The sequence below is a fragment of the Pristis pectinata genome, chromosome 2 (genome assembly GCF_009764475.1).
Source record: "Pristis pectinata isolate sPriPec2 chromosome 2, sPriPec2.1.pri, whole genome shotgun sequence".
Classification (NCBI taxonomy): domain Eukaryota; kingdom Metazoa; phylum Chordata; class Chondrichthyes; order Rhinopristiformes; family Pristidae; genus Pristis; species Pristis pectinata.
In genome coordinates this window covers 17409314-17657029 of record NC_067406.1, presented here as the reverse complement: position 1 = coordinate 17657029, position 247716 = coordinate 17409314, and the positions used below count along the sequence as shown (strand labels likewise).

The 247716-nt window shown below is 44.3% G+C and overlaps 2 protein-coding genes across 8 annotated transcripts; one reads left to right on the top strand and one right to left on the bottom strand.

Annotated features, from left to right (window-relative positions):
• Nucleotides 1-21025: 21025 nt before the first annotated feature.
• Nucleotides 21026-44216, top strand: LOC127567412 (pantothenate kinase 2, mitochondrial-like). Of its 3 annotated transcripts, XM_052010292.1 has the most exons (8): nt 21272-21396; nt 23469-23566; nt 28582-28934; nt 31087-31340; nt 33546-33722; nt 34657-34780; nt 41247-41372; nt 42981-44216. In XM_052010292.1, the coding sequence occupies exons 3-8, from the start codon at nt 28599-28601 to the stop codon at nt 43029-43031; spliced, it is 1068 nt and encodes a 355-aa protein (XP_051866252.1). In that variant the 5' UTR covers nt 21272-21396; nt 23469-23566; nt 28582-28598; the 3' UTR covers nt 43032-44216. The 3 variants fall into 3 exon arrangements, with proteins under 3 accessions (XP_051866251.1, XP_051866252.1, XP_051866253.1); XM_052010291.1 differs by lacking the exon at nt 23469-23566 and having other exon boundaries at nt 21026-21396; XM_052010293.1 differs by lacking the exons at nt 21272-21396; nt 23469-23566; nt 31087-31340 and having other exon boundaries at nt 28817-28934.
• Nucleotides 44217-85129: 40913 nt separating this feature from the next.
• Nucleotides 85130-223081, bottom strand: rnf24 (ring finger protein 24). Of its 5 annotated transcripts, none has more exons than XM_052032455.1 (7): nt 222645-223081; nt 152013-152227; nt 151189-151338; nt 136285-136327; nt 128230-128271; nt 88870-88949; nt 85130-86478 (listed from the first exon to the last, which is right to left on the bottom strand). In XM_052032455.1, the coding sequence occupies exons 3-7, from the start codon at nt 151329-151331 to the stop codon at nt 86367-86369; spliced, it is 420 nt and encodes a 139-aa protein (XP_051888415.1). In that variant the 5' UTR covers nt 151332-151338; nt 152013-152227; nt 222645-223081; the 3' UTR covers nt 85130-86366. The 5 variants fall into 5 exon arrangements, with proteins under 5 accessions (XP_051888415.1, XP_051888406.1, XP_051888397.1 ...); XM_052032446.1 differs by lacking the exon at nt 222645-223081 and adding an exon at nt 163428-163490; XM_052032437.1 differs by lacking the exon at nt 152013-152227.
• Between the last annotated feature and the right edge of the window lie 24635 nt (nt 223082-247716).

Below are 247716 nucleotides of genomic sequence, written 5' to 3'. Positions count from 1 at the left end.
AGAAGATTAGCCACGCAACAATCCTTTTTGTGTTTGATGCATTTTTGGGATGTGGGCATTGCCCCTGATGAAGTTGGGGGGTAGCAACCTTCTCGAGCCGCTGCACAAAGTGGTGAATGTGCTCCCACAGTCTATTGGGGGTCAGCTCCAGGGACTTTGAGTGAGTGAGGAAGAAGGAGCTGCAATTTATTTCCAGGTCAGGACTTGAAGGGTTACCTGAAGCTGATGGTGTTTCCTGTTGCCATGGTCCTTATGGCAACAGTTCTGTTCTCAGTGGTAGAGGTTACAGGTTTGGGAGATACTGTTGGCGTAGCCCAGCTGAGCAACTGCGATGTACTTTATAGATGATACGCACTGCAGCCACTGTGCACAAGTGTTCAGGGTGGCGCTGCCACAAAACAACAAATTCCACAACATATAAGTCAGTGATAATACACCTGATTCTGATTCTGAAAGGGGTTCTAATACAGCAGGTGGCTTTGTACTGGATGGTATTGATCTTTATGAAAGTTGTTAGAGCAGCACTAATTCTGGTGTTACGTCCCAGCAACAATAGAAACACAATGAGCCATGTATAAGTGTTAGAATCTATTTTATTAATAACTACTTGTAATAATAAGAAAAGTAAAAACATTAGATATTAAACATTGACCCCAAAAATAAACTCAAAGTGTGTGTGTGTGGCAAATTCCCAAACCCCAAGTCTAGGAATAGTTCTCAAAGTTCAGTTCAGCAAGTCATAAGGTAGAACATGAGCAATCTCAATCACTGATGATCTCCTTTGCTTTGTTCCGAAGTATCTGCCACACCGAGGGCACTTGATACGTGGCCGCCCACAGAAATACCTGCTTTCTAGTACAGGGTTAATGACAAACTGGACTCCACTTGATTGCTCCAAAAATCCATACATGGATTGCAGTGACAGACACAGCTACAGTATTGTTCTTCATCCATAGATACCGAGACCAGCAGTCTCAGTCTCTCTCTCTCTCTCTCTCTCTCTCTTTTCGACTCTGTGCAAACATCCAGTACGCTCCAGTTATAGTCTTGCCGTCTTGTAGATAACACACACACACAACTACTCTACTGCCCGGGTGCCTTAAAGGGACATTCACCAAGTAGCAACCTGGCTCGTAACACCGGCAAGTGGAGAGTATCCTGTCATACAACATAGAACATAGAACAGTACAGCACAATACAGGCCCTTCGGCCCACAATGTTGTGCCGACCTTTAAACCTCACCTAAGACTATCTAACCCCTTCCTCCCACATATCCCTCTATTTTAAATTCCTCCATATGCTTATCTAGTAATCTCTTAAATTTGACCAATGTACCTGCCTCCACCACTACCCCAGGCAGCGCATTCCATGCCCCCAACCACTCTCAGGGTAAAAAACCTCCCTATCTCCCTTGAACTTCCCACCCATTACTTTAAAGCCATGCCCTCTTGTATTAAGCATTGGTGCCCTGGGAAAGAGGCGCTGGCTGTCCAATCTATCTATTCCTCTTAATATTTTGTACACCTCTATCATGTCTCCTCTCATCCTCCTTCTCTCCAAAGAATGAAGCCCTAGCTCCCTTAGTCTCTCCTCATAATGCATACTCTCTAAACCAGGCAGCATCCTCATAAATCTCCTCTGCACCTTTTTTAGAGAGAAGGAGGATGAGAGGAGACATGATAGAGGTGTACAAAATATTAAGAGGAATAGATAGAGTGGACAGCCAGCGCCTCTTTCCCAGGGCACCAATGCTCAATACAAGAGGACATGGCTTTAAGGTAATGGGTGGGAAGTTCAAGGGAGACATCAGAGGGAGATTTTTCACCCAGAGAGTGGTTGGTGCATGGAATGCGCTGCCTGGGGTATAGTGGTGGTGGAGTCTGATACATTGGTCAAGTTCAAGAGAATGTTAGATAAGCATATGGAGGAATTTAAGATAGAAGGATATGTGGGAGGAAGGTGTTAGATAGTCTTAGGAGTGGTTTGAAGGTCGGCACAACATGGTGGGCCGAAGGGTCTGTATTGTGCTGTATTGTTCTATGGTTCTATGGTTCCAACGCTTCCATGTCCTTCCTATAATGAGGTGACCAGAATGGGACACAATACTCTAAGTGTGGTCTCACCAGAGTTTTATAGAGCTGCATCATTACCTCGCGGCTCTTAAACTCAATCCCACGACTTATGAAAGCTAACACCCCATAAGCTTTCTTAACTACCCTATCCACCTGTGAGGCAACTTTCAGGAATCTGTGGATATGGACTCCCAGATTCCTCTGCTCCTCCACCCTGCCCAGAATCCTGCCATTAACTTTATACTCTGCCTTGGAGTTTGTCCTTCCAAAGTGTACCACCTCACACTTCTCCGGATTGAACTCCGTCTGCCACTTCTCAGGCCAGCTCTGCATCCTATCAATGTCCCTCTGCAATCTTCGACAATCCTCTACACTATCCACAACACCACCAACCTTTGTGTCATCTGCAAACTTGCCAACCCACCCTTCTACCCCCTCATCCAAGTCATTAATAAAAATCATGAAAAGCAGAGGTCCCAGAACCGATCCTTGTGGGACATCGCTAGTCACAGCTCTCCAATCTGAATGCACTCCCTCCACCACAACCCTCTGAAGCCAATTCTGAATCCACACAGCCAAGCTTCCCTGGATCCCATGCCCTCTGACCTTCTGAAGAAGCCTACCATGTGCCTTACTAAAATCCATGCAGACCATATCTACTGCATTACCCTCATCAATATGTCTGGTCACCTCCTCAAAGAACACTATCAGGCTTGTAAGACATGATCTGCCCTTCATAAAGCCATGCTGGCTGTCCCTGATCAGACCATGATTCTCTAAATGCCCATAGATCCTATCTCTAAAAATCCTTTCCAACAGCTTGCCCACCACAGACATAAGGCTCACTGGTCTATAATTCCCTGGACTATCCCTACTACCTTTTTGGAATAAGGGGACAACCTCTAATCCTCAGGTAGCATTCCCATGGACAATGAGTACTCAAAGATCCTAGCCAAAGGATCAGCAATCTCCTCCCTCACCTCTCAGAGCAGCCCGGAGAATATTCCGTCAGCCCCCAGGGACTTATCTGTCCTAATATTTTCTAACAGCTCCAACACATCCTCTCTCTTGATATCTACATACTGTGGCGACTCACCGTCTAGTCGGGCGAACCGGCTCGGCAGTCGGGTCGCGCGGTGTCGGAGCGACGAGGCCCAAGATGGCGGCGGGCCTCGTCTTTCCGAGCGACGGGGAGAACCCGCGCGCGGGAAAGTCCTGATGACGTAGGACTTACGTCATTGCCGGTTTTTTGGGCGGGAGTTTTTCTCCCTTAAAGGGCCCGCACAAGGCGGGAAAATAAACCAGTTCTGTTTGGCAATCCTCCGAGTAGAGTCTTGTTTTATTCCGCGGTAGCAACTGCTACAATACTCTAGAACATTACCCTTACCAACACAGTTCTCAGCATCATCAAGGCCCCTGTCCTTGGTGAATACTGAAGAGAAGTATTCATTGAGGACCTCATCCACTTCCACAGCTTCCAGGCACATCTTCCCACCTTTATCCCTAATCGGTCCGACCTTTACTCCCGTCATCCTTCTGCTCTTCACATAAGTGAAAAATGCCTTGGGGTTTTCCTTAACCCTACTCGCCAAGGCCTTTCATGTCCCCTTCTTGCTCTCCTCAGCCCCTTCTTAAATTCTTTCCTTGCTACCCTACCCTACCCTATCCTACCCTATCCTCAAGAGACCTATCTGATCCTTGCTGCCTAAACCTTCTTCCGACTAACTAGATGTTCCACCTCTCTTGTCAACCATGGTTCCTTCACCTTGCCATTCTTTCTCTGCCTCAGCGGGACAAATTTATCCCTAACATCCTGCAAGAGATCCCTGAACACATCTCCATAGTACCACATCTCCATACTACATTTCCCTTCAAAAATGTCATCCCAATTCACACTCGCAAGTTCTAGCCTTATAGCCTCATAATTTGCCTTTCCCCAATTAAATATCTTCTTGTCCTGTTTGCTCCTATCCTTGTCCATGACGATGCTAAATGTTAGGGAGCGGTGGTCACTGTCCCCCAAATGCTCACCCACTGAGCGATCTGTCACCTGACCCGGTTCATTACCTAATACTAGATCTAATATGGCATTCCCTCCAGTCGGCCTGTCAACATACTGTGACAGGAATCCATCCTGGACACACTTAACAAACTCTGCCCCATCTAAACCTTTGGTACTAAGCAGGTGCCAATCAATATTTGGGAAGTTGAAGTCTCCCATAATAACAACCGTGTTATTTTTGCACTTTTCCAAAATCTGCCTCCCAATCTGCTCCTCAGTATCCTTGCTGCTACCAGGGGGCCTATAGAATACTCCCAGCAGAGAACTGCTCCTTTCTTGTTCCTAACTTCCACCCATACTGACTTTAGAGAGGATCCTTCTACATTATCCACGCTTTCTGCAGCTGTAATAGTGTCCCTGACCAGTAATACCACCCCTCGTCGTCCCCCTACCCCCATCCCTTTTAAAACACTAAAATCCAGGAATATTCAGTATCCATTCCTGCCCAGTGACAGCCAAGTCTCTGCAGGAGCCACAATATCATAGTTCCATGTATTTATCCAAGCTCTCAGTTCATCACCCTTATTCCTGATGCTTCTTGCACTTAAGTAAATGCACTTTAGCCCATCCACCTTACTACTTTTATAGCCTATGTTCTGCTTCTCCTTCCTCATAGCCTCTCTATATGTTAGTTCTGGCTTTACTCCATGCACTTCTTCTACTGACCTATCCCTCCAGTTCCCATCCCCCTTGCAAACTAGTTTAAACCCTTCCGAACCACACTAGCAAACCTGCCTGCAAAGATATTGGTCCCCCTCGAGTTCAGGTGTAACCCATCCATTCTGTACAGGTCCCACCTTCCCCAGAAGAGATCCCAATGATCCAAAAATCTAAAATCTTGCCCCTTGCACCAACTCCTCAGCCACGCATTCATCTGCTATCTCCTCCTATTCTTACCTTCACTATCACGTGGCACTGGCAGCAATCCTGAGATCGCTACCCTCAAGGTCCTGTTCTTCATCCTTCTGCCTAGTTCTCTAAACTTACTTTTCAGGACCTCATCCCTCTTTCTACTTATGTCATTGGTACCAACATGTACCACGACTTCTGGCTGCTTTCCCTCCTGCACAAGAATGCTGTGGACCTGATCAGAGACATCCTGGACCCTGGCACCTGGGAGGCAACATACCATCCTGGATTCTCGCTCATGTCCACAGAACCTCCTATCTGTTCCCCTGACTATTGAGTCCCCTATCACGATTACCCTCCTCTTCTCCTCCCTTCCTTTCTGAGCAGCAGGACCAGTCCAGTGCCAGAGACCTGGCTACTGCCGCTTGATCCCTGTAGGTCATCCCCCTCAACAGCATCCGAAGTGGAATACCTGTTTTTGAGGGGAACAGCCTCCGGGGTCCTCTCCTCTGTCTGCCCATCTATCTGCCTCCTGGACCCTAGAAGTACCTGCTCTAAGGGGGCGGTGACTGCCTCCTGATGCACAGCATCTACATAACTCTCTCCCTCCCTGATGCTTCGCAGTGTTTGAAGCTGCAACTCCAGCTCATCAATCCTGAGCCGAAGTTCCTCCAGCCTCCAGCGCTTACTGCAGATGTGGTCACCGTGCACCACAGCAGGGTCCACTAGCTCCCACATCATGCAGCTGCAGCACATCGCCTTGCCCTCCATCTGAACTAATTTTTTTCTAACCTTGCTGTAGTCTACTTAAAAGTTATGACAATAACAGTAAACCTTACCTTTACTCATCAGTGTTGTTGCAGATGGCCTCCTCCCCTTGATGCCTAAGCCTGTTGTGCCAAAGCCACTCACTCTGACTCTGTCCACTCCGACAATGGCCGCTCCAAAATGTTCCTGATTTGTCCCGTGCAAATTATAGAAAGGTTTCGGAGTATCTGGAGGTGTGTCTCACAGCCTTTGACCCAATCTTACGGTGGCTGGTCCAGCTACATTTCTGGAGGCTCAACCTAAACAATTGCCACAAAGCAGGTGACATGTACACACACTATCTCAACAGATACACCCTGTTTAAAGACATTTCACTATTGCTGCAGAAGGTCTAAAGAACTTTTATTGTTTACAGCCTTTGGAAAAAATGGCTGCCATTGGCAGCTTATCACTTTTCATCAGGTGTTTGGTATAATTTGCTTTAAAAATAAATCTCCCAGACTTGACAATCGTAAAAGCAAATACCTGGTTAATTATAAGCTAAATCTATGTTATGTGAAGAGGTAGTTATAATTCCATGTTCTGCAATGCCGGCCTCTCTGGACCCCTTCATTTACTCATGCCATAATTGTCTGCTACATCTTCAGCTGTCAAGGTCCTGAGATCTCATTGTTCCTTCTCCAAACCTTTCCACCTCTTCTCCTTCCTTTAATGATACGTCTCAAAACATACCTGCATCACCCACATTTTGTTATGTTGCGTTAAGTATAGTTTGATAGTTGCTCTTGGGAAGCATTGTGTGTTATTTTACCTCATGAAAGGTACTCTCTAAATGCCAGTTATTGCTATTGGGATATATACCTTTTTATTATACATTAACAGCTTGGACTTGGATGTACAAGGGCACAATTTCCAAACTGTGATATAAAACTTGGAGAACGAGATAACTTTGAAGTGTAATAGAGTCCAGGGAGACACAGGCCCTCAGGCCTGTGAAGTAGCCGGATAGATGGCAGGTGAAATTTGGGCATAATTCTAAATGCTAAAGCGATCCTGGGCTTCACACAGAGAAGCTTAGGATAAAAGAGCATGGAAATTATAATGGAATTTAATAAAACACAGTTCAGCCGCAAATACAGTATCGTGTTCAGGTCTGGATGCCAAACTTTAGGCAAGGTGTGTAGGCTTTGGAGAAGGTGCAGAAGAGATTTCCTAAAATTCCAGCAATGAGGATCTTTAGTTATGCCAATGCACTGGGGAAACTGGGGTAGTTCTCTTGATGAATGATATATGTGGAGTAGATAGGAATCAAGGTCTGGGAATGTAAAGTGAATGTGATTGGCAAAACAACCAAAAGTAACAAGAGGAAAAGCTTTTTCCACTCTGAGTGATTAGGGTCTCGAATGCACAGGCAGGGGTAGTAATTAAGTCAGATTCAATTGTAGTGTTCAAGAGAGAGCTAGTTAGGTCTTGGAAGGAAAAGACTTTGTAGGACAATGGAAAGAGAGCTGGGTACTGGGATGATCTGGATTTTTCTTGCATGGACTCAACAGACAGAATGGACTCCTTCCATACTGTTTCCACTCTGTCTAGTGCTTATCCCAGGACAGATGCCCAGCTGTAGCCAACACCAAGTGTGAGAGTCAGGCTGAATCATGGTCACAAGTGTAGTGGGTTGGAGTGCTGTGTGGTGTGGGCTGCAAGCTTGCTTGAGGTGAGAGGTGGTTCGGGAAGGCCAAGTTTTGAGGTCTGATATGACAGAGAGGACATCGGCTGAGCCCAAAGCTGCACATCAGAGTGAAGTCAGGCGATGTGCCGGGTGGAAAGAGTTGCAAATCTGGTTGTCATGGATACATTGCTCAGGCAGTTAGAGAATCAGCAGCAGAGTAATGATCGAGATGGCTTCCTTGTGTATGTTCGTGTAAGTACCTCTCTAGATTCGATTGTCTCTGCTAACAATGTAGCTGATAACCTAATGTCAGTGTTTGAATAACTTTACAATCATAATCTTTAATGTGAACCTTTCAGTTGTAAAGTAACGACAATTTTCATTATATAAACCAGCAAGTCATTGTGGCACAAAAGAAGGCCATTTAGTTCATATTAATGCTCACCATCAATACTAATGATCACAGTACTAATGCTCTGATCCCCAATGCCAAATGGAAGAGTTGACCTTGAGCATGAAAATGACAACAGCATTCTCTGTGAGTAATTTGTCAGGAAAGAGGAAGGGCACTATTTAAATTCATCACCAGCTATTAATAGCTTCAATATTAAAATGTTGCAACACATCATGTAATAGATTTATTATCATCAACAGATTTAATTAACTTTATCTTGGCTTGTTCATTTGACTGGAGTTAAACGTAATTTTATTAAATAAACAAAAATGTGTCAAATATTTAGAGAAAATCTTCAAAATAATTATTCAGAGCCATTACCTTCACTGCATTATCAGCAGCAAAAATGCCAGAAGGGATAAACCAGGATAAAAAGATGAGCTTTCTGATTAACCATTTAAGTATTTCGTGTAATTTAACCTGAATAAGATTTTGGAACAATGTTCCATTGTTATTTACCATAGATGTTCCATTGTTATTTACCATAGATTTTGATGCTCCAAGTATTCCGGTCCATCAATATTCAAAAGCAGAAAGCACACCCGGTTTAAAGATTGAATCAAGAATTGCAGCATCCTCCTTAATCCTTGCTGCGTTCAATAGGCGTCCATTGTCTTACTTCCTAAATAAATCTTTCACGTTCTTCATATGCCCTTCATTCAGGTTTCATTTTTAAATCAATGTTTAATGCCCGTACCTCACCTCAGCTGCCTTAAACATTTATCCATGATTTTGCCAGATGACCAAATCTGCTAACATTGCACCGTGTCAACCCAGGGGTCCTGGCCCCCCCGCCCCCCCCCCCCCATCTACCATCATGTTTAGATTTACGATACAAGGTAAGGTATAGGAAACAAGGAGAGTAACCCTCAAGTCCACTCTGTCATTTAACAAGATCGTTGCCGATCTTCCACCTCAAACACAATTTTCCTGCTTTGTGAACATACCTTCATATACAGAAATCTATTGAACTATATTTGGAATGAACTCACTGACTGAGTCTTCATAGTCCTGTAGGGTAAAGAATTCAAAGATTCACAACCCTGTTCATGAAGAAGATTCTCCACATTTCAGTCCAAAATGGCCTCCACCTTATTCTGAAACTGTGGCCTCCAGTTCTATTCCCTTTAATCAGCAGAAACGCCCTCCTTGTATCTAGCCTGTCAATTTTCTAAAAATTTTGCACATTTCAATGAGATCATCTCCCATTCTTCTAAACTTGTAGTTGTTCTGATTTTCATTACTTATATTTAGTGATTATTGGACAAGGGTACAAAACTCAAATTCATTTCCAATCCTCACCACAGCCCACCCCACTCTGCTAGCCTCCGATCGTAAAGTTTGTCATTTTTAAAATATACCTCATAAATTCTGTCATTTACAATGGAAGCTATGCAAACTTGTCATACTGAAATGACACTATTTTACCAGTCTGTCAGTCAGTATAAAAAGAAACTGCAGATAAAAACATAAAGACAAAAAAAGTGCTGGAAATTCTCAGCAGGCAAGACAATACCTGTGGAAAGAGAAACGGAGTTCTGATGAAGGGTGTCTGCCTTGAAGCGTTAATTGTTTCGCTTTCCCCAGTTGCTGCCTGGCCTGATGAGTGTTTTTATATCAGTGTGACAAGTTTACTTGGGTTGCTCCCTTTATGAATGTGGGTTTGGAAATTTACAATAGATGCAGTTGACAGGTGTACTCAAAACACAAGATTCTCCTGGCCAAGTCTGCTACATTACCTCTAACAATACTGTGTCTGGTTGGACTAAGCTTATACCTTATCCTAGCCATAGTGACAGACTGATAATGGATTCTTCAAAACAAAAATGACAATGACTTTGTCAGAAGGCATAACAAACACTGAGCAAAAGTCATCACAGGAAAATTCTAATAATTTTCAGCTCAGAAAATATGAGCAATGAATCATCTTTTGGAAGAAACATTAAGCTGCCTGGTCATCAATCAAATTCCATTAGCTGCCTGCTTCATCTTCCAGCGCCCTTTCTGCAAGGAGCATTTTAGCCTACAGCATCTTCCGAGTTGCACTCATGCCAGAGAGCAGCACGAGGCATGATTTAACAGGAGCAAACTGATCTCCACTTGTTTAACTTTCTTACTGGAAAACTGGAAGTACACAAACTTTCGCAATTGCTCAACAAAAGCAAGAAAAAGCTACATTTTGCAATTGGTTCACTTGCAGAGAGAGAGTTCGCCGTTAAAATGGAGATGATTGCACCAAAGTAAAAAGTCTAAAAAACCTACCTTGTGAAATGTAGTTATTTTTCTTTTGTATTTTTCATAGTTTATTATTTGAATACGTAATCTTCTTACAATAAAGTATTATCAGATGTAAGCATTATCAGATTTAAGAGAAAATGATTAGAATCAAACCCAAAGCTGCTTGGAACATATTCCCTCATTTGTAGCATGGATCGGAACAAGCACATAAACTAGCTGTTGAGTTCAAGTCAAACTGACACAATAAGGGATAAATACTTCCTAATTAAGACTCTGCAAAAAGCATTCAGTTACTGGCATTAGAGTTTATTTGTCTGAAGCTGGGTAATTAGTGGTTCACTGTTTCTAAACATATATTGCTCCAAGCTACACACATACTACTAGTTCTACTAAGTGTATTTTCTCTTAATTCCCTGATTTCCAATGCGTACTTTCTTTGAGGGAGCAATTCATTTAATTTCAAAGGCTTTTACTCCATTTGATTGATACAATATAGGTTAAAAGTATTTGTGTTAACCAAAGAAAAGAATCACAAAAGCTATGCTGAGCGAGGAAGTTGCTGGGTTTCTAGATGAGTTTAAACAGATTCAGATGGTATTAGAATGAAGCCCAGTACTTTAAATATCTTTGTTAGTCACATGTACATCGAAACACACAGTAAAACGCATTTTTTTGTGTAGAGTGTTCTGGGGGCAGCCCGCAAGTGTCACCACGCTTCCGGCGCCAACATAGCATGCCCACGACTTCCTAACCTGTACGCCTTTGGAATGTGGGAGGAAACCAGAGCACCCGGAGGAAACCCACGCAGGCATGGGGAGAACGTACAAACTCCTTACAGACAGCGGCTGGAATTCCTTTAAGTAGATGTTACCAGGTCCGGATGGGATGCACCCTTTGTTGCTTGGGCTAGAAGTGGCAGAGACGTTGGCCCTTTGTTCCTGCCATCCTAATATACAGAATTGGTTTCAAAGGTCTGGAGGATGTCAAATGCCTCACTGGAGTTATGGAGAGGTACAGCATTGAAAGCCTGCCAAGTCTACACCAACCATCAACTGCCCATTTCTCCCTCTTTGAAGGAGAAGAAATGTGGTAATATTAAGATGATTAGTCGATTGCCTTGAGAAACAATAATTCAAGAGGAAACTAACAAGCCAATTGTTAAGTGTAGACTAATATAGGGCAGCTACCATAAACATGTTAAAAGTTATATGTGCTTGACTGAATTAATTTAGTTTTTTTGTTCAAGTAACAGAGTGTAGATTACGACAATACAGTCCACTTTGCATATTTGAAGGCATTTGTTTGCTACATTTTGGATGTAGATTATAGAGTGAACAATGAATAAAATGTGGTAAATGTTTTGTTTTTCAGCAAAGAATGAAGTTCCTCAAGCTTCAGCAATGGGGTTATTTTTGATTGTAGAAAATGATGCAGATTAAGGTATGGGTCTCATTTTGAAATTTGCATATGTCTTGAAGATTCAAAGTTTAATTGGCAGTACAATAAATATAATAGCTGACAGTAATAAGGCAGATAAATTTCAATGTAGAAAACAACTTCTGCCTTTTTTCTTTCCCTTTTGTCTGTTGGGAAATGAAGTTTCCTTCACGCATCTCTGTGTTCTAAAGATGAAGATCATGAACAAAAAGGAGTGAATATGTCTTGAGAAATTTTGTGTGTGAGAAACACAAGAACAGAAGAATATAGGAGCAGAGGCAGGTCACTGTACCCTCCAGCCTGCCCTGTCATTCTAGTGATCATGCCTGATTGGCCCTGGGTCTCAACTGCTCTTCTGTGCCAGTTCCCCATAGCCCTCAATTCCCTTGTGAAAACATATCTGTTTCCTCTTTAAATACCTAGCGGGATATTTCCTCCACAACCCTCCGGGGCAAAGAATTCCAGAGATCCACTTCGCTCTGTAAGAAGAAATTCCTGTCCACCTCAGATAACCACACCTTTATCTAGTAACTACGTCCCCTTGTTCGAGCCTCTCCCACTAGTTGTAACATCTCAATAACAACCCTGTCATGAAGCCCCCTTAGGGTGTTGTATGTTTCAATAAGATCACTCCTAATTCTTCTAAACTCCAAAGAACACAGATTCGATTTCTTTAGCCACTCGTGATTGGACAACCTTCTCATCGCAGGAATTAGCCCAGTGAAACAAAAAACAACACTGGAAGAAGGAACAACACTGCAAAGAAAGCAACTTCTGTGGAGGCAGAAGGTGTATGTCAATGTTTTGGGTCAAGACCCTGCATCAGACTGAGAGGAGCGACTGCCTGTAGCGGCTGCTACCGCGATGTGAAAGTAAGACACTAGTCGATGAGCTACAGAACAAAACTGATTTATTTTCCCGCCATTTGCGGGCCTTTTAAGGGGAACGGTTCCCGCCCACCGAAAACGGAAATGGCGTATGTGCTACGTCATCAAACTTTTCCCGCGCGCGGGTTCTCCCCGTCGCTCGGGGAAGACGAAGGCCCAGCGCCATCTTGGGCCTCGCTGCTCCGACGACGCGCGACCCGACCGCCGAGCCGGTTCGCTTGCTCAGACGGTGAGTCGCTACATGCCACCATATAACAGTATGAGGCAAGGGCGGGACAGAGGCTGCTTGGTGACGGGGGACCTGGATGGGTAGGGGGGGTGGAACCTGGTGGGGAAGGAGGAGAGGGCAGGGGAGAGGAGGGGTTGGGAAAGGGATAGTGAATGAAGGGTGAAGAAAACTAGGTGGACAGGCGAGTTTGTGGGGCAGGAGAATATTGGGGGTGTGGGTTACCTGTAATTGGAAAATTCAGTGTTCATACTGTTGGGTTGTAAGCTGCCCAAGTGCAATATGAGATCTTGTTCTTCCAGTTTGCATTCGGCTTCTCTGTAGCAATGGAGAAGGCCGAGGACAGACAGGTCAGTGTGGGACTGGAAAGGAAAATTCAAATGATGTGCGACTGGAAGTTTAAGATGGCCGTTGTGGATAGAGAGCAGGTGCTCCACAAAATGGCTTCTTGGTTCACATTTGGTTTCTCCAGTGTAGAGGAGGTCACGTCACGAGCATCAAATGCAGTAAACCAGGTGGGAAGAGGTGCAGGTGAACCTCTGCTTCACCTCCTACGGTTGCAGGAGAAAATCATGGGGAAAGGGAGGGTTGGGTGAGGAGGAAAGAGCAGACCAGGGAGTCACAAAGAGGGTGGTCCCTGTGGAAAGCAGAAAAGGGAGGGGGAGGGGGTCGGAGGGGAAGGTGCGACCGGTGGTGGGATCACGTTGGAACTGGCAGAAATGGTGAAGAATGATGTTCAAGTTTAAGTTTATTGTCATAGGGATACGTTCATAGGGTATAAATGCCATGAAAATTAGCTTTTTGCAGCAGCAGCACAGTACTTTACAAGGCAAGGACAAACATAAGTTAATATAAACTTAAATTAGCATAAATTATACATAACTTACACAACAAAGTAAACAAAATAAACATAATGGTATTAGTGTAAGTTGAGAGAGAGAGAGAGGTAGTGTTAGGGTTTTCCAGGTAAGTTCAAGAACCTGACGGCAGTGAGGAAGAAGCTGTTGTTGAACCTTGAGGTGTGGGTCTTCAGGCTCCTGTACCTTCTGCCTGATGGCAGCATCGAGAAGAGGCCCTGTCCCGGATGGTGGGGATCCCTGATCATGGATGTCATCTTCCTGAGATATTGCCTTGTGTAGACGTGTTGGATGCAGAGGCTGGTAGAGTGAAAGGTGAGGATTCCATCTGGGGAGAGAGGAGGTGAGAGCAGATGTGTGGAAAATGGAGGAAATGTGGAGAGAGGTCAAGGGTTCTTGCCAGATTCCCAGCACAGCAGCTCTGTCAGTAACTTATCTCTACATTTATTGCCATAATGACTCCTTTTAGTACTGGTTCCATTAGCATTCTCCTTTCTGGCAATGTGTCCTGTGAGGTGGACTGGATGGGTTCCAGGGATGAGAGTTTTGTTACATGGAGAAGTTTGGGTTTTTCATCTCAGAGCAGAGATGGTAAACACATTTAAAGTCACAAGGGATCCAGATAAATAAGGACAATTTATCTCCATGGATGAAAAATCAATAACCAAAGGGCATTGATTCAAGTCAATTGTCAAAAAAAAAGCAGAAATATCATGGGTAAACTTTTTTTGATCAAATGAGATTATCTGGATTGTTTTTTGAGTGAGCCACTGCAGACCAAGTGCAGGCAGATGGAATTGGATTAGACTGGCATCATGGTCAGTGCAGACATGATGGGCCGAAGGGCCTGTTCTTCTGCTGTATGTTCTGTGTTCTAATGTCAGACTTGATGAATCAAGTGACCTGTTTCTGTTCTGTGTTGATGTCCTTTCGAATGTTATAATTTGGAATTCAACTACAGCATCCTTTGTAAAAGATTTTCAGACATGATAGAGGGGGAGGGATGAAAGGGGGAGGAGTGGCGTTACTAGTCGGAAAATATCACAGCTGTGCGTAGACAGGACAGCCCAGAGGGCTCGTCTACAGAGGCCATATGGGTGGAGCTGAGGAACAGGAAATGTGTGACCACACTAATCGGGTTGTATTATAGTCCTCCCAATAGTCAGAGAGAATTGGAGGAGCAAATCTCTAGAGAGATAGCAGACTGATGTAATAAACAGAAAGTCATAATAGAACCATAGAACCATAGAACAATACAGCACAATACAGGCCCTTCAGCCCACCATGTTAACTTTCCACATATTGACTGGGACTCCCACACTGTGAAAGGGCTGGATGGGTTGACGTTTGTCAAATGTGTTCAGGAAAGTTTTCTAAGTCAATATATAGAGGTACCAACGAGATAGAATGCAATACTCTGTCTTTACCTCTCGTTGTCTTGGTGTAGCAGCCAGCATAATCAAAGACCCCACCCACCAGGGACATTCTCTCTTCTCTCCTCTTCCATCGGATAGAAGATACAGGAGCCTCAGGGCACATACCACCAGACTTAAGGCCAGCTTCTACCCCACTGTGATAAGACTATTGAACGGTTCCCTTGTACAATGAGATGGACTATGACCTCACGATCTACCTTGTTGTGACCTTGCACCTTATTGCACTGCACTTTCTCTGTAGCTGTGACACTTTACTCTGTACTGTTATTGTTTTTACCTGTACTACATCAATGCACTCTGTACTAACTCAATGTAACTGCACTGTGTAATGAATTGACCTGTACAATCGGCTTGTAAGACAAGCTTTTCACTGTACCTCGGTACAAGTAACAATAATAAACTGATAAACCAATAAACTTGATCTCCTATCAGGGAACCAGACAGGTCAGGTGACAGAAGTATATGTAGGTGAACATTTTGGGTCCAGTGACCATAATGTCATTAGTTTCAAGTTAATTATGGATAAGGACAGGTCTGGTCCTCGGGTTGAGGTTCTAAATTGGAGAAAGGCCAATTTTGTGGAACTGAGAAAGGATCTAGGTAGGGTGGATTGGGATAAGTTGTTTTCTGGCAAGGATGTGTTCAGTAAGTGGAAGGCCTTCAAAGGTGAAATTTTGAGAGTGCAGAGTTTACATGTTCCTGTCAGGATTAAAGGCAAAGTTAACAAGCATAGGGCACCTTGGTTTTCAAGGGATATTGGTGATCTGGTTAAGAAAAAGAGAGAGGTGTATAGCAGGTATAGGCAACTAGGGACAAATGAGGTACTTGCAGGGTATAGAAAATGTCAGAAAATGCTAAAGAAGGAAATCGGGAAGGCAAAAAGAAGACATGAGGTTGCTTTGGCAGATAATGTGAAGGTAAACCCGAAGGGTTTCTACAAGTATATTAAGAGTAAAAGGGTAGTAAGGGACAAAATTGGTCCCCTAGAAGATCAGAGTGGTTGTCTATGTGTGGAGCCTCAGGAGATGGAGGAGATCTTAAGCAGTTTTTTGCATCAGTATTTACTGAGGAAACTGGCATAGAGGATATGGAAGGAAGGGAAACAGGCAATAGTGTCGTGGAACATATAGAGATTAAAGAGGAGGTGGTGCTTGCTGCCTTACAGTGAATAAAGGTAGATAAATCCCCTGGGCCTGACAGGATATTTCCTTGGACATTGAGAGAAACTAGTGTAGAAATTGCAGGGGCCCTGGCAGATATATTTAAAATGTCCTTAGCCACGGGTGCAGTGCCGGAGGACTGGAGGGTAGCTCATGTTGTTCCGTTGTTTAAAAAAGGCTCTAAAAGTAAACCAGGTAATTACAGGCCAGTGACCCTGATATCAGTAGTAGTTAAATTATTGGAAGGTGTTCTGAGAGATCAGATATACAAGTATTTGGATAGCCAAGGGCTGATTAAGGATAGTCAGCATGGCTTTGTGCGTGGTAGATCGTGTTTAATGAATCTTGTAGAGTTTTTCGAGGAGGTTACCAAGAAAGTAGATGAAGAAAAGGCTGTGGATGTTGTCTACATGGACTTTAGTAAGGCCTTTGACAAGGTCCCACATGGGAGGTTAGTTCAGAAGGTTCAGACATTAGGTATCCATGGAGAGGTTGTAAACTGGATTCGAAATTTGCTGTGTGGGAGAAGACAGAGAGTGGTAGTGGATGATTGTTTTTCAGACTGGAGGCCTGTGACTAGTGGTGTGCCTCAGGGATCTGTGCTGGGGCCATTGTTGTTTGTTGTCTATATCAATGATCTAGATGATAATGTGGTAAATTGGATCAGTAAGTTTGCTGATAACACTAAGATTGGAAGCGTTGTGGACAGCGAGGAAGGCTTTCAAAGCTTGAACCAACTGGAAGAATGGGCCAGAAAATGGCAGATGAAATTTAAATTAATTTTTTAAAATTTTATTTACAGTGTGGTAACAGGCCCTTCCAGCCCAACGAGTCCACGTCACCCATTTTAAACCCAAATTAACCTACCCGTACGTCTTTGCAATGTGGGAGGAAACCGGAGCACCAGGAGGAAACCCACGCAGACGCTGGAGAACATACAAACTCCTTACAGACAGCGACGGCAATCGAACCCCGATCGCTGGCGCTGTAGTAGCATCGCGCTAACCGCTACGCTACCATGCCGCCCCCAATGCAGACAAGTGTGAGGTGTTGCATTTTGGAAGGACAAATCAGCGGAGGAACAAAGGGATCTGGGAATTCAGATACACAATTCCCTGAAAGTGGCGTCACAGGTAGACAAGGTTGTAAAGAAGGTTTTTGGCATCCTGGCATTCATCAATCAAATTATTGAGTATAGGGGTTAGGATGTTATGGTGAGGTTGTACAAGACATTGGTGAGGCCAAACTTGGAGTATTGTGTGCAGTTCTGGTCACCTAACTATAGGAAGGATATCAGTAAGATTGAAAGAGTGCAGAGAAGATTTACTAGAATGTTGCCGGGTCTTCAGGAGTTGAGTTACAGGGAAAGATTAAACAGGTTAGGACTTTATTCCTTGGAGCGTAGAAGAATGAGGGGAGATTTGATAGAGGTTTACAAAATTATGAGGGGTATAGACAGAGTAAATGCGAGTAGGCTCCTTTCACTTAGATTAGGAGAGATAAGTACGAGAGGACATGGCTTTAGGGTGAAAGTGGAAAGGTTTGGGGGAACATTAAGGGGAACTTCACTCAGAGAGTGGTGGGAGTGTGGAACGGCTGCCACCTGATGTAGTAAATGCGGGCTCACTCTTGAGTTTTAACAATAAATTGGATAGATGCATGGACGGGAGAGGTCTGGAGGGGTATAGACTGGGTTCAGGTAAATGGGACTAGTGGAATAAAATTTCGGCACAGACTAGAAGGGCTGAATGGCCTGTTTTCTGTGCTGTAGTGTTCTATGGTTCTATGATTTTGGATTTGCTTAAATATGTGTTGTTAAACTGTGGTCACCTTTGCTGTCTTAGGTGAAGATAAAAGATTCCTGGCACTACTTCACAGAAGAGCAGGGGAGTTATCCCTGGTAGCCTGGTCAATATTTACGTCTCAACCAAAGCCAATTATCTGGTCATTATCACATTGCATATTGTATAAGCTCACCGTTTGCCAACTGGCTGCTACATCTCCTACATTACTGAAGTACAAAAGAACACCATTGGCTTTTATGGAGACACAAGAGACTGCAGATGCTGGAATCTGGAGCAAAAGATAAACTGCCGGAAGGACTCAGTGGGAAACACAGCATCTGTGGAGGCAAAGGCATGGCCGACATTTCGGGTTCAGACCCTGCATCGGGTCCTGATTCAGGGTCTTGACCCAAGATGTCGACCATCCCTTTGCCTTCACAGATGCTGCCTGATCCATTGAGTTCCTCCAGAGGTGTATCATTGGCTTTAAGGTGCTGAGGTTCTGTAAGGAATATGAAGGGCTGTATACAAATGCAAGCATTTTGTTTTAGATAATCAAATACTTGCGTTTAGGTAACCAGACAGGGCAGCTCAGCCAGAAGTACAAGAGAATTCAAAATACAATTGAACGTGTTCATTCAGAGAATGTGGGGATTGCTGGCAAGGGCAATATTTGCTGAACATCTACTGAGAGTCCTTGAAGTAGATTGCTTTGTTTCTGTTGAGTCAATTTTAGAGGGGTGAGTTCCAGCAGCCTAATGGTTTTGATTTCTTTTTTTTAGATAAATTATCAATGGCAGAGAAAGTGGTTCATTTGGCTACAGCTACTGTTACAGTTCAGCTTTCAGATACCAGACAACACAAATCTGAAGTTAAAGCTGAGAATTGGATTAGGTCCATCCAGTAAATAATTGTGACTGAGGTGAGTGCATGTATTCAAAAGTCCCTTTATTATTGTGAATGTGTTCATGGGTCATTGGTTCAGAAGGGATTTGTTAGAAGAGGCATTTGGCATAAACAGTTTTCTCCGAATGTTAACCTTGGAAAATTAGCATAGAAAGCTTTGTTGGTGAGGGAAATCGCACAATGTGTTTAAGATGGCATGTCAGTACTGAACTGAGGGAGGGTGGGAAGGACTGACAAGGAATACTTCAGTACTGACATGCTTTCTTACACACATTGTGTGATTTCCCTTACCGACAAAACTTTATATGCTAATTTTCCAAGATTAACATTCAAGATGCAGCAAAAACATCGACAAGGGCAAATGCAAAATCCAATAAGCACAAAAACAAATTTATGAAACGCTGCCATAATCCACTCCAATGGCCAACCTCTGTGACATTACTTAGTGTGGATTGGACATTACATTGCTGCAAAAGTGCTTCACGTGACTGTTGAAAGAAAGAACTTCAATTAACATCATGCTTTTCACAGTCTTAGACATCCCAAAGAGCTTCAAAGTCAATGAATCACTATAATGATGCCGAGAACTGCAGCAGCCAATTAGCAAGATTCCACATACAGCATTGAGTCATATTTGTAAAACAAAGTAAATTGTGCACGGCATTCATTGCTATTGTGCTTGAATATAATCCCCGAGTTCCACCTGGTTATGGACTAAATTCCCGGCTCATACTAAATGTTGCATGCAGAGGAAATGGCAGGGGTTCTGGTGACAGTTTTGTGCTAACTGGAAATATCATTTGTGGCAGATTTCCATCACATACTTTCTGCTGTCACACCTTCCCTCTGCTGATTTTATCCCTGGATAAACATTTCTAAAATGCGATCATCAGGTCATTGCCATGGTGATGTTTGGGGGCGCTTGCCATCTGCAAACTGGCGTAAGCAGTTCCTGCATCACAAGTGCACGTACACTTCAGAAGTTCTTCTGCAGCTGGAAAGGGGTTTGAGCACTCTGAAAGGGGAATGAAATTTTTTGAAATGAATGTAAGTATAAAGTTTTTCCTGTGATGGAACTGGCTGAGTCCATCACTCTCTGTAGCCTCTTGCATCATTGGAGTTCCCATACCAGGCTGTGATGCAGCTGGTCAGAATGCTTTCCACTGTGGTTGGTTATAGAAGATTATCAGGGTCTTCAATGACATGCCGGTCAGTTGGTTAATTGGCCACTGGACATTGTCCCTCTGTGTAGGTGAGTGGTAGAAAATGGGGGGAGTTGATGGGGATGTGTGGAGAATAAGTTGAAAAATACGATGATGCTGGGGGAACTCAGCAGGTCAGTGGTCCACGTTTTGGGTCAGGACCCTTCTTCAGGAAGGTCCTTCATTGCCACTCACCGCAGATCCCCACCCCTACCTGTCACTCACCGCAGATCCCTGCCCCTACCTGTCACTCAGCGCAGATCCCCGCCCCTACCTGTCACTCAGCGCAGATCCCCGCCCCTACCTGTCACTCACCGCAGAACCCCACCCCTACCTGTCACTCACCGCAGATCCCTGCCCCTACCTGTCACTCACCGCAGAGCCCCGCCCCTACCTGTCACTTACCGCAGATCCCCGCCCCTACCTGTCACTCACCGCAGATCCCCGCCCCTACCTGTCACTCACCGCAGATCCCCGCCCCTACCTGTCACTCACCGCAGATCCCCGCCCCTACCTGTCACTCACCGCAGATCCCCGCCCCTACCTGTCACTAACCCGCCGCGTCCCGCCCCAAACATGACGTCATTAACTTAAGCTCGTCACCGAGAACAGACTAAATCTCCTTCTGTGCCAGAGTTGTCACAGACGCATTCTGAAATAAAAAAAGCCCACCACTTCTTTGAAGATGGGTTACATGCGATTAAGACGGATAACGACAAGCATTACCTCTCTGCGCAGTGATTGGCTGGAATGCAGCAAGGGGAAACAGAGAGCCATCATCCATTGGTTCTTTAGGACGTCAATCACATGACAACGGCCGGAGTGGCGGGGCAGTGATATAATGGTATTTTAAACAATTTAACCTTGGATTTTTACCACTGGAAGAAATTCTAGATTGAACCTATAATTACATTTACTTGTTGTAATATTAAGGCGCACAGAAACCTATAAAATGATTTCTGTGTGTTTAAAGAAATGGAAGCCGCCCCTTTTTCTGATTGGCGAGGGTGCAATCTTTGACGAGCGCTGATTGGATGAGGTGGCTGTCAATGAGCCGGCATTTCCGGTGTGTGGCCGGTGCTCTAGCGATGGGGCGGCGGCGGAGCGTTGTTGCCGGTCGGATGGCGGCCGTCGAGCTCGCCGGTTAAGTCGCGCCGGGCTTTGTTGATTGGGTTAACCTCGGGGTGGATTCGGTGATGGACAGCGAGTCGGCGGTGAACGGTTACCATGACGGCGGGAGCGAGGAGCAGGGGGCAGCGAAGAAGGGGTTAGCGGGCTGGCAGCCGGCCTTGGGACCCTGCCCGGATCAGGGCCGAGCGGCGGTCGCCAAGGACACGGTGCCGGACAGCAGCCAGCGGTGCCGGGAATCGGCCAGGAAGAACAGACCCCGTGAGTGTCGGGGGGAGACGGCTGAGGGTCTCGATGCTGCAGTCTAATGAGCCCCATGTGATTTTATTCAAAATCCTGCTGTTCCCCCCTTATTAATAAATTCAAATTTGGTTTTGTTAAAATGGTCTTGAGGCTCATTCGGAATAAGAGCTGCCAGATCATTTTTGGTATTTTTTGTTTGACACGAATGTATTAATTATCTTGTATTTCAGGACAATTTTTAAAATAGGATATGGGAACCAGCTTTCGTATGGTTGAATATTGTTTGTTACTGTAATAGTGACAACCTGTATTTAATGATCTGGAAGCAGAAGTTCAAATCCCATCGTGAAGGCTGGGGAATTTGCATTTTGTTAATTTATTTCAAAAGTTAGAATAAAATGCTCGTTAATAGTAATGGATATTCCCAGAATATTCATCTAATTTTCTTTTGGTCTTTAAGTGAAGGAAATCTATGTTCCTTAGACAAGTTTAGACCAATCACTCACCTATTTGCCAACCCTTTCTATTTGGTATTTGTGGATGGGAAATGTTAGCCATATCACTAGTCACCATATCCTCTTTTTAAGATTTCAGGGGTGTCTTGTAGTTTGGATGGTCAGTGAGTTTCTCTATCAGCAGAATAATTATTCACAGTCATACAGCATGAAGCAGTGGCTTACTAGCTGTGATATTGTGCTGCCTCAATTTTCCTGTGGTGGCTTTGAGTGTTTTGAACTATGCTAGGGTGGATTGGGTAGATGCTGAGAGAATATCTCCTCAAGATGGAGAGATTAGAACTAATGGGATCAGGGGTTGGTCATTTTGGACAAAAGTAAGAAGGTTCCTGATGTAGAAGGCTGTAAATTTATGGAAAGAGAGACAAAGGATTGCAGATGCCGGAATTTAGATGAAAAACATGATGAAACTGGAGGAATTCAGTAGGCCAGGCAGCATCCGTGGAGAAAAGCAGGCAGTCAATGTTTCGGGTCAGGACCCTTCAGGACTGAAGATAGGAAAAGGGGAAGCCCAATATGTAGAAATCTTTGGAAATCTCTGCCTCAGTATCCTAAATTCAAAGATGGGTAGATTTTTGAATTAAGAAATCATAAAGAGGAATTGAGCAGGAAATTAGACTTGGGTAGTGCTGTTGCCTCTTGGCTCCAGCAACCTGCATTCAGTCCTAATCTCTGATGCTCTCTGTGACATTTGCACCTTTACTCTGGGTGCTCTAGTTTCTTCCCATTTCCCAAAAATATGCTGGTTGATGGATTATTTAGTTACTGCAAATTACCCCCACTCTAGGTTAGTGCAAGAGATGAAGGGTGGCATTGCTGGGCACAAGAGAGAACAGCTAATTGCAAATAGATGTGGGGAAAATGGGATTGTTCTGACAGCTGGTATAGACTTGATAGGTCAACTACCTAATTCCCACATTGTAATAAGATATGAGATTTGTCCTTGATCTATCTTTGGCAGAGTTTGAAGGCTGTGGTAATGTCAAGGATCTTTGAGTTTCATGATTTCAAATAAGTGTTGCTTTAGACAACTGCACTGGAGCAAGTTCACGTAACTCAAAATGGAGCGGCTGATGGAACAACTTTTTCTCACATTTTTACTTAAATTACTTTGCTTCCAAACACTCGGCTATGGCTTTCTATGCAGTGCAGATCACATTAGATATAGTTGGTGCATTTTGCTGAGCAGGGTTTGCTGTTGGCACACGTCACTTGTATTTTCCATTGCTCTGCACTGAACCTTGCAGATTGGGTGAGGCCTCTTAAAATATAGTTGGGCTGCATGGATAAATCATCAAAAATCTGCAGAGAAATGCATACCTTGGCCATTTGTCCGACTTTTGGAATGCATATGTGTCTGTTTAGAATATTCCTGCTTTAAACTGGACGCTATGTAGAGTCAATTGGGAAAGAATTGAACAGTAAAATGTATAAATGTTGTATATCTAATAATAACAGAAAATGCTGGAACAGTGTGGGTGAAACAGCATCTAGAGTGAGAAACAAATGAAATGTTAATTACCTTTCTTTTTAAAGATATTACCTGACTCATTGGATATTTCTACCACTTTCTAGCAGAGAGCACGATTTCCCAGTTGGAGACTACCAGCATGTTTGGGATTTGTGGCCCTTGCTAATCCAAACGCCTGTTTCTTGAACTTGTAATTATTTCAGTAAGTGCTGGTCACTTGGTGCAGGTTTGGCCCAGTAGTACTGTTCCAAATGTGCATTTAGTATTCATGTTTAAAAAAGAAATTGGTCTTTTACCCATTCTGGTTTTGTTCATAACATTTTAATATTGGAATATTTGGGTTTTCTCATTGTTTCTTTGCCATTATTTGAACATGTTGGATTCTAATTGATTTGTTGCCTTAAATAAGTCATCCAGCACTTGGAGTCATAGAGCAGGCCCTTCAGCCCAACTAGTCTGTGCTGACCACAGTGCCCACCCAGCTCGTTCCAACTTTTGTGCGTTCGGACCATGTCCCTCTAAGCCCCACCCCTCCATGTACTTATCCAAGTGCCTCTCATCAACCACTTCCTCTAGCATCTCGTTCCATATATGCACAGCCTTCCTCATGGAAAAAGTTACCCCTTGGATACCTTTTTTGAATTTTTCCCCTCTCATCCTAAAGCTATGTCCCCCCCCCCCCCGGGGGGGTTTTGGACTCCCCTACTTGGGGGGGGGGGGGGTGGTGGTTGGAAGAGACTTTTGTTATCCACTTTATCTATGCCTCTCATAATTTTAAACTCTTATATAAGGTTGCCTCTCATTTTCCTATGTTCCAAGGAATAAAGACCTAGCCTGGCCAACCTCTCCCTTGAACTCAGGCTCTTTAGTCCTGGCAACATCCTCAAGAATCTTTTTGGCACTCTTTGCAGTTTAACCATGTCTCTCCTATAATGAGGTGACCAAAACTGTACACAGTAGTCCAAGTGCGGCCTCACCAATGACTTGTACAACTGCAACATAATGTCCCAACTCCTATAGTCAATGCTCTGACTGATGAAGGCCAGCGTGCTAAATGCCTTTCTCATCACCCTGTTTACCTGTGACACTGCTTGCAACAAACTATGCTCTTGTACTCCTAGGTCCCTCTGTTCTGTTACACTTATTCATAGTACAAGTCCTACTCTGGTTTGACTTTCCAAAATCATCACCTCACACTTGTCTGTATTGAGATCCATTTGCCACTCCTCGGCCCACTTCCCTAAGACCCCTCTAATGTATGATAAAGTTGATTATCAACAACACCTAATTTTGTGTCATCTGCAAACTTACTGATCAAGCCCTGTGCATTCCCAAAGTTATTTGTATAAATAACAAATAACAAGGGTCCCAACACTGACCCCTGCAGCACACCACTAGTCACCGGCCTCCATTCTGAGAAGCAGCCTTCAACCACCACCCTCTGCTTCCTACCTCTGAGCCAATTTTGAATCTACCCAACTAGCTTTTCCATTGATTCCATGGGATTTGACCTTCCAGACCAGCTGACCATCCAGGACCTTGTCAAAGGCCTTGCTAAAGTCCAAGTAAACAACGTCCACTACCCTACCCTCATCTACAAGGTTCATCAAGCATGAATTTCTATGCACAAAGCCATGCTGTCTCCTCCAAATCAGACTCTGTCTATCCAAATGCTGGTAGACCTTGTCCCTCAGAATTCCATCCAGTAACTTCCCCACCACTGTCAGGCTGACTGGCCTGTAGTTCCCTGGCTTGTCCTTGCTACCCTTCTTAAACAATGGAACGACATTAGCCACCTTCCAGTCTTTGGGATGATGATGGCTAACGATGAAGCAAATTTCTCAGCAAGGACCTCCACAAATTCTTCTCTAGCCTCCCACAAAGTCTGAGGATGCACCTGGTCAGGTTGTGGGGATTTATCCACCTTAATGTGCTGTAAGGCTGCAAATGCCTCCTCTCTGATGTGAATGTCCTCAAACGTCTCCACTTGTTTGTCTTGTCTCTTGAGCAACCATGATTTCCTCCTCAGTAAACACCAAGGAGAAACATTTGTTAAAAATCCCACCCATCTTCTGCATCTCGACATAGGCTGTCCAGCTCGTCTCGAAGGAGATCTACTCTCTCCCTAGCCACCCTTTAATCTTAATATAACCATCAAGAGTCCAGTCCAGAAAAGCTTCATTTTTAAAAGTTTTCATTGTTTTCGAATCCCATGCTGCCTAAGCACTCCTCATTTTGTTTTCTAGCTCTATAACCCATAGGTATCAGCATCCTTCCTAAGTCTGGCCTCTGGAAATTAGCCTCTAGTTTTAATTTCATGATTGCCAGACATGGCTTCAGTTGCCTTGATCCCGAGTGCAAATTACCACTCTAAATCTGTTTCTTTATTTACCTATCTCTTGTTTTGACTTTCTTTAAAACATAGATTACCATAAGGTTGGTTAAGTGATCTGTTCTCCTATTTTGTACATCAGAAAAATTTGGGATGAAGGTCTTGCACTAAAATGAGGCAGTGGATAGCCAACTATTGTTTCTGAGGATGTAAGAAGTGTAAAAGATTCGGGGGAAGGCTTTTGGCAAAGTTCCTCAAGAGTATAGTCAACCAGATTGAATTGCAGCAACATACAGATACGGATTAGGAAGTGGCGTGGAAGAAAGCAAAAAATGGGAATAAACTGATAATTTTGGCAGGCTGTCTCTAGTGGGGTGCTGCAGGGATCTGTGCTTGGGACCATAGCTTTTCGTGATCACTAACAGGACATCAAATATTTCCAGGTTTGCTGCTGATATTAACCTAGGTGAGATTTTCAGTAGATGTAGAGAGGCTTCAAGGGTATTGCACAGACAAGCTAAGTGAGCATGAACGTGGTGGATGTAATATAAAACAAGAATGAAGTTAACTACTGGTTTGTAGGGAATTTGTTAAATGGTGAGATTTGGTAATGTAGAAGGTATGATTAGTAAGATACATGGTGATAATCATTTGGTAAAATGGGCAGAGCAATGGCAGATGGAATTTAATCCTGATACGGTGATGCACTTTGTGTCCTCCCTTCATTAGGCCTCCCAATGAATGGGAGAGCCCCATGGTGTATTAAGGATTAGAGGGTCCTTGGTGTACAAATCCAAGACTCCCAGAAAGAGACAGCATGGGTAAATGAGGAAAAAGGCATACACCATAGATGGATTTAGTGAGACTGCACCTAGAATAATATGTATGGTTTTAGGCTCCTTGTAAGCAAAAGATATAGTTACTGTGGATGGAATATAGCAGAGATTCATTTGACTAGTACTAAGGATGGTGGATTTGTTTGAATCAGGATTAAGTAGACTAAGTTTATATTCTAAGGTTTTAATATTGAGGTCATCTCATCAAAGCTTACTAAATGCTGAGGGGCTCTCGCATTAAACAACACTTTCTTCAACTCTGCTCCAGATGAAAGATAGTTATGGGATTTGCATGGCCCCAAGCTATGCTGGTCTTTTTGTGGTATATGTGGAACAGTATGTATCCATTCTGCGTGAGTGGGTGCTGGTACATCAACTGCATTGGTGCTGCTTCATGCACTAGTGGAGAACTCATTTCATTTCTTCTGCCAATTTTCATCCTGCTTTTGCCTTTGTGGTTCATCTGACTCTTCCTTTGTTTTAGATCTTTCCTCCATTATGAGCCTAATGCTGTCAGCTATCTTGGCTATACTTCCTCCCACCCTGCTTCTAAGAATTTCATTCTCCAAATTTCTCTATATTTACTCCAAAAATGACTTTCTACATGCATGACTCTGAGATCTCTCTCTCCCTGAATTGTGGTTTTCCCTTCGCCACAGTTAAAAACACTCAACTATATCCTTAGAATTTTCTGCCTCTACTCTCGCCCATTCCTCTGGTCTTCACCTTCCACCCCACCAGTCTGTGCATCGACCAGATCATCCTTGGCAATTACCATTACTTTCAAGATTCCATAACCAAATACATCTTGTATTCTGTTCCCCTTTCAGTATTTCAAAGACCATTTCTTTCCTGATTCCTTTACTGACTCCCTGGTCTTTTCAGTCTCTACCAATTTCTCCCCTTTTGGCAAATTTCCCATGCAGCCATAAGATTCCACATCTCTCCTTTTGTTTGGGTCCCTATCACCCAGGGACCCAAACAGTCCTTCCAAGTGAAGTAGTAAGTCACTTGTACTTCCAATCTAGTGTACTACATTTGGTGTTTTCAATATGCTCTTCTGCATTTGAGAAACCAAACACAGATTGGGTGACTGCTTTGAGGAGCACAGGAATGACCCCAAGTTTCCTGTTCCCCTTCCCACTCTGCCCTCTCTTATCTGTGGACTCTTGCACTATTATAACAAGGCTGAATGTGAGCTTGAGGATCAGCACCTTGTTCTGTTTGGGCATGTTTTGGTCTTGCATTTCTATTGCATTCTCTAACTTTTGGTTACTTTGTCTATCTGTACCAGAATGGGTCAAGTTATCCATCCTTTTTCTCTCTACAAGCCCAGCAGATCAAGCTGTACACCTCCTGCATTTTGTAGCCCTTGCATTCATTTCTCAGTGTTCTCACTCTCACTGCCCTTGTTTGTTCTTAAAATTTACAAATGGGCCATGTTCTCTCCCCCTAACTGCCCCCATGAATCAAGTGACCATGTTTACAGTTCATCCTCAGTGCAACCTGTCAAAGATATTGCCTTTGTCATATCCATCCCTCCTTGTAGCTTGATACTTATTTGTTTCCTCTCCATCCCAGTTCTGACAAAGGATCTTTAATCTGAACCATTGACTTTGTTCTGCTGAGGGCTTCCAGCATTTTGTTATTTCTGACGAGGGCAAGACAGGCTGGATGCAGGGATCTTTTCCCCTGCTGAGGAGTCAAAAGCAGTTTAAGAATAAGGAGTAGGCCATTTAGGAAAAATGAAGAGAAATTTCTTCATGGAGAAGGTGGTGTATCTTTGGAATTCTCTCAGGAGAACTGTGGAGACTTGGTTATTGAGTTTGTCCAATACATTAATATTTCTTTTTATTAAAAGATTTGAGGGATATGCAGATGGTGCAGGAAAATGGTGCTAATGTGGAAAATTAGCCATGATCTCACTGAATGTAGGAGCAGCCTTGAAGGTCCAAATATCATCTTCCTGTTCCTATTTGTGTTTGAGCAGTATTAAGTCTTTGATTCTCTTCTAATAAGAAATGTTGCCTTTATTTCTTGCTTTTATAGCCTTTCCTTGGTTTGGCATGGACATTGGTGGGACTTTGGTAAAACTGGTTTACTTTGAGCCAAAAGACATCACTGCTGAGGAAGAGCAAGAGGAAGTGGAAAACTTGAGAAGCATACGGAAATATTTGACTTCCAACGTGGCTTATGGATCAACAGGGATTCGTGATGTTCATCTTGAACTCAAGGATTTGACAATTTGTGGACGCAAAGGCATTTTGCATTTCATAAGGTTTCCAACCCAGAACATGCCAGCATTTATTCAGATGGGCAAAACCAAACACTTCTCAAGTTTGCATACAACTCTCTGTGCCACTGGTGGTGGGGCATACAAATTTGAGCCAGACCTGCGCACTGTAAGTATATTTTGTTTTATTAAAATCTAGAGCCACTGGTATTAATCTACTAAATTGTTTTCATGTCTTTAGCTCAGTTCAGAATGCATTGGTCAGTTGGTCTCAATTGACAAATCAATTTCTGCTTTGTCGGTGGTTTTTAAAGTACCGAGTGCAATCCTTGGGTGGTCACAGGATGTTAAAAGATAATAGATTTTCTTAATGAATAGACATAATGTACTGGGGTTGTGTAAATTTCCAGAAACAATAGAATTGGGGGGGGGGGGGGGGGTGTGGAAATGTGCACCAGTTGCAAGCTTGCTGACTTAAATCATACACTTCTTTTAGAAGAATTCTGTATTGGTTAATTGTACTGAAATAATTTGTATCTTTAGCTGAATAGTTACTAATTATTAGTCAGTAATTATTTCTCTTGGTAAGTTTTTATTGCTGTTAACAAAGAACAATCACTGGTCGTGCTCTCTGGATGGTTGGCATGGTTATTGAGTGTTGTATTTTTATGATACAGGAATTTAACAATATAATCTCCAAGGACATTTGGTCAAGTTAGTTCATTGAATGTCCTGTTTGATCTTTCAGGATTTTTAGTTTGTCATCCATCCCCAGAACTGTCTTTATGACTTTAAATGTTGGAGCAATTGAATTGTATCCTATCTTTTTCAATTTGGAAAATATAAAAATATTGGAAAAAAAAACCTAATACAAATCCACCTATACAGTCTACTGATCAGAGTGACGATAATGTATGAAGAGAGACCTACCAGTACATGCTAGAATTTACAAACTGAAGTCCTAGTCCCATAGGTTCACCTTCTTCCCGTTCCCTTTTATCCCTTTCATATAAAGACTCAAATTACCATGTGCTTCTGGCAGATTCTTAAGAATAAACATTTACTTTTGCAAACTCCGTTGATTTTTTCCTGCAGTCACTTGCTAGTTATGAAAGTTTTGCTGTATTATGTTTTGTCATAAATTAACATTCAATAGACAGACAACCTACAAATTTAAGCAAGCATTGATTCTGATCTTTTTATCCTCTATTGAATTATTATGAAAAATCAAAGTATGGTAGATTTGATTTTTAAAAAATACATCAATGGCTATTTGCTGGTTTGAATAGTTACTTGCAGCTTGAGTAGAAATAAAGCAGAAAGTAAAGATATTTGCCTTCTCTGGATTGGTATTTGACTAGTCACAATATTGTTAAGTTGGTACACGTGACAATAATAAACCAAGGTGACAATATGCATACTGTCCATGCAGATCAATTCATTACAACAGTGCATTGAGGTAGTACAAGGTAAAAGCAATAACAAAATGCAGAATAAAGTGTTATAGATACAGAGAAAGTGCAAGTAGATGATAAGGTGCAAGACCATAATGAGGTAGGTTGTGAGGTAGAGTCCATCTTATCATAGTAGGGGAGCATTCAGTAGTTTTATAACAGTGGGATAGAAACTGTCCTTGATCCTAGTTGTATGTGCTTTCAGGCCTTTGAACCTTCTGCCTGAAGTAAAGGGGTAGGTGAAGAGAGAATACCTGGGATGGGTTGTGTCTTTGATTATGTTGGCTTCTTTACTGAGGCAGTGAGAAGTGTAGACAGAGTCCATGGAGGGGAGTTTGGTTTCTGTGATGTGCTGAGCTGTGTTCACAACTCTCTGCAGTTCCTTGAACAATTCTGATTCCACAGAAATGTCTGTGGAAAAGCCAAGTAACTTAATTTGCAGATTTTATTCTGTTTGATCTGTTCCATAATGAGAGGAATGCAGTGTTGTGGTTTGAGCTTGTTGAATTAGGTAACTTCTACCCCTGAGTGGTTGATGTTTGTGCTGGAGCAGGCGGGTGATATTACATAGCTAAATCATGTAATTTACAGGTTTTGAGATTCTTGCAATAATCAATGCTTAATTTCCACTTTTGAGAGGAAGCTCTACTATGAGAATTCTTCAGTAGGCTTTCTGTTGTTGCTTTTGTAGTAGATTTAGATGGTGACTGTGTTTGCTTTCTCTAGATTAGAACTTCATGAAGGAAATTAAAAATCATTTTCTGTAACAATTTAAAGTTGAAGAAAATTGGATGAGGGATGAAGAGCTTTCTAATGCTTGCTACAAGTGTTACTTCATATTGAAGCTGGTTTTGTGTAAAATTTTAGATTGCTAATCTACAGCTTCGAAAGCTGGATGAACTTGACTGCCTTATCCATGGAATGATGTATATTGACGCAATAGGCTTCAATGGATGTGCAGAGTGCTACTACTTTCAGCATCCAACAGATCCAGAAAGGTGTCAAAAAATGACATGTGCTTTGGATAATCCGTATCCATTGTTACTGGTGAACATTGGATCAGGAGTCAGTATTCTCGCTGTTTACTCAAAGGATAATTACAAACGGGTAACTGGTACCAGGTGAGCAACAAACGCGGCAGACACTTGAAATGAGGAATATGATTGCCAAGTCTTAGTGTCAGTTTCAATGGGCAGTTTGAAAATACATAATGAATAGAGAATACAAGTTATTTTAATCTATTCTATTTAACACTTGAGTTAAGGCATAGGCTGTTTCATGAGATGCTGAGAGTTTGGTGCAGAAGGTGGGGGGAGGTATTACTTCTGTCTTGCTAAGTGAGGCACTAACTAAAGCAGCAGAACTAGAACCAGATCAAGCTCCAGCTCCAAATCAGTCTAGTTGGTCTGCACACTACAACACAAATCAGGAATATGCCGCAGTGAAATGTTGCTGCAACTGAGCTCCTTATTTTCAGGAGTCCAGCTACACTTCTGGATCCTGTTGACCGAAACAGCCACTTAAAATCTGAGCCTCCAGCTTCACCTCAATAATATAACTGTTAATGGCCATTTATTTGAATGGGTTACTGATCTTCATTAAATTTTTATTTTTTACTTGGTTAACTTGTTTTAATTATAGTAGTTCAGTTTTTAATAATGCCTTCCATTTAAGCTGTTTAGATGTCCCTGACATTCAGGAGACATTTAAACAGTGAAAATGCCTTTGATAAAAGTGACCAGTTGGAAGCCATCATGGTGGTGTTGTCAGTTGAGGTTCTGAGGTTGGGTTGTCACTTAGGAGTAGAAGCTTCACACGAGGCCCATCCCTTTCAGGGGATTAGTAGGGGCAGTGGGTCTGATGGTATGATCCACTCAAGTGATTTAGGTTATTGCTTCCTCAGCCCATTCCTCAAATATCCAGTCGTGCTCATTATAGTAATTAAACATGGTTTTTAACCTATTTCTAACACCTTTAAACATTTATTAATGTGACTTGTATCAGAAGCAAAATGGTTTGACATAATGACATTGTGCTTCATTTAATTTCTTTCTTAGTTTTGCAGAAACCCTTTTACTAGTTCTCAACCAAAAGATTATCAACATTTGAATCCTTGGGTTATTAATGTAATTCATAGCTTGTGCATTATTGTTTAAGTGATTGCATAATACAATAAATTGTGTATTGCATAATACAATAAATTGTGTATTAAAAAATTACCCTGCAAATTGGGTTGTTATGTACCACAAATGATCCAATTACCTCTTTTAATCCTAATCCCTTTTCACTGTTCAGAAATGCTTAAAATTAAACCATGATGTGATACATTGCACATGGAAGCATGGTTTGTTGGCAGCTTCTCCTTTTCTCTGACTTAGTTTAAGAAATTGCTCTTAATGCAAGTATCTAGACATCACAATGTAAACTTCTACAGCAGTCATATTCACAGGGAAAATACCAAAGTCTACATCAGTGGCATAGAAGGGTTTTGCCAAATCAATACTATAGATGGTTTATGAAAAGCCTTAATTTGGCAAAACTAAAACTGCTTAAAACAGGTTTCCAAGCACTTCTTGCTGTCGACAACCTTTGGTTTTTATCTTGCATGTGCCTCATCCATCCTTCCATCCAGCACTGTCATTCCCTGTGCCCCACTTACAAGCTCCTTCCTTACACCTCCACCCCAGGGAAGGGATGCTGCTCAGTGTGATTAAGAATTTAAGGGCTTATTTATTGTTTGACAATTTTGCACTGTTGCTAATTAAGTAAAATGCCTGTGAAAAGGCTTGGGGCACTTTACACCACAGGTGCTGTCTCCAAATGCATGTGATTGTTATTGAAAGTCAATGCACTTGGAAACTTATTTTTCTGGGCAAATCTTGATAGCTTGGAACAGAAGTGATTTTTGTTTTTACCCCATTGTGAACTGTCAAAATGCTCAAGCAGCCAGAGCTTTGTGGCTGCATCTGCAGGAACAATGAAAGCATTGATAGTAGCACTTCAAAATAACCTACTGAAATACAGTAACTGGAAACTTGATGTGCTTTGAGATGCTCTTTGGTTTTGTATCAATGTCTTATTTTAAACTTGAGGGAACAGAAAATGTTTCTTGATGTGCTAAAGGTTGTTAACATTTCTAATTCAATTGCAGATGCGTGTTGGTTGCACTTTCAATTGAAAACATGCCACTAGGTGGTGCAAGTGCCATAGTAGTTGTACAGCATTGATTTTTAAAAAAATTTAGTTTAAACTTATCCACAAATATAGTGTGAAAGATATGGGATTGAAAAATTGTTCATAACCTGACTTATGAAATGTACTTTTAGTCTTGGAGGTGGAACCTTTCTCGGTCTTTGCTGCCTGCTGACTGGTTGTTCAACCTTTGAAGAAGCACTTGAAATGGCATCACTTGGAGAGAGTACAAAGGTGGATAAATTAGTAAGGGATATCTATGGTGGAGACTATGACAGGTTTGGACTTCCAGGCTGGGCTGTGGCATCCAGGTGAGAGCATTATTGATTTTATTTTGCCCTTGTTAGGCGATGTGGCATTTTTAAACGAAAATCTAGTTGTGTTGACAAAATATCTGCTATTTATATTGCCTTCATCTTTGAAACATTTTGGAACTATACACAGATTTTCAGTGAAATGGATGAGTACACAATAGAATTTTTTAAAAAACTACACAGTGATTGTATCCAACAACTTCTTTCTAAAAGGAAAGTCGTGAGATCATGTAGCTCATGGTTCTCTATGCCTGAAATATTCTGCTTGCATTTAGAATGAGCATAATGTCTTGTTAAGGGATTTTGTATCTGGAGCACTAGATCTCAAATATTAACTTGAGCCAGCAGTTGCTCAGTTGTTTTAGTCTAATCTGATCTCTTCTGTATTCTGGCCAAATACCAATCCTTTAAACAGAGGCAATACATGATAAAAAGTTATTTGACCATGGCAGGTATCACAACTGAGCCTAATCCTGTGTGCACCATCCATTAGGGGTCACTAGATATCTAGGAGTGTGAAAACTGTTTGTAGGATAGGAACAAGAATAAAAGATAAGGGCATGTATAGGGTTCCATTTGTATTATAATAACTGTAACCCTTTCTGCTTTACTGGTAGGGCCACACTAACTGCTACTCCAAGAAGTACCTAGTAGGGTGGGAAGAGATGCAATAGCCATCGAAGCTATGAAATTTTAAGATTTGGTGTCTTGGGAAGATATGGTATGTTAATTCTAGCTTCACCCACTATTATAAATCTGAAAAATGACTTCCTTATCCAAGCGATGACAGCAGTTTGTAATGATTTATAGTAATTGGAGTTAAATTGGCTGATTGCCCAGGAGAGGGATTGGTAGTACAGGAATGAAACAATAATGTCGTGCCAAAAGTTGTAGTTTGTGCATGATGGATAACTTTTGTTTCCTTCTCTAGTTTTGGGAATATGATGAGCAAAGAAAAACGGGAAGCAGTGAACAAAGAAGATTTGGCTAGAGCAACTTTGGTCACTATCACAAACAACATTGGCTCCATAGCCAGGATGTGTGCACTGAATGAGGTTGGAACAAAATTTTGAAGCCCTTTTGTATGTAATCTGAAAGAATTAGCATAAATTCTGTTTGTGTACAGTCATTGGATCTGGCTAGCATTAAGCAAATGTTTGTTTGCCACAATTGAAAATGTACTCAAAGTTGAAATTGAAGGAAATATTTTAAATATTTTACTATGCTAGTGATGTAGAGAACGTGTAAAAGTTCTTAAATCATTGTGTAGAGGCCAATGATTCAGTTTGGTCAGAGTTCTTTAGCTTGTTTTTGAAGAATTCTTTCATCTAATAGGAATTTGCCCAAGGGAGGAAAAGTTGCTTTGTGTTTTCAGCTTCTTTACAGTGCTGCCTTGTAGCATCCAGATCAAGCAGCATTGTACAGGGCTATGAAAGCACCAAGACCTGTACTGCAAGCGCAAATATTTTAACTGCCAACTGGGTAGAAATGCAAATATTTAAGTTGATTAATTAAGTTACAGATAATGAACAGTAAATGTAGGGATTAAATATTAATGGTTGTTCTGTAAAGTACTGCAGAGCCTTAACAACACACTGAAGAGCCTCTTAACCTCACATCAAGTTCATTAAGATCAAAATGAATAAACCTGAGGGTCTTTAACTGTCCAGGATCTCCTTCCATGTAGTCCACCTGAGTGCTAACCTAATGTAACATTTGATTGGCACTTCATGTTTGGCAGACCATGAATTAGCAACTAAATGTGGAGAAGTGCTGCTAGATATTGATTCTAAGGCTTGGAAATGCTGTCTTGTCTTGAAATTTTGATTTTTAATATGAAGCATTACTTGGGGTAAGCCTTTCTGTTCACTTTGGGCCTCAATCATTACCATTAGAGTTTGAGGAGTCCATTCTTTTCTAGCCCTTCCTCATAACTCAGTTTGCTTGACATTACAATTTTTTAAAGACCATCACCTAAAGTTGATGTTTCTGAAGTAGGAGCTGACCCTTTGGCCATATCCACAGATGTATTAGTTACCTTAAGACTGAAGGATCTATTATAAGTTAGAAATTTTTTGCTTAATTTAGACTATTTATTCTCCTGGCAGCTGCTTATCTATAGATTTCATCCCTTATTTCACCTTCATATGTGGTCAAGTCCAGGAGAATGTGATAACTATTCTTTGCAGTTGACATGTATACCAACTACATAATCAGCCATGGTATCAACTTGCTGGTAATTACTATCCTGGTCCAAAATGGTGAAGCCTTTTCAAAGCAAGGCTGTCACGTAATAATGGTTTGAGGGGGTGGGTTAAGATCCAGAACAAGCTATGCCCAGGAAAAAGCTAGAGGCTAACAGCTGGCAAATACTTCACCTGGCTTTGGCAGCCAAATCTGTCCAAGGCATTGGATGTCCCTGCAGTTCAGAAAAAAAACCAAACCATTAACAGATCTGTTAAATGAAATGATTAACAGATGTGTATATATTTTTTCTGCTGATAATGCATCATTTCTTCTAGAATTTTCATGTTTTACTTATTACATTAACCAATCTCTGATTATTTGCGGTATGTGCTTGGTTTGTAATTGTCCTGCAGGCTGTAGTATGGATTTAAGTTTGTCTGTTTGAGGTCTGCATTACACCACTACTTAGTATATTTTGATGATTGGCCTTTGGCAGATGAAATGAGTTACCTCTTGTGAACTCTGGAAATGGCTGAAAAGCAGTCCTGCATTTAATTTACACTTATTAACTTGCTCAAACTGCTTGAATGTTGTCATTTACATATTAATTAAGTTTTCCATTAGAGTAAGTTCGTCAGCCTTTATTACCTCAGCCCATATTTGTGGCCTTCTGTTTTTTTTACCAAAAAAGTGTATTGGGTGCTTTTGATATCCCTCCAGAACCTTATTTTGCAACCTTGTCTTCTTTCAGTTGTTCTTACTCTGGTACTTGAACCCTCTTGCAGTGAAAGCTAACATAATGTTTTGCCATGCTAACTGCTTGCTGTACCCATGTTAAATTTCAGTGACAAGTGTGTAGGGACATCCAGGTCCAGATTTATTCCTACTATTTGTTAACCAGCCCTCAATCCATGCCTAGTTGTCATTGGCATTCCAATGTTTTTCTTTGAATCGCCTCAAAATTGCACCTTTTTATTGAAGGCTTTCCAAAGGTCGAGATACAATACATCCACGGGTTCCCAATACAGGTTGTCCCCAGGTTATGACAAGATTGTTTCTGTGAACTATTTCCAGGTGGCAGAAGATGCCTATAGATAACGCTGAGGACAGTGTTGTTAAGGGTAATGTTCTGGAGTATGTAGATATCAAGAGAGGATGTGTCGGAGCTGTTAGAAAATTATTAGGACAGCTAAGTCCCCGGGGCCTTACGAAATATTCCCCAGGCTGCTTCGGGAGGCGAGGGAGGAGATTGCTGAACCATTGGCTAGGATCTTTGAGTCCTCATTGTCCACGGGGACGGTACCGGAGGATTGGAGGGTGGCGAATGTTGTCCCCTTATTCAAAAAAAGGTGGTAGGGATAGTCCAGGGAATTACAGACCAGTGAGCCTTATGTCTGTGGTGAGTAAGCTGCTAGAAAGGATTCTAAGAGAGAGGATCTATGATCATTTAGAGAATCATGGACTGATTAGAGACAGCTAGCATGGATTTGTGAAGGGAAGATCTTGCCTCACTAGACTGATAGGGTTCTTTGAGGAGGTGACCAGGAAGACTGATGAGGGCAGTGCGGTGGATGTGGTCTACATGGATTTTAGTAAGGTGTTTGACAAGGTTCCACATGGTAGGCTTCTTCAGAAGGTCAGAGGCCAAGGGATCCAGGGAGGCTTGGCTGTGTGGATTCAGAATTGCTTGCCTGTAGAAAGCAGAGGGTTGTGGTGGAGGGAGTGCATTCGGATTGGAGGGCTGTGACTAGTGGTGCCCCACAGGGATCGGTTCTGGGACCTCTACTGTTTGTGATATTTATTAATGACTTAGATGGGGGGGGTGGAAGGCTGGGTTAGCAAGTTTGCAGATGACACAAAGATCGGTGGTGTTGTGGATAGTGTGGAGGCCTGTCGAAGCTTACAGAGGGATATTGATAGGATGTAGAGCTAGGCTGACAAGTGGCAGATGGAGTTCAATCTGGAGAAGTGTGAGGTGGTACACTTTGGAAGGACAAACTCCAAGGCAGAGTACAAGGTAAATGGCAGGATTCTGGGCAGTGTAGAGGAGCAGTGGGATCTGGGGGTTCAAATCCACAGATCACTGAAAGTTGCCACACAGGTGGATAGGGTAGTTAGGAAAGTTTATGGGATGTTAGCTTTCATAAGTCATGGGATCGAGTTTAAGAGCTGCGAAGTGATGATGCAGCTTTACAAAACTCTGGTTGGACCACACTAGAGTACTGTGTCCAGTTCTGGTCTCCTCATTATAGGAAGGATGTGGAGGTGTTTGAAAGGGTGCAGAGGAGATTTACCAGGATGCTGCCTGGATTAAAGAGTATGGATTATGAGGAGAGACTAAAGCAGCTAGGACTTCTCTCATTGGAGAGGAGGAGGATGAGGGGAGACATGATAAAGGTATACAAAATATTAAGAGGAATAGATAGTGGACAGCCAGTGCCTCTTTCCCAGGGCACCAATGCTCAATACAAGAGGGCATGGCTTTAAGGTAATGGGTGGGAAGTTCAAGGGAGATGTCAGAGGGTGGTTTTTCACCCAGAGAGTGGTTGGCGCATGGAATGCGCTGCCTGGGGTGGTGGTGGAGGCAGATACGTTGGACAAGTTCAAGAGATTGTTAGATAAGCATATGGAGGAATTTAAGACAGAGGGATATGTGGGAGGAAGGGGTTAGATAGTCTTAGGAGTGGTTTGAAGGTTGGCACAACACGGTGGGCCAAAGGGCCTGCATTGTGCTGTATTGTTCTATGATTCTCTAACTCCAAGGTGGTTGACAAATCTATGCTGCTGGTCTCCCAAATGCTTGCTCACATGTTAATGGTGTACATAAGTCAGGCATCCATAAACTGGGAAGGACCTGTTCTGCTAGTTACAACTTTTTAAAGGATTGCCAAACAGGAGTTACCTTTCAAAGTCCATGTTAACTCTTCCCCATGCTATAATTTTCTAAGATGCTTGCTGCTATTTCCTTAAAATTTGATATTTTCCCCACTGCTGATGCCAGGCTAACTAGTCTTTGTCACCATGTTCTCTCCTTTTTCTAAATAGTGGAAAAACATTGGCTACCCTCTAATCATTCTAAAATTTACTTCTGTTCTCAGAGCTGACAACCAGTGTACCCACTATTTTCATAGCCTGCATCCCAAAGTTTTTCAAGGTTGCAACCAGATCTTAGAAATTTAATTTTCTTTTCCTCCTGTGTTTTTTGACACATTCTAGTTTCGATCAACTCATTGTTCTGTATAGATCTGTTGTTCACTGTTTCTAGGAGAATTCTTGCATGTTTGCAGACACAGAATTAATTTAATTTCTTAGCTATTTCCTTTTCTCCATATAACTTGTCTACCTGCAAGAATCCAATGCTGTTTAAGATTATTTTTTCTATATAAAAACTTTTACAGTCTGATTCTTGCTAGATTAGCTTCATGGTGGTCTTGTCAATCTCGGGATAGCCCTCTGAATTCTGAAATTTTCTCAGTCCTCTGGCTTACAATTATTATAACATTAAAAGCTTTTTTTCTTTGTAATACTAATTTTATTTTTTCTTGATGGCCATGGTTGGACTACTTTGTTTTTATTAACTATCAGATTATTATAGATCCCTTTTTTAAAAGGCACAGTGCATTGATTCTTTAGCTGTTGTTTAACTATGAAATATGGCAGTAGACAATCAATCTACCAGAGCCAACCCTGACTTTATCTTCTTAGTATGGTTCATTTAGATTTTAACACCCTGGATTTGGATTGAACTAAATTGCTTTCAAGGTTGATAGAAAATTTAAAATTTAATCTTAAACCCTGAAACTCCAAGGTTATTCATTAACCTTGTCTCATTGCATACAAACAAGTATAATAAGGCTTGTTCTCTAGTTGGTTCCTCAACACACTGGTCCAGGAAACAATGTGGAATACTCTTCAGGAATTCCTTCCCTCTGACACAATTTTGGGTGTTTCCAGTCTTTCGATATTTATGGCCCTCATGATTACTGAACTACCCTTGGAACATGGACATCTAATTTCCCGATTTTATACTATACCCTGTATCACGATGTATTTTGAGGGGGGGGGGGGGGAGGATTGTGGGAGGGTGGTTTCTACCGATGTCTTCAGTCTTGTGCTGTTACTTGGCTCCACCCGAACTAATTCTACTACTTGACTTTCTGAGCTTGGATCCTCCTTCTCTACTGTCTCTGTGTAATTAGTTGTTAGTGGGGCCATCTCAATTTTCCCCATTTTTGTCTGTCTCCAAGTTAAGTTTCTTGTAATGTTTAATTTGCTATCTTGGTTACTTTGCAACTGTTTCAATAATGGCTAATTGACCATAGCTATTTCTTGTTGTGCCAATATCTATACACTAATTATCAGAGATGAATTAAAGAACCTTCAACCATTTATCCCCTACTCTGGTACTATTTTTCTATGACCTGTCCTTTCCTGACAGAGCCTTGATTATCATTAATCATGTAGCTATTGCCTTGTCCTAATTTTTTAAATGTCTCCTCACTTGAACTCTTCTGTGCACCCCTCCCCCTTTCCTGTCAGCATTTGCCTTAAAGCCTTATCCACAGATCTAATTGTTTGATTCACACTGGCACTGGTCCCAGTCTATTTCAAGTGAAGCCTGTCCCAATGGAAAACTTTCTCCTTCCCCAATACTGATGCCAGTGCCCTGTGAATTGAAACTCCTTTTCTCCCACATCAGTCTTTGAGTCACTTATTCAACTTTCTGATCATTATCCTTGTGCCCTCCTGACAAGCTCCAAGATTTTCAGCAGTGGGATACAGAGGGACTTATTGTGCATGAGGCATTTGAAGTCTTGAGTCTCTTGGATCTCTTCTCTATATGTGAAGAGTGGTGGGTGCATGGAATGCACTGCCGGCAGAGGTTGTGGGGACAGATACAGTAAGGACATTTAAGAGACTCTTAGAAAGACATATGAATGAGAGAATTGGGGGGGGGGGGGGGGGGGGGTGGCCATGTGGGAGGGAAGGGTTAGATCTAACAGCAGGATAAAATGTCGGCACAACATTGTGGGCCGAAGGGCCTGTACTGTGCTCTAATGTTCTATGTTCTAAACCCTTTTCCCTTCCACTAATATCCTTGAATGATTAACTCTGTCATCTGTCCTTCAGTATTGTGACATACCAATAGTAAAACAAACTTCTAAGCACTTCAGGGAAATATTCATTTTTCCCATGTGAGCTGCTGAAGGTTATAATTCAGTTTTGCATTTCCTCATGATTCTTTTGGAGAGTTAAATTGTCTACTTCATTTTGAATAACTTGCATTTTGTGGTTATTTTTCTGTGCCTAAAATTTCTAACTTTTCCTATTTAGAACATTAGCAGAGTGGTGTTTGTTGGTAACTTTCTAAGGATCAACACTTTATCCATGAAGCTATTGGCCTATGCTTTGGATTATTGGTCAAAGGGGCAATTGAAGGGGTTCTTCATGGAACATGAGGTGAGCTATTGTTTATTTTTAAGAAAGCTTCCTTAGAATATTTTGAAAGGGACTGCTGTTTCCGTTAATTATATAGGTAAGTGTATTGATGTTCTGATACAATACACAGCAAGATGATTGCATGATAGTTATCCAAATGAAGTTTTCTTTGTGATAACCATCATAATACATACCTGTTTTTCCTCTTGTTGCTGTATAGGCAACAACTCTGAACAATTGCTTGGCTTTGAATTTCCTGTATGATGTACTCTGATTCAGAAGTGACTGCATGAAGTATCTAATTCTCCACCACGAAAGATGAAATCAAAGAATAATTAGTTAAAATGTCAGTATACCTGTGATTAAAATGAAGAAATTGTTCCTGACGTTCTTTGTTAGTTTGGAAAAACTAATTGTGGCTTGGCTAGCCTGGCAGAGGTGGTATTTGAACACCCAGTGCAGATTTTGATCATGTGCTCTAAGGAGGTGGTGTTGCAATTTTGAGGTTATTTTTCCACATGAAAATTTCTATCTCTTCATTTGAAGAGAAAGAAATTCACTATATTTTGTTAACATCCCTCAAAGGCTGACTGGTTGGACACCTCATTTTCTGTTTGTCATGCTTTGCTGCGACTAATTGACAGTGAAGTACTTCATTTAAATTCAGCCACCTTTCTCTGGCGTGTATCTCCATCAGTAGTTTCAAAACAATAGGTGATCATTCCCTCATTAGTGACACCACTGGGAAAATTGTTGCCATCTTGTTTGCAGATTGCGTACCTTAATCTAAATTTTAAATGGACCATACAGCAAACCTTTTATCAATTTGCAGTTACCTCAATATTTAATTGTCCTTCATGCCATTAATTGTGCATTGCTGTGGTTTAGTAATTTACTAATTAAATTTGGCTTTAGTTGTAACTGAAATATTTTGCTGAGTTCCTGGCCTTGTTTGATGGACCTCTTGGTGCTGCTTTGTAATTCTCACTGATACTGTATTGGAGTAACTCAAGCCTGGGCTTTGCCTGAGGTTTGAAGCCTGGAACTGATATTATGTATGTAAATTATGGCACTCCAATTGAATGATGAAACTTGGGAGATTTTGAATTTGTATAAATTACTGCTTGCTGTTTGTACATAGCTGGTTGCTCATAAAAATGGGGGTGTAATTTTTAAAATCCAATCTTCATCAGGATGTACAAATGTTTCTGAAACCAAGGACTTCTTGATTCCAGTCCCTTTTTCATTATCAGTATTTGCAATATGAATTTTAAAAATGCTATTGGTTTTGAAGGACATTTTCATGGAGGATTTTGCTTAGATGGTGGGTGTAAGTAGCCAAGCCTGTAATTTTTAAAACTGGTTTTGGGGTAAGAATTCTGATCCTATGACTTGGTAACTTAAAACAGTGTCAAGGTCTGTGGGTTCTGCTGAAAAAGACAATACAAGTCAATGTTGTAAAACATCTGGTATACATCACACAAACCCAATTCTTACCCCATTTGTTCATAAATAACATCAATGATTGTTGTTTTACTGTTCTCGTTTTGATATGGAGGAAATGTTTGTCTATATTTGCAGTTTTCTGGTTCTAAGTTGTATTCTGTAACACCCATTTTGTAATTGTAGGGTTATTTTGGCGCTGTGGGAGCCTTGCTCGAGCTTGTTAACTCCGTTTGAATCTCCATTAAATATCTTCAGTTCGTTGTGTAGCTCCTTAATGAGGCTGCTATGGAAGAGAAGACAGAAAAGAGAAAAACTTCAATGCAAGTTGTGACCTAATTATATTCCTCTGAACTTATTTATGGGAATGTCTGGGTGCAAGGGAAAAGGAAGGGTCTGTTTTTAATCTATACTTAAATGAAGCACCTTTTTTTAATAGCCTATAAACATCTGCACTTTTATATTTATTCCAACTAAACTTAGAAGGAAAGAATTGAAAACAATATTTTGTTTATCTTGCATTTTTCTATACTTTTATGGCACCTTTTTAGAGAATTATTTTTCTAAACCTAGAATGGCAATTTTATTAAAGGAAGAATGCAAATATATATTTCAATTTTGCTTTGGAGGGGGTGGGGGGGGAAACATCTTTTGGACCTTGATCTAGTTAACTTGAATTTCAGTCCTTCTATGAATTAGAAAATTTTATTGAGTCTTTGTATAGTTTATAATGTATGGTAACTTAAGTATTGTTTATCTATAGTGAAGAACTAAAATAACTATCTACTTATTGTATCATTTACTCATTGTATCATGCAACCTATTTCATTTTCTATTTTTCTTTGAAATTTGATCTAAAATCCCCACCACCACACCATTCTCCAGACCATATGGTATTCCCAGTAACTGGTACATGGAACCCTCTACTCCAAAGATCAGCCGGTGAAAAGTTAAGAGCTAGGAAAATTTGTGCTGCATTGTGCTAGCATTCTATCGTACTTCATTTCTCTTTCTTTGTAGCATTGGCTGGTAATTCGTTTTGACTTGCTGCTGCTTAACCATGTATTAATGACAGGAGTTCTGCACATGCAAATGTGCTTATTGCTGCATGGTACCCTGATCCTCTGTCCAGGTGGTTGAGGCAGCCATGGACTGACCAGTATCAAATGCTATAATGTAGTTTCAGATCTGAGAAATATTGCAAACTGCTCGAGTTCCATGCTGATGATTTACGAGCAAATGAAAACCCCCTGATTCAGTTGCTGTATTATAATTCCTTCCACATGTCCACATTATTCTTGATGATTTGGTTATTCTGCAAAAAGTAAATTGAGTCAGATGTTAAGTGTGTATTGAAACGAGAGTTTTCCACTATTTCTTTGTTTGTATTGCACATAAAAAAATAAATATATTTTTCCTAAAGGAGCTATTGAATGGAATGAGTTTTAATTGGAAGTGATGACAACTTTGATCCTTGTTTTGTAAATTACTAACGTGATTGAGATTCTCTCAAAGATTCAAATTAAGATTTCCTTAGCTTGGTTGTTGCAACATGGACATAAATGAGACAGAAGAAATTGAGTCAATCCTAAGCCAAGTAAAGGGATAGGCACTTCTTATTTTAAGTGATTTATGACCACTTTTTGGATTTGCACCACTTAAAATCAAAATTTTATGACTGCATCCAGCTCGGTTAACTGCGTTTTGACCAATATCCATTCATTTGCCAAAGTGCATATTTGTGCAACGTGTTCCATTAAGTGGCCAGTCTTGCCCATCCTGGTATGGAAGTGTCAGTCAGTCTGAACCTCTCATTGCACTTTCTGGTGACTATATTCTTTCTCAGATAAGGAAATCCAAAACTACACAATGTTCCAGGAATAGTCTTGCCAAGACCCTGTTTCATTATAGCAAGACCTCCCTGCAATACTTAAGAGATCTTACAGTGAATGGAAGCATGTAGTTTGCCTTGATGGCTTCCTGCCACCTGTATGTTTGCTTTCAGGAACAGTCTAATCTCTATATACAGCAGCCTATCTCTAATTGCTTTCTTGAACTGGTAGCAATTTTAAAGGACAGTTAGGAGTCAGTTACACTGCTGTGCATCCAGAGTTGCAAATAGACTGGATTGGATAAGAATAGCAGATTTCTTTCTCTCGGTGAGTTTTTGATGATCACCATTGCTGAAACCAACTTATTTTGCAGTGAATAAATTACTTGATGAGATTTGACTTCTCTAGATGAATCATCTGGGCCTCTGAATGCTATTCCTGTAATTTAATCCAATACTTAATTGTCTTAAATGCAAAAACAAATGTGTGGAAGAATATCATTTTGGTCCCTCTTGTGGGTTGAAAACTGTACTCCAAAATGAAATGACTGAGCAGACAGAGGACAGTTAACATTTCAGGTCAAAAGCCCTTTTGTCAAAGCAGGGGCAAGAGAAAAGTGGCAGAGGATGGGGAGGGATAGGACAAAGGGAATCTCTCTAGTAATCCTTTTTCACTGTCCAGAATTCTGTGAAGTTTTTGTTCAGTAACTCAGTTTTGCTGTTATCCTTCACATTAAATGTTCTTTTTGCTTACAATGTCTTGAAATATTGGCCAAATATTTGTAGCATAGGTATGCTATGGTATCCCAAACACACTTTATTCTATAGCTACTGAATTCAATTTTCTTGAAAAATATAGACCATAAAGAACAGCACAGGAGCAAGCCCTTTGGCTCACAATGTGCTGAATTAGTAATTAATTTATTAGTAATAAAATGCCCAACTAAACTAATCCCTTCTGCCTACACAACATCCATATCATACCATTTCCCTCACGTTCATGTGCCCGTCTAAGAGCTTGAATGCCCCTATCATATTTGCTGCCTTCACCATTCCAGGCACACGTGTGTGTGTGTGTGTGTACATGTGTGTGTGTACGTGTACACCCCCATCACCTTAAATGCAGGCCCTCTGCTATTACACATTTCAACCCTGGGGAAAAGATGCTGGCTGTCTATCTATGCCTTTACATCTTATAAACCCCCATCAGATCTCTCCTCTGCAGCTCCAGAGAGAACAACCCAAGTTTGTCCAACCTATCCTCTAATCCAGGCAGCATCTTGGTAAACCTTTTCTGCACCCCCTCCAAATCCTCGACATCCTTCCTATAATGGGGTGACCAGAACTGAATGCAATACTCCAGATGTGGCCTAACTGAAGTTTTATAAAGCTGCAGCATAATTTCCTGACTCTTGAACTCAATGCCTTGACTAATGCCATATGCTGCCTTTACTGCCCTATCAACTTATGTAGCCACTTTCAGGGAGCAATGAACTTGGACCCCAAGATCCCTCTGTTCATCAGTATTGTTAAGGGTCTTGTAATTAACAGTGTACTGTCTCTTACATTTGATCTCCCAACCCTTCACATTCAACTGGGTTGAACTCTATCTGCCATTTCTCCACCCATATCTGCAACTGATCTACATCCTACTGTATCCCTTGCTGGTCTTCTACGCCGTCCACAACACCACCAATCTTTGTATCATCTGCGAATTTACTGACCCACCCATGTACATTTTCATCCAGGTTATTTGTATACATCACAAACAGCAGAGGTCTCAGTACGGATCCCTGAGGAACACCACTAGTCACAGACCTCCAGCTAGAATAAGTCTCATGACCACTACCCTCTATGGGCAAGCCAGTTCTGAATCCAAACAGCCAATTCACTGTGGATCACATGCATCTTAATCTTCTGGGTGAGCCTCCCATGAAGGACCTTGTCAAATGTGTTACTAAAATCCATGTAGACAACCTCCACAGTTCTACCTTCATCAATCACCCTCATCACCTTGTCAAAAAACTCAGGCACGACTTGCCTTGCACAAAGCCATGCTGACTGTCCCTAATTAGGCCATGGTTTGCCAAATGCTCATTAAATCCTCTCCAGTAACTTCCCTACCACTGATGTGAAACTCACCGGTCTATAGTTACCAGGATTATCCCTGTTGCCCTTGAATAATGGAACAATATTAGCTACTCGCCAGCCCTCCAGGACTTCGCCTGTGGTTAGAGAGGACATGAAGATATTGGTCAAGGCCCCAGTAATCTCATCTCTTGCTTCTCTCAATAATCTGGGGTATATCTCATTAGGCCATGGGACATCCACCTGAATGCTCTTTAAGAGACCCAACACTACCTCCTCCTTTATCTCAATGCCCTAGCACATTACCGATCTCCCTATACACCATGTCCTTCTCCTTGGTAAACACTGATGGAAAGTACTCATTCAGGAATTCACCAACATTCTCCGCTTCCAAGCACAAGTTCCCTCCCTTATCCCTGAGTGTTCCTACCCTGTCTCTAGTTATACTCTTGCTCTTGTATGTATAGAATGCTTTGGTCACCACATGAGTGCCTTTATTTACTGACTGGGATGTTTGAAAATACATTATTGAAAGTATGTGCCCATGTAGACACCTATCTCGAATTAATAAATGTTACGCACCATAGAGTTCTGCCATCACTTTATCTAATTAGGCGCTTAAGTAACCGATAACTTAGTAGCTTCAATATTTTTTTCTTCAAATCTAAAGCCATATTTCTACCATGATTTTGGAAGTTAAGATGACTGGATTGGGTTGTGGCTAAGAATTAATAAATAGCAAAAAATACAACACTGGACTTCCACAAAATGGAGGCAACACTGAGTGCATTATTTTTATCCACAGTTGAGTAAAGGGATGGGGAAATTGAATTTTATTATATTGATTAACTCATGGGCTGGTCATTTTGAGTTAGTTATCTATTGCCAATTTTTTTTGTTTCAAGATCATTGACAAATTGTGAATTTGTTAAAACTGAGTTCAGAAACCTTCATTTTCAAGCCAGTGGAAACTTATGATCCAAATTAATTAAAACTTGGGTTATTCAGTATTTTGCTCTGGGCATGCTATGGCTACAAAATCTATCTAAATTTTGGCAGCGTAAGTAAATGCATACTTAATATGTTTAAGAGCCTCAACTTATTTAAATGGTCCCTTTTGTGATCTTTCATGGCATTTGTGCTAGGGTTGATTGTTAGCTCAATTCAATTTGGATGACCTTAAGCTGAATCTTGTCAGTGAGAGCAGTCTTGAGTTTTTATAAATTCTATTTTAATAAAAAATCCTTTCCTATGTGTTATTTTTGACCTCATTCAAAGCTTCTTGAGCTTGCTTTGAATTTTGAAAATAAAAATTGGAAATTTGTGTCCCCCGCCAAATGTAATTGTTTAATAAATTACTGGAAAACCAACTAGATGGAATTAGTATTGACAGAATAATAGTTTAACAAAAGCTTTTCTAAAATCAACTTTTGCCACAACCCTATAGGCCACTGGGAAAACCACATTTGGAATACTCAATACAGTTTTGGTCTCCTTTACTTAAGTCTGGATACACTTGCATTGGAGTAGTGCAAGGAAAGATCGTTGATTCCTGGGATAAAGTGTTTTCTTATGAGAAGCAATTGAAGCAGGTTGGGTCTATGATCGTTGCATAGGTTGAGCCTATGCAACGATCATAGACCCAACCAAGATGAGAGGCGATCTTACTGAAACATACACAATTCTGAGGGGACTTGTCGGTGATGTTGATAAGATATTAAGATATTTATTAGTCACACGTACATCGAAACATACAGTGAAATGTATTATTTTGCATTACTGAAAATGTGCTGGGGGCAGCCTGCAAGTGTCGCCACTCTTCTGGCACCAATATAGCATGCCCACAGCTCCTAACCTGTACGTCGTTGGAATGTGGGAGGAAACCCACGCAGACACGAGGAGAACATACAAACTCCTTACAGACAGCGGTGGGAATTGAACCCGGGTCGCTGGTGCTGTAATAACATTATGCTAACCACTACACTACAATGGAACTAGGTAGCATGGTTTCAAAATAAGTGCATTTAAAACTGAACTACTTTGGTCAAAGGGTTGTGAATCTTTGGGACTCCACAGCCAGAGAGCTGTGTAACTTGTGCCATTGAATATATTTGTGGGATAGAGGGGAGCCAAGGTTAAGTAGGATATCAGGAAAATAATTTTGAGGCCATGGTCAGATCAGCCATAATCTCACTGAGTGGCAGCGCATGGTTAAGTTATGTTTTTCTCTCGAGTTTGTAGAATGCTCCTGTGATCTGTGCCGAGGTTGCATTTGCAAATGGGATCTTAATCTTGGACAGGCCTTCATGGTTGAGGATAACTTTCACTGCAGCTTTGGGTTCTGAGATAGTGCAGGAGGTTAGGATTGAACCTGGATCACTGGAGCTGTGAGGTAGAGCTATGCTATTTACTAGTTGCACCATTGTGCTATGCTACTCCAACAGAAGGAAGTCATTCAGCCCATGGAGTATGTGCTAGCACCAAGTAATCTCAGTTCTATTCCCCCATTTATCTCCACCCCCCCCATCTAATCTCTCACATGCCCATCAATCCTCTTATCCTTTTACCAATTTACAGTAGCCAATTAACCTACCAGCATGTCCTTGACATGTGAGAGACAATTGGGAGCATTGGGGGAAAGCCCCACAGTTACAGGGATAAGGTGCATACTCCACACAGACAGCACCAGAGGTCAGGGTCTCTGTAGCTGGGAGACAGCAGTGGTAACTATTGTGCTGCCCTAAGTGATCAATGTTTTTCAGGATCTCCTTTATTCTCCCACCCACCACAGTGAGAGAGATGTGAAGAAGATCGGCAAGAACTTCAGCCATGTGTACTGTGTTCCCTTTACTGACTGGCAGTGTCTGAGCAAAACTGCCTGCACAACCTTTATTTTGCAAGGACACTGCTGTACATCACTTGCATTTGCTGTAAGGGCACCTGTGGGTTAAAATCACTGTCACAATGATTTGGGGCATGAAGCTTTTGGAAGATGGCAAAATTTTCATTGTAAACTACATGTTAAATGTATGCCCTATGACTATATGAATGGTAAGTAGTCATGCTGCACAGAAACAGGCCCTTTAGCCCCCACTGTGTACACACTGAGCATCATGCACCCAGTTATACTAATTCTACCATAATTCCATTTTATGCTGTCCAGATTCTGCTGCTAGAGGAAGTTTAGTGGCCAATTAATCTAGCAATCCATGCGTCTTTAGGATGAGAGAGGAAACCAGATCACCTGGAGGAAACCCATTCAGTCACAGGGAGAACATGAAACTCCACACAGACAGCATTGGAGGTTAGGATCGAACGCAAGTCGCTGGAGCTTTGAGGCAGTAGTTCTACTAGCTGTCAGCAACAGCACGTGCTTGAACATCTGAGCTGTAAGCCAATATAAAGTAATTTTTATGAACTAATTTACTCCTTTGCTGCACTGAAGCAGGAAACACTACCCTACCCCTCCCCCTCCTGGAGTGGATGTGCTCTAATATATTGAACCTGGCACCCTTTCTTGCATGTAGTGACATCCCTATTTGTGTGGAATAAGCAGAACAATGTTATGCCATTCCATTGCCTTCCATATCTTGACTCATCATCATACAGCATAGAAATGGACCTTTTGACCCACTGTATCCATGCCAACCTTCTTCCCCATTTACACTAATCCCACTTGCCCCCATTAGATCAGTATCCTCTATGCCCTGCCTATTCAAGTGCTCATCTGAATGCCTGTTAAACAAGCTGATTGTATCTGATTCCACCACTTCCTCCAGCAGAGCATTCCAGACATCTACCACTCGTGTGTGTGTGTGTGTGTGTGTGTGTGTGTCTGTGTGTGTGTGTTAAACAAAAAATCCCCTCAGATCCCCTTTGAAACTCTTTTCCACCACATCCATGCTGACCTTTCTCCCCCATCCACACCAATCCCATCTGCCCACATTAGATCAGTATTTTCCTATGCCTTGCCAATTTAAGTGTCTGTCTAAATGCCTCTTAAATTGTGTCTGACTCCACCACCTCCTCGGCAGCATGTTCTAAATATCAACCACTCTGTGTTTTTTAAAAAAAACTTGCCCCTCAGATCCCCTTTAAAACACCTTCCTCGCACCTTAAACCCATGTCCGAGTCCATAGGACGCTCAAAGCGGCTGCGCAGGGTGACTCTGTGGTTAAGAAGGCATACGGTGTATTGTCCTTTATCAATTGGGGAATTGAATTCAGGAGCCGGGAGGTATTGTTGCAGCTGTATAGGTCCCTGCTCAGACCCCACTTGGAGTATTGTGCTCGTTTCTGGTTGCCTCACTACAGGAAAGATGTGGAAGCCATAGAGAGGGTGCAGAAGAGATTTACAAGGATGCTGCCTGGAATGTGGAGCATGCCTTATGAAAGCAGGTTGAGGGAACTCGGCCTTTTCTCCTTGGAGAGACGGAGGATGAGGGGGGACCTGATTGAGGTGTATAAGATGATGAGATGTATTGATAGGGTAGATAGTCAGAGGCTTTTCCCCAGGGCTGAATTGGTGGCCACAAGAGGACATAGGTTTAAGGTGCTGGGGAGTAGATATAGAGGAGATATCAGGGGTAAGTTTTTTACTCAGAGAGTGGTGAGTGCATGGAATGGGCTGCCGGAAACGGTGGTGGAGGCTGATACGATAGGGTCTTTCAAGAGACTGTTAGATAGGTACATGGAACTGAGTAAAATAGAGGGCTATGGGTAAGCCTAGTAATGTCTAGGGTAGGGACATGTTCGGCACAGCTTTGTGGGCCGAAGGGCCTGAATTGTGCTGTAATTGTTCTATGTTCTATGTCCTCTTGTTTTTGAAACCCCTACCACAGGGAAAAGATTCTGACTATCTACCCTTTCTAAGCCTCTAATAGAATACCTCTATTAAATCACCTTTCAGCCACCTTTGCTCCAGAGAAAGCAAGCCCAGCCTATCCAATCTCTCTCCCCAACTAAAGTCCTCCACCTCAGGCAATATCCTGGTGAATCTTTTCTGCACTCTCTCCAGCACAATCACATCCTTTCAATCGTGACTTCTAGTCATAGAGTGGTACAGCACAGAAATGGGTCCTTCAGCCCAACTCATCCATGCCAACCATGATGACTATGCTAATCCAATTTGTCCATATTTGGCCCATATCTCTCTACTCCTTTCCTATCCACGTTACCTGATCAAATGCAATTCAAGCAACATAATTGTATCTGCCTCTACCACCTTCTCTGGCAACTCATTCCATATAACTACCACCCTCTGTGTGGAAGAACTTGTCCCTCAGTTCTCCTTTAAATTTATCCTCTTTCACAAACCGATGCCCTCTAGTTTTAGACCCCCCCCCACCCAAGGAAAAAGACTATAAGTATCTACCCTATCTATGCCCCTAATAATTTTATAGAGTGACTCCTCCGCTCCACTGAGAATAAACACAGCCTACTCTCAATTATGAGCAAAGTGATAGAAGGGATAATCAATTGTGCTATCAAGCATCATTTGCTTAGCAACAACCCGCTTACAGAAGCTCAGATTGGGCTCTGCCAAATTCACTCAGCTCCTGACCTTATTACCTTGATCCAAACATGGACAAAAGAGCTGAACTCTCCAGAGGTGACCTGAGAGTAATTGCCCTTGACCTCAAGGCACCATTTGATTGAGTACGGCATCAAGGAGCCCTGACTAAACTGGAGTCAATGAGAATCAGGAGGAAAACCCTCCACTGGTTGGAATCACAAAGGAAGATGGTTGGAGGACAATCATCTCTGCCACAGGACATCTCTGCAGGAGTTCCTCAGGTTAGTGTCCTAGGCCCTACCATCTTCAGCTGCTTCATCAATGACCTTCCTTCAATTATAAGGTCAGAAGTGGGGATGTTCGCTGATGGTTACACAATGTTCAGCAACATTCGCGACTCCTCAGATAATAAAGCTGACCACAACCAAATGCAGCAAGACCTGGACAATATCCAGGCCTGGGCTGATAGGCAGCAAGTAACATTCAGACCACACGTGCCAAGAATGACAATATCCAAATATCACCCCCTGACATTAAATGGCATTATCATTACTGAATCCCCCACTATCAATATCCTGAGGGTTACCAATGACCAGGACTGGTGTAACCATATACACAATATGGCTACAAGAGCAGGTCAGAGGCTAGGAATCCTGCGGCGAGTAACTCACTTCCTAACTCCCCAAAGTCTGTCCACTATCTCAAAGTCACGTTAGGAGTGTGATGAAATACTCTCCACTTGCCTGGATGAGTGCAGCTTCAACAACACTCAAGAAGCTAGATACCATAGCAGTCTTCTTGATAGACAACCTATCCACAACCATTTACTCACACCACCACTGCGCACACCAGCAGCAGTTTGTACCATCTACAGGAGGCTTGGCAGTAACTCACCAAGATTCCTTAAACAGCACCTTCCAAACCCATGACCTCCACCAGCTGGGACAAGGAAATGGAATTGGTTTACTATTGTCACTTGTACCGAGGTACAGTGAAAAACTTGTCTTGCAAACTGATCGTACAGGTCAATTCATTACACAGTGCATTGAGGTAGTACAAAGGCAGCAAAAGCATGGGAATGCTACCTGGAAGTTTCCTTTCAAGACACTCAACATCCTGACCTGGAAATAGATGGCTGTTCCTTCACTGTTGCTGGGTCAAAATCCTGGAACTCTATTCCTGACACCTTAAGGACTGCAATGGTTCAAGAAGGCAGTTCACCACCATCTTCTCAAGGGCAATTAATGCTTGCTCAGCCTCCAAAGCCCACATCCCTTGAATGAATAAAACAAAAGCCTATCCATTCTCTCTTTATAACCATTCACCCGGCAACATCCTGGTGAATCTCTTCTGCACTCTTTCTAAAGCTACGAAATCCTTCCTGTACTGTGGTAACCAGAACTGTACACAATACTCCAAATGTGGCCCAGCCAACATTTTGTACAGTGGAAACATGACATCCTAACTCTTAAACTCAAAGCCTCAGCCTATGAAGGCAAGCATGCCAAATGCCTTCTCAACTACCCTATCCACCTGTGTCGCCATTTTCAGCGAGCTATGAACTTGTACCCCAAGGTCCCTCTGTATATCAGAATGCCTGAGATCCCTGCCATTTACTGTATATGTCCTGTTAGTATTTGATGTCCCAAAATGCATTGACTCACACTTGTCTGGATTAAATTCCATCTGCCACTGCTCTGCCCAACTCTCCAACTGATAAATGTCCCTCTGAATCTTCTCACAACCTGCTTCACTATCTACTACTACGCTAATTTTTGTGTCATAAGTAAACTTACTAATCAGTGCACCTATATTCTCACCCAACTATATAAATATATATATATTGCACTGACCCCTATAGACTTCCAGTCAGAAAAACACTCCTCCACCACCACTATCCTATCACCAAGCTAATTTTGGATCCAGTTGGCCAACGCACCTTGGATCCCATGTGCACGAACCTTCTGGACCAGCCTACAATGCGGGACTTTGTCAATGCCCTCTGCCACTTTGGCTGCTTCCAATTCCCTGGCTCCAACAGGCTGATCTTTACCATGGACATGCAATCTCCTTATACCTCCATATCACATTAGGATGGTCTGAGGGCCCTCCATTTCTTCCTTGAGCAGACCATCCCGATGTGACATAGGCAGTGTCACAGACATAAGTGGGAAGGGCCTGGACCACAGGAAGAAGGATAAAGTCAAGGTTGGAAGAAATAAGTTAAGTGAGGCAAGAACAGTTTGAAACAATGGGTCTGTGGTTTACATGGACTTTAGCAAGGCTTTTGACAAAGTCCCTTGTGAGGTCAAGAATTCATGTTTAACGTATAAGAGGTCTGTTCAGAAGCCTTACAGCATCAGGATAGGAGCTGTCCTTGAGCCTGGTGTTACGTGCTTTCGGTTTTTGTATCCTCTGCCCAATGGAAGGGGGGAGAAGAGAGGACGTCCAGGGTGGGAGTGGTCTTTGATTATGCTGGATGCTTTTCTGAGACAGCGTGAAGTGTAAACAGAGTCCAATGAGATGTATCCAAGGCTGCTATGGAAGGCAAGGGGGGAGATTGCTGGATCTCTGAGAGAAATTTTCAAATCTTCTCTGGCTACAGAAGATGTGCCAACTTCAGGCAACCTGATTTCTCCATCTGTATCAGTTATCCACCTGTTATTTTAGCTCAGATTTTTTCTGCTTTTATTATTCCATCCTTTTTTCCCTCTCTGGGAGTGGAGGACCTTCTGGATTTATCCTCCTGTTCTCCATTTTGCAGATCCCACATTCTTTTGTTGAAGTTCTTTTGTCTATGTTCTTAATCTCTTGCTACTCCCATTCACTCACTGACCAGATAGCCTAGTTTACAGTTTATCCCCATGGTCACCCTAGTTTTACCCAATCAGAGACATCCCCCTCCCCCACCCTCCCTGCACCTTTATAAGCTTCTTTTATCTCCTTTTCACTTTTCTGATGAAAGGTCTCCGATCTGAAACGTTGACTCTGTTTCTCTTCCCACAGGTGCAGCATGACCTGCTGAGTATTTCTAGCATTTTCTGGTTTTGTTCCATGTAAACCACGTCTACTGTGCTGCCTTCCATCAGTTTTCTTAGTTACCTCCTCAAAAAACTCAATCAGATTAGTGGGACAGGATTTCCCCTGCACAAAACCATGCTGACTCCTCCCAATCACTTCTTGCCTTTCCAAGTGTACATAAATCCTGTCCCTTAAGATTTCCCTACTATTGACGTAAGGCTCACTGGCCTGTAGATTCCTGGCTTATCCCTATTGTCCTTTTTGAATAAGGGGACAACATTAGCTACCCTCCAGTCTTCTGGTACCTCAGCCGTGACTAACAAAGATGTTCTTTCGATGCAACACCTTTTCTGAATCGACCTTCTCAAATGAATTCTGAATTATTAAAAATGCTCTTTCAAGAACCTTCCTGTCTATTCGTAACATTTACCTTTACATATGAGCTTAAGTTTTTTTAACAGCTCCTTGCTCCCAGTTCATCTCGACTAGACCTGGTGGGAGATGCCGTGATCATTATTTAAATAAGCTGGTCTGAAAATCGATACTTGAAACGGCTAAATTATTTTTATATAAGATTTGGACATCCTGACCGTCTTTAGGTCCATGTTTTCACAGACTCTGGAAGCTGGACACTAAATGCATGCAGCATGCACGAAATGTTAAGAATTGCAGGACTTTTCACCAGATGTGGTGCCTCACAATGTAACATTCTCTTAGTTTGATCAAAGTTTGAGTAACAGGCTAGAAACAACATTAAAACATCATTTAATTGAATAATCAGAAGTTTGCTGGTGATTTGCACAAACCACTGGGAAAAGGCAGTTGTCTAACATCTTGAATTCTTTATTGTACAATGTGGGCCTTGTGCAAGTTTAAGTAACAGCTGTACATCTCTCATCTGGTCTCAGGATGCCCCAGGCACTTTAACTCAGTGATGTATTTGACCCAGAGATGAGCTTTGGACATCATGTCATCAGTACAGCTGCTTTGTAACATGATCCTTGGTCCCTGAATCGTTTCCTCTACTATTAAAGCCCTCATCCAAAGCCTCTTAGACTTGACTAACTGGAATCCAAGGCAAAATAGAAGTGAGAGGATTCCGAGCCCCCATCTCACCTCTCCCTCTCACCTCTTTATACCGACTATCTTCCCTATACACTCCCAGTTCTGATGCAAAGTCCAGAGCTGAAACATCAATCAATTCTTTGCCTCCACAGATACTGCTTGACCCACAGAGTTCCTCCAGCAGTTTGTTTTTCAATCGACTGATATCTGGAATGGGCTGATTGTCTTGTGAAGTATGATTGAACAGGTGAGGCTTGTATCCGTGAAATTGAGGACAATGAGAGGCAACTTGATTGAAGCATAATATCCTGAGGGGTTTGGCAGGGTGGAAGTAGAAAGGAGATTTCCTCTTGTGTTGGAACTTGTGGAGCATCTGGAAAAGGGAGTTGTTCGTTTCAGACTGGATTCTAAGTCTTTGGAACTCACTTTCTCAAACGATGGCAGAACATTTCTAAGGCAGAGGTAGATTGATTCTTAATAAGCAAGAGGGGGAGTGAAAGAATACAGTTGTGGAAATGCAGAGTTGAGGTTATAATCAGATCAGCCTTGATCTTATTGAATAGCAGAGCAGGCTCAAGGAGCTGAGTGGCCAACTCCTGCCGCTAATTCCTATGTTTGTACAAAACTTCAGAGGCTTCGTGGGTTTCGCCTCGGAGGACTTCGGAGCAGATAAGTTTTTAAATTTTACTTCTTTTAATCTATTTTTTAGTAGGGTTTTAATTATAAGGGTTAGTTTTTAATAGGGTTGTGATTATTAGGGAGATTTTTATAAGGTTCTTTTTTAAGTGTTTCTATAAGTTTTAGTCGGGAAAAGTGGGGGCTGGACTGCGCAGGCGCGGCGCGGGCAGTTTAAAAAGCAAACCGCCATATCCAGCAGGCAGTGTCGGAGTGGACAGCTGAGTGAGAGGGAGCAGAGTGGTCAGGCTTTGGCTTAAGGGGCTTTGGCGTAAAGGGGCAAGGCAGGTGAGTAGCTGGTAGGTAGGTAAAGGTAAGGTTTACCTGTTATCTGTGATAAATATAAGTAGGAAAAACTAGGGGGTAAAAAAACGAATTAGTTCAGATGGAGGACATGGTGCTGTGCTGCAGCTGCTTGATGTGGGAACTCGTGGACCTTGCTGCGGTTCAAGATGGCCACATCTGCTGTAAGTGCTTGAGGCTGGAGGAACTTCGGCTCAAAATTGATGAGCTGGAGTTACAGCTTCAAACGCTGCGCAGCATCAGGGAGGGGGAGAGTTTTGTAGATACTACATAAGGAGATGGTCACCCCCCTTAGAGCAGGTAATTCTGGAGTCCAGGAAGTAGATAGAATGGTGACTGGGAGGGAAAAAGAAAAAGAAAACAAACAGGCAGATAAAGCAGAGGCTGTTCCCCTCAGTAACAGGTTTTCCGCTTTGGAGACTGTTGAGGGAGATGATCTGCCGGGGCCTAGCAGCAGTAGCCAGGTCTGTGGCACTGAGATCGGTCCTGCTGCTCAGAAGGGAAGGGAGGAGAAGGGGAAGCCGGTAGCGATAGGGGACTCGATAGGGAAACAGATAGGAGGTTCTGTGGCAGTGAGCATGAATCCCGGATGTCACTGATCGGGTCCACGGGACTCTAGAGCAGGAGGGAGAACAGCCAGAAGCCGTGGTTCATGTTGGTACCAACGACATAGGTGGGAAAAGGGATGAGAGTGAGTTTAACGAGCTAAGCAGAAGGCTGAAGGACAGGACCTCGAGGGTAGCGATCTCAGGATTGCTGCCAGTGCCACACGATAATGAAGGTAGGAATAGGAGGAGGTGGCAGATAAATGCGTGGCTGAGAAGTTGGTGCAGGAGGGAGGGTTTTAGATTTTTGGATCATTGGGATCTCTTCTGGGGAAGGTGGGACCTGTACAGAGAGGACGGGTTACACCCAAACTTGAGGGGGGCCAATTTCCTTATGGCCAGGTTTGCTAGGGTGGTTCAGGAGGGTTTAAACTAGTTTGCGAGGGGGAAGGGAACCGGAGGAGTAGGTCAGAGGAAGAAGGGGATGGGGAAAAGTCAGATCTGACAGGTAGAGAGGCTTTGAGGAAGGAGAAGCAGAGTACAGGCTACAAAAGTAGTAAGGTGGATGGGCTAAAGTGCATTTACTTGAATGCGAGAAGCATCAGGAATAAGGGAGATGAACTGAGAGCTTGGATAAGTACATGGGACTATGATATTGTGGCTATTACAGAGACATGGCTGACATCGGGGCAGGAATGGATATTGAATATTCCTGGTTTTCAGTGTTTTAAAAGGGATGGGGGGGGGAAGAAGAGGAGGAGGGGTGGCGATACTAGTCAGGGACACAGTTACAGCTGCAGAAAGGGTAGATTACGTAGAAGGATCCTCTCTAGAGTCAATATGGGTGGAAGTTAGGAATAAGAAAGGAGCAGTTACCCTCCTGGGAGTATTCTATAGGCCCCCCCGGTAGCAGTAGGGATACTGAGGAGCAGATTGGGAGGCAGTTTTTGGAGAGATGTGAAAATAACAGGGTTATTATAGTGGGAGACTTCAACTTCCCAAATATTGATTGGCACCTACTTAGTGCCAAAGGTTTAGACGGGGCGCACTTTGTTAAGTGTGTCCAGGATGGATTTCTGTCACAGTATGTTGACAGGCCGACTAGAGGGAATGCCATATTTGATCTAGTTTTAGGTAATAAACCGGGACAGGTGACAGATATATCGGTGGGTGAACATTTGGGGGACAGTAACCATTGCTCCATAACCTTTAGAGTTGTCATTGGACAGGGATAGGAGCAAAGAGGACGGGAAGATATTTAATTGGGGGAAGGCGAATTATGAGGCTTTAAGGCGAGAACTTGGGAGTGTAAATTGGGGTGACAATTTTGAAGGGAAATGTACTATGGAGATGTGGTCGATGTTCAAGGATCTTTTATAGGATGTTAGGGATAAATTTGTCCCAGTGAGGCAGAGAAGGAATGGTAGGGTGAAGGAACCGTGGGTGACGAGAGAGGTGGAACAACTAGTTAGGAAGAAGAGGGCAGCATACATAAGGTGTAAGCATTTAGGATCAGACAGGGCTTGTGAGGAATATAAAGTAGCAAGGAAGGAGCTTAAGAAAGGGCTGAGGAGAGCGAGAAGGGGACATGAAAAGGCTTTGGCGAGTAGGGTTAAGGAGAATCCCAAGGCTATTTTCTCGTACGTAAAGAGCAGAAGGATGGCTAGGGTAAAGGTAGGTCTGATTAAAGACAAAGGTGGGAGGATGTGCCTAGAAGCTGTGGAAGTGGGTGAGGTTCTCAATGAATACTTCTCTTCAGTATTCACCAAGGAGAGGGGTCTTGATGACGCTGATCACAGTGTAGGTGAGGGTAATGTTCTAGAGTATGTAGATATTAAGAGAGAGGAGGTGTTGGAGTTGTTAGAAAATATTAGAACAGATAAGTCCCCGGGGCCTGACGGAATATTCCCCAGGCAGCTTCATGAGGCGAGGGAGGAGATTGCTGAACCATTGGTTAGGATCTCTGAGTCCTCATTGTCAACTGGGATGGTACCGGAGGATTGGAGGGTGGCGAATGTTGTCCCCTTATTCAAAAAAGGTAATAGGGATAGTCCAGGGAATTACAGACCGGTGAGCCTTATGTCTGTGGTGGGTAAGCTGTTGGAAAGGATTCTAAGGGATAGGATCTATAAGCATTTGGAGAAACATGGACTGATTAGGGACAGCCAGCATGGCTTTGTGAAGGGAAGATCTTGCCTCACAAGCCTGATAGGGTTTTTTGAGGAGGTGACCAGGAAGATTGGTGAGGGTAGTGCAGTGGATGTGGTCTACATGGATTTTAGTAAGGCGTTTGACAAAGTTCCTCATGGTAGGCTTCTTCAGAAGGTCAGAGGCCAAGGGATCTGAGGAAGCCTGGCCATGTGGATTCAAAATTGGCTAGTCTGTAGAAAGCAGAGGGTTGTGGTGGAGGGAGTGCATTCGGATTTGAGGGCTGTGGGACCTCTACTTTTTGTGATATTTATTAACGACTTAGATGAGGGGGTGGAAGGCTGGGTTAGCAAGTTTGCAGATGACACAAAGAGCGGTGGTGTTGTGGATAGTGTGGAGGGCTGTAGAAGCTTGCAGAGGGATATTGATAGGATGCAGAGCTGGGCTGACAAGTGGCAGATGGAGTTCAATCCAGAGAAGTGTGAGGTGGTACACTTTGGGAGGACAAACTCCAAGGCAGAGTACAAGGCAAATGGCAGGATTCTGGGCAGTGTAGAGGAGCAGAGGGATCTGGGGGTTCATATCCACAGATCACTGAAAGTTGCCTCTCAGGTGGATAGGGTAGTTAAGAAAGCTTATGGGATGTTAGCTTTCATAAGTCGGAGGATCGAGTTTAAGAACCGCGAAGTGATGATACAGCTCTGGTTAGGCCACACTGAGAGAACTGTGTCCAGTTCTAGTTGCCTCATTATAGGAAGGATGTGGAGGTGTTGGAAAGGGTGCAGAGGAGATTTACCAGGATGCTGCCTGGATTAGAGAGTATGGATTATGAGGAGAGACTAAAGGAGCTAGGGCTGTTCTCATTGGAGAGAAGGAGAATGAGGGGAGACATGATAGAGGTATACAAGATATTGAGAGGAATAGATAGAGTGAACAGCCAGTGCCTCTTTCCCAGGGCGCCAATGCTCAAAACAAGAGGACATGGCTTTAAGGTATTGGGTGGGAAGTTCAAGGGTGATGTCAGAGGGAGGTTTTTCACCCAGAGAGTGGTTGGGGCATGGAATGCGCTGCCTGGGGTGGTGGTGGAGGCTGATACATTGGACAAGTTCAAGAGATTGTTAGATAAGCATATGGAGGAAATTAAGTTAGGGGGATATGTGGGAGGAAGGGGGTTAGACGGTCTTGGGTGTGGTTTGAAGGGCGGCACAACATGGTGGGCCGAAGGGCCTGTTTTGTGCCGTATTGTTCTATGGCTCTATGGTTCTATGGTACATGTGTTCATGTGCATCTCTTAATTTTCTGAACTGCGGTCAGTCTGCTTAACCTCTCCTCACAGAACAAACTCAATGTCTCAGGAATCCATCTGGTGAACCTTCACAGCACTCTAAGTGTATCCTCCGCCAGGTGATGAGGCCTGAACTGTGCACAATCTTTCAGATTCAGTCCACCTGGGCCCTATATAATTGGAGGCATACATCTCAACTCAATATGATGACGCCGGGATAATCTGTATTTCAGCTGTTGTGTGAGGAAATGATACTGGCTGGAGTGCCTGGGAGAATTCCCTGTTCTTCTGCAATATTGAGAATCTTTTTCCTGAGAGCTCAGATGCAAATTTAAGGGTTTCTGGTTCAGGAAGACTCTGTCCATATTGCAGTGTCTGAGAACAGCTGGGATTCCTTTTAAATAGCATTTAAAATATCCATACTATGCATTGGAAACGGGTGTGAAGTGGCACTGGTCATGGAGGAAGATGGGGATCAAATGTGTCTCAAATGTTTTGTAATCCTGGCTCATAATACTGCTATTTCAAAAGCTTCTTTCCAAGACAATTCTGAGACCTGTACTACTTACAGCAGGCACGTCAAGGCAATGAAGAAACATTAGCAAAATTTTCTCCAGAAAATCCTCCAGATTCACTGGAATATAAGGGTAGCCACATCAGTGTGGTCTTCCAAGCCAACACGAGGCCCTAGTTACAGTAAGTCAGCTCTGTTGGGCAGGTTGTGTTGTTTGCATGCCTAATATCAGACTTTACAAATAGACTCTCTATTCTGAGCAGTGTCAAGAGAGGGGATAACCTGGTGGATAGAGAAAAAGATGCAAGGAGATGCTTGAAGCCTCCTTGGGAAAAATGTTACATCCCCACTGACTCCTGGCAATCTCTGGCCCATGACTGCTCAAAGTGGAGAAGGAGCATTTGGGATAGTACGAGAGTCTATGCATTGGAAGCAACCAGAAGCCCAGTGTAAGCGGTGAAATGAGTGCACCATGTAAACCACTAGCCACCCTCCCTTTCTTCCCATCAGGCACCTCCTGCCCCATCTGTGGAAGAGTCTGTAGTTCCCACATTAGCCTCATTAACCACCTCAGTACCCACAAGAATGGAGTGGAAGCAAGTCACCCTTGATCACTAAAAAGATTTCAATAAGATAAGTTAAATTTTATTAGTCACATGTACATCGAAGCACACAATGAAATACATCTTTTGCATAGAGTGTGCTGGGGGCAGCCCACAAAGTGTCACCACGCTTCCGACGCCAACATAGCATGCCCACAACTTCCTAACCTGTACGTCTTTGGAATGTGGGAGGAAACCGGAGCACCCGGAGGAGACCCACGCAGACACAGGGAGAACGGACAAACTCCTTACAGACAGCGGCTAGAATTGAACCCGGGTCACTGGCGCAGTAAAGCGTTATGGTAACCGCTACACTACAGTGCCTGCCCAAGCATTTCCCCCCCCCTCCTCTTTCACCTCCCCCCCCACCCCCCGTCGTCTTCCCAAAAATTAAATTCCATCCCCATCCACTTGGAAAATCAGACAAGAATGGCAGCCAGCACAACACAGGGATGGCAGAACTGACAATGTCTTCAGTGTCTGTGCGAATGGAGTAGAATCAGCCCTGGCCAACACTTTCATGCTGATTCTTCAGCAGATCCTTGGCTTTGTGCACAACATGTTTGACATATGAATTCAAGAGCCGGTTGCCCTGTAGGGAAATCTGTTCATCAAAGTTATGACAACATCTGTGTGAAGACGACCATCTGGCAGTCCATGAATAGAGTCACAGGCAGGCCCAGTGGTTTCATATGCTTTTAATTTGCTGATTATTACGGCCAATTATACAGCAATTTTAATTTTGCAGAGCTTTGGGATGTTTCAGTAATGAGCACCAAGACCAGCCTGGAGCCGGATAAAAGAGGGAAGCAGTTTGGACGCTGGGTGGGGTGGGGGTGGGGGGAGGTGATGTTGATGCACAGTGTGAATCCACATTCAGCCTCCAACTGTTCTTGTTTGAATACAAGTTTGGGGCTTGATGATTTTGAATGCTGTTTCGTCAGGTTAGGAGGCTGGGTCATAGACATGCATGTTTGCTTTTAAAGCTGAATCTAAAAAGAACCAAGCAGCCACCTTCTGTAAAGATTCACTGCAAAGATAAAATACCCAAAATGTTCTCAAAATTTGCTTCAGTTTCCTTCCTGTTTAATAGAGTTGATAGCACTGGGAGGTCTGTAATACACACCAGGAAATGTGTATTTCCAGGACACCAGAACAACTTTTTTGTTTCTAATCTCTATCCATATTGCTTCATTTGAGGATATCTTCAATTCCCTAATTCAACCAATTTTTAAAATCCAGAGTAGAGAACAATGATTTAAGATAATTTTTTAAATGGCATTGTGTGGATTTGAGGAACAACTTTCTATCCCATGGATTTTATAATATTCATTTATTTAATCCAAAGAATGTGTCTGCAAATCTCTGAAGACAACAGACAGCTGGTTAATTTGGATAAGTAGACATTCAGCAAAAGTACTGCAGAATGCTGAAATAAAAACAGGAATTGCTGGAAATACTCAGCAGCTCAGGCAGTATCTCTGGAAAGAGAATTCGAGTTAACATTTAAGATTATTGGTATTGGTTTATTATTGTCACTTGTACTGAGGTACAGTGAAAAACTTGTCTTGCATACCGTTTGTACAGATCAATTCATTACACAGTGCAGTTACATTGATAGTAAGGGTAATGAGTAGATCTGCAGAGAGCAGCTTGCAACGAGTCACCATGCTCCAGTGCCATCTTGCATTCATGATGGTTATGGACCTGAAGCTGTTTCTGTTTTTATTACAAGTGCTTGACTTTATTGTCTGAGATGTAAGATATAAGAACAAGGATATAATGCAAGAACAGTATAGATTACCAGTTAGACCATGGTTACAGTGCAGTGTATGGTCCTGGTCGCCTCACCTCAGGAAGGATGTGATAGTGCTGGAGAGGGTGCAGATTCAGTGCACAGGAATATTGCCAGAGCTGAAGGGACTGGTGTGGCTGTTATTGTTTTCCGTCAAACAAAGGAGGCTGAAGTTAACCATTGATGAGAAAGGGTCAACAGGAAGGAATCCTTTCACAGAGCAGAGAGGTTCACAACTAGTAGGAAGTAGGTTTAAGAGAGTTTCATACCAAGACTGGTACAGAGGAAAAACATTCTCTTCCAAGGAGTTTTGTAACTATGGTGAAGGCAGATATCCCCCTCAAATAAAAGCAGAAAATGTTGGAAATACTCAACGAGTCAGGCCGCATCTAGTTAACGTTTGAGGTCCGAGACTCAGAACAGTATTCTCCTCCCATTTAAAAATAGATCAACACTTGAACCTGTGAACTTAGAGCTGGGAAGTGGGGCTAAGCCTAAATGACAACTTCTTTATAGCTGGCATGGACACGATGGGCCAAGTGGCCTCTGACATCCTAAATTTCTATGATTCTATCAATGACATTCACAAAATGAACAAGTGACATTTCAGACTGCTTGTGAGTTGGTTTTCAAGATACATTTGGCAACAGTGACACGCAAGGGCAGGACTTAAGCTTAAAAGGTGTAACCTGACACTCTGTTTATGTATTGTAAATAAATCTTACCAGAGCCCTCCTGATTTTCTGTGTGTAAGTCACATTTTGTGACAGAATTTAAGTTAGTGGAAAGTCTTTGAGGATTCAGTGCCATAATGGTACAGGCACACTACTCTTGCACCTTGGCTTGACTGACCCTCATTCTAAGAGCATTATTTTTAATTGGAATTTTACACTGGTATGTGATAGCATCACGTTGTTTTGATCACAAAACCCATTCTTGTTCCCTTATTTAAGTATTTTAAAATCTTAAAATAAAAGTATTTTTACTATTTACTGCTCTAGTTTTCTTTCAAGTTTTGGAGTCAAAGACAGGTTCTTACAGTATGGAAACAGGCTCTTTGAGTAACCAAGTCCACGCCAAATATCAAACACTCATTTACACTAATCCTAAACTAATCCCATTTTATTCTCTCCACATTCCTATCAATTTCCACCACGACTATACCACTCACCCACACACTAGGTGCAGCTTAGAGTGGGCAATTCGCCCATCAACCCACACGTCTTTGGGATGTGGGAGGAAACAAGTGCACCAGGAGGAAGCTCACGCGGTCATATTGCAGAACCTGCAAACTCCACACAGACAGCACTGGAGGTCAGGATTGAACCCAGGACAATGGAGCTGTGAGGCAGCTGCTCTACTAGCTGCACCAGTTTACCGTTTTGCTCACTTAATCCACTGATACACGAGGGACTTTTAAGGAGTCTGTATGTACAGTAATCTGCCAGTCGTCTGCCAGGATCGCTTTCCTTTCCTCCATTCACCACTGTCAGAACAAAAGCCACAACGTCTGTCTTCAATTGCTGTCATCAACATACTTGTGATTATTTCAATGCCCCTGGGATGACACTGATACTGGTCAAGGACACAGTCTTTACTTTCACTTAGTCCAAGGACCTGGGAACTTGTTCAACTATGTTAGAAAGCTGCAGCCTAGAAATACATCATTTAAGACATAGAATTCAAGGCACTTTTGATAGAGTTATCAACCGTCCCACTCTGCTGATCTTTCCCCTCAGCCCACCAATAATTAATTTCCCCATCAAGAATTTCAGAATCATGGAAAACTCAGTATACAGAGGAGGCCGTTTGGCCCATCAAGTCTGTGCCATTTGAAAAAGAACAACCCAACCTAAACTCATGAGGTCACAGATCCTCAAATTCATATCCAAGTAGGATTTTGTATCCAATGAGGGTTTCTGCATCCTAGAAAATTTATTAAGTCTGGGAGTGAAATTAAAAGGGAAATTAGGAAAGCAAAGAGTTAAAAAAAATAAGATAATATACTGGCTGGTATAGGATATCCAAGGATGTTTTACAAGTACCTTAGGAACAAGAGGATAACTACGGAAAGAGCAGAGTGACCAAAAATGAGTCAGGGGAGAAGATGTGGGTTGGGTTCTCAGTGAAAACTTTGCAGCAGTCAAGTCAAGTTGAGTTTATTGTTGTGTGCACAGGTACGGTGAGGTACAGGTACAATGAAAAATTTGCTTGTGGCAGCATCACAGGCAAGTAGGTTCAGACAACACACAGAACATAAATTATACATAAATCACACAAGACAGTGAAGAAAAAGACAGTGTAAAACATGACATTAGTGCAAAAGACAGAATTATAAACAAATCCAAGGTAGTGCAAGAGGTGTTCTGTAGTGTTCCGTTGATGAGGTAGGATTAATGTTGTGCAGGTCGGTTCAAGAACCTAACAGTTGTAGGAAGGTATCTGTTCCTGAACCTGGTGGTGTGGGACTACAGGCTTCTGTACCTCCTGCCTGACTGTAGCAGCCGGAAGGAATTGAGTGAAATATTGGGTGAGATGGACATGGTATTTAGAGGTTTAGCATCTTTAAAGGAGGATAAATCACCAGGCCTGGATGAAACATAGAAAAATAGGAGCACGAGTGGGCCATTCAGCCTCTTGAACCAGCTCCATCTACAATATGATCCTGGCTGACCCTCCATCTCATCCGTATTCCCCACCTCCTTCCATGCCTTTTGATGCCTTTTGAGTCTGGAAATCTATTCCCCTCACTCCCTCTATTGCATGACTTGGTCTCCACTGGCCTCTGTCGTGGAGAATTCCACAGATTCACCATACTCTGAATGAAGGAATTCCTCCTCTTCTCAGTGCTAAATATCTTACCCCTATCCTGAGACTATGATCGCTGGTTTTAGAAACCTCAGCCAGAGAAACCATTCTCCCTGCATTCAGCCTATTATGCCCTGTCAGAACTGTATCTGTTTCATGGAGTCATAGAGTCATACAGCACAGAAACAGACCCTTTGGCTCAATTCATCCATGCCGACCAAGGTGCTTACCTAAACTAGTCCCATTTGCCTACATTTAACCTTCTAAACCTTTCCTGTCCATGTACCTGTTTCAATGTCTTTTAAACATTGTAATTGTACCTGCCTCCCACTTCCTCTGGCAGCTCGTTCCATATGCCCACCCCCATCTGTGTGAAAAACTTGCCCCTCAATTTCCCTGTAAACCTTTGCCCTCGTTTCAGAGTCCCCTACCTTGGGAAAAAGACTGACCATCCCATTTATCTCTGCACCTCATGATTTTATAGACCTCTATAATGTCACCTCTCAGCCTCCTATGCTCCAGGGGAAACTGTCCCAGCTTATCCAGTCTCTCCTTTTAACTCCAGTCCTCCATTCCCAGCAATGAGATCTCCTCTCATTCTTCCAGACTCAAGTGAGTACATACGACCAGTCCAGGAATCAGTCTGGTTAACCTTTGCTGCACTCCCTCTTTGGCAAGTATATTCTTTCTCAGGTAAGGAGACCAAAACTGCACACAATGCTCCATTTCTGTTCTCCCCTGTATAATTGTAGTCAGACATCCTTGATCCTATACTCAAAACCTCTTGCAATGAAGCCATCATAACACTTGCCTTTGTAACTGCTTTTACCAGCACTTGGTCCATGGCCTGCTACGCCTTGGCAATTCAAGTGCTGGTCCAGATACTTCTTAAATGCTGTGAGAGTACCTCCCTCCACCACCTTGTCAGGCAGTGCGTTCCAGATTGCAACCACCCTCAGGTCCCCTCTAAATCCCTTATTCCTCACCTTAACCTTATGCCCACTGCCATGGTGAGAAGTTTCTTACTATTTACTAATGTGCCTTTCACAACTTGTATTCAACTTCAGATTCCCCCTCAGCGTCCTGTCCTCCATGGAAAACAAGTCCAGCCTATCCAGTCTCTTCTCAGAACTGAAACCTTCCACCCTAGGAATAGATTATTGGAAGTGACAAGCCAGGTTGAGAAAGTGATTAAAAACATACATAGTCCCGGACTTTGAGACATACAATACAAAAACAAGGAAGTCACTATGAACCTTCTCGCTCAGGGTATTGAATCTCTGGAATTCTCTACATTAGAGTGTTGTGAAGGTTAGATCTTTGGAGGTATTTAAAGAAGAAGTAAAGATTTCTTTTCGAAATATCGGGAATTGAGGGCGTTGGGGAACTGACCCAGAAGAGGAGTTGAGGCCTGGGGTAAATCTGCCATGATCATATTGAATGGCCTACCCCTGCTCCTATTTCCTGATGTCCTTTATAAAACACCTTTATAAAAGAATGAAAATAAAAAATTGCATATTCTGGACATCTGAAATATAAAGAGAAGTTGCTGGAAAAACTCAGCAGGTCAGGCAGCATTAGTGGAAAGAGAAACAGAGTTAATGTCCCAGATCAAAGACCCTTTGTCTGAACTGGGCAAGAGAGAAGCAAGTTAGTTTTAAGTTGCAGAAAGGGTGCAGACACAGATGGACAGGACAAAAGAATATCTCTGATAGGGTGAGGCCAAGATTGTCATGGGGATAAAGCGATGATGAAGCCACCTGGTTGATAGGTTAAAGAGGAGAGTTTATAGGGTTACCTCATGGATTGGTTAAAGGGGAAAGTTAGAGACAAAATGAACAAAAGCTATGAAACAAAGATGGTTGGTGCATGAGGACACAGACAAAGGAATGTAAATGTTGCAAAATGCGGGGTTGTAAGCTATGCCCTGCAGGTCAGGCTGTGCTAATGTAGTGAGAAAACCTAACTAAATATTACAGGTGGATGACTAACAGCAGAAATGGGCAAGGATATCATGGAGAATGATAGGACTGGTCCTTGGATTGAGATTCTAAATTAGAGTAAGGCCTATTTTGATGGCATCAGAAGGGATCTGGCAGGCGTGGATTGGGATAGGCTGTTTCCCGGCAAAGAGATGCTTGGTAAGTGGGAGGCCTTCAAAAGTGAAATATTGAGAGCAGGGAATCTGTATGTTCCTGTTAGAATAAAAAGCAAGGCTAACAGGTTTAGGGAACCTTGTTTATTGAGGGACATTAAGGCCCTGGTAAAGAAAAGGAAGGAGGTGCATATCAGGTAGAGGCAGTTAGGATCAAATGAGATGCTTGAGAATTATGAAATGCAAGAAAACATTTAAGAGAAATCAGGAGGGCTAAAAGAGGACATGAGGTTGCTCTGGCAGACAGGGTGAAAGGGTTTCTATAGCTATATTATGAGCAAAAGGATAGCAAGGGACAAAATTGGTCCTCTTGAAGATCAGCATGGTCATCTATGCATGGAGCCAAAAGAGATGGGAGAGATCTTAAATGATTTTTTGAATCCGTATTTACCTGGAGACAGGCACAGAGATGATGGAACTGAAGCAAAAGAGTAGTGACCGAAAGTCATGGACCATATCCGGATTACGGAAGAGGAGGTGCTGGCTGTCTTGAGGCGAATGGAGGTGGATAAATCCCCAGGGCCTGATAAGGTGTCCCCTCAGACCTTGTAGGAGGCTAGTGCAGAAATTGCAGGGGCCCTGGCAGAGAAATTTAATAAGTCCTTAGCCACAGGTGAGGTAGAGTAGCTAATGTTGTTCCATTGTTCAAGAAAGGCTCTAAGAATAAGTCGGGAAATTGTAGGCCGTTGAGCCTGATGCCAGTCATGGGTAAGTTATTGGAAGGTATTCCAAGGGACAGGATATATAAGTATTTGGATAGACAGGACCTGATTAGGGATAGTCAACGTGGCTTTGTGCATGGTAGGTTATGTCTAATCAATCTTACAGAGTTTTTTGAGGAGGTTTCCAAGAAGGTTGATGAAGGAAAGGCAGTGGACGTTGTCTACATGGATGTTAGCAAGGCCTCCGACAAAGTCCCGCATGGGAGGCTGTTCCAGAAGGTTAAGTTGCTTGGCATTCAGGATGAAGTAGCCAATTAGATTCAACATTGGCTTAGTGGGAGAAGCCAGAGAGTGGCAGTAAATGGTTGTCTCTCTGACTGGAGGCCCGCGTCTAGTGGTGTGTCATAGGGATCGGTGCTGGGTCCATTGTTGTTTACCATCTATATTAATGATTTAGATAATAATGTGGTAAACTGGATCAGCAAATTTGCGGATGACACCAAGACTGGGGGCATAGTGAACTGCGAGGAAGGCTATCAAAGCTTGCAGCGTGATCTTGATCAGCTAGGAAAATGGGCAGAAAAATGGCAGATGGAATTTAATGCAGACAAGTGTGAGGTGTTGCATTTTGGAAGGACAGACCGGGGAAGACTTACACAGTGAATAGTGGAGCTCTGAGGTATGCAGTAGAACAAAGGGACCTGGGAATACAGATTGTCCTTGAATGTGGCGTCACAGGTAGATAGAGTTGTAAAGAGAGCTTTTGGCACTTTGGCCTTCATAAGTCAGAGAATTGAGTACAGGAGTTGGGATGTTAAGTTGAAGTTGTACAAGATGTTGGTGAAGCCGAATTTGGAGTAATGTGTGCAGTTCTGGTCACCTACCTATAGGAAAGATATCAATAAGCTTGAAAGAGTGCAGAGAAAATTTACAAGGATGTTGCCGGGACTGAGGACTTGAGTTATAGGAAAAGGTTGAATAGGTTAGGACTTTATTCCTTGGAGTGTAGGAGGATGAGGGGAGATCTTATAGAGGTATACACAATCATGAAGGGTATAGATAGAGAGAATGCATGCAGGGTTTTTCCCCCTCAGGCTGGGTGAGTCTGGAACTAGAGGACATAGGTTTAGGGTGAAAGGTGAAATATTTATGGGGAATCTGAGGGTGGTGCGAGTGTGGAACGAGCTGCCAGTGGAAGTGGTAGATGTGGGTTCAATAGTAACATTTAAGAGAAGTTTGGATTGGTACTTGGATGGCAGGGGTTTGGAGGGATATGGTCTGGGTGCAGGTAGATGGGACTAGGTAGAAGATCAGGTCGGCATGGACTAGATGGGCCGAAGGGCCTGTTTCTGTGCTGTAGTACTCTATGGCTCTATGACAATTCTGAAACAATGAAAGTAACTTACCTGAACTTGTAGGATACAATGAATCTATTTCGTTCTGGCCCTTGCACTTTATTTGCCTGCCTACATTGCACTTCCTCTGTAACTGTAACACTATGTTTTGCATTCTGATTTTCTTTTTATTACGGCATGATCTGACTGGATGACACGCTTTTCACTGTAAGTCAGTACATGTGACAATAATGAACCAATACCCATACCAATATTGATTTTGGAAGGCTGCAACATGCCCAGATGGAAGGTGAGATGCAGGAATGTTGTGCTCATTTTAGGTGTGATGTGAAGGCTTTGGAGAGAGTGCAGAAGGGATTTACCAAAATGAATCCAGGGATGTAGTACTGGTGCTGAAAGAATGGAGAAGCTGGCTTGGTTTTCCTTGGAACTGAGAAGATTGTGAGGTGATCAGATTTAAACTCATGGACGGAATTTACAGAGCAGATACAGAGAAAATGTTTTCATGGTCAGTGCGGAGAAAAACCAGGGACACAGGATGAAAGAATCAGCCAAAGAACTAAAGGTGACGTGGGGAAAATATTTTTAACGCAGTGAATGGTTTGAGTCTAGAATGCACTGCCAGAGTAGTAGTTGAGGCATAGACACAGTAGGACTTGATGGGCTGAATGGCCCCTTGCTATGCTATAACCGTCATGCGATTTTGATTCTGTGGATAGTTTGCTCCCACAGGGCAGTGGTTGAGTTGCTTGGTCAGGCTGTTGTCACATCACTGCAAGCAGTCGACGTGGAACAGCGTTGGCAAGGGGCCTCAGGGTGTTTCTGAAAGTAAGTTGGAGCACTGAGCAGGGATAAAACCTCTAAACAAACAGAACATGCAAATTCACATCAACATTAAAATTAGTTCTGGTCATATTTCCTTTGTTTGTATTACTGACAAATTCCTGATGCTGAAACTGCCTGTTCAAAATGCACCACCACATCCAAGTCACAGTTCAGTTCCAGTTGGGTAGAACTCTGCTCGCAATGTGATCAGTTAAAGCTGTGTTTAGGACAGAGTTTCCCGAGCTTCAAAGCTGGTGGCAATTCCTTAAAATCAAAAACACAGTCAACAAACTTTTAGGGAAATTTTAGCTTCCTGGTTGGAAGTGCCAGAGACAAAATTAAAGATGGAAAATTTGCTTGGCTCTCCTGCCTAAAGTCCCTGTAGGTCCCTTGTCTGCCTTTCACAAAGATATCGCAGACACCCCTTTGGGTACAGAGTTAAATTACCAGACTAGTAATTCAGAGACATGAGTTCAAATCCCACAATGGCAGCTGTGGAATTTAAATCTGGAAATTAAAAAGAAATTCAGTCATTGGTAATAGAACATAGAACAGTATGGTGCAGGAACAGGCCCTTCTGCCCACAATGTCTGTGCTGAGCATGGTGACAAATTAAACAAATCCCTCCTGCCTACACACAATCCATATCCCTCCATTCCCTGCATATTCATGAGCCAATCTAAACGCCTCTTGAACGCCTCTATTGTATCTGCTTCCACCATCACCCCTGGCAGCGCATTCCAGGCACCCACCACTCTCTGCATAAAAAACTTGCCCCACACATCTCCTTTAAAATTTCCCCCCTCTCATCTTAAAGTTATGCCTTCTAGTATTTGACATTTCTACCCTGGGGAAAAGATTCTGACTGTCCACTATGCCGCTTGTAATTTTATAAACTTCTACCAGGTCTCCCCTCAGCCTCTGACGCTGACTATATGATGACTATAAAGTTATCAGATTGTTTAAAGCAAACTGGTTCACTAATGTCCTTGAGGAAAGGAAATATGGCATCACTACCTGGTCTGGCCTATATCTGACTCCAGACTCATAACAACGTGGTTGACTTAGAGTAGCCGAGCAAGCCATTCAGTTGGTAACTTGATAAATTGGTTTATTGCTGTCACATGTACCAAGGTACAGCAAAAAACTTGTCTGGCATACCATTCATACAGCAATTCATTACAACAGTGCATTGAGGTAGTACAAGGTAAGACAATAACGGAGAAAGTGAGTGCAGGTAAACAATATGATGCAAGGTCATAACGAGGTAGATTGTGAGGTCAAGAGTCCATCTTAATGTTCTAGGGAACCATTCAACTGCATGGGTTTCCTCCAGGTGCTCTGGTTTCCTCCCACATTCCAAAGATGTACGGGTTAGGAAGCTGTGGGCATGCTATGTTGGCACCGGAAGTGTGGCGACACTTGTGGGCTGCCCCCAGGATATTCTACACAAAAGATGCATTTTACTGTGTGATTTGATGTACGTGTGACTAATAAAGATATCTTATCTCAACAGTCTTCTAACAGCAGGATAGGAACTGTCCTTGAGCCTGGTGGAACGTGCTTTCAGGCTTTTGTATCTTCTACCTGATGGGAGGTGGGTGCGTCTTTGATTATGTTGGCTGCTTTACCGAGGCAGCAAGAAGTTCAGACAAGAGTCCATGGAGGGGAGGCTGGTTTCCGTGATGTGCTGAGCTGTGTCCACAACTCTCTGCAGTTTCTTGCAGTCATGGGCAGAGCAGTTGCCATACCAGATGATCTGGATAGGATGCTTTCTATGGTGCACTGATAAAAATTGGTGAGGGTCAAAGGAGACATGCCAAACTTCCTTAGCCTCCTGTAAATATAACATCTTTTAAACTTATGCCAATAATTGGAAACATTCATTACTGTAATTCACAAAGAAAAGTAACAATAAATTATCATTTGTGTGTGTGCGTGGTAGAAATTAAGTTAAAACTAAACATACATCATCCTGAAGATTTTGTTGCAAAGTCCCCTTTTCCGTACTATGCAGACCAAGACAATCCCACAGTAATAAAAGCAGAGGATCTTGGAACCATTCAGGGAGCGCTTGAGAGAGAAACAGAGTTAATATTTCATCAGAACTTGGCTTTCCAGTATCCACACTATTTTTGAGTTGTCTGTGCTGAGGTTAGTTGAGCTCTATGAAAGGCAGGGAAAATTGGGAAAATAAAAAAATATGCATATATAGTATATGAATGGTTCTAAGATTCTCTGCTTTTATTACTGGCCCACTAACAGTGGGTGGGGCTGTTTTCGTCTGCATAGTACAGAAAAGGGGACTTTGCAACTAAATCCTATCTGGATGCATCACGACTTGGTACGGTAACTGCTCTGCCCAGGACCTCAAGAAACTGCAAAGAGTTGTGGACACAGCCCAGTGTGTCACGTAAACCAGCCTCCCCTCCTTGGACTCTGTCTTTACCTCTCGCTGCCTTTGTGAAGCAGCCAGCATAATCAAAGACCCCACCCACCTGGGTCATTCTCTCTTCTCTCCTCTTCCATCAGGTAGAAGATACAGGAGCTTGCGGGCACGTACCACCAGACTTAAGGACAGCTTCTATCCCACTGTGATAAGACTATTGAATGGTTCCCTTATGCGATGAGATGGTCTCTGACCTCACAATCTACCTTGTTGTGACCTTGCATCTTATTGCACTGCACTTTCTCTGTAGCTGTGACACTTTACTCTGTACTGTTATTGTTTTTACCTGTACTACATCAATGCACTCTGTACTAACTCAATGTAACTGCACTGTGTAATGAATTGACCTGTACGATCGGTTTGCAAGAAAAGTTTTTCACTGTACCTTGGTACAAGTGACAATAATAAACCAATACCAATACCAATAAATCTTCAGGATGATGTATATATGAGAGTAACTGTAATAAACAAGTCCTAGTAAATGTCCTAAGAATTGGAAATGTTTTTGTCTTATGAGGATAGGTTGAGTGAGCTACGGCTTTTCTCTTTGGAGAGAAGGAGGGTGAGAGGTGACCTGATAGAGGTGTACAAGATGATAAGAGGCATAGATCGAGTGGACAGTCAGAGACTTTTTCCCTGGTGAAAATGTCTCACACAAGGGAGCATAATTTTAAGGTGACTGGAGGAAGGTATAAGGGGATGTCAGAGGCAAGTTTTTTACACAGAGAGTGGTGGGTGCATGGAACGCACTGCCGGCAGAGGTGGTGGAGGCAGATACATTAGGGACCCTTAAGAAACTCTTAGATAGCCACATGAATGATAGAAAAATGGAGGGCTATGTGGGAGGGAAGGGTTAGATAGATCTTAGAACAGGATAAAATGTTGGCACAACATTGTGAGCCGAAGGGCCTGTACTGTGCTGTAATATTCTATGTTTTGGGTTAATGGCTTGGGCAATATTTACAAATTGAGCTCAAGACTCATAAACTATGGCATTTTCAGAGAAGAATGTTATAAAATCATAGAAACGCACAGCACAGAAACGAGCCCATTGGCCACCTCGTCCATGCAAGCATGATGCCTATCTAAACTAATCTCATTTGCTTGCTTTAGGCCCATATCCCTCTACTCCCTTCCTGCCCAAGTATCTGCTCAACCACCTCTTAAACGTTGTAATTGTATCTGCCTCCACCACCTCCGGCAGCTCCTCCAAGATATTCACCACCCACTGAGTGAAAATAATTACCCTTCAGATCTCCTTTAAAATTTTCTCTTCTCACCTTAAACCTGTGCCCTTCAGTTCTGGCCTCCTCTGCCCTGGGAAAAAGACTCTATCTATCCTATCTATGCCTCTCACAATTCGATAAACCTCGAAAAGGTCACCCGTCAGCCTCCCACTTTCTCTCCACATCCACTCTCTCAAATGCCCGCAGGATTTTAAATTTTAATCGTCTCCTCCCACTTCTCCAGACTCCAGTAGACTTAAGCATAGCCTGTAAAAGTCAACCCTCTTATTTCAGTTATTAGTCTTGTAAATCTTAGCTGAACTGCTACCAACACATCTACATCTTTCCTTAAATAAGGAGACCTCCTATGCCAGAGTCATGGCCCTTCACCCACTGAGTCCATGATGACCATCAAGCACACATTTACACTAAGCCTACACTAATCTCTATTCTCCCCATGACACGGTAGTGTAGCGGTTAGCGTAACACTTTAGAGCGCCAGCGACCCTGGTTCAATTCCAGCCACTGTCTGTAAGGAGTTTGTACGTTCTCCCCGTGTCTGCATGGGTTTCCTCCGGGTGCTCCGGTTTCCTCCCACATTCCAAAGACGTACGGGTTAGGAAGTTGTGGGCATGCTATGTTGGTGCCAGAAGTGTGGCGACACTTGTGGGCTGCCCCCAGAACACTCTACGCAAAAAGATGTATTTCACTGTGTGTTTCGATGTACATGTGACTAATAAGGAGATCTTATCTTATCCCATCAACTCCCCCCCAGATTCTGCCACACACCTGCACTCAAGGGGCACTTCACAGTGGTCAATTAACCTACCAACCCACATAACTTTGGAATGTGGGAGGAAACTTGAGCAGTCACAGGGAAAATGAACAAACTCCACACAGACAGCATCCGAGGCCAGGATTGAACCTGGGTCACTGAAGCTGCGAATTCAAGATATTCACCACCTCCTGTGCTTCCCCTTTCCGTAGGCTTCATGGAACAGGAAAGAGAAACTGTTCACAGTCACTTGGTCGGCATGGATGAGTTGGCTTGAAGAGCTTGCTACTGTGCTGTATGACTTCCTCTGGAGATGGAATCGCTGGCAGATTACAGAATGGCTTGGGGACCAGGAGTTCCCTGACATGTAGGAGGAGAAAGTCCAGGTGGAGGAGATGGAGGTTGTCCAGCACCAGCAGTAGGGTGTGGATGAGGCCATCTTGCCCTCCTCGTTCTCCCCATGTCCGCGTGGGTTTCCTCCGGGTGCTCATGTTTCCTCCCACATTCCAAAAACGTACGGGTTAGGAAGTTGTGGGCGTACTACGTTGGCACCTGAAGTGTGGCGACACTTGAGGGCTGCCCCCAGAACATTCTACGCAAAAGGTGTATTTCACTGTGTGGTTCGATGTACATGTGATTAATAAAAATATCTTATCTTCCTCGTTCCTCAGCCAGACCAATGGAGAATCTCTGGTATTAGTTCTCCTGCCAGGCACCCACTTTATTTCTCTGACAGGGCCATCCAAGACACAGCTGCCTGACCTACTGCAGTCTATGAGGTGAAAATCCTCCCCCAGGTCCGTAACAGTTTGGGTACAAGTTTACATCAGGCTTCCTAGCTGGAGTTCTGGAATCACATATAAAACAGACCATGTAATCCTTCCTTGAAAGGACATTAGTGAACCAGATTGTTTTTTCATGGTTACCAATACTGATTTTTTTTAACTTCCAGATTTATTTAAATGGCTGAACTTCAATTCTCCAGTTGCTTTGATGGGATGTGAACTCATGTCAATGCACCATCTGTCTGGGCCTCTGGATAATTATTGCTGTAATTGCCAGCATGATCCCTGTTCTCCCATAAGGTGCACACAAGGTGGAGTGGCACAACACTTGTCCATTTTAGATGCAGCCCTTGTGCAACTTGCAAAGTATTGGGAGAGGCCTTGGCAAAGTGCCTCAGAAGTGCCTCATGATCACTGCTGCTTGAGCTTTTCACAGCTCAAGCAGCAGTGATCATGTTCCTGTGTTGTACTGTTCTATGTGATATAATTTGCAATGATCAGCATCTCTTTAAGTAGTGAGTATTTCTTTAAATAGCATCTGAAGTCACCATCGATCTCATATTTACATTTAGGAGAAGGCTTTAAGACAAGTTGCAACCAGGCAGGACTGTAAAACCTCGATAATCCGCTATCCATTATTCAGGTTTGACGTCTGGCTCATCTGTGGCCAGTTCCCACACTCCTTTTATATCACCAGCTTTTGTTTCCTGTGCTCTCTATCAACTCACCTAGTTCGAGCGAAAATTTTATTACGCCAGTTACAGTATAGAAGTTGGGAGGTCATGTTGCAGTTAGGCCACATTAGGAATATTGTGTTCAGTTTTGGTCCCCGTTAAAGGAAAGATGCCGTTAAGCTGGAAAGAATGCAGAGGAGATTTATGATGATGTTCCTGAGGCTTGAGGGACTGATTATAAGGAGAGGTTGAGCAGGTTGGATTTTAATCACTGGAGCGTAGGAGAATGAGGGGTGATGTTACAGAGGTGTATAAAATCATGAGGGGCATAGAAGGGGTGAATGTGCACTGTCTTTTTCCCAGGGTTGGGGAATCAAGAACTACAGGACATGGGCTTAGGGTGAGAGGGGAGAGATTTAATAGGAACCTGAGGGGCAGCTTTTTCACCCAGATGGTGGTCAGTATATGAAATGAGTTGCCAGAGGAAGTGGTTGAGGCAGTTACATTAACATTTAAAGGTCCTTGGACAGGGCCTGGATAGGAAAGGTTTAGAGGGAAATGGACCAAATGTGGGAAAATGGGACTAACTTAAACGGGAATCTTGGTTGGCATGGACCAGTTGGGCTTTAGGGCCTATTTCCGTGCTGTTTGACTCTATGACTCTACAGTGTAACATCTGAAAAGAAGGTGAATTAAACGTGCCTTGGTGCATTAATACTGTAAAGCGTCACAGTGCCAGCGACCCGGGTTCAAATCCAGCCGCTGTCTGTAAGGAGTTTGTATGTTCTCCCTGTGTCTGCGTGGGTTTCCTCCCGGTGCTCCGGTTTCCTCCCACATTCCAAAGACATACGGGTTAGGAAGTTGTGGGCATGCTATGTTGGCACTGGAAGCGTGGCGACACTTGTGGGCTGCCCCCAGAACACTCTACGTAAAAGATGTATTTCACTGTGTGTTTCGATATACATGTGATTAATAAAGATCTTATCTTAATATCCAATAGTCCATAAATTCTGCCAGTCCACCACCACCAAACTCCCAACACTGTTGGAACAGCTACTTCCCTTCAACCATTCAGTTCTTGAACCAACCAGCACAACCCTAATCACAAAACTATGACCACTTTGCACTACAGTGGACTTTGTTTTTATTTGTTCTAATTGTGTTCTTTCTTGTATAATTTATATTGTTAATATATATTTTTCTTGTGAATGTTGTGCCTTTAAATGTTATGTGCCTATGATGCTGCTGCAAGTAAGTTTTTCATTGCACCTGTGCATACATGTACTTGTGTACGTGACAATAAACTCAACTTTGACTATTGGAGTTTTACTCTATACCCCCTCCAACAAGCACCAGCATTTTAAGTAACAATTTGCACCTCCAGGCAGCATTTGCCGGAATGTGGTTCAAATTCTTGACAATTGGGCATTGTTCACTGAATGACATTGTGACCCTAAGGTGCCATTTTACTACCATGGAGGCTCTTGAGTGCCAAAGGTGTTCAGTCAAAAATCACCACTTAGATTTTAGCTCTTGATGCAGTTTTATACAGACTAAGTTGGACAACATCAGATGGGGAAAGGGAGAGATGGGAAGGTAGATCAGGATGGAATAGGAGGAAAAGGGAAGCCTTGAAGTGGATCAGGATGGAATGGGAGGTACAAGGAAGCCCAGAAGTGGATCAGGATGGAATGAGAGGAAAAGTTGGTCGTACATGGACCTAGTGCGAGGAACTGGATCTTGTTGGATTGTACAGCCCAGTACCACATCAGGTAGCTCCCTCACCAGCAGAATATTCAGAACACTGGAAGAAACTGCCACGAGGAATCAGAGGTTTAGTGAAGAAGCACGTCACACTCATCATTTCTGAAACCTCTTATTTATTTACAATTCCAGTCAATCACATGCAAATGTTCTCAAATACAATGCAATTAATTAGCAAAACAAAAGCCATCCAAATTTCAAAATAGCAATTAAATATACAAAAATATAGCTTACAAATAGCAATGTTTTAAAATATATTCTGCTGCAGAATTCTTATATAAACACGTCTATGAAACCAATAAGCTGCGTTCCATAAACTTTAGAGAGAGGATTTATTACACAGTATCAATAGAAGGCCACCCACAAGAAGATCACAGCATCTGCTCAAGGTTACGTTGCTACTGAAGGAATAGACATACTCGGTTTTTAGAAGTTGACTTCTTCTATCCAAAACATGAAGAAATCGCACATCTTCACTCATGTTGTGAGCTAAAACCCTTAATACTGGATTGTTTAAAGTGGCTTTCATTATTACTGCCTAAAGTGTGTCATGAAAGCAGAAGGAGGTGGCAAGATGAAGACGAGAAGCTTCCTTGGAAGAAGGGAAGATCTGACTGTGAAGAAGTAGGGAAAAGCTAAGGGCCAAAGAACAAGTGAACGGAGAGCAGGAAACCCCAACAGACTCAGCACCACTCCTGTCATTCAAGCAGACCTCTGCAGTGGGACATTGGGTTATGACGACTGAAATCGCTGATTTCCTCCCAAAATGTGGCGGGATAGCTTACTCTTTCAGTGAAAACATTGTACACGCCATTTCCCCCTCTAAGTAATAATGACCAACGAGGAAAGTGGCAGGCTCATTTGTTGTGATGCCTCAATTTTCACAAAAATGACCCCTTGCTTGTTTCAATGAGCCCAATTGCCTGCTTATCAGTGAGAACCCGGTTGCCCAATGGTCGATTCAGGACAGAGTGAAGGTTGTTGGTTGCCAAGCCCATGGGAACAGCTTCACAGACAAGACAAATGATGATCTTTGTATTGTCACAGGACGGTTGAATACTGTACAGTCTACGGACCTGGAAGAAAGGACACCCCTGCAGATGAGTGCTTCAATAAACTTGAGGACTATATAGCCATACTTCAGAACATAGCCTTGCTCAAGTGACTGCAGGAACAGGATTGAGGAAAGTAGGTGTGACTTTAAATCACCAAGGCATAGAAATGGGTCTAGTGTAGAAAAGTATAATGGTCAGCATGAACAGGAAGTGCCAAGGGCCTGTTTCTATGCTGTCTGACTCTGTGACTTGCATGGCTCTTATAGGATGTCCCATAGCTCTTTATAGCCAAGTGTAGCCACTGCTGTAATGAAGGAATAATTTCAACATATTGGCTGCACTCTGAAAGGCCCCACCGATGAAGACAAGCTCAGAAAGAAACACAGGAAAAGACAGACTAAGTAGGAGTGGTGGACACAATTTCTAAGCAGTAAAAAGCCAAAATGGTGGCTCACATGGGGTAAAATCAACTGCTCTGAGTCTTTTGTTGTTGTGGGTACACAGTCTTGCACCATACAGGAACAACACCGAGGAACAAAGGGGATGCTGTAGTGAAGGACGACCAAGAATGGAAGGCTTAACATATGAAGAACATTTGATGTCTCTGGGCCTGTACTTGATGGACTTCAGAAGGATGAGGGGGTGGGGGAATCTCATTGAAACCCTCTGGATACTGAAAAACCTGGATAGAGTGGACATGGAGAGGATGTTTCCATTAGCAGGAGAGTCCAGGATCCGAGGGTGCGGCCTCAGAATAAAAAGGGACACCCCTTTACAACTGAGATGAGGTGGAATTTCTTCAGCCAGAGGATGGTGAATCTGCGGAATTCATTGCCACGGAGGGCTGTGCAGTCCAAGTGTTTTGTGTGTGTTTAAGGCAGAGATTGATAAGTTTTTGATTGGTAAGGAGGTAAGGGCTACGGGGAGAAGGCAGGAGAATGGGGTTGAAAAAATAAATCAGCCATGATTGAATGGTGAAGCAGACTTGATGGGCTGAATGGCCTAATTCTGCTGCTATACTTTATGGTCTTAGGACATTTGTGGTGGGCAAGGTGTGGACAGGTGTTGCGACTGACAGCGAGAGGTGATGGAATGTAACCGCTGACTGCGGCATCTGGGAACAAAACTCCCTGGTCTGGCCAATCACATCTCAACATCCGTGTTCGAGGAAGATAATTATGCATTGTGTGTTTGCTTGTAAGATACCCACTTCTACCGGACACTGAGCCACGTGAAGTCAAATAGAAAGATACATTGACCAGGAGAAGCTGCAAGGTCCAATGAAATAGCCACTTTGTTCTCCCTATTCTACAACACAGGGCTCTCTATTCAGGGTCTAACACTGAGTTTCTTTGTGGAATAAAAATATAAACAAAATGAAAAAAAAAATTTTGTAACACAATCAGCTTTGGTAACCTTTCAAAGACGAATGTTGTAAGTATATTAAAAGATTAGTGGTAAGTATTTACACCATCTGTAATGAGGAAGCATATCTTGCCTACTCACTGGGTAAATGAGTGTGGTACAGAAGATGTTCAGTAAGGACAGCTCATGCCTGGTGCCATATTTGGGGAGGGGCTGGAGGCACAGCTAAAGTCAGGGGATGGAGCGAGGGCGCAGGGTGGATTCCTGATGTCAAAACATTTCCCCATGACTCGACACTTCAAGTAAGGCGAGAACGGAGGATTCAGTTCAGTTGGCAACTGGGCTGTGTCAACAATGAAAATCCAATGGAATTTTGATCAACTGTAATAATCAATACGTTTCCCGAAAAACTTTTACACTTAATTTCTTCCCGTGACAGTTGTACAAACTTGGGATGGATGAAATTCGGTGTAGAAGACAACACAAAGGCAGTGATGGTTTCGATTTTGGGATCAGGTGCTGTTGGTGACCCACTCATTGTGCCCTCATTTATAGATGAGCTTTATTCAAAGCCTTTCTTTCAGAAACCTGGGTAATTTGTGAGGTTTGTAGGTCTTATCGCTCTCCAGATTCCCAATAGCCTGGTCCAGGTAAATATAACATTATTCCATGTCACTTAACTAGCATCTCCCATCCACACAAGATCCCTGGAGTTCTCCAGCATTTTAAATGAACATTTCTGTGACATGAAGGAGAGGCTCAAGTGCATCAACATCCATTCACAGAGGGAGAGAGCAAACAGTGACCACTGGATGAAAAATCATCTGTATAACATTCTACAGGCACAGTTAAATCTCTCAGAAATACACCAGATATTTGTGAAGGAAAGGCTTTCAAAAAAAAACTAATCAACACGGGGCTTCATGGTCTTTTTCCCAAGTGGAGTTACCATCATTTCAGGATAGAGTAGTGGCCCTCCGTGAGAATGGCACTGTATCAAATGCTTCCCTTCAGTTCAAGCACAACCTTTGGCATATTTGTTCTAACCTTTGTGCAATCTATTGCACTGTTGGGACAAGCTTCTATTAGTATTCATGATGTATGTTATTGCTCAGGAACTGACATTTTTCACCTGATGTGGCAGACTTTATGTAAAAGTAAAATGCTGTTTGTTGCTACTGTTGTCAAGTTAGAGATGTATTGATTTGTCACAGGTCTATTTGCTGCCTTTCGAAGTATTTATTCTTAATCTGACATGGGAGACTTCACAAGGCCTCACACTTTAGTTGCAGTCTTGATGTACCTTCCCCATCATTCCTTCATAACTGGAGGTCCTAACATCTTCACCCAACTGCACTATTTTAAAGCCCTTTGGAGTTCCTTAGTCTGTGCCCTTCTTGCACCATACAAGTTTCAACTCAAGGCAAAAGGCTGCTAGACCCCAGTCAACTATGTTCCACTGATGGCTCTGTAGGGAGGATGTACTTGGTGTCTGAGGATGGGAGTATTCCAACTACCTATCTTCCTATAGTCTCCATCTACTTCCCGTTTCTCTTAGAACTCAACAAAGATTGGGAATTCATCCGTTAGGAAGCTGTGGGGCTCAGGGTTAGGTCCCATTTGTGGGGTGGTACACCAAAAGGGAAAGTGTTTTATTTTATTCTCATGGGGCAGTTTTAAATAACAATCTCCCACTTCTTATTCCTTCCAACTCCATGCTCGTAAGCACTGAACAACTCTGAGGCCGTGACTGATGTGTGGGGAAAACTGACAATGATAACAATGACCTTTGTTGAGGTCCAGTCCCCACACTAGGGCATGGGTGTGGTCTCACCTCTGCAGTGAGGCCGTTCCTCAGTCTGAGCAGCTGACAAGTGACAACAGCTTTGCAGGAGCTCTTCCGGATTCCTCTGTTGAAGCTGCGGTTGGGGGGGAGTGGTACCACAGGTGCCAGACGACATTTCCCCCAGCATCTCCCAGAGTGCAAGGACAAGGAATAGCACTGGAAAATCGGATAGGCCTTGAATGGCAAACAGAGGTACATGATATAGCGAGTCGGTTAAGGGTCCAGGATGAAAAAGGGTCTATAAAGATTAGCAATGTAGTGAGGAGTTTGATAGCTGTGCTGTTTGCTACCTTGAACTGGTTAGCACCCAGCCAGTAAGTGGGCACATAGACGTTAGTCAACCTAAAAAGGCATCATCATCAGCTCGACTTTGACTATGGCATCTACACCTGGAAACCATTCTCAGCGAGGGAGGCTGGATACAGAGGGGGGAACAGGTGGGACAGAAATTTGCAGAGCTGTTGGTGGTGAGCAGGGTGAGTGCGCCTTGGGGATCACCAAGGAGCTATTTTCAGGCACAATAACTGCCTCCTGCACTCTAATGTGCAAATGATTCTGTGCGTCCAGGATGGGCAGTTGAAAATAATCGGCTCAACAGCTAGAGACCTGGAATCCGGGGGAAGAAATGTCCCAAACAACGTGGCTGCAATCTTAGTGCAACCGTGAACTAACAAGGTGGAAAATACTGGCAACTGTGCACTACCAGACCTGAAGCAGGAAAGAAGGGAACATTTCGCTACAGCGTATTTTGAGTTACAAATTTCTCTGACACACTTAAGAAAAGAACATCTTAGTTAAAGGCCAGTGGCTCAAATGGGGCAGGGGGCATCAATGATGTTGAAGTACGTTTGAGGTGGCTGTACCAGCAATGCTCTTGAGCCCCCCAGGAGAGCTCGGCACTCAGATCCTTTGTGTTCTCTGTGGGAACTGGGCTCTGCAAAGCTGCCGTGCTCTGGGGGAAAGTGGTCAGCACATGGGAATTGGCTGTTCAGTGAATGATCTTTGGAGGCCTCCTCCCCTCCCTCCTCTCTCATCTACCCCCTCCTCTCTCCCCCCTCTGCTCCCCCTCTCTCTCCTCCCCTTCCTTCCCACTCTCCCTCCTCCCCCTCTCTGCTCCCCCTCTCTACTCCCCCCTCACCTCCTCCTCTCTCTCCTCCTCCCCCCCTCCTTCCTCCCGCCCCCCCACCGGAGCGGCTCTGGAGAATTCACCACTCTACTGCACGCTGCTCAATCACCTTAGTTACTAAAGAGAGAGATCTCACCCTGTGCTGGCAGCCTTTTCCAGCATTCGTCCCCTCCCCCGCCGTCTGTGCTTTCCATTATTAACATCTATTTAAAAAAAACTTATAAATAACATTTTGAACCTAATTATAACCCGGTCTGCTCAGAATCTCACTGTCGCCCACCTTCCATCTGTAGGAGAGGCAAAGGGATCCTCCCGCGGCTGACTGACAGCGTGCAGTCTGACAATCTGCATGTACCCTCCGAGTTTAAAGGAGCCTCCAGTCAAGTTTCAGCCTCGGATCAGCCCCAAGAGGAATTCATAAAGCGCTGGACAGGCCTGCAACAATTAGTCCATTGTACAAAAATCCGTTCTGTTTTTAGCAAAGGAAAATAAAATGACTAACTGAGAGCCCTGTCCTAGGGAGTTGCCTGTCCTCCAGCTAAATGTGTCCTGTTTAGCATATGATTCGGGTTTGACCTTCCTGTCCAGACCCTCCCCCCAAACACAAGCACCAGCGACCCCGTCTCCCACATGGTTTACACGATCTAGTTCGGGAGGAAAGGGTCAGACAGGTGAGGCGAGGGGTATGGGTGCATGGTATCAGGCACAGGAGAGGAATTGCTCTTTTTGAGGATCCGGCTGCAGTTTCAAGCTGACGGCTCAGGTTGATGCGCAGACCCTTGACACGTGGTGAAGTCACTTTCTCAAGAGACCACATCTGTTCCCTTTGTCCGCCATTCCTTTAAAATGCCAGCGTGGCTTTATAGCCAACTGAACATGGTGCAACTTACAATTAAAACAATTCCCCTCACAGCACAGAACCTCCAACTCTGCCCCATTGTACCTGTGAACGTCAGCATCCAAGAGGAGGAAAAGTCAGTGTAAAGTGCCCCTTTGTGAGTAGCTGGTCAATGTGAACGCTGCATTATTAAGGTGGGTCCAGCAGCAATTCTTGGCAGATCCAACGACAAAAGTGCTTTGGCTCATGATGTTTCCCCCAGTCCACACCCCGTGATACCCAGCACCCCAACACTGGGTGACTGCTGATCAGATGCTCTTTCAGGCAGACACAGCCCTCGTTGGATTACTGTCTTGCGGATCAGCTCCATCACACACACAGAAATAGAAACGAAAAAAAAACAATGGTAATTACAAAAAAAAGAGTAAACCCTTCTCGTGTGTTGCTCAGCGGTGTGTGGGGGTTGTGTGGGGGTTGGTTACACAAGATTGTCCGTCCCACTCATGGTTCCGTTCTCTTGGTCATTTTGGAGGACGGGCGTGTTGCAGAGTGGACAAACCTTCCTCACCTCCAGCCACTTGATCAGGCACCTGTCGGGAAGAAAAACAGATTTACAGGGAAACACGCCAGCTACAACTTCTCGGCCACAATGTGCTCCCCCAAAGGTCCACAGTACAAGATTTTCTCCATTTTGGCCCAAAGTGAGTTGCAGGTTCTCTCAGGTTCAGTACAAGCTGGTTAGAAGGAAAGGAGTATTCCCTGGCCCCCTTGTGCTCTACCCAACTTGAATAGGGCAGGAGCAAACATTCAAGAAGCTGGAGGAACTCAGAGGGTCAGGCAGCATCTATGGAGGGAAATGGACAGATGAAGGATCAGGGCTCGAAACGTTGACTATCCTTTTCCAGATGTTGCTTGACACGCTGAGTTCCTCCAGCATCTTGTGTGTTGCTCCAGATTCCAGCATCTGCTCTCTCTTGTGTCTCCATGAGCAGGGCAGGGTTTGCTGATGTGGAACTGCCATCCCTGGAACCCCATGCCCATATATCTGGTCTAGATATAAAATGATAGCACCATACATCACAGAAATAGGCCCCATGTCAACCTGAGTCCACAATTCCTTTCCCCCACAGATGCTGCTCAACCCGCTGAGTTCATAGAACATAGAACAGCACTGGCAGGCCATTCGGCCCACGATGCTGTGCCGATCTTGATGCTGATTTATACTAAATGTCCTCCTCCTGTTTATCATCCATGCGGTTCCTCCTGCCCTTTGTTCTACGCTCCAGATTCCAGCATCTGCAGTCTCTTGTGTCTACAGAAACAGGCCCTTTGACCATAAAACGTCCATTTACACCAGCCCCATTTACCAGCAGTTGGTCTGTACCCTTCTATGCCTTGGTGATTCAGTGCTCATCTAGATACTTACATGCTGGAGGGCCTACTTTGTTGATATAGTGGGTCGGGCAGGCACGGTAGTGTAGCAGTTAGCATAATGCTATTACAGCGCCAGTGACCTGGGTTCAATTCCAGCCGCTGTCTGTAAGGAGTTTGTACGTTCTCTCTGTGTCTGCGTGGGTTTCCTCTGGGTGCTCCAGTTTCCTCCCACATTCCAAAGGCGTATGGGTTAGGAGGTTGTGGGCATGCTATGTTGGCTCTGGAAGCATGGTGACACTTGCGGGCTGCCCCCAGAACACTCTATGCAAAAGATGCATTTCACTGTGTGTTTCGATGTACATGTGACTAATAAAGAAATTTTATCTGAAGTGTCCCAGAATGCAGAGGCCTGAGCAGCACACTGAGAGAGTCTTGCCCCCAAAACACCCCTAAAAGCTTCGACAGCTGGCAAAACCCTATCCTATCTTTGACACAAGAGATTCTGCAGATGCTGGAATCTGGAGCAACACACACACATTGCTGGAGGAACTCAGCAGGTCAGGCAGCGTCTGTGGAGAGAAATAAACAGTCGACGTTTTGGGTTGAGACCCTTCACTGAAACGTTGACTATTTATTTCCCTCCATAGATGCTGCCTGACCTGCTGAGTTCCTGCAGCAATGTGTTTAAGCATATCCTATCATTGGCAGCTATAAAACTGAGATGGATTTTTAAATGGTTTTTAAATGTTTCTGACAGAGGCACTGGAAGTGTATCAAAATGTAGGCATTCTTTTTGCACATTAAGCATTAAAATTAGTTCACAAAAAAAACACCTATGAACAATGATAAATAGAGTGCAATCTCCAATAGAATGTGCCTTGTTTCGGATGAACTGTGGGTGTTATCATGTCCCTCAAATTAGGTACATATTAGTTTCACTTAAAACACAAGTAACCTATAACGCGAGGGTTAAGGTTATCTCCTGACATGCATGCTTTATCGAGGTTGCACTGCAATTAAAAGTATTTAAAAAATGCAAATTACTTTGAAGAAAATAATCAGTTTCCCACTGCCTCCTCATCTTCAACTCTACAATCCCCTTTGAAGTCGATATTTCCAGGAGGACATGGAAAATGCTTCAAATCTCCCTGAAAGAATGTAACCTCTTCAGAGATTCATGGGAATCCCTGGCTTGTGATTGCTCAAATGGAGAGCAGCATCTGGGAAAGCACTGAGCGCCTTGAGTCTCTGCGACAGGGCAACTAAAGCCTTGCATAACACCCTGAATTACCCACCCATCAGTCCCCTCAAACAACATCTGCCCTGCCTGAGGTGGATTCTGCAGATCATGCACAGGGCTGATCAGCCAGCTCAGAACTGAAGTGGAGCAGAAGCAATTCATCCTTGACCCCAAGGGACTGCCTAAGAAGAATTAAAGGTAATTTTATGTTCTTTCTCTGATCAGGCTTGTTCTGGATTTCTGTTTAGTGTCTCCAGGGAAACGTGCACAGCATTCAGCTGTCAAAACTGGTTGCTTGCTGTAATTGTTAAATCCCCTGCAAGATGCATACGGTCACACCTCGCTTCACAACCTCCATAGCACTCACTTTCTGTGAAACGCATGCTTGCATGGGCAGATCCCCAGCTCATCCTTTGACTTAAACTCCTCCAAGCAGACTGCGCAAATCTGTCAGACAAAACACAGTGACAAAATCCGTAGTTATTTGAAAGAAGCACAAATGGAAATTAAAAGAAAGGCAACTGAATTAGGCTGATCTGTAAAGGCATTAGACTGGATTTGTGAAATGAGAGCTCAATTATTCCATCCCATGGTCAAGGTTTGCACTGTTCTCAAGGGAACTAATCTTGATGCTGGTGGGACTAATGATTGATACATTACGCTCGGAGGTTAATTATTCCCCACTTTTCCCAAACTGAGGACAAATTTTTAACTTGAAATATTTAAACATACAAAACCTGCAGATACTGTTATCATAATGGGTATGTTACCATGGCATATGTTGAGATTTGGCCACAGCTGGTCTGAGAAATTACTGTAGTATTTACCTCCCGGTATTACCCATGCCCGTTGTTCCACCAGATGTTGGTGAGATGTTCACCCAACTGGGGTAATGCCAAAATATCCCTGCTCCCTTTCCTTCTCCACTTCTCTAAGGGGAGAGGTCACCCCTGAAAACCTAATCAAGCGCCCAATAACTAATCTGCTAACTCAGGGAATTCCAAATAATAATCAGTGCCTGGAACGGGCCGCCAGGGGTAGTGGTGGAGGCAGATACGATAGTGGTGTTTAAGAGGCTGTTAGATAGACACATGAATATGCAGGGACCGGAGGGTCATGTGCAGGGACCGGAGGGTCATGTGCAGGTAGAAGAGATTTAGTTTAATTTGACATTGTGTTCGGCAGAGACATGGTGGGCTGAAGGGCCTGTTCCTGTGCTGTGCTGTTCTATGTTCCATAAAGTAGAACATTGACAACTCTGCTTCACAGTGCTGCAAAAAATTCCATTGGTGTCTCATGGAAAGAGACAGATCTCCACTACATGCACCCACACACAATAGACATTTTAGGGTAAATGGCCTCTTCCAGTGCAGTGACAATTCCATGATTCTGTAATAAAAGTGTTAGGGAGGGGTATGGGCTAGGCTGGTGGGGTTGGGCAGAGCAGTTAGAGGAGAGTGCTAGTGTGGAGCTGTGCAGCTGAAGATATAACTCATGCTGGGTGGGGAGGTGATAATCTGTCAGCTGCAGTGGTCAGTCCTTTGCAATCCTGGCTCCAAGCATCCACTCGAGCTCCCCATCTGGGCTGTGGTTGGCTAAGCGTCCAGTTAAGTTGGATATTTGTCTAAATGCAAGGAGAAAGAAACAATAATTGGGCTCTTGACATCCTTCTCGTTACTACCATTGGGGAGGAGGTACAAGAGCCTGAAGACACTCAATGATTTAGAAACAGCTTCTTCCCCATCGCCATCAGACTTCTGAAAGGTCCACGAACCCATGAACTCTACCTTGTTATTCTTTTTTTGCACTACTTACTTATCTTTGTAATTTATAGTAATTTTTATGTCTTTCCACTGTACCACTGCTGCAAAACAGCAAATTTCACGTCATATAAGTCAGTGATAATAAATCTGATTCTGATTCAGAGCCCTATTACAATCTTCCCAGAGTGCTGGAAAATACAGATTGAAAGCTGTACCTTACAGCCTTCTCTTCAAGGAGGTCACAACCTGGTGTGGATGGAGTGATTACTGTCAGATCCATAGTTCACATAATCAGTCTTTGTTCTTCACTCAGATCACATTGTGAGATTGACAGGTGATTAAATGTCCACTGTTTAAATCCATTGCGTATGTTCCATTCCACAGAGGGATGCTGGGCAGACAACACATTCCCAATTGAACTATATTTTTGGAGCTAACATGTCCGTCTGAAGAATTGAAATAAATTGTTCCACATACCAGACAGAGCACACCAACGATACAGCGTGCTGCCCCTTCAACTTAACAACAAATATGAAACATTATCTCCTCACCAGCCCCTCCCCACTCAACCATGTTTAATTCACTGGAAATTTTGCCTTGATAGTTTGCAGCAAATCAAGAAGGCTTCTTGTGGCTTATTGAGACGGCGAGGTGAGGGGGTGATGGGATGTTGAAGCTGAGCACTTCATGGAGGACATAAACAAGGGAGGTGTGCAATGAGTCCACTGCAGTCCTGCTGTCTGACCTACGAGCTAGTAAGGACCGGTATGGAGACTGGTCTTGAAAGGATACATCCCAATTCTATTTGTTTGAAAATTATAAGCAGGGTATTCCAGGTAACTGTGATGAGGTATCCGTATAAAAGAGCAAAGGCAGACGGTTCTAATCACTCTTCAAGGGCAGTGTTAACCTGTCCCTTAGATTACACTCCACCTGTTGTTTCTACCATCCTTCTTGGGAGACTATACCTGACATTAGTCAGTAACTAATGTTTCCTAAAAGCTACTCCGTTACTCCCTCATTTCAAGGCTGAAAAGCCTGGATTTTCCTTGAGGTTTTTGACCTCACCTCATCTCTGTGACCCTTCACAATGTCTTGTGATTTGGTAACCAGAACTGAAGAGCTGGAAACAACAGCGTTGCCATGGAGTTGACGCTCTACTTGTTCTCCACCCCATGCAGAGAGAGAAAACATTGTCATGCATTCAGGGGCTTTCCCTGTTTTAAGTTCATGCACACTATTTAACTATAATTATTGTGCCCTTGTCACTAACTACAACAGTCTTCTGGATGGTAAACATTTACCACAAGCATCTCCTTACCGCCTCCCTAAATGTTCTGGATGTGAATCTAGGAAGCATGATTACTAAATTGGCAGATGATAATTGGTGGTGTTGCGGATAATGAAGAGTGTAGTCTTAGGCGATGAATTAATAGGATGGGAAGAGAAAAGGCAGTTGGAACTCAATCCTGAAAAATGTGAGATGATATATTTTGGGAGAACTAATAAGCTTGAGATATACACAACAAATGACAGGGCTCCAGCAAGTACTGAGGAGCATAGGGACTTCGGTTCACATGTCCTGGAATCCCTGAAGGCAGCAGCACAGCAGATGAGGTGGTGAAGAAGGCATAGGCGATACTTGCCTTTGTTATCTGGGGCTTAGGAGGAGGTTATGGTACAACTGTATTAAACGTTAGTTACGCCACAGCTGGATACCATGTGCAGTTCTGGTCAGCACACCATAGGAAGGACGTGGTTCCACTGGGGAGGGTGTAGAGCAGATTCACCAGGATGCTGCCTGGGATGGAGTGTTTCAACTTTGAAAAGAGACTAGGGAGGCTGCGTTTGTTTTCCTTGCAGTGGAGAAGGCTGAGAGGGAGACCTGATTGAGTACACAAAATTATGGGGGATGTATATAGGGAGACAGTGAGAAACCTTTCCTGTCAGCAGAGGCATAGGTTTAACGTAAGGCGTAGGAGATTTAGAGGGGATTTGAGGACGAGCTTTTTCACTCAGAGTATGATTAAAATCTGGAACACACTTCAGAGAGGGTGGTGCATCTACGTCCCAATTGCTGGAAGATGGGATTAGGCTGGTTAACTCTTTCTGGACTAGAACAAACACAAAGGGTTGAGTGGCCTTTATCTGTGTTGTAAGAATTCTATGTTTTTGTCATTATCACTTTGCTCATGGGACACTGCTCTGCACAGTTTAGCTACTTTAAAACGATGACTACATCCAGAAGAATTTCATTGGCCATTCAGTGCTTTTGCATGTTCTAAGGTTACAAAAGGTCCTACAGGAATGCAAGAACCTTTTTAATGTAGTGATTGCTTGATGAAGTCTTGTGCGGAGGGTGAACTCAGAAGGATAGAGGTGAAAGGGAATAATGGAGGAAGGATTGAAGGGTTCATGATCCTTCAATAACAGCATTGCGATGGACTGTTTACCTGCCTCATGCCTTGTTACAAGGTCATGAGCATAAACTTCAAAGCAAACTTGCTAACAGCAGAGAGCCAAGACTGCAGAACAGCATGGTGTTGAGGCCACACATAATAACGAAGACTTAGACAAATGTAAGAAGATCTTGTGTCACAGCTGTGGGCAGGTCATTTAAACTATCACCACTCCAATAGAATGTGCATCAACTACCAAAGAATTTAAACCATCCCTATCATGTCTGAAGTAGACATGGAAATGAAAGCAGAGATAAGGCTTAAAGAAGGCATGGCACCCAAAGACACACAGCACGTAAGAACAGAGACATTTGAGAAGTCGACAAAGAGGGAACGGAAGACTCAGGGGTCAGCTCCCAAAACCAGGGACTGGATCTAACCAAGATCTTGAATGCCACTGCTCAAGATGATGATACAAATCTGTTGCCCATTCCTTTTAGACAATGCCAGTTGCTTTAATAAATTGCGAACTGTAAAATTCATACATTTTATCTCTTTCTCCTGATTGGTGAGAGGAATGGATAGGCAATTTATTCTCCAGATGCCAATATCAGGCTGAGTAGAACATGAACACAAATAAATCAAGTCAAAATTATCCTCAATGTGACACTGCACAAGCAATGAATCAGCACCTTGACCCAGGACTCATGTACACTAGAGTCATAAAGTCATACTGTATGGAAACAGGCCCTTCAACCCAACTGGTCCATGCCGATCAAGATCCCCACCTAAGCTAGTCCTGTTTGCCCACATTTGACCCACATTCCTCGAAACCTTTCCCATCCCTGTACCTGTCCAAGTGCCTTTTAAGTGTTGTTAATGTACCTGCCTCAACCACTTCGTCTGGCAGCTCATTCCATATACTGATCAGTGTCTGGGTGAAAATGTTGCCCCTCAGGTTCCTATTAAACCTCTCCTCTCTCACCTTAAATCTATGCCCCCGAGTTCTTGATTCCCCAACCCTGGGAAAAAGACTGACTGTATTTACCCCATCTATGCCCCTCATGATTTTATACATCTCCATAAGATCACCCCTCATTCTCCTACGCTCCAATGAATAAAGTCCTAACCTGCTCATCTCTCTCCATAACTCAGTCCCTCGAGTCCCGACAACATCCTCATAAATCTCCTCTGCACTCTTTCCAACAATGGCATCTTTCCTATAGCAGGGTGACCAAAACTGAACACAGTATTCCAAATGCCTTGTACAACTTCAACATAACATCCCAACTTCTAAATGCCCAGCATACCAAAAGCCTCCTTCATCACTCTGCCTACCTGCGACGTCACTTTCAGGGAACCACACACTTGTACTCCTAGGTCCCTCTGTTCTACAATACTTCCCAGGGCCCTACCGTTCACTGTGGAAGTTCTACCCTCATTCTTCTTCCCAAAATGCAACACCTCATACATCTGAATTAAACTCCATTTGCCACTCCTCGGCCCACTTACCCAGCTGATCAAGATCCCTCTGTAAATCCTGATAACCACCTTCACTGTCTACCACCTATTTTAGCGTCATCTGCAAACTTACTAACCAGAACTGGTCTTTATATCACAGAATGGAGTTCCTGGTATTAGAGGTGGGTCTAGTCAAGGCCACTTAAACTGTCAGGAGAAGCTGTAGGAACTGAGAAAACATTTACTGAAGAGAACCTTGGGGGAAGTTTGATTGAGGCATTGTGTATCTGCAGGTAAAAATGGACCTTTCCTAAGCTAAAAGGTGAACTCTTGATCACCTAGTCTACCTCATTGTGGCCCTAGCAATTTTATTTGTCTACTTGCACTGCACTTTCTCTGTAACTATAACACTATATTCTGCATTATGTTTTCCTTTTTTCTGCCTCGAGGTAATTATGTATGGAACGATCGTCTGGATGGCATGCAAACAAAAGCTTTTCAGTGTATTTTGGTACATGTGACAATAATAAACCAATATCAATACCAATGAAATCCTAATTTACAAGGTGAGGTGCAATAACTTTAGCTGAGAGGATGGCAAGTGAAGGGTTTTGATTGAACTATGTTACACACAGAAGAGAACGCCTGAGAAAGCAAGGGAGAACTGGACAGACAACTGGCTGAAAAAGTGTGGGCACGGGCAGCATGTTCTTCATCGCTTGAGAGGGCCTGCTATTTTCTGAGAGGGTTCACAGAAAAACAAAAGCTATATAACACAACTTTTGAAGGAGATTCGATTTATTTAAATGCCAAGAAGAATTATTCTGGGAAACATTAAGGAATAAATCTGTTTTGGCTTTAATCCAGTTGGGTGACTTCCTAGGAATGCCTGGTGAAGAACACTGGGTCATTGCCTCAACATTTCAGAGCAGCTGCCCCATTGCACTCAGTCAGGAGTGAAATTAAGTCAGACCGGCCCCACCTCCTGCTCACCATGGATGTGAAAAACCAGAAAGACTTGCTGTCTGGATTAGACGACTGCTTGCTTGACTAGGTTACTTGTGTGGGCTCATCGTTCAAAACTTCCTGACGGCTGGGTGATGTGGGAATGTCCCTGCCCTCCATGTGGATTACATCCGTCCATGCCCAGAGAAGTTCTGCATGGTGTTCCGGGCAAGGATAGTGTCTGAACTTAGCAGCATCTTTCCCAGTTAGCTTCTCAGTCTCAATTGTGCATTAGCATTAATTATTCAGACTTTCAGTATCCATCAATGTCTTTCCATCTCTGCCACAGTCCTGCCCTCCCCCAGTTCAGTTCAGGATTGAGCAGAACTTAATTCCATTTGGGGGAAGTTCATCAATCCTCAACTGAAGGGAAGAATTGTTTTTGAAGTCAAGACAAAAACATCTTTTCTCCATAAATCAGGACCTGGTTCAGCTCAAACACATCGGCATGGATGTCACCCACCATGATGTTCACCTGCATTGGTTTAACCCTCTCACACCTGCACTGAGGTGCAAGAAAGGGTCGGGTGAGCGGCTGTAAACTAGTAAATTGAAATGCCACCTTCAGCCCCCTCCTTTAGAATGGGGGTCCCATTAAAAAATACACAGATTCAAGACTTGAGATATACCAGGCTATTAGGAGGCTATTAGTGATGCAACATTAACTTCAAACTCAGCGGCAGAGGCTCCATTGAAGGAACTGACTGGATGGTACAGGCCAAGCCAAGTTTAAATAAGAGGTGGCTCTGCCCAATGTAATCTTGAGGCACAGCACCTCATCTTCTGCCTGGAGACATTGTGGTTCTCGGGATTCAATACCGAATTCAATAATTTCAGATGACCAGCCATTCCAGTTTGTGATGTAGAGTCATCTACCTGTAACATTACCTTGGTTTTCCTCTCCTCCAAAGGTGCTGCCTGTCCTGTTGTGTATTTCCAACACTCTCTTTTATTTCAGAACCATTTAGCCTTTTTTTTCGCTCTCTCACTGGCGACACTGAAGGAAACTACATTGCTGTGTCAAATTGGTGTGCACTCTCTCATAGACATTCCCTTCCTGTCCCTCCCCACTTCCAACAACTTAAAACATGCTTGTCTTTTCACTGTTCCATTTCTGATGAAGGGTCACTACGCTGAAACTTTGACTCTGTTTCTCTCTGCACAGATGCTGCCTGACCTGCTGAATGTTTCTGGCATTTTTTCCTTTTGTTTCAAATATAGAAACACAGCAAAGTAAAAGAGCAGGGATAGAGCACTCAGTCTGCTTAGAGCCTGCTGCACCATTCAATACAATCACAGCTGATGCTCCATTGCAACATGTTATCCCCTGTTCTCTCTACCAGCAGTGCATTCCATGCACCCACTACTCTCTCTGTAACAAACTTACCCCTAACTTCCCCCTTATACCTTCCTCCAATCACCTTAAAATTATGTCCCCTCGTGTTAGCTATTGTCATCCTGGGAAAAAGTCTTTGACTGTCCACTCGATCTATGCCTCTTATCATCTTGTACACCTCTATCAAGTCACCTCTCATCCTCCCTCTCTCCAAAGAGAAAAGCCCAAGCTCGCTATGAATCTAAAATAGATGGTGTCATAGATAGTGAAAATGATTATCAAGAATTACCATGGGATCTTGACCAGATGGGTAAGTGGGCTGAGGAATGGCAAATGGAGTTTAATTCAGGTAAGTAAGAGGTGTTGCATTTTGGGAAGGCGAATCAGGGTCGGATTTTCACTGTGAATGGTAGGGCCCTGGGGAATGTTGGAGAACAGAGGGACCTAGGAAAGTGACATCACAGGTAGACAGGGTGGTGAAGAAGGCTTTTAGCTAGCTAGACTTCATCAAATAGGGCATTGAGTATAAAAGTTGGGATGTTATGTTGAAGTTGTACAAGACGTTGGTGAGGCTGCATTTGGAATATTGTGTTCAGTTTTGGTTGCCCTGCTGTAGGAAAGATGTCGTTAAGTTAGAAAGAGTGCATAGGAGATTTTTGAAGATGTTGCTAGGATTCAAGGGACTGAGTTATAGGAAGAGGTTGAACAGGCTAAGACTTTATTTCTTGGAGCAGAGGAGACTGAGGGGTGACCATATAGAGGTGTATATAATCATGAGGGTTATAGATAGGGTAAATGCACACAATCTTTTTCCCAGGGTTGGCGAATCGAGAACTAGAGGGCATAGGTTTAAGGTGAGAGGGGAGAGATTTAATAGACACCCAAGAGGTAACATTTTCTCCCAAGGGATGATGGGTATATAGAACATAGAACAGTACAGCACAGAACAGGCCCTTCAGCCCACAATGTTGTGCTGACATAGCTACTCCCTCCTGCCTACAGAATGCCCATATCCCTCTATTTTCCTCTCATTCATGTGCCCATCCAAGCCCTTCTTGAAAGCCCCCAGTGAATTTGCCTCCACTACCCTATCAGGCAGCGCATTCCAGGCATCCACCACTTTCTCAGTAAAAACTTACCTCTCACGTCTGTTCTGTACCTACACCCTCTCACCTTAAATACATGCCCTCTGGTATTGGATTGCTCAATAATGGGAAAAAGATATTGCTTGTCCACCCCATCTATGCCTCCCATAATTTTATACACCTCCAACAGATCACCCCTCAGCCTCCGCCGCTCCAGAGAAGAGCCCAAGTTTGTCTAGTCTCTCCAGATAGCACATGACCTCTTATCCAGGCATCATCCTAGTAAACCTCCTCTGCACCCTCTCTAAAGCCTTGACATCTGCCTATAGTCCTGCTGCTCAGAAGGGAAGGGAGGAGAAGAGGAGGGCAGTAGTGATAGGGGACTTGATAGTCAGGGAAACAGATAGGAGGTTCTGTGGCAGTGAGCATGAAACCCGGATGGTTTTTTGCCTCCCAGGTGCCAGGGTCCGGGATGTTTCTGATCAGGTCCACAGTATTCTTGAATGGGAGGGAGAACAGCCAGAAGTTGTGGAACATGTTGGTACCAACGACATAGGTCTCTCCATACCTCTTGATGCCTTTAACTTTCTGTCTGATCTCCCTAAGGGCTAGGAAGACTCATTGTGTTTTCTCCCTGCCCAGACCCATCAAGCAGCCCCTGGGCTTCCTTAGTTCCAGCTCTGTCCCTCTAATGCCAGGAAGGAGTTTCCAGGACCTATCTGTCATTTACACCTCATTGATCTGGGAGCCCTCTGTCTACAAATGCCTGCAGGTCCTCAGCTGGGCTCTGTTGCTGTGAAAATCACCTAACCACTTACTGGGCAGGCAGTGAATCTGACCAGGGGCAGGTGGCAGGCTGGGTTTCTACAAATATTTTATTTTAATTAGATCAGTTTAAGCCCAGAGGCCGTGCCTTCTACCCAACCAGATTGTTTGTCTTGGCTGACAGTCTAGAATTAGGGTGCACAATCTCAGGAAAAGGGGCTGTACATTTGGGACTGAGGTCATTCCTTCTCTGAGGGTCTGGTATATTGAAGGGTGGCACAATGGTGCTGCCACTAGAGCAGCTGCTCCATAGCGCCAGAGATCCGGGTTCAATCCTGATCTCAGCTTCTGTATGTGCGGAGCTTGCACATTCGTCTTGTGACTGCATGGATTTCCTCTGGGTGCTCTGGTTTCCACCCATATCCCAAAGATGTGCAGGCTGGTAGGGTAATTGGCCCGTGTAAATTGCCCCTAAGCGATAGAATGGGGCAAGTTGATGAGAATGTGGGAAAAATTAAAAATGGGATTAACGTAGGATTAATGTAAATGGGTTGGTGATGGTCAGTGCAGACTTTGTGGGCTGAAGGGCCTGTTCAGAGTATATTTTTTTAGAAGGGAGCTGGAGATCAGGTGTGAAAGTCTAGTTGAGTCGCAGTATCAGCTAAAGTGTTGTTGAATAAATTGTTGGCTCATGGGGCCATGTGACTATTGATGCTCCATCTTCCTCACACTCTTTCACTATGTCCTCCCTACCATGGATTACAAAAAAAGGATCTATAATAAGACAGACATTATCAGCTGTGGCTCCTCAGTCTGACTAATGCCTTCTGTTTAACATATGGCTAAGACTGGAACTGAAATCTGTCTGGTTTCAGATTAGGAAGTCCAAAAATTTTGAACGTGTGAACTGCTAACAGCCCACCCTCTTTATTTCTCTGTGTCTGATTACGGGGATATATTAGTCATTATGTTTGCTCTGATAGGATATTAACTACATTGTCAATACAGAGCAAGCAAGCCTCAGTACCCAGTCATGGGGATCCTGAAGGGCTGATTTGTATTTGATATGTCTGTCCTCCTCAACCTCCTTGAGCCATCTGTTGACATTCATAATATTCCCTTCTTGTTTGGAATTCTAATTACATATTTGCACAAGGCCATTGTTCCAGAGTGTTTGTGGACTGCAGCCAAGATCCGTGATTCTGCTTTCCTATCGAGTTCAGCTTTCATGTACATGAGAAACCAGGTGGCTTTCTAATTTTAGCTTTGACTTTTGACCATCCTGCCTTTGCCCATCATGCAGGACCACGGGCTGCTGGGCTCAAAGTGTGTCAGAAACAAACTGGGTGGGATCTTGCTGGATCTGGCCCCCTCCTTCCCTCCCCATGCGTGGGCCAGATCCCATTGCCACTTGATCATTCAGGGAGCCCTCTGCCAGTCAGCACATGGGGCTGCCCTGCAGGACCTCAGCTGCCAACTCCCCTCGCCGTCTATTGGCCTGACAGTGAATACACCCCGGGGCAGGCAGGTCTCTAAAAAAATTTTGTTTAAATTCAATCCTGATGGTAAATCGGTATATTATTAACCGAGGTACAGTGGAAATCTTTGTTCTGCATGCCATCCATGCAGATCATTTCATTACAACAGTGCATTGTACAAAGGAGTTGGATGGTGACCAGGCCTCGAGTGACATAGAGACTCTGCCCCCTCAACAGAAGCTGTGGGGGTAGAGCTTCACCTCCTGTCAAATTTGGTATTGGTTTATTATTGTCACTTGCACCGAGATACAGTGAAAAGCTCTTTGTTTTGTGTGCTATCCAGACAGATCATGCCATACATCATTACATGGAGCTTGTATAAAGAAAAACAGAATATAGAATATAGTATTGCAATTACAGAGAAGGTGCAGTGCAGGTAGACAATTAAAGTACAAGACACCAGATTTAAACATTTCTGTCATTCAGGCTATTGACACAAATAATTAAATAATTAGACTGAGATTTTAAAAGATACAGTCAATTAAAATGCAATGGTACAAGAAAGATACAGTCAATTAATATTCATTAATTTAGGTTTAATGTTTTTAATTACTTCAATTAAAATATATTGCAGCAATTGGAAATAGTTAAAAACATTAAACCAAGTCAATGAATTTTAGAAACAAATGCCTTCCTCTTTGCCCCTGGTCAGTGGTCTGACAATCTCCATTGAGATCAATGTGCCAGACCTAATGCTGGGAGTCCCGGCATTGCTGCTGGACTCCCATGGAGAGAGAACTGGCCTGCCATATGGTCAGCAAGTCCCAGAGACACAGCACATGGGCACAGTCTCAGGGCTTTCTTCAGTGAGCAGTAGAGCACCAACCTGCGGAGAATCCCACTTATAGTGTCGGTGGCAGAAGCTGGACCCACCACTGCTGAATAATGCTGAAACATCTTTTTACATAAAGGCTTTATATTGCAGAGGGACTGAGCTCTGCAATGAATTAGACACTGACATTTCACCCCTAATAACTGGGCTCACAGACCAGACAGTGTCTATCACACCCTGGATGCAAGGGTGCTGTAGAAAATGGGCAGGGGGTGTTCAATTGACAAATACTCAGGGAGGTCCTGGTGGCTGGGGTGAAACGGTGAAATGCCCCCACTGGGGCACAGTACTCTTGTGAGGCGAAATAGAGGAGAGGAAGATTTACTAAGCACTACACGCTAAATATAACCTCTGTACTTGACAAGTATAAACTCTGTATTTGACACTTCTCTGGGCAAGTAAACTGTCAGGACTTGAGTGCAGATGTCTCCCAACAGTATTTCACTCAGTTAAAGGAAATGCTTTAGCTTGCTCTATGTGGAAATAAAAAGAGGCCACAGTGTTATAACACTAACTTTGGAACAAAAGTGCTGACAGTATAAGAGTTAATGCAAGGTCTTCCTCCAGATGTATCTGCCAGATGGCCAAGCACTTGAAGTGTCCTGCAGAGGGGTAACGGATAAAACACATCAGAACGGAAAGTTCTTCCACTGTAGCTCAGTCCACATCCTGCAATTCCCTACCTGACAGCATGGTGGAAGCACCATCACTGGACTGTTGCTATGGTTTAAGGTGCCTCAGCAAAGCCTGCTCAACAGCAATGGAGGGTGGGGGAATAGGCATTAAATGCTGGTCATGCAAATAATCTCTAAAGAGTGATCCCATTCCGCTGAGCACAATACAGAGCAGCAGTAGCGTGTCAACAGTCCACTGTTTACAGTGAAATTCCAAAGCATTGTAATATGTGGAGCCCTGCCAACGAAGGATGAATTTCAAGGAAGGATGGGGGTAAGGGAGAAGGCTTAGGAAGAAATGAAAACACATAGTACTCCGGTTCAGTAGTTTTCATGGCCACAGTTACCAATGACTAAGTGTTGTTTTCTACACTGCCCCAAGTTCAAGATTGTTGACTTTATTTAAATTCTGTGATGTTGAACTCTGGTCTCAGGGTTCCTAGTCAGACTAACTAAACCACTGCACAACCTAACCAAATCTAAATAAACTTAATAGCATCAGCTAACAAGCAGGTAAGGATATAGATAGATATAGATACTTATTTATTAGTCACATGTATATCAAAACACACAGTGAAATGCGTCTTTGCGTTACTGAGGATGTGCTGGGGGCAGCCCGCAAATGTTGCCACGCTTCCAGCGCCAACATAACATGCCCACAGCTCCGAACCTGTACGACTTTGGAATGTGGGAGGAAACTGGAGCACCCGGAGGAAACCCACGCAGACACGGGGAGAACGTACAAACTCCTTACAGACAGCAGCGGGAATTGAACCCGGGTCGCTGTAATAGTGTTATGCTAACCGCTACTTGGAAAAAGAACAAGGGCAGAGCTCATGATTACAGTGAACAGAGGGGGAAAACTGGGAGATGGGGGTCAAGGCAGAGAGAGATTAGGTCTCAGGGTGTTGAAGGAGGGAGTGGGGTTGATGATGGTGGACAGGGAATTAAATTACACCGTGTACTGTATAAATAATAAATGCTCATTTAAAGGTGTTAAAATATCCATTTTTAACAAATTAATTTCACTAAAACTAGAACTGCAGATGACACATTAAAATTTTGCACATAAGTATCATGCTGAGATTTCACACTCACATAATTTCATTTGCCTGAAACATCTCACAGCACTGCTGCACGACAGGCATCCTCTTCAAAACAAAACCCGCCCTCTTTCATTACTTTCTACAGAGTTTGCTCCTGATAAACAGCAAATTTATGCATTAATACATTATCTAAGCAGCAACACTGTGGGAAGCCACTGCCCCATTTTCAATCAATATTCATCGTTCAAAACACTCTGTCCCCTTTGAAACAATGGATCTTTTAATCACTGCATTCTCCAAACTGAATACAATGTCTCTATAACTTGTAAGATTTTGCCCTTGAGGATCCTTTGCTCAAAAACCAATTATGCTGCTCTTTTTCCTTATGATGTGAATCTGTTACTGAGACACATATTCATAACAGCTATACTTTTTAATAATTAAAAGTATGTTCTCTCTCATATGCCTGTATTACATTTAGTGTGGGCATTTTTCCATCATTTCTGTGTGGGATGGGATTAAGCATGACCAAATTAGGTTACATTTGGTGGCCCCTTCTGCCAATGGTGCAGCTGGTAAAGCCTCTGCCTCACAGCTCCAGCAGTGACCTGGGTTCGATCCTGACCTCGGGTGCTATATTTGTGGAAGTTAAATACTCTTCTTGTGACTCCCTGCATTTCCTCCGGGTGTTCCAGTTTCTTCCTGCAACCTAAAGACGTGCGGATTGGTAAATTAATTGCCACTATCAATAGTCCCTATTGGGTAGGTGAATGGTAGAATATAAGTGAGCAATGGAATCCGGGCATTGTTGATGGGAATGTGGGGAGAACGTAATGGGAAGAGTAAGTGGGTTTGGACTCGGTGGGCTGAAGGGCCTGTTTGCATACTGCGTGAGTCTATGACTCAAGTTCCTGAGACACTCTGGCAATACTGAAAAGCTCTCAGCGATCCTTCCCAATTCTGAGACACTACGGGTAGCCTCTGGGGACCTTGGTCTCTCTCATATCAATTCCCAGAGCCTTACTCATTGGAGATGGGGCTCAGGGTGGGGAGGGGTCATGCAGAGTTGGGTCTCTGTTGACCCAACCGAGGGTTATCCAATGTCTATCAGAACACTGCCAGAGCAAGGCGGCCCTACAACATCACCTCCCGGACATCAAGGTGTTCAGTAACTCCCACCATAAGGCCCCTGCCTCCCCAACCAACACTACTCTCCAAGGAAAGTAGCCAGCGTCTGACAAACTGGGATCACATCCCTTTCCCTGATCCTGGGAGATGGTCTGAAAATCTATCCTTGTCGTCCAATTGCTCCAGGGAGGCACAGAATCTCGATCCCACTCCCAGGATCTCTTTATCAACTTCAATTCCTGTTGAAGTGTCCACGTTTTCTGCATGAGTCAGAATCATCTTTTCCCCAGGATAGAAATGTCAAACACCAGTAGACACACTTTTAAGGTTGGGGGGGGCAGAAGTTTAAAGGCGACATGTGGGGCAAGATTTTTTACACAGTGGTAGGTGCCTAGAATGGGTTACCAGGGATAGTAGTGGAAGCAGGCAGTTTGGTGGAGTTTAAGAGGCATTTAGATAGACACATGAATATGAAGGGAATGGAGGGATATGGATGATACACAGAAGGAGGGACAGTAGTGTAGCGGGCAGGCACGGTAGTGTAGCGGCTATTACAGCGCCAGCGACCTGGGTTCAATTCCGGCCACTGTCTGTAAGGAGTTTGTATGTTCTCCCCGTGTCTGCGTGGGTTTCCTCTGGGTGCTCCGGTTTCCTCCCACATTCTAGAAAGTTGTGGGCGTGCTATGTTGGCGCCAGAAGCGTGGCGACACTTGTGGGCTGCCCCCAGAACACTCAATGCAAAAGATGTATTTCACTGTGTGTTTCAATGTACACGTGACTAATAAAGAGATATCTTATTATCTTTTCTTAGTATAAATTGGCATCAAGATCAGCACAACATTGTGGACGGAATGGCCTGTCCATTGCTGTACAGTTCTATAAGTTTGGAACCTTAAAGTTATTCCAACAACCAGGGAACACAGGCCTGAGTTAAGGCACCAGTACACCACCAATTCTACTAATCATTCTCCTTTCAGGGCCCTGGCAGACAGCACAAGTGCCAGATTTGCCCTTATTTTGTTAGTGTCGATCGGATTCCTTGAGTGGCAGAAACCTACAGAGTACAGTGGATTTTTAACTGGAAGAGAGGAGGTGAATAAGTGGAAGTTTATAATGACAAATGGGAACTAAGGGATTAATTTGGGCTCACATATAAATCTGCTGACTTGCTGATTTTAAACAGGGGATGACTGGTTTTGACCTTTCAGCAACTAATTAATCTGCCCCTGATTCTGTATAATAAGGAGCATTACAATGCTCTCCTGATCTTACAAAGGGAGTGAAGGAACAGTGGTGCTTTGGGTCTCAGGTGAAATGGCAGATCATGGTGTAATCAGACAAGATTATAAATATTCACTTGATGTTAACTGCTGTGACACTGAGGCTGTAGCCCTTGGTGTTTACAAGTTAAGCACAGTGCTCGACTCAGCAATAAACTGGATTTAGAAACTCACATTGCAGAAGCGGGATTGCAAGCCTGTGAACGTGTTATCCACTTACACACATCTCTGCCATTCCCTATGTGAGTAAGAAATTCTTCTTCAAATATTCCCGTGTAAAAGCAATGCTCCCACTGCTGTTTCTGGTAGGATATTCAGGCCCAGAGACCAAATCTTGCCTGTTTAGGTGCCCATAGGGCACCTGATAACCACTGCACCTCCAAATCCAACTTAATAAAAACAACATACTTTTAAGTTCTCCTATTCGTTATTTGGTAGGGGGCTATAAATCCTGTGGGAATAATTTACCACCCCAGAACCTCTAGGGTTTTATCGCTTGGCTCAGATCTCCTCTTCACCCTCTCTGTTCTTGAATGGACCTCTCATATGCTGAAAGATGAATTCTTGATTCTGATCTCCCAATCTACCTCGCCGTGGCTCTTGCACTTTATTTGTCTACCTGCAGTGCACTTTCTCGGTAACTGCAACACTATGTTCTGCATTCTTTTTACAACCCTGGTGCACTTATGTGTGGCATGATCTGTCTGGATGGCATGTAAACAATAGCTTTTCATTGTATAATCAAAGGCCCCACCCACCCGGGTCATTCTCTCTTCTCGCTTCTTCCATTGGGTAGAAGATACAGGAGCCTGAGGGCACATACCACCAGACTTAAGGACAGCTTCTACCCCACTGTGATAAGACTATTGAATGGTTCCCTTATACGATGAGATGAACTCTGACCTCACGATCTACCTTGTTGTGACCTTGCACCTTAATGCACTGCACTTTCTCTGTAGCTGTGACACTTTACTCTGTACTGTTATTGTTTTTACCTGTACTACATCAATGCACTCTGTACTAACCCAATGTAACAGCACTGTGTAATGAATTGACCTGTACGATCGGTATGCAAGACAAGTTTTTCACTGTACCTCAGTACAAGTGACAATAATAAACCAATACCAAAACCAAGACCAATCTTGGCACATGAGACAATAATAAACCAATACTAATGTAAAGGCCCTGTTTTTTTTAATATTACCTGTTAACTAAAGCTTCACAAACTTGATTCTGTCCTTGGGGACCTCATCTATACTCACTCCAGGGTGTTCGTGGTACAGCAGGTACTGTTGCTACCTCAGAACTCCAACAGCCTAGGCTTGATCCAGACATCCAATGCTGACTGTGTAAAGTTTGCGTGTTCTGTCTGTGACCACATGGCTTTCCTTTGGGTGTTCCAGCTTCCTTTCAGATCTGGAGGTAAATTGGCCACTGTAAATTGCCCCTTGTATAAGCAGGTGGCAAAGGGGGAGATTGGGGATGTGTGAGAAAGAAGAGCCATTGAGCTTGTTGCCATGGAGTAACCTCTAGGTTGGGGAGAGCCATGCCATAGAACCATAGAACACTACAGCACAGAAAACAGGCCATTCGACCCTTCTAGTCTGTGCCGAAACGTTATTCCGCTAGTCCCACTTACCTGCACCCAGTCCATAACCCTCCAGACCTCTCCCGTCCATGTATCTATCCAATTTATTCTTAAAGCTTAAGTGAACCCGCATTTACTACATCAGATGGCAGCCCATTCCACACTCCCATCACTCTCTGAGTGAAGAAGTTCCCCCTAAACCTTTCCCCTTTCACCCTAAAGCCATGTCCTCTAGTACTTATCTCTCCTAATCTAGGTGGAAAGACCCTACTCACATTAACTCTGTCTATGCCCCTCATAATTTTGCAAACCTCTATCAAATCTCCCCTCATTCTTCTACGCTCCAATGAATAAAGTCCTAACCTGTTCAATCTTTCCCTGTAACTCAACTCCTGAAGTCCCGGCAACATTCTAGTAAGTCTCCTCTGCACTCTTTCAATCTTACTGATATCCTTCCTATAGTTAGGTGACCAGAACTGCACACAATACTCCAAATTTGGCCTCACCAGTGACTTATACAACCTCACCATAACATCCCAACTCCTATACTCAATACTTTGATTGATGAATGCCAGGATGCCAAAAGCCTTCTTTACAACCCTGTCCACCTGTGACGCCACTTTCAGGGAATTATGTATCTGAACTCCCAGATCCCTTTGTTCCTCCGCACTCCTCAGTGCCCTACCATTTACTGTGTATGTCCTACCTTGATTTGTCCTTCCAAAATGCAACACCTCACAATTGTCTGCATTAAATTCCATCTGACATTTTCTGACCCATTCTTCCAGTTGGTTCAGATCCCTCTGCAAGCTTTGAAATCCTTCCTCGCTGTCCACAACGCCTCCAATCTTAGTGTCATCAGCAAACTTGCTGATCCAATTTACCACATTATCATCTAGATCATTGATATAGACAACAAACAACACTGGCCCTAGCACCGATCCCTGAGGCACACCACTAGTCACAGGCCTCCAGTCTGAGACAATACTCCACTACCGCTCTCTGTCTTCTCCCACACAGCCAATTTCGAATCCAGTTTACAACCTTTCCATGGATACCAAGTGACTGAACCTTATGAACTAACCTCCCATGTGGGACCTTGTCAAAGGCCTTACTAAAGTCCATGTAGACAACATCCACAGCCTTTCCTTCATTTACTTTCTTGGTAACCTCCTCAAAAAACTCTACAAGATTCATTAAACACGATCTACCACGCACAAAGCCATGCTGACTATCCTTAATCAGCCCTTGGCTGTCCAAATACTTGTATATCCGATCTCTCAGAACACCTTCCAATAATTTACCTACTACTGTTGTCAGGTTCACTGGCCTGTAATTACCTGGTTTACATTTAGAGCCTTTTTTAAACAACGGAACAACATGAGCTACCCTCCAGTCCTCCAGCACCGCACCTGTGGCTAAGGACATTTTAAATATATCTGCCAGGGCCCCTGCAATTTCTACACTAGTCTCTCTCAAGGTCCGAGGAAATATCTTGTCAGGCCCGGGGGATTTATCTGCCTTTATTCGCTGTAAAGCAGCAAGCACCTCCTCCTCTTTAATCTCTATATGTTCCATGACCCTACTGCTTGTTTCCCTTCCTTCCATATCCTCTATATGCCCGTTTCCTGAGTAAATACTGATGCAAAAAAACTGTTTAAGATCTCCCCCATCTCCTGAAGCTCCACATATAGACGACCACTCTGATCTTCTAGGGGACCAATTTTGTCCCTTACTATCCTTTTACTCTTCATATACTTGTAGAAACCCTTTGGGGTTTACCTTCACATTATCTGCCAAAGCAGCCTTATTTTTTTTGCCTTCCTGATTTCCTTTTTTAGTATTTTCTTACATTTTCTATAATCTTCAAGTACCTCATTTGTTCCTAGTTGCTTATACCTGCTATACATCTCTCTCTTTTTCTTAACCAGAGCACCAATATCTTTTGAAAACCAAGGTTCCCTATGCTTGTTAACTTTGCCTTTAATCCTGGCAGGAACATGTAAACTCTGCACTCTCAAAATTTCGCCTTTGAAGGCCTTCCGCTTACCGAACACATCCTTGCCAGAAAACAACTTATCCCAATCCACTTTTCCTAGATCCTTTCTCATTTCCACAAGATTGGCCTCTCTCCAATTTAGAACCTCAACCCGAGGACCAGACCTGTCCTTATCCATAATTAACTTGAAACTAATGACATTATGGTCACTGGACCCAAAATGCTCACCTACGCATACTTCTGTCACCTGACCTGTCTGGTTCCCTAATAGGAGATCAAGTATTGCATTCTCTCTCATTGGTACCTCTATATATTGATTTAGAAAACTTTCCTGAACACATTTGACAAATTCTAAGCCATCCAGCCCTTTCACAGTGTGGGAGTCCCAGTCAATGTGTGGAAAGTCAAAATCCCCCACTATGACTACTTTCTGTTTCGTACATCGGTCCGCTATCTCACGACAGATTTGTTCCTTCAATTCCCTCTGACTATTGGGCGGTCTATAATACAACCCTATTAGTGTGGCCACACCTTTCCTGTTCCTCAGCTCCACCCATATGGCCTCTGTAGACGAGCCCTCCGGGCAGTCCTGACTACGCACAGCTGTGATATTTTCCCTGACTAGTAACACCACTCCTCCCCCTTTCATCCCTCCCCCTCTATCATGTCTGAAACAACGGAATCCTGGAACATTAAGCTGCCAACCAAGTCTCACTAATAGCAATAATGTCATAATCCCACGTGCCAATCCATGCCCTAAGCTCATCTACCTTACCTACAATACTCCTTGCATTGAAATAGATGCACCTGAGAACATTTCTATCACGTACAAACCTTTGATTTCTGTCTATACATGCAGTCCTCGCATGACCATTTTCCTCCTCCACCTCACTATTTGCTCTAGCACTCCGGTACCCCTCCCCCTGCAAATCTAGTTTAAACCCCCCGAAGCAGCACTAGCAAACCTACCCGCAAGTATGTTAGTCCCCCTCCAGTTCAGGTGCAAATTGTCCCGTCGGAACAGGTCCCACCTTCCCTGGAACAAGGCCCAATTGTCTAGGAACATGAAGCCCTCCCTCCTGCACCATCTTCTTAGCCACGTATTTAGCTGCATGATCCTCCTATTTCTAGCCTCACTAGCACATGATTGAGATTGCAAACCTGGAGGTCCTGCCCTTCAACTTTGCACCTAATTCTCTAAACTCTCTCTGCAGGACCTCGTCCTCCTTCCTATCCACGTCATTGGTCCCTACATGGACCACGACATCTGGCTGCTCACCCTCCCTCCTAACAATATCGAGAACTCGATCCAAGATATCGCGGACCCTGGCACCAGGGAGGCAACAGACCATCTGGGATTCTCGATCTCTCCCACAGAACCTCCTATCTGTCCCCCTGACTATCGAATCCCCTATCACTACTGCTCTCCTTTTTTCCCTCCTTCCTTTCTGAGCTGAGGGTAGCACCTCGGTGGCAGAGATGTGACCACTACAACTTGTCCCTGGTAGGTCATCCCCACCAGCAGTATCCGATAAGGTATACTTATTGTTGATGGGCAGCCAATCAAAGTGAGGGAGGGACAGGAGCTTCCATCACATGCAACAGGAGGGAGACTGCAGGATCTGGGCGATCTGTCTACACCTGGAGCAGGTACAGCCAGTCTCCAGCAATGACCCTCACTCACCAAACCTCGAACCCCAGTCGACCAAGGTAAGGGTCAAGGCTTGGTGAGTGAGGGTCATTGCTGGAGACTGGCTGTACCTGCTCCAGGTGCTGACAGACTGCTTAGATCTGTTTGGCTGCAATTTCTTTCCCCCCACATATGCTGGTCGACCTGCTGAGTTCCTCCAGCAGATTGTATATTGCTCCAGATTCCAGCAGCATGCAGTCTCTCGTGTCTGCTCTTGTATTCACAATTGAATTTATTACAATTTTGCATTGATCACCCAGGTTTTGGAATCATCTTCTCTGCATCTACCTGAGTTAAACCCTTCCGTAGTCTTTAAGCCTTCTACTAAGTCATCCCTTTAGCCCTCACTACAGGTCCCCAGAGTGAGAGACAGGCAACACCTCCCAATCCCACACGCAGAGCCTAATGCGCTTGGTGGGAGGGAGCACGCGTTCCTCCCTGCCTGAGGTAAACGAACCTTTGACCTGTTGACTTCTCCAGAGCTTTTCTTGGCGTCTGCAACATGGTGATGGATTTCAACCCGTCTCAGATACCAAAGGAACAAAAATAAACAAGTGTAGCAGCTAAACATTTTCTAACTCAGCTGATTTCCGAGGGAGTTTTGCAAAGAGAAACATATCCAACAAGGTCAGATGAAATTGGTACTTGGATGCTTTCTGTTAGCCTTGGTCTGACAATGGTACCTTTGTCTCAGGATCAAGAGGATCATTGCAGGGATTTGGGCAAGAAATTTAGGCTCAAAACCTAATGACAGACTCCCAAATGAGATACTGAACTGAGAACTAGTTGGACCTATCAGGCAGGGTTAAAGGCTTCCATGTAGGAGGGGTTCCCTCGTGTCTTGATCGATATTTATCTCTCAACAAACACCACTGAAACTTATTGCTATAGAATGTCATACAGTTATACAGCACAGAAACAGGTCCTTTGGCCTAACACATCCACGCTGACCAAGATATTTACGACCAAGGAGCTACTCCCAATTGCCTGCATTTGGCTCATATCCCTCTAGGCTTTTTTTTATCCATGTACCTATCCAAATATCTTTTAAATATTGTAATTGTACCCGCCTCTACAGATTCCTCTGGCAGCTTGTTCCACACATCCACCACTCTCTGTGTGAAAAGCTTATTCCTTAGGTCCCTTTTAAATCTCTCCCCTCACCTTAAACCTATGCCCTCTAATTTTAGATTCCTCTACCCTGGGAAAAAGACTGCGACCATCCACTTTATTAACTCCCCTACATCTATAAGGTTACCCCTCAACCTCCTGTGCTCAAGGGAACACAATTCCAGCCTATCCAACCTCCCATAGACACATAGAGCACAGAAACAGACCCTTCGGCCCAACTAGCCCACACCGACTGAGATTCTTTCCTTATAACTCACACCCTTTAGTCCCAGTAACATCCTCATGAATCTTTTCTGCATCTTTTCTAGCTTAATGCCATCCTTTCTATAGTTGGGTGACCAGAACTGCACACGATATTCCAAGTGTGGTCTCACCAATGACTTGTACAATTATTATCTAGTCTCATCAATCTGCTGACTGTGGGAGCTTGCTGTGCACCAGTCAGCTGCTGTTTCTAAGACATTGAGGCATCACTCAATGAGGGAACAAGCGGTAGAGATCTTTGGAATGTCAAAGGATGCAAATTTAAGGTCAAGTCACCCTTTCTATTTAACTTTCCACTGACCCTGGTGGTAGTTTTTCCATAGTGGTTCCTGATAAGAAACTTTTATTTCTATTCGCCTCTTGATTTTTCCAATTGGAACCACACACTGCTGAGAAGTTGCTTTTTTTTAAAACTGTCTGCACCTCAGATTGAAATGTCCAATCCTAAGTGACCTTTCCTCCGCCTAAATCAGCAGCAAAAGTGAATTTTCAGAGTTAATTACTTTCTTCCTGGCTGGAATCTGACACTGCTGATGTGACCTTATGAAGTGAATGTGACCTCTGTTCTTCTGGGTCACATCTCCTTTCTACCTCACCAACCCAAAGCTGGAATAGATCTGGATAGGATTAGTGGACTAATGAGTTGCTTCCTGCCAATAGTGCAACCCTGGGAGACAGGCAGAAAATCTAATATCTTTTACCAATGAGTCAAAATTATCTTTTCAATTGACGAATAAAACGTTGTATGACATAAAAGCTGCCTGATTTCAAAAGAGGAAATCCATTTTAATCTGGCAAGAATCTACAGTCCCTTCACAATTAGCTGATCTCCTCCTAAGAAATAACAAGATTTTCACAATCAGATTGTGCTTTTAAACAGCGTGCTTTGTGTGATAAATATGTCATGGCATTTCATGAGGGAATAGTATGTAGCACTGAGCTACATTTGTGCGTTGAGAGGTTGCTGGTACCTTGATCACAGAGGCTGGCTTTAAGCACAGCTAAAGAGTACAGCTAAAGGAGTACGGCTATATAAAACTTTGGTTAGGCCACGCTTGGAGTATTGTGTGCAATTCTGATTGCTCCATTACAGGAAGGTTGTTGAGGCTTTGGAAAGGGTGCAGAAGAAGTTTACCAGGGTGCTGCCTGGATTAGAGCGCATGAGCCATAAGGAGAGGTTGGACAAACTTGGCTTGTTTTCTCTGGAGTGTTAGAGGCTGAGGGAAGACCTGATGGAAGTTTATAAGATTATGAAAGGCATAAAGAGGGTAGGCAGTCAGAATTTTTTCCCAGGGTAGAAATATCAAGTACTGGAGGACATGCATTTAAGGTGAGAGGGGAAAAGTTTAAAGGAGATGTGCGGGGCAAGTTTTTTTTACACAGAGAGTGGTGGGTGCCTGGAAATGGGCTGCCAGAGGAAGTGTTGGAAACAGATGCGACAGTGGTGTTTAAGAGGCTGTTAGATCGACGCGTGAATATGCGGGGAATGGACGGATATGGATCATAAACAGGCAGAAGAAAATTAGTTTAATTCAGCATTGTTTTTGATGCAGACATTGTGTGCCGATGGGCCTGTTCCTGTGCTGTTGTATTAGTATTAGAGTGGATAACCAGAGAGGATTCCAGCTTAGGGACAAAGGCAATAATGGGGTGAAGGAAACTTGCATGGACAAGAGGTTGGAATTGGAGGAATGCTATCCTACGTGGATTGTAAGAGAGGGGCTGCTTCCCGGATTCCCCCAGCTATCCTCCGTAAAGAGAATCTTCCTAAATCTCCTCTAGATTAGCCTATATGGATCTTCATCGGCTTCCCCCACCAGCAGTTTCTTTCCTTCCACCCTCTGTCCTGATGTTTCCTCTCTGAGTCACTGCTTTTCTTGTGTCAGACTCCAGCAGTGAGTATTGGCATGGAAGGGCATCTCAGCAGAGACCAATCCTTCCTTTACACAGTAACCACAGGTCACACATGATAGTCTTACACGGTAACCTTGCACTTACAATTTCACCTTTTAGTACTGTGTATCATGGTCCGTCCCTGAAAATGCAGGCCATAACATTAAAATCTAACAGAAAATTTCGAACACTCTTCTTGGCAGGTGAGGTTTGCCGCGTCACCTTTCCAACACTATACAATTCCTTTCATGGCGAAATCCTCAGAAGACAACTCTAAAAATAGGAGATGAGTCAACTTCAGGAAGGGCTGTCAAGTAAACATGTTGAGAGCTCTGTTTACTGCACATCTTCCCTTACAAGCAGAGAGAAAAATATGCCAAACATAGGCAAGGTAGGAGTTTCTGGACCTCATGGGGTTAACAGGAAATCAAAGTCTTCCTTTGTCTGACTGGAAAGTCTCCCCTGTCATGCTCTTGTCAGATTTATTTTATGTCATAACAATGATATGTTTTCAAACCAACAAAGAAGCCTCCTTTAAAGGGATATGCTACAGTCTGAGTTCCCTGGGAGTGAGACTCAGTGGTGGGACAGGTTTCCACAGCAGTATATCTATATTGCTCGATATAGGACATCTCCACTCTGGGCCACATCCACCTAAGTTCCTTCATGAATAAGCTGTTTGTACAATTTCTCCATTTCCAGAAATATCCATCTCTTTTTCTTCCCCTCCACATGGGAGGCTGGTTTGAAACGTTAGGGCCCACGGGATCCAGGGTAAGTTGGCACACTCAATCCAATTCTTTTTGCACTTTATTTATTTTGTAACTTATAGTCCTTTTTATGTCTTTGCACTGTATTGCTGCCACAAAACAACAAATTTCACGACATATAAATCAGTGATAATAAATCTGATTCTGATTCAAAGCAGCACAAAAGGCTCTGAAGGAACTCAGCGGGTCAGGCAGCATCTATGGTGGGAAATGAACAGTCCACGGTTTGGGTCGAGACCCTTCATCTGGACTGAGTATTACCAGTCCAGATCGCAGTATCTGCAGTCTCTTGTGTCTACATTCAATCTAAAACTGGCTTGGCAATAGGAGACAGAGGGTGATGGTAGAGGGCTGTTTTTGCAATTTAATGCTGTGACTAGTGGTGTCCTACATGGATCAGTGAGAGAGATAAGATTTCTTTATTAGTCACATGTACATCGAAACACACAGTGAAATGCATCTTTTGCATAGAGTGTTCTGGGGGCAGTCCGCAAGTGTCGCCACACTCCTGGCGCCAACATAGCATGCCCACAACTTCCTAACCCGTATGTCTTTGGAATGTGGGAGGAAACCGGAGCACCCGGAGGAAACCCATGCAGTCACAGGGAGAACATACAAACTCCTTACAGACAGTGGCTGGAATTGAACCTGGGTCGCTGGCGCTGTAACTGCGACACTACCGTGCTGGGGCCCTTGCTGTTTGTAATATACATGAATGACTTGGATGTGGATGTGGGAGGCAAGATCAGTAAATTCACGAATAACAGGAAGATTGGCGAGTTGTTGATAGCATGGAAGGTAGTCCTAGGCTGCAGAGGGGTATCGATGTGTTGGTGAAATGGGCTGAAAAATGGCAGGTGGAGTTTAATCCAGACAATTGTGAGGAGGATGTCTGGAACTTGCTGCCAGAGGTGGTGGTGGAATCAGATGCAATTACTACTTTTAAGAGGCATTTAGATAGACACTTAAATAGGCAAGGCATATGAGACAGTCCTAGTGTGGGCAAATGGGATTAGTGTTGTTGGGCAAAAGGGTCAGCATGGACATGGTGGGCTGAATGGTCTGTTTCTGTGCTGCACAGCTCCATGCCTCAATAGGGCAGGATTTCAGGAGAATTTCCGGTTGCCCACCACCCCCTATCAAGGAGTCCTGGCAATTGACACTCTGGGGGCAGGATCTCAATCCAATGATTACAGCAATGAAATGGGTGCTGAGTGACGTGGTCACTGCACAGTGATGAGGAATTGCTTCCCCCTGCCCACCCCCATCCCCCCCCCCCACCTCCATTTTCTCCGAGCCAGTGGGCAGGCTACACTGGTTAGATCAAGGAACGTGAGAAGATGGTCAATGCATTTGACATGTGACAAATCTGGCCAGGGTGACTTTGGAGAGCTTTCCCAGTTGCAAAGGAAGCGTTCAGTTCCCTATTAATGCCTTGAGCACAATAAGAGCTCGGCATGAATTGCCCTTCGGGACTTCTACCCCTGCCTGTCTTTCATACATTTTTCACCAAGTTACTCAGGGACAGGTAAGAGGAATGCATGGCAAACTCACCTTGCATTGAACAGATGTTACCTGGGAGTCAATTACTCCCTGAGGTATCTATCCAAATTTCCCCACACAATCTCTCTCTCTGCTGCCAATTTGATTTAACTTGACACCATAAGATGGAAATTTGTTTGCTATTAGTGCAAACCAGGCATTATTGAATCCACTGAATACTGGGAACAGGTGATCCAAAAAAATCCATTTTCCCAAACAAATTTTTGTCCAGGAAGTTTCAATTTAAACATAATGTGGATCCTCTATATACATTCTCAGCATAACTGAGCTCATCACTTATTCACATGGTGTACATTGCCAATGCAGCCGGCAAATATATAAATGAAAAGCAAAAACGCTGCAAATCCTGGGAATCTGAGATAAAACAACAGAAAATCAGGTGGGAGGCGTTCAGTCTCTGACCCGAAATGTTAACTCTGCTTCCCTTTCCCTGGATGCTGCCACACCGACGGAATGTTTCTTGAACTTCCTGTTTTTATCTCAGTACAAATGTTACAGTGGGTGAAAGGGAGAAGATTGCCTGGGAGAGCAGCAGAGAGGCAGATAACATGGAACAACTAATGCAGGATTATTCAGACAGAATGCAGATTATTTATCATGGTTATCCTTTCTTGTTTTACTATCAGTCAATGCGTTTGAACAATACACACAGCCCTCTGCTTCTGTCGCTCCTTCAGGCCACTTCCTTCCCAACACATGGAAGAAACTCCATGCTGCTAATGTAAAAATTTGCTGATGCCTGTTTCATACATTTATTTGATGACATTTGCCACAGGCAGTAACAACATGCAGGGAAAGAAATAGAAAACACTGTCCTTGATACACTGAGTAAAAAAGTAAAAGGTTACGTAATGTAACCTCAGCAAGCAACAGTTTCAGTGAATGTTTCTGTAAAATTGCAGGAAATAAACTCATCCACAGACCAAGAACCCATCCCCAACAAACACTGGACCACTTGTCAACACTGGTGGTAACAGCAGGCTGCCAAAAGCATTGAATCAGCACCCACTCCCTATGGGTCTGACAATCTATACATCATCAGTTCACAGGGTTGTAGCCCCACCTAACTATAGGCATTCTTCCCTCAACAACCTGCACCTGATTTACAGTACATGATTTGTTCCTGGGATATGGGTTATGTTGACAAGGTTGGGCTTATTGCCCACCATTGCGAAGATGGTGATGGGCTTTCATGATAATAATTGGCTTTTACACCTAAAGGGACTTTCAGGTCATGCTGGAGTATATCAGGAGTTAATTAGGTTGCACAGCATCAGCTTGAAACCAAGTGAAATCAGTACTACCAAGCTGGAGAGCACTGGAGGTGGTAATACACGTCAAAGGTTGCTTAGAGGTCAAGGGCAAACTTCCAAGGTCTCAGTTACAGAAGCTACCAGTGTGAAATGTAAAATACAGCAGATTTGGAAATCTGAAATCAAAACAGAAAGTGTCAGAAATTCTCAGCAGGCCACATAGCATCTGAGGAGTGAGAAGCAGAGTTAATGTTTCAAGTCTTCTACTGTATAGAATAAAGGGACATCCCTTTAGAACTGAGATGAGGAGGAATTTCTTCAGCCAGATGGTGGTGAATCTGTGGAATTTGTTGACCAAGTCATTGGGTGCATTTAAGACAGAGATTGATAGGTTATTAACTGGCAAAGGAGTTAAGGGTTACGCAGAGAAGGTGGGAGAACAGGGTTGAAAAAAAAATCAGCCATGATTGAATGGCGGAGTAGACTCGATGGGCCAAATGGTCTAATTCTGCTCCTATATTTTATGATCTTATGGTATTCCTAAATGTATGTATTCTTACTTTGTATTTCAGTTGGCGTAATGTGTATTCACTGAGGCTACTTTAATAATGCTGGAGCTAAAAAGCCTGTAGTTGATGGAGACAAACATTGGAATAAAAATGATAAAACTGCAGGTCAGGCAGCATCTGTGGATAGAGAGTGCCAATGTTTCCAGTTGATAACATTTCATCAGAAAGAGGGCCAGTAGTCTTCTAATTACTCCAATTAGAGGGGAGGTGGTTCTGGCAATAGAATAATTGTTGAATGTTGCTGCACGACACCCTTGGGTATCTCTATGTACGTAGTCATGGTACAAGTGCAACACAGATAGCAACTGGGGCTCGGCCAAAATCAGCTGCATACTTCCAGCAGTTCCCCTTTTTTTATTTCAGAGTTTTTGGAGACTACATTGTTGAGTCACTAAGTGACGAGCCTCCATTTTTATTGTGGATGCTGCCTGCTCTAAAACGATTAAAGAGGGAGGGCTGGTAGCTACGATCAAGGAGGATATTGCAGTGGTAGAGAGACACCAAGTCCTGGGAAAACAAAGCAGAAAATCAAAGATAAAAGCAGAAGATTATGGATGTAAAACACGATGATGCTGGAGGAACTCAGCAGGCCAGGCAGCATCCGTGGAGAAAAGCAGGCGGTCAATGTTTCGGGTCAGGACCCTTCTTCAAGACTGAAGATAGGAAAGGGGGAAGCCCAATATATATGAGGGAAAAGCAGATCAGTGATAGGTGGAGAAAAGAGGGGAGGTGGGGTGGGCACAAGTTGGTGATAGGTAGATGCAGGTAAGAGATAGTGATAGGCAGGTGCGGGGGAGGAGGGGAGAGCAGATCCACCGGGGGATGGGTCAAAGGTAAGGAGCGAAAGGAAAAAAAAGGTAGGAAAAAATGAGGCTAGGAAAGGGAAGAAGAGAAGAAGTGCGGTGGGGCTGGGGGGTTGTGGGGAAGTGGAGTGGGGATTACTTAAAGTGGGAGAATTCAATGTTCATGCTGAATTGTGGATGTACTCAGCAAGTATGAGAAATGATGGTCAGCTGTAAACAACAGAGCAAGTGCAACGCCAGTCACTGAAGGAGAGTCTGCAGGAGGAAATGGACCTTTGCCATTGGGAATCTGTGCCAATGTTTGGAGGGGTACCCAATCCTCGGGCATAGCTATGGCAACACACATTACTGGCATGTGCGCAGAGTCAGATGAAGCAATTGATCCCTATGTGGTGCTAATAAACTCTTGCTTTACCACCACGGAAGATTAACACTGATCTTTCTGATGTTGTACAGAATGGCCCACAGCTCCAAGTTATCCTTCCACTGTGTGGATTTGATCTGTTCTTGTATTGAGAAGCAAGGCGAACATCTCTCCAGAGAGCTACAGTGTGCTGTTACAGAGTGAACTTGGACCATGTGAGGTTCCAGCACAGGCTGGGTGGAGGTGATTTCCATTCTGCCTTTAACTTTTCCATCATCTTTTCCATGTTTTTCTTCAACCAGTCAAGAAACCAAGGCTTTGGAGCAAGAGAGCCGGGTTTGCTTCACAACATCACTGTCAGCCTTTCTCAGGAGATTTATCGATGTTGTTTTTGTAACACTGAGGTTAACATCTCACTTCACTCCCTCATTTTGTTCATTACTACTTCACTTACTTCAAATGTTTTGGGGAAGCTTCTGCCATTAACAGTTAATCTTTTAACATCCATCGACTTGTTGATGAACAAGAGAATTCAATCAGGGCCACAACCACCCCCAGAGGAGCCAATGGGTGGATTCAGATACATAATGAGTAAGACTTATTTAACATGACTTAATGCTCATATCCTTTGGGGAAGCCACATGCCCAGATAAATAAATCACCACACACGTGGTAAGGGGGTGGGGTGTCAGGGAAGCAGTGAGCTTGTGCACTGCAGAAGTCTTTGCAGCCACCAAGGTTTGCAACTTTCATAGCATATTGACAACCTGCCATGACAACAAGGACATTACAAGCGAGATGATTACTTTGAAGCAATAACCTAAATTACTAGCTGTGATTGAAATGGCGACAAGAGACCTTGACAGGGTTAGCGAGTATAGACAGCAGTTAAACAGGCTACTTGCCCCAAATGACTTTTGCTGATGCTCTTGTTTACTCAAACCTCTTCCTTACTCTACTCCCCTACTCTACTCCTTATACACCCATGACTGCATGGCCAGATTCTGCTCTAACTCCACCTACAATTTTGCAGATGATACCACCGTAGTGGGCCGTATCTCAAATAACTATGAGTCAGAGTACAGGAAGGAGATAGAGAGCTTAGTGACATGGTATCATGACAACAACCTTTCCCTCAATGTCAGCAAAACAAAAGAGCTGGTCATTGACTTCAGGAAGGGGGGGAAGTGCACATGCACCTGTCTACATCAACGGTGCTGAGGTGAAGAGAGTTGGGAGCTTCAAGTTCCTAGGATTGAACATCACCAATAGCTTGTCCTGGTCTAACCAAGTCGGCACCATGACCAAGAAAGCTCACCAGCACCTCTACTTCCTCAGTAGGCTAAAGAAATTTGCATGTCCCCTTTGACCCTCAGCAATTTTTATCAATGCACCATACAAAGCATTCTATCCGGATGCACCATGGCTTGGTATGGCAATTGCTCTGCCCCTGACTGCAAGAAACTGCAGAGAGTTGTGGACACAGCTCAGCGCATCACGGAAACCAGTCTCCGCTCCATGGACTCTGTCTATACTTCTCACTGCCTCGGTAAAGCAGCCAGCATAATCAAAGACCCCACCCACCCGGGACATTCTCTCTGCTCCCCTCTCCCATCGGGCAGAAGATACAAAAGCCTGAAAGCACATACCACCAGGCTCAAGGACAGCTTCTATCCCACTGTTATAAGACTATTGAACGGTTTTCTAGTATGATAAGATGGACTCGACCTCACAATCTACCTTGTTATGACCTTGCACCTTATTGTCTACCTGCACTGCACTTTTTCTGTAGCTGTTACACTTTATTCTGCATTCTGTTATTGTTTTACCTTGTACTACCTCAATGCACTGTGTAATGAAGACACACTGTGTGAACTGTGTAATGAAGACACACTGTGTAACGAAGACACACTGTGTGAATTCATCTGTATGAATGATATGCAAGACAAGTTTTTCACTGTACCTCGGTACAAGTGACAATAATAAACCAATTCCAATTCCTTGTCTTAGCGGGTGGAGGTCATGGGTTTGGAAGGTCATGTCGTAAATGTACAAGTCATTGGTGAGACCACACGGAGTATTGTGTGCAGTCCTGGTCGTCCAGCTATAGGAAGGATGTCATTAAACTGGAAAGGGTGCAGAAAAGATTCACGAGGATGTTACTGGGACTGGAGGGCTTGTGTATTAAAGAGAGGTTGGATAGATTGGGACTGCTTTCCCTGGAGTGTAGGAGGCTGAGGGGTGACCTAAAAGAGGCATATATAATCACGAGGGGTGTAGAAAAGGTGGATGGTGACAGTCTTTTTCCCAGGATAGGGGAGTCTAAAACCAGAGGACATAGACTTAAAGTGAGAGGGGAAAGATTTAGAAGGGATCTGAGGGGAAACTTTTCACATGGAGGGTAGACGATATATGGAACGAGCTGCCAGAGGAGGTGTTAGGGGTGGGTACAATTACAAAGTTTAAAGGACATTTGGACAGGTACATGGACAGAAAAGGTTTAGAGGGATATGGGCCAAACACAGGAAAATGGGACTAGCTCGGAGAGACATGTTGGTCAGCATGGGTAAAGTGGACCGAAGGGCCTGTTTCCATGGTGTGTAACTATGACTCTGCCGTCATGTACTTATCAAGTCTTTTCTTTCAAGTGTATCAGTTCCTCTTTGATCTGTGCTTCACAATAGTAACATTACACCAAGACGGAAAACTGAGAAAAGTCAAGACCATTTGTTATTGTGTGACAATAATACTGCTCGCACCAGTGGTTAACTATGTAAACAGCAGAAATTTAGCTCAATGTTCTCTATTCACATTTCCAGTGGGCACCGAATGAACGTTTCACACATTGTGCAAGAACAAGAGTTATGCCAGTCTGTGTGTAATGGAGATCAATGGATTGTGAAGAAAGGACAACTGGAACATGCAGAAAGTCTGCACAATGTGATAAAAACACAGAAGCAGAATGCTGAGAAATTCCCAAATGGTGGGAAATTCCCAACCATTCCCAAATAACTGGCAAGGAGAGGGAGTCAAAAAGGAGAAGAGGGTTTTAATAGGATATAAAAGGCTTGTTAAAAGTTCCAATGCCAAAAGAAGAGGCACAAGTAGTCCCAGCATTGGGAAATGAGCTGGAGCAGACAAGAGAAACATGTAGAACATAGAACAGAACAGCACAGGAATAGGCCCTTTGGACCACAATGTCCGCACTGAATGTGCTGCCAAATTAAACTAAATCTCTTCTGCCTGCACCTGATCCATATCCCTCCATTCCCTGCATATTCATCTGTCTATCTAAAAGACTCTTAAGCGCCACCAGCTGCTTCCACCACTACCCCTACCACTCTCTGTGTAAAAAACATGCCCTGTACACCTCCTTTAAATTTTCGCCCTCTCACCTTAAATGCATGTCTTCTAGTATTTGGCATTTCTATCCTAGGAAAAAAGATTCTGACTGTCTACCATATCTATGCTCTCAAAATTTTATAAACTTATAAAAATTTCCCCTTAGCCTCTGACACTCCAGAGAAAACACCCCAAGTTTGTCCAACCCCTCCTTCTAGCTCATACCGTCCAATCCAGGCTGCATCCTGGTAAACTTCTTCTATACCCTTTCCAAAGCCTCCATACTGTTCCTGTAATGGGGCGACCAGAATTGCACACAATTCTCCAAGTGCGGCTTAACCAAAGTTTTATATAGCTGCAACGTGACCTCCTGATTCTTACAGTCAATGCCCCAGCTAATGAAGCATGCCATATGCCTTCTTGTCCACCCGATCTACCTGTGTGGAGGAACATCTAGGAACAGTGATCACAATGCAGTAATGTTGAAAAAAGTATAAAGGCCTGGGGTAAAAAATGACAATGACAGAATGAAGATGAAGCCAGAGTGGAGGGAATTGCACAGAAGAAATAATGAAAGGAGAGGTCCAAAATATTTGGGAAAATATATTCTATCATAAATCTACAAATAATAAATAATCAAGATTAAGATTCAATCTAAAGAAAAGGGGAAATGTAAACAACTTGAGAGGATGGCAAAGTGATATAATAAGCTTAGGAGAAAAATGAAATTAAAATATAAAAGAATATATGAAGAGGGAAGTATTTGTTAGATACATAAACAATAAAAAGATCAAAGATAGTGGCAGGTCACCAGAAATGTACAAGATAACCTCACAAGAGATAGTGCAGAAATGATGAGTTACTGATCAGTGTTCATTAATGTTTCAAGACTAGAAATTATTACATCACCGTGAACAATGGACAGAATCCAAACTGGCTCTGATGCATTCCAACCTTCATTGCCCAGAGAGATCATCACATCAGAGCCTCACCAAATCTGCAGTGGTCCGAAAATATGTCTATGCACATGATGTACAAGGTGCACTTGTAAGGGCAGGTTCTAACTGAGACACTGAATTGGGTGGGGTGGAGCCACAATTGACAACAGCTAACAGGAAACATTCTAACTGCACCACTCAATACCAGGCCAATGGAATCTCCGTAGAGAGTGCTGTTGCCAGCATTTGAGAATAGAGAGAGTTGTGGTAATTAAAACTGGGGTTTATAAGTATACACTTTATTTTGGAGCAGTGTTTGGTGGATGACTAGAGCTCCAAAGGGCTTAATTAATTACAGTAGAACTCTAATAATCTAGCACACTCAGACTTGGGTGATACCAGAGCCCCAGATTTTCTATTAGTACCCAACACAGTTTTAATTCACTTTTTCTAGATGTTGTACATAATAATAAAGAATTTTCCAGAGCACCTGGGAAGTTTAAAGGGAGCATGGGAACTAGGGCCGATGCTGATTTCAAAGTGAGCTTGGGAACCAAGACTCCATTGAGTTTAAAGGAATCACAGGAAATGGGGCTCTGGTGAGTTTAAAGGGTGAGCAGGAGCCAGGGCCCTGATAAATTTCAAGGGAGCATGGGAACCGGACACTGGTGTGTCTAAAGGGAGTTTGGGAAGTGGGGCCCCAGTGAATTTAAAGGGGAGAGCAGGATGTGCAGCCTCAGCGAGTTTAAAGCAAGTCTGGGAACCGGGGCCCCATTGAATTGAAAGGAAGCATGGCAACTCACCTAGTGAGCCAAATGCCAAACCATCAGGATTTCCAAATGGTTGGATAGTGGATTATCACAGTTTTACTATAACATGGAAAAAGATGCCCTCTCTAGTGAGAAATTCGGCTGTACGGTATTTTGCTCATTCTCAGTGGAAGACATCACTTTGGTGTTTGCCAATCTACAATGCTTGTAGTCAAGCATCTTGGTTTTAAGATTCTCAGCCTTGATTTCAAATCCTTTCTTATGCCTGAAATTCCTGCAGTCCTACTCACAGAGGTCTCAGCTCCTATACTGGCCTCCTAATCATTCCCATACCAATCATTCCTTCAGCTACCAAGGCACTAAGATGTTCTTGCAGAGAATCTTCTTGCAGCTACCATCAGGCAGGAGGTACAGAAGCCTGAAGTCCCACACCACCAGGTTCAAGAACATCTACTTCCCTTCAATGATTCAGTTCTTGAACCAACCTGCACAACTCTAATCATTACCTCAGTATAGCAACACTATGACCACTTTGACCACCTTCCACTGCAATGTACTTTTTAGTTGGTTCTAATTGTACCCTCTCTTATATAATTTACGTTGTTACTTTATGTTTCTCTTGTGAATTTTGTGTATCTGATGCTATGCGCCTGTGATGCTGCTGCAAATAAGTTTTTCATTGCACCTGTGCATACATGTACTTGTGCATATGACAATAAACTCAACTTTGAGTTTGTCTTTGAAGATGTCTTGATCCAATTATAAAAGGGCCATGGTGAAAGCACATCTGGAATATTGTGTACAGGCCCGGTCTCCCTATCTGAGGAAAAGTCTGCAAGCACGTACCACCAGGCTCAGGGACAGCTTCTATCCGGCTGTTATAAGACTATTGAATGGTCCCTTAGTATGTTAAGATGGACTCTTGACCTCACAATCTACCTCATTGTGGCCTTGCACCTTATTGTCTACCTGCACTGCACTTTCTCTGTAACTATAACATTTTATTCTGCATTCTGGTATTGTTTTCCCTTGTACTACCTCAATGCACTGATGTGATGAAATGATCCGTATGGATGGCATGCAAAACAAGGTTTTTCACTGTACCTTGGTATATATGAGAAAAATAAACCAATTTACCAAATTTACCAATATATACTTGCGAAAGAATTCTAATGAAGGTTTACCAGATTGATTATTGCGATGGTAAGTTTGTCATTTGAGGAGAGATTAAGGAGATTGCGTCTACACTGTCTTCAGCTCAGAAGAATGGGAGGTAACTTCATTGCAAAATTTACAAAGGCCTGACAAGAATAATGTGGGTGTGGCTTGGCAGGGACATATAGAACCAGGGATCAGAGTAAGGGTCAACCATTCAATGCAAAAATAATAAGTAATTTCCTTACCGGAGGGTGGGGATTTTAGGAATTCTCAACCCAAGAGGGCTGTGGCGGCTCAGTCACTGAGTGAGAGTGATATAGTTTTAGACTTTAAGGGGAATCAGTGATATTAGGTTAGTAAAGGAAGAGATGCTGAGATAAAAATAAAACAAGACCTACTCCTGCTTCTATTTCTGAAATTATCATCTCTGAAATTCCCTCCCTAAACCTCGCTCCCTTTCCTCCTTTAAGATATCCTTAAAACCTGGCCCTATGGCCAACTTATTGGCCACCTGTCCTAATAACTTCTTGTGGCCTCATTTTACATTTTAATTATATTTATGTAAGGTGTGTTGAGACATTCAGCTCTGTTATATGGCTTATGTTGCAGTTGTATAAGTTGTTGGTGAGGCCACTCTTGGGGTACTGTGTACAGTTTTGGTCACCCTGTCAAAGGAAAGACGTGGTTAAACTGGAGGGAGTGCAGAGAAGATTTATGAGGATGTTGCCAGGACTGGAGGACCTGAGTTACAGGGAGAGGTTGGCCAAGCGAGGTCTTTATTCCTTGAAAAGTAGGAGAATGAGAGGCGACCTTATAGAAATGTTTAAAATTATGAGAGGCATAGATGAAGTGGTTGGTAACAGTCTTTTCCCCAGGGTGGGGGGAGCCCAAAACTAGGGGGCATAGGTTTAGGGTGAGAGGAGACCAGAGGAGCAACTTATTCACGCAGAGGGTGGTGAGTATATGGAACGAGCTGCCAGAGGAAGTGGTCGAGGCAGGTACAAAAGTATCATTTAAGAAGCACTTGGATAGGTACATGGAGGGGTGGGGCTTGGAGGGATATGGGCTGAAGGCAGGAAATTGGGACTAGCTGGGTGGGCACTATGGTCAGCATGGACTCGTTGCGCCAAAGGGCCTGTATCTGTGCTGTATTGCTCTATGACTCTTATGACTAAAAGTACCAGAAGTTCTTGAAAGAAATGGAGAGCCCTAAGGCCTTCCAGATGGGGGATGGAAGTATATAGGGACTGGATGTCCATGGTGTAGACAAAGCTGTGGGGGCCAGGGAGTTGGGAGTTGTTAAGATGGTGGAGATCATGCAAGGTGTCCTGGGTGTACGTGGGAAAGGACTGGACAAGGGGGGGGGGGGGGGCAAGATGGAGTTGACATATTAGTTTAGTGGGGCAAGATATGTTCTAGAAAGAAATGGAGAGCCCAGTCCAGATGAAGGGTCTTGACCTAAAGCATTGACTGGCCATTTCCCTCCACAGATGCAATCTAACCTGCTGAGTTCCTTCAGCATCTGCAGCCTCTTGTGTCTTCAAGATGTTCTTATTGTTCTAGAACCCCCTCAGACCAGTGGAACTGGTTTAACCTTTTTAACTCTTCCCTTTCCTTAACCCACACCCAGCAACAACTGTCTTTTGGCCTCCAGCTATCACTGAATATTGCATTAAATAACATTTAAATAGTTACTCTACTGACATTGGAAATTTCACTTATACACATAGACCAGCCTAACTACAGTGTGGTATTCTTACTCGTGCTAAGCTGAAGCATTGAAAAACCCACTGCTGAGGTTCCATTGAAATTCAGATAGGAAAAAGAGAACACATTTGTTAAGCACAAAAGATGTTGGAGGAACTCAGCAGGTCAGACAGCATCTATGGAGGGAAATGAACAGTTAACATTTTGGGCCAAAGCCCGAAAAATCAACTCCAGCATTTTTTGTGTGCTGCTCCAGGTTTCCAACTGCACCTGCAGTCTTTCTTGTGGACACATTTGTTAAACTTGCAGCAAACTCCTTCATATCCAACAAACTTACTTACATTCCACTGGACAGCTCTGGCCTCTTTATTACAAGCAAAGATATAAAGTGTCAGAGGAAGTGCAGACACAAGGTTCCTCTCAACAGGAAGTACCTAACAAGCTCTTTTTCTTAAACAAAGGCTGAGTGCTGTCTGGATTAAGTTCTTTGAAATGACGAGGTTTTCACTAAAGTAAATTCACCGCACATGTTTCCACTCATGTGCCATAAATATAAATTCATCAACAATTAATCCCGTAGGGTATTTCAGAAGAAACTTTTGGAGAAGTTTGGGAAAATCCAGAGCTGTCCTGTTCAGAAGGTTGAGCAAGCTTTCCTCGTGGGCCCAACCTTAACCTCTCCAGCTCCCTGAGGTAATATTAACAAAGGGTGTTGCAAAACAAAATGTCACGGACCGTCTTCTGATCTTGATGCTACTTCATCAGGTTTTACTCACACCTCTGGCTCACACAAATGTTTGTTAAAATGACCATGGGGTGTGAATTATATGATGAATACTTTTGACAACCATCTACTGTCGGGGCAGTCTTGACGCTCCCAAACACAAAGGAGTTGAAATGCTGGAATGAGCATGCTGTGACGAGCCTAATCCCAACAGTAACATTCTCACCAGCACTGGGGACAGCCACTCATTTCAACTTCAATAATTAACCTACACTTGAAGCAACTGATGTCTGCCGATCTGGTAGCTCCTCGACCTGAAATGTCATAGAACATAGAACAGTACAACACAGGAACAGGCCCTTCGGCCCACAAAGTTGTGCCGAACTAATTAAACTAATGACACCTAATCCCTTCTGCCCACACATGGCCCATATCCCTCCATTCTCTGCATATTCATTTGCTTATCTAAGAGCCTCTTAAATGCCTCTATTGTATCTGCCTCCACCACCACCTCTGGCAGCACATTCCAGGCACCCACCACTCTCTGTGTAAATAAACTTGCCCTGCACATCCCCTTTGAACTTTCCCCCTCTCACCTTAAAAGCATGCCCTCTAGTATTATGCATTTCGACCCTAGGGAAAAGATACTGGCTGTCTACTCTATCTATGTGAACTCAGTTTCTCTTTTCACAGCTGCTGCCTGACCTGCTGTGTTTTATTTAATGATACAACAACACGTGGGCCTGCACCTGAACTTTGCACAGGGTCTGGCCTTTGCCAGGTGACTGGGTGAGGGGGCACCAGAGGGTGAGGTCTGTTTGCCCTGTGGCCAATGGGTGTGGGGTGGAGGCACTGAGAGTTAACTAGGGAGCCCAGACTCCCCCCTTACCTCATGCAAGTTGAGTTCTTTTACTTTCTCTTTCAGTATGACCTGCAAAGCAAAGAGGAGCACAGTGAGTCACACTGAGAAAACGTCCGACATTTACAAAGTATCAGCCAATAAAACTCACAGTGATTCAGACATAAAGCCTTGCCGGTTATTTATTGCAGCAATCTATCTGTATGAGCTCAACCGTTCTCTTCTGATGTTTACATTCCTCATAAATCACTTCTTGTTCCATTTGCCTTATCTCAGTTGTTCCCATGGTCCCATTCCTGTTCCTCCCAAGTCAAGTTATTTGCTGCAATCACTTTGCGTGAAAAGAGTTCCACATTCCAATCACAAACTGAGTGACGAGATTTCCTCTTATTTCCCCCCGGATCTTGTTGTGAATGTTTTATACTTATTGCGTCTAGATGTGGATTCCCCCAAAAGTAGAAACACTTAGGCAGGTACAATAACAACTTTTAAAAGACAGTTGGACAGGTCCATGGATAGGAAATGTTTAAAAGGTTTAGAATCATACAGTCATAGAGCACTACTGCACAGAAACAGACCCTTCAGCCCATCTAGTCCATGCCGACCTGATCTTCTGCCTAGTCCCATCTACCTGCACCCGGACCATATCCCTCCAAGCCCCTACCACCCATGCACCTATCCAAATCTCTCTTAAATGTTAGGATTGAACCTGCATCTACCATTTCTGCTGGCAGCTCGTTCCACACTCACACCACCGTCTCAGTGAAGAAGTTCCCCTCAGATTCCCCTTAAATATTTCACCTTTCACCCTAAACCTATGTTCTCTAGTTCTAGTCTCACCCAACCTGAGGGGGAAAAGCTTGCATGCGTTCACCCTATCTATACCCGTCATAATTTTGTATACCTCTATAAGATCTCCCCTCATTCTCCTGTGCTCCAGGGAATAAAGTCCCAACCTATTCAACCTTTCCCTATAACTCAGGACTTCAAGTCCCGGCAACATCCTTGTAAATTTTCTCTGCACTCTTTCAAGCTTATTGATATCTTTCCTATAGGTAGGTGACCAGAACTGTACACAATACTCCAAATTCGGCTTCACCAAGATCTTGTACAACTTCAACTTAACATCCCAACTCCTGTACTCAATTCTCTGATTTATGAAGGCCAAAGTGCCAAAAGCTCTCTTTACGACCCTATCTACCTGTGACGCCACTTTCAAGGAAGTATGGATCTGTATTCCCAGATCCCTTTGTTCTACTGCACACCTCAGAGCCTTACTGCTCACTGTGTAAGTCTTACACTGGTTTGTCCTCCCAAAGTGCAACACCTCGCACTTGTCTGCATTAAATTCCATCTGCCATTTTTCAGCCCATTTACTTAGCTGGTCAAGGTCATGCTGCAACCTTTGATAGACTTCCTCGCTGTTCACTACGCCCCCAGTCTTGGTGTCATCTGCAAATTTGCTGATCCAGTTTACCACATTATCATCTAAATCATTAATATAGATGATAACCAACAATGGACCTAGCACTGATTCCTGTGACACACCACTAGTCACAGGCCTCCAGTCAGAGAGACAACCATCTACTGCCACTCTCTGGCTTCTCCCGCTCAGCCAATGTTGAATCCAATCGGCTACTTCATTCTGAATGCCAAGCAACTTAACCTTCTGGACCAGCTTCCCATGCAGGACTTTGTCAAAGGCCTTGCTAAAGTCCACGTAGACAATGTCCACCATCTTTTCCTCATCGACCTTCTTGGTAACCTCCTTGAAGAACTCTATAAGATTGGTTAGATATGACCTACCATGCACAAAGCCATGTTGACTATCCCTAATCAGGCCTGGTATCTCTAAATACTTATATATTCCTGTCCCTTATAAACCTTCCAATAACATACCCAGGACTGATGTCAGGCTCACCAGCCTATAATTTCCCCAACTTATTCTTACAGCCTTTCTTGAACAATGGAACAACGTTAGCTATCCTCCAGTCCTCCGGCACTTCACCCGTTGCTAAGGACGTTTTAAGTATCTCTGTCAGGGCCCCTGCAAGTTCTGCACTAGCCTCCCACAAGGTCCGAGGGGACAGCTTGTCAGGCCCTGGGGATTTATCCACCTTCATTCACCTTAAGAGCCCAGCACCCCTTCTTCTGCAATCTGGATACGGTCCATAACCTCACTACTCTTTTGCCTCAGTTCTATAGTCTCTGTGTCTGTTTCCAGAGTAAATACGGATGAAAAAATTTATTTAGGATCTCCCCCATCTCTTTTGGCTCCACGCATAGATGACCATGCTGATCTTTAAGATGACCTTTGCTACCCTTTTGTTCTTAATATAGCTATAGATGGGCCAAATGCTGGCAAATGGGACTAGCTTGGATGGGGCATCTTGGTTGGCATAGACCAGTTGGGCCGAAGGGCCTGTTTCTGTGCTGCATGACTCTATGACTCCATTCAGTATCCAACCTGTCCAAGTCACTTAGAACATAACAACATAAGAAAATAGCAGGAGTAGGCCACTCGGCCCATCAAGCCTCCCCAGTCAATCAATATGATCATGTCTGATCTATCCCAGCCCTCATCTCCTCTTCTGTGCCAGTTCCCCATATCCTCAATTTCACTTTCTCTTAAAAATTTATCTCCCTCCTCTTTAATGATCTTGCCTTCACAACCTTCTGGGTTAGGGAATTCCAGGGATTCACTGCTCTCTAAAGAAGAAGTATTTTTAATAAAAATACTTCTTCTTTAGAGCCACACAGCACAGAATATTCAGCCCACACTAATTCTATTTTTTTTCTCCCAACATTCCCATATCTCCATCCAGATTCCATCACTCATCTACACACTCAGGGCAACATACCAACCTGCATGTCTTTGGGATGTGAAAGGAAACTAGAACACCCGGAGGAAACCCCACAGTCACTGGAAGAACATGCAAATTCTACGAAACAGCACCTGAGGTGAGGATTGAACCCAGGCTGCTGGAGCTGTGAGGCAGTGGGTCTACTGTAGCAGTTAGCATAACACTATTACAGCGCCAGTGACCCAGGTTCAATTCCGGCCGCCATCTGTAAGGAGTTTGTACATTCTCCCCGTGTCTGTGTAGGTTTCCTCTGGGTGCTCCAGTTTCGTCCCACATTCCAAAGATGTATGGGTTAGGAAGTTGCGGGCATGCTATGTTGGCGCTGGAAGCATGGCGACACTTGTGGGCTGTCCCCAGAACACTCTACACAAAAGATGCATTTCACTGTGTGTTTCGATGTACATGTGACTAATAAAGATATCTTATCTTACTACTGTGCTGCCCTTGAATCGTCAAAGTATAGAAGGCTAAGGGCCAAGTGTTGGAATACGGATGCGTTCTTGATAGCTTGGATATGGTGGGCTGTTGTGCTGTCTGACTCCTCTATCAAGTGCACCCTGACCATGACCAACACCCACACACACATGCACTCCCACTTTCTTGAAGAACATAGAGGGTTGTACCATCCAGGCTTGGGGCTTTTTGCTGTTTTAGATCTACAGCTGCATTAATTATCTCCACCCTATTTAATCTCATTCTCAATGAAAGAGTCAATTCCATCACTTCCTTTTCACTAAAATCTGCAACTAAGTACCTCTGCCATTTTTATTATTATTTTGGTGGTCCCTGTATGGCCCATCCTTTAACGTTCTTTATTTATAAGCCAATACAACTCAGTTTCTTGATCTTGAGTCATAGAGCTATACAGCATGGAAACTGGCCCTTTGACCCAACTTGTCCATACTGACCAAGGTGCCTACCTAAATTGGTAAATTGGTTTATTATCATCACATGTACTGAGGTACAGTGAAAAACTTTGTTTTGCATACCATCCATCCATACAGATCATTTCATTACATCAGTGCATTGAGGTAGTACAAGGGAAAGTTTTACAGTTACAGAGAAAGTGCAGTGCAGGCAGACAATAAGGTGCAAGATCATAAACGAGCTAGATTGTGAATTCAAGAGTCCATTATATCGTGCCGGGGACCATCCAATAGTCTTATAACAGCAGGATAGAAGCTGTCCTTGCGCCTGGTGGTACGTGCTTCCAGGCTTTTACATCTTCTGCCTGATGGGAGGGGAGAAAGAGAAAATGTCCGGGGTGGATGGGGTTTTTGATTATGTTGGCTGCTTTACTGAGGCAGCGAGTCCATGAAGAGTGCGTGAAGGGGAGGCTGGTTTCTGTGATGTGCTGAGTCGTGTCCACAACTCTCTGCAATTTCTTGCGGTCCCAGGTTGAGCAGTTGCCATACCAACCTGTGATACATCTGGATAGGATGCTTTCAATGCTACATCGATAAAAATTGGTGAGGGTCAAAGGGGACATGCCAAATTTCTTTAGCTTCCTGAGGAAATAGAGGCACTGGTGAGCTGCCTTCACCATGGCATCTACGTGGTTGGACCACGACAAGCCATTGGTGATGTTCACTCCTGGGAACTTGAAGTTTTCAACCCTCTCGATCTCAGCACCGTTGACGTAGACAGAAGCATGTGTACTGACCCCTTCCTGAAATCAATGACCAGCTCTTTTGTTTTGCTGACATTGAGAGAAAGGTTGTTGTTGTGATACCATGTCACTAGGCTCTCTATCTCCTTCCTGTACTCCGACTCATCATTATTTGAGTTTCAGCCCACTACAGTGGTGTCATCTGCAAATTTGTAGATGGAGTTAGAACAGAATCTGGCCATGCAGTTGTGAGTGTATAGAGCATAAAGTAGGGGGCTGAGGATGCAGCCTTGTGGGGCACCAGTGTTGAGGGTATTTGTGGCAGAGGTGTTGCTGCCTATCCTCACTGATTGTGGTCTGTGGTCAGGAAGTCAAGGATCCAGTTGCAAAGGGAGGGTGTTGAGTCCCAGGTTCAGGAGTTTGGTGATGAGTTAGCTTGGAATTATAGTAAAGAAGGTGGAGCTGTAGTCAGTAAACAATAGTCTAACGAAGCAAGTCCCATTCGCCTGCGTCTGGCCAATATCCCTCTAAGACTTCCCTATCTATGTACCTGTCCAAATGTCTTATAAATATTGTAATTGTACCCACCTCTAGCACTTCCTCTGGCAGCTCGTTCCACATACCCACCAGTCCCTTGTGAAAAACTTGCCCCTACTCAAGGAGAGAGACTGTGACCACCTTTACTTTTTGAAAAAAATTGATTTCACACTTTGCCTGATTTGTGGTTCTGTTTGAACACCCCAGGCTTTTTATGTTCTCCTCTCCTTTATTACCCATACAGTTAATCTTCAGGTTTAATCCTCTCTTTGCTGTTCTATTCATCCGCAGTTCTTCACCTTAGCTGCCCGTACTTAATTTTCAGTGAAACACATATACCTAATATTCCACAGATTACCCTATTAAAGGTGATACGATATAGCAGCAGCTAGTCACAGAATCAAACTACTTTCTTTCTCTCCCCCAACCTACGTGCTCCAACCTCTGGTGATGTGTCAGGTGCTTGCATTCCTTCCCTGTGTCTGCATGGTCTCCTCATACATCCCAAAGATGTGCTGGAAGGTTAAATGGCCACGGTGAACTACCCTTAGAGTAGGTAAGTGGTAAAAGTATTAAAGGGGTGTTGACATGTAGCTAAGTTGCAGGGGACCAGGAGAAGGGTATGAGACTGATGGGATTATTCCATTGGGAGCTGGCATGGAACTGACGGGAAGAATGGCTTGCCTCTCTGTCATAACAAGCAAATATTTCCTATTGTTTTCAAGCTCTATTTTTTCAAGATTTTCTCCCATCTTATAACATCACTTTTCCTGTGCATGAACTTTTCTCACGTTCACATCAATGCTGAGATTGTCCATGTCCAGATGACACTACCAGCTCCAATGAATCGTGTGATGCACTAGCACCACTACCAGTGATCCACTAGTCCTGTCTCAGTTGGACCAGGCTAAAGCTGCTCCCAAATCCCAGTGGCAGATACTACCCCAGAGTGACTGAGGCCTCATAATATTATCAAAGCACATGTTTGGTTTTCTAAAGAAAAAAGGTAAATTATTTAAAGACTACCAAAAGAACACCACTGCCAAATTCAAGAGTTGTTACCAACTTCAGCAGTATTTCAGGCTGTCAATACACAGATGAATGGAAGGAGGATCTTAACTGTTTGTTCTGGTTTAACATACTGAATCAATTCCAGGATGACGATTTCATATCTTTGAAGAATGAACAGTGCAGACGCCCCTCAAGATAACACTTATTGACAAAAATATCATTTCAACATTCCTGCTTCAATAATTAGTAACAGAAACAATGTGGGGTACTGACTTAACATCATTTTGCTCTCAGTCAGCTATGTTGGGCAGGCCATGTCGTTTGCATGTCCGACATCAGACTCAGCCATTATTTTGATCTTTGTTGTAGGTGGAAATGACCACAATGATTCAAAGAGACACAATACACTGCAGATGCTGGGTCAACAAACAAGAGGCAGGGGACCTCAGCAGGTCAGGTAGCATCTGCGGAGGGAAATGGACAGTCGGGTCCAGACCCTTCATCTGGACTTCATGATTTAAGGATGTGCTCAAAACTCTGTTGAAGAATTGTTACATTCCCACAGACTCCCTGGAATCTCTGACCTCTGACTACTTAAGTGGAGAAGGAACATTCAGAATGGTATGGAGAACCTCCGTGGGAGCACACGGAAACCCAGCAGAAACAGTGGAGAGAATGCACCACCTCACAAACTACCCAGCCGCCCTGTCGGCTACCTCCTGCCCCATCCGTGGAAGAGTCTGCTGATCCAACATTGACCTTGTTAGCCCACCTCAAGCTGGAATAGAAGTAGGTCATCCTTGACCCTGAGGGACTGCCTAAGAAGAAGAGGTGATTTGCCAGTCACGTGATTCTTCTGAATTGAACAGTATTAGTCACAGTTACTAATTACCACAAAGGTGAGCTGACAGCTGTTAGGTATTTTTATAGCCATTAAGAAGTGTTTGCCTTTTGGGGATGGACACCTTATCGTTTATGTAATCAATGTTTGCTCATAAATCAGGTGTAGGAATGGTAGGTTGTGAAAAAGTCCCTACTCTTCCTACTAATGTCTGAAGCCTCAGGCAAATGTCCTCTTATACCATTATTTTGCAACCTCTATTGCTAATACAAAGTCACCTGTTGGGTCAGACTGCTGATTCAGTCCTAGATTAGAGGAGGGTTTGAGGGGCTATGAGGCAAATGCATGTCCTTCATGGTCCATTAAACCAGCCGAGGCCGCAGCCATTTTGAGACTCCTTCCTGACCCGTCTGTCCTATCTGACGATGGTTAAAGAGGTCTCCAATGCTGTAAGGCTGCCCTGATATGTGCTCGAAACAGAAATTCTCCCTGAATATTAAGTTCAAAGAAAGGGCATGGTGGAACAAGGAACTGGTGGAATATGAGAAGTGGGGATCCCCAGACATCTTTTTCTGGGACCTAGGCTCTATTAGTTAATTAAATGATGGAATAGAGACCTTCATACTGTTTGGCAACCGGTAACATAGGGGAAATGGGTGTTGAGCAGGATGTTGGGACTGCTGCTCTTTGATCATCCTATGTAACACAGTGACTACACTTCAAAAGAGCTCCATTGGCTGTGAAACCACCTCCTGAGGTACTTTTTAAAGCCCTTTCTTCCTTCACATGGAGATTGTGTGGTAGAGTAAATTGTAGTGTAGTGGTTAACATAATGCTATCACAACGCTAGCGACCCGGGTTCAATTCCGGCTGCTGTCTGTAAGGAGTTTGTATGTTCTCCCCGTGTCTGCGTGGGTTTCCTCCGGGTGCTCTGGTTTCCTCCCACATTCCAAAGACGTACGGGTTAGGAAGTTGTGGGCGTGCTATGTTGGCACCGGAAGCGTGGCGACACTTGCGGGCTGCTCCCAGAGCACTCTACACAAAAGATACATTTCATTGTGTGTTTTGATGTACATGTGACTAATAAAGATATCTTATCACTTCTGTTATTTGGTGAAGGACAGGATATTCACACAAAGGAGTTGCATTTTAATAACTGGATGTCAACAGATTCTGGACACCATTAACTTGTCTGATTGTGTTAGTGTAGCTCTGGGTCTTACCTGCTTATAGGCATATAACTCCTTGTGTGCTTGATGCCGTAACCTGTGGAGGAAAACAAAAACAATGGATGTTGGTCATTTCTGCAACAGCCACATTACTTCTCTGTAACAGTACAGCACAATTCTCCAACAGCAGCTGCTGTAGCAATGCATTTGTGTACACACAGGCTTTTATGTTCAGGCACACAAATACACACAAGAAGTGTTCACATACACATTCATGCTTATGTATGCACACACATTTGCACAATACATGATTCTTGCTATGCACATACACATACGTGTACAGGCACATACATATATGCTTAAACATGGGTGCATGTGCACTGACATATGCACATATATAAATGCACATATAAAAACATGTACACGTATATACACCCATTCTGTTACCATCAACTAACATAGTGTATCAGGGAACCGATTGTTAATCTTGAGGTTTGGTTTGCAACATCCATTCTTCAGTCAATTCTTCAGCCCAATATAGATAGTGCCTGTCGTGATTATCCATGAATGCAGTCAAAGTGATTGAATGTAAAGGTGGATGGATGGGTGTGGACAGCAGTGGAGAGCTGCCTTGCTATGAATGGGAACAAGAAACAACCATCCGATCATGGTTTTGCATCACATGAGTCTGGTACTTTCTCACACTGTTGTGTGTTTAGACTTCTGTCTCTAAATACATATAAGCTTGTAGCAGGGAGCAAGTGCCAAGATTGAGAGAGTGCGGAGATGGTTAAACTGACACTGGCCTCTCCTTTTAAGTTTTTGTATCTAGGACATTGTTAAATTCAGGAGTTGCAACTGATAGGTTTCACAAATCAGGATCACACTGGGCATGTCATAAATGGGAAATAAAATAAAACAATTCTGATTGATCTAAATACAAAATATCATCATAAGCACTGAGCAGCAACTACAAGCAACAAATGATAATTAAAATCAATACCAAATGGTGAAATGACAGGTTACTTCGTCCAAACGCTGTGGGGTGTGGAGTACATATCGAGTCTGAGCTTTGTCCTCAACCAACATCACTTTTTGCCTCAGGTCACCAATCAGCAGCAGTAACGGTTGATTTCCTGCTGGTTGCATTGCTGCTTTGAGCGAGCTCAGTTAATCCTGCATGGATTGTGACCTTAGATTGTCTGGGTGACATTCTTTCACACTGGGCAATGCTGTGCCTTCTGAACCATCTCTCTCAAAATTGAGGATCATGACCACTAAAACTTGTTCTTAGTGACTGATTAGGTTGTAAGGCTGGTACATGGTTGACACGTCAAAGGGCAATGTACTGAAGAAATGCTTGATTTTGAAGACTTCCAAAGCCCATGCCTGCTTGAAGGTACACTACCTGTACATATTATCGGGCATGCAGCAACAACTGCCAACGCTGCTATGGGAACACTTCCTAAACAAAGCTCCTTGATGTTGAGGTGGATAAAGGTAGCAGGTGAACAGGGTACACCACCATCTGCAAGTTTCCCCGAGTCCAGCGCTCCAAGTCCCATATACAGAGCGCCATTTTGGCCTTCCATAAACTGTGATTGGGTCAAAATCCTGGAAGTCCCACCTAACAGCACTACGCCAACATCGTCACGACCATGTGCCAGCTATTCCAGAACAACGCCCACCACCAAGTTCTCAAGAACAGCCAGGGGGAGGGATCAAAGGAAGGGAAAAATCGAAAGAATGGAGATGAAGGGAAGGGATAACATCTGGGAAAGATTCAACAAGTGAACAACAACACGAGCTGGACATGCAATCGGGCTGGGTTCCACTATGAGTGAGGGTGGGGTTCATCAGTGGGGATCACATGGTGGTGAGGGATCAGAGGTGTGATTCGGGCCCCCAAAGACGTGTCAGCAAGAGGTGTTGGAACTGTTTCTGAGGATCCCATCGCTAAGGGCAGTAATCCAATACTTGCTAGAGGAATAAAATACAGGTCCTCCCCAGGTTACGACAGGGTAACCCAAACAGTTCGCAAATCGGAAATGTGGCCCCAAACCAACTTCCCACATGGCAGAAGATGCCTGCTGCCTGGCAGCAGCTGGCAAATCTATCCCTCCAAACACTCATTCGTATTTACAGGCTGTACATAGGTCGGACGTTCACAAGCTGGGGAGGACCTGTACCGGAAGTGTTTCCAGATTCAGCACCAAACAAAGAAACAAAAGTGCTAAGGGAGGACTGAACTGCCAGAAGGAGACCCTTTACTACTGGTTCCCTTTAGGGCTAAGCCAAGGCTCAACCCTGCTTCAGAGTGAATGGCCCGGTGCCATTGACAGGGCTATGATTGGACCACTGAATGTTGTGCATGAGATATCAAAGTGTGTGCTGACCATAGACATCACTGCGCACGCCCATTAATTTTCAAGTGAGATTTGAAATTAAAAGACCAAAGAACAAAGGACTCACTGCATTTAACAATGGGGGTTTAGATTAAGTTCCTTCGAGTAGCATTGTGCTGCTCAAGAGGATTTTCAGGTCAGAGTATCTCCGATCTTTAATTTCCTTGTGGTGTAGGCGGTGGGTGCGAATATGTTGCCTCAAGAAGAATTAATTGGACAAAGCCGGCGTAGAAACCTGGGTGACCCAAAACCGCAAGCCCCTTCAATGTACTGAGCACTTGGTGGATATCCACATGGTGGTCCTTACTTTGTTCACCTGCACAGGAGAAATGCAGTGGAAGAGGAGATTTTCCATTAACCCTGAACACAAACATTCACTGCAGTCACAGGATTGGATTTGGTGGCTTTCCCCAGACAGTGATTCTCACCCCACAAGCAAACAGCAGCACAGCCATTGACACAGAGAAAACAAGCTTGTTTGCCCACAAGTACAAAACAGAGCCACTCCTGGGCTCTGCAGTCCCCATCCAGACTCCGAGGCAGAAGGTACTGGGTGTGGGATCTGCTCCAGATCAATTCTAGAGACAGAGGGTTTGAATTCTGGACCTGCATCCAGTCCGACTGCTAGGTGTGGGTGTCTATCATTCTGCTTACTGCTGCACCCATCCTGCCACAAATCCCCTGTGGAATGAAAATGGGAAGAGTGTTCAGGTCGAGGTTTGCCAAACTGTTAATTAGCCTTTAAGGTCTTCTATAGAAAAGCAACTGTCAGCAGCTCTGTTCAAGGCCCATCGCTTCATTCAGTGAACAGAGAACACAGAGCATAGCACGGTACAGCACAAGAACAGGCCCTTTGGCACACAATGTTGTGCCAAATTAATTAAGCAAATGACACCTAATCCCTTCTGTCTGCACAATGAATGGCTATCCCATTTTACAAAGATTACAACTGAGAGTGATCCTTTCCCTTCACCAGATACTCAGCCCGCACTATCCAACAGAAGTTCCCAGCAGTATTTAAGAATGGGCTAATGCCCGGTTAGTTCTTCCTTACTGAGGCAGCCGTCAGTGAGTGAAACAAAGACAGAGGCACTGACGACAACTGTATTGCTCACAAAGCTGACTCACACAACCCAATTAGCACAAAAGCTTCCCAGTGTCAAAGGTAAGATCGACATCAAAGTGATCAATTCTCTCTCCTCGGGGAAATACTCAGGTACTAAATTCTAGTTTCTGTGTAGATAAAGCCATGTTCCTGGGAACCAGCACTGGTGGTGTGCTCTGTCAAATGTGTGGGTTAGAAGGGTTTATTGTTTCTTTGTTTGATGCTGAATCTGGAAGTACTTCCAGTACAGGTCTTCCCCAGCTTTTGAACTTATGTACAGCCCGTACATACGTACGAGGATTTGGGAGACCGGGGGGATGGATCTGCTGGCTGCTGTGGGGCTGCAGGCATCTTCCGCCACATGGGAACTTGTTTCGGGGCCACATCTCCGGCTTGCGAACTGTTCGGGTCACTCCGTTGAGTGTAACCTGGGGAGGACCTGTATTTTATTCCTCAAGCAAGTATTGGATTACTGTCCTTGGTGAAGGGATCCTCAAAAACAGTTTGTCGTAATTCCAGAAAATCTCCATGATTCCCCACGTGGAAACTAAACCCAAAGCTGTTTGCTGTGCACTAGAATCATCACTGTTATTGTATGACTTTAAGACTGCCCTAGATCATCAATTGCCACCCCCGCACCCACAACCAAATCCCAAGTCCAAGTCTTCTATCCTTTGAAGGACCGCACTGTCGGAGAAGTTATTGAAGATGCTGAGGTGGATGTCTTTGTGTCTCTGTTAGGAGAGAGGGAGTTCTGCCTCCTCAGCCAACAACACTGCGGGAACAGTTCTTTGGGATCTTGCTGTGCACTATTTGCTTTTATTCCAACACTTCAAAGTATGTAATTTAATGCAGGACATCCTGAGGTTATGAAAAAGCACTTGAAACACAAGGTACCTTCCTTTTACTCTAAGTACCTTGTTAGAATTGCAGCACATATAATCATTTCAGGCATACAAAGACACAGTACAGCACAGGAACAGGCCCTTCAGCCCACTATGTCTGTGCCGAGCATGATGCCAAATTAAACTAATCTCTTTTGCCTGCACGTGATCCATATCCCTCCATCCCCTGTATATTCACGTGCCTATCTAAACACCTCTTGAACACCACTATTGTATCTGGTTCCCCTACCATCCCTGGCAGCGAGTTCCAGGCACTTACCACACTCTGTGTAAATAACTTGCCCCGCACATCCCCTTTAAACTTTCCCTCTCTCACCTTAAATCTATACCCTCTATTATTCCACACATCTGTGCTGGGAAAAAGATTCTGGCTGTCCACCCTATCTATGCCTCTCATAGCTTTAATAATCACAGTGCTTCATTACTGTAAACAGATGAAGGTTTTTAAGAATAGACCAAAAATCTACCCATTTTTGATAGATAATTTCCCAGACAGATTCTAGCTAGTTTCTTTTGTCTCTCCAGAAAGAAAGAAAAGTTATTGCTTTCAGATGATTTCTTTCTGCATTTTCAGCATGTTCCAAAACATTTCACTACCTCTTTTAAGCAAAATCACTTTAGTTTTTTGGGCAAATGCAACAGCCAATTAATGTACAGCAATACTTTCCAAAACAATCGGGACCAAGACCTGGCAGCTGGTGGAAGTGTCAGAGGGGGAACACTTTGGGAATGGTGACCATGATGCAGTAAGTTTCAAGGTAGTTATAGAAAGGGATGAATTTGATCCTCAATTTAAGGTCCTAAGTTAGGGAAAGGCTAATTCTAATAGTATAAGAGAGGACCTCGTAAAAACAGATTGGGAGCAGATGTTTGTGGGTTAAACAACAGCAGACAAGTGGGAGTCTTTGAAAACAGAGTTACTAAGAGTTCAGGGCCATTATCTTCCAGTAAGAGTGAAAGGCAAAGATGGCAAGATTAGGGAACCTTGGATGACAAAGGATATTGAAGGTTTGATCAGGTATTGCTATAGGCAAGTGGAATAGAGCAAGTCTCTTGAGGAATGTAGAGGATGTAGGAGAGAACTTAAGAAAGAAATTAGGAGGGCAGAAAGGGGCTACAAAATATCCTTGGCAAGGAAGAATGAAGAAAATCTCAATATATTCTACAAGAATATCAGGAGCTAATTGGATCCAAGATTGGCTTAGTGTTAGGAGACAGAGGGTAGTGGTGGAAGTATGTTTCTCAGATTGGAAGTATGTGACCAGTGGTGTTCCACAGTGATTGGTGCTGGGATGTCTATTGTTTGTGATATATACCAATGACTTGGATATGAATATAAGAGGTATGATTAGTAAGTTTGCAGCTGACACAAAAATTTGGTGTGTAGGTAGTGAAGAAAGTTGTCTAAGGCTACAGCAGAATATAGATCAGATGGAAAGTCAGGCAAAGTGTTGGCAGATGGAACTTAATCCCAACAAGTGTGAGATGATGCATTTTGGTAAGTCAATTAGGAGTAGGACATATATAGTAAATGGCAGGAGGTTTCAAGTCCATACTTCCCTGAAAGTGACCACACACATAGATAGGGTGGTAAAGAGAGCATATGGCATGCTTGCCTTATATACCTGGGCAAAGAATATAAAAATTGGGAGGTTTTGCAACCTTACTGTGTGCAGTTATGGTGGGTATATTACAAAAAAGACAGATTGTGCTGGAGCGAGTGTCCAGGAGATTCACCTGGTTGTTGGCTGGATGGAAGGACTTTAGTGATGGGGAGAGATTGGATAGGCTGGACTTGTTTTCCCTGGAGCGAAGGAGGCTGAGGGATGACCTGATATAGGTATGTAACATTATAAGAGGCATAGAAAGGGTGGATAGTCAGAATCTTTTTTTTCCCATGGTTGGGGTATCAACAACAAAAGGGCAAAGATTTAAGGGGAGAGGGAGGGAATCTGAGGGGAAAGTTCTTTTTTACACAGAGTGGTTGATAGCTGGATTGCGCTGCCAGAGAAGGTGGTGGAGTCAGAAACAATCATTGTGCTTAAGAGACACTTAGACAGGCACTTGATAGGCAACGCACAGAAGGATATCGACCTAATGCGGGCAAAAGACATTAGTTTAGATGGCAAAAAGGTTGGCATGTACACAATGGGCTGAAGGGCCCATGTCTCTTCGGTACAGGCATAGTAGTGCAGTGGTTAGCGTAACACTTTACAGCACCAGCGACCTGGGTTCAATTCCGGCCGCTGTCTGTAAGGAGTTTGTACGTTCTCCCCGTGTCTGCGTGGGTTTCCTCCAGGTGCTCCGGTTTCCTTCCACATTCCAAAGGCGTATGGGTTGGGAAGTTGTGAGCATGCTGTGTTGGCGTCGGAAGCGTGGTGACACTTGTGGGCTGCCCCCAGAACACTCTATGCAAAAGATGTATTTCACTGTGTGCTTTGATGTACATGTGACTAATAAAGATATCTTATCTTATCTTATCCACAACTCTATGAATGTAAGAATCTTGTCCTGTGTGACTCTTTATCTCCACCTGAAACACTGGAAGTGTAATGTGATTTTAGTTTAACACTTGACTGAAAGCAGTGGGGCAGACATTCATCGTCAGGTGTGTGGTAAGAGAGTGTGTGAATTGTATCCTACTTAGGAAAGCTGCTTCCATTAGCCAATACTGGAAACGTGACTACATGATGCATTTACCATATGTAACCGAAGTTGGGTTTCTTCCTTCATGGATTAAAAACTGGCTGACACAGAGAAAGCAGAGAGTTGGAATAAATAGGTCCTTTCCATACATTCCATATTTCCTTACGACATAGAAGAAGGCTCTTCAGCCTATCAAGTGTAGGCTCGCTCACACAGCAGTCCCATTCCCCTTTAATATTCACTGTAACCTATTTTCCCCACATTTCTGTCAACTCTTCCCAAGATTCTACCATCCACTTGCACTGGGGTCAATTGAACCTTACAACCTGTTCGTCTTTGGGAAGTGGGAGAAAACTGGAGGATGAGCAAGCTTCACACAGACAGCACGGGATGTTGGGTCACTGAAGCTGTAAGGAAGCAGCTCTGATAGCCGTTCAAGGATTGCTGGTCCACCACACAATCCTGTTCCCCATTCCACTTACACTGGATGACCAGCCCCACACTGGGCTAGTAATTATAAGGTTTTAACCACAGCAGCATGGGGCAGGCACGGTAGTGTAGTGGTTAGCGTAACGCTATTACAGCGCCAGCACCCTAGGTTCAATTCCCGCTGTTATCTATGAGGAGTTTGTACATTCTCCCTGTGACTGCATGGGTTTCCTCCGGGTGCTCCGGTTTCCTCCCACATTCTAAAGATGTACGGGTTAGGAAGTCGTGGGCATGCTGTGTTGGCGCCAGAAGCGTGGCGACACTTGCGGGCTGCCCCCAGAACACTCTACGCAAAGGTGCATTTCACTGTGTGTTTCGATGTACATGTGACTAATAAAGATATCTTATTATTATTATTATTATTATTATTGTTTAACCTTGGCTGGGCACAGGAAGGAATGTTACACAAACCTCAATAAAACACCTCACCTGCTGACTTTACTCAGTGAGCAACAAGAGAAGCAGTCAAGGCCACGCTGGCTGGGGTGACGTGTGGGTGTGGGGTGTGTGAATTTGATTGGCAAAGACAAACTGTGAAGTGTTTTTCAAACAGTGACTCGAAAAGATCCATAAAATTAGTTGCGCAATCTGAGATGGTCATTTATACCAAAGCCTGAGAGTAAAAGCTGACAAATCAGAGCAACTGAAGGCAAGTGAATATTTACGGGATCACAGAGAATTTTACAGCAGTACTGCGACAGTCAGCGTGTCTGTGCTGCTGTTTTTGCTGCACACAGACCTCCTTCCAAGCTATTTCCTTCTGCCCTCTTTCCCCAATGTATTTAAGGCCTGAGGGGCAACTTTTTCCACACAGAGGGTGGCGAGTATATGAAATGAGCTGCCAGAGGAAGTGGTTGAGGCAGGTACAATAGTATCATTTAAGAAGTACTTGGATAGGTACATGGAGGGGCGGGGCTTAGAGGGATATGGGCTAAATGTAGGAAATTGGGACTAGCCTGGTGGGCACCGTGGTCGGCATGGACTGGTTGGGCTGAAGGGCCTGTATCTGTGCTGTATTGCTCTATGACTCTATTTATGCAGCTCTCCACTGAATGCATCAATGCAATTTGTACCAGTGCCTCATCTATGTGAGCTCCACATTCTCCCTGCTCTGGGAAAAGAAGTTGTCCTAAATTTCCTATCGGATTTATTGATGACCACCTTTTACCTTTTAAACTTTCGACTTCATGGCCACTTTAATTGACAGCAACTTTCTGAAGCCATTCTTTATCTTAAATTGGCCTGGAAGGGGCTTGATCTCCTGTCCTTCAGATTATTGACAACATTGGTGGAGCAATAATATAACCACGGCATTACTGAGGCAACATATCATAAGAGAGATTTCTCTTACATTCACTGTTCAGGATGGGCATTTAATGATTGAATGAAATCCCAAAGAATTTCTGTAGTCAATTTAGTACCTATTTAGTGCATTCAAGATTTGGGAAATACAACTGCCAACATCTATATAAATTGAAGCCAAAAGCAACAATGAAATAAATAATTAGGTCATCTAGGTGAATTAATTAAAAAAATTAAGAAAATCTATGAGGACACTGAAGTGTACTTCCCTGCTCTAGTACCATAGATTTCTTTTGTACAGACTTTGGCCAGATATCTTATTGTAAGAAAGCATGTCTGACAGTGCAGCACTTCCTCCTCAGTGCACAGCCTACAGTGTGTTGAAACATCTGGAAAGGGGCTTGAAGCCATAAACTTCTGACACTGAGTCAAGAGTGTTACAGCTGAGCCAAGGCTGTCTTACTCATCATGACCCTGCACTGCATTTACACGAGTATTAGGGCATGGCCAGTGTCACGATTTGTTACCATATTTACACCAATGTCTGGTATAGCTAGTGTTACATGCCTGTCGTGGCTCATACTATACTCACACTAGTCTGTTATAGCCAGTGTGTCCCACACTCATCAGGATTCCATTCATGAATATTTGGCTGTGGATAATGTTCTGTGCTTATCCTGGTCTCATATTATATATGCACCAACATCAGGTATAACTAGTGCTCTATACCCATCATAATATCTGGTATGGCTAGTTTTTTAGATTCAAAGATTCATAGAGTTATACAGCACAGAAACCGGCCCTTCAATCAAACTTCTCTGTGCCAACCAAGATGTCCATCTAAACCAATCCCATTTGCCTGCATTTGGCCCATATCCCTCTAAACCGTTCCTATCCTTGTGGCTGTCCAAATGCTTTTTAGTAATTGTAATTGTACCCGTCTCTACTACTTCCTCTGTGTGAAAAACTTGCCCCTCAGATCCCCTTTAATTCTTTCCCCCGTCACCATTCCCCAACCCTGGGAAAAAGACTGTGACCATCTACCCTATCTAGGCCCCTCCTGATTTTATAAACTTCCCCTCAGCCTCCTTTGCTCCAGGGAAAGCAGTTCCGGCCTATCCAATTCTCATAACTCAAGCCCTCAGTCCAGGCAACATCCTTGTGAATTATTTCTGAACCCTCTCTAGCTTAATCACATCCTTCCTGTGGTGTGGTGACCAGATCTGTACACAGTGTGGTCTAACCAATGCTTTGTACAAATGTAACATGACGTCCCAAGTCTTGGACTCCATGCCACAGCTGATGAAGGCAAGCATGCCACATGTCTTCCTTACCATCCTGTCTACCTGTGTTGCTACCTTTGGGGAACAATGTACTTGTACCCTGAGGACTCTCTGTTCAGTAATGCACCACAGGCCCTGCCATTCATTGTGTTTGCCCTGTCCTGGTTTAACTTCACAAAATGCATCACTTCAGACTTGTCTGAGTTAAATTCCATCTGCCATTCCTTTGTCCACTTCCCAGTAGATCAATATCCCGTTGTAATCTTAGAAAAGTTTCTTCACTGTCTACTACACCACCAATTTTGGTGTCATCTACAAACTTGCTGATCACATCACCTACATTCTCATCTAAATTATTTATATGTCAAACAACAGGAGACCCAGCACCAATTCCTACGGCACACCACTGATCATAAGCCTCCAATCTGAAAACAACCCTCTACCACTATCCTCTGCTTTCTGCTACCAAGCCAACTTTGTATCCAGTTGGCTAGCTCAGCGTGAATCCCATTTGTTCTGGTCAGAGACTACCATGCCGGACCTTGTCAAAGGCCTTGCTAAAGCCCACATTGACAATGTCTACCGCCCTACCCTTGGCAATCCTTTTGGTCACCTCTTTGCTCAAATTCATGAGACATGATTTCCCATGCTGACTATCCCTAATCAATCCTTGCCTTTCCAAATGCAAATAAGTCCTGTCTCTCAGAATCCCTTCCAGTAACTTTCCCACCACTGATGTTAAGCTTACTGGCCTGTAGTTCCCTAGCTTGTCCTTGCAACCCTTCTTAAATAGGCACAGACATTAGCTATCTTCCAGTATCCCATACCTCACCTGTGGCTAAGGAAGGTACAAAAATCTCTGCTAGGGCTCCAGCAATTTCTTCCCTTGCTTCCGACAACATCCTAGGATACAGCTGGTCAGGCCCTGGGCATTTATCCACCTTCTCCTTGGATTGTCACCTTGTCGTGGTGGAGAAGCTTGTGTGGTCCTGAGATCCCGAGAGTGATGCCGTCTGGAGCTATGCTCCTGGTAGGGTCACCCATGGCGGTAAGGTCGATGGTGAGGTCCCTGACAAAGAACAAACCAACCAAGACCTCAACGGTGTAACAGGCGGATGAAGTTATTTCAAACTCAACGGCTGTGAAGGCGGATGAAGGCTGCAACAAATCCATCAGCTCCAATCGTCGTGGTTTCCATGCCATTGGAATCAGTTGGTTGATTTGTGAAGTATCGTGTGCCTTTTGCAGTGCAACATCAAGTACACGTTAAATAAGCACACGCACGGGCGTCTTCACTCTGTGGGCTACTTCTGATCAACGGAACGAAGACCATCATGCTCAACCTCGAGGGATAGCCACCACGACGACGATTTATCCACCTTTATGCACTTTAAGACTGCCAACTCCTCCTTTTTCAGAATGTTGATATGCTCCAAGTTATCACTGTTCTCTTCCCTGAACTCCCTAGCTTCCATGTCTTTCTCCATGGTAAATACAGACGAGAAGTATTCATTTAAGACATGGGCCATCTACCATGGCTCCACACATAGGCTACCACACTGATCCTTAGGGGACATACTTTCTCCCTAGTTACCCTTTTCCCTTTAATATATGTACAGAATCTTTTAGAACTCTATATCTAGCATGATCCAGAACCAACATTTGGGGTAGCTTCCTTTGGACACTTATAGGCAAGTGATAGGTCACTGTCCTTCATTTATATTACTGTGGCAAGATGGTAAACATTTTATTTGTTTTTTTGGTGGTAACTATGAGTGCAGGTTCAGGAGGGGGTTCAGATAGTTCCAAAGAGTTAAAGGGCAACAATCTTTTGCTGGAACTTCAACACAGGCTACTTGTAGCTTCTCAGGCGAACAGATGAAAGGCGCATTGTTACTAATGATCACGTACAGCTTGTATTGTTAGAGGGCAGGGATGGACAGTCTGAGATGAAGCTGCCTACATTGTTTATTGCTTAGCTCTGTCCTCTGACTGCAGCCATTTCTTCCTCTGGCTCTTGTTATTTGTTGAAACAGAATCCAACATAAACTTTTATTCAGTAATAATCTTTGCGAGATTGTATTTTAACACAAAGCTCACTAGTCCACAATTTTATTCCCCTTCTGCTGGGATTAGTGTGTTCCATCCACTGTAAGAACTGAAAAAACTTCTGCCAAAGTTATAATCAAAACAGAGCTGCTCAAGGCGGGTCAAACAGCATCTGTGCAGGCGAAGGGATGGTCGACATTTCGGTTTGTGACCCTGCATCATGACGGAGAGTGTAGAGGGAAGATAGCCAGCATATAGAAGTGAGACAAAGCCTGGTAGGTGATAGGTGGAGACAGATGGGGGTCGGTGCAAAGTTTAGGCAGGTGGAACTGGATAGGTGAGGGAAGGGTAGAGAAAGAGGCTGCTACTCCATCTGCCAACTTCTTCCCCACTCAATTAACCTATCTGTATCTCTTTACAGGCTCTTGATATCCTCCTCACAGCTTGCTAACCCACCTATATTTGTATCATCAGCAGATCTGCCTACCGTGCACTCAATCCCTTTATCCAAGTCATTCATTATTGATTGCAAATAGTTGAGGCCCCACCACCGATCTCTGTAACACCCATAGCTACTGAATGCCAATTGGAAAAGGATCCATTTGTCCCAACTCTCTGTTTTCCTTCAGTAAGTCAATCCCTATCCCTGCCAATATATTACCTGCAACTCCTGGCACTCTTATCTTATGCACTAACCTTTTATCTGGTACTTTATTAAATGCCTTCTGGAAATCCAAAAACACTACAATTTTATCCACTCTCTTTGTTACATCCCTACCACAGAAAGCATCCTATCCAGATGCATCACAGCTTGGTATGGCAACTGCTATGCCCAAGACTGGTGGTGAAAATATCCAGAAGTTGCAATCAATTGGGCAGTTGAATATTTAAATATTGGGCAACTGCTCTGTCCAAGACCACAAGAAACTGCAGAGAGTTGTGGACACAGCCTGTCCATCACAGAAACCAGCTTCCCCTCCATAGACTCTGTCTATACTTCCTGCTGCCTTGGTAAAGCAGCCAACATAATCAAAGACCCCACCCACTCTGGATATTCTCTCTTCTTCCCCCCCTCCCCTCGGGCGGAAGATACAAAAGCTTGAGAACACTTACTGTTATTACAACTTCTGGATATTTTCACCATGGCCACTTGTAACTGAACCCTCCTAAAGTGATGTGGTCTAATTAATGTAGAATCAATCATAGGGACAGTGAAAGGTTTTACAGAAACTGAACTCGTAACCACTTCAGTGACAAACCATACAGAGCAGTAAAGTTTTTGGATCATTTCCCCGCACCATGTGATATTGGCTGATATGAGTAGTGGCAAGACAGGAGTTAGAAAAGGGGCAAATCTTCATTCAACTTCAGGGTCCTTATTGCCAACAAATGACAGGTGTGGGATAGTGGTACCACTTGAACTATTTAGAGGCATGAGTTGAAATCTGGTCCCATTCCCTCTATGGATACCCTTGGAAAAGTAAGCCTGGTAATTACAGGCCAGCATTAAGAAACTTATTTTGAGTTGTTCACTAATACATTTTTTGGGGGAAATGAGGGTGGGAATCTGCTGTTCCGCTGGGACTACAGTGTCACACCATATGAGAGTGTTGTGAAACAGTGATTGGCCCAAAACCTTTCCAGTGCAGCTGGGCTAGTCAAATGTGACTTTGGCTAATGTCACTTGAGTCACAGCAGTCAAGCCCTAAAATCTCACATGAGATCAAGGTCAGACTCTGAAGAATCTAATTAAAGTTAACAGATGAGGATTCAGCCTATCTGCACAATTCTTACTCACCTGATTTTCCCCCATGTGCTTCATTAAATTACTGGTCGAATTCGCAAGGGTGAATCATCCCATTGAGCACTCCCACTCCCCAATGCTCAAAGATCAGATTCTTAGTGTAGAGTTAGATAAAGCCACTTTGGTTTTGCAAAATATTTATGCATGCAAATTAATTCAAATAAGATGTTATCATTCATAGAATATTTTCTTTACCTTGATGCTGAGATAACAAGAGCCCCAGTAAAGGGAAGATACATTTTATGTAAAATAAACCTGACAGGTCACTTCCCTGTTACGTGCTATTGGCTGATTTACCAAATGTCTATTACCCGCACTACTTGCTCCCATCCTCCACCCTCTCCAAAACCTTGCAGCCCACTTCCCCAGGGCCCCCGTTCAGCTCAGCTGCCTCCTCTCTCCACTCACTACCTCCACCCTCTCCAATGGTCGCAGACTCCCCATTGAACTTTATCTTGAACTTACAGTTCTAAACTTTGTGCTCCAGTCAGTTCATGTCTTTGCCTCTCCACACCTCTGTAACCTGCTCCAGCTCTACCACACCCAAGAGCTCTGCATTGCGTCAGTCCTCACCTTTTGTGCATCCCGTACTTTCATAACTCCTACAATGATCACTCTTTCTGCCATGGTCTCAACCCTTGGCTTCGAAGTTCCCTGTCCACACTCCATAAAACCCACCTCTTTGTCTCAAAGTCCGAATAACTCACTGCTAGGCTTGGCTTTCAAATATGGAGACACAAGAGATTGCAGATGCTGGAATCTGGAGCAACACACAAAAAGCTGGAGGAACTCAGTGGGTCAGGCAGATTCCATAGAGGGAAATGGCCAATTGATTCTTCAGGTCGAGACCCTTCATCAGGACTCCTTGTGTGTTGGCGTCAAGTATTATGTGCTAAAGCTCCTGAGAAGTGCCTTGTGGTGGGTTAATACACATTGTCAAGCATCCCCCAACAATGAAGCCACCTCTTACCTGATTAAGTAACAGCAGAACAGTAAGCTGAGGATGAAGACGAAGATTGCTGTCCCGAAAACAACAATGTAAATATTGAGGGGAAGGTTCTGGAACCCGATGTTTGGCATCCTGAAGCTGTACAGCCGAAAATCAGTGCTCATGGATGGCCTGCAGAAGGGGGAGGAGAGAGAGAGAGGGGGGGGGGGGGGGGGAGAAAGAGTGAGAGAGAGAGAGAGAGAGAGAGAGAGAGAGAGAGAGAGAGAGAGAGAGAGAGAGAGAGAGAGAGAGAGAGAGAGAGAGAGAGATTAAGTAATTGGTTAATATTTGCCAGCACTAACATAGCCAACAGTAAATTTGTCCCACTGTTTCAATGTGTGATACAGAGAGAAAATTAAATAGTTATCACCCCGCCTTCCTCATGTTCCACCCCACAGACTGACCACTGCGTGTGATGTGTGCTTTGGCAGAGAGCTCTGGAGCTCGCTGAAGTGCTTGCAGTTTAACCTGATCACACTAGCCGGCACAGTAGTGTAGCAGTTAGCGTAACGATATTACACCACCAGCAACCCGGGTTCAATGCCGGCCACTGTCTGTAAGGAGTTTGTATGTTCTCCCCGTGTCTGTGTGGGCTTCCTCTGGGTGCTCCGGTTTCCTCCCACATTCTAAAGACGTACGGGCTAGGAAGTTGTGGGCATGCTATTTTGGCGCCGGAAGCGTGGCGACACTTGTGGGCTGCCCCCAGAACACTCTACTCAAAAGATGCATTTCATTGTGTTTTTCAGTGTACATGTGACTAATAAAGAAATCTTATAATCTTATCTTACAGTACAAATATCATTCACCTTGCTCTCCTCTCCTTGATCCACTGTCAACTTTGGCTCAGTTGGTTTACGTTTAACCTCACTGCCAACTCACTATCAAGCACTGTGTTAGCTGGCGCTCACCGCCTGGTATCGGCTTTGCGTCATTGCTTGTTGCTGCTGCCTCTAGCCGCTCACTCACAAACATTTACACTGAGGTTTGGTATTAGAAAACACTCAAAATACTCAGCCATCATCTGTGGAAAGAAACAAAAGGTTATCGTTTCAGGTCAATGACCTTTCATCAGAACTGGGGAAGGTTTTAAGCTGTAGAGAAAAGGGGGAGGGAAAGAGAGAACAAAAAGGTCTGTGATAGGATGGAGACCAGGAGAGACTGAATCTCATCAGTGGTGTGGTTCTGGCTTGAAGACTGTGAAGACCAGTGAATAACAAACACCAGAGAGACACAAGAGACGGTAGATGCTGGAATCTGGAGCAACAAACAATCTGCTGGAGGAACTCAGCGGGTCAAGCAGCATCTGTGGGAGGAAAGGAGTTGTCAAAGTTTTGGGTTGAAACCCGGCATCGGGACTGAGAGTGGAGGTGGGAGACGGCCAGTATAAAGAGGAGATGGAGAGAAGTGAGACAGGAGAAGGGGGAACAAAAGCCATACCTGTTGGAGATGTAAACTGGAAGTGACAAATGAAATCTGAAATGAAGAGAGAATATGAGGGACTGCTGGAAAAGTGAGATACTAAACTGGAATTGCAGGTTATCTGACCCCTTTGTTGAATTCAATGTTGACTCCTGACAGCTGGGACGTGTCCTGTCAGGAGTAAACACGCTCTCCCTCAAGCTTCATTGGAACAGTGGGAAGCCAAAGGTGGAGGTCAGATCTCATTCACTCCTCCTGTTTGCATTTCTTCCAGATTTAGCTTCTGTTACTCATTAGCCTTCACCTCTCCCTTTCAGCTGACACACCTCCCTTTCAGCTGACACACCACCACAGCTCAATCCCTCCTACACTCTATTCTGATCAAAGAAAAGTACAGTACAGGAACAGGCCTTTCAGCCCATGACGTCTGTGCTGAAGACGATGCCAAATTAAACTAAATCTCTTCTGCTTGCATATAATCCATGTCCCTCCATATTAAGATACTGTATCTTTATTGGTCACATGTACATCAAAACACACAGTGAAATGCATCTTTTGCATAGAGTGTTCTGCGGGCAGCCCGCAAGTGTCGCCATGCTTCCGGTGCCAACATAGCATGCTCACAACTTCCTAACCTGTACGTCTTTGAAATGTGGGAGGAAACCGGCGCACCTGGAGGAAACCCACGCAGACACGGGGAGAACTTACAAACTCCTTACAGGCAGTGGCTGGAATTAAACCCGGGTCGCTGGCGCTGTAATAGCGTTACCCTAACCGCTACACTACTGTGCCTGCCCTCATGTGTCGTTCTAAAAGCCTCTTAAACGCCACTATCATATCTGCTTCCACCACTACCCCTGGCAGCCTGTTCCAGGCACCCACCACTCTCTGTGTCAAAAACTTGCCCCGCACATCCCCTTTAAAGTTTCCCCCTCTCACACATTCTCTACTATTAGACATTTTGACCTTGGGAAAAAGACACCAGCTATCTATCTATGCCTCTCATAATTTTATAAACTTCTATCAGGTCTTCCCTCAGCCTCTGACACTCCAGAGGAAACAGCCCAAGTTTGACCAACCTCTCCTTATAGCTCATACCCTCTAATCCAGGCAGCATCCTGGTGAACCTCATCTGTACCCTTTCCAAAGCCTCCACATCCTTCCTGTAATGGGGTGACCAAAAACCTTCCCATTCATTCTCTCTTCCCCTCCTCCCTTTCTCTGAAACTTAATAATATTTATTTAACTTCTAATTTTTTTTCCAGTTCTGCTGAAACATTTACTCTCTTTTTCTCTACATGCATGTGGCTTGACCTGCTGAGTATTTCCAGAAATTCCTGCTTTTATTTCAGATTTGCAGCAGGATTTGCTCTGGTGGATTTGTACCCTTTGTACTCTGTGCCCATTCATAGTCAGCCAAATAGTAAATTCACTTGTACTTTGAAGGCCTCACTTCCACCCCACTATCCTTCGCATTCAATGGATTATCTTTTGCAATTCCCACCAGCTCCAACATTATCCCACCACCAGTCACATCTTCCCCTTTCTACTCCTTTTGTATTTCACAGGAACCGCTCACTCCCTGGTCCACTCTTCTATCCGCATCACCACTCCCTGTGCTTTTGGCACCTTTCTGTGTCACCAGAGGTGATGAAACACCTGTCCTTTAACCCCTTCCCTTCCACCATCCAGGGACCCAAACTATCATTCCTGGTGAAACATCGATTCACTTGCACTTAGACCATAAGACATAGGAGGTGAATCAGGTCATTCAGTCCATTGGTTCTGTTCAGCCATTCAATGAGCTTTTATTTTTATCAACCTCATTTTCCCACCTACACCCTGTAACCCTTAACCCCTTTACCAATCAAGAATCTATCAATCTCTGCCTAAATACACCCAATGACTTGGCCTCCATAGCCGTCTGTGGCAACAAATTCTGCAGATTTACCACCCTCTGGCTGAAGAAATTCCTCCTCATCTCAGTTTTAAAGGGACATCCCTTTATTCTGAGGCTGTGCCCTCAGATCCTAGACTCTCCTACTGATGGAAACGTCCTTTCTACGTCCACTCTATCCAGTCCTTTCAGTATTCGGTAGGTTTCAATGAGATCCCCCCTCATACTTCTGAATTCCATAGAGTACGGACCCAGAGCCATCAAATCCTTCTTATATGTTAAGCCTTTCATTCCTGGGATCATTCTTGTCAATTGCCTCTGAACCCTCTCCAGAGCCAGCGCATCCTTCCTTGGATACGGGGCTCAAAATTGCACACAAAATTCCAAATGTGGTCTGACCAACGCTAGCCAAATGCGGTCTGACTGATTCCTCCAAACTATCATACTACATTTGGTGCTCGCAATGTGGCCTTCTTGACATTGGAGAAACCAAACACAGATTGGGTGATCATTTTGCAGAGCACCTGCCCTCAGTCCACAGGCGGGATCCTGAGCTTCCTGTTGCATAACACTTTAATTCTCAACCTCATTCCTATTCTGACCTCACTGTGTGCAACCTCCTCCACTGCTATAGTGAGGCCCACGCAAGCTAGAAGAACAACATCTTATCTTCCGTCTAAGCAACCCTCTGGAATGAACACCAGATTTTCAAACTTCAGCTAAATTCAGGTCATCTTTTCCCATTCTCATGCTTATGGCCCTTTTTAGAACATAGAACATTACAGCACAGTACGGGCCCTTTGGCCCACGATGTTGTGCCAACCTATATAAACACCTACTCCTTGATCAATCTAACCCTTCCCTCCTACGCAGCCTATAACCTTGCTGACCTCGGCTTTTCTTTTTCTATAAAATGTCAGCGCTCATGTTCCTTATCACACAATCTGTCTTAACCTATTTCTATTTGCTCTTTCATCTGACACTTCACTCCTCCCCTCAGCTCTGCTTTGAACACTGTTATCTCTTCATTCTTCTTCCATTTTCTAAGTTTCACTGACCTAAAGCATTAACTGGCTTCTTCTTCCACAGATACTGCCTGACTGGCTGAGTTCCTCCAGCATTTCTGTTCTTATCTCACTTGATCTTAGTCGGCATGGGCCAGTTGGGCCTGTTTCTGTGCTCTATGACTCTGTGAGTCTCTATGACTCATGATCTCTTCTATCAGGTACGTTTTAACCTTGGTACTCAACAGCTTAGTATCATCTTACGGTTATGCACAGCTAATAAAAGAGTCATCGAGCAACAAATCAGACCCTTCAGACCACCGAGTCTACGATGACCACCAAGAACCCACTTTTTACACTAATCTCACCCTAACCCATTTTATTCTCCCCACGTTCCCATCAACTCCCCCCACCCCCTTATTCTACCACTCAGCGACACACAAAGGATAATTTACAGCGGTCAATTATCCTTTTAACGCGCATGCCTTTGGGATGTGGGAGGAAACCAGAACACCCGGGGGAAACCCACACAATCACAGGGAGAACGTACAAACTCCACACATACAGCAGCTGAGGTCAGGACTGAACCTGGGTCACTGGTGCGGTGAGGCAACAGCTCTTAGTCTCATACTAAGTACATGCTAAGGCATCAATGCAAAACGACACATATTGCTTAACGCTCAATGTTATCTTTGGTCTATGACCAAACCAATGGCAGGAAATTCCTCTACAGCAGGGTATTGCAAGTTTGAATCTGAATCCTACAGTTGCCATTACACAACACATTGCAACATGTCAGCTGGCCAACTTAATTTCCTCTTTCTTCCAACATCTTCTTCAGTGTTTATCATTCCTGTGTTCATGTTTATTATTCAATGTCCCTTCATTCCTAGTTTATAATCCGGTTTCCATCAACCTCTGGTTTATAATCCAGTGTGCATTGATTTCTGGTTAACAGCCCAACGTCATAGAATCACGCAGCACGGAAACAGGCACTTCAGCCCACCATGTCCATGCTAACCCCTTAGCACCTATCTATACCAACGTAGTGAGGGTTTCTGCCTCCTCCACTCCACTCCATCAGGTAGTGTGTTCCCCACTCCAGCCAGCCTCTGAGTGAAATATCCCATCTAGAGGATAGAGTGGATGTGGAGAGGACGTTTCCATTAGTAGGAGAGTCTAGGATCCAAGGGCACAGCCTCAGGATAAAGCGACGTCTTTTTAAAACTGAGATGAGGAGGAATTTCTTCAGCCAGAGGGTGTTTAATCTGTGGAATTTGTTGCCACAGAGGTCAGTGGAGGACGTCATTGGGTGTATTTAAGGCAAAGATTGATAGGTTCTTGATTGGTAAGGGGGTTAAGGGTTACGGGGAGAAGGTGGGAAAATGGGGTTGAGAAAAAAATCAGCTATTGAATGGTGGAACAGACTTGATGGGCCCAATGGCCTAATTCTGCTCCTATATCTTATGGTCTTATGGCCTAATGGCCTAAATCTCCTACCCCTATCCTCAAACCTATTGGGATGGGGTAAGGTTTCTCACATCTACCCTGTTTATGCCCTTCATAATATTATATACCTCAATAAGCATTTAAGAGGCTCTTAGATAGGCACATGAATGTGCAGAGAATGGAGGGATATGGACATGGTGTTGGCAGAAGGGATTAGTTTAGTTAGGCATTTAATTACTAGTTTAATTAGTTCAGCACAACATCTTGGGCCGAAGGGCCTGTTCCTGTGCTGTACTGTTCTATGTTCTAATATGGTCACCTCTCAGCCTCTTCTGCTCCAAGGAGTGTAACTCCAAGCTATCCAGAGTCTCATAGATGAAAAGCTCCAACCAACCCTGGAACATCCTAGTGAATCACTTCTACATCCTCTCCAATGCAACCACATCCTTCCTATAGTGGAGGAAGGACGTGGTTAGAGAGGATGCAGGAAAGATTCGCCTGGACAAGGAGAGATTGGATAGGCTGGGTCTGTTGTCCCTGGAGCAAAGGAAGCTGAGAGGTGACATGATAGAGGTATATAAAAGTATGAGAGGCATAGATAGGGTAGATAGCCCGTGTCTGTTTCCCATAGTCTAAAACTAGAAGGCATAAGATTAAGGTGAGAGGAAGGAAGTTTAAAGGAGACCAGAGGGGTAAATTTTTCAACAAAGAGCAGTTGGTATCTGGAATGAGCTGCCAGAGGAGGTGGTGGAGGCAGGAACAGTAACAACACTTGACAGGTACTTGAATGAGCAAGACAGAGGGATGTGGAATTAATGAAGGCAGATCGGATTAGTATTGATAGGTATGATGGTCAGCACAGACACGATGGGCCAAAGGGCCTGTTTCTATGCTGTACGGTTCTATGACTCCATGCAATGACCAGAACTGCACTCCAGCTATGACCTGACCAATGTTTTATAAAGTTGTATGCAACCTCCCTGCTCATGTATTCCGTGTACTGGCTACTGAAGGCCAGTACACCACTGGTCTACCTGTGCTGGTCCCTTCAGGGATCCTTGTACATTACACCAAGGTCCCTCTGTTCCTCAATAATCTCTGGGACTTTGTGTGTGTTCTAGTCTTATTCATCCTCCTAAAATACATCACCTCACACTTATCAGGATTAAGTTCCATCTGCCATTGCTTTGCCCACCTTACCACCTCATCAGTATCATCCTGTAACTCAAGACTACTCTCCTCACCATCAACAGCACCACCAATACTTGTGTCATCTACATATTAACCACACTGCTTATATTCACATCCATGTCATTAATGTATATAATAAACAGGAAGGGTTCCAGCACCAAACCTGTGGTATACCACTGGTCACAGGCTTCCAATCACAGGAACAACCTTCCAGCATCACCTTCGGCCATCTATTAATAAGCCAATTTTGGGTCCAATTTGCCAACTTGCCTTGGATCTCATAGACTCTAACCTTGTAGACCAGTCTCCCTTACGGCACCTTGGCAAAGAACTTACAGAAGTCCACGTGGACTACATCAACTGTGCTGCCCTCATCAATACATTTTGTTACCTCTTTGAAAAATTCAATCAAATCGTCCAGACAGGATCTCCCCCTCACAGAGCCATGTTGACTATCTTTGATTAATTCTTGCCTTTCCAAATGTAGATTAATCCTGTCCCTCAGAGTTTTTTCCAAGAGCTTCCCTGCAATTACCTGGCTTATCACTGCTACCCTTTTAGAATAAAAGTATTACATGTACTATCCTGCTGTCAATCTGACACCTCGCCTGTGGCCAGGGAAGACTTAAAAATCTGTCAGAGCCTCAGCAATCTCTTCAAGCCCTGGGGATTTATCCATCTTTAAGCCCACTAAGTCATATAATGCTACCTATTTTTTTTAATAATATGTTCTTGAATTTCACCACCCCCCTTCTTGAATTCTCCAGCTGTAATGTCCTTCTCCATAGTGAAAGTAGATGAGAAGTATTCATTGAAGACCTCCCCTACATCCTCTGGTTCCATGCACAGATTTCCCCTTTGCCCCTTAAAGGGCCCCACTCTTTCCCTGGTTACCTCTCTTGCCCTTAATATACATAGAAAATGCTGTGGAATTTTCTTTTAACCCATCTCCAGTTCTATTTTCTGCCTTGTCTTTGTCCTACTTTCCTTTTTAAGAAAACCTTCCACCCCACACACATCCTGTCAGGCCTCTCCTGTTTTCAGTTCTCTATACTGGGTTTATGCTTCCTTTCTTTCTTTATCCAACCCTCTGTATCCTTTGACATCCAAGAGTCCTTGGATTTGATGTCCTTACCGTTAACCATATGGAAACTTGCTGGTCCTGAACTCTCAGTATTTTACTTTTGAACCATTTCTATTTTTCGTATGTATACTTACCTGCAAGTACCTTATGGTATTGAACCGGCCTTCCCCCAATTCAGGACATCAATTTCTGGTCAATCCTTAAGCTTTTCCATAACAGAGGATCTATCTTAGGCCCAACACATTGATGCAATCATGAAGAAGGCACGCTAGTGGCTCTACTTCATTAGGAGTTTGAGGAGATTTGCTATGTCACCAAAGACTCCTGCAAATTTCTACAGATGTACAATGGAGAGCATTCTGATTGGCTGCATCACTGCCTGGTATGGAGGCTCCAACGTGCAGGATCAAAGGCTGCAGAGGCTTAGCCAGCTCCATTACGGGCACAACCCTCTCCGCCATCAAGAACATTATCAAGAAGCAGTGGCTCAAGAAGGTGGCATCCATCATTAAGGACCCTCACCACCCGGGACATGCCCTCCTCACACTACTACCATCGGGGAGGAGGTACAGGAGCCTGAAGACCCACACTCAATGTTTCAGGAGCAGCTTCTTCCCCTCCACCATCAGATTTCTGAACGGTCCATGAACCCATGAACACTACCTCATTATTCCTCATTTGCACTATTTATTTATTTTTGTAACTTACAGTAATTTTTTTGTCTTCATGTTTTGCACTGTACTGCTACCGCAAAACAACAAATTTCACGACATAGGTCAGTGATAATAAACCTGATTCTGAACTACTCTGAAACTTACAAAGTTATGGTCACTATCTCCAAAGTGCTATCTCATTGACGTCCCAACCCCTGGCTCAGCTACATTCCCTAAGATTAGGCCCCTGTCTCTAGTAGCAACATGTATACACTGGCTCAAAACACTCTCCACTTTAAAAATCTCACCCCTTCTAAGCTTTCCACATGAAGGTGATTGGGGAAGTTGATAACCCCTTCTACTTTAACCGCATTGCTCCTGCACCTCTCCTAGTTTGCAATCCAGTATCCACTAGTCCTTGGTCCATTGAGTATAAGAGTAAGGAATCATGTTGCAGCCAAATAAAACTTTAGTCAGACCACATTTGGAGTATTGTGCGCAGTTCTGTTCGCCCCATTATAGGAAGGATGTGGAGACTGTGGAAAGGGTGCTAAGAGGTTTACTGGGATGCTGCCTGGATTAGAGGGTATGAGCTAAAAAGAAAGGCTGGACAAACTTAGGTTGTCCTCCCTAGAGCATCGGAGGCTAAGGGGAGACCTGATGGAGGTTTTTAAAGTTATAGGATAGACAGTCAGAATCTTTTCCCCAGCGTAGAAATGTCAAACACCAGAGGACATGGTTTTAAGGCTAGTGGGGGGAAAGTTTAAAGGCGATGTGAGGGGCAAGTTTTTTTTAAATGCAGGGAGTGGTAGGTGCCTGGAATGAGTTACCAGGGGTAGTAGTGGAAGCAGGCAGTTTGATGGAATTTAAAAGGCTTTTAAATAGACACATGAATATGAAGGGACTGGAGAGATATGGATGATGCACAGCAGGAGGACATTTAGTATAAATTGGCATCAAGATCAGCAGAACATCATGGGCCGAATGGCCTGTCCAGTGCTGCACTGTTCTATGTTCTATGATCCAGTGTCCATCAATTCCTGGTTTATGATCCACTGGTCTTCAACCCCGGGTCCATAATCGATCTTTGGTCAATAATTCAGTGTCCACCAAACCCTGGTCTGTAATCCAATGTCCATCAATTCATGGTCTACAATCCAGTGTCTGTTGATCATGGATTTATTATCTAGTATCCATCGATCCCTGGTTATCATTCAATGACATTTGGAACTGAAATTTAGACTAAAGCACCAAGCACTTTCAAACCTTTTGCACAACCAGCTCCACACTAATTATTTGAAATGTTATTTTGTAGCATGTAATGAGTGTTGAGGCAGTGTCTACAAGAGCTGGACAGTGCTAGAAAGATAGCAGGATTTCCACAAAAGTGCTGGAGCTATCTGTATGGGCAACATCCCTCATGAGCAAAGGAGTAGGAGCCAGTGCAAAAAGGAGCATCCATATCGGAGTCAATCCACCCTCTACTATATGCTGATGCCATTATCATTTGCAAATCAGTCAATCCATTTGCACAGCCTGATGCAAATCTTACAGGAGTACACAGCTTGATACACAGAGCGTATTAAAGCAGCTGCATAATCAATTCAATTGCCTGCTGTGCAATAATTTATCTTTTACATAGAATTTAACAGGAAGAAATAGGTCATTTAATGCCTCAGGTCCACAAGAGTGCCCTCCCATCTCACTTTATCCAGACAATTTACCTTCTCTCTTTCTCCTTATGTATGTTTCGATCTTTCCCTTAACACTGAGGCATCATCATTTCGCCTTGAAGTGAAATCAGTTGCATATATCTTTGGTGAAGTTTGCTCAAAACTCAGGAGCTGTGGACCTGAACCCTCAAGGGCCAACATAAAGAGCTTTCATATTTTCCTTATGATGTAAAAGGAAGGCTTTCAACTCATCCAGCCTGCGCCAATTCACAGTGCAGTTCCATTCCCCCATTTACTTACTTGTTACTTAATCCTTTAAATATCTTCATTAACACCCCCTGATTCTTCCACCAGCCCCCTGCACCAGGGGTAACTTACAGTGGCCAATTAACCTTCCAACCTGCACATCTTGGTCACAGGGAGAAAGCACAATCTTCACACAAACAGCACCCGAGGCCAGGATTGAACCTGGGTCGCTGGAGTTGTGAGTCAGCCGCACTATTGGCACTGTTACTGTGCCGTTCCTCTCCTCACCCAATTGTGTTTTGGCGAAGACCATACCGGGGACCAGTTCTGCCTGAGACAAATAATTTCACAGGCCGGAGCTCTTTGTGGTGTGGGGAGAGCGGAGAGGCAAAACGGCATGGAAAGGTTGGAGCGCCAGGGTCAAGGGTTGTGTGTTCTGTACTGATGTCACAAACACAGTTATATCTTGTATATTCAACAGCACGTTTGTGGTGAACAGCACCATTACATCGAGGATATGGTGAACAAGGAGAGAGATCGCTGAAAAAAAGGCAGTGTTCTGGCATCACCAACAAACTGGGCTCTGTGGGTGTCCATTCCTGACTGAACGTCCTTCATATAGTTCAAACGAAGAGTCTTCGACCTGAAATGCTAATTGGTTTCTCTTTCCGCAGATGCTGCCTGACTGACGTTCTTCCAACACCTCTGTGTGAGTTTCAAATTCCAGCATCTGCCGTTTTATTTGTTTTCCTTCACCCTGGAAGTATTGCCTGTCAGCTTACATTGTGATAATGGACCTGTCACACCTCACGTACAGGAAGTGATGTGTTACATAAGAACACAAGTGAAGGAAGGAAGAGGAGACCATTCGGCCCCAAGGGCCTGCTCCACCATTCAATAAGCCATGGCGGATGTCTCCCCTCAGTGCCGCTTCCCTGCACATATCCCGTGTCCCACAGTGCTGCAGCTATTAGAGCTGCCGTCACTGCTCCGGCGGCCCAGATTCGATTCCGACCTCCGCTGCTGTCTATGTGGAGCATGCACGTTCTCCCTGTGACTGCGAGAGTTTATTCCGGATGCTCCAGTCTCCTCCCAAGTCCCAAAGGCATGCAGGTTGGTAGGTGAAGTGCCCACTGTAAATCGCCCTTAGTGGTGGGAATGAGGGAGGAGTGGGTTACAAGGAAAATTGGTGAGGGAATGGGATTGCTTTGTGAGCTGGGATAGACTCAGGTGTGGGAAATATGGGAATAATATGAAATATAGAATAAAGATTGTTATTCACTTCTATCTGTGGAACATACATAAGAGTAACCCTTACAAAAAACACTCCAGTTATGTTTCTCTGCTTTCAGAAACTCTCTGTCCATGTAACGTCGAACTCTTGCTACTAATTTCTTGCAGAGTGTTTCACTATGGTTCTCACTACAGCCAGTCTGTCCTCTACCAACACTAAAGAGAAGAGGGAAGGAAGCTATTGATAGAATCGAGAGCAGAGCAGCGTTAGGTTCAACAGTACTGAGGGCTTGGAGGGCTGGTCACAACCAGCGGCACAACACAGCTGCTGCTACACCTAGCATGCTGCTCAATGCACAACATGACACTCACCCGTGTAACTCAGTCACAGACATCACCATCTTTTGAAGCACAGTCAGCTGCCTAGCACGTAGCTGCAACTCCTTCGCACAAGTACTGGAAAAACCTCAAAAGGCGTGTCCCTATATTCTAATTCACGTCTGGATCCACCCTCTAGCCACCCACTTAACCACCAAGTATGAGCTCTTAGTTCGAGTTAACTCATTGGGTGCAGGATGCACCTCTCTACATCATCTTCAGAAGGGTTGCCAGTTCTGGCTGATGCAATTCCTGGATGTTTCATCACATCACATTCCACACTTGGAGTATTGTGTTACGTTCTGGTCGCCTCATTATAGGAAGGATGTGGAAGCTTTAGAGAGGGTGCAGAGGAGATTTACCAGGATGTTGCCTGGATTGGAGAGCATGTCTTATGAGGACAGGTTCAGCGAGCTAGGGCTTTTCTCTTTGGAGAGGAGGAGGATGAGAGGTGACTTGATAGAGATGTACAAGGTGATAAGAGGCATAGATCGAGTGGACAGTCAGAGACTTTTTCCTAGGGCGACAATGGCTAACACGAGGGGACATAATTTTAAGGTGATTGGAGGAAGGTATAAGGGAGATGTCAGGGGTAAGTTTTTTTACACAGAGAGTGGTGGATGTGTGGAACGCACTGCCAGCAGAGGTTGTGGGGGCAGATACATTAGGGACATTTAAGAGACTCTTCGACAGACACATGAATGATAGAGAAATGGAGGGCTATGTGGGAAGGAAGGGTTAGATCGATCTTAGAGCAGGATAAAATGCCGGCACAACATTGTGGGCCGAAGGACTTGTACTGTGCTGTAATGTTCTATGTTCTATCACCGTTTACCATCAGCTGTTCATCCGCTCCCAGCCAAACAGTCTGTGGCAAAACCTGCGCCCATCTCCGATATCTTTTAAAGTTACAAACAAGGTGGTTAACGACCTGATAACTTTCCTTTCAGCCTGCTGACAGGAGACAGGTATTTAATTCCAGGAGAATCCATAGTAAATGAATGGTGTATAGTGGGACAAGAGAGCACAGGTAGAAGGTGAACGGGAGGAGGATTGCAGGGGATTTGAGGGGGAATATTTCACACTGAGAGTAGATGGAGTCTGGAGAGGTGGTGGAGACAGAGACTATCACAACAGCAAGAAACATCCTGACAAGTACTTGGCCATGGAGCAAATGGGGGTAAATGGGATAAGTATAGATAAGTACAATGGTCAGTATAGACATGGTGGGCCGAAAGGCCTGGTTCTGTGCTGTATGATTCTAAGTAGATATTCAGCAAGAAAATACTGGTTCAGTGCTTAAGAAAATGAAACAGGAGCCGATTGCTCATCCCCTCATACCTGCTCTGCCATTCAATAGATCAAGGGTGATCACAAAACGGGCTGCTCCACTGCAGACATCACTCTATCACACTAAGCAACTCACATGAGTGGCCAGTAATTTCCAGCAGGACCAAGGAAAAAGTATGATATCAGGACACATAACAAACTTAATCTCTTTATACTAAAATTCCAGATCACTTCTCACGACAAATAGATATTTATTTATTAGTCACATATACATCGAAACACGTAGTGAAATACGTCTTTTTGCACTACTTGAGAATGTTTTGGGATACGAAGATTTTCTTCACATCTCCCCCAGATGTAAATCTGTGTTCAACACCCAAGATGCTGGAGGAACCCAGAGGGTCAGGCAGCATCCACGGAGGGAAATGTACAGTCGACATTTCGGGTCGAGACCCTTCATTTGGACTGAAAGATAGAGGGGAGATAGTCAGTATAAATAGATGGAAAGAAGGGGTGGAGCAAGAGCTGGCAGGCGATAGGTGAATCCGGGTCTGGGGGGGGCGGGGGGAGGTGATAGGCAGGGGGAGGGGAGAGTGAAAATAACGACAGAAGCCGGGAGGTGATCGGTGGAGGCAACAAAGGGCTGCAGATGATGGAACCTGATGGAAGAGGAAGGTGGAGCTTGGAATCACATGAGGGAGGGGGGGAGGGCAGGTGGGAGCTGTGGGGGAGGGGAACCAGTGGGAGGAGTGTGTGGGTGATGGGCAGATGGAGTGGGTGGGGGGGGGGAAGAAACAGGGTGATGGGGGCTGGGTGGAGTGTAGGAAGAACTGGGTAGATCAGGAGGAGAGAGAACAGGGACCGAGGAGGAGCAGAACAAAGGGACAGAGGAAGTTGGAGAATTCAATGTTCGTGCCGTTGGGTTGTTGACTATCCAGGCGGAATATGAGGTGCTGTTCCTCTAGTTTGCATTTGGCCGCCCCTGGCAATGGAGAAGGGAGAGGACGGCCAGGTCGTTGTGGGAATGAGAAGGAGAAGTAAAATGGCTGACAACCGGGAGCTCCAGACAGCCATGGCGGATGGAGCGCAGGTGCTCGGCAAAGTGGTCGCTGAGCCTGCATCACGTCTCACCAATGCAGTGGAGGCCACATCAGGCGCACCAGATGCAATAAGTGACGCTGGAGGATTTGCATGTGAATGACTGCCTCACCTGGAAAGGCTGTTTAGGGCCCTGGATGGTAGTGAGGGAGGAGGTGTAGGGACAGGTGTTACATCTCCTCCCTTACTATCATCCAGGGTCCTACCGAGGAGATTGCCACAGCTCTTCTAATAATGACATGGCATCTTCTGCATCCAAATGAGAGGAACAACAGACCCTCATCTAAGAGTCAGCGCGTTTGATGGAGAATCTGCCTGATAATGGTCAGCATAGACCTTGTGGGCTGAAGGGCCTCTTTCCCTGCTGTATCACTCTTTGACCCTATGACTCACGTTATGTGGATCCATATCCTACTTCTTGCAAAAAATGGTGGAGACAGAAGTCCTTACCATATCTGAAACTTCCCTGGATGAACACTTGTAGAGCCATTCACTAGAACACAATGGGAAGAGGGATGGTCTGTGGGATTAGCTGAGATAACTCCTTTTCAGTTTATGTGTTCATGATGGGTCTTAACTTTCCATGACATTTCCTAATGGCTCAACTGGTGAGGACTGGCTAATGTGAAATTGAAGCAGAGAGGGCAAAGGGTTGAAACTTCATCGTGCAGTATTAGTGGCAAATGAGTTAACTTTAAACATTAATGTCTTTGTTAAAGTAACAGAATTAGAAAATCATTAATAAGTTTTCAGATACGTTACTAACAGAGAGCAGTGCGAGTTCAACTCCAGCCCTAGTAATGACCTAACAGTGAGTCATGTGCAACTTCCTCTATAATCAGCCCACAACAATCTAAGATCATTATTATCATCATCATTATTATTATTATTATTGCCTGCATGACCAATACAGGGAATAGCAAGTTCAACCATGGCCTCATCAGTAATTCTAACAATAAACAGAGGATTACCACACCTCACTGCATAATAAAATCTTAAATAACATTGGAGCAAGCCTGGCCAGTCCAAACCACTCTATGATGCTGGAGGAACTCAGCAGGCCAGGCAGCATCCGTGGAGAAAAGCAGGCGGTCAATGTTTCGGGTCGGGACCCTTCTTCAGGACTGAAAATAGGAAAAGGGGAAGCCCAATATATAGGAGGGAAAAGCAGAGCAGTGATAGGTGGAGAAAAGAGGGGAGGCGGGGTGGGCACAAGGTGGCGATAGGTAGATGCAGGTAAGAGACAGTGATAGGCAGGTGCGGGGGAGGAGGGGAGAGCAGATCCACCGGGGGATGGGTCAAAGGTAAGGAGAGAATGGGAAAAAGGGGGGTAGAAGAAAGAGAGATAGGCTAGGAAAGGGAAGAAAATAAGAAGCATGGTTGGGGTGGGGGTTGTGGGGAAGGGGTGAGGGGATTACTTAAAGTGGGAGAATTCAATGTTCATGCCATTACGCTGCAAGGTTCCAAGACAGAAAATGAGGTGCTGTTCCTCCAGTTTGGGCTTGGAATTCTCCTGGCAGCAGAGGAGGCCGAGGACTGTCATATCAGTGATGGTATGGGAGGGGGAATTGAAATGACTGGCAATGGGAAGATGCAGATCGTGGTTACGGACAGAGCGCAGTTGTTCTGCGAAACAGTCACCTAGTCTGTATTTTGTCTCACCAGTATAGAGGAGGCCACACTTGGAGCACTTCTATATCTTCCCTCCACATTTCCAGTCTGACTCCAGGTCCCAACCTGAAACATTAACCATCCCTTTGTCTCCACAAATGCTACTTGACCAATGAGCTCTTCCACCACTTTGCTTTTTTGCCCCGAGTACATCTTTGCTGGTTGGCTAAACAAGTCTCAGAATTTTCCACTCTTACCCATTCTTTGTGTAAAGTGGAGAAGATTCTTAGAGACAGGATTTATGGGCATTTAGAGAAGCATAGGCTGATTAGGGACAGTCAGCATGGCTTTTTGAGGGGCAGGCCGTGCCTCAAGAGCCTGATTGAATTCTTTGAGGATATGACAAAGCACATTGATGAAGGTAGAGCAGTGGATGTGGTGTACATGGATTTTAATAAGGCGTTTGATAAGGTTCCTCATGGAAGGCTTTGTCAGAAAGTCAGGAGGCATGGGATCCAGGGAAACTTAACTGTGTGGATTCAGAATTGGCTCGCCCAGAGAAGACAGCGGGTGGTGGTAGATGGAGCATATTCTGCCTGGAGGTCGGTGACCAGTGGTGTTCCGCAGGGATCTGTTCTGGGACCTCTGCTCTTTGTGATTCTTATAAATGACTTGGATGAGGATGTGGAAGGATGGGTTAGTAAGTTTGCTGATGATACAAAGGTTAGTGGTGTTGTGGATAGTGTAGAAGGTTGCTGTAGATTACAACAAGATATTGATAGAAAGCACAGCTGGGCTGAGAAGTGGCAGATGGAGTTCAACCCAGATAAGTGTGAAGTGATACACTTCAGGAGATCGAATTTGAAGGTAGAATGCAAGGTTCATGGCAGGACTCCTGGAGTGTAGAGGAACAGTGGGATCTTGGGGTCCACGTCCATAGATCCCTCAAGGTTGCCGCGCAGGTTGATAGGGTTGTTAAGAAGGCGTATGTAGTGTTGGCCTTCATTAGTCGGGGTATTGAGTTCAAGAGCCATGAGGTGATGTTGCAGCTCTATAGAACTCTGGTTAGACCACACTTGGAGTATTGTGTTCAGTTCTGGTCGCCTCATTATAGAAAGGATGTGGAAGCTTTAGAGAGGGTGCAGAGGAGATTTACCAGGATGTTTCCTGGATTGGAGAGCATGTCTTATGAGGATAGGTTGAGTGAACTAGGGCTTTTCTCTTTGGAGAGAAGGAGGATGAGAGGTGACTTGATAGAGGTGTACAAGATGATAAGTGGCATAGATCGAGTGGACAGTCAGAGACTTTTTCCCAGGGCGACAATGGCTAACACGAGGGGACATAATTTTAAGGTGATTGGAGGAAGGTATAAGGGGGATATCAGGGATAAGTTTTTTACACAGAGGGTGGCGGGTGCATGGAATGCACTGCCAGCAGAGGTTGTGGGGGCAGGTACATTCGGGACATTTAAGAGACTCTTAGATAGACACATGAATGATAGAGAAATGGGGAGCTATGTGGGAGGGAAGGGTTATATAGACCTTAGAGCAGGATAAAATATCGGCACAACATTGTGGGCCGAAGGGCCTGTACTGTGCTGTAGTGTTCTGTGTTCTATGTTCTAAAGTCCCTTCTCTTGAATTTGCTATAGAATTTATCAGCAGCTGGCACATGACTCTTGGTTTTGGGCAGCCTTCAGATGGAACCCTTTTAAACCCTTACATAATATTAAAGTCTTTTCAAACCTTCTTCATTGCCTCTATGTCCTTTCTGTGGTAAGGAGGCCGAATATGATTAAGCCTCTAGGTCAGTGATGAGACGCCGTTTATTGCTCATGGTTCCACATGGCATAGAACAGTTTCTACACACAAGTGGTGGCATTGAACAAACACATGGAGAAAACAAGGGGACTGGAGAATAAAAACGAGCCTGCGCAGGTTGACGCCACTAAATAAATTCTGAATGATTAACCATGATTGACGTGTAGGAGTGCATTACAAAGTTTTGAGCAATTGCTACAGAATTTACGACACAATTATTCATTTATCATTGAGACCACAAAGAATCAGGCAAAATAAACCGGCAGCTTTGCCTCCCACAATCCAGATGGCTCCATCTGCCTGTTGATGGTCTTCTTAACAGTGCTGATTGCAGGGGTTTCCTGTTCTGAAGAAGATTGTATACTGCAGAGTCAGACTGGCAATCAGACTGAGCCAGAGGCAACTGGTTAGACTCATCAGTTAACTATTTAGAACCATCACTGGTACATCGCTCCCCACCATTGGAAGTATCCACATGAGGCACTGCCTCAAGGAGGCAACATCTATCACCAAAGATCCCCACCTTCCGGGCTATGCCATCTTCTCACAGCTAACATCAGGCAGGAGGTCCAGAAGCCTGAAGTCCCACACCACCAGGTTGAACAACAGCTACTTCCTTTCCACCTTTTAGTTCTTGAGCCAACCTGCACAACCCTAATCACTACCTCAGTATAGCAACACCATGACCACTTTGACCACTTTGCACTACAATGGACTTTTTTTTGTTCTAATTGTGTCCTTTCCTGTATGATTTTGTGTAACTTATGTTTCATTTATGCTTTTCTTGTGAATGTTGGCTCTCTAATGCCATGTACCTGTGATGCTGCTGCAGGTAAGTTTTTCATTGCACCTGTGCATACATGTACATGTGCTTTATGACAATAAACTTGACTTTGACTTTGAAATCGAAATCCAGTTTATAAGAGACCTAAGCCTCACTTTAGTTGATTTGCATTTTAGCTTCCCTACCTGTGTAGAATTAAATATAAGATATAAGATATTTATTTGTTAGTCACATGTACATTGAAACACACAGAGAAATTCATTTTTTTGCATAACTGAGAATGTGCTGGGGGCAGCCTGCAAGTGTCGCCACTCTTCCGGCGCCAACATAGCATGCCCACAACTTCCTAACCCGTACGTCTTTGGAATGTGGGAGGAAGCCAGAGCACCTGGAGGAAATCAACCCACGCAGACATGGGGAGAACGTACAGACAGTGGCGGGAATTGAACCCGGGCCGCTGGCGCTGTAGTAGCGTTATGCTAACTGCTACACTACTGTACCCAGTATTTACAGCCTATTGGCCCAACTTGTTCAATCTCCACAGCAGCATCCTACTTTATCTTGTCAGTGGTGGCAATCTCTAGATTTGAGGATAATCTCCATCAAGGTTCACCAGTGGATCCAGAAGTGACTCAGTAATCCGATCCTGGAGCCACACATCCACCTGCAGAAACTTAAGTTGGCGTATTTTTTCTTTCCCCTTCTACACTCTTTTTGCCCACAAAATGGGTGTCTTGGTGGCATTGAGCTCTTTTAGTGGGTTGCTCTTCCCAGCTACTGATGCCAACGTCCGTTTCCTTGAGGTATGTCTTCAATGTTTCATTTCCTTGCCATGGAATCTCAGACCACAACTAAACTGAGTGCAGAAAACTAACCCGTCATCTCTCTATACCTGTACATATTATCACTAATTCTGAGTTACCCCAATGCCTTTCCCAAGCAATACTCATAAAGCAATACACAAAAAGTGCTGGAGGAACTCAGCAGGTCAGGCAGCATCCGTGGAGGGAAATAAACAGTCGACATTTCGGGCCAAGGCCCTTCATCAGGACTGGAAAGGAAGAGGGCAGAAGCCAGAATAAGAAGGTGGGGCGGAGGGGGAGGTGCACATGCAGGCAGGGGACAGGTGAGATCAGGCGATAGGCGAGTCCAGGTGAGGGGGGAAGGTAGTGGGTAGGGGAGGGGGAGAAGATGAGATAAGCTGAGAGGTGATAGGTAGAAGAGGCTGAGGGCTGAAGAAGAAGGAATCCGGCAGGAGAGGGCAGTGGACCATGGAATAAAGGATGGGGGAGGGGAGGAGGGGAGATGGGCAGGTCATCAAGGCGGAGGAAGGGAGGAAGGGAGCCATAGGAATAAGTGAAGACAAATGAGTTGGTGGGGGGGGGGGGGGGGGGGGGGAGAGTTACCGGAAGTTAGAGAAATCGATGTTGAGGCCATCAGATTGGAGACTCCCAAGGCAGAACATGAGGTGTTGTTCCTCCAACCTGCGCCTGGCCTCAACGTGGCAGTAGAGGAGGCCATGGATAGACACGTCAGTATGGGAATGGGATGTGGAATTGCATAAAGCAAAACCTTTGGAGAAAGCTGCCAAAAACATAAAGGTTCAATAGGAACTTCTACTCTCCCTTGTCTTCCAGCGTTGCCACAGGACACTGGACACAGAAACACTGCAATTCAATACAATGCTCACACAAAAGTACGAAGCGGAAAGCCAAAGAAAAATAAAATACAGATGGTAAATAATCAACATGTAGGGAGGTGAGTCAAACCGGCTGGGGCAGAGAATGTGAACCCAAGCTTGGATTCAGAAGACAAGTCTGGAAATGATAGGTTTGGAGGGCACAGGAAACAATGGCAGGAAAGTGAGTGCCAAGTGGTGTAACGTTCACTATGAGGGACAAATGAACCAAGAGCGCAGATGATTCATGTGGAAATATGTTATCATAGCTTTTGTAGGAATGTGGCTAAAAAGAGGGCAGGAATAGAGGAGCAACATTCCTAGCCGACAACAAATTCACCGATGACACCACTGTTGTTGGACGAATCACAGGTGGTGAAGAGTCAGCGTACAGGAGCAAGATAGGACACCTGGTTGAGTGGTGCTGCATCAACAACCTCTCGCTCAACGTCAGCAAAACTAAAGAGCTGATTGTTGACTTCAGGAAAGGGAAGGAAAGTAAATGTGTGCCAGTCTACATTGGTGGATCGGCGGTGGAGAGAGTGAGCACCTTAAAATTCCCATGTCAGGTAACCGGTCCTGGGCCCAGCACGTAGATGCAATCACAAGGAAGGCGCGCCAACATCTTTACTTTCTTGGAAGGTTAAGGAGGTTTGGTTTGTCACCGAACACGCTAACAAACTTCAACAGATTTACTGTTGAAAGTATCCTGACTGGTTGCATCATAGTCTGGTATGGCAATTCGAATGAGCAGGAACATAAGAGGCTGCAGAGAGTAGTGGACTCAGCCCAATACATCACGGGCACATCCCTCCCTACTGTGCGAAGTATCTACAGGAGGTGCTGCCACAAGAAGGCAGCATCTATCATCAAAGATCCCCATCATCTGGGCTATGCCATCTTCTTGCAGCTACCATTGGGCAGGAGGTACAGAAGCCCGAAGTCCCACACCACCAGGTTCAAGAACAGCTACTTCCCTTCAAACATTCGGTTCTTGAACCACCCAGCACAACCCTAATCACTACCTCAGTATAGCAACACTATGGCCACTTTGCACTTCAGGCTTCTGTACCTCCTGTCTTGCAAGAAGATGGCAAGGCCCAGATGGTGGGGATCTTTGATGATAGATGCTTTATTTTGTTTTGTTCTAATTGTGTTCTTTCTTGCATAATTTTGCATAATTTATGTTGAACTTGTGAATGTGAATGTTGAGTCTCTGATGCTCTGTGCCTGTGATGCTGCTGCAAGTAAATTTTTCATTGCACCTGTGCATACATGTAGTTGTGCACGTGACAATAAACTCAACTTTGACTTTGGCTACAGATGATAAAGGGAGAAAAATAACCAAGAGTATGAGGACTGTCATTGCCTCTGTGTCCTTTCTGTGGTAAGGAGGCCAAATATGATTAAGCCTTTAGTTCAGTGATTAGACCCTGCTAAATCCTCACTGTGAGGGCTAATAGAAATATTACAGACATGAGAAGTCATGATATGCCAGATGGACGATCAAATGAGGCCATATAGGTTGAATAAAAGAGCAACAATCACCCTGTAGTATCCCCTATTGAGTGCACTGACAGAGACAGAAGGTTAAGTATATTGGTATGTTTCTGAGAAGTGCATAAGTAATATGGCAGGGATTTTAATTGCCCTAACATTAATTAAGGTAGAACTGGTGTAAAAGCTAAAGGGCAGAGAATTTTTCATGTACCTTTTGAAGAATTTTTTGTAGCAAGCTGGACAACAGGGACAGAGTTTTGGATGCTACTTTAGAGAATGGTTGCACAGTGGTTCAACAGTTGGTGCTGGTTCCGCACAGCTCTGGGGACTTTGGTCCAATACTGACCTCACTACGTCGAGTTTGCTCATTCTCCCTATGACTGTGCAGGTCATGTTTCCTCCAACATGCCAAGGACATGCTGGTGTGTTAATTTCCTACTGTAAACTGTCCCTTTGCACCAAAAGAATCAAAAGAGACAGATGAAGGAACAGTGAAAGAGAATACATTGCAGGTCTACCAGGGAGATGGGAAACTGGAGATACAAGAGATTGGATATGCTGGAACCGGGAGCAAAAAAACAAGATGGTGGAGGAACCCAGAGGGTCAGGCAGCATCAGTGGAGGGAAATGGACAGTCAATATTTCGGGTCGAGACCCTTCATCTGAAATCCAGAGAGGGGAACCGGACTGATGGGATTACTCTACTTGGAACTAGTATGCACTCAATGGGCTGAATGGCTTGCTACAGAGAACGTCAAAGACTGACCAGAAGTTTTGGGAAATTTCAAGAAAAGCCAAAGACTGATAAGAGATTTTGGGAAATTTCAAGAAATTCTACCAAGCTGCAATGTGGTTCAGCAAAAGTAGACTGGAATCAGGGCAGGAAGTGTGTGTTTGCTTTTAAATGAACACTTCCAGTCTTCACAGAGAGGGGACTGTGGCCAAGGAGGATTGTGGCACTCAGATTACGTCGCATGACATGTTGTGAGAGTCAGGGTTCCTCTGTGCATTGACAAGCTGGACACGTGGATGACGCAGAAGGTAAATTGTAGGCTTTGCGATCAATGAGGGTAAGTTTAGGATTTTCAATTATATTTTATTTTTCACAGAAATTGAATTGTAGTACCACACAGAAACAAACAACCCAAATTTTGGGCAACTGTGTTTTCTGATGAGGAAATGCTGACTTTGTTTTGCTGCTTAATGTTGGTGTCATGGCCAAGTTAGCATTTATTGTCCATCCCTAACACCACCTTTTTGAACCGCTGCAGTCCTTCTGGTGAAGGTACTCAGAGTGTAGCAGGGCAGTTGTTCCAGGATTTAGACCCAGTGACACATCAGCCATGCCCGAATATCATCTAGGTTTTGCTTGAGCTGGGCATTGGCTGCTTCAGTTGGTGAGGAATTGAATGCAGTGCAAACATCAGTGAAAATCCCCAGTTTCGTCCTTATATGGAAGGAGTATCATTGATGAAGCAGCTGAAGATGGTTGGGTTTAGGTCACTGCCCTGAGGAACTCCTGTGGTGATGTTCAGGGGCTGGAATGATTGACCTCCAACAACCACCACCATTACCCTTTGTACAAGTTATGACCTCGAGCCACTTGGGTATCTTCCCCTAGACGCCCATTGTCTTCAGCAGAAAGATATCAGTAGCGTAGCCAGATGGGCAGAAAGGTGGACAATGGAGTTCAATTTGCACAAGTGTGAGGTTCTGAGGTGAGTGTGAGGGGAAGGGGAAGCTTGCAGAGGGATATTGATAGGATGCAGAGCTGGGCTGACAAGTGGCAGATGGAGTTCAATCCGGAGAAGTGTGAGGTGGTACACTTTGGATGGACAAACTCCAAGGCAGAGTACAAAGTTAATGGCAGGATTCTGGGCAGTGTGGAGGAGCAGAGGGATCTGGGGGTTCACATCCACAGATCACTGAAAGTCGCCTCACAAGTGGATAGGGTAGTTAAGAAAGCTTATGGGATGTTAGCTTTCATAAATCGGGGGATTGATTTTAAGAGCCACGAAGTGATGATGCAGCTTTACCAAACTCTGGTTAGGCCACACTTAGAGTACTGCATCCAGTTCTGGTCGCCTCATTATAGGAAGGATGTGGAGGCATTGGAAAGGGTGCAGAGGAGATTTACCAGGATGCTGCCTGGATTAGAGAGTATGGATTATGAGGAGAGACTAAAGGAGCTAGGGCTGTTCTCATTGGAGAGGAGGAGGATGAGGGGAGACGATAGAGGTATACAAGATATTGAGAGGAATAGATAGAGTGGACAGCCAGCGCCTCTTTCCCAGGGCACCAATGCTCAAAACGAGAGGGCATGGCTTTAAGTTAATGGGTGGGAAGTTCAAGGGAGATGTCAGAGGGAGGTTTTTCACCCAGAGAGTGGTTGGTGCATGGAATGCGCTGCCTGGGGTGGTGGTGGAGGCTGATACATTGGACAAGTTCAAGACATTGTTAGATAAGCATATGGAGGGATTTAAGATAGAGGGATATGTGGGAGGAGGGGGTTAGATAGTCTTAGGTGTGGTTTGAAGGGCAGCACAACATGGTGGGCCGAAGGGCCTGTATTGTGCTGTATTGTTTTATGGTTCTATGGTTCAATACAAAATAATACACAACAAATAATAGGATAGCAAGAAACGTAGAGGATCTGTCGAGGTCTCTGACAGAAGCAGTACAGGGAGATAAGCTGGTTCCAATGCGTTCCTTCATCAGCTGAGGCATACAGTGAAAGAACAATGAGGCCACATTGGAAGAGTGTTAAACACTGGTCGGAGCACAATTAGACCAGTGTACAGTTCTGGTTGTCGTCGTATAGGGAGGATATCACTGCACCAGGAATACACCAGAGGTGCTGGCAGGACTCTTCTGTACCTCACAGAACTGAAGTGATTTAGTTGTGAGTTGTTTTCTTTGGAATTGAGGGGAGATTTAATTGGAATCAGAATCAGGTTTATTATCACTGAAGTATTTCGTGGAATTTGTTGTTTTGCAGCAGCAAGACAGTGCAACTATAAGTTACAAAAATAAATAAACAGTGCAAAAGAGGAATAATGAGGTTGTATTCATGACTGTTCAGAAATCTGATGGCAGAGGGGAAGAAGCGGTTCCTGAAACATTGAGTGTGGGTCTTCAGGCTCCTGTACCTCCTCCCTGATGGTAGTAACATGAAGAGGGCATGCCCTGGCTGGCAAGGGTCCTTAATGATGGATGCCATCTCCTTGAGGCACCCCCTCTTGAAGATGTCCTCAATGGTGGGGAGGGTTGTGCCCATGATGGAGCTGGCTGAGTCTACAGCCCTCTGTAGCCTCTTTCGATCCTGCACATTGGAGCCTCCATACCATGCTGTGATGCAAACAGTCAGAATGCTCTCTACCATACATCTTTAGACATTTGTAAGAGTCTTTGGTAACTTACCAAATCTCCCCAAACTCCTATTGAAATAGAGCCGCTGACGTGCCTCCTTCTACGTGCAGGCACAGTAGAGTAGCGGTTAGCGTAACGCTATTACAGTGCCAGTGACCCAGATTCAATTCCTGTCTGTGAGGAGTTTGTACATTCTCCCTACGACTGTGTGGGTTTCCTCCGGGTGCTCCAGTTTCCTCCCACGTTCCAAAAGACGTACAGGTTAGGAAGTTATGTTGGCGCCAGAAGCGTGGCGACACTTGCGGGCTGACCCCAGAACACTCCACGCAAAAGATACATTTCACTGTGTGTTTCGAAGTACATGTGACTAATAAAGAAATCTTATCTTCTTCTTGATTGCATCAATGTTTTGGGCCCAGGATAGATCCTCTGAGATGTTGGCACCCAGGAACCTGAAGCTGCTCACCCCTTCCACCGCTGACCCCTCAATGAACACTGGTGTGAGTTCTCCCAACCTTCCCTTCCTGAAGTCCACAATCAATTCCTTGGTCTTGCTGATGTTGAGTGTGAGGTTGTTGTTGTGACATCACTCAACCAGCCAATTTACCTCACCCCAGTACACCTCCTCATCCCCATCTGAGATTCTGCCAAGAACAGTGGTGTCATCAGCGAATTTATAGATGGCGTTTGAGCTGTGCCTAGCCACACAGTCATGAGTGTAGAGCAGTGAGCTAAGCATGCTTCCTTGAGGTGTGCCTGTGTTGATTGTCAGGAGGTGTTATTACCAATCTGCACTGACTATGGTTTCCTGATAAGGAAGTCGAGGATCCAGTTGCAGAAGGAGGTACGGAGACCCAGGTTTAGAAGCTTGTTGATTAGTACTGAGGTGTGTAAAAGTACGGGAGGAGGCAGATGGAGTATTTCTCTTAGCAGAGGTGTCAACAAGCAGAGAAGTTGACCCAATACAACTGGCAGAATGATTGGAGGGCAGGTGGGGAGGAATTTTTCATCCAAAGGATTATTGGGATGTGAAATACAATGCCATGTGGTAGAGGGGGAAAGTTTAAAGGAGATGTGAGGGACAATTTTTTTCTGATTGCCATGGATGGTGGTGGAAGTAGATGCGACCGTCAAGTTTAAGAGGCTTTTAGATAGACACATGAATATACAGGGAATGGAGACATATGGATCATATGCAGGCAGAAGAGATTTAGTTTAATTTGGCATAGTGTTCAGTGCAGACATTATGGGCTGAAGGGCCTGTTCCATGTTCTATAAGGAGCTTAACCTCCAAGGCCACAAACGATGAGCAGGCAAACGGGAATGGCCCAGATAACACGTCAGCCGACATGGATACAATGGGCTGAAATTCTACAATGCTGTTTAAAATAAAAGCTGCCCAGATGCTGGTTACTGTCAGTTCAGTCTCTGGTTTCTCACATCACCCAGGGTCTGCAGCAGACAAAAAAAATTGCAACTGATCGTCTGAAGAAACAGCTGGAGGAAGATGATGAATGGGGAGCTTGTGATTAATAAGAAATTAAAAATGAACAATTCCTTTCTTTAAAAAAAGTTTAAATTGGGTCTTCAAAATTTTGTTTAATTCCCAGAAGAAAAGTCTTTGCTTGTCATGTTGTTAGTTCCTGTTTGTTGCTAAGCAATCACAAGGAACGAGCTTAGCTCCAGTCTTGTCAGATAATTCTAATTGGATGCATGACGGGTGAAACCCAGGACAGTTTGTGGAGATATTTTGTGGGTGGCCATTGCTCATTTGGTTCCCACTGTTCACTAAATCTTTGGGTTACACAGACCTCATGTGGGTTGGGAGACACTCCAAAAACATGTTAAAACAGGACTATTTGTCCCTACGAGCCAATGAGTCAGTTACTACATCCATTCTGTCCTCAGATTTAATTAAAATCTTCTGACAGGAATTGAGAAATTATTTTCTATGGAGGTTTGGTTTGAAGTGTTCAGACCATACTCCACTGGTTATGTGAGTTACAAGCTTACTTGAACAGTCCAGGGTCCAACTACTGTGTTAAAGCTTCTCTGCAAATGTTTTGTGCCTGATTATCCTTTGTCAAATTCTGCTCATTTCAAATGTCAGTACAACATTGTGGGCTGAAGGACCTGTACTATGTTGTAGTGTTCTATGCTCTATCTCCCATGAATCTCACAATCAGAAAACAAAACTAACTGTAATCTTGATACCTAATGCCAGGATTGGCATCCAGTCAAATGAAGCTCTTGAAGCTATAATTTTAATCCTTTTAGAGATCTCTGGGCTCGTCACACTCCATCCTCTCAGTTATAGAGGTGGCCATGCTTCCAGCAGCCATGTTCAAAGCTTTCCAAATTCCTTCTCTGAATCTCTCTGTTTCTCCAGAGCTCATCTCTTTTACCAAGTTTTGGTCATTTGTCTTAATATCCCCACATATGGCTCAGTATTAAGTGTTCTTTATTACACTTCTGTTTTGGGATAAAGGAGCCATACAAATTCATGTTATTGTTAGGGGACTCAGAACCAGTATAAAAATGTATCAGAGTTACACGGCCCAAAAAGTGGCCTATTGGCCAACTAAATTGTAAATTGTTAAATTGGTTTATTATTGGCACATGTACTGAGGTACAGTGAAAAATTTGCCTTGCATCTCATTCATACAGATTAATTCATTACAACAGTGCATTGAGGTAGTACAAGGTAAAACAATAACAGAATGCAGAATAAATGTTATAGTTATGGAGAAAGTGCAATTCAGGTGGACAATAAGTTACAGGGTGATAACGAGGTAGATCGTGAGGTCAGGAGTTGATCTTATCGTACTGGAGAACCATTCAATAGTCTCATAAGAGTGTGATCGAAGCTGTCCTTGAGCCTGGTGGTACATCTTTAAGGCCTTTGTATCTTCTGCCCGATGGGAGAGGGGAGAAAGGAGAACGTCCGGGTGGGTGGGGTCTTTGATTATACTGGCTGCTTCACCGAGGCAGTGAGAAGTGTAGACAGAGTCCATGGAGGGGAGACTGGTTTCCAATGATGTGCTGAGTTGTGCCCACAACTCTCTGCAGTTTAATACGATCACGGGCAGAGCAATTGCCATACCAAGCCGTGATCCATCTGGATAGGATGCTTTCTATGGTGCATTGATAAAAATTGGTGATGGTCAGAAGGGGATATGCCAAATTTCTTTAGCCTCCTGAGGAAGTAGAGGCACTGGTGAGCTCTCTTGGCCATGGCGTCTATGTGGTTGGACCAGGACAGGCTATTGGTGATGTTCACTCCTAGAAACCTGAAGCTCTCAACCTCAGCACTGTTGATGTAGACAGGAGCATGTGCACCACCCCCTTCCTGAAGTCAATGATCAGTTCTTTTGTTTTGCTGACATTGAGGGAAAAGTTGTTGTCATAATACTATGTCACTAAGCTCTCTATCTCCTTCTTGTACTCCAACTCATTATCATTTGAGATACAGCCCACTACGGTGGTATCAGCTACAAACTTGTAGACGGAGTTAGGGCAGAATCTGGCCATGCAGTCATGAGTGTATAGGGAGTAGAGTAGAGGGCTGAGGACGCAGCCTTGTGGGACACCAACGTTGAGGATAATCGTGGCAGAGGTATTGCTGCCTATCCTCACTGATTGTGGTCTGTTGGTCAGGAAGTCAAGGATCCAGTTGCAAAGGGAGGTGTTGAGTCCCAGTTTAGGAGTTTGGAGATGAGTTAGCTTGGAAGTATAGTATTGAAGGCAGAGCTGTAGTCAATCAACAATAGTCTAATGAAGGTGTCTTTACTGCCCAGATGTTCCAGAGATGACTGTAGGACCAGGGAGATGGCATCTGCCGTAAACCTCTTTCGGCAGTAGGCAAATTGCAGTGAGTCAAAGTTGTCTGGGAGGCTGGAGTTAATGTGTGCCATGACCAGCCTCTCGAAGCACCTCATGATGGTGGATGTCAAAGCCATTTAACTGTGGCTCAATAGGTTATTAGTTCAAGGCCCATTCCAGAGATTGGAGCCATTCCACTTTAGTGATGCTATCATTTGGAAGACTCATGACCACTCACAGAAATTCCCAAGGCATTATTTTGAGAAGAGCAGGGGAATTTCTCTTTGGTATCCTGGCCAGTATTTTCAAATATCATCAATGTAATAGATTAGCTGGTGGCTGCCACACTGCTGTCTTTGGAAGCTTACTACTTGTAGCTTGGCTGTTGTACTTCCTACAGTAGCTACACTTCAAAAGCACTTCATCGCTTGTAAAGTGCTTGAGCACATTCTGTCACCGTAAAAGGTACTTCATAAATGCATTCCCTTCTCTTGGTCCAATGACAATGAAGCAATGGTGGACTAACACTTAAGTGTGATATTCCTGTGACACAATGAATCATCTATTCCTCAGTACCCCGTCTATTTAACGATGGTAGATGTTACACCAGGCTGCCATTCGGCCCATCACGCCTGTGCCAGCTCTTGGAATTGCCTCTCTACCCAATCCCACACCCTGCGAACTCCTCCCTTCAACTATGTGCTAAATTGCCTTTTAGAAGTTGCAACCAAGTCTGCCTCCACCGTACTCTCACACCTTGCATTCCATATCATAGATACACATGCTAAGAGAATCATTTTCTCTCAACTCTTTTACTATTAACATTTTAAATCTGGGCCCCCTGGTTTACCAGCCCTCTTGCTACTTAAAATGGCTTTTTCTATCAAAATCCACACAGCCTCCTTTTCTGCCACAAACTTGGGATCCTAGGATTCTAACTCCATTGAACTTCAAATGCATCTCTTCAATCCCCAAATCACAGGAAAACAAAACTCTGCTGATGCAGATAACTGAAATAAAAACAATATTCTGGAAATATTCTGCAGGTGAAGCAGCATCAGCCAGGAGAGAAACCAGGGCAATGTTTCAAGTCAAGAATCAGTCAAAGAGCTTTAAATCATCTTTGTTCTTTAAGAAGCAGCAAACAAGCATTTCCTGTCTCTCTACTTAACTGTTACCTTTATTCTTTGTATTTTTCCAGCAAACTTCCTCAGCACATTCCCCAACATTCTTCCTGAAGAGTGGTGCCGGGAATCACTGCAATCTCACACAGAGACAACCTGTTGAGGGTAGTCTTGATGCTTCCCTCATTTCCCTTTCTGATTTCTATCTCCTACCCTGTGTCGATCTTGGCCAAGGCCCTTCATATTTAGAATGACAATGATTAATCCTTGCTTGCCTGTGGCAGGGTGCCCAGACGAGTGACTCGGGACACGTCTGACTGCAAGTCGCCAGCTCCCACCCTCTCTCCGTTTTCTGGCCCACACTCCACACAGATGGAAAGTATCAGAAGTTGAAGATTTATAAGGAACAAACTAACACCATAGAAGGGAGGGTGGGGGTGGGGTTTGAGGGCTTCTTCAGCACACTCAAAAAAAGAGTTGTCTCGCAGCCCAAGACAAAACTATCTGGTCCTAACCACAGGAAAGACGACAGTTTTGCCGTGATTCATCAGAAAGATTCTGATAAGTCCATGCCAGGTCTCTGAAAGCTCTTCTTAACCGCAGCCACTCCCATTCCCCGCATGCCTACAGGGACATGTCCTACTCCATTCCGAAAGTCATCACTGAATGTGTTTCTTTCAGGTAGTTGCTTCCAGACTTGCCGCATTATGTTTTCTCGTGTTGTCTCTGCTGATTTTGCTAGTCAACTTAAACCTATTGTCACGGAGTCAGTGTATGGAAAGAGGCCAACCGTCCACCAACTCTATGCTGACCATACGCAATCCATTTGCATGAGCCCTAAGTTATGTAGAATTTATATTGATTGATGTTAACTTATGTTTGCCCTCATCTTGTAATATACCGTGCTGCTGCTGCTGCAAAAAGCTAATTTCAATGGAATTTATATCCTGTGTATGTGTGCCTATGACAACAATAAACTTAATCCACTATTTTATTGCCAGCTATCCTTGTCACTGCTCCAGTTACATCGTTGAAACAACATTTTGAACATCTGCACCAAACCCTCTGACAGCTGAAAGGGGTTGTAATGAGCACAGGTTACATAGACATAGCTGGTATTTAGTCGGGTTCAGATGGGAGGGCGATAATGTCATCTGATGTTTTATGATAGTTATTTCCTCTTGTGGCGGGAATTCACATGGAGATACCAATTTTCGCATTGAAGCTGCGACATTCAGTCATAGCAATGCACAGAAGCCGGCCCTTCTGCCCAACTCATCCATGCCAACCAAGATGCCCATCTAAACTAGTCCCATTTGCCCTCATTTGACCCATACCCCTCTAAACTTTTCCTATCCATGTACTTGTCCAAATGTCTTTTAAATGTTGTTATTGTACCTGCCTCAACCACCATCTCTGCTAGCTTGTCTGTATGAAGACGTCGCCCCTCAGGTCCCTTTTAAATCTTCCCCCTCTCACCTTAAACTTATGCCCTCCAGTTTTGTTTTATTCCGTATCCCTGGGAAAGAGAGTGTGCATTCACCCTAACTATGTCCCTCATGATTTTATACACCTCTAAGGTAACTCAGTCTCCTCACTCCTAGGATTTAGGTTTAAAATTTTCCTCTGTACTTCTTACATTACAACAGTTTGGTTCATTCTCCTTCTGTGCTGCTGAAATCTGACTAGACATCACATGTGGGCTGCAGAATCCTCTGCAGACCAACTGATAGAGATCGATTGTTACAGCCAGTCGATACTTGCAGTTTGTTGTGTCAAGGTCAATGGAAGATGGACCCTGGATTTTATCCATAGGCAATCCCTGAGATCCTGAACACTTCACTTCTGATGCCCCCAAAATGCTGCTCCTCCCTCACATCACCAATTAAGCGGGGTTTTCTCAATACATTGGCCATCGCAATCAATCCCCAAACAGCCCCTCCAGCATCACTCTCTGAATCCGTCACACTGTTTACCAAATACCCAAGTAAAACACTGTGGGATAGACAAAGGACTGCAGACACTGGAATCTGGAGCAACAAACAAATCTGCTGGAGGAACTCAGCAGGTTGAGCAGCCTGTGGGGGGAGGGGGAAGGAATTCCTGATGCAGGGTTTTGACCCAAAACATCGACAATTCCTTCCCCAACCCACACCCCCAACAGATGCTGTTCACTCCGCTGAGTTCCTCCAGCTTGTTGCTTAAAACACTGTAGATGTTGGAAATACATAGCAGGTCAGGCAAGTTTTAAAAAAAGTAGCAAGTCTCTCAGTGCTGGGAGACCGGCTTGGGAGAGGACACTAAATTTTATTTACAGCGTGGTAACAGGCCCTTCCGGCCCAACAAGTCCACGCCGCCCATTTTAAACCCAAATTAACCTACCTCTACATCTTTGCAATGTGGGAGGAAACCGGAGCACCTGGAGGAAACCCACGCAGACACGGGAGGATGTACAAACTCTTTACAGACAGCGACGGGAATCGAACCACGATCGCTGATACTGTAACAGCGCCACGCTAACCGCTACGCTACTGTGCCGCCCATCCCGCCAGTAAATTTGGGGGGTTTTTCAGAGACAGCATTGGTATAACCACTCACAGACTGCCCACTCACCCACCCCATTCAGGCACCTCCTGCTCCATTTGCAGATGAATCTGTGGTTCCCACATTGACCTCATCAGCCACCTCAGAACCAACAAAACCAAACTGGAAGCAAGTCATCCTCTATCTCAGGGTACCGGTCAAGGAGGATGAGGAAAACATTTGAGGTTGAGGCCCTTTCATTAGACCCGAAGTATTAACTGGTTCTCTATATATGTTGCCTGAGTGACCTATTGAGTATCTCTAACATTTTGTGTTTTTATTTGTGTCTTTAATTAGCTCTGTGATCAGTAACACTGCTACATCTGAGTGAGAAGCTTGTGGGTTCAAATTCCAATCCCAAAACTACACTGGCATTTTGATGTGGTTCCAATGGAATGTTGTGCTGATTACAATGATGTCCCTCAGATGAGACGCTTAGTAGGGACTGTATCTGCCTGCTCACATGGGCATCAATGATCTGACTGCATGCTCTAAACAGGAATTCTTCTATAGCCTTGGCTCATATTGATCTCTCAATCAACCCCTACAAGCTGATGATCTGGTCAGTAACATATTCTGCTTGTGTGAGTTTGCTGTATGTAAACTGACTGCAGTCTTCCCTAAATTACAACAAAGACTACATTGCAAAAGTACTTGGAAGCATGGTAGTGTAGCAGTTAGCGTAACACTATTACAGTGCCAGTGACCCGGGTTCAATTCCAGCCGCTGTCTGTAAGGAGTTTGTACGTTCTCCCCGTGTCTGCATGGGTTTCCTCCCACATTCCAAAGACGTACGGGTTAGGAGGTTGTGGGCATGCTATGTTGGCGCCGGAAGCATGGCGACACTTGCGGGCTGCCCCCCTGAACACTCTACGCAAAAGATGCATTTCACTGTGTGTTTCGATGTACATGTGACTAATAAAGATATCTTATCTTACTTCATTCGCTGTCAATCATCTTAGAATACCCTCAGATCATGATTTACTTTATAAATGTTCTTAATCGCAGGTCATTTTAAGCAGCAAAAAAAACATTTAAAAAAAAAAGTCAGATTGCATTGCACATTAACTTCACTGGCTTTATCCACACTTGAGAGAAAAACATAAATGTGCTTTGGAATCCCTGGTAAAGTTTAGTCTCCAAAGCACGACTGCAAAGAGCCTGCATCCTCCTGGTTACAGGTTCCCATCACTGCTTTGGCTACCATCTCTCAATCCAAACCCTGTGTGCAGTCTCTGTACTGTGGGTGACCTCGCACAGTGGAGCAAACAGAGGATTTCAGCTATTGTTTCAGGCCCTTTTGATTTTGAAAGTAAGCAGAGCAAAATCCAGAACGTTATTCATCAATAGTGCAAACGTCACCAAACGGTTGTGCGCTGTAATCCTCCACTGCTTTTTACCAGCTCACCGATGGGGCACAGTGCATCATACCCTTGTTTGGTGAATCTGACATGTACATAACCAGAACCTTAGAGCCATTCCGCATAATGGCTATTTAACCCAGTGAGACTTTTCCCACTGTTTGAAATTAGTCCCACACCCTCTGCTCTTTCCCTGTATTTCATCAATAGATAATAGTAATTTAAAAGTGGGACTGAAAAAGATTAAGTCCATAGCCACCAATCACAGAAGAGCAGAGAAGGAGCCCCCTTAGATCCCAAGTTGATGTCCAAGTTTAATCTCTGTTGACACAATGAACATTGATCCACTTTCCGTGCTCTCTGGAGTCTGACATTTTTCATCAAGGGTTTATCCAATTCTTCACTAAATGCCATGACAGACTTGGCTCAAATAACTACTGCAAAAAAAAAAATGCTCTAGTAACACAATCTGTTACAGTCTGGTGTACATTGAAAACTTTATTAAAGAAATTGTAGACCAAAAACAGACAGCCCTGGCTGGTGACAAAGCAACTGGCCATCCTCTCTGGTATGTTAGTTTGGCCTGTGGATGGCACTCTCAATGCCCATGGGTAGCACTCTCGCCTTCCTGTTAAAGTGGTGTCATTTAACTTGTAACCCCAGGGCTTGAGCTGAAACATTGACTTGGTTTCTCTCCCCACAGACGTTGCTTGATCTGCTGAGTGCTTCAAGCTATCTCTGCTTTTGTTTTGGATTTTCAGCATCTGCAGTTTTTTTTCTGCTCCATTTAGTGAAGGAGATCTGTCCTGCCAATCCTGATCCATCTCACTAAACGTGCCATATTGTAGCTGCCGTGTGTGGTACCCTGCTTCCATAATTCAGTTCCACTGAATGTCAGATGTGGAGTATAACACATGATGCATCTCTATAGAACTCTGGTTAGGCCGCATTCAGAGTATTGCATGCAATTCTAGTCACCTCACTATAGGAAGGATGTTGAGGCTTTAGAGAAGGTGCAGAGGAGGTTTACTAGGATGTTGCCTGGATTAGAGGGCACGTGCTATCAGGAGAGGCTGGACAAACTTGGGCTCTTTTTTCTGGAGCAGCAGAGGCTGAGATAAGATAAGATAAGATATTTATTTATTAGTCACATGTACATCGAAACACACAGTGAAATGCATCTTTTGCGTAGAGTGTTCTGGGGGCAGCCCGCAAGGGTCGCCACGTTTCTGGCACCAACACAGCATGCCCACAACTTCCTAACCCATATGCCTTTGGAATGTGGGAGGGGTGATCTGCTGGAAGTGTATAAAATTATGAGGGGCATAGATAGGGTGGACAAGCAATATCTTTTTCCCATTATTGGGCGATCCAATACCAGAGGGCATGCATTTAAGGTGAGAGGGGGTAGCTTCAGAACAGACGTGAGGAGTAAGTATTTTTACTGAGAGAGTGGTGGATGCCTGGAATGTGTTGTCTGATAGGGTGGTGGAGGCAAATTCACTGGGGGCTTTTAAGAGGGGCTTGGATGGCACATGAATGAGAGGAAAATGGAGGGATATGGTCAATCTGTAGGTAAGAGGGAATAGCTATGTTGGCACAACATTGTGGGCCGAAGGGCCTGTTCTGTGCTGTACTGTTCTATGTTCTATACTGCTATATAGCTATGCTGACATACGATCAATTTTCTAGGCATTTATTTGACGGGGGGTCGTGTACGAGAGACCGACAGAACATAATTTGATTAGAGAAGTACTGAAAGAGACCATTCATCCGGAGCACCCAAAGATCTTTCATTTATGCCAATTCCATATCTCTGTCAGAAGCCTCAGATTACAGCTCTCCATGTGCCCACCCAGGTAAGTTTTAAATTCACTCAGGGTTTCTGCCTGCAATCTTATGGGCAGCGAGTTCCAAACCGCCGACACTTCACACGAAACAATTGTTTCTTTACCTCTCCCAATCCATTCAGAATATAGAACACTACAGCACAGTACAGGCCCTTCGGCCCACCATGTTGTGCCGACATTTTATCCTGCTCTAATATCTATCTAAGCCTTCCCTCCCACCTAGCGCCCATTTAACCTGAACCCAGTTACTGATGTCCTCACTGAAGGAAATGGGTCCTTCCTGTTCACCCAGCCTGAGCCTCTCATGATTTTAGTGGCTGGGCTGGCACATTTGCTTGTGTAGCAGCATTGAGTCCACTCTGCAAAGAGCTTCACAGCCAACAAATCACTTACCACATCCTGAGCAGCTGTCAGTTCTCGAGTCACAGAGAGATAGAGCACAGAGAAAGGCCCTTTGACCCACCTAGTCCTAGCATACCCAGTTGCAACTGCACAAAGCACTGGTTAGGCCACACTTGGAGCACTGTGTGCAGTTTTGATCACCATGCTAGGAGGAGGATGTGGCTACACTGGAGAGGGAGCAGAAGAGTTCATCAGGATGTTGCCTGGATTGCAGAACATTAGTTATGGGAAGAGATTGGATGGGCAGGGCTTGTATTCCCTCCAGAGGAGGCTGAGGGGTGACCCAATAGAAGTATATAAGATTGAGAGGCATAGAAAGTGTAGATAGTCTAATCCACTCCACTCCCTCTCTCCAACTTAGAACTTCCCTCAGGACCCATTTCTGTGCTGTACTACTCTATGACTAGGAGTCACTATCGAAAGGATGTGATTGTGCTGGAGAAGAGTGTTGAAAAGATTCACCAGGATATTGCCTGAAGTGGAGGACTTTAGTTAGGGAGAGATTGGATAGGTTGGGCTTGCTTTCTCTGGAGCAAAGGAGGCTGAAGGGTGATCTAGAGGTATATAAAATTGTCTGTAAAGGCATTCTATTAGAGGCATAGAAAGAGTAGGTAGTCAGAACCTTTTCCCTGTGGTAGGGGTTTCAAAAACAAGAGGTCATAGGTTTAAGGTGAGAAGGTGTTTTAAAGGGGGTCTGAGGGGCAAGTTTTTTTTAAAAACACAGTGGTTGATATTTAGAACATGCTGCCGAGGAGGTGGTGGAGTCAGATATAATTTAAGAGGCATTTAGACAGACACTTAAATTGGCAAGGCATAGAAAAATACTGATCTAATGTGGGCAGATGGGATTGGTGTGGATGGGGGAGAAAAGGTCAGCATGGATGTGGTGGGCCGAAGGGCCTGTTTCTGTGCTGTACAACTCCATGACTCGACACTAATCCTGTTTTTGATTCTCCTCACATGCACTTGGGTAGGCCTGCTACATGCAGTTTATGGCTCTTCCTTGCTGGAATTAACTCATTCACAGCCTGACACAATGTACATGGAGGGGAAGATTCATAAAATATCACCAACAAACCCGATGAAATCGTGCCAGTGAGGTGGCTTTGATGGTTGAAATCACTACTGATGTCATTTACAGGTAACATACAGTACACAGAAAATTATTTGGCTCCTTAAGCCTGCTCTGCCATTCAATAAGGTCCTGGCTGATTTGCCCCAGGACTCAACTCCTCTGTGCCAGATCCTCATAGCCCTCAATTTCCTGATCTTTCAAAAATAGATCTGTCTCCTCCTTAGGGCAGGCACGGTAGTGTAGGGCAGGCACAGTAGTGTAGGGGTTAGCGTAACGCTACTACAGCGCCAACAACCTGTGTTCAATTCCCGCCACTGTCTGTAAGGAGTCTGTACGTTCTCCCCATGTCTGCGTGGGTTTCCTCCGGGTGCTCCGGTTTCCTCCCACATTCCAAAGAAGTACAGGTTAGGAAGTTGTGGGCATGCTATGTTGGTGCCGGAAGCGTGGAGACACTTGCGGGCTGCTCCCAGAACACTCTACACAGAAGATGTATTTCACTGTGTGTTTCAATATATATGTGACTAATAAAGAAATCTTATCTTATCTTAGATACCTCCAGTGGTTTAGCCTCCACAACCCTCCAGGACACTCGAACTGATAGACTCCTTCAAATTTTAGTTAATAAGTACCTCATGAAGTCAGAATGAATCTGCAGACAAACTGCATTATCATAGTGCCAAAATGGAAAATGCTGGAAATACACAGCAGGTCAGGCAGCCTCTGCAGAGAGAGTACTTCAGGTGAATGACCCTCATCAGGACTCATTTCAGACAAAGCACCATCGACTGGGAACATTTTCCTTTCCACTGATGCTGCTTGACCTGCCGAGTATCCCAGCAACCACTGTTTTTATTTTAGATTTCCAGCTTCTGCAGTAATTTGCTTCTTCTCGAAACTTTTAGCAGAGACATGGGTTTGCCTGAAGAAATAGCCTTCAAGGGGGGGCTGAGGATGAGAAGGGTGGGTTGGTTTAGGCCGGCAGTTATAGCATTTGATTTATGGCACAGGCCCCTATAATAGGAAGGGAGGAACTATCCCAGCGCCAGAAAAAAGTACAAAAATTGCCCTTTTGTGTGAAATCTGTGTTGTCTAAACTTTGGTGGCATCTTGCATTGTATGCTAATCTCATATATTAACCCTTAATATATGGCAAAGAAAAGTTTTCAAGGCTAGAGATAGGGCTGGGAGGAGTTGAACTAGTGAACTGCTCTGACAGGGAACCAGCATGGGCCTGATGGGCCAAATGGCCTCATTCTCTGCTATAATTCTGTCTGTTAGATGTCACTATGAAATCCTAATAGTCCTGGAAATGCATCAAAAAATAAGGGCTATACATCAAGACCTGAGGTTTGTAAAGGACTTTAGGATATCCAGCTTCCTCTGCAGTAACAGAGCCTCTGCCCCATAAACCACAAGAGCGATCATGAGGGTCACTTGCTAGGCTACAAAGTTCTACCGAGCTTTAACACGACAATTAAAAAAGGCTTATCCTGCTTGGAATCTCTTTTGTGAATCAGCAGGCAACGGCGGAGCAATGAGACACATCGGTCACAGGGCCACATGGCACCACTTCATTTTGATCTGGTTTAAATCATCACCTTGTGCCTCATACAGGACTGTTGACAGATGCTCTTTCATGAGGGTGTCCTCCACTGCTGGATAACCAGTGCAAAGTATCCCCAAAAGAAAAAGGGCAAATAATACCGGCTTGATTTAGTAATGTACTTCCTTTCCAAAGTTCAAGGAAAGGACAAGACTTTGAATCCTGCAAGCCACCTCATAATGGCAAATGAAAGCCTTGTGCTGTGTTCACTGACAAGCCATCACAGGGTTATTTATTGCATCTCCTTACACTGGTGCCTCCTTTCAGTTAAGATCATGGAGGAGATCGAGGTCCACGTTCTCCCCCACCCCCCACCATCACAGCATGCATCTCTGTCCTCTCTTACCAGTCCATGACTCTAATAAGGACTGCCTGTTGGAGGGATTATCTTTAAAACATTTGATAGCCTTGAGCACAATCCCTGCTATTTTATCAACAGCTTTCCTGCCTTTTTTTCCCAACTAATATCCGTGTTTCACTCACTTCCCCAAATGCATGCTCCCAGTGGAGAAGGTTGCTTGCCAAAAGCCCATGTTGGAATTTAATGTCCACACTATGTGTGATTATTAGACTATTTAATAGTCAGAAAATGTTGGGCACTGTTGCACATTTTCAGAAACCCATAAATACGAAACAGGCATTTGGACTTAACTTGTGCATGTCAGAGGGAAAGTGTGCAGGACTGTAAATGGAATTTAAAAAATTGCTGGAAACACTCGGCATCACCTATCGAAAATAAAACTGAGCTAACTTTTCAGGTCAAAGACCCTGCGCCGGAACTGTGAACGAGAGAAGTCTTAAGTTGGAGAGAGGGAGTGGAGTGGGTTCGATGGGACGAAGGGAATAAAACAAGCTGAGAACCTGAAACCTCTGAGGTTGAAGAAAGCAAAAGAGATAGGTGGAAGTTCCAATGGTGAAGGAAATACAGCTTCAAGGCTGGCATTCCTAGAAGAAGACCATAAGATATAGGAGCAGAATTAGGCCATTTGGCCCATCAAGTTTGCACTGCTATTCAATTATGGCTGACTTTTTCTCAACCCCCATTCTCTCACCTTCTCCCCGTAACCCTTACCAATCATGAACCTATCAATCTCTGTTTTAAATACATGCAATGACTTGGCCTTCACCATCCTCTGTGGCAATGAATTCCACAGACTCACCACCCTCTGGCTGAAGAAATTCCTCATCTCAGTTTTAAAGGGACATCCCCTTATTCTGAGACTGTGCCCTCAGATCCTAGACTCTTCTACTAATGGAAAAATCCTCTCCAGGTCCACTCTATCCTGGCCTTTCAGTATCCAGTAAGTTTCAATGGGATTCCCCCCCTTTTCTTTCTGAACTCCATCAAGTATAGGCCCAGAGACATCAAACATTCTTCATGTTAAGCCTTTCATTCCTGGGATCATTCTTGTAAACCTCCTCTGGACCTTCTCCAGGACCAGCACACCTTTCCTTAGTAGCCTTGAATTCAACAGTATGCGAAAATAAAAATAAACTGCAGATGCTGGAAATCTGAAATAAAAACAGAAAATGCTTGAAACATTCAACAGGCTACCAGTGTTTTCTGTTTTTGTTTCCTGCTCTGCTCTCCAACGAGATTTAAGTCCATCCCTTTTACCTCGTTCATCCTCAGTTTCTGGTTCCCAACTTGTGTTCTTCCCCTGGTCCTCTCTCTCCACAGATGCTGCCTGACCTGCTGAGTGTTTCCAGCACATCTGGTATTGGTATATTATTGTCACTTGTACCGAGGTACAGTGAAAAACTTGTCTTGCATACCGATCGTACAGGTCAATTCATTACACAGTGCAGTTACATTGAGTTAGTACAGAGTGCATTGAGGTAGTACAGGTAAAAGTAAGTGACATAGAATTCAAGTTTAAAAGTCTAGAACAATTATAGTAAGGGTAATGAGCAGCTTGCAACAAGTCACCATGCTCCAGTGCCATCTTGACTGCAGTTTTTTTTGGAGAGAGAGAGCGAGAGAGATAACGTGTGCATTATATATTTGTATGTGCATATCATCAGTCTGACTTTGCTGATAGCATCATATTTCTATTGCACTGATGCCCAGATGTTTGCACCATTCACGTAACAATAATTTTAACTCTTTCCTGTGACTCTCATAAAAATTGTACATTTTAAAAAGCAGAATTTCACAGAATAATTAAGAACACCCAGAAATTTTCCTTCCTCCTCAGAACCAATTTGGGTGGAAAGGCTTCATAAAAGTCAACCACGTCCCTGTTGTGCGCTGTTCCCCGCTTAGAGAGCCTTGTAATAGCGGAGGGAATTGTAATTGGTGCTGATACTAGCACAAGTGACCTCACACTCTCCAAGGAATGTCAAGCTAAATGGCAGCCATTTACAAACATCAACACATACTGGGCTGGCAAAGGGCCAGGGCAACCATGAGAAGGTCAACCATGAGAAGGTCAACAAGTAAGCAGCTTTTTCACATCTGCTGGAAGTGCCATGATATTTGGAATTTTCATCTTACAAGAGGAAAAAGTCTGATAACTTTGTCACTTTAAACTGAAAAGATGAAAACAAATCACTGGAGAAGGGTACTCAGCTCTTCCTCAGAGGGCAGGCAGAGGAAATGAGAGGCATTTCAGAGGGAAAGAGTGCCAGGAGTCAAACATAGCTGGGAAGACCTGCAAAAAGGCAGGATATCACTGGAGGTTAAAATTCATGAAACTTAATGCCACAGTAACATGACCAATCATCCCAGCTTGGAATCTGAAGCAAAATGAATGACACTGAGCCATCAGGGTACCAGGAACTAGAATATTCTTCATGCACAAAGTGCAATGAGAAGGGAATGTGGGCTATTTTTAAATCAGAACTCCTAACATCTGCTGTTTCATTGGACGATGGACTCTGGTTCTTCTCTCTGACCGGTTGGTGGGAGGGCACCACAGAATCTCAGAGGGCCATGTGTAACATTTAAAAAACAATACTCTCATTAGCTCAAGCTGAACACCCTCAGGTTTTGATCCAGTTCTGATCCCCGATGGAGCTAACAGTAGCCCCCTTCCACAATACCCCCTCCCTAAGCCCACAAAGCTGAAACTGAACAGAGAATTTAGAAGAGATCTACTGTTCAGGTCCTGTCTATGATTCACAACCTTACAAGGTCCACTGGCTGCTATATTACCTTGGTCCACTCCTTGAGACTTTACAGCAAATTAATTAAAGTGTAACCTAGGAAACAGAGCAGCACAGTAAGCTCCCATAAACAGCCTTGTGATAATGACCAGGTAATCTGATTTTAGTTTTTTTGGAAGCAGGATTAGTGCTGGCCCTGATACCAGGGAAAATTCTCCTGATACTCTTCAAAATTGTGGAATTTTTTTTTACGTCAACAGAGAGCAGACGTAAAAAGTGGCAGTATTCAATTCTGAGCCAAGTTTCCACTGACAAATATAAAACTGACAGCTGGATCTGTACAGTGGATTTTGAAATTTAGTGTTCTACTGTAACTCTATTATCTCCAATCTCTACAGTGCCTTGAACCTCCCTGTCTATATAACCCACTCCCCTCCGGGCCAGATTTCAATTGCTTCATTGTGGCTTGGTGTCAACTTTTGTCTGGAAGTGATCCAGTGAAGTGACTTCAGATGTTTTAAGGTGCTGTACAAACGCAAGCCGTTGAACTTGTCAGAGCTCACGGTTTAGACCAAGTTCAGAGTTCAGTGTCTGCTGTGCAATCTAACACAAATGCACTTAAAAAAAATACACAGACAGTACGGAGAAAGGCAGAGGAGACACGAGACTGCAGACGCTGGAATCTGGAGCAACAAACAATCTGCTGGAGGAAATCAGTGGGTCGAACCACATCTGTGGGAGGAAAGGAATTGCCGATGTTTTGAGTCGAAAGGCTGCAGCAGGGCTAAGAGTGGAGAGGGGACGCAGCCAGTATAAAGAGGAGAGGGGGAGTGGTGCGACAGGGGAGAGGTGATGGGTGGTAGAAGACAATAGGTGGAGAAAGGCAAAATTGGCAGGCAAGTAAGAACCAATTGCACTGGGAGTCTGGAATCACACGTAGGTCAAACCTGGGTGAGGACCATTCCTGAAGGGATTTTACAATAATCCAGCAGTTTATTAGATGTTATTGCTGAAATTCCAGATTTATCCGACAACTTTAAATCTAAACCAGTGAGAGTCATACAGCATGGAAAAAGGCTCAACAAACAATCTGCTGGAGGAACTCAGTGGGTCGAGCAGCATCTGAGGGGGCGGGGGGGGGGAAAGAACCGATGTTTCGGGTTGAAACCCTGCTTCAGTCCTGCAACGTGGACAATTCCTCCCACCACACAGATGCTGTTTGACCCGTTGAGTTCCTCCAGCAGATTGTTTGTTGCTCCAGATTCCAGCATCTGCAGTCTCGTGTCTCTCCGTGGAAACAGGCTCCTTGGCGGACTGAGTCCATGCCACCATCCCGCACCCATTTACATTAACCTTATTTTATTCTCCCCATCTTCTCACTAATTCTCCCCATATTCTACCACTCACCTACACTCTAGGGCATTTTACAGTGGCTGATCCACCAATCCGTGTACCTTTGGGATGTGGGAAGCCTCATATGGTCATAGGTGAAATGGGCAAACTCCACACAGGCAGCACTGGTGGTCAGGATTGAACCCAGGTCACTGAAGGCAATGAGGCAGGATGCTGTGAAGCAGTGGCTCTGCTAGCTAGGCCACTGTGCTGGCCTTCTGCTTTCAACTTCTATCTACCATGGTGGGATTTGAACTCTGGTCTCTGGATCAATAGTTCAAGCCTCTGGACACTCGTCCACAATGTTATTGTGGTCTAATCATTCCTGTGGCCTTGCCCTTCCCTATTCCTGTAGTTTCCTCCAGTCTTTACACCTTCCGAAGCATCTGCTCTCCTCCAGCACTGACCTCCTGCTTAACCCTCCACCACTGACAGCCACCAAGGAATTCCCTCTCAAATCTTTCTTTTCTCCTTTACAACGCTCTTTCCAGCAACATCTTGGTCAGCTGGCCCAGTATCACCACGCGAGGGTTTCACGAACATCTCTCTTGGGGAATATCTTGCAGTTCTACGCAAATGGAAGTTGTTGTTGTACCACTGTTAACAACACGCTGAGAGCAACCAGGGATCACAGCAGTGGAAAGAAACCCGAGCCGGATTTAGATATGTGAGAAGAGAAATTGTGTTTGCTCTCTGGAAATGTGATCTGGAGTGTCTCACCGACTCTAGGAATCTTCTGCGTGCACTGGGTGCATCAGTTTTCTCATCAGGGCCAGAACAAGAGGTGCTTTTATACAGCAAATCCAGTTCTGGCAGACTTCAACTAATTAAACGCAGGATTTATTGAGTTAATACACAGTCTGAGCTGGTTTTCTTGTTGAGCTGCTCGTGATCATTACAAAGCACAGATTATTGTACTGCTTCCAACTATAATTTAAGAAGGGAACACTGTTTACTGTTGCCCCTAATTATCTACTCCTGCTCTGCTCCAGTCTGGTACAGAGATGAATACAGTACCTGGTACACTGGTTTGCTGTACCAACAAGGTCAATGTGTAGGGGGCTTGGGAACATGCAGTTGAAACATTCTTTTTCAGATAACATTAAAAGGGAAGGAATCTGTCAAGAGCTCATTCCATCCTGCTCACTCAGGATAAACAAAAGAATTTTTTTCTGGAATTTTGGTGACTATTGGTCGAAAGTGGATCCAAATATGCCCTGTTCAGGTGAGCTCCATCTTCTGATGATACTTTTGCTAGCTACAGATTATTGCATAATTCCCCTGTCAATCAAGTCTGTCAATCATTTGCTGGTGCTAAGGATCGCACACAACCTATCCATATCTATCTCTACTTACCACTGGAACATTTGCCCAGATTTATTGGGGTATGTTGCTGCAGTTTCTGTATCCTCTGCATTTAAATAGACTTTGTGTTTTGGGAAGTAAATTGGCTTTGCTTGTACAATAGACTACAAGCTGAGTTATACATCCCCGTCCACCTCGAACTCATTCAATGACACAGTGCCATCCATGAGTATTCTGCCCCTGTAAGTCCACAAGACCTGGACTGATCTCCCACCACCCTCAGCATTGTGCATGGCTTATAAAGACAGTCACACAGCAGGGAAACAGGCCCTTCAGTCCATTAAGCCAGTGCCAACCATTAACCATGTATAGCAGTTAGCGTAACACTATTACAGCACCAGCAACCTGGGTTCAATTCCAGCCACTGTCTGTAAGGAGTTTGTACGTTCTCCTCGTGTCTGCGTGGGTTTCCTCCGGGTGCTCCGGTTTCCTCCTACATTCTAAAGATGTATGTGTTAGGGAGTTGTGGGCATGCTACGTTGGCGCCAGAAGCATGGTGACACTTGCGGGCTGCCCCCCTGAACACTCTACGCAAAAGATGCATTTCACTGTGTTTTGATGTACATGTGACTAATAAAGATATCTTATAACCTCCCATTTACACTAATCCTATATTAATTGCATTTTTTATTCTCCCCACATTTCCCTCAAATCCCCCCAGCTTCTACCACTCACCTACATACCAGGGGCAATTTGCAGTGGCCAATTAACCCACCAGCTGTCATGTCTTTGGGATGTGGGAGGAAACTGGAGCACCCGGAGGAAACCAGCGTAGTCACAGGGATTGACTGTCTGAAAAGAAATTCAACTCATGGCCTGTAAAAGAGAAAATGAAGATTCCAGGGAATAACTTGGCTGCCTCACCGACACTCAAGCATGCGGCCAATATGAATTCAGCCAAGAGTGAGCTTGGCAGGACTGGGCTTAGATCAGTTGGAAGACCCCATCCCAAACAAAATTCTGCAGGTCCTGACTGCTAAGATACAAACATGAAGAATGGCTACTTGGTTAAGGCACCAGGACACTCAGTGACCAGTCTGTTCACAGTACGTTGGACCATTTAGAAAAAAAGCAGGCAAGTTAGGAAGTTGTGGGCATGCTATGTTGGCACCAGAAGCGTGGTGACACTTGTGGGCTGCCCCCAGAACACACTATGCATTTCACTGTGTTTAAACCTCTTCTACAAACCGGCAAGGCCATTTCGATTACACCTTTCCTGCCATATCTAAACCACATGAAAAGGGTAGCGTGCCACTCAGTTAGAAAGAAAAACTATATCAGATCAGGAAACAGAAACTCCAGTGTTATCAGGAGCTGGAGGCTGACTGCCCATCCTGTGCTTACTCACTACCTTATAGTTAAAAGGTCACTGAAGCTTCTCCTGCTTGCAAGAAGACTCCCAAACCCTCTGCCAGTCTGGGAAATGTGCACATTATCAATAACTCTTCAAGTTAATAGACATGAACAGGCAGGGAATGGTGGGATATAGACCGAATGCAGATGGATAAGATAAGATAGGGCAGGCACAGTAGTGTAGTGGTTAGCGTAATGCTTTACAGTGCCAGAGACCCAGGTTCAATTCCGGCTGCTGTCTGTAAGGAGTTTGTATGTTCTCCACGTGTCTGTGTGGGTTTCCTCTGGGTGCTCCGGTTTCCTCCCACATTCCAAAGACGTACAGGTTAGGAGGTTGTGGGCATGCTATGTTGGTGCTGTAACAGTGGCGACACTTGCAGTCTGCCCCCAGAACACTATGCAAAAAGTGCATTTCACTGTGTGTTTTGATGTACATGTGACTAATAAAGAAATCTCATCTTATCTAGTTAAAATTGCCATCATGGTCAGTACAGACATTGTGGGCTGAAGGGCCTGTTCCTGTGCTGTACTGTTCTGTGTTCTACATTGTTCTATGCTCTATGTCTATTTAAAGGCAATATTTACACTTATATAAAAGGCACAGATACAATATTCAGGAAAAACTCTGGTATGCATGTGGATAGAATATGTAACTCCAACCTCATGGGGGATGAATTGTAATGGATGGGTTTATGTCTAAACAGAATCTGGGAGAAGGGCCATGGTTGTACAAGCTGAAGCACAGAACACAGCAGTACAGCACAGGAACAGTCCCTTCGGCCACAATGTTGTGCCAAACTAATTAAGCTAATGACACCCAGTCTCTTCTGCCTGCACATGATCCACAGCCCTCCATTCTCTGCATATTCATATGCCTAAGAGCCTCTAAAACCTCTGTCGTAGAAGTGGAAAGAGATCCATGGGGAGGATGGAGAAAAGTTGAGGTGAATGCCCTGCCAGTACTTTGTGATCTATTTCAAGCCACATGATGATGTCAAATGTAGGTTGGTGACATCAGGCATCGTCTGCTTTGCCCTGTGTGGCAGTCTGTGGATCACAAGATGCCCACAGGGCCAGATTTCAGGTACCACCTCCAACCCCCCACCCCCCAACCCACCCCCTGGCCCACCAGCACACACTGAGCAGGAAGTATTCGGTGCTTCCCTATGAACTCACATCCCCAAGCAGAGGAGGTGGAGCCCAAGCAAGGGTCCTCTTCTCATCTCATTGGGGAGGTGGTACAGGACCCTGAAGACCCACACTCAATTTCAGGAACAGCTTCTTCCCCTCCACCATTAGATTTCTGAAGGGTCCATGGACACTATCTCGTTATTCCTCTTTTGCACTATTTATTTCTGTAACTTATAGTAATTTTTAATGTCTTTATGTCTTGCACTGTACTGCGGCCGCAAAACAACAAATTTCATGACGTATATCGGTGATAATAAACCGGATTCTGATTCAGCTGAACTTAGAACAAAAGATGGTGCGAGGAGTGAAGCTGGTGAAGGCCAAGTTACCCAAAATCCTGAAAATAGTTATCCAGTTCTCCTTCAGGAGGACTGTCGAAATGTAAAGAGCACAGGGGACCCCAACATAAGAGGCAAGACATTCCTGGGGCTGAGCAGCAGAGGAAGTGAAAGTTATCCCGCACACTGCTGTGGGCTCACAAAAACCACACCGACACAGAAACACAGGACAGAACACAGGACAGAACACAGGACAGAACACAGGCATTGACATGGAAACACAGGACAGAACACTGGCACTGACATGGAAACACAGGACAGAACACTGGCACTGACATGGAAACACAGGACAGAACACTGGCACCACTACTGAAATGTAGGACAATACACAGACACCGACATTGAAACACAGCAGGATAAGTGGGCAATGACATTGATTTGCAGTGACACACAAGACAGAAGCACTTCTGGAACTGATCCACTATGCTTTACTCTTGTTTTCTCCCAACAGAACTGTCCAAAATAACATGTTTTTAAAACCACAGTAACCACAACAATTTGCATTAAAAATGTTTAACATTGTCATTTACTTTGTTAGAGGGAAAAAGAATTAAAAGTTTGACTCTACCCTACTCTTTCATGTGGATCTGCACTGTTGATAAGCTGTTTGGTAATAGGTCAGCTAAAGTGTTTGAGTTATACAGAGTCCTGACAGACAAGTACTTGGTAACAAAGAGAATGGTCTCTGGAAATGTAATGCATTATTCATACAGAGAGACTGGATAGGCTGGGTTTGTTTTCCCTGGAGCAGAAAAGGTTCAGGGGGGACCTGATAAAGCTGTACAAAATTACGAGGGTGGTAGATAGTAAAAATCTTTTTCTTTCCCCCCCCCCCCCAACGGTGGGGGTGTCTAAAACAAGAGTGCATAGTTTTAAGAGGTGGGAGATTTAGATGGGATCTGAGGGGGAATTTGTTCACCCAGAGGGTGGTTGGATTCTGGAATGTGGTGCCTCAGGAGGCAGATACTCTTACGATATTTAAGAAGCATCTGGACTACTTAAATCTCCAAGGCAGAGAAGGCTATGGACTTAATGTGGGTAAATGGGATTAGTGCAGATAGATACAAAAACAGCATGGACGTGAAGGGCTGAAGAGTCCATTTCTGCACTGTACAACTCTGACATTTCACAACAGATTCTGATCAACACACTGCTGCAAAAGTGGAATGGGTAACTGGAACGATGTTCTGAGGAGGAGGGATAAGTGCAGGGAAGTTCACTGGTCTCTGGCAGTAGTACCAAACATTTGGGATGAGGGCACTTTCGTCCAGATTTTTTTTCTTGGAAGTAAATTTCTACATCAATATCCCCGAGTGTTAGTGAAGTTGATCCCTTTTGTTAGCATTCAGGCACAAGCATCACCATTCATTCAGTCGCATTTCATGCAATCACCGTGGCACAGAATGTCATTAGGTCCATTACATTCGTGTGGCTCTTTGTAGAGTAATCCCATTGATCCATTCTTTCCCATAGCTCCACAAATTAATCCCCCTTAAATGTCTATCCAATTCCTTTGTGAAAACCCTGACTGAATCCATCTCTAGCAACCTTCCAAGCCATCACCACTGTCTGTAAAGAAAAATTTCCTCCCATCTCCCCCATATCTTTTGTCCATCACTTTAAACAGCTTTCCTCCAAACGTGGTAACTTTATGCACCGCTGTTAAATCTCCTCTCAACCTTCCGTGCCCCCAGTTTCTCCAATTTAACCTCATAGGTGGAATTCCTCATCCAGGGAACCATTCAAGTAAATCTTTTCCTCATCTTTGAGGACCTTTCCAGCTTCCCGAAAGTGCAGTGGCCAGAATTGGACGCAATATGTAGCTGTGGCCTAATTGGTATTTTAAAAGCTTCGAAGTATCCTGCTTTTGGACTCTTTGCTCTATTTATGAATCCTAGGCTCTTATGTGTTTACAAAGATCCCAATTTTCAATTGTGCTTTATTTTTCCCTGAAATTGGACCAGGCAGAGCACAAAACCATAGTGCTAAGTGATCTAGTCTCTAGGTCAGGATACACAGACAAGAGCTGCTATCCCCGAGTAGCTCTCAGTGGGCTCACAGAGTAAGAGAGAGCATGTGTGCCTCCAACTGTCTTCTAATTCTGCCATGATTGGGCTTTGAAGATTGCACAACAGATGTTACAGCAAGTTTGTGTCACATGGGAGGCTGGACTATGCAAGTTGGTGCAATGAACTATTTACTTATGTAATCAAACCCCCATTGATCTAAAGGGCCCTTCACCAAACATAGGATTTCAAAAGCAAAAAATAGACCGCTGGAAGAACTCAGCAGGTCAAGTAGTATCTGTTGAGGCAATGGAAAGATCGATGTTTCGGTTCAGGGTCTCAATCCAAAACTTCAAACCTACACCTTTTACCTCCACAGATCCAATGTGTTTCTTTTACCTCCTGACCCACTGAGTTCTCCAGCAGTTTGTTTATTTTTGCTCCAGATTCCAGCATCTGCAGTTTCCTGTGTCTTCTAGGATTTCAAAAGATGTACTATTGACCTGAAAGTGTTTTCTTAAGCAACTCATTGGTAAGGCTCCCTGGTTCACGAGCTCCTATGCCATGGGTAGATCTAAGCCGAGACTGGATGGGTGGCATGGAGCATGGGTGATAGAACATAGATGTGGCCATAGCGCACAGATAGGAAATCCAATCCCACTCTGCCCATCAGTGCTGTAACCTAGATCAAACAATGGACCAAATCATCACATCCTGCCCTCAATACAATTGTGATGGCGATATCTTGAGATAAACTCCCTCATGGAAAGGTCATACTGTGTCCCATGAATTTACTAATGTTGGCCCAGCATACACAAAGAAGAATTAACGATATGTTATTAAGAAGAACTGCAGATTCTGGAAATCTGAAATATAAAATGTAAATGCTGGAAATACTCAGCAGGTCAGGCAGCAAAGGTACATCACAAAGATGCCTCAATGTGCTTCACATGCTGGAGGCAGAAGCAGAGGTGCCCAGGTGAAAGATGAACTCAGAAGGCCTGGGTAGAAAGAAATGTGAAAGAGTTCCCCAAGGGTCTGCCATGCCACCCACTGAATGTGATGCTGGAAGATCCTACTGTAGTAAAAGGGAAAGCACCCCTCCCGTGCTGAACTATACACATCAGAAAGATTACAGGCTTGGCCGTGGTACCTACAGAGTCAGTGATGGCAGAGTGCCTGTTTTTGGATGTGAGCTATTGACTGGGGAGTGGGGGTGGTAGGGGAGGGAAAAATCACCCAGAGATTTACCTCTAGTGGCCCCGATGGGAAAACTGTGCAAATTACTGGCAACTGTATCGAGATGTGTTTGTTTACTTCAACTATTACTGAATAACCTGTCTAGAATCACCCTTGATGAGGGGGAGTGGAGTCCAGTACAAGAGGGATCCTTGTATTTCATTGCCAGTTTCTGGCCCTGGAAAATAGAAAAATTGCGAAGACAAAATATTTATTCAAAATACAGAGGCAACTGGTACTGCTTCACACCCACCTTTTACATCAACACATGCATTTTGCCACTATCCTTTTTATAGCATGGCCCTGAGTGAAACATGAGGTAGCGTTGAACTTGCCACACAGAGAGCTGCACGGAATCTAAATAATTTGTGTTTCACACTTGCCCAATAGTTCCCGTGAACCCAGAGCTTTCACAACTGCCTGGTGAGGTAGTTGCATAATAAATAGACCACACCACCAATGAAGCTGAGTGCATTTGGAAATAAGATACAAGAGGTGTTTAAATATTTGATTAGTTGCTAGTTTCAGTTTTAACTTTCACTGTGGTTAAATGAGATTTGAGACAGTAAGACTGGGCAAAGCACTCCCAGCTTTGACAGCCAAGACGCAGCAAGAGGAAGTCACTTTAACCCATCACCCTTGTGTTTGTGCCTAATGTTCGCACCCTTGTAACCCCACCCACCTGGGTCATTCTCTCTCTCCTCTTCCATCAGATGGAAGATAGAGGAGCCTGAGGGCACGTACCACCTTACTTAAGGACAGCTTCTACCCCACTGTGATAAGACTATTGAACAGCTCCCTTATATGATGAGATAGACTCTGACCTCATGGTCTAACTTGTTGTGACCTTGCACCTTATTGCACTGCTCTTTCTTTGTAGCTGTGACACTTTACTCTGTACTGTTATTGTTTTTAACCTGTATGACATCAATGCACTCTGTACTAACCCAATGTAACTGCACGATGTAATGAATTGACCTGTACGATCAGTATGCAAGACAAGTTTTTCACTGTACCTCAGTACAAGTGACAATAATAAACCAATACCTGACACTGCATCTGCTGGACATCCTACTTCGGATCTGCTGTAATGTCGTAATTTTAAAATTCTCATCCTTGTATTCGTACAACATTGCCATTCCCCACTGCTGTAACTCACCCCTCCACAGCTACAGCCCTCCCCACTGCTGTAACTCACCCCTCCACAGCTACAGCCCTCCCCACTGCTGTAACTCACCCCTCCACAGCTACAGCCCTCCCCACTGCTGTAACTCACCCCTCCACAGCTACAGCCCTCCCCACTGCTGTAACTCACCCCTCCACAGCTACAGCCCTCCCCACTGCTGTAACTCCTCCACAGCTACAGCCCTCCAAGACACCAGCTTGCCTGCAATTCTAAATTGCCCAATTTTAAATCCTTCCTCCACTTCAGCTGCCAAGGACCCAAGTTCAGGAATTTTCTCTCCAAACCCCTCTGGCCCTTCATTTTCTCTTTTTTTTAAAAAACAAGTTCAAGAACATTTTCAAGAACAGTTACTTCCCTTCAACAAATTGGTTCTTGAACCAACCTGCACAACCCTAACCACTACCTCAGCATAGCAATACTATGACCACTTTGCACTACAATGCACTTTTTTGTTCCAATTGTGTTCTTTCTTGTAAAAATTGTGTTTAATTTATGTTTTTCTTGTGAATGTTGTGTATCTGATGCTATGTGCCTGTGATGCTGCTGCAAGTAAGTTTTTCATTGCACCTGTGCATACCAGACTCCCTAGTTAACTCTCAGTGCTCCCACCCCACACCCACTGGCCACAGGGCAAACAGGCCTCACCCTCTGATGCCCCCTCACCCAGTCACCTGGCAAAGGCCAGACCCTGTGCAAAGTTCAGGTGCAGGCCCACGTGCTGTTGTATCATTAAATAAAACACGCAGCAGGTCAGGCAGCAGCTGTGAAAAGAGAAACTGAGTTCACGTAGGTAGAGTATACAGCCAGTATCTTTTCCCTAGGGTCGAAATGCATAATACTAGAGGGCATGCTTTTAAGGTGAGAGGGGAAAGTTCAAAGGGGATGTGCAGGGCAAGTTTATTTACACAGAGACTGGTGGGTGCCTGGAATGTGCTGCCAGAGGTGGTGGTGGAGGCAGATACAATAGAGGCATTTAAGAGGCTCTTAGATAAGCAAATGAATATGCAGAGAATGGAGGGATATGGGTCATGTGCAGCAGAAGGGATTAGGTGTCATTAGTTTAATTAGTTCGGCACAACTTTGTGGGCTGAAGGGCCTGTTCCTGTGCTGTACTGTTTTATGTTCTGTGTTCTATGACATGTACTTGTGCACATGACAATAAACTCGACTTTGTAGAAGCACTTTAGATTTCACCCCTTACACCAAGTCTACCTGAAAGCTCCTTATTTGCTCTGTAACAAATTTTGTTTGTTAACACTTCTGTGAAGTGTCTTGGGACAAGCTGCTATATTTAAGGTGCTACATAAAAACAAGCTTTTCTGGCTGTTATTGATACATGCAGAGCAGTTAATCAGTATGTCCCAAAGCTCTCTGACTCAGAAGAAAAGCAAGGCTGCTGAGACTCTGGGGATACACAGCGTGGGATTGTGTGAAGCAGAAGCTAATGAGCCTTGTAGCTTCTCTCCCAATTATTTTCTTCAATGTTGTCTACTGAGAGTCATTTAAAACAAGGTGAGGGATATCTGAGGACTCATTTGTCCTCATTTCACACGGTGGCATAATGGCTTGGTGCACTGAGGATCAATGGTCTCAGCAGTCTCGTAATGTTTACATTTCATTTATTTTTTGGGACCTGGTAAGGCCAACACTTATTATTCATCCCCAAGTCCCCTTGAGAAGGTGGTGGTGAGCTGCACTCTTGAACCACTGTGTTCCTTCATGTGAAATACACCCACTGTGCTGTTGAGTAGGGAATGCCAGGACTTAGGCATCGAGATAGAGTGGCAAAATATAAAGACGTGAAGGGGAACCTGCAGGTGGCAGTGCTCTCATAAACCAGAGGGCCTCGTCCTTCTTGGTGGCAGGTTTGGGAGGTGCTGTTGAAGTAGCCTGGGGGCAGTAAATGCACAGGACGATTTGCACTACACCCAATGTGTGCTGGTGGTGGATGTTGAGTGCTGTTGGAGCTGCACTCATCTACGCAAGCGGAGAGTGCTCCAGACATGTGCCCTGTAGATACTGGGAAGGCTTAGGGCTGCCAGAAGGTAAGTCACTTGCTGCAGCATACCCAGTCTCTGGCCTACTCTTGTTGCCATGTAATGTGGCTGATTCATTTAGGTTTGTGATCAGTGATGACCCCCTTTGTCCCTCAAGGTGCTGATTGTGAGGGACTCAGCAATGACTGTCCTATCCGGATGCATCAGCTTGGTACAGCAATTGCTCTGACTGGGACTGGAAGAAACTGCAGAGAGTTGTGGACACAGCTCAGAACATCATTAAAACCAGCCTCCCCTCCATGGACTCTGTCTACACTTCTCGCTGCCTCAGTAGAGCAGCCAGCATAATCAAAGGCCCCACCCACCCAGGACATTCTCTCATCTCCCCCCCTCCCATCGGGCAGAAGATACAAAAGCCTTAAAGCACATAGCACCAGGCTCAAGGACAGCTTCTATCGTGCTGTTATAAGACTATTGAACGGTCCCCTTGTACCATAAGATGGACTCCTGGACCTCACAATATACCACCTTATTGTCTGCCTGCAGTGCACTTTCTCTGTAACTGTAACACTTTATTCTGCATTCTGTTACTGTTTTTCCCTGTACCACAATGCACCATTGTAATGAAATGATCTATATGGACAGCATGCAAAACAAAGTTTTTCTCTGTACCTCAGTACACATGACAATAATAATGAAGTAAACCAATGGTAGGGGCGATGGCATGTGCCTGTATTTTGAAGATGAGGGGAGTCTGACTGGGAGTTATCCCTGAACCAATGTCACAGCAACTTTTTCTGGCCATTTTCACACAGCTGTGTACAAGTTAACTATGACGTATCCTTCATTAAAAGTGATTAAGAGTCATAGAGAGATACAGCATGGAAACAAGCCCTACAGCCCACTGAGTCCACTACACGGTAGTGTAGCAGTTAGTGTTATACTTTACAGCACCAGCGACCCGGGTTCAATTCCTGCCGCTGTCTGTAAGGAGTTTGTATGTTCTCCCCGTGTCTGCATGGGTTTCCTCCGGGTGCTCTGGTTTCCTCCCACATTCCAAAGACGTATGGGTTAGGAAGTTGTGGGCGTGCTATGTTGGTGCCGGAAGCGTGGCGACACTTGCAGGCTGCCCCCAGAACACTCTATGCAGAAGATGCATTTCACTGTTTCAATGTACATGTGACTAATGAAGATATCAACACACCCATTTATACTAATCCTACGTTGGATTTCAGCAGTTATATTGGAAAGCTGCAGCAAACCTTTGGTACATCCTCAGGCTGGGAATATTACTGGATTTCTTTGTAGCATTCCTCCTGCAAGTTTCTCCTCTTTCCCTTTGCATCCAGAATTCTTGGCGGGAACAGCTTCAATTTGTGCTCGTTCCAAGAAGCACTGGCCTCAAAGTCCAGCATTTTACAAGTCCTGCACAACTGATACTTGTAACTACAGGGGAAGCTGTGTTGATGCTATACTGGCAGATAGGCAGCACAAAACGTTCTTTGTACGGGAACTCAGGAGCAACATACCAATGCTGGAAAGATTTATTACTTTATTTTTAGAAGCTCTGAAACAGTTAACCCTTGGGGCTGTGGCAGGCTAGCCTTAAACCCCCCTTTCCTCCCAATACAACAACAAAAGCAGCAACATGTCCTTTTCAATGGCTCCATTGTAAAGTTCGGTTTGGCTAATGTAAAAAAAATTGCTGTGTTTATCTTAGGATCTCAGTGCAAAGTAGTAATTTAAAAAAAATCCAACAGAACAAACCATTCAAGCAAAATAACTGTTTTTGAATGGCTAATATTTGCCAATTCAGCCCCACCCTCTCAACCACTTCTGTTGCCTACGACAGTATGAATATTTGGACTCCGGTTGATCACAGATCCTACAGAGTTTATTCCCCAAATCAGTTCAATGATAACTTTCAAAAGAAAATTAGGAATGTACATGCCAGAATAGAGAAGAATTGCAGTGCTCTGGAGAAAGAGCAGGGAGTTAACAGAAGGATAAGGGCTGAATGGTATCTTTCTCTGCTTCAAGTGTCAAATGTAGCTCAGTTACCAAACATTTCTCTCTCCAAGGAAGAAGTCCTGCTCCACATAAAAATCTAGGGAGGCAGCAAGCGCTGCAGCAGTTAGTGCTGCTGCCTCATAGCTCCAGGGATCAGGGTTGGATCCTGACCTCCGGTGCTGTCTGTGTGAATTTTGTGCGCTCTCCTCGTGACCGTATGGGTTTCCACTGATTCTTCCCAAAGACGTGCTGGGAGGTTAACTGACTGCAGGCCCTTCCCAGGTTACCACAGGGTCCCGTTCCTGAGAACTGTCCATAACCTGAACAAGTTGAAATGTGGCCACCCAACAGTATATTTAAATATAAAAAAAAATCAGCCACCCAAGGGCAATGTGTAGTTAAACCAGGGCACTTAACTCAACCATTCAGATTTCTCTGTAAGATGCAATGATATTGCCACGAACCGAGTTCCTGCATGGCTGAAGTTGCCAGCAGCCGGCAAATCTATCCCGCTAGCCACAAGTGCTCGCTTGTATGTACCACCTGCACACAAGTCAGGTGTTCATAACCTGGGGAAAACCTGGACTGTACATTTTCCCTCTGTGTTGGTAATTGGCAAGAGAATCAGGGGGGAGTTGTTGGACATGCGAGAGACAATAAGTTGCAGGGGAGGAAGAGGGGGAATGGGACAATTGGGATTACACTGTTGGAGGCTGGCACGGACCCGATGGGCTGAATGGCTGTAACGAAGGTGATAATGGTCTGCTATCTTCCCTTCTTATCTCCCCTCATCCCACTTGTGTTCCTGTGACGTGAACCCTCATACATTCAGAATAAGGGGCTGTCCATTTAAGACAGGGACGGGGAGGAATTTTGTTTCTCACAGGGTTGGGAACCTTTCGAGTTCTGTGGAGAATGAACACAGAGTTTTTTTGGAATATAGGACAGTGAAGATTTACAGGGAACAGGCAGGAGAAGCAGGTGAGCCCAAGATCAGATTGGCCATGATCACATTGAGGGGCTGTACGGTGTACACCAGCTCCTTCCTCGTATGTTCTACATCAAGGTTTATCCTGAACCAAAACATATTCAGTGCCAGCAAGTGACCAGGGTTCAATCCTGACCTCTGCCCCTTTCTGTGTGGAGTTTGCATGTTCTCTCTGTGACCACATGGGTTTATACCTCAGTGTAATTTATTTGATGTAGTCTATGTGGGTATAACCAAGGCTTTTGACAAAGTCCCACAAGACCAGGCAGTCAATAAAGTAAAAATGGGATCCAAGAGAGTGTCAAACTGGATCCAAAACTGCCTTGGTGATAGGGAACAAAAGGTAATAGTTGATGGGTGTTTTTGTAACTGGAAGGTTATCAGTGGAGTTTCACAGAGCTCAGAACTCTACCCCTCTTTTTTTCTGTAATATATATGTGTATGATTTAAACCGAAGTGTAAGAACACGATGAAGTAGTTTACAGGTGATACATGAATTGACCGGTAGTTGATAGTGGGGAGGGAAGATTTAGAACTGTAGGAAGACATGGATGGTTCAGTCACTTGAGAAGAATAATGACAGATGGATTTTAATCCCAGGGAAGTACGAGATAAAAACAAACTGCTGCAGGAGATCAGCGGGTCAAGCAGCATGGGTGAAGGAGAATGAATCATCAAGGTTTTGGGTCAAGACCCTGCAACAGGGCTGGGAGTGGAGAGGGAAGATAGCCAATATGAGATAATATATTTGGGGAGATGCAAAAAACACAGGAATATAAGAACTTGATGGGAGGATATTCAGTGGTGTAGAGGGACAGAGGGATGTTGGAGTGTATGGCCAGGTCCTTAAAGATAGCAAAAAGATAAATAAGGTGGTTTATAAGGCGCACAGCAGGCTTTCCTTCATTAGCCAAAGCACAAGGCATACAGCAGGGAGGTGATATCAGAACTGTAGACAACACCAGTTAGGCCACTGCTCCAGTACTGCATACAGACCTGGTCACCACATTGTAGGAAACAAGTGATGGCAATGGAGAGGGTTCAAAGGAGATTTACAAAGGTGTTGCTGGAACTGGAAAGTGCCAACACGAGGACAGATTGAATAAGCTGGAATCGTTTTCTTTGTAGCTATGGAGACTAAGGGGAGACTTAACTGGAGTGCAGAGAATAATGAAAGCCCAAGACATGGTGAACAGGAAGAACCTACTTCCTTTATCTGAGGGTTCAAAAACCAGGGAGCATCGATTTAAAGTAATTGGTAGAAGGATAAGAGGGGACATGAAGAAAAGTTGTTTTGGTCAGAGGGTGCAAGGGGTTTAGAACTCACTGCCTGAAAGGTTGGCAGATACAGAAACAGTTATCATATTTAAACAGTACTTGGATCAGAATTATCATCACTGACTTAAATGATGTGAAATTTGTTGTTTTGTGGCAGTGGTACAGTGCAAAGACATAAAATTACTATAAATTACAATAATTACTATGAAGTGTAAAAAGAAGGAATTACAAGGTAGTGTTCATGGGTCCAGAAGTCTGATGGCAGAGGGGAAAGAAGCTGTTTCTGAATTGGGTGTGTACTTGGAGCTATGATCAGCAGTGCTGCTGGCCTGATGCTCAAATGTGAGATTAAGTTGATTAGCTCTTTTTTTAAAACAAGCTAGCACAGACACAATGGGCTGAGTAGCCTCCTGCGTAGTAAATTTTCTACTACTTCAATGGTTCCAGCTTCCTGAAAATGGCATATCAGACTCTGCCTCACCAATAACAGTGAAATAAAAGCAGAAAAAGCTGGAAAGAGAAACAGTTGTTGTTTTGGGTCGGTGACTCTTCATCAGAATGTATCAGATTTCCAGCATTAGCAACTTCTTTTTTTGAATTTCATTTACCACTGAATAGTGAAGGTGTGATAGACTGAAGTGAAGCTGACCACAGAATGGGTTTTCCATTCCAGTCTCAGTGCACATCTTAACAGTGTGATAAGTTTTAATTGCAGCCAAACAACTCTTTGGTGCTGAAAATGAACTAGTAACAGTGTGGTATCTCTCTCCTTCAGTTTCTGGCTGAGATTTTTTTAAAAATAGAATTTTTTTCTCTACCTTCATTCTCTTTTCTCTCTTCAGTTTCTGAAGCCACATGTTAAACTTCATCCCTGTGAAGCTGCCGAGTTCAAACTCAGCGCTGTTTGATCCTCAGGCTCTCTGAGGCCCTGTTCCTTTGCTTATTTTGTTCGCACACATCCCAGATGCTTTAGAGGGAGACACACCAGCTCCCTCTCCCATTTGCAGCAACTTGCTGTGGAAAGTCAAATGGAAATTAAATGGCCAATGGCAAGTCTGACGAGTCATGGGCGGCATTCATTCCTGAGCTTCAGGAAATTCTGGCTGAGGGGGTGGGGAGTTTCCAAAATAGAACCCATTCATGCTCCTTAACATGTGTTTATGTTGGGCTTTCTCTTCTGGTTATTAAGACACTTCAGCCATTAAGAGAGAAAAAAAATCCAACCCAAAGATTCTAGAGCCAATTCAAATAACGTTGAACAATTCCACAGGGGGCAGTGAAGCAAAACATGGAAGCAGAGGTCATGGGCTGGGTTAGGCCGAACACTGGCTAACCTCATGGGGCTCAGAGGAGGCAGCACCGCCCAACTGGGTGAAGAATGTCCATAACAAAACCAGGGGGGTTCCAGTTTTTCAGCACGAATGTGATTGGCAAAAGAACCAAAGGTGACTGGCACTTTCACCCTGACAAATGGCGAGGGTTGTGGAATGTATTGTCAGGGGTTGCAGACAAAGGAATTTCAATCAGAGCTTTGAAAAGAAAGCCGGATAAGTATCTGAAGAGAAAGAACTTGTAGAACTTTGGGAGAGAGTGGGAAGATCATTCTAACATACAGCTGGCACAGACTCAATGGGCAGAGTGGCCTCCCTCCATGCCATATCCATTTCTGTGATTCAATGAGCCACGAGTCAGGCTGCTTCCCTGACACGGTTTCCAAGGCTGGCCAGACAGATTCACCAGCCAAGAATGCAAATAAAAGCTTCTGTGGAAAATAAAACGCAATCCACCATCTACCTGGGGAGGAGAGGAAGTCAGACTTGGTGGTGGAGGAGGAGCAGCACAGATTAAATTTAGAAGTATAGAGAAAGAATGAAAAGCAATAAGGGAGAATCCAACTAGTTTTGCAACGTGGAAGATTTAATTTTTTTTAAATAACTAGATGTGGATGTTGCTGGCAGGGAAGCCTGTATTTATTGAGAGTAAACCACATGCTGAGGGACTCAAGCCAGACATAAACCTCACTAAATAAGATAGATAGCCAATGTCAAAGGACATTAGTGAATCATCTGGGCTTTTGCAGCCAGCATGGCTACTTTTAGGGGTGCTGCATTTGCTTCCAAAGGGGCATTTGAAACCCAGGTCCAAACCACATCTACTAGGCTGCCAAACCCCCAACACCATCTGCACTGCTGCTTCCTTACCACACTGGTCAAAACTTGGACTCACTGCCTGACGTGGGTTCGATGCGAGGTAGATCCTGGGAACAGGATGTGGCACAGTTTACTGACTCCAATGCCAAGCCAAACTTGCACCCGTAAAACAGACAAGGCTAAGGAAACAGGGGCAAGACAAAATTCCTCCACCTTCCTCTCTATAGTTCCCTGCTACTCTACCACACTGTAGTCACTATCACAGAAACAATAACTAAAATAGGAAATGCTGGAAATACCCAGCAGGTCAGGTGGAGTCTGCAGAGAACTACAGAATGGGTGGAGGCCATTCTGCCCTCAAAGTGCACACATTTGAGGGCATCAAGCGCCCATTTACATTAGTCCTACACTAATCCCATTTTATTCTCCTCATATTCCCATCAATCCCTTCCAGATTCTACCGCTCACCTACAGGCAGGGAAAGGGCCAATTAATTGACCAATCTGCAATCTTTTGTTATGGGTGGAAACCAGAGCACCCCGAGGAAATGCACACGGTCATAGAGAGAATGTGCGAACTCCACACAGGCAAGGATTGAATTCAGGTCGCTGGAGCTGTGAGGCAGCAGCTCGACCAGCTGAGCCACCCCATAGATTCAGGCCAATGATCTTTCATCTGAACTGGAAACCGGACAGCACCAACGGTCTTTACCACAGGAGCTCTTGTATTTTATTTCTTCTCTGGACATTAGCAGCCCTGCCCAAGGGCCATCACCAGTGGGGAACCAACACCTCCATGACTGCTGGCCCTCAGCTGAGATGGTATGGAGGCAGGAGGAGCCTGATGCTGGGTAGGCAAGGCCATTCACCGAAAGACATCGCTGAGCAGTTGGGTTTCAACGATGACCTATCTGCTTCAGTAATCATTCAATTTAGCCTATCATGAAAACCAGCCTCCCCTCCATTGACTTCCTGCTACCTCAGGAAATCAAGGACCCCTCCCACCCCGTTCATGCTCTCTTCTTCCCCCCTTCCAACAGGCACAAGACACAAAAGCTTGAGAATGTGTACCACTAGGCTCAAGGGCAGCTTCTATCCTGCTGTTACAAGACTACTGAATGGACCTCTTGTATGATAAAGATGGATTCTTGATCTCTCAATGTACCTTGTTGTGGCCCTTGTAATTTATTTGTCTACCTGCACTGCACTTTCTCTGTAACTGTAATACTATATTCTGCATTCTGTTTTGTTTTCCTTTTGTGCTACCTTGATGTGCTCCTGTATGGAATGATCAGTCTGGATGGCATGCAAACAAAAACTTTTCATTGCATCTTGCTACATGTGCCAATAATAAACCAATGACCAATTTTTCTCTGGGGCCAGCCCAAAAATGATCAGGTTTATTCAATCACAAAACTGCCATGGTGCAATATGAACTCACAATGTCTGGGTTGCTAAGATGATTCCTTACGATTTCTAAGAATGACACATTAATTGTTGCCTGGATCAAAGGCACGTTGTGGAAGCATTCTACACAGTGCTTGGCTCTGGCAGCACAGCACAGATTTTCCATTTACTCCAGGAAGAGTACCATGCCAATAGGAGTCTGTACTTCTGGAAGGCTGACGTGCCCAGATGTCAAGTTAACCGGGTCAAATAACCTTAAGGCATTTGAATTTTTGTTCATGAGGAGTGCACAGCTTGGTCAACATGGATGAGTTGGGCCGAAGGGCCTGTTTCCATGCTATATAACTTTGAGCGCTTAATAATAGTTACAGACACAGAACAAATCCAGTTGCTCAAATGGGGACAGTACATGGGAATTTCCTGACCTTGGGAGTGTTTACAGAATTTCTGTGTATATTTCAGATTTCAAGGATTTGCAGTGTTTTAATTGCTGTGTTTGTTTCTGGATATTTTTCATCTGTATACTGTACCCCTGGAAGGCCCAGAGAACCTGGCATAAAGCAACACAAACTGTCACTGGACATGGTGTATAATGGAGTCAAATACAGCACAGAAACAGGTTCTTCAGCCCACTAAGGCTGCTGGCCAACAAGCACCCATTTACACTAATCCTGTTTAGCTCAAAGACCATACCAGTCACATCTAATGGAATCACCTACAGTAAACACAAACCTTCATCCAGAAATGTCTTCTTAGCTCCTTTGGCTAACAGAGTAATTTGGTTCAAAAAATCAAAAATGAGTTGCTGGAGGAACTCAACAGGTCAGACAGCATCTGGGAGGGGAATGGACAGCACAGATGAAGGGTCCCGACCCGAAACATTGACCGTCCATTTCTCTCCACAGATGCTGCCTGACCCACTGAGTTCCTCAGCGCCTTGCTCTTTGCTCCAGATTCCAGCATCCGCAAACCCTTGTGTCTCCAGAGTAATTTGATTAACTGGTAGAAAGATTAGAGGGGAGATGAGGAAAACTTTTTTTTAAACACCTGGGTCAAGGTTGGGGTCTAGAACTCACTGCATGAAAGTGCGGAGGAGTCAGAAACCCTCATCACATTAAAACAGTCCTTGAACGGCCAAGAGCTGCAGGGAGGAGGAATCAGGCTGGATAGCTCTTTAGTAGTTGGTCTGGACAGGATGGTCTGAATGGTCACCTTATCTGTTATAATTTTTTTTTGCAATTCAGAGAACTGACTGTGCTGTTGGCCCCTTGCTGTGAACCAGTGCCAAATGCTGTTGGAGGTTCAGTCAACTTTGGACAGGGAACACTGCACAGGTGGCAGAACAGACTTGACACCTGTCTGAACACTCTCAAATCACCAGGTACAGCAATAATGAGGTTCAGAGTGATGTTTTGCCAAGATGAGTGATTTGTTACAACAAATTATTCATTGAAATGGTGGGCTGGTTATTACTTTGAAAGCCTGACAAGAACAAGAGCAACAGGTGCTGTGGATCACCTTCACTGCCAAGCTGCACATCATCTGGCCTGGTCCTATATAACTGTTGCCTATTACTGGTAGAGGAGCTTGGTGGTCTCCACCTAACAGCACTGTGAAAACATCTTCATCACACGGACTGCAGTGATCCAAGAAGGCTGCCCACCACCACTTTCTGAATGCAACCAGGAGTGGGCAATAAATGCCAGCCTTGCCCGCGATGCCCAAGAGTCAAGGGAAGATACTGGGTGCTGCATTTGTTCTTTTCATTGACATATGTTGCTGTCAACATAAGAAGAGAAAGTGTGGGAAGCCACTTAGTGCTTGCCAAGTGGGACAATGTGCTCCACTGCCTACAGTACCCACTGCAGATAACGTTCCAATAATTGATTAAAGAATTACACTGCTTGAGCCAGAAACAACATTTTTCTTGTCAGCATCCTTGAGATTTCGTCAAATGCCAATCGTTATGATAAAGGAAGTGAGTTATAACCCATTAAAGAAGGACAAATAAAAGTGTTGAGTAAGAAACACTTGATTAGATACAAATTCTCTTTTAATGAAAACCATGAGAAATCCCATGTTTGCCTCTAACTGTTGTTTGTTAGAAAGATTTGCATTCCGAAGGAATTTAGGCTCGGTCTCTAGTGCAGTATTCTGGATGCTACATTACTCATGGTGCCATCTTTCAGAAGAAATGTTAAACTGAGCCCCATGTGCCCTTCAGACAGACCTGAAGGATTCCATGGCATCTTTTCAAAGGAAGTCTGGGGAAATATCTGCAGAGTCCTGCCCATAATTTATTCCTCAGTCATTATCAACATACAAAATTCTAGCAGTAACACACAAACTGATGGAGGAACTCAGCGGGTCAGGCAGCATCTGTGGAGGGAAATGGACAGTTGACGTTTCAGGTCAAGACCCTACATCTGGACTAAATGAGTGGAGGGGAGATAGCCGGTATAAAAAGGTGGAAGGACGGGGTGGAGCAAGAGCAGGCAGGTGATAGGTGGATCCAGGTGAGGGGGGGGGGGGGGGTGATAGACAGATGCCAGTGTCTGCAGTCTCGTGTCTCCAAAATTCTAGCAGCAGTGTTCGACAGGCTTGATGCAGGAAGGATGCTCCCCTGCCTGAGGAGCCAAGAACCAGAGGAAACAATCTCCGAGGCAGGCAATTTAGGACTGATGTGCAAAGGAATTTCTCTATGCAGAGGGTGATGAATCTTTGGAATTCTCTGCCCCAGTGGGTTGTCAATGAGTTCATTCAAAACAGAGATGACTAGGTTTCTGGATATTCTGGGAATTATAGGAATAATGTTGAGGCAGCAGATGGGCCATGATCTCAATGAATGCAAGAACAGGTTTGAAAGTTGGCTTGTTCCTGCTCCTATTTCTTACATTCATATCAACAGATTATTTGGTTGTTGTCACAACTGTTTGCGGGAGTTTCCATGTACAAATTGGCTTCCTGTTTTCTTCCTATGGCAGTGACTGAACTTCTGAAGTACCTTAGTGGTTATGAAACATGTCGTTCTTTCAGGAGAAGATGTTTCTTTTTAACTTTGGGCCATTAGCACAAAAAATGGACAGGAAGTTGTCCAATTTTCTTAATTCATCCCATGGAAAGATATCTACCAACAATCTATAATCGACCAATCCACAATGTGAGGTTGTCAGTGCATCACCAACCAGGGGTTACAAATGGGTTATATTTGAAGCCCTTACTTTGGACATACCTCAGCTGGGTTCATAAACAGGAGTTACAGCCATTCGAGGTAGAAACATTAATACAAGCAGCAAATCAGATGAATGAGCAATTAATTGGTTCTGGTGGCATGGAATGATGCAAAGTAGCCAGGGACACAGCAATAGCTCCTAGGATTTAAATGATGCATTAATTCTTTTGCAGCTGTAAACTTTGAACTCAGCAACATTACTGCTACAAATCAAGGCTAATTGTCAATCTATCTGCTACTCCGATCTAGTGTCAAAACAGAATTACAATGTCTAACAACACTCAGGTAAATATACAAGTAGGTTTCACATTCCACAGTGACTACTGTACTTAAACTCATATTCGTAGAGATTAAAATTAGTTATTCCAGTCAACTACACAACAATTATTGATTATTTTGGATTTCTGCTGGTACCTTCCAAATCCCTACTCAACGTAACCAAGGTTGAAATAAATGTCAAAGAGCAATGAGATAAATGATTCACCATGAACATGTTCCAAAACACAAATAGCACACAGTTTCTTTCCTTAAACATTGAGTTATTTTGCTTCCCTCACCATCCCCAATTCAACTTCATTCACATTTTCAAACCAATGCAATTGGTGATCTGACAAAGGAAGGAGAGATAGGGGACATCATAGTTTGGGCTGAGATCAATTCCTTTTCCATTTAATGTAAAGAACACAGAAGGTACAAGAGGACAAAACTAATGCTGTTCATCAACACTACCACTGAATATGGGTTATTTCCAGAGGAAACCTCAGATTGGGTGAAGGCAGTTGGCAATAGCAGAATGAGATGTTGTAGAAGTTGGGATAAAGATCAATGAACAGAAGCGATCGCTAAATGTTGAGGTTCCTAACCAAGTGGAAGAGCAGGGAGATCCAGGCATGCTCACACACAGATCTTTGAAATTACAGAATAGAAAATGTCAATGAAAGGGCAAATGCAACAATGAAGCACGCAATATCAAGCAAATGACAGATCTCCACCTTTTAGGCAAAAGGTGGAGATCTGGAAAAATTGCAGAAACGTGGATTAAGTTAGTGAGTACTCAAATAGAATGATGGTAGGATGGGCGGTTTAGAATTTAAGAAGAAACTGGGTCTCTTCCCATTAAAAGTAAGGGGGCAGGGCATACTTTCAGAAATCTGAGCTTTTGGGAGAGAAAATATTGAATAGTGATTTCCATTTATTGGCAAATTAATAACAAGGAAAAAAAAGTCTCCAGGCTGACAAGTCTCCAGGTCCTGATGGACTTCATCCTAAGGCTTCAAAAGAAGTGGCTTGTGTGATGGCTGACAAGTTTTAATTTTCCAAAACTTCCTAGATTCATAGAAGGTAGTATAAGCTTGGAAAATAGTCAGTCTAACTGCTTTATTTAAAAAGGGAGGGAAACAGAAAGCCGACCAGATAACATCTGTCAGAAGGAAAGTATTAGAAGGTATTATTAAAAGCAGGGCACTTAGTTTAAGATAATCAGGTAATGTCAACATGGTTTTGTGGAACAGAAATCATGTTTGACCAAATTATTGTAGTTCTTTGAAGAAGTAGATGTGCTGTGGACAAAGGGGGCTGGTGGATGTAGTAAAATTTCCAGGAGGTGCTACTTTCAAAGGTTATTGCGGAAGATAAAAACTCATGATGTAGGAAGTAACATGGACAAAAGGTTGGCAGGGTAACAGCAAGCAGAGAATAGGCAGGAATGTTTTTCTTTCCTCTGGCTGGCAAGATGTAATGAGTCGTATTCTGTAGGGATAAGTAGAAAAGTAAGTTGTGAAGAGGGCATAAGGTGGCCACAAAGGGGTATAGAAGGACTAAATGATTGGGTAAAAATGGAATATCATGTGTGAAAATGTGAAATTGTCCATTTCAACAGGAAAAATAAAAAAGCAGTTTATCTAAATGGTGAGAAATTGCATAGCTCTGAGATGCAGAGGGATCTGGGTGTCCTCATGAACAATTCACAAAGGGCTAGTTTTCAGGTACAGCAAATAATTATGAAAGCTAACAGACTGTTAATGTTTACTGCAAGGGAGATCATACAAAAGTGGGAAATTAAGATCCAGTTATATCAGATACTAATGAGACCACATTTGAAGTACTGTGTGCAGTATTAGTTTCATTTTTCAAGGATATTAATACATTGTAAGCAGTTCAGAGAAGATTTATTAGTCTGTAACCTAGAACGGGTTGGTTATCTTATACAATGAGATGCTCACGATCTACCTTGTTGTGACCTTGCACCTTATCGCACTGCACTTTCTCTGTAGCTGTGACACTTTACTCTGTACTGTTACTGTTTTTACCTGTACTACATCAATGCACTTTGTACTAACTCAATGTAACTGCACTGTATAATGAATTGACCTGTACGATCGGTTTGTAAGACAAGCTTTTCACTGTACCTCAGTACAAGTGACAATAATAAACCAATATCAATACATTGGTCAGGTTAGGATGTTGCATCAGCTGGAGTTTAGGAGAGAGAGAGGAAACTTGAATAAAACAAAAGATCCTGAGGGGTGGATATGGAAAGGATGTTTCTCCTTGTAGGAGAACGTAGAACTAGGTGTCACTTTTTAAAATAAGGGGTCATCATTTCAGAGACGATGGGATTACTTTGTTTTCCTCTCAGAGTCCTGTACCTGGAACTTTCTCCTTGAAGGGGTAATAGAAGCAGGTGTTGGATCCAGTTATTTTCAAATCCACAGGTTCTTTCAGGAGTCCAAGGAGGAGTTGAAAACAACTTGGTGCTTCACAAAGTTTTATTGGAGAAGTTTAAAACAAAGAAGCAGTCACAGAGCACATGGCACTAGCTTTACTACTGGGGGATGAACTGAGACAAAAGGAACTAAAGATGAGCTAGGGCTGTGGGGGTGGTGGGAAGAGAGATTAACACAAAACAACTTTTATACCCGAGGTAAGAGGTACTCCTTACATGACAGTCCAATCAGGAAACCTATTAGATACCTGTGGCAAAACCATTGAGAAAACATTCACCTGATGGACGAACCAATAAGCTAGGAAGGAGCAGTTCCTTGTACAGCCACTTGAGGTGCATTAAACACTATGCATGTTAAAAAACTAAAACATTCACCTGATGGACGAACCAATAAGCTAGGAAGGAGCAGTTCCTTGTACAGCCACTTGAGGTGCATTAAACACTATACATGTTAAAAAACTACTTAAAACAGTCAAATCCAACACAGGGAGATGAAAAGTTACCACAGGTCGATGGGAATCCAGAGCTCAGATCAGCCACGATCTTATTGAATGACAGAGTAGGTTTGAGGCATCCTCCTGCTTCTAATTCACGTCTGTATGTTCACAGAATCATACAGGATAGATGGCCATTTGGTCCCATGTATATGTGGCTGCTCAGAGAACCAGTCACACAATTTATTCTCACACCCCTTCCATTTCCCCATTACCCTGACAATGAGACCTTGTCAAGTAGATGTCCCACTACAGTTTGGAAGTGCCCAAGGAATTCAGTTCCACCTTTCAGGTAACATGTTTCAGGTTTGTACAACTGTGTGAAAACACTTCCATTCCAACACAGGGGCTGTAGGGATGCAAACAGTGATCACCCTTCAACCTCCAACGTTCCAGGGAGGACAATTCAAGTTTGCCCGATCTCCCCCCATAGCTCATACTCTCTAATCGAGGCAACATCCTGGTGAACCTCTTCTACAATCCTGCTGAATCCCTCTATTTAGGGATTCCCCAATAATTTCCCTACCACTGACTTAAAGCTCACTGGCCTATAATTTCCCATATAATATAATGAGCTTTCTTTAAAAAAAAGCAAAAATAAATTTAAAAGTTTGCTCAGCATGCTTACTGCCCTGACCATACAGCTTCTAGGAGTCCACAGAACAGCCCCAGCTCCTTAAAAGAACCAACCCGTTATCATCAGTACTTTACGGAGTGTGACTGAGTGGAGGGCTCATTCACAAGTGTTGGAAACCACTGAATTAGAACATAGAACACTACAGCACAGTACAGGCCCTTCGGCCCACAATGTTGTGCCGATATTTTATCCTGCTCTAAGATCTATCTAACCCTTCCCTCCCACATAGCTCCCCACTTCTCTATAATTCATGGATCATCAGATTAAATTACCTCTCCTTGATTTACCTGCGAAATGAGTGTTCACTTGTGAAATGTCTCCAACCTCCTGGCTTTTGTGTGACTCCACACCCAGCTCTTAAAGGTCCTGTGAAGTGGCTCAGCACGTTCAAGGGTCATTAGGGATGGGCAACAGACAATGCCCTTTCCAATCACACCCAAATACCGAAAAAGATGAATAAACAAAATGACTCCCACATGATCAGCCATTCATCCACTAACATCCCGGTCAGGGCAGAGTGCTCAGCGTCTCATGCTCTTTGCTGGATGTTAATTGCCGCATCACACCCACTAGTCCTTTTTTAAAACTCCGCCTGAGGTGGTTTAACATTAGCGGGACAGTGTGGCAATCCCACAGGACTGCGCAGCAAGTGCAAAGCAAATGGCCAATCAATACGGGGATTGTTATTTATTTCCTTAGGACAAAGGAGGAGGCCATTCAGCCCATTCTGTTTACACTAACCCTTGGAGCAATCCCACTCTTCCACTTCCTTTCCCTGTAACCTTTTCTCCCTTATGTGCACAACTGCCACTCAGCCACACCAGCAGTGATTTGCAGTGGCTAATTAACCAATCTTTGAAACCCAGGGAGAACGTGGAAACGCCACACAGACAGCACCGGAGGTCAGGATCGAACCTGCGTGAATGGAACTGTGGTCGCCTGCAACCTTATGACTCAGGGAAACGCCGGTAACACACGTCCTGCACAGCTCCAAACGACAGCAGTCTCATTCGGCGCTGTAGAAGCATCATCTGCCGGGGCAAGTGAGCAAGAGGACAGGCGTTCTCCTGGCCGTCGGCAGGGCTGAGTTATCCTGGTAGTTGCTGCAGGCGTTCCGGGGGAACGCAGAGAGAGTGACAAGCGGGGTTCTGAGCTGACTGACGGGCAGCCTGTGCGAGGGGGTCCACAGGGAACCTGGCACACCGCCCCGGCTCGGCAGCGCAGGCAGTCCTCCGCCCACACGTGTTTGGTCAGGGACAACACTCACTCAGGGCGCCCTGGAAGAGTTTTAAATCCTGACGGGATAAATTAACCCCCCCCCCCAAACAAACCCTCAACCCCAGCCCAGAGTAGTAGTTAAAACTACTTGGGAGAAACCCACGCCAGCCTTGCAAACTCCTCCCTGTCCCCAAAACTCCATGGACGTAATCGCGGCTGGAGTGCGGTCTGGAAGCTCTTTCGTCTCCAAGTTGGCTTGGGGGGTGGGGGTGGTTAGTGGAGGTCGCAAAGGGAATCCATACTATTCCATAGCACAGCTTTTAAACTGGAGCCCCTGGCAACAAACCGCCTGATTGGTTCAGGGACTCGCCCCTCCTGTGTGAGTGAGCTGAAGTCTCTCTGCACCACACAATGTCCCCTTCTGGTCCCCTTTATTAATTAAATAGAGAACCCAAACGCCGCACAAAACCTTGCTTTTTAAAAAAAAATGGATTTCCACGCTTTGTCTCTCAATGACAGAGTAGGCTACACGCCCACTTACTCCGGCTACCAAGTGAAAAATAACCAAGACTCCACATCGGCTTGACCGCCGGGCTCTCTCAGGGGCCGGAGATACATTTACCAGACAAGACGATGAAGGGTTTTAAAAACGTACACTCCCACCATTTCATTCCTTCCTCTTGCAGAAGTTTTTCTTTGCAAACACATATTTTTGAGCTTCAACTATCTCAGCATGGTCATGATTTCAACAACACACAACTATTCAATTAAAAAATACAAATCGCCAGAATAATTACACAAACTAATGTTGTCCCCTGTATATCTCCACAGCGCTGTTTTTTTATAGTTACAGATCACAAAACTAGAAAACACACACACACACATATATATCCTAATTAATGTTATAAAATTTTAAAACTGAACTCACCAGCTGGCAACTCGTCTGTATCCGCAAAGCCAAATAAATCGTCTCTTTACAGCTTTTGTTTTGCTTAAATCTAAATGAGCTTTGTTTTATATGCGGTGCATAAACTGTAACAGTCGTCGCTGAACCTGGGACTGGCAGGGGCGAGGAGAGCGAGTCAGTCTGGTCGCTCTAATTGACAGGGACAGTTTCAGTTCTGCAAGGAACGTGGGAGAATCAGACAGCTTGCCACGCTTTCTTCTCTTGCTATTGAAATATGCACCTCCTTTCAAACCAAAACAGTGCTGCTTTTTGAGTTAAGAAGGGTGGGCTTCTTAATTCCCTCTTTCTGCGTTAAATCCTGATTGATGGCTGCACGTGTTGGGTGAAGGCGATGCCTTGTTCTTGCAGAGGGAGGGCGAGAGAGAGAGAGGTTTGGGAGAACAGGCTTGGCCCTCCGGTCCTGATGAAGACTTTCATAGACCTTACTCGCCACACGGTGCAGCAGTACTCCGCTGTGCGCGGAACCCAGAGGAACCGAGCGTCAGCAAACAGGAATGTTCTGTGTGGCTGAGAGAGGAGGGGAATAAAGGATACCAATTTATAGGTTCGCGTCGCCTCGCAGCCGGAGACGGAGCAGCTCGTCTTCGTACGAATTTTGAAGCCGGATTTTTTTTGGGCTAATTTGTTTAATATTCCCCCCGCTGCAAATTAGCCTACTTCATTGTAATAAATTGACATGAAGAAGTGTAAGCAGGTAATGCTGGAAATATCCAGCAGGTCAGGCAGAATCCGTGGAAAGTGAAACAGGGTTCACGTTTCAGGGCAATGCCTTTCATCACGATCAGGGAAAAAAAGTTAAACAAGGGTTTTAAGGCGCGGGGTGAGGGAGCAAGGGTAGGAGATGCTGAATTAGGAAGTCTCAGATAGAATCAGAGAGATATAGCATGGAAAGAGGCCGTTCGGTCCACTAAGTCCGTGCTGACCATCATACACCCATTTACACTAATCCTACATTAATCCCAATTTTTATTAGAAAGAACATAGAACAGTACAGCACAGAACAGGCCCTTCGGCCCACAACGTTGTGCTGACATAGCTAATCCCTCCTACCTACAGAATGCCCATATCCCTCTATTTTCCTCTCATTCATGTGCTCATCCAAGCCCCTCTTAAAAGCCCCCAATGAATTAGCCCATCACCCTATCACCCTATTCTCCCCACATTCTCAGCAACTCCCCCCAGATTATACCGCTCGCCTACACACTTGGGGCAATTTACAGTGGCCAATTAACCTATCAACCTGCACGCCTTTGGGATGTGGGAGGAAACCAGAGAATCCGGAGGAAACCCAAACATTCGAGGGGAGAACGTGCAAACTCCGCACAGACAGCACTGCAGGTCAAGATTGAACCTGGGCTGCTGGAGCTGTGAGACAGCGGCTCTGCCAGCTGCACCACCCTGCTGCCCCTCTCAGCTCTGAACGCAGCACACTTCAATGGAAGAAGTACAAGCGAATAGTGTAGCGGTTAGCGTAACGCTATTACAGCGCCAGCGACCCAGGTTCAATTCCAGCCACTGCCTGTAAGGAGTTTGTACTTTCTCCCCGTGTCTGCGTGGGTTTTCTCCGGGTGCTCCGGTTTTCCTCCTACATTCCAAAGATGTACGGGTTAGGAAGTTGCGGGCATGCTATGTTGGCACCAGAAGCTTGGCTACACTTGCGGGCTGCCCCCAGAACACTCTACGCAAAAGATGCAGTTCACTGTGTGTTTCGATGTACATGTGACTAATAAAGAAATCTTATCCAGGAGTTTTTGGGTCCCAGGATGATCGAAAAGGAAAAAGGACAGGAGTGGTATTTGTGGCAGAGAGGAAAGAAGGGCAGTAAGGGCATATGTAGGGTGAATACACACAGTCATCGGCGATACCAAATGCAGACTGGGTGACCGTTTCGCAGAACACCTGCGCTCCGTCCATAATCGCGATCTGGATCTCCCTGTTGCCGGTCACTTCAACTCCCCCTCCCTCGCCATTCACAGATATCTCAGTCCTGGGCCTCCTCCACTGCCAGGAGAATTCCAAGTGCAAACTGGAGGAACAGCAACTCATTTTCTGTCTTGGAACCTTGCAGCCTAACAGCATGAACATAGAATTCTCCCACTTTAAGTAACCCCCCCCCCCCACAACCCCCACCCCAACCATGCTTCTTATTTTCTTCCCTCTTCTGGCCTATCTCTCCTTTTTCTACCCTTTTTCCCTCCTTACCTTTGACCATCCCCCGGTGGATCTGCTCTCCCCCTCCTCCCCCGCACCTGCTGATCACTGTCTCTTACCTGCATCTACCTATAACCACCTTGTGCCCACCCCAGCTCCCCTCTTTTGTGCACCTATCACTGCTCTGCTTTTCCCTCCTATATATCAGGCTTCCCCTTTTCCTATCTTCGGTCCTGAAGAAGGGTCCTGACCCGAGACGTTGACCGCCTGCTTTTCTCCACGGATGCTGCCTGTCCTGCTGAGTTCCTCCAGCATCATCGTGTTTTTCATTCTTCATGCAGAGAGTGGTGCATGGATGGAAGCAGCTGCCAGAGAACGTAGTTGAGGCGGGTACAGTAATGACATTTAGAAGACATTTGGACAGGTATATGGATAGGAAAGGCTTAGAGGGATATGGGGCAAATGGGGCTAGCTTAGGTGGGCACCTTGGTCGGCATGGACAAGTTGGGCTGAAGGGCCTGTTTCCCTGCTGTATGACTCTAAGAAACAGTCCTTTTGGAATGCGGAGAGAAGAGTGCTGTGAGGCAGCTGCTCAACTAACTGCACCACTGTACACCCATCCTCTGTTGTGGGCCTTGTGATTATCACACACAAGTTTAATAAGTTCCTGTATTTTCAATTAATTACCAATTAGAAATGCTGCAGAATGTTGGAGGCCTGATACTAGAACATAGAACATAAAACAATACAGCACAGAACAGGCCCTTCGACACACAACAGGCCCTTCTACCTGCAGAAATCCCATATCCCTATAATTTTCCTTTCATTCATGTGCCCATCCAAGCCCCTCTTAAAAGCCCCTCTTAAAAGATGTAAAGATCATTTTATCATAATGTCTGTGTTCCCAAGAGAAAACAGGACTCTCCAGACCAGGAAGGGGATAAGTGAAACTGGAGTCCTTCAGGTGATATATTGTTCTGGATATGCTAGGTGCTCAGGGTGAGAATAAAAGTGTCGCTCCTGCCTCTGAGTCAGAGACACTGGATTCAAGTCCCATTCCAGAGACTTGAACACTTTCTCATGTAGTACTGAGGGAGTGCTTCATTATCACAGCTGCCTTTTTTTTTTGATCTTTAATGTTAAAATGAGGCCCTCTCAGATGGATGGTAATTTGTTACAAAGACCAGTGGTGTTTTCCTGGCATCCTGTCACACATTCCCCCTGGACCATTGATGATGGACCATTGAACAAGGCTTTCCGTTCTTGATTTCTCTCTAGTGACTCCTGCTGGTGGTAGACAGAAGTGCTGCAGATTGGCTCCAATTCCCCAATGATTGCTGATGTCCACAGCTATGATTGGGTAGGAGATATTGTTGTAAATGTGAGGTACTGCAGGCCTGGACCTATTGAAAGGGTGGAGAGGAGGAAATAAGTTAAACGCATGAAAATAAAACCAGTATTTGCATCACCCTTCTGCTTATCTGAACCAAACTGGAATTGCTTTATCCTGTTCAATCTACCAACTACCAGCAGTCTTAACCCAGAGAAAAGATGGTGCCACCATATTGCAGCATCTTGGGTGTCATAACGGCCAAAGTGCAGTACAGCTGCCCAGGTACATTTTGAAGTGTGGTCCATGTTCTATTGTAACTAATTCGGCAGCTGATTTGTCTGAAGATCATTACAGGATAGAATCAGCCAGGTCACTGGGAAGACCTACACTAGTCTTCCAAACTCCCCTGAGTTGCAAGAGTGTGCTCAGCCTCCACTTTAACCTGCCTGGTGGGAAGGATCGGCACGGTAGCGTAGCCGTTAGCACGACGCTATTACAGTGCCAGTGACTGGGGTTCGACTCCCATCGCTGTCTGTAAGGAGTTTGTACATTCTCCCATGTCTGTGTGGGTTTCCTCTGGGTGCTCCGGTTTCCTTCCACATTCTAAAGACGTACGGGTAGGTTAATATGGGTTTAAAATGGGCGGCGCGGACTTGTTGGGCCAGAAGGGTCTGTTACCACGCTGTAAATAAAATTTTTAAAAAATTACTACCTATAGATAGCAAGATGGTGCCAGAGCGTGACAACTTGTTGCAAAATGCTCTCTGCAGATCCACATATTATTTCCATTATAACCGTTCAATGTACTGATTTGAGGAAATGATCCATATGGATGGCAGGCAAAACAAAGTCTTTCACTGTACCTCTGTACACGTGACAATAATAAACCAATTTAACAATTTAATTTAATTGGTAACATGACACAGTAGAGAACTAGTAGACCTGCTGTTTCATGGCACCAGGGACCTGGGTTCAATCTTGACCTTGGGTGTTGTCTGTGTGGAGTTTGCACGTTGCAAACATAGACCAAAGAGCTGAGTTCCAGAGGAGAGATGAGAGTGACTGTCCTTGTCATCAAAGCAGCATTTGACTGTATGACATCAATGTGACCTGGTAAAACTGAAGTCAATGGACATCAAGGGCAAAACACTCCAGTGGTTGGAGTCCCATCTTGGAAGATGGCTGTGAATGTTGGAGGTCAGTCATTACAGCCCCAGGACATCTCTGCAGGGGTTCCTCAGGCTGTGTCCTCAGCCGGACCATCTTCAGCTGCTTCATCAATGATCTTCCTTCCACCATAAGTTGAGAACTGGTGATGTTCACTGATGATTGCATTATCAATTCCATTTGGAACTCCTCAGCAAATGAACAAGCCCACTCTTGTATGCAGCAAGACCTGGATAAAATTCAGACATGGGCTGGTAAACGGCAAGTAACATTCGTAATTGGGGATGAGCAATAAATGTTGGCCTTGCTGGCAACATCTAGGTCCTAAAAAATGAATAAATGAAAAAATTCTGTGTAACTGTTATCATAGTGCTTTATTTAGTTTCCAGTGTTTCACTTCAAAGCCTTCAGGCATAATGCTTTCATTCTTTTTTTGATTTAAGGGAGCATAGCAGTGCCATGGTAACATGTGAAGTACACTACATTGTAGAGGATGTATTGTGCCCAGTGAATGGGAATGATGCTAAAAATGAACTATTTATAAATTTGTTTCGAGGTTGCAGTTGCAGTCAGTGAAGAAGTGGAGGAGGGGGAGGTGATGAAAGAGGAGGGGGAGAGGGAGTGAGGGATGGCCAGGTACCTTCTCCATCTCACTGACCTCATATTCAAGGAATGTGATTTGTCTCTTAAGGAAAATACTGACTCCTTTGAACCTTGCCAAGTGCATGTTATTTTTTTCTCTGTCTCCTGATCAAAGCCAAATTGCAGATATATGGAGACTGACTTGGAAGGACTGGTAGTACAAAGGTACAGCCATTTGCACTGAGTCCCACTTTCTGTAGCCAACAAGTTACATTGAAAGCTGTCCTAATACTAACCCACCCTGAAGCTCACTAAATACTTCAACATCTGCCACTTAAATAATCAATGTGTTCCTGCCAATTTAATTCAATACATGTTGCAGTGCAGCATCTATATCGGTCTTTTTATTTTCAGATAGTAAAGAGCCTGCATATTGGCAAAGGCCGGAGGGACATATAAAGCTTGTGTTTATTAAAAGTTAAGCTGGAAATAAAAACTATCTCCAGCCACTAAAAGAGGTAGGACGATGTTTGGGTCAGACTGCTTATAGGAACAGGCACAACCCATTTAGCCCTCACTATTTAATTGTGGCAGTTCTGTGAACAAACTCCATTCACTTCCCATGTTCCTTCCCACCTTAGGTTGAAAGGAATCAATCTCAGATTTGAAGTTAAAAATTGACTCAGTATCTACACCCCAAACCCTCTGCCCCCTGAAATCATGTGAAAGTGTTTCCTACCCTCACTCCTGAAGAACTTGGCTTCAATCTTTAGGCGATGCCCTCTTGTTTCAAGCTTCCTGGTCAGTGGAAGTAATTTCACTCTATGATATCATTAGCCTTAATATCATGAAAAGTGATCAACCATAAATCTTCTAAACTGTAGAGCATACATCTATATTACACAATCTATTGTAGATCAGGTAGTGTTTTAACCCTAAACTGCAATCCTGTCAAGACTAATATAGCCTTCCTAAGGTTTGTACCCAGATTTGGTGAGTATTCTCCAGATGTGGTGAAACCAGGGCTTTGTAAAACTGTAGCATAACTTTTAACTCTTTGTTCTCTATTCCTTTTTACAAGGGTGAACAATTGATAAAACTCTTTAGCATGCAGCTTTTCACCTGGACCCCTATATAATTTTCAACCTCCACTGCTTCTGGCTTCCCACCTTCTAGAAAGCCAGATCTAAAACTGTCCACCTCACAATTCTCTATGCTGTAATCCATTCGTAGTAGTATCGCTCAACCTGTTCATTTTTCATAGAAACTTTATTCTTCCATCTTTACTGCTTGTGATAACAAAATATTTAGCACCGTGGAATCTGAAAAAAAGCACAGAGTATGTTTAAAATGTCTTGTAGGCCAGAGAGCATGTGCAGAGAGAGAAAAACAGAGTTAATGTTTCAGGTCAATGATCTCTTTAAGGTTTCAAGAAGCATCTTAGCAAAGGAGCAAAAGACAGATGGAGCAGGTGTCTGAGAGCTTAAGGCCCAATGACCTACCACCCCCCTGAAATATTACTTTGCATTTCCCAGTAATGTGCCCTCACATCTGCCTGGTGCCTATCAGGTATGTTTAATGGGAACTCAGAAGAAGATTGCATCTCCTGTTCATGGCTAGCTTGTTTCATTCATATTGGCCTGACCTGCCCAGGAAAACACAAATTATAAACCTGTGACATGGCCATGTAACTTGTTGACATCAATAAATGATGCAGTAGTTTGACCCAGAAACACTGAAAGATTGGGGATTTATCTCAGGGTGGCAGGTAATTGGAAAGGATCTTGGAACCAGAGTGTTCCCATGTATTTCCTAATCTTTTGGTGAAGTACTCTGTTCATCAGCTCCATTCAAACTCAATTTTGTCATTGTTCCTCTAACTCAATCCTTCATTTTCAGGGATTGATTTTGTAACACACTTATGGAGCTTGAACATGTGTGCCTCAGGGATCAGAACGAGACACAAATAAATCTACTGCAGGTTAGTCTAGCCTGGCACAAAAGTAATATATTTGCATCCACTGAAGCATCTCTCTGCGGTAAATAACTTTAATTGTGCAGGGTCTATGGGACTTGCATCTGTCCTCTATTAAGGCACTGTGCCAAAGAATACAATGGTTGCAAGGTGGGGCAAATTCTTAAATCCTGTGGTAAGCAGCAGACTGGGATTGAATAAATGAGGTTTTGTAAAGTATATGCTTATGTTCGTTATCCTCAGGGATAAAAAAGGTCCAGGCAAGGATGATAGCAAAATCATTCACAGTCTGAGCAAAGAAAGTGTTTGATGGGCCAATTGGCCTCTTCTCATTTTATGCTTTAGGCTAGACTAAGGTTAGACTAACCTGCAGTAGATTTATTTGTGTCTCGTTCTGATCCCTGAGGCACACATGTTCAAGCTCCATATGTTTGAATTACTTATTCCAAGCTATTATTGTTTAAAATAAAGCTCTCATCTGATCATATTGCTTCAGCCATCGTGAGAAGTGGGGGAGGTAAGAGGGACCTTCTCCTCAATTTTGAATGCTCATATTAAGTTTAGGAGCAGTTTAAGTTTTTCGTTGGTCAGGACCATGAGGATCGGTGTTTAAGGTTTTTGTTGGTTGTTGATCGGTTGAACTGCACATTTACTCCTTGAACTGGTGTCAGCATCTTTTCAGAGAGTTGACTCACCCTGGCCCACAACCACTTGAACGAGAAGACATCAGGAAGGGAACCTCAGCACTAATTAAGTGACTATATCAAGATACTCTGTTGATGGATTGCCTTTCTCAACTAAAATCTGAATTGAAGATGTTGGTCCCACTTATTCTGTGAGGCAGTTTTTATTGTGTGCAGCTAGAGTTAACTTGGAAGACCATTGAGAATAGGCCTCTAGGTATTATAACTACTGGGGCTAGAATTTCATTATTGCATGAATTTTTAATTTCTTTTAAATTATGATCTATATTTTCTGTTGATTGATAGTCAATTTTATTGGCAGGTGAAACAACTTAAGCAGGTTGAATCCTCTCCGTGGAAGTTAATTGGGTTATTAAGCATCTATTAAAGGCTCATCTAGCATGTAAGTATGCATTACGTGGAGCTTAAACTGCTCTCTGAGGGTGTTAATGAATAGACCATTAATGCAAATGACATAAAGCAGTGACAGGGAGTTACACTGCCATTTGTGTAATGCACAACCTGCCTTGCATCTAAACACATTGGACCACAGCTGTGAGTCTGAATTCAGTATGCTCTATTGTAACCCTCTTCCATTTTCCAAGTTCTATCCTAATTATTCTTGTTGTTCAAGATGGGTATAATCACTACCACAGATTAATGTATGTAATTGGGCACCAGTGGAGTAGAGGTACAGAATGATAGCCTTGTGTGTGACCTGGATGACTGCTTGTTGTAGGCACAACAGACTGCAGATACTGGAATCTGGAGCAACAAACAATCTAGTGGAAGAACTCAATGGGTTGAGCAGCATCTGTAGGAGGAAAGGAATTGTCTATGTTTTGGATCGAAACCCGGCATCAGGATGTCCTTAATTTTAACGTTTATTGGTTAATTGGCCTATGGAATTGTCCCTCATGTATAGGTGGGTGATAGATTCGAGAAGGTTAATGGGAATGTGGGAAAAATAAAATAGGATTAGTGTAACTGGGTGCTTATGGTCAGCATGGTCGTATTGCGCCAAAGAGCCTGTGTTCAAAGCTGTAGCAACACATACAAAGTGCTGGAGGAACTTGGCAGGTCAGGCAGCTTCTATGGAGGGAAATAAGTTGATGTTTCAGGTCGAGACCCTTCAGCAGTCCTGATGAAGGGTCTTGGCATGAAATGTTGACTGTTTGTTTCCTTCCATAGGTACTGCCTGACCTGCTGAGTTCCTCCAGCATTTTGTGTGTTGCTCCAGATTCCAGCATGTGCAGAATCTCTTGTGTCTCTGTTTCCATGCTGCACCACTCTGTGACGCTATGAATAAAACCTTGTTATTCCTCTTTTGCATTATTTAATTATTCTTGTAACTTATAGTAATTTTTATGTCTTTAGGTCTTGCACTGTACTGCTACCGCAAAACGACAAATTTCACGGCATATGTCAGTGATAATAAACCTGATTCTAATTCTGATTCATGGCTGACCAATCCAGCTCCACTTTCCTCTTCAATCTTCCTTGAAGATTCATCTCCACACCCCTTGATTCCATACTGTTCAGAAGGAAATCTATTAATTTCAGTCTTGAATATACTAATTGACTGAGCACCCACAACTCTTTGTTGTGCAGATTCCAAAAATTCACAAGCCCTCCTGGCCTTAGAGCTAAATGATCAACTACTTATCCAGAGACTATGGTCTTCCTGGTTACAGAGTCTCTATTGGAGGAAACACTCTCTCAGAATCAGGGGTATGCTGGTGATGGAATGGTTCAATTACTGTGTGTTTCGATGTACATGTGACTAATAAAGATATGTTATCTTATTTTACTGGATTCGTAATTCAGGATGCTTGGGTTAACAATCCAGGGACCTGATTTCAAACCTCACCTTGCCAGCAGTGGAATTTAAAAGCGGTTAAAAATTTGGAACAACAAACAATGAGTTTTACTAATGGTGACCACAAAAAATGCCAGATTAGAATTATACAGAACAGAAACAGACCCATTACCCCACACTGTGTCCACTCAACCATCAAGCACCTATTTACATAATCCCGTTTTATTCTCCCGACATTCTCATCACATCCCACCACTCACTGCACACTAGGGGCAATTTACGGTGGCTAATTAAACCGCCAACCCATAAATCTTGGGATGTCGGAGGAAACCAGAGAACCCAGGAAAAACCCATATGTTTACAAAAGAACGCGCAATCTCCACACTGGAGGTCAGGACTGAACCTGGATCACTGGAGCTGGGAGACAGTAGCTGTGCCACTGGTTTGGTAATCTCCTTCTGCAGAGAAAGTCATCCTTACCTGGTTCAGCCCATATGTGATTCCATCCCAACAAGCTAATCAGTCGTAGATGGCTCATCGCCACCTTCTCAAGGGCATTTAAGGACAGGCAATAAATGCTGGCCTTGACCAGGGAATCTCAGATCCTTGAAAGGTGAATGAATAAAAAATGTTCTTGTCAGGAGTTCTGGGACTTTTATACATTTCAATGAGATCTTCTCATTTCTTAAATTCTGGAGAATAAAGACCCCTTCTACGTGCATCCAACTCAAACCTGCTTTCATCCCAAATGAATGAATGTTCTGTGACACCATCTCCAAGGAAAGTATTGTGGCGGCTAGCTACACACTACGAAATGAAGACACAGAGTCGCTGGTTTCGAAATCAGAGGTCAAATGCCGGCAGAGGTGTGGTGCGCCTTTAATATCCGAAAACTTCCTGCGCTACAGTTCCTGCGCCGACATCACGCGCGGGTCACCTGACCTTCCTGCATGCGGGCTTTCCCAGCCCAACGATAGGGAAGAAGGAGGGCCCCGCACCATCTTGGATCGGGGCCTCCAACGATGTCGCGATGTCGGGAGCCAGTTTGATGCCGCTGCGGTGAGTCACTACATAACCCCACCCCCAGAACCAGCAATACCATCGCGAGAAACAGAATTAAATAAACTATGACTTGGGTGGCCTGCCCCTGCGCCGCACTCGCTGTACCACCATGGGTCGGTCCGAGTCTAAATGAGCCTGCTTCAGCCGGTCAACCGTAATCACCTCCTCGTGCCCCCCAGTGTCCAGCACGAACGTAGACCCATTGTTCCTGATGACCCGGAATGGCCCTTCGTACAGCCGCTGCAGAGGTGATTGGTGCGCGCCCCCCCGACGAAGACAAACTTACAGTCTTGGAGGGAAGTCTGCATACGGGTCGGGGCCTGTCTGTGTTGCGAGGTGGGGATCGGGGCCAGGCTTCCAAGCCACTCACACAGCCAGTTGAGCGCCACGGCAGGTCCTTCCTCTGGCCCCTAAGGGGCTGGTAGGAACTCGTCCGGGACGACTAAGGGCGTTCCGTAGACCATCTCCGCGGACGAGGCATGTAGGTCCTCTTTTGGCGTGGTGCGTATCCCCAGCAGGACCCAGGGGAGTTCGTCTACCCAGTTGGGCCCCTTAAGGCGGGCCATGAGTGCCGAATTCAGGTGGCGATGGAACCTCTCCACCAGCCCATTGAATTGCGGGTGATAGGCGGTGGTGAGGTGGATCCGGGAACCCCACAAGTCGGCAACGGCAGACCACAGGCCGGAGGTGAATTGAGCTCCCCTGTCTGAGGTGATATGGGCCGGGACACCGAAACGGGCCACCCAAGTTGACAAAAGGGCCCGTGCGCAGGACTGGGCGGAGGTATCTGCGAGGCGAATGGCTTCAGGCCAGCGGGTAAAACGGTCGACAATTGTGAGGAGGTACCGCGCGCCTCGGGAGACTGGGACGGGGCCGACCAGGTTGACATGGATATGGTCGAACCTCTGGCGGGTAGGCTGAAAATCCTGCAAGGGGGCCTTCATGTGCTGTTGTACTTTCGAGGTCTGGCAGTGAGTGCAGGACTGGGCCCATTCGGAAACCTGTTTACGCAGGCCATGCCAGACGAACTTGTCTGACACCATCCGGACAGTAGTCTGGATGGATGGGTGTGCAAGGCCGTGGATGGCATCAAGCACCCGTCGGCGCCAGGCAGCTGGGACGATGGGGCGGGGTCTACCTGTGGAGATATTGCAGAGCAGGGTGCGCTCACCGGGGCCTACCAGAAGATCTTGCAGTTGCAGGCCCGAGACTGCGGTGCAATAGCTGGGCATCTCCATGTCCGTTCGCTGTGCCTCCGCCAAGGCGCCGAAATCCATCCCCGGGACAAAACTTGGATGGTGGGCCTTGACAGTGCATCCGTGACCACGTTCCCTTTCCCCGACAGATGGCGGACGTCAGTGGTGAACTCTGAGATGTACGACAAGTGCCACTGTTGCTGTGCTGACCAGGGATCTGAGACCTTGTTGAAGACGAAGGTCAATGGCTTGTGGTCGGTGAAAGCTGTAAACGGCCTGCCCTCCAAGAAGTAACGGAAGTGTCTGATGGCCAGGTACAACGCCAACAGCTCGCGGTCGAAGGCGCTATATTTGAGCTCTGGCGGTTGAAGGTGCCTGCTGAAGAACGCCAGTGGTTGCCAACGCCCTTCGATAAGCTGTTCTAGCATGCCTCCGACCGCTGTGCTGGAGGCATCGACCGTGAGGGCAGTCGGGATGTCCGTGCGAGGATGCACCAACATGACCGCTTCCGCCAAGGCCTGCTTGGTTTCGATGAACGTGGTGTGAGCCTCTTCTGACCAAACAATGTCCTTGCCTCCGCCTGACAGGAGAGCAAACAACGGGCGCATGATGCGGGCCGCGGATGGTTTAAACCGGTGATAAAAGTTTACCATACCGAGGAATTCCTGCAGGCCCTTGATGTAGGTGGGTCTGGCAAAATGGTGGATGGCGTCGACCTTCGCAGGCAGGGGCGTGGCGCCGTGTTTGTCGATCTGATGGCCCAGGAAATCGATTGTCTCCAGCCCGAATTGGCATTTGGCTGGGTTGACGGTCAGGCCGAAATCCCTCAGGCGAGAAAGGAGTTGGCGGAGGTGCGTGAAATGTTCCTGGCGGCTGTTGCTGGTGATCAAGATGTCGTCAAGGTATATGAAGGCGAAGTCAAGGTCGCACCTGACCACGTCCATGAGTCGTTGGAAGGACTGAGCAGTGTTCTTGAGACCAAAGGGCATCCGGACGAATTCAAAGAGGCTGAAAGGTGTGATCAGCGCCGTCTTCGGAATGTCGTCTGGATGCACCGGGAGCTGGTGATACCCGTGGACAAGGTCGACCTTGGAAAAAATGGACCGCCCATGCAGGTTGGTAGCAAAGTCCTGAATGTGCGGCATGGGGTACCGGTCCGGGGTGGTAATGTTGTTGAGGCGTCGGTAATCGCCACAGGGTCGCCAGCCTCCGGCTGCCTTGGGGACCATGTGTAGCGGAGAGGCCCATGGGCTGTCCGACCTGCGGATGATCCCTAGCTCCTCCATTTTTCTGAATTTCTCTTTCGCGAGGCGGATCTTGTCCGGGGGTAGCCGCTGGGTGCGGGCGTGGAGGGGAGGGCCCTGGGTGGGGATGTGATGCTGGACGCCGTGCTTGGGCAAGGCAGTGGAGAACTGGGGTGTTAGTACGGACGGGAACTCTGCCAGGACCCTGGCAAACTCGTTGGTCAACGTGGTGACGGAGTCGAGGTGTGGGGCTGGTAGCTTGGCCTCACCCAACGAGAACGTTTGGAAGGTCCTGGCATGTACCAAACGCTTACCCTGCAGGTCAGCCAGCAGACCGTTGGAATGAAGGAAGTCTGCCCCAAGGAGTGGTTGCGCGACAGCGTCCAGGATGAACCTCCAAGTAAAGTTGCAGGTGCCGAACTGGAGGTGTACCAACCGGGTGCCAAAGGTCCGAACGGCGCTGCCGTTGGCGGCTCTGAGGGCAGGTCCTGGTGTGCAGTTGCGAGTCTCGCGGCTGTTGGGAGGCATGATGCTGACTTCGGCTCCAGTGTCCACTAGGGACCGACGTCCGGAACGCCTGTCCCACACATAGAAGAGGCTATCTGGGTGGCCAGCCACCATAGCCATCAACGGCGGCTGGCTCTGGTGTTTCCCGGAAACCTGTCTGGTGACTGGCATATGCAGGCGTCAGCGCCCCACCGCTGGTGGTAGAAACACCATTGGTCGGTCGGTGTCTCAGACCTGGTGGCGGGCGGGGAACGTTCAATCGCCGGGTCTGGCCTGCTGGGCCGCTGGGTACGTGGCGTGAAGTCCCACTCTCCTTTCTCGCCCGCCAAAGGACATTCGCCCAGGTGGCCACTTTCCGGGGTTTGCTGAAATCGGCATCCGCCAGGAGCAGGTGGATGTCGGCGGGTAACTGCTCCAGGAAGATCTGCTCAAACAGCAGACAAGGTTTATGCCCGTCTGCCAGGGCCAACATCTCATTCATGAGCGCGGAGGGGGGGGGGGGGTTCTGTTGCCCAACCCATCGAGGTGGAGTAGGCCGGAGGCCTGTACACGTCGGGAAAGGCCGAAAGTCTCGAGAAGGAGGATCTTGAACTTATCATACTTCTCCTCCAGGGGCGCCTGGATGAAATCTTTGACCTGGGTTGCGGTGTCTTGGTCGAGGGCGCTCACCACATAATAGTACTTGGTGTCGTCCCTGGTAATCTGGTGAACCTGGAACTGGGCCTCAGCCTGGTCGAACCAGACACTGGGCCGGAGGGTCCAGAAGGTGGGCAGTTTAAGGGCTACTGCCTGTGCCTCTTGCTGTGCAGACATCATGGGTTCAAAAACGTTTGGGCCCGTCGGGGTCACCAATGTAGTGGCTAGCTACACACTACGAAATGAAGACACAGAGTCACTGGTTTCGAAATCAGAGGTCGAAAGCCGACAGGGGCGCGGTGCGCCTTTAATATCCGAAAACTTCCCGCGCTACAGTTCCCACGCTGATGTCACACGTGGGTCACCTGACCTTCCCGCACGCGGGCTTTCCCAGCTCAACGATGGGGAAGACGGAGGGCCGCGCGCCATCTTGGATCGGGGCCTCCGACGACGTCGCGATGTCGGGAGCCGGTTCGATGCTGGTGCGGTGAGTCGCTACAGTATATCTTTCTTTACATGTGGAAACCAGACCATGAACAGTATTCAGATAAGGTCTTCCGTGTTCAACAAAGCTTCGTTACTCTCCTACTCTGCTCCCCCCCCCCGCCCCCCCCCCCCCCCCCCCCCCCCCCCCCCCCCCCCCCCCCCCCCCCCCCCCCCCCCCCCCCAATCTATGAATGGCTTACACAACACTTTTCTTACTGGTGGTTTTATTTCATCTTTGTTTATGGGATGTACCCCTCACAGGGAAGACTGCATTAATTGGCCTTCCTTAACTGCACAAGTTGGTAGTGAGCTGCCTTTGTCAAGAGCCACCGCCCTTCTGGTGAAGGTACCACTACAGTGCATTAGGGTAGGAAGTCACAGGATTTTGACCCAGCACCAATTCAGGGAGATCTGCTTCATTCACAGGTTAATTTTCTTTAACTGGTACAGAAGGACACCCAGATCCCTCCATGTCCCAACATTTAGTCATCTCAGATATATTAAAATATATTTTAACATGCATTAAAATATATACTTCCTTCTAAAGTGTAGAATTTCACACTTCCCTCATTATCCAGCACAGGCTTGATGGGCCAAAAGGTAATGATTCCATCATTCTTCTCACAGAGGTTGTTGAATCTCTGGGATTCCCTACCTGAGGGGATTGTGGAGGCGAGATCATTGGTGTTTTAAAGTGGAAGTGGACACCTTTTTGAAAGATCAGGGAATTGAGTGCTGTGGGGAATTGGCACAGAAGGGGAGATGAGGCTTGGGGCAGACCTATTGAATGGTGGGCAGGTTTAAGGAGCTGAGTGGCCTACTCCTGCTTCTTATCCTGTCTACCACCTTCCTGCTCAACTATTTGTTCCTTTGAAGTCTCTCTTACATTCTCTTCAGAATATTGTTTCTTAATTGTTTTGAAGGCATTGCCTACAGTCCCCTCAACTACCTCATTGATGTTAATACTTAAGAACCAAAGCTGATCATTACTGTTTCCCACTTATTACAACCTGCCCTCAGCTCTGTCCTTCACTCCATGCTATGATGTGACCATTAACCCTGGGAATTTTAATCTTGTATAACAACCTTCTGTGTGGCATCTTGTGGAATGCTTTCCAAAAATCTAGTGCAAGATTAAGTAATATCCCTTTACCTGCACTGCTGGTTATACTCTCAAAGAATGAATTAACCTGTCAATCACAATTTAGCTTTCATTAATTCAAAAGCAAAATACTTCAGATACTTGAAATCTTTGAAATAAAACTTCGAAATGCTGGAAACAATCAGCAAGTCAGGCAGCACCAGTGGAGAGAGAAATACATCAGAATTGTTATAAAGTTAGACATAAGTATTTTCTTTCTTCAAAACAGTTCATGCATCTGCTGTTACCATTTACAGCACCAGAACAAGCATTTTCTTGTCTTGTTATTTGCCTTTGCTCCACGCATCTCTTGTCATTTAATCACCCCTGCCTTCCACTCTGTCACAGACCTTCATTTTTGTTAGTTCTTTATAGATTCATAGAACATCAAACAGTACAGCACAGGAACAGGCCCCACACCTCACGATGTTGTGCAGAACTAATTAAACTAGTATTTAAATGCCTAACTAAACTAATCCCTTCTGCCTACATAATGTCCATATCCCTCCATTCACTGCACATAGAACCATAGAACCATACAGGCACAAAACAGGCCCTTCGGCCCACCATGTTGTGCCATCCATCAAACCACCCTCACACTATCTAACCCTTTCCTCCCGCATATCCCTCTATCTCACATTCCTCCATGTGCCTATCCAACAAACTCTTGAACCTGTCCAATGTATCTGCCTCCACCACCACCCCAGGCAGTGCATTCCATGCACCAACCACTCTCTGGGTGAAAAACCTCCCCCTGACATCTCCCCTGAACCTCCCACCCATAACCTTAAAGCCATGCCCTTTCGTCTTGAGCATTGGTGCCCTGGGAAGGAGGCGCTGGCTGTCTACTCTATCTATTCCTCTCAATATTTTATATACCTCTATCATGTCTCCTCTCATCCTCCTCCTTTCCAGTGAATAAAGCCCTAGCACCTTAAGCCTCTCCTCATATTCCATACACTCTAATCCAGGCAGCATCCTGGTAAATCTCCTCTGCACCTTCTCCAATGCCTCCACATCCTTCCTATAATGCGGCGACCAAAACTGAACATAGTGCTCTAAGTGTGGTGTAACTAGAGTTTTGTAAAGCTGCATCATCACTTCGCGGCTCTTAAACTCGATCCCACGACTGATGAAAGCTAACATCCCATAGGCCTTCTTAACTGCTCTATCCACCTGTGAGGCAACTTTCAGTGAACTGTGAATATGAACCCCCAGATCCCTCTGCTCCTCCACACTGCCAAGTACCTTGCCATTTACCTTGTTCTCTGCCCTGGAATTTGTCCTTCCAAAGTGTACAACCTCATACTTCTCTGGATTGAACTCCATCTGCCACTTGTCAGCCCAGCTCTGCATCCTATCAATATCCCTCTGTAAGTTCCGACAGCCCTCCACACTATCCACAACACCGCTGATCTTAGTGTCGTCCACAAACTTACTAACCCAGCCTTCCACTCCCTCATCTAAGTCATCTATAAATATCACAAAAAGTAGAGGTCCCAGAACCGATCCCTGCGGGACACCACTAGTCACTGCCCTCCAATCCGAGGGCACTCCTTCCACCACAACCATCTGCTTTCTACAGGCAAGCCAATTCCTAATCCACGCAGCCAAGCTTCCCTGGATCCCTTGGCCTTTGACCTTCTGAAGAAGCCTACCATGAGGAACCTTATCAAACGCTACTAAAATCCATATAGACCACATCCACCGCACTACCCTCATCAATCTTCCTGGTCACCTCCTCAAAGAACTCTATCAGGCTTGTGAGGCAAGATCTTCCCTTCACAAAGCCATGCTGGCTGTCCCTAATCAGTCCATGATTCTCCAGGTGTTCATAGATCCTACCCCTTAGAATCCTTTCTAACAGCTTACCCATTCATGTGCCTATCTAAGAGCCTCTTGAACGCCTCTGTCATATCTGCCTCCACCACCACCCCTGGCAGCGTGTTCTCAGCATGCGCCATTCTGTGTATAAAACCTTGCCCCGTACATCTCCTTTGAACTTAGCCCCTCTCACCTTAAATGCATGCCATCTAGTATTAGACATTTCAACCCTGGGAAAAAGATACCAGCTGTCTATCTACATCTCTCATAATCTTATAAACCTCTATCAGATTGCCACTTAGTCTCCGCCGCTCCGGAGAAAACAACCCAAGTCCGTCCAACCTCTCCTTATAGCACATGCCCTCTAACCCAGGCAGCATCCTGGTAAACCTCTTCTGCACCCTCTCCAAAGCTGCCACATCCTTCCTATAATGGGGTGATCAGAATTGAATGCAATACTCATGCTGTACTGGTTGGAGAAATGTTCCCAGTGCAGGCCTAACTAGAGTTTTATAAAGCTGCACACAGCTACCCACCTCTTGAATTCAAAGCCTTGACTAATAAAGGCAAGCATGCCATATGCCCTCTTTATTACTCTATCAACCTGTGCAGCCACTTTCAGGGAGCTATGGACTTGGACCCCAAGTTCCCTCTGCACATCAACACTGTTAAGGATCCTGCCATTAACAGTGTACTGTCCCTTTACATTTGATCTTCCAAAGTGCAATACCTCACATTTGGCCAGACTAAATTCCAGAGAAACAAAGGACCGTGGATTAGATTCCATTTGTCATTTCTCCGCCTATATCTGCAACTGATCTATCTCCCGCTGTATCCTTTGGCAATCTTCTACACTATCTGCAACACTACCAACCTTTCTATCATCAGTGAGTTATAGAGAGATACAGCACAGAAACAGGCCATTCAGCCCAACAGGTCCACACCAGCCATCAACCACTCATTTTCACAGTAATTCTATCCAAACCCATTTTATTCTCCCCACATTTCCGGCAACTCCCCCCAGGTTCTTCCACTCACCTGTACAATTAGGGCAATGTATAGTAGACAATTAACCTAGCAACCCACACGTTATTGGAATGTGGGAGGAAATCAGAGCACCTGGGGGAAACCCATGCATTCACAGGCATAACATGCAGACTCCACACAGACAGCACCGGAGGTCAGGATTGAACCCAGGTCGCTGGAGCCATGAGGCAGTGGCTCTATTAGCTGCACCACTGTGCTGCCCTCTAGAATTGCTTAAAACATCCTTTGTCCAGATCCAATGAAAAGTCATCATCTGAAATGTTAACTCCACCTCTCTTCAAAGACACTCCTTCCCTGCTGAGTATCTCCGGCATTTTCTAATTATTTTTCATAAAACAGCATTTAACTCTGGCTAATCAGAGTGATTTTCCAAATAAGATCAGCATTTTTCCAAGTACCATCAGGCTAACTGGTCAAAGATTGTTTTCGCTCATGTAACACTGGAAATGATTGAACAGATGCAGCTCTGGACCGTACTCCATTCTCTCATCACTAACTTGGCTTCCTGTCCCTGGCCCCTTTCACAGAAACACAGAAACATAGAAAAACTACAGCACAATTCAGGCCCTTCAGCCCACAAAGCTGTGCCGAACATGTCCCTATCCTAGCAATTACTAGGCTTACCCATAGATAGAAACGTAGAAAAAGGCTGCCTATTTCTTGTTTGAACAGAAATTTAACCTCCTCAGCCAGAGAATTGAACACAGAAATCACAACTATCACTCCTTGCACTTATAAGTCAGTGCTGTACTGTTGAACATGTAACATTTCAGATAAGACATTAGACTAGAGAAACAAAGGATTGCAGATGAGAAACACGATGATGCTGGAGGAACTCAGTAGACCAAGGCAGCATCCGTGGAGAAAAGCAGGCGGTCAGCTTTTCAGGTCAGGACCCTTCTTTGGGACTGAAGATAGGAAAAAGGGGAAGCCTAATATATTGGAGGGAAATACAGAGCAGTGATAGGTGGATAAAAGAGGGGAGGCGAGGTCGGCACAGGGTGGTGATAGATAGATGCAGGTAAGAAATAGTGACAGGCAGGTGTGGGGGAGGAGGGGAGAGCAGATCCACCAGGGAATGGGTCAAAGGTAAGGAGAGAGGATAAAAAAGAGGCTAGGAAAGGGAAGAAGAGAAGAAGCGTGGTGGGGGGTGGGGAAGGGGTGTGGGGATTACCTAAAGTGGGAGAATTCAATGTTCATGCTGTTAGGCTGTAATGTTCCAAGATGGAAAATGAGGTGCTGTTCCTCCAATTTGCACTTGGAATTCTCCTGGCAGTGGAGGAGGCCGAGGACTGATATATCAGTGATGGAGTGGGAAGGGGAGTTGAAATGACTGGCAACGGGGAGATGCAGATCGTGGTTACGGACAGAGCGCAGGTGTTCTGTGAAACGGTCACCTAGTCTGCGTTTGGTCTCACCAATGCAGAGGAGGCCACACCTGGAGCACCGAATGCAGTAGATGATCTTAAACTTTTGTCCAGAATGCTCTCTCAGATGAATGTAGCACTGATCTTGAGGGTTGGGTTCCCTGATGGAAACCTTCCCATGTTGCTTTTCATCAAATGTATTTCATCATATCTGCGATGTTATATTGATGCTGCAACAGGAATTCTCATTTTCACAGTGCATGGTGCAGCCAGCAGTCAGTTGAAACTCCTTTCCATTGCTCATGAGTTCTGCACTTGTGTTGATGATGGCCACATTTAATTTTCAGTTGGCATTTGCTTTCAGCTCCAGGAACAAAGAGATTGATTCAAGTCTGAATGTGTGTGATAGCCACAAATCCATCTGTTATGGCAAATGCACGGATGTTGCATTTCCTGATTCCATAGGTAAATAAAACTCAGCTAAGTTTACATCCCAATTATGGTTTCAGTTGCAACCATTGAAACAGCTGCCAGCATGAATGTTTTATGGCATTTAGATGTTGTTGGCTTATATTAAAACGTAAGCAGCTATTGATCTTCCTGATTCAAGGATCTTTCTCACTGTTTTGTTCTTTCAGTAGGAAGGAAAATATCCAGGTTTCAATATGCTCTCTGCTTTGCTAACTTATCGTTGGTGGGAAACGGAGCTGTGACCAAATCCCAGTCACTTCCCAGATGTCCACTTATGCTGTACTGGGTGGAGAAATGTTCCCAGTGCAGGATGATGATTCAGCAAGTTATTGGGAACAGATACTTAGGGAGTGCCTGCTGCCCATGACTAAAACCTTACACCATATGTGGAATTAATTCAACTCGAAATGAGAAGGAAAATATTTTTCTCCCAGAGATATAATATTACATTTGACACTCAGAGCAAGGCAAAGAGATGAGCAGAGTTGGATTTTTTCTCCATTGGAAATGGAAAAGTGAAGATTTAACATGCAGGTTCAGAAAGAGGAATGAATTTGGTTTCAAGTCAAATCGAGTTTATTGTCATGTGCACAAGTACAGTGAGGTACAGGTAAAATGAAAAGCTTGCTTGCAGCAGCATCACAGGCACATAAGTTCAGACAACACACAAAACATAACTTATACAAGACAGTGAAGAGAAAAAAAAGACTGCACAAAAACAAAACACTAGTTCAAAACAAAAACACAATCGGAGGAGACAAGGCCATGGTAGTGCAAGAGGTGGTCTGTTGTTTTCCGTTGCTGAGGTGGGGTTAGGATTGTGCAGGTCAGTTCAAGAACCTTTTGTTTGTAGGAAAGTTATGAGAAAGCTTTCTGTTTCCTTGACAGCAAGATTGATGACAAGAGATGGCAGATACAATCCAGACAGTAACACAGAGGGACTTAGATTTTTTTTCATAAATATACTTTATTCATGATACATACACAGTATCTACAATTGGGACACATCTTTCATTGTACTATCGATTCAATACATTCTCTTATTTTCTTCATTGGCCCTCACATTTCTTCCTTAAACAATGAACCTATGAGTTGTTTGAGAGACTGTTACACAGGACCAGCTCCTCAGTGTCCAGAGGCGATGGGACTATAGACTCTGGTCCTTCTCCACAAAGCCTTTGCTCTTGCTTCATGTACTCCTGCACCCCGAAATGTCCCAGTCGGCAGCAATTGTTTGCGGACATCTTACGCTGGAAGACCAGCAGGTTTCAGACAGACTAAAACATGCCTTTCACTGAGCTGATGATCTTCCAGCAGTACTTGACATCTGCCTCATTATGCATTCCTGGCAACAGCCAAAAGGACTTAGATTAATAACAATCAAGATAAGATAAGATACGAGATATTTACTTATTAGCCACATGTACATCGAAACACACAGTGAACTACGTCTTTTTGCATTACTAAGAATGTGCTGGGGGCAGTCTGCAAGTGTCACCACTTTTCCGGTGCCAGCATAGCATGCCCACAGCTCCAGGCATGGTAGTGTAGCGGTTAGCGTAACACCATTACAGTGCCAGTGACCCGGGTTCAATTCCGGCCGCTGTCTGTAAGGAGTTTGTACATTCTCCTCATGTCTGCATGGGTTTCCTCTGGGTGCTCCGGTTTCCTCCCACATTTCAAAGACGTATGGGTTACGAAGTTGTGGGCGTGCTATGTTGGCGCCGAAAGCGTGGCGACACTTGCGGGCTGCCCCCAGAACACTCTATGCAAAAGATGCATTTCACTGTGTGTTTCAATGTACATGTGACTAATAAAGATATCTTATCTTTGGAATGTGGGAGGAAACCGGAGTTCCCAGAGGAAACCCACACAGACACACCAGGAGAACATACAGACTCCTTACAGACAGTGATGGGAATTGAACCCATGTCGCTGGTGCTGTAAAAGCGTTACAATAACCGCTACACTACTGTGCCACCCCGCAACAGAAAGCCTTGAGCTGCCAGCCTACTCCTTCGCAGTCTGGTCCATTTCTGTCAGTGCCTGCTCTTCCATATACGTAACCTGTTGCCGAATCAACCCCATTGTGTTGAGTTTTAGTCCCTAATGTAGGAAACACCAAAGAGCAAGAGGAGAGGTGGAGAATATTAAGATTCTACCAAGGAGGATGGTGCGTGAAGAGGCATTTGTGATTCTAGTGATTTATTCCACTAGGATTTGGAGGGTTAAGGGGCAACAGATAGCTTTGATTTTAAAGGATGTGGAAGTTAAAAATGTGTGGGAAGGAGTGGAGGAGAAGGTTTGAGGAACGGTTTGAGTTTTGGAAACAGGCAAAATAGACGACTGTGCAAGGTGTTTTGGATTGGTGGGGGGGGGGGGGGAGAGTGGGGAGAGTGCACAGGATGCAAAGGAAGGAAATTAAAAGGAATATGAGAAGAAATTTTCCTCAAATGACACCATCTTTCAAATCACTTGAACTGAAAATGAATGACTGCAGCAGACAAAGCTAGCCTCAAGCCAATACTAAACTGTTGAACAAAGACGCCTATTATTAAAATGAACACTTCTGACAACTTGGTATTGCTCTATTTTAGACCTAACAATCAGCGATCAGATATAATTATAGCACATTTTCTGCTCCTGTGTATGTCTCATCTGCTGAACTAAACATAGGTATCTATTATATGCCTAATTAAATTTAAAGTGCACTGCTTTTCCCAAAATTGATGCCCAGTTATGGCTGGATCTCTCACTTGGATCCCTTCCAGGAACAAACTGACACATGCTAGAAAGGACAAACTGTTTGGACCAGCTTTGCCTTTATTTAAATCTGACAATCTCTTTAGAGCCCTGGTTCTGTGACTGGCCTTCTGAAAAGTATATCTAATTTGTCAGCAGTTGTCAGAGGATTGAATGTCTGAACTAGAGAAACTGCTGAAGGATCAGCCCCTTTTAGTAAAATAGATGGAATCAGTCCAAGCTCATTCTAAATCAGTTCCACAAACCAGGTTCAGCAATGATCTAGAAAAGATTCAGTTTGACAAACCTGAGTTCCCAAGGTATTTTAAGATTCTAAGTAAATTGAAGACCCGGGATAGACAGTGAAGTCCATGGCAAGGATTTTCCTCTGATTAACCACCTACTTTGGGGCAGCAAACACATGATTTTGTGTTCTTAAACAGTACAGCTTCTCTATGAGAAGAGTATACTTAAAGAGAAGCAGTGGTCTTCTCTTTAATTCCCCTAATTAAAGAGTTCTGCCCATAAACAGTTACCTTTGAAATGCAGTGGAAAGTTTGATGTTCTGAAATCACTTAAATCAAAGCAAAAAAACTTTCCAATTGTTACTCTACTGTGTGATTTCTGCCTCAAACCTTCCCAGATAATTATTGGCACCATGTTGGCAGCACTAAGACATGCAGCAGGGTGTTCCTGAGGAACTCTGCGCACTGCCAAAGCCACTGCATTTACTGCTGCTGAGAGCTGACATTTTTTCACCTGCATGGTGCTTTTCGTTACTTCTTTGGGGCTCAAGTCAGGTCTTTCATTGTCACACTTACTGTGCTTTGCCTGAAGTACTGTTTGGCTTCGATCTCTCAGTAGGGGAAACTTCTCCTTTCACTGTGAAGAGGACAAGGGTAAAGACACAAAAGAGGTTCAAGTGGCAGCTCTCAATGAGACAGTCTTAAAAAATAGATCCTCATAGTGGTTCCATAGATGTCATTGATCTTAAATGTTTATTCAGTTTCTCAATCCACACTGTTCAAGACTTCAGTATTATTTCATTATGCTTCCTTGATTTTGCACACAATCAAATACTGCCTTGACATCAAAGGCAGTAAGTTCACTCCTGGAGTCCAGTGGAATGCACACATTGGACCAAAGCTGTACTCTCTGTGGGGCTCATTTTTTGGTGAACATCTTCTGCACCCTTGCCAAAACCTCCACATCCTTCCTGTCGCGCAGTGACCAGAATTGCACACAATAGTCCAAGTGTGTCCTAACCAAAGTTTTACTTGGCTGCCACATGATTTGCCAACTTTTATACTCAATGCCCTGACCAATGAAGGCAAGCATGCCATATGCCTTCTTTATCACCCTACCCACTTGTGTTGCCACTTTCAGGGAGGGATGGACTTGCATCCTAAGTTCCCTCTGTACATCAATGTTCCTAAGAGTCCTGTCATTTATTCTATACAGGAAGTCCCCGGGTCACGAACGAGTTCCGTTTTTGAGACTGTTCGTAACCTGATTTTGTATGTAACTCGGAACAGTGTCCGCGCATGCGCACTTGGGACAGGGATCGCGGCCGCACATGGCCCCAGCCGCACGTATGCAC

What these genes read in the sequence shown, in the direction of transcription:
- LOC127567412 (XM_052010291.1), top strand. Translation starts at nt 21,204, where the DNA reads ATGGACAGCGAGTCGGCGGTGAACGGTTACCATGACGGCGGGAGCGAG. An exon ending in TTGAGCCAGACCTGCGCACT is followed by an intron (nt 28,935 to 31,086) that starts GTAAGTATATTT and finishes GTAAAATTTTAG; the next exon opens with ATTGCTAATCTACAGCTTCG. An exon ending in GGTTCTTCATGGAACATGAG is followed by an intron (nt 41,373 to 42,980) that starts GTGAGCTATTGT and finishes TTGTAATTGTAG; the next exon opens with GGTTATTTTGGCGCTGTGGG.
- rnf24 (XM_052032429.1), bottom strand. Translation starts at nt 163,456, where the DNA reads ATGGTGATGTCTGTGACTGAGTTACACGG. An exon ending in TCTGTGACTGAGTTACACGG is followed by an intron (nt 151,339 to 163,427) that starts GTGAGTGTCATG and finishes CCCCTTCTGCAG; the next exon opens with GCCATCCATGAGCACTGATT. An exon ending in TTCTGCTGTTACTTAATCAG is followed by an intron (nt 136,328 to 151,188) that starts GTAAGAGGTGGC and finishes TTTCCTCCACAG; the next exon opens with GTTACGGCATCAAGCACACA.